General features: G+C 39.0%; 14 protein-coding genes and 1 long non-coding RNA gene across 26 annotated transcripts; 3 read left to right on the top strand and 12 right to left on the bottom strand.

The window, feature by feature from the left end:
• Positions 1-5,662: 5,662 nt before the first annotated feature.
• LOC122652731 lies at positions 5,663-6,230 on the bottom strand. The gene has a single exon (XM_043846556.1). The coding sequence runs from the start codon at positions 6,190-6,192 to the stop codon at positions 5,665-5,667; it is 528 nt and encodes a 175-aa protein (XP_043702491.1). The 5' UTR covers positions 6,193-6,230; the 3' UTR covers positions 5,663-5,664.
• Positions 6,231-28,511: 22,281 nt separating this feature from the next.
• Positions 28,512-33,616, bottom strand: LOC122652730 (cytokinin riboside 5'-monophosphate phosphoribohydrolase LOG1). Of its 2 annotated transcripts, XR_006331638.1 has the most exons (8): positions 33,333-33,616; positions 32,447-32,544; positions 32,278-32,308; positions 31,247-31,346; positions 29,598-29,668; positions 29,281-29,424; positions 28,588-28,841; positions 28,512-28,550 (listed from the first exon to the last, which is right to left on the bottom strand). XR_006331638.1 is itself a non-coding variant. In XM_043846555.1 (7 exons), exons 1-7 carry the CDS (start codon positions 33,450-33,452, stop codon positions 28,749-28,751), a joined length of 657 nt encoding a protein of 218 aa, XP_043702490.1. In that variant the 5' UTR covers positions 33,453-33,616; the 3' UTR covers positions 28,512-28,748. The 2 variants fall into 2 exon arrangements, 1 of the variants encoding a protein (XP_043702490.1); XM_043846555.1 differs by having other exon boundaries at positions 28,512-28,841.
• A 20,635-nt stretch (positions 33,617-54,251) lies between these two features.
• LOC122649441 (protein CNGC15b-like) lies at positions 54,252-66,948 on the bottom strand. The gene is made up of 9 exons (XM_043842607.1): positions 66,937-66,948; positions 58,023-58,114; positions 57,878-57,983; positions 57,090-57,645; positions 56,669-56,884; positions 56,204-56,508; positions 55,994-56,105; positions 55,262-55,498; positions 54,252-55,088 (listed from the first exon to the last, which is right to left on the bottom strand). The coding sequence occupies exons 3-9, from the start codon at positions 57,904-57,906 to the stop codon at positions 54,405-54,407; spliced, it is 2,139 nt and encodes a 712-aa protein (XP_043698542.1). The 5' UTR covers positions 57,907-57,983; positions 58,023-58,114; positions 66,937-66,948; the 3' UTR covers positions 54,252-54,404.
• Positions 66,949-77,641: 10,693 nt separating this feature from the next.
• On the bottom strand, positions 77,642-79,156 carry LOC122650415 (probable disease resistance protein At4g27220). The gene has a single exon (XM_043843833.1). The coding sequence runs from the start codon at positions 79,154-79,156 to the stop codon at positions 77,642-77,644; it is 1,515 nt and encodes a 504-aa protein (XP_043699768.1).
• A 473-nt stretch (positions 79,157-79,629) lies between these two features.
• LOC122650414 (probable disease resistance protein At1g61310) lies at positions 79,630-80,409 on the bottom strand. Its single transcript, XM_043843832.1, has one exon. It carries the CDS (start codon positions 80,407-80,409, stop codon positions 79,630-79,632), a length of 780 nt encoding a protein of 259 aa, XP_043699767.1.
• Positions 80,410-86,703: 6,294 nt separating this feature from the next.
• LOC122650413 (disease resistance protein At4g27190-like) lies at positions 86,704-89,064 on the bottom strand. Its single transcript, XM_043843831.1, has 3 exons — positions 88,846-89,064; positions 87,835-88,809; positions 86,704-87,729 (listed from the first exon to the last, which is right to left on the bottom strand). The coding sequence occupies exons 1-3, from the start codon at positions 89,062-89,064 to the stop codon at positions 86,704-86,706; spliced, it is 2,220 nt and encodes a 739-aa protein (XP_043699766.1).
• Positions 89,065-94,539: 5,475 nt separating this feature from the next.
• Positions 94,540-114,465, bottom strand: LOC122650346. The gene is made up of 3 exons (XR_006331413.1): positions 114,279-114,465; positions 103,676-103,682; positions 94,540-94,551 (listed from the first exon to the last, which is right to left on the bottom strand). It is a non-coding gene; the product is annotated as an uncharacterized LOC122650346 (long non-coding RNA).
• Positions 98,082-208,118, top strand: LOC122650344 (tRNA ligase 1). 2 transcript variants are annotated; one of them, XM_043843745.1, is made up of 27 exons: positions 98,082-98,344; positions 98,691-99,176; positions 101,630-101,680; positions 101,860-101,942; positions 102,098-102,197; positions 103,293-103,371; positions 104,080-104,203; positions 108,418-108,524; positions 109,306-109,434; positions 156,330-156,394; positions 156,507-156,671; positions 156,785-156,945; positions 157,066-157,097; positions 175,595-175,779; positions 177,719-177,798; positions 179,550-179,615; positions 179,753-180,042; positions 183,711-183,818; positions 186,988-187,085; positions 187,203-187,263; positions 188,501-188,577; positions 188,685-188,756; positions 188,857-188,932; positions 202,929-203,013; positions 205,530-205,632; positions 205,847-206,005; positions 207,537-208,118. In XM_043843745.1, exons 1-27 carry the CDS (start codon positions 98,168-98,170, stop codon positions 207,924-207,926), a joined length of 3,609 nt encoding a protein of 1,202 aa, XP_043699680.1. In that variant the 5' UTR covers positions 98,082-98,167; the 3' UTR covers positions 207,927-208,118. The 2 variants fall into 2 exon arrangements, with proteins under 2 accessions (XP_043699680.1, XP_043699681.1); XM_043843746.1 differs by having other exon boundaries at positions 98,083-98,344; positions 188,857-188,933; positions 202,933-203,013.
• A 2,885-nt stretch (positions 208,119-211,003) lies between these two features.
• On the bottom strand, positions 211,004-217,001 carry LOC122650345 (mitochondrial import inner membrane translocase subunit TIM14-1). Of its 5 annotated transcripts, none has more exons than XM_043843751.1 (4): positions 216,850-217,001; positions 214,989-215,167; positions 212,220-212,386; positions 211,004-211,258 (listed from the first exon to the last, which is right to left on the bottom strand). In XM_043843751.1, exons 1-3 carry the CDS (start codon positions 216,850-216,852, stop codon positions 212,230-212,232), a joined length of 339 nt encoding a protein of 112 aa, XP_043699686.1. In that variant the 5' UTR covers positions 216,853-217,001; the 3' UTR covers positions 211,004-211,258; positions 212,220-212,229. The 5 variants fall into 5 exon arrangements, with proteins under 5 accessions (XP_043699686.1, XP_043699682.1, XP_043699683.1 ...); XM_043843747.1 differs by lacking the exon at positions 211,004-211,258 and adding an exon at positions 211,463-212,047 and having other exon boundaries at positions 212,187-212,386; XM_043843748.1 differs by lacking the exon at positions 211,004-211,258 and adding an exon at positions 211,463-212,052 and having other exon boundaries at positions 212,192-212,386.
• Positions 217,002-221,921: 4,920 nt separating this feature from the next.
• LOC122652411 (protein IQ-DOMAIN 3-like) lies at positions 221,922-226,605 on the bottom strand. Of its 2 annotated transcripts, none has more exons than XM_043846144.1 (6): positions 226,455-226,605; positions 225,852-225,929; positions 225,414-225,746; positions 224,395-224,616; positions 223,365-223,484; positions 221,922-222,981 (listed from the first exon to the last, which is right to left on the bottom strand). In XM_043846144.1, the coding sequence occupies exons 2-6, from the start codon at positions 225,924-225,926 to the stop codon at positions 222,262-222,264; spliced, it is 1,470 nt and encodes a 489-aa protein (XP_043702079.1). In that variant the 5' UTR covers positions 225,927-225,929; positions 226,455-226,605; the 3' UTR covers positions 221,922-222,261. The 2 variants fall into 2 exon arrangements, with proteins under 2 accessions (XP_043702079.1, XP_043702078.1); XM_043846143.1 differs by having other exon boundaries at positions 225,852-225,951; positions 226,455-226,601.
• Positions 226,606-235,458: 8,853 nt separating this feature from the next.
• LOC122650075 (vicilin-like seed storage protein At2g28490) lies at positions 235,459-237,598 on the top strand. 3 transcript variants are annotated; one of them, XM_043843371.1, is made up of 7 exons: positions 235,459-235,521; positions 235,654-235,854; positions 235,941-236,122; positions 236,263-236,343; positions 236,452-236,886; positions 236,992-237,385; positions 237,431-237,598. In XM_043843371.1, the coding sequence occupies exons 2-7, from the start codon at positions 235,671-235,673 to the stop codon at positions 237,565-237,567; spliced, it is 1,413 nt and encodes a 470-aa protein (XP_043699306.1). In that variant the 5' UTR covers positions 235,459-235,521; positions 235,654-235,670; the 3' UTR covers positions 237,568-237,598. The 3 variants fall into 3 exon arrangements, with proteins under 3 accessions (XP_043699306.1, XP_043699305.1, XP_043699307.1); XM_043843370.1 differs by lacking the exon at positions 235,459-235,521 and having other exon boundaries at positions 235,585-235,854; XM_043843372.1 differs by lacking the exon at positions 235,459-235,521 and having other exon boundaries at positions 235,587-235,854; positions 236,992-237,392; positions 237,433-237,598.
• A 425-nt stretch (positions 237,599-238,023) lies between these two features.
• On the bottom strand, positions 238,024-238,744 carry LOC122650412 (fasciclin-like arabinogalactan protein 7). The gene has a single exon (XM_043843830.1). It carries the CDS (start codon positions 238,742-238,744, stop codon positions 238,061-238,063), a length of 684 nt encoding a protein of 227 aa, XP_043699765.1. The 3' UTR covers positions 238,024-238,060.
• Positions 238,745-242,067: 3,323 nt separating this feature from the next.
• On the bottom strand, positions 242,068-244,796 carry LOC122649993 (beta-1,4-xylosyltransferase IRX9-like). The gene is made up of 3 exons (XM_043843273.1): positions 244,056-244,796; positions 243,285-243,510; positions 242,068-242,280 (listed from the first exon to the last, which is right to left on the bottom strand). The coding sequence occupies exons 1-3, from the start codon at positions 244,745-244,747 to the stop codon at positions 242,113-242,115; spliced, it is 1,086 nt and encodes a 361-aa protein (XP_043699208.1). The 5' UTR covers positions 244,748-244,796; the 3' UTR covers positions 242,068-242,112.
• A 9,898-nt stretch (positions 244,797-254,694) lies between these two features.
• LOC122652451 (protein disulfide isomerase-like 5-1) lies at positions 254,695-274,164 on the top strand. 3 transcript variants are annotated; one of them, XM_043846194.1, is made up of 5 exons: positions 254,695-254,884; positions 256,228-256,286; positions 256,386-256,561; positions 259,945-260,049; positions 274,154-274,164. In XM_043846194.1, exons 1-4 carry the CDS (start codon positions 254,777-254,779, stop codon positions 260,037-260,039), a joined length of 438 nt encoding a protein of 145 aa, XP_043702129.1. In that variant the 5' UTR covers positions 254,695-254,776; the 3' UTR covers positions 260,040-260,049; positions 274,154-274,164. The 3 variants fall into 3 exon arrangements, with proteins under 3 accessions (XP_043702129.1, XP_043702126.1, XP_043702128.1); XM_043846191.1 differs by lacking the exon at positions 274,154-274,164 and adding an exon at positions 260,292-260,631 and having other exon boundaries at positions 259,945-260,045; XM_043846193.1 differs by lacking the exon at positions 274,154-274,164 and adding an exon at positions 260,292-260,355.
• On the bottom strand, positions 270,253-273,007 carry LOC122652450 (elongation factor 1-alpha). The gene is made up of 3 exons (XM_043846190.1): positions 272,866-273,007; positions 271,632-272,107; positions 270,253-271,521 (listed from the first exon to the last, which is right to left on the bottom strand). The coding sequence occupies exons 2-3, from the start codon at positions 272,091-272,093 to the stop codon at positions 270,640-270,642; spliced, it is 1,344 nt and encodes a 447-aa protein (XP_043702125.1). The 5' UTR covers positions 272,094-272,107; positions 272,866-273,007; the 3' UTR covers positions 270,253-270,639.
• Positions 274,165-288,358: the final 14,194 nt, after the last annotated feature.

Here is a 288,358-nt window from a genome sequence, read left to right as displayed (position 1 = left end):
CATACCGTTGGATGGCTGTACACAGTCATGCCCATCCAATGGTTGAAAGTATGACCGTGTACCATGCACGGCTATGTACAAAAACCTGTCCCTTTTTTTAAAAAAAAAAATATCTACGAGATTAAGCTAAAGATGTTGAAACTTGTATAATATCTATAATTTTGAGAATACAAATTTTTTTTTTTTTCCTGATGGAATTCTAAAACACATTTTTGAAGCTTCACAAGTTGATTGTCAAACTAAAATAGTCCAACATCTAATCTGGTTTTAAAGCATTCTCCATCTTCAAAACAAAGTAACAGTTGTAGGATCATATCTACATAAGCTTGACTATTTATGGGTGTTAATCGGTTTGGTTTGATTAATTAGTTTGGTTTTGGTTCAAAGTGTAAGGGGTAGAAATCAGAATTGGGTTCTAATATCTGAAATCGAAAACAACTAATAAATGGTTCTGGTTAAACGGTTTTTATTAGTTTTGATTTTTGCCGGCTCGAGTTATCGGTTCGAGTCAATAGTAATTGGCTCAATTGGGAACAAACCTGGTTTTTTTTAAGTCCAATAAAGATATTTGATGTTATTTCAGTGTTGTGCTTGAACCACGTCATCTAGGTCTAAATTGCTACTTAAGAAATAAAAATAGTTTACATTAATATACATGGTGTAAATCCACTAGAAAACAGGTAGGACTAATCGGTTTTTTAATAGATTTAACATGTATAATTGGTTCAGTGGTGTACCGGTTCTAAATTGATTTTAACCAGTTCAAAACCTACAGTTTATCTCACTTTTAATACCAGTACTGAACTGATTAGTAGATGATTTATCGGTTTCTGTTTAAACGGTTTGGTTCAGTTTGTCAGTCAGATCCTTAAGATTATTGATCAAATCTTGATTATCCATTGTTTAGTCAAATGGGCCCGGTCCATTCAATAATCAGGTAATGGAATAACCCAGTGACAGCCGGTTCGTTGGTTGAACCAGTTCAAAGAGTTTAGGTGAACGGGATTGCGTGTTGTCATTTCCTATCCATGTCAAGATCTTTCTTTGGCAATGAAATGGGCCTGGCCCAATTCCTTAAAGCTGGACTCATTGTTTCTGATGAATTTGGGCTGGGCTGGGCTGATCTGCTCTATCATGAAACCCGAACTTCCTTAAAGCTGGACTCGGTGTGTTAGACTTCTAAAGATGCATTGTGACTTTGAGTGAAAGTAAAATCTCCAAATCACATGAAGACCCCTGACAATGGCGTCTGACCTGAAAATCCGAGCCTTTTTAAGAATGTCGTTTTGACATCCATTTGATGTAGTTCAAATAGACGACTTACGTGCACAACCATGCCTTCAACATTTGGATGTGGGAGAGAGGGGCATTTGTTATTACACTTCTGCCACCAACCCCATCCAATGGTTGAAAGGCACAACCACATACGTATACGGCCATGCATATAAATTGGGTCGAATATTGACTATACCTAGGGAAAATGAGGTTACATTGTTCATTGGATCAACGAGGGACAACTTGCATATGCCATCTATCCAATTTTGAGGAATATCTAAACTATATTATAGCCCATCTTGAGTTGTTCCAAGGTTTTATGTATCCTTCCGTATCCGCCAATACTAATTGATATGTATCGATATGATATGGTACAAATACGATATCTAAATAAAATTTGGTATTAATACATGGAAGAAACCTCATCCTTTATGAATAATCAATGGAATAGACTTGTCTCGTTCTACTTTGTTCTCCTTTTTATACATGATGTATTTTATATAGTACTTATTTATAGTGTTTTATGCATCAAAACTGTATTTGCATAAATCCTAACTATTTCCATACATATCTTGCGTTTCTCCGATACAGTATCATTTATCCTAACTATTTCCATAGTGTTTTTATGCTTCCAAACTGGAGGATTTGCCTGAGCCCAACCCAAGGTCTACAAAGTCGAACCCAACCTCCGGTTTGGGATTGTTGAGCCCGAGCCCAAGTCCAACCCCGAGCCAAGCCCAAATTTTTTTTTTAAACCCAGAGCCTGGCTCCGGTTTGGCCGAGTTGGGTTTGGTACGTTTCCAAATTTTTATCTAAGGGTTGAGAAGAGGAGATGTGATGTGTACGAAGATGTTTATTACTTTGTAGGTTCTCTTAATGTTTAGTGATATCTTTTTAATTTCATTAGAAAACAAAAACCTCTAGAAAGAAACAGAATTTTCCATTAATTTTCGTATTTATACATGTAAACTCAAAACCGGTTAAGATTGAACACGAATACAAACCGATAACAAAAAATAGATCAAAATCGAAACGGTTTGGTTTTAGGGTGGACCAGTAACATACTGAAACAGATTCATTATAATCGAAACTAGACCCAATCGACCGATTAACACCCTTAATGTCTTAGTGGATGTTTGTCTGGGAGAGAGCTTATTGGCTTGGAGGACGAAAAGATTCCAAACCAAGAAGAAGATTGGTGTTTTATATTTAACATGAAATTATTGCTTTGTCCATCAAATTAACCATGTGCTCATTAAAGAGAAAAAATGAAATCAATTACTATTTTCAAAATTGAAATTGTTCCTTAACTATTTTAGAATTTCTATTCCATTTGATTTGCATTTCAATGAAATAAGATGCAAAAGATAAAAAAAAATCATACCGAATCAGGCTTAAGTGAATTAATGATTGTAGGCTTAAAATAAAGACAGTTTCAGTACTACCTTCCTCCAAAGTATGGATGTACATGCAATACATGTAGGAAATGTAAAATATTTTTGAGAAAAAGAATGCTCTTGGTCGTTTGGCCCTACTGTCCTACTCTTTGTGAAATAAAAAATTCTATCTATGTTGAAGTCATTATGCGTGTTCTCATTGGCTCTCCACATTGATGGCAGGGTCCACATGACATCTGTTGCCCTTTTTTTTTTTATTTATAATTATTATTTTATTTTTGAAAATCTTGCATGGAACGAATGGAACCTAATGAATTTAAACCACATGATCTTAAAAGCAAAATATTGTTTTAACTTTTTTCTTTGGGAAGGTATGGAGGCCCTAACATGTCTTGGTTTTGATCTTTCGATTTTTTTTTTTTTCTTTTCTATAAGAGGGTTTTGATCTTTTGGAGATGGTACATTTTATGAGAGACCATTAGAGTTGGATGGTGAGGTATGATAATGATATTTGAGTAAATTACACATCACCCCCTGATTTTCAAATGAAAATCAGATCATCTCTTGGTTTTTGAAAAAACTTAAATCACCCCCTCTACAGTAACAGTGTTAATTTGCTGTTAGTTATTGGTATGAAATGATTATTTTACCCTTATGCTAGAACATTAGAATTAAATTTACAATACTACCCTTCCTTCATCTTCAACATTGGTCAAGGGTAGTTTAGGAATTTAAATTTATTTAACTGGCTGACATCATCACTTAATAGCATAAAACTAACAGTAATGACTAATTTGTCATATTGGGGGTCTAAACTAGGGGGTGATCTGAGTTTTTTCAAAAACCAGGGGGTGATCTAAGTTTCGTTTGAAAACCATGGGGTGATATGTAATTTACCCATGATATTTTTATACAGGTCTATAAAACAAATAACTTTTGAGGAGGTCTAAAATCCTACTTATAATGTTATCAAGATGGACCTTGAGAACTTCCTGAATAAACAAAAAAAAGGCCTCACGAAAGTTTTCCCATTGTTTACCAAAAAAAATTGTAATTTTACCTTTAAAAAAAAAAAAAAAAAAAAAAAACTTTTATGATATAATACATTTCTTCTTTGAGTAAGAGTAAAATTCTGTCATTTTGACATGTGTATTTGAACTTGTAATAATAAAATAATGATAAATCATTTTCAAATTATTTTAAAATTTATTTTTTACCTCTAAAAAAATAATTTTTTAAAACAAAACAAGAAAGAATTAAAAAAGGGTGGAAAAAAGATTCTACACTCTCTCTCTTTCTCTCTCTCCCTAAATCATTCTATCGCACCTAATTGATGTGCTCTATTGCATTGCCTGTTCAAAGATACCTCTAAAAAGAAAAAAAAAAGGCAAGAAATTTCTACTTGGTTGCATGGTCTCTACAAGTATCTACACCAATGGATGAGCATGCCTGGGTATCTACCTTAGGGGGCAGAGGCGTCATCTCATCTCACAGTGTCCTGTGAAACGGCATAGGAAACACCACCAAGCAGAGAACTTTTTTCCCCAAAATGATTTATAACATCTTTAGTTCAAGCCATCTGAGGAGGGTATGCTGGCACTACCATTCTCCTCCTCAAATGAAATGACCTCAAAGCCCTCCAATATATGAAACCATTCTATCACGTGGTGCACTCCTCCATACATTTGCTCAGAGAATCCTCCCCTTTTTAGTTTTGTTGGGTAGTCGGTAAATTTGTAGGACTTAGGTGTGTTAAACCCTAAATCAAATAGATGAAATTGGACCAAACCAAATCAAACCAAACCAAACCTAATATCAAATCAATAAAAAATCAAAACTAATTGAAACCCACATAGAAATCGATTCAATCAGACCGAACCGATCGATTGACACACCTAGCAGGACTGCGAAACAATATTTCTCTTTTTAAGGGGCCAAAAAAAAATTAAGAAAAAAGAATTCCACTTTGCGTTTAATGTTGGAGAAAAAAAATGGAATTATTCTTTTTCCCAATGTCTCACCATAAAGAACCAAAGAGGAATAAATGATGCGTAAAAGCAATAAAAACTGAAGAGTGGCAGAGGGAAGTCGACAGGACAAAAGGAGTTTTAAAAGAGAGACCATAAATAGTCAACCACCCCAAGGCCCCATCCCATCCCATCCCATCCCATCTATGTTCTCTCTCCAACCGTGAGATTCCAACGGTCCAGATCATTTCCATCGGCATTAAAAAAAATAAAATGGACCCCACCCTTGGCTTGTCACATAGTCAATAATAACCTTCTCTTTCATTCAATCTCCGTAAAAACTATTTAAGTTGAATGCCGTCGTCGCTTGCAATTTTGAATAAATGATAAAATTACCCTCACCTAACCTTACACAGTCGAGATAAATCGTTTTCATTATAAAGTTATATAATATCTTGATATGACGAAACTAACCCTGGTAATTCTGTCATTTCACCTCTACAAATGTGTCGTCGTCTTCAGACGTGTTCTTCGAAGCAGCGACAAATCCCAGGCAGAATTGGAATTACCAGATACAGCCCAAAAATTACTTCTCTGAAACTCTGAAACTCTGAAATTCTGAAACTCTTAAACTCTGAAAGTGTAAAATTACTATAATGCCCTCATTCTTCAAGGAGGAAAAGTTAAAGAAAGAACACAGCTAAAGCTGCTGCTGTTACTGCTGCCCTCGGAAATGGAATCAGTCAGACAGAAACCCAGAAAAAATTTCAGAACCAAAAAAAAATTCAAGTTTTTCTTCTCTAGTTACAATCTCAATCAATACTAGTCAGAGTTGAGTTACATCTGTGAATGATCCGCCCAAGAAAACACCAAAAACCCAAAAAGTGGAGGAAGAGGTAAATCACTAAGCAGGGGAACCAAAAAGGGAAAAAAATCAAATGAAAACAAAAAGGAGGAAAAAGATCTTCTCTTTGCTCTGCTCTGTCTCTGTTTTCTGTTTCTCGTTTCTCGTTTCTCGTTTCTCGTTAATCCTGGAAACCAGTTTTCTCCCAAATGGCGTTTCTGACCTTACTCAAATCCCTACCTTTCAGGGTTCTTCCAATCCCTTCATGAACACTGAAGGACGCAACCCGAGTCCTAGCAAATTGTTTCGCTAAGAACTCATGAGGAGGGATTCTGGAATCATCATCATCGTCATCGTCTTCATCATCAAGATCACCGTCATTAACTCTCCTGTGACTATCCCTGTAATCTTCTTTAAGGATTTTTGACCAGTCTGGTATGTTCACTGGCAACGACGAAGAAGTCACAACTCCGGCCGATCGATGTTCCCCTCCATTCTCGACCCTTTTCGTCGATTTCTTCGAAACCCTCGAACTGGGTATCATCATTTTCTTCAATTCTGGTGATGGTGCTACTGCTTCTGTATGATTGGAAGACCAGATATCCGCTTCATCAAATTCAAAAGAGGAATCTGATTTAATCGAATTCTCTCTCTCAACCCCAAGAAACCGATAACTGGATTTCGAAAGGTAGCTCTTTCCGCTCGCCATTTTAGTGAAACAAAACCCAGACTTCGTCTTCTTCCTGTTCCTCTTAATCTTCTCTCTCTCTCTCTCTCTCTCTCTCTCTCTCTCTCTCTCTCACACCCCACTTCCTCTGCAATTTCTTTGTTTTTTGGTCTTGGGAAGGTAAGGACTTGGTGGGCTTTTATAAAGGTGTAAACGGATAAGGTTCTCTTCCTCTTCTCTCTCTCTCAATCTATTGTCTACGAAGTTACCTTAACCTCCTAATACGGCGACACGTGTTAGCTCGATACAATGAGAGTTTTTATTATTAAATATTTTTTGGGGGGAATAAAGCCATCTGCTTCTTTATTTCTTTACTCTTTAATAATAGGTATACGCAATGTCTCATGAATTGAATTTATAAAAGAAATACAGTGTAAGAGATGACTTGAGCGTTGAGCCTTAACACAATAGGGGCTTTATGGTAATTTGGGATTACGTTTTTAGGAAATACAAAAGGGTTTGGGTTTGGGTTTGGGTTTGGGTTTGGGCCTAGGGGACTGGGGAGTGGAGACTGGAGAGAGACTTTGTCGCGATGTGGAAGGGTGGGGACCAGGGCAGGTCAGGTGGTCCCATTTTGAGGCAATCGAGATGATGACGCGTGTGAAGAAGAGATTGGATAGGACTCGTGTCAGTATTGTGGGTTCGAAAGCACGTGAAGGTGGGACCCCACTTGGGATTAACGCGTAGTATTTGCCAGTTGTACTTGGGGGGGGTCTTTTCTCTCTCTATGTCCTCTCAAGATGCGACAGAAACCTTTTCCCTAAAATCTCATCCAATTTATCGTATTTCAAGTTATAACTTATAAAATATCGGGAAAAGAGAAGCTATATGATGATATATCGTGAAAAGGAAGCATCAGAATAAAAATTCAACGCGATTCATTTGTTTCACGTTCAAAGGTGGGAAGGCTTGAGGATTACTTCAATAATCACTCTTCGTAATACGTGTTAGCCAGTAATCTTCAAATTAATCCCCCTCTCTCATACTCTTTTTTTGACCACTATACAAAGTATCACCAATTTTATAGGTGACAATTGATTTCTTATTAACAGAGCGGGTAAAATGACCACCATACCCCCATTAAAAGCAGAATTTCTTGAAGACACGACAATCATTTCTACAAGGAAAACTAAAAAAGATTAATCAAATATATTTTACTACAAGCCAATCATATATGAGCAAAATAAATATTTATCCCTTCTTATTTTAGGATTTTTACAGGTTTCAAAAAATTAATAAAACCCAAGAATTAAAGGTTGAAACTTGAAACAATGAAAATAAGCTGACTCCTTGATCATCCATTCTAGTTTAGGTCTAAAATTATGGGGAAACGTCTCATTTTCTTGTCAAATGCACAATAAAAAATAAAGACGCAAATAAAAAAAAAGAAGAAGATAGTGAGAGTGTTAATTTTGTAGGTAAATGTTTTAGAAAAATATAGCTCTATTAAAATCACTTCACATTTCTCTATAATGTCTTTTTTTTTTTTTAATATATTTTTTATGTAGCGGTTCTATTCATTTTTTTAATCAATACAATTTCTGTTTTATTTTTCTTTGTAATGTGTTTTTTGTTTGATCTTTGTGGTAGACGTAATGATCTGTCTTGTTCAGTATTTTAGCTAATGAAACAAAAAATAAATTAATTATGTATACACATCAATACATGCATGCTTCTGCACAACTTTGTTTGATAATTGCAAACATTATATATATTTTTTGATAAATATAAATTTAGGATTACTAGCATAAGAATTACTATTTAAGATGATTTTGGACATGTGCTAGTTGAAATGGCCTTTCAAGAGCATATAAAATTTAGGTTTCATAACAACACAACACACCACAAAATTAAATAGGCCAAATTTAACTATTAGTAATATAAATATTTTTTGTTGGGTCTATTACTATCATAACAATTGTTACATTGAAAAATGATTTTAATATGTGGCCATTAAATTAGTAGCTTAAAATCATTTGTGGTAAAATGAGTCAAAATTCAAAACATTAATCCCACCGCCCCGCGCCCCCCCCCCCCCCCATAAAAAAAAATTTGGTATAACAAAATGGATAGGACATCAACAATGATAAAGAAAATATAAAGAAAACGTTTTCTGAGCCGTTGAGGCATGGTATGCTAGCACCTCAGTGTCTATCTCTCTCTTCACATGAAATGAACTCCCTCCTTCCTATGTACGATACCATTTAATTGTACTTCTTTGGTATACTCGCCTATGCCGCTTGTTCAGAGAACCTCTCCCAAAAAATATATATTAGAGAATAAAAAAAAAAGAGAAAAAAAAGGGGGGAGGGGTGGGGAAGGAGATCTGATACCAAGGAATATAAGCCCCACAAGAAAATATGTGTATTAATACGTACATCCCCTTGCGGCAAGCTTACCTTGGAAGACATTGAAATAGGATTCTCAATAAGGAGGCAAGAACTTGGGCTTTCCAAGTGGGAGCAGTATGAAATCCTCAATGGCTCATTATAATCCCATTACCAATCATCTACTTATTTATATCATTGCCTATATTCATAAATAGGCTGGTCACCTCCCTAGCTAGGGAGAGCCATATTGGATCATCTTCCTCAGTGGATCACCTTCTCTTACACTACTATAGCAAGCATATTTTAACCTCTCTAAAATTCTTTCTCCATTGATTGGCCTCGTTTTTCAATGAAGCAATCCTCAAAGGCCTTGTTTGGTTTCAATTTTAATTCTGAGTTGGAATCCAAATTGCCGTTGTAATGTGTTGGTTTGGTTCCAATTCTGAAGGCTAATTCTAACTGACTTCAATTCAAGACGAATAAGAGAGTAATCATGGATACGCGAGAATTGCAATTATCACTACTTTTGCATGTAAGGTATAAAAATATTATGCAATGACTACACTTTAATGGGGCTTTTTTGGTTTTGTTTTGTTTTGTTTTCTCATATCATGGTTAAAACATAAGAAACAAGAACAAATGAAGGGAACATGGGGCTTTGTAATCAACCAAAGGAGACTAGAAGATTGGAGATGTAAATTTTGTAGGTAAATGTTTAGAAAAATATAGCTCTACAAAAGCACTTCACATTTTCCAAGTAATGCCCTCATTATTTGATTTTGTATGGTAGATGTACTAATTATTTTCTTTAATCAATAAAATCTTCATTTTATTTTTCTCTGTAATGTGTTTTTTGTTTGATCCTTGTGGCAGATGTATTGATCGCCATGTTTAATACTTTAATTAATAAAACAAAAATAAAATAATACATCCGTAATATGTGCATAAATATATACATACATATATACACACATATACATTTATTTGATGGTTACAGACATTATGATTTTTTTAATAATAATTTTCATTTACTATTATAAGAATTGTTATTTTAGATGATTTTGGAAACGTGCAAGTTGAAATAGGATTTCAAAGGCATAGAAAAATTTGAATCTATAACAATTACACACGCAACAACATTAAAATCCAATTCAACAGTGAGTAATATGGATATTTTTAGTTGAGTTTTCAATCATAATAATTGAATGTGTACAGTCTAGCTAAGGCTTCAGTTTTACAAAGATCATGAAGTCATGGGGTGGAATTGGGCAAATTGTCACACGCATAATTGACATGGCCTTTCTAGCTAGGACATCTAAAATACCATTCATAACCCGTGGAATACATTGAAAAAAAATAGAACCAAAAGAAAAGGATAGTCTCCTAATATTTGAAATGAAAACAGAAACTTTGAACATGATTTTAACATGTAGCAATTGAATTAATAACCAAAGAGCATAAGAAAAATTTGGGCCAATTTTAGTTGCAAAACGAGTTAGTTTCTTCAACCTTGATTATTGAAGGAAATCAAGGGATTTTTTCTAAAAATTTAGGCCAATTTTAGTTGCCATATGAATTAGTTTCTTAAATCTTGATTATTGAAGAAAATCAAGGGATTTTTCAATGAAAATTTTGTTTTAATGGGAGAGAAGGAGATGAAAATACAATGCATAGAATTAATTAATGCTAATTTCAAAAAACAATTTGGCCTTACAAAATGAATTGGATATCAATAGTGATAACCAAACATATATAAGAGAAGAGAGGAGGAAAAATAAAAGGATCGAAAAACAAGAAATAAGATACCGAAGAATAAAAGCCCCACAAGAAAATATGTTTTGGTACATCCTCATTTGGCATACATACTTTAACTTTGATTATTATTTATAAATCATGTCCTTAAGTTTTTCCAAAAATAAAAAAAATAAAAAATGTAAGTGTACAAATCAAAAGTTTGGCAAGAATACTCAAAATTTAGTACAATATGCAACCTTTACGGTCTTTTGGTATCATTTTTTCATTTTTCATGTATTTGGTATCATTTAAAAAAAATTTAATTGAATATGAAGATCTAACACCCAAAAAATAAAATTTTGAAGGAAAATCTTGGATGATTATAGACAAAAGTAATGGCTCCATTTGTAGTGGGTGACATGGTATTATGGCCTTATGGGCAATGAGTTTGGGATGCATTATGTTGAAAGTATTCCAATCTATGAACTATTAGGATAATCATGGTTTAGTTTCAAATAACACATTTTTTCATATTTATATTAATTTCTTATGTATTGGTATGCATTTATACCAAAATTTCGTTTATGATTGGTCGAACCCTTGATCTATCGGCATTTTAAACTGCTAAATACGGTCTGAAATTTGTGTAGTGAGATAGCTGAAACAGAAAATAATTATACATCAAATTCGTTTTATGGAAAATTTTATGCAAAATTTATTTAAGCAGTTAAACACCTAACATAACCCAACTCGCCTATTCGCTATTTAGTTTTAGAAGTTATCTATCTACTCTTTTTGACCATGATTAGATTAAAATATATATTTTTTAATAATGCATTATTTCTAAGAATTTTGTAAGAACAAAAAATAAGTGTTTATATAATGTGTGGTTTATTTCTAGAAGCATTATCTCTACCCTAGCTACTTCTTTATATTAAAAAGTTATCTTCTTAATAAGAAGTGATTTTTGGATAATAATAATAGAGGTATCTTAAAAGACTTATACCGTTTGTGGTCCTAAAATCCTTTATAATAAAGTAGTGATCCTAATACCAATTATTAAAACCTTGAGTATAACCATTCATATTTGTAAACCACCATTCCTACACGTCTTTCTTCTTAGATATAGATTATCCAAGATCACATAAAGAAAAGGTAAAACGTTTCACACATGGTCATGTATGAACAAGGTCAACATTTTTATGACCTTTTTAATTCCTTGTACCATCTCCCTCTCCCTCTCTCCTTAGGAAGCAAAAAAACTAGATTTACTCGATTCTTGTGCACCTAATCCAATGATCAAAGTGTGTTAATTGTGTTTAAAATATGACCAAGCATGAAAACCATTCCCTAAAGATAAAAGTTAGGAACTCTATCTTCTAGTCTTGATTAGGTTCTTAGTTTTGGATTTAATTCCTTTGTATGACCCTCCCAATCGAAATGTTGTTCATAGGTTTTGTTTTCTTTGGTTATGATTTTCCCACTAAATATATAAATAATGAAAAGACAAGAAATCTCTACTTGATCGCATAATCTCTACACAAGTGTCTGGGTCAATAAGTGAGCATGCATGCCTAGATATTTACTCAAAAGGTAGAGGCGTCATCTCATGCCTATGAAAAGGCATAAGATTAAGTTAGGGTTAAGTTTTCCATAATGTATCTACTTTTAAATTAGGAAAAAGTTTTCGGTGAACCACCTGCAAATTAAGTTTTTTTTTTCCCAATTTGTTCCATCAGAATAGAAAATCAGATTGAATTTACCAAATAGAATTGTATTCTCCAGAAGAAGAACAGAAGATCACTCATAATATTTTCTCAATCCAATAAAAAAGATCAAATCTCATGAGTCATAATTGAAGAGATTCTCTTCTCACCACGAGTGAAGAGAAAACCAGTTCTTCCAATTATGAGTGATTGGAGTCCCGACCCCACAAAAAAAGGTTATATAATAAGTTTATCCCTGGTGTGGGTAAGAGCATTCAGTGGGACCTGCTGAACTGGTGATAACTTTCAAACTTAATCCAAAAAGTGAGTCCTGTGCCAGATTTGGACTTTTAGTTTCGAAATGACAGGCAGCCAGTGTTTTATTAATCAGTATCAGTATCGGTATCGGTCTCAGTAATATCCATTGGAATCGGTTTCAAACCGACAGATTTATCTCTTTTTCCTTAGAAAAATTAAATTATGGGATTAGACAGTGATCGGTAATTGGGAATCTCCCAAATGTGGTATCGTATTGCCCTATAGGCGGTGGCTAATCTTGATATTATGCCGATATTATATCGGTGACACATATAGACAAGAGGTAAAATAGTAGAAAATCTTCTTTTTTTTAAAAAAAAATTAGGGGCAATTTTATTCGATACGATTAATTCATGCCGATATTGTATCGGAATCATATCGGTTTTACAAGTGATCAATACCCAATTTGATACCGTCCACTAAAATCATGTGTGGTAATGGTTTTAAGTATCGGTATTATATCGCCCATATCAAGTGATACATATCGATTTTGCTAGTCACCGATACTGATATTGTGTGGATACCGTATTGATAGCACGATACGGATGAGGGGTAAAATAGTCTGAAAACTCATTTTTAAAAAAATCAAAGGATAATTTTATCCGATATAGTCAAACTAGACCGATACCATATCAATATCGTATCGATTTTTTGTATTGCCAATATTCGTTCGGATACCGTGCACTAAAACCATGTGTGTGGTCCTAGAATAATATGTAATGATACTCAAAAAGTTCCACCAAAAAATAAAGTGTATAAAACCCCAATCTCCACCTCTTTAAACCTCTTTATTTAAAAAAATAAAAAAATAAAAAAAATCTTATGATCTGATCATATCTTCTCAAAGAATAATTCAAGCTGTCAAAGGTTCAAAGCAACAAAGACGGAACTACAGAGGAAAACTTAAAAAGGTCCAAAACAATGTCCTTTTAGTTTTAAGTATGTAAGTAGTAGCTGGCTCCCTCGTGCAGAGACATCCGGTCCTCCTGGGTAATGTGAAATCTTTGCATGTGTTTGTAGAAGAGAAAGAGAGAGAGAGAGAAGAAAAATTGTTTCTTGGATAAATGAAAATTTTAAATGGACAAGTACCTGATAGTAATAAAAATTTAGAGAATTGTGCAAACCCTCACTTGGGGTGCCATTAAAATGAGGAAGTAAAAAAAAAAATAAATTCTTATATTATATTTGGAGTGATGTTCTCTGTCTTGGGAGTGCAGGGGGTGCAAGCTGTGTCCAAATAAATGAGATGAGATAGACACGTCATTTCAATTATTTAAGGGGGCGGGTCAATCATTTCATTCACCCCTATGTGTCTGAGCATATCCTGAGCACTTAATTCTCCTTCAGCCATGATAAGGAAGAATCTCTTGATCAATACGTTCGATTGGTATTCATAAGGTATCACGGATATGTTCAACTACTCTTAAGAATGGGAGGATGATTTAGGACACTAGGATGGTGGTTTTGTCCTACTTTAAATATCATCATTATACTAAAATGTTGTTATTCTTTGTCATTTCCATTAAATTGTTTTTTAAGGGTGTCAAATCATTCGATTTTGATTGGTTTCGGTGGTCTGGTTCAAGCTACAATATGTACAAATCAAAATCGTAATGGAACCGAATTTTTAATTTGATTTTGAAGTTTACTTTGGTTTGGTTTCTTTATTCGGATTCTTTTGGTTTGGTCAAACCGATGGTTTTAATTCTAGACCATAATTGAATCAAACCAAAGTAAATTCCATTTTCCAACATAAAAAAAAAAACCGAACCACCTTTTTTAGGTTTTGTTTGAACTGTTTTAAACGGTCAATTTTGGGTCCAGTCTTCTCTTATAGGAGGCCAAAAAGATTCTAAACCGATGCACATTTCATTGGCCCTGTCTCCTAGAAGCTGGCTCATGGAAATCCATAAACATAAGCTCGATAAACTTAGCCCAAAAAAAGCCTATTTAGAGAAATAGCATAGGCACAAGCATTCTCATACATAAGAATATGAGAAAAATTTCAAATGGTGGTAAAAAGAAGTCTGATATTCCTCAGAATAGTGGAGGCTTCCATTGATGGTGGAGACGAATCATTCAAAAGGCACAATTGAACTAGGAAAAACATGCTCAGTAGCCACCATATAATATAGAAGGGATCCCATACCTATAGCTTGAGGCCGTTAGGGGTATAAGGACCACATCCTATGGATGGTGAGAGATTGACTTTGATAGTTAAATGTCATTAGAGAGGATCCAAACTCAGAAAGTGAAGCATTAGTAAGTCGTTTTAATGGTTGTCCATTTATCTCAATTTATTAAAAAATTTTCTTTTGGCAAAAGGTTTCATACACGGTCGTGCATGGTGCACAACCATGCCTTCAACCGTTGAATGAGGATGAGAAGCTGTGTGTTGTACATGGTCATGCCCATCCAATGGTTGAAAGTATGACCATGTACCATGCACGGCTATGTACAAAAATCTGTCCCTTTTTTTTAAAAAAAAAATATACAAGATTAAACTAAAGATGTTGAAACTTGTATTATACCTATAATTTTGAGAATACAAATTTTTTTTTTCCTGATGGAATTCTAGAATACATTTTTGTAGCTTCACAAGTTGATTGTCAAACTAAAATGGTCCAACATCTAATCTGGTTTTAAAGCATTCTCCATCTTCAAAACACAGTACAGTTGTACGATCATATCCATATAAGCCTGACTATTTCTTTAATGGTTTTTTTATTTAGGATAAAGATCCTCTTCAAACAACCGCTAGCTCGGTTGGTTGGAGGCATTGCAAGTTGAGTGCATGCCCCCCAGGAAGTCAAGGGATTGATTCTCCTGGATTGCATATTGTGCCAAAAAGGCACTCCTCTCTCCCCTCCCCCCCTAGTTGTAGATTGTGGGCTTGTCTTAGCCTTCCCCCATAGCTTGTAGTTGGCCTGTGGGCCCTTGAGTAGGCTCAATTCCTTAAAGCTGGACTCATTGTTTCTGATCAAATTGGGCTGGGCTGATGTTCTCTATCATGAAACTCGAACTTCCTGGCCTAAGTCGCAAGTTGCAACTTGGTTTATTAAACTTCTGAAGACGCCACTGTGACTCTGTGAGTGAAAGTGAAGATCTCCAAATCAAATGAACTCTAAGGATGCTACCTGACCTGAAAGTCCAAACCTCTTTAAGAATGCTGTTTTGACATCCATTTGATGTAGCTCAAATAGATAGTGTACGTACATAGTCGTGCCTTCAACTGTTGGATGGGGAGAGAAGGGGATTTGTTATTACACTTCTACCCCTATCCATTGGTTGAAAGGCACAACTAAATACATACATGACCATACATAAAAACTGGGTCGAAAGTTAATTATACCTAGGGAAACCATCTATCCAATTTAGAGGCATATCTCAATTCTCAACTACATAGGCCATCTTGAGTTGTTCCTTTGAAAATTTAACCAAGGTTTTTAAGTATCCTTTCGTATCTGCCAATACTAACCGATATGTATCATATCCTAATGGTATCGATGTGATACGGTATAAATACAATAATTAAATATAATTTGAAATTAATACATGTAAGAAATATCATCGTTTATGTAAATCAATTGAATGCACTGATCTCGTTGTACTTGGTTCTCTTTTTTATACATGATGTATTCTATATAATACTTATTTATAGTGTTTTATGTTTCAAAACTATATTATATCCTAAGTATTTCCACATGTTTCTTGACCATTTCTCTGATTCAATACCACATGTCTCTTAAAATCGTTATTGTGATTCGATATCTGCTACCGATACTTTAAACCTTGAATTTAACCATAAGGAGGTATTGATATTTGTCACTTAACAAGAGGTGGGGCATCAGGTGAACTGGAGGTTTTGCCTGAGCCCAACTCAAGGTCTACGAAGTTGAACCCAGCCCAAGCCCGAACCTGACCCAAAAATAACCCAGAGTCCGGCTCAAGTTAGGCCGAGTTGGTTTCTCTCAATTTTGACAGGAACATCGGTATCAAACTTTTTGACAAAAATAATTTCATCATTTCCTTATGAAATAATAAATCCAAGTTAGTGAACTCTACCTCCATTGGTCTATAAGGATATCTAGTAATAACTTAGTGTAAGGGTGTCAAAGTTCAACTGAACCGATGAAAACGGTTGGTTCAACTTGGAACGAACCAAACCTTATAGTTTTTTGTTTTCTGGTTGGGTTTTATGAAAACGGAAGAAACCAAACCGAACTGATTGAACGCACCAATCAAAGTCAATGAAAAAAAGACTGGATCGATAGTAACCCGATAAGAAACCGAAAACTAAAAAACACCAGATGAGGATGTGTGTTCGCCTTAGGAACACTAAATTCCTAATTAAACTTTAGGAATTTATTTACTGGTCCACCTCCTTGCCTCCTAAAACCTACTTTATGGGAGCCCATAAGTAGAAGCCCAATCAGCTTAGCCAAATATCAGTCTGGCCCAGCTATTATGAACTATGGATTACCTGCTCTTCTCCCTCTTTCACTAAAATTTGCAATAAAGCCAATATACTAACTTTACTAAACCCTTTTTCTTTTGGGGCTTGGCTTCAAAATAATTCTTCTTATTTCTGGTTTCAGAAGCAGAGCCCACAAACAGTTTTTATTATTAACTGCTGTTACAGAGGTTAAAGGTGAGGGTGCTTTTTTGTTAGTTATAAGCATTGATAATGATGTCATAGGACTGTAGGCCTGTAAACGGATCGGATGTAATCGGATTCGGATATTTCTTGATCGAATACGGATACCTCTAAACATATTCGGATGCGGATCGAATTCGGATTTTCGGCAATCCGTTTACACCTCTGCTTTGTGTAATCTGCCTTGTGTAACTCGAACCTTCCTCCCCCTAGTGGATACAATTCACTATTAATCCATAGTTTTAGATCATGATTTTCTTTTCCTCATATTCTAGAACCTGTTGAATCTTCAAAAACCCCAAAGATCGTTATTTACTTAATTTTTTTATAATTAAGTATTCGGATTCGAATTTCTATCGGAGTATTCGGATTTTTTTTTCGGATATCTCTAAACGAATACGGATGCCCCTAAACGGATACGGATGCGGATCAAATTCGGATTTTCGGTTATCCATTTACTGCCCACACCATGATTCCTTTAAGATCCTTCAGAAATTCACATCATCAGAACTAGCTGAAATTTTTGACCTTCAGCATGGGCACCACATCAGGGCTGGGCCAATGGAAACATGTGCATAGGTGTCAACCAATAGGGATGGGATGGTCTTTTCATGTGCCCATGTGAGAGAGCATAGGGGACGTTTTTTGTAAAAAGAAAAATGAAAAAGATAAAACTTCTCTAAAATTTAATTTTTGTAGACAAATTGTCCATTTCAAACCCACACACTGGTGTACAATGCAAGGACTTGACTAGTTAGGAAGGAGAGCTGGGATTAAAAAAAATTATATTCATGTACAAAGATTGCAATAAAATAAAAAACGAAAAGAAAATCAATGGAGCAAATGAAGTAGCAATAAAACTAAAATAGAATAACACAAAAGTGTAATCAGGGCAAGGCATGAGTGTACCTAGACAACCATGTGGCCCAAGAGTATGGGTAATACATGTAACGCCCAAAAACCCCACCCTAGGAGTATGGGTCAACATGATAACCAAGATCAAATATGGGTCATGAAGTGATCATTATAAACCACCAAATATCTCCAAAATCATCTCACATCATCACATCTTACAAGAACTATAGCGGAAGTCTTAAATAATAAATCTCAATAGGAATTGGAAACCTATAGTTCAATTTGTTGGTGGCACCACTAAATAAAGATAAAAGTAAACCACTAAGTTTCTGTTGCAACCCATGAAAATAAAATAATATCTTAAAACTCCAACTACTGTAAATTTCAATCCTTTAATACTAAAATAAATGAAATAAATTATGGTAATCCAAAGTCTTCAGACATCCTCCTCAACTAGCAAAACATGATCCTCACCAACAACATCACGACAAGGTTCCTTCTCATGCGCATCATCTGAAAAATACTAAGAGTAGGCTTGGAAAATTATAGTGAATGAGGAGAAATACTATCCACATAATATCGATAAAAACACAAGCATGCATCTCAAAACAATATAGTATTTCTACTTTTGTAGTAGTTTCATAAATAAAACGGATTTCAATCAAATCATGTTTGTCAAAACCAAAAGTCTTTGTGTAGGTAATTATCTCAATCATTAGGGCCTTAATGTGGCACTGCTATCATCACATTGAAAAATCAAATTAAAACGTCACTGGAAATGAGACTCGAGCTCTCGGCTCACAAAACCGGATATAGTGATCCTACTATGGCAAGGAAAACACGTTCCTTAACGGAAGATTCTCGCCTCACCCCTAAGTACTCATGCTCACAATGGCAATGAAAGAGTCGAGCTCTTGCCTAAGAAAACCGGATACAAAGGGGAACAACCATCAAAGGCCAATGCATGAAAAAACATCGTTCAGAGCTATGTACCATCATCATCATCTAGGTAGGAATATTCACAATTCCATCAAACCCCCCCACCCCCTAACAGGGACACAAACAAACACTAGCAGCACAAACTGTAAAAAAGAAAGATATAACTTGTAATTACTATGATGATGCCTTCCCTCATGCCAAAGATATAGAAGAGGAGGCTGGCTTTAAAGCATGTAAGAGCAACGGAAGTAGCAAAGAGGGATGGGTAATCTCTGATTTAAAAGTTTTTAAAACAGAAAATAAGAGAAAATTAATTAACCAACTTGGTTGGATGCTGATGGATGGATGGATTTCAATTTTCAAGTAGAAAAAAATCGGAAAGAACGAATCTTTAATTTAAAATATATATATATATATATACCCGGGGGAAATTTAGCCCACCAGACGCGCTTGAACTCATTAAAAGCCTTATGTTTCTTGTCAACCAGGAGAGCCTTGTGCGCAGAGTACTCCTTGATACACTTCTTATCCAGATCTGTGATCTCTACACCAAGACTAAACATATCGAAAATGACATCGTTGATATAATGGCCTAACTCTGAATCATCGCCTTTCACATATTTCTCAACCAGATCTTTAAGCTCTGTATACGCCATAGAAAAGAAAAGAGATTATTAAATTGCAAGAAATTAATAAACATAGAATAAGAAGCCAGCCACTGTGATCGCTGACTGCTATGCTATAGTAAGGGAGGGAGGGAGGAAGGGACTGGGGGTAGAAAGAAGATGCACAGGTGGTAGCCTGTTTTCCTGAATCAATTTTATACCTTCGGTGCGGAAGCAATTCTTCCTCAGTTGTTGTTGGGCAATCTTTAATTTAAAAGTGAAAACAGAAAATAAACCGACTTGGTTGATGGAAAGAATGAATCTTTAATTTAAAATTTTATTTTTTGAAATATATACTTGGGGGAAATTTAGCCCACCAGTCGCGCTTGAACTCATTATAAGCCTTATGTTTCTTGTCAACCAGGCCAGCATTATGCGTAGAGTACTCCCCCATACACTTCTTATCCGGATCTATGATCTTCACACCAAGACTAAACATATCGAAAACGACATCGTTGATATAATGGCCTAACTCTAAATCATCGCCGTTCACGTATTTCTCAACCAGATCTTTAAGCTCTGTATATGCCATAGAAAAGAAAAGAGATTATTAAATTGCAAGAAATTAATAAACATAGAATAAGAAGCCAGCCACTGTGATCGTTGACTGCTATGCTATAGTAAGGGAGGGAGGGAGGAAGGGACTGGGGGTAGAAAGAAGATGCACAGGTGGTAGCCTGTTTTCCTGAATCAATTTTATACCTTCGGTGCGGAAGCAATTCTTCCTCAGTTGTTGTTGGGCAATCTCTGATTTAAAAGTGAAAATAGAAAATAAGAGAAAATAAACCGACTTGGTTGATGGAAAGAATGAATCTTTAATTAAATATTTTTTTTTTTGAAATATATACCCGGGGGAAATTTAGCCGAGTTGCGCTTGATCTCAATAAAAGCCTTACGTTTCTTGTCAGCCAGGCGAGCATTATGCGCAGAGTACTCCCCCATACACTTCTTATCCAGATCTGTGATCTCCACACTAAGACTAAACATATCGAAAACGACATCGTTGATATAATGGCCTAACTCTGAATCATCGCCTTTCACGTATTTCTCAACCGGATCTTTAAGCTCTGTATACGCCATAGAAAAGAAAAGAGATTATTAAATTGTAAGAAATTAATAAACATAGAATAAGAAGCCAGCCACTGTGATCGCTGACTGCTATGCTATAGTAAGGGAGGTAGGGAGGGAGAAAGGGACTGGGGGTAGAAAGAAGATGCACAGGTGGTAGCCTGTTTTCCGGAATCAATTTTATACCTTCGGTGCGGAAGCAATTCTTCCTCAGTTGTTGTTGGGCAATCTCTTTTTTAGGATCCATCTTATCATGGGTTCTGGATTTGATGGATAGTTTTTCATTTATTTATTTATTTTTTGATTAATTGTTTTATGACTGTTTATATGATATATGGACAAACCTTTTGTCCTGATGACTCCCTGACCAATAAGCACTCAACAAATGGAAAAGGTTAAAGCAATAAACTACCAATTTTTTTTTGGATTTTTTGTGGAACATCCAATAAACTACCTGACAATGGCTGTTTTGAACCTTTTGATTAAAAAAATAAATAAAATAAACAAGTTCTTTTGAACCTTTTGGTAAATATATTTTGATGATACGCACTAGTACAGGGGAAGGGGAGAAAGAAGGAAGAGAGGAGGGAGAACAGAGAGCGAGAACAGAGAGTAGAGATAATTCTTCTGCATATCCTTCTTAGTAATCATTACATTTATATATCATATTATCATATAAAAGCACGTTGTGGCAAATCTTCTAATTATCTATTCTACCCTTCATTTTTATCTAAAATTCCGTTCTTCAAACCTTAATTTTTATGTCATTCTTTCTTATAATTTCATAATCTTAGGTACCATTAATATTAATTATTGTTTTTAATTAATATTAATATTAATAATATTTATTATTATTTAAAGTAAAATTTTCAATTATCTCTTTTATCCTTCATTCTTATCTAAAATTCCAATTTAACTATTCTTAATCTATAGGTCATTCCTTTTTATAATTTCATAATCTTAGGTACCCTTAGTATTCATTATTGTTTTTAATTAGTGGCAAATCTTTCAGTTATCTATTCTACCCTTCATTCTTATCTAAAATTTCATTATTCAAATCTTAATCTTTATGTCATTCTTTCTTATAATTTCATAATCTTAGGTACCCTTAGTATTAATTACAGTTTTTAATTAATATTAATATTAATAATATTTATTATTATTTAAAGCAAATCTTTCAATTACCACTTTTATCCTTCATTCTTATCTAAAATTTCAATTTTCTATTCTTAATCTACAGGTCATTCTTTTTTATAATTTCTTAATCTACAGGTCATCCTTTATGTTTATTTTTAATTAAAATTCATGGTTTCAAAATTGAAAAAAAATGGGAGAAAAAGTATATCTAAAACTATATCTATCTATATATATCTCTATCTATCTCTCTATCATTGTTTACAACGTAACAAGGGTATACAAGTGCATATATTATTGAGTAAATTCTGATTTCATTAGTTTCACTCTCTAATATCTCTACTTAGAATCCACGTATGATCACACATGTATTTTTACTAGTATATATATATATATATATATATAGAGGGGCTATCGCCCATACCATAGGCTCTTATACCAATATTTTTAACGGACTGTGGTCCCCTCTACAGAATGTGTCTCCTTTGACATTCGTATCATTTAATATGCAAAACTAGAGACTTATGCGCCGCTATCTGATCTGTTCTTTGAGATATTCTATGCACATGCTCCAATACGAAAACAACCCACGCATAAACCCCTCCCTCGTTCACTTCACAGTCAACCTGGTGAAAGAGCATTCAACGCGACCCACTGAACTGGTGATATCTTTGAAACGAAACCCAAAAAATGAGTCATGTGCCAGATTTGGGCCTTTAGTTCTGAAAAAGCAGGTAGACAGTGTTTTAATAATCAATATCGGTATCGGAGTCTCGGTAATATTGATCTGAATCAGTCTCGTCGAGCAGGCAGATTTATCTCTATTTCCTTCGAAAAATTAAGGGTTTTTTTTGTTTGTTTTTTTTTTAATCTTTTTTTCATACCGATCCACCAATATAGGATTGACCAAGAACTCCACCAATACTAATATGAATCGAGCAATCAGATATCGATTCCTTAAACCATGTAGACTGGATTAGATCGGCAATTGGGAATCTTCCTAATACGATCCCATGGTTTGAGGTATCGGTATCGATATCGCCCTATAGGCGCTGGCCGATCTTGATACTATGCCGATATTATATCAATGACACACTACGGACAAGAGGTAAAAATAGTAAAAAATCCTCATTTTTTAAAAGAAATCAGGGATAATTTTATCGGATATGGCCAATTCATGCCGATATTGTATCGGTATCATATTGGTATGCAAGTGACCAATACCCGATTCGATACCATGCACTAAAACCATGTGTGGTCCTAACAAAAAAAAAAACAAATCTTATGATCTTATCATATCTTCTCAAGTAAAATACAAGCTGTCAAAGCAACAAAAACTGAACTCCAGAGGGAAACTTTAAAGGTCCAAAAAATGTCCTTTTAGTTTAAGTATGTTAGGTAGTAGGTGGCTCCCTCGTGCATAGACATCCAGTCCTTGGTAATGTGAAATAATCTGTGCATGTGTGTGTGAAAGAGAGAGACACAAGAGAAATTGTTTCTTGGATAAAAGAAAGTTTTAAATGCACAAGTACCTGATAGTAATAAAAATTTAGAGATTTGTGCAAATCCTTACTTGGGGTGCCATTAAAATGGGGAAGTAAAAAAAAAAACAATTCATATATTATATTTGGGGTGATATTCTTTGCCTAGGGAGTGCACGGGGGTCCAGGGTGTGTCCAGATACATGGGGTGGGATGGATGCATCATTTCATTCATTCAAGGGGGCAATCAGTCATTTTACCCACCCCCATGTGTTTGAGCGAATCCTACACCCCTTTCCAGAGAATATTTTCTCATTAAACTTTAAAGGACCGAATTCCCTTTAAGCCATGATAAGGGAGAATCTCTTGATCAGTGCATTTGATTGGTGTTCATAAGGTATCAAGCAACTTAGGGGATATCTTCAACTATTCTTAAGAATGGGAGGATGTTTTTGGGACAATAGGATGGTGGTTTTTCCTTCACCTCGTGGTCAAGGAAAATCTTGTCCGACTTTAAATATCATCAGTATACTAAAATGTTGTTATTCTTTGTCATTTCCATTAAATCGTTTTTTAAAGGGTGTCAAATGATTCGATTTTGACTGGTTTCGATTTGGCTCAAGCTACAATATGTACAAATCAAAATCGTAAGAACCCAATTTTTAATTTTACTTTGGTTTGGTTTCTTTTATTCAGATTACTTTGGTTCGGTCAAACCGATGGTTTTAATTCTAGACCAAAATCGAATCAAACCAAATTAAATTCCATTTTCCAAAATAAAAAATCAAACCACCTTTTTTAGGTACCGTTTGATCTGTTTTAAATGGTCGATTTTGGTCTAGTCTTCTCTTGCAGGAGGCCGAAAAGATTCTAAATCGATGCACATTTCATTGGATCTGCCTTCTTGCCTCCTAGAAGCTGGCTCAAGGAAATCCATAAGCATAAGCACGATAAACTTAGCCCTAAAAAGCCTATTTAGAGAAATAGCATAGGCACAAGCATTCTCATACATAAGAAATTGAGAAAAACTCGAAATGGAGATAATAAGAAGTCTGATATTCCTCACAATAGTGGAGGCTTCCATTGGTGGTGGAGACGAATCATTCAAAAGGCACAATTGAACTAGGAAAAGCATGCTCAGTAGCCACCATCTAACATAGAAGGGATCCCATATCTATAGTCTGAGGCCACTTGGGGGTGTAGGGACCATACTCCATGGATGATGGGAGATCGACTCTAATAGTTAAAATGTCACTGGAGAGGATCCGGACTTGGAAAGTGAAGCATAGTAAATCGTTTTAGTGGTTGCCTATTTATCTTAATTTATTAAAAATTTTTTTTTTGGCAAAAAGTTTTGTATACGGTTGTGTATGATGCACAACTGTGCCTTCAACCGTTGAATGAGGATGAGAAGCTGTGTACTGTACACGGTACAAACCATTGGATGGGGATGGGAATCAAAATTGGCTCAATTGGGAACGTGCTTGAACCACGTCATCTATGTCTAAATTGCTACTTAAGAAATAAAAATAGTTTACATTAATTTACACGGTGTAAATCCACTAGAACACAGGTAGGACTAATCATTTTAAATTGATTTTAACCGGTTCAAAACTTACGGTTTATTGATTAAAAAATGAACTTTAACGTTTAATTCAAATTTAATACCAGTACTGAACTGATTAGTAGATGATTTATCGGTTCCAGTTTAAACGGTTCCGTTCGATTTCAATAAACGGTTTTAGTTTGTAAGTCAGATCCATAAGATTATTGATCAAACCTGGATCATCCATTGTTTAGTTAAATGGGCCCGGTCCATTCGATAGTCAGGTAATGGAACAACCCAGTGATAGCCGGTTCGTTGCTTGAACCAGTTCGAAGAATTTAGGTGAACGGGACTGTGACTCTGCGAGTTGTCATTTCCTATCCATGTCAAGATCTTTCTTTGGCAATGAAATGGGCCTGGCCCAATTCCTTAAAGTTGGACTCATTGTTTCTGATGAATTTGTGCTGGGCTGGGCTGTCATGAAACCCGAACTTCCTCGCCAAGTCGCAACTCGGTGTTTCAAACCTCTGAAAGACACACTGTGACTCTGAGTAAAAGTGAAGATCTCCAAATCACATGAAGACCTTAACGATGGTGTCTAACCTAAAAATCCAAGCTTTTTTAAGAATGCCGTTTTGACATCCATTTGATGTAGTTCAAGTAGACGACTTATAGTCGTGCCTTCAACCTTTGGATGGGGAAGAGAAGGGGATTTGTTATTACACTTCTACCCCCATCCCATCCAATAGTTGAAAGGCACAATCGCATACGTATACAGCCATGCATATAAAATGTTAACTATACCTAGAGAAAATGTTTACATTGTTCATTGGATTATTGAGGGACATCTTGCATATGCCATCTATCCAATTTTGAGGCATATCTAAACTATATAGCCCATCTTGAGTTTTTTTTCCAAGGTTTTATGTATCCTTCTGTATCCGCCAATACTAACCAATATGTATCATATCCCTAAGGTAATGATACGATACAATACGGTACAAATATGATACCTAAATAAGATTTGATATTAATACATGTAAGAACCCTCATCCTTTATGTATAAACAATTGAATACACTTTGTCTCGTTGTACTCTGTTCTCCTTTTTATACATGATGTATTTTATATAGTGCTTATTTATAGTGTTTTATGCTTCAAAACTATATTTTGCATATATCCTAAGTATTTTCATATGTTTCTTGACCATTTCTCCTATACAATACCATACGTCTCTTAAAATCATTCTTCTAATACAATATCTGATGCCGATACTTTAAACCTTGAATTTAACCGTAACTAGATTTTTGATATTTGTTACTTAACAAGAGGTGCGGCATCAGGTGAACTGGAGGTTTTGCCTGAGTTCAGCCCAAGGTTTACGAAGTCTAACCCATCCCAAGGCCAACCCAACCTCAGGATTTGGGATTGTTGAGCCCAAGCTTGGGCCTAACCCAAAAATTTTTAAACCCAGAGCCCGGGTCAGGTTAGGCCGAGTTGGGCTGGTTTCTCAATTTTATCTAGGGTTGAGAAGAGGAGATGTGTTGTGTACGAGGATGTTTATAACTTTGTAGGTTCTCTTAATGCTTGGTGATATCTTTTTATTTTCATAACCCCCCTCCCCTCAAAATTTAAAAAAAAAATTATAAGATTTCCCATTAATTTCCGTATGTATACATGTAAACACAAAACTGGTTAAGACCGAACTTGATTACAAACCGATAACAAAAAATGGATTGAAATCAAAACGGTTTGGTTTTAGGTTGGACCAGTAACAAACTGAAACAGATTCAGCCTGACCGAAACTAGACCAAATCGACCAATTGACAGCCTTAACTTAGTGCATGTTTGGGAAAGCTTATTGGCTTATCATGTTGAAGGAGGAAAAGGTTCCAAACCAATTAATTTTCCTGGAGGTCCACCTCCTTGCCTCTTAAAACCTACTATAAGGGAGCCCATAAATAGAAGCCCAATCAGCTTAGCCAAATATTACTCTGGCCCAGCTATTCTGAACTATGGATTACCTGCTCTTCTCCTTCTTTCACTAAAATTTGCAATAAAGCCAATATACTAAGTTTACTAAACCCTTTTTTTTTTTTTTGAGGGGGGGGGGGGGGGGGGGTGGCTTCAAAATAATTCTTCTTATTTCTGGTTTCAGAAGCAGAGCCCACAAACATTTTTTATTAACTGTTGTTACAGAGGTTAAAGGTAAGGGTGCTTTTTAGTTAGTTATAAGCATTGATAATGATGTCATAGGAGATGCCCACACCATGATTCCTTTAAAATCCTTCAGAGATTTACATCATCAGAAACTAGCTGAAATTTTTGACCTTGATACCCACTTGGTTGCTGAATATCCAATCCTGTAAGAATAGAATGGCAGATCATCCCTTTCCTTAACACACATAATTATATAGACATAAAGGTTTACACCAATTTGAACAACAAACCCACAAAAAATGACTCCTCAACCACCAGAACTTTTATTAATGATTTTAAAGATCAGGTAGAGTAAGTAGTACAGAATTTGACAAAACCTAAGTGAACAGAAGGGAAAGGGAACCAAAGGAGTAACATTAGTTATGATTTATGAACATGTTCATGGTGCATGGCCCTCTCTTCTCCCTCCAAATTCATCAACACATGGTCCTTTCCCCACTTCTTTTTTTCTGTCTGTCATTTGTCGATTGATGACAGGCCGAGGGTGACCCCCTCATTCTCCTCCAAATCAATTACAGATGGCCCTTTCCTTCTACTCCCTTTTCCCCATTGTCTGTTGTTCAAAGTTCAAAACTAAGTGGCAAACAATCATGAACAAACATGTTCTTAACATGTCTGTAATGTTCTCTCCTCCCAATAAATTACATCTTTGCTTTCTAGTGTTTGTTAAACTTCTTGTTCAAATGTTAAACATTATACTTTGCCACTGATACTAGTGCCCATTGCAAAGTTGTAGGGAGATGGAAATCATTAGGCTTCTGTAGACAACAGTCATCAAGCTATATTTTCTACTGTTTCTTAACTAAATAAAAACAACTGAAGTAAACAAATAATGAAAAAAAAGGAGGTATTTAGAAGCAATGGAAGACAATCTAGTTAATCCAAGAAAACTGGAGGACACCAAAATTTAACAGTCTATAAAAACCAGTTCTTTTCTTTGTCAGAAAATGCCTAATCTGAAGCTGACAAATATGTGAAAATCCAAAAGAATAGGTGGGATATAGGTGGGGGGGGGGGGGGGGGGAGGACCTCTCTTCCTGGAGAAGACAAAATGAACTTTCCAATTAGTGTTGTGAACCTTGAAGTTGGCTCTAAAATTTAAGAATTTGTTGTCATCTAACTGTTCCACAATTCCTTTGATCATATTTTTGCGAATAAGAGACAACAACCTCTTTTCTATTAGATTTACTGGACCACTTGGCTAAGGAAAATTGAAGGTGTCCTGTCATATTAGTGATTGAAATGGTGGTTACCAATTAGTGTTACTTGTTAGCAGATCAGATGGGATTCTAACATTGGTCTACCCGTATGATCTGAAATGATTATTCAGAAAACATAGATAGCTCTCTTGGATTATGAATCATCTGCTGTAGTCTTGGTGTTCCTTTATGCATATCTATCTCACTCAATTTGGTGATATTGTTGAATGTGGAGCTTGTTGTTGACTTGTTGCTACTATAATGGATTGGCCTCTCCATACAGAGAATACTTTGTTTAGGCTTGATGACATGATTGAGCATGATGAAACTTGGTTCAGTTTTCCCATCCTTAGTTTTTCCATTGCTTTTGTTTCTTGATTAAATTTGAGATGATTGTCTTTGAGATATCAAGAAAATTGTATATGAAAATTGTGTAAATCTTTCACGAGACCTAAATGTCATGATATATTGATAGAATGCCATTGTGAACTGTAGAGAACATAGGCACATTTGTAATATTACATACCTGAAGTACTTTGCAGTTAGAGTTAGAACACAAAGAAAACCAAATATTTCCAATAAAAGGGAAGGAACATATATTAAGTCATTTGTGGTATTTTACAAAAAGAATTCCCCCACAGTGGAAACTTTGGGTATTCGGAATTAGTCTCTTCCATTGCCTGCCTTTTACCGAGAGATATCACATTTTGGAGAGTAGCCAAGCTGTTCCATCTCCCAGCTCAACTGTGAAGCAACTCTTTCATGTTGGGGAAAATATTCCTGCAATCAGGAAAAACATTTCAGACTTTTTTTTTTGGTTGGAAGGGGGGTGGGGGGGGGGGGGGGGGGAGTAGTATAACTACACTTTAAGGAAATGCATGCATGGATGGACCTGTTTTTCCAATATACAAACATAATCTCACACTATATGCCTTTATATACATTCATAAGGCATGTAACTGCTTGGATGTATATATCTCTTGTATACAAAGTACTAGTGCAAGAACCGAGTTGAGGCCTTGTCAATCAAGAAATGAAATTTTCTGTCAATTTTAGGCAATTGAATCTCAATAGCAGAAGTGGTTTTAATCCATACTAGATTTCCGACTTCATTTACTGATAAAACAGAGTAGATTCCATCATCGAGGATTCCATGAAACTACAGATATAACCCAATCATTTGATCTGATTAAAAAGAAAAATTTGAAAGAATGATTACCTCCATTTTCTTCACCAATTCCTTTGCTGTAGGGGCAGATACAATGATATGGCGTGCATTAGGGCTAATAAATCCTTCCTCTACAGCTTTGTCAATGAACGACAGCAATGAGTTGTAGTACCCATCCACATTCAACAACCCCACCTGCAAAATTCAGAAAATTTTGAAGCTCTATTACTATTAAGGTTTAGTTATGGTATTGCAGGCATAAAGAGTACTTATCCAAGATTTTTTTTAAGGATGAAAATAGTTGAATCAGGGATGAATATCTGAGTTATGAATGAACACAAGAACAAAGAATTGTAGAAGAAAATTACTGGCTTATCATGTATGCCTAGCTGAGCCCATGTTATCACTTCAAGTAGCTCCTCAAGAGTCCCATAACCACCTGCAAGTACATCCCATATCTTGTTTAATCAACTTATCCACTGGATGATAGTTTGGTATAGCATATGTTGTGAAGGAGACATCTATTGAAAATGAAAGCATGTGAGAAGAGTCATGAGTTGATACTAGAGCTAATGAGAAGGCATAATTAGCACTCCTTAAACCTACAGACACCAATATTTTGTTAAAAGATGTCATTATACATTGATCTTAGCGTTCATGTTAACAGCTCATAAGCCCTTTAATCTGGACAACATTATTTAATGGCCACTCAATGGAGTTCTAAACTAAACTATATGCCCCTGCATTTTTTCTGAACTTTGTGCTTATCCTCCCACCTTTTGGGCTGTGAAAATTATTGGGTCAAAAGGGGTTGGCTAATGGCGTGAACTTCTCTTGCCTCAATGTAAATGTGTTTGGGTAAGACTATAGTTTGTAACTTTGTAGTTATCATTCAAAGAGTTGACTGTTATATTCTGAAAGATCAGACTTGTTTCTGTAGGTAAACATTATTTCCTGTCACCAGCAGGTGATAGTTGGCAAAACTATTTCATGAAAGTACTGAGTGTTTCGCTGTTTCTTATTCTTAATTTGCAAACTTGATGGTACCTTTTAATGTCACGAGTTTCCAAACTATCTTGTCCATTCAAACAATGGAAAAAAAGGAGGAATATCTAAATGACACCTCTATTGGTGTTCTGAGAGTAAGTGTCATTTCACATAGGAGCTGTCTTAAATGACTTTCAAGTTTTTAAAATCTCATTTTTACCCTGTATTCAATACTGCATTAACTAACTTTTGGGAATAAACAAGGGGCAAAAAAGTAAGATTACAAATGTATTTAGGGGGTGTCATTAAGAAAACCCCAAAAATAAATAAATAAAAGAGAAAATTAAACAAATTTCTGGGAAGCCCTGATTTTCAGGTTCTGATGTTGATGGGTCAGGAACCAGGGTTTGAACTTTGAATCACTTGCTATCTAATCATGGATCTTGGGGTTTTCAAAGTTCAAACTGTTATTCCAATGGAGGCAGGAACAGTTGCTTTCACAGCAATACAGCATTACCATATATGGTAAAAGATGAAGCAGTCTATCTGTAGATCTTCCCCACTACATACTATGATCTACATAGCCATGTACATATGTAATAGTTTAGAGTTTAGACTCTAAGATTGCTTGAATAAACTAGAGAAGAAAGTTAAGACTAGTGTTCTAACTTTCAGACACAGAAGGATCCAGGAAAGGATATCCTTTGTTTAATGCAAGGACAGAAAAGAAATCAAACAAACACTGAGCTTTTTGATCCATCTATGTTTAACCCATTATACTGAGAAAACCCAGAATGATCTCTTGCTTCTTCGTCTGTTGGTTTGCAGCTGGGTGATGGAACAATGGGTGAGGAACTTCCATTATATTGAGTTGGTAACTGGAAAGCAGGGTTGAGTCCCTGCTCTGGGTAAGTATGTAAACCATGGATATCACTTAATCTTCCAACCAGAGTGCATTTATCGTTCTTGAGTTGTTTCTTAATGATTTAGTGCTAATATTGCCTGAGAATTTTGCTGGGTTTACACTAACCGGGTAAGGCAATAAAGGCATCTGACTGCCGAGCCATCTCTGCCTTCCTTTGGTGCATATCTGCGACTGCCTTCACTTCCCCTACTGTTTCACCAGTAATCTGCAAAAGGTTACTAAGATTAGAAACAAAACAACAAAAATAAAGTGAGCAAGAAAGAAGATTAAGCCAAAAGCCCAGAGAGTGATTGATTTCCACGGCTGAATATTTCCAATAGAACTTTTCTATGGGGGTTAGGTTACAAGTGTGACAAGTGGGAAATGGGCTTGAACCAGAACCCTTCAAATCGGCAATTCCTCGGCAAGTCTTAAAAATCAAACTAATCCCTAGAAAAAAAAAAAATACAGAAAAGGATGGTAAGACAAGAAATCTAAAGACTCAAACCAGGACCACCTTTCTTATCTTCTTTAGTTCCCTTTATAATTATTTTTAAGGATCAAACACTACCTTTTTTTTGTGTGAAACAAAGCAAAATAAAAAAGGAAACTGGAAAAAATGAGAAACACTATTAAAATCCAACTGAGCAAGAAAGGATGAACCACACATCCCACACACAAACAAAAAACAAGCAATGACAAAAACTAAAGAAAAAAGAAAAGAAAAGTATCACTAAGAAAAGATATTATACTTCAAAACACTCCAGATATTCCAAGTATATTCAAAGGAAAAGAAAATTTATGGTTGAAACAACAGCTAACCAAGTGGCAGAATGGATAACTCTACCGGAAGTATAAACCCATAAAAAGTCCCCTTCTGTTTCAGAAAATTCTTTTGTCAGTAATCATATAACTTGAAAAACCCATGTGGCCATGTCCAAGTCCTAGTAATGGGGACATAGAACCAAAAAGATGGAACCTAAAACCAAATTAAAATAGAAGAAAACAAAGAAGGAAAAAACCCCAAAAAAAAGAGGAGTAATAAACAAAACCTCCCCCTCTCTATCTCTTCCCTGTGGTTTCCATTGTCTATTTTTGATCCCATTATCTTATAAACAAGACAAGGTTTAAGACATTCTAAATAGCAGCAGACATACCTCTCGAGGCATGAGCGTCTTGGGAATAACACTGCGGGGAAGACAATAAAATGCCAGAAATCAGTCGTGGATGTAATTAAAAAAATAACCCAAAACTAAAAACTACTGAAATTCTAAAAGTTTTCAATCCAATCTGTTTTAGAGAACTTCATGGACGAGAGGAACTCACCCAAGAACATGCCGACCACCATTATAAACAGCTTGTGAAACTAAACCCATAAGGCCTACGCTTCCACCTCCATAAACCAGATCAATGTTCCTTGCCACCTTCAACAACCAAGCCAAATTAGCCAAAAATGAACAACACAATTTTCTTGTAACATCTCTCTCTCTCTTTTTGGGTTCTTTTTTAATGAAGAACTGATTCTTAATAGAGCATTATCAATTAAACTTCATTTAGTACTTCTGTGGACAACAAAAAGAGACATGGAATGAATATGGGTTCTTCAGTACTAATCTTACTGAAGGAATACATGTAAGTACATTTACTTCAGATAGGAATAGAGAAAGGAGAGAGATAGACCAGAGGGAAGTGAAAGAAACTGGGCCTATAACACACAAGAAAATTGAGAGGAAAAGAGTAATAGATGTGACTGGAGTTGGAATCTAGCCCCTAGTCTGTAGATAAGAGCTCTGTTTTGGTCTTGGGGCCAAACACATGAACATTTGAACAACGTTGAAGAAACCCAGGACAGAGAAAAACTTTAAACACATTTCAAGAGCCATGGTAGAAACAATAGAAGATAAACAGAGGACAAAAAAATGGAGCTCAACGATTGAAGCAAAACCCATGAAGCAATTAATCCAAATAGACCAACTGATGAACTTCTAAAAAATTTCAGAGAATGAATAGCCAAACAGCTCTCCGATAAAAGAAGAACAAGAAAAGAAACCCATGAAACAAGAAAGATTATGTAAACATCCCAGACTGAAATCCTGGATGGGATTGGGAAGCAAAAGGAAAACAATAAAACTCGATGACAACCCAGATATGAAGAAACAGAGAGAGACCCAAAAAAACTAATAGAAAGAAAATCGGTCTAAAAAAGTATTACCAATTCCTTCCCAAGTTCTATAGCAGCATCTTGGTAGCTACTCTTCTTTCCTTGACTACTACCACAAAACACACAAATCTTATTAAACTTGGATTGCTTCAATTCCTTCTCCCTCTCCATTCTTTTATCTCTTTTACGTTTCTCAGTCGCTGAGAAGTCTACTTTTTGCCTCCCTTCCCCTCTCTTTCTCTCTGCGTCTGCTATTGCAAAGTGTCGCAGAGCCACAGCACAATACAAATATCCAATCCTCACACTCCTTTCCCCCTCTTACCACTTTTTAGTGCGCCTTCTTGTGCGTATATATAAACGGTAGCACACGTGTGTAGAAGGAGCACGCGTACCACCCCCCACAAGTCCTACTATCCTAGTCTCCCCCCCCCCCCCCCACAAAATAATGCATTATTTCTTTCTCAAGAAGCAAAATGTTGTTTGGCTTTGGCAATTTACCACTAGGGTTTTCTAAGTTGGAAAAGGATAGATCATTTGTGTGTGTGCTTTTTTTCTTTTTTTTTTGGATAAGGAAAAAAATGTATTAAGAATTAGAAAATATTTACAATATTATCCTTTGGTGGAATAACACATTTACCCATGTAAGCTGGGTGAGCGGGGAATCTTCACGTAGGTGAACGTACGTGAATGACTCACAGCCGTTCAAATGGAATCCAATCTGTGAGAATATTCCATCTGAACGGTTGTGAGTTGTTCACGTACACTCACGTATGCTCACATACGTGAAGATTCACCAGAATCGTAAGCTAGATCTCTTAATTAGGACATGCAGATTATCTTCAGTACATAATTTAAAAGTAGTTTTGGTGAAGTTAGCAATTAAGTCTGCTAATTCAAGATATATAGAGACTAGGTTCCATGGAATTTTGATATTCTCATAAGGATGTAGGGATGTAGGTAGTTTTTCAAGTCCTTGTTGCTGCCCTAGATTTCTTTTGGTATGATTCTTGATTTCCTGGCATATTTCCATCCCACCACTATTCTTATAAGTTCTACTTCCATGTTGTCTGGAACTGTATGATAACCTGCAGAAGTTAGAACATTCTGATCAGCTATCAAAATGCAAAAAACCCAACCGATTAATCTTAGTTGTGGGTCAAAAATGCTTGGGTAGATTAGTAGATACATATTAGGATAAATTGTAATTAGTTATAATAAACGAGTCATCAATAGGAGTGTAGATAAGAGGGATGGGGGATGAATGTTCAAGTCACCAAGTCATTTACTTACAGACCGCAAGATGTAATGGGGGTCAGGTTTAACCGATCCATGGACCACATTGTTCCTTACAATCAAATATAATAACAAGTAATTATAAAGATTAAAAAAAACCAATAAGAAGATTGTTTATCCAATGCGTTGGAGTGAAAAAGAGAGACACACATTGGTGCAAGAGAAAGGTTGGAGAGAAACTCTATTATCAATCCGAGAAGGCCAGATGCCCAAATACGCTTAGTTCAATCACATGATAGAAAAAGGTGTCACATCGATCTACCACAAGAGCCACATAAAACACATGTAGAATCGATCACCACCCATTTCTAGAGAGCTATTTTGAAATGCAACCTTGCATTTAATTAGACATGTCAATGTTCTACCACTAGTTATTCTTGACCCGGCCCACTCTACTGATCCGGCCCCGATATCGAACACTCACACTACTCATAACATGGCATGAAAATTTTGAATCGACCCGACATGTTGTGACTCATATGTTTGAAATACTCTTGATACTGTTCCAAGAATTCCATCCAAGTGACAGAACTTGTGAATTGAAAATTTCTCTTTCGATTCTTGATTTTAACTGTAATGGGTATTGGGATTTTGGAATAATGGATTAGATGCATCTTGATAAAAAAAATTTTTTGGGGATGTTCATAACTTTGAATGTACTTGCAAGTACAATCTAGTAATGTGCTTCACAGTTCATCTTGTGATTCTGATCGGATGGTAGTGATACATTAATGCAAAATATAGTTACCTAAGCTATCACAAACTAAAGGAGACAATCAAGATGGTACTTCTGAATTCATGTCATCTTCAATTAGAATTATTGGATGGTGACTAAATAGAAGTACTGATGACTTAGGTTAAACACTTAGGACCCCCTAGTGCAGAGCCCTTACATTCTCATCTATCTTAGTTCATTTCCCTTGGACAAGAATAGGAGAGAGAGAGAGAGAGAGAGAGAGAGAGAGTAGGGGCTAGATCCAATTTTGGTGTAGGTAGTATTGATGATTGAATGAGGGAGTTGAGGCCTATGAATGGGCTTGTAGCCCAATTCACCATCCCACACTCGACATAATTGTTGTATGCATAGGAAACATTTTATTTTTATATCACACGCCCTCCCATTCCCCCACATTTCATATTCCAGACCAAGCATGCATGCTGTCCCAACACCCCCCCCCCACACCCTACACCCTCCCTAGTTATTGCATTTGCCTCTTTCTCCTCTTGTCACCATTCTCTCTTCTCTAAATTCCCACATTCATTCACTCATTCATTCTTCCACATTCCACTATTTTTAAAACCTCTCCATCCCTCCATGTCCCATTCATATTCTCTCTCTCTCTCTCTCTCTCATTTCCAATGGCAGGACTGCAGGAACTCAAACTATTGTCTTATACTAATCTAATACATATATTTTTATATTATTCTGAAAATTTCTAATCCCCAAAAACTCAAAAGATAGACACCTTTATGGGTTTTCTTCTTTTTCTCTTTTTGTTTGCTTCTTGCCCATGTCTTACTTAATTTGGATTATTAATCACTTAAAAACTCATATTTTTTTTTTCTTAATGTTTATGTGTGTGCTTCATGCGCATGCCTTTTACTTAGATTTATGTAAAATAAAAAATAATTTATGCCAAAGTTTTTTTAATTGGTAGACTAGGTAAAGGGGTCCTTAGTCTATGTAAAAGGATCAAATGGTAAATCTGACTATTAGATATCTTAAAAAAATTAGCCTAGATAGAAAAAATGCCAAATTTCAATCATTTACCCCATGTAATGTCTTATTCTATTATCTATATCTATGTTCCTTTGGGTAGTACCTTGAATCATGTCCAATTCATAGATTTTTTTAAGGACAAGAGAACAGTAACCAGTCGTGCGACCTCTTCACCCACGCAAAGACCAATAAGAGTGCAGATAAAAACATTGATTTAAATAAAATTTTCAATTTCACTAGTAGCTAAGCTCCCTCATCTCTCTCTCTTAAACTAGCATTATATTCCATAACATTTGAAAGTTGAAGTTCCAATGCTACTTGAAAGGCAAAGGACATGTGTGGATGGGGTACAAACAAATGAGTAACACAAGGTGCAGCTATATATAAATAAATATCATATGGATTCTAGACATTGAAAATTTTGCTCAATTATGATTGTTTTTTTAAGTGTTGTGTATGTGCAGAGAGTAATGAGCTTAGGTGAGAAGGGATCAGTAGTTTCCATCTTTTCTATGCAGTTTTTGTCTCTTCAATGGCTCTCATCTAGGGGTGGCTCATGGTTGGGATAATTTCAAGTCCTACTACCACCCGACCTTACCCATTATTATTTTCCTTTCCCAAAGCATTCCAGCTACTATGACCCATGACTTGTTGGATATCCTCACAATGACCAATATCATGAATAATACCAAAATGGCATTTTTTTTGGGGGGTAGGGGGTGGGCTGTTGTTGGACAAATCAGGGATACTTGTTCATAATCAGAAGAGAAATTTGTTTCTGAAATTTTATTTCCATTTTGTTCAAAAAAATAAAATTTGTCACTTCAATTGGAATTTATAATTTAGGGAAAATAATGGTGTAGGTCCATAGAATTCAAAATTATAGATATACATACATATAATAGTCAATTCGACTCCTCTACATTTGCCTACCTCTATTGTCGTGTGTGCCCCATATACAAGCAAGACGGAATGTACCGTTTTACCCCTGCCCGAACGGGGGTAAGGTGGTACTTTCTGCCACACTTGTGTGTGGGGGCGCACGGCAGTACCTGGTAGGCAGAAATAGACGAGTCAGATCCGATAATAGCTAGAATAGAATATATATACACAGAAGAGAGGAGAGAAAATATGACAAAGAGAGATAAAACAGGATACCTTTACATTTACAGAGGAAGTTTGACCTCTTGGCTAAATTGAAGAAGTTGAACCCATTATTCGACAGAGTAGTTTTAGGAAATCTAATTTTCATTCCCTTTCATATATATTATGCCTATTTTATAAGTTTACAAGTAAAAGTTACCACAATTTTACCCAATAAACTTCCTATATAACTTCTTCCCATGTTTACTATTTCTATACAATTTCTCATACACTTCCCCCGTACACATAACTTCAATACCCCCTAAATAACTACTTGAATAAATACATCAATACATAGTTACAAGCCACTTGTGCCACCTCATGCAAGAGCAAGCCCATGCATGCACGTAACACAAAGGCCCAGTGTCAGTTTATCAATAAAAAATTGTTCGACAAGTCTGACTATTGGATAAATAATACATGGTCTGATTAACCACGTATCAAATTTTAGAGTCTAATTCAATCAAATAAAATTGATATGCATTCCCATTTATGTCCATAAACACCTATATAATATTCCATCCACTACTATGCGCTATCCCATTTGTCTTAAAATTTTAAAGGGAAAAAGTTCTTTGTCCGGGAGTGTGGTCTACGCCAGCACTCCCGTGAGTCTATCTCTCTCCTACCCATGTGAAAAGACACCTCTACCCCGTTGTTTTAAGGAGGAGAGAGAGAGACACATAGGAGTGCTGGCGTAGGCCACACTCCTGTACAGAAAACTGCTTCTCAATTTTAAAACCTCAAATTTGCTAATAGGCAAGTTATATGTGGGTTGAGTTTTAATTTACATATAAACAAGAACCTTGGGGTCTACCTATCCACAAATTTGGATCTTATCCAATCTATCATGTAATAGATATTTGGACTGACTTGACAAACTTATCTAGGCCATGCTCCTATTCTTAATTAAAATCTCTATCTAAATTCTTTGTACCAAAATATGATTGGTGGCAACCTTATCCAATATACAAAGATTGCAAAAGGAAAATTCCTTCTATTCCTCATTGAAAATAACGTTTAATAGACGGAGGACACAAATTAAGCTCTCTAGAAGTTGATGATATATCAAATGAAAAAGGAATTCAAATTTTTGAGTAAGTCCCTCCTTCCCCCTCATGAGTCATAACTCCTTGTCAACTCAATTTGCAGAGGATAGAGATATCTCAAGCCAGAATTGAGTCCGTTTCCCCTTTTTTATGTTTTTTTTTTTTTTCTTTGTGTGAAGGGGAAAATTTCTTTATCCCCTGGAGAAGGGTTCACCCACAATCTTACCATCATCATTACTCCTATTAGACAAAGTTTGAAACTATCTTTCCCCCACCTCAGCCCCGATACCTATCTTACTGTTGTAAGTGAAGGGATTCTCTTTCATCGTGGGTTGAGGGAAAATATTCTTTTTTGTAATTCATACAAAAGCCACGTAAAGATAGATGTGTAAAGAGTAAGGTGAAGAATCACCATTGATGATTGACCCCTTTGCAGATATGGCCAGACTTTCTTAGTTTCACAAATTTCCTACTGAAGAGGACTGACGACCCCTTTGACAAATGAGATCGAGTTTTCCTTCATTCACAATAAATAGAAAATTTTTTCACTCAAGGGTTTTGGTTCTTGAATGGGATTCCTGCAACAGTTAAAATGATATTTCAGACGACGTTTATTGATAAAGAAGAATAACGACATGAGATCATAGTGGAAGGTGAAGGAAACATTTTCCCTTAATAATTCTTCATCATCTTTTCTCTCCAAACCCTATTGGGAGTTAATTCCATCTTGTATTTAGAAGCTCTCCAATGCCCTTCTTTTTGTTTTATTTAAAGAAGAGTGGTCTAGCTATATAATATATGTACCAATGAGGTTGGCAGTGGGCATATACATGATTAGAATTAACTATCTCAAGTGGTCCAGGTCAACAATTGCTTCTCTCTCTCTCTCTCATGGTAAGTAGATAAATGGGCCATTTTCTTCTAGTGGGTCTTTTTGTCCCTACATCAGATCATCTTATTATATTGTCAGTGTAATGTAATCAAAATTACTCTTTTATGGGATTTACCCACGTTTTCTTTCCTCATCTGCTTATTGGTTTAATTTAGAATCTCATTATGATGGTTGGTTTCAATCCCTTTCAGATTAAGCTAAAAAATTAGCAAGTAGATTAGAGGACATTGACATGATTAAGGCAGCTATGAGAGTTGGTTTTTTTTTATTAATATCTACTGGTGGGCTATCCTATAAAGACATACTAAGACAAAATAATCAGATAAATAACCCAAAAAAATTGGAAATGGGCTGATATTATAAGAATATTAAATAGTTTACACTATTTATAAACTTTGGTGGACCTTGGTGTAACGGTAAGGTTGCTCCATTAATGTGATCAAGTGGTCACGGGTTTGAGTCTTTAAAAACAGTTTCTCTATAAAGTGGGGGTAAGGCTACATACATTATGATCCTCCTCAGACCCAGGAGCTTCTTGCATTGGGTACGTACACTTTTTTTATTTAAAAACTTTGGTTAAATTATAGGTGTTTAAGGCCTAGAACCTTTTTTAGGAGATTATAACACCCTATAGGGATGCTCTTCTTTCTTTCGTTAGAACAGGACAATTTTACACTACAAGAAATATGCTTATTAGATCAAGTTTCTCCACCTCGTGAGTGTGGAGGGAATCTCTTTATCCACTCCCATTAGTATCATTGGCATTAGAGGGATATTTTACGCTCCATTGTGACCTAATGATCGCAGTTTTGAGTTGAGAAACAGCCTCTTCACAAAACAGGGGTAAGACTACTTACATTATGAGTAGTCTCCCCAGACTACTTAACATATATGCATGCAGTAATATTGTCCCTATATTAGGAATTTCAATTATGCTATCACCACATAATCTTCATTTATTTCTAGAGGAAAAATTGTCTCCATGAGCCTACTAATCCAATAATTAGAATCACAAAGTCAGCCTCATCACCTGGCAACAACACCTAACCCTTGAAGAATACTTCTCCTTTATTTGTTATAATGTATTCATTTTGAATAGACTATGTTACATTAATTAATTTCCCTTAAATTCTACTAATGTTAAATTATGGCCGCGGAAGTGAGAAGGATTCAACCACGAATCTATCATCATCATTATTCCTCCCAATATATTGGAGGTCCGAAACGCCATCGACTGTTCCCAGACACCCATCCAAGTGCATTTATGGTTAGTGGTGATGGAATACCTCATTCACTGTGGGTGATGGGAAACTCCATCCTTAAATAATTATAGGTCTTGAGTTTTCTTCAGGTCCGCTAAGATAAGCTTGTTGTTTGATGACAAATTGAGAGCCGATTACACCCATCTTAGGGTCTGTTAAGATAGCATGTTTCTTTGTTGTTGTTTCTTGAAAGAAAGAAAAAAAAAAACTGACGGACTTATCTAACATTTAATTTTCACACTCCCATGTGTCTATCACTCTCCTCAAAATAAGGGGGCTGAGGTATCTTTTCCTTAATTTTTTGTAGATACATTGTCCATTTCATATCATAGCCTGCGTTTTTTTTTTTTGTTCCTTCTTTCTTCTCATAGAAAAGGGCGAAAAGAAAGCTTCTCGATTGCATGGCCACTACGCCAGGGCTGGACCAATGGAAACACGTGCGTGGGTGTCAACCAATAGGGATGGGATGGTCTTTTCATATGCCCATGTGAGAGAACATAGGGGATGTTTTTTCTAAAAAAAAATGAAAACGATAAAACTTCTCTAAAGTTTAATTTTTGTAGACAAATTGTCCATTTCATATTATGGGCGACGGCAATGAAGGAATGGAGAGCTCCTCAGTCCCCATCACATCGCAGGGTGGAAAGTCAGAGATTCACACTAAGAAAGAATATATGGGTGGGGAAGGAAAGAATCACAGATAACATTAAGGTTGAATTTTCGCAGATTACTCAATTTAGTAAGGCACCATCAAATTCCTATTAGTAGGGATGTAAATGGATTGGATTCGGCTCAGATAGTGCTATATCAACAGCTGCATCCGATTAGTTTTCGAACGGATTCAGATAGTGCTACATAGATATAGACACGGATACGGATTGGATATTTTATCCGTTTACATGTAAATATAGTTTTTCAGATAGCTATAGTCTATCCGTATCCGTTTAGCTTTCGGATGGATTCGGATAGTACTAATCGGATACGGATTTCGGCTATACATTTACATCCCTACCTATTAATCCAAGTCTGAGGCTTCAAAGCAATTTGTGAATTTAAATCTAAGATTTAAACCACAAACCATTTTAGTAGCAAAAACCCTTTTGTGTTTTTCTTTTCTAGCTATTTTGATAGAAAACTCCTTAATTTTGTGTGGTTGAGTCAGTGTTTGGGCTTATAAAGCTTTCTTTTTTGACAAGGAGGGCTTTCACATTTTGCAAGGAAAAAGAGAAGCAAAGTTGGATGAAGAAGTTCCATATTTAGTCTATGCTATGGTGTCTTAATTGTCAACTTATTAATTTGTCACAATTCTCCCGCCTAAACTTGTATCCACCGACCATTATCTCCTTTGCTCATTCGTGGTCCACACTCTATCCAGTCTCCTCACAGTTTAAATTCATTTCGTTTCATTTCATTTCATCTCTCTCTCTCTCTCTCTCTCTCTCTCTCTCTCTCTCTCTCATATGGTCCCATTTCAAAGAACTAGGATCCGGAAAAGATGGATATATATATATATATATATATATATAGACTTGGTCCCACTTGAATAAAATCTTAGGACTTAAGAAAGTTATCTATAAAGTTGTTAATTAAGACAAGGACCTAAACTTTGCATGTGTTTTTACTATGTTTGATTAGCACCATTTAGACAGATGCTTTTTTTCTTTCTTCTTCTAAATAAAAAAAGTTGATATATGGGGGGACGGCGCACGAGCCAGACAATAGAGAGGGTTGAAGATGGATTGTCGATTTGGACAGAAATGAGAGAAAGTGTCAGAAAGAGAGAGATTGAGAGAGATTGAGAGAGTACTCGCGATGTACCTAAACAACCCACAAAGAGACCTTTATCATCATCATCTTCTTCTTCTTTTTTGTTTTTACTTATTTTTTGGATAAAGGATCGTTGGTCGAGTACGACAGGTCTAAAGTCTCCTCAACCCCCACTTGGGTTTAGACCTAGTTAATAAATTGATCTTACAAGAACATATTAGTTCATGACTTACATGGAGAAGGGTTCACCTACCATCTTAATTAGGGTTTTAATTACGATTCCCCTTACTACACGAACGTTTTAAGAAATTACTTATATACCAATGAAAATAATTAATAATCCTTAAATATAAATATGAAAAAAAATTGCATGAGATCGATATGATTGAGATGTTCTAACAAAAAAAAAAAATTTAAAGCATTTAAAATAATTGAAAAGAATGTGAAATTTTAATTAGTAGAATTTATGTGTTTTTCAAAAAATTTGGCACATAAATGAGTAAAAATTGTTTGGCTTCCTTCCCTATTAAGGTAAGTACTCTAGAGATTATGTATGGTGTGGGCAAATTAGATGATTCTACACTTGTACTTTTCAAATACCCCACCAAGGTCACCTCATAAGTCATAATAGGACTGTTTGGCAGTTGGAGTAGTGACGGTTCACCTTCAACCGTTGAGGTTTGAACCTGAAACAGTTAGGAGACAGGACCCGCTCTAGCCTCACATGTCACTCTAATATATAAATATGAGAGAGAGAGAGAGATTAGCGATTATTTAGGAGTAGAAAGAGAGAGAAAGAGACCCACTGAGAGACATGAGACCCGAAGGGTTTGGTTCCCAAAAAAGAGTTGTCTCCTGATTCCTCGGCCACATTACTCTCTCATGGGCTCCCCTTGCCTCCTCTAAATCAAATTCACTATTAGATGAACACTTTCTTCTTCCTTTATCAACTTTACTACTCTTAATCCAGAAAAAAAAAAAAAACTTTACTACACAACTCGCAAGACCTCTTGTATCAACTTTTTTCCTTTTGAGTATTTATTTTGGTCTTTGGTTCCTAACATTCATCAACTCATTCAAACTTTTTATCAAAACCCAAATGATTTGTTGAAAAATCTTTCAATAATATTATTCTCTATATGGGTTTTCTTAATCTACTTTAATAAATAAAAAAAATGTAGAGAAAGCAGATAATATGGTGATGATACTTCTATATATATCTAAATAGGAAAAAGGCTCTCTTAAGAACTGTGGAGAGTTCATTAGCACTCTCTCTCTCTCTCTCTCTATCATATGGAGTATCATATGAGTATGACGAAACATACATTAGGGATTTAAGAAAACTCGTACCTGAAGAAGACAATCCCCTCTTTGTACTCTAATCTTTTCTCGATTTGTCGATCTTGATTGTTCTTTTTTCTATGATGGTTAGGATTACTAATTAATGAGCATTGCTATCAATTTATAGACTGAGAGTCGGGACCAATTTTATAATTAAGAACAACTAATGCCTCTCTCATATATAATAAGGCATAATTGCAGTTAGATCCACACATATATGAAACATTACTTTAAACTTTAAGACAGTTAATAAAAAAAAAACTCATCATTCATTAAAGAGATCATCTCCAAAATTAGACTATCCAACCAAACCCATCGATCAACACCTTTCTTGTAATTTATAGCTACACAATGACTATACTAAACCCAATACATGTGAAAACATTACATATCCTTCTCACATGAGAACCAACCTTGTTGAGTCAAGAAACTGTCGGGTGGGTCCTCTGGTGATTGTACTTGCACAGAGAAACAGATAAACAAAGGAGAGTCGATCTTCTCCAGCGGGGACTCTCCAATGCCTAAATCAGATCTCTTTAGCAACAGACAATTCAAGAGAATTCAAAATGATTGTTGTACTCCATATATATACCTGGGTATTTATAGTGTGGCCTATAGATAGAGGCGGTGACGGAGAGTCTTGGAATAGTAAGCATCCCTTCTTGGTGATGGGAATTTCCTTATTACCGTACAATGGGGAATATAGTTTCCTTACAGGATTGCAATGCTGATTGGCTGTGATGTATTAGGATTTGGATAGGTGTTGCTTGCCATGCGGGGATTGTATCTAGGACTGTAAACGGATCGGATTTGGCTCGGATAGTGCTATATCCGCATCCGCATCCGATTAGCTATCGGATGGATTCAGATAATGCTAAACGGATACGGACACGGATACGGTTCGGATATTTTATCCATTTACATGTAAATATAGTTTTTCGGATAGCTATAGCCTATCCATATCCTCATCCGTTTAGCTTTCGGACAGATTCGGATAATGCTAAATGGATACGGACACGGATACATAAACGGATTTTGGCTACTCATTTACACCCCTAATTGTATCCTCTTATAGCAATATTTCCTAGTCTGAATTGGTTGGATACTGTGCAAGTGTTACCTGATAGGTCGGAGCTGCTCCATACAATTGTGGCCTTACCACGTGTCGTACAAACATTGGCGAGCCTTATTTAGACACATCAAACCTCATAAAACATGAGAATTGAACATGTCTGTGTTATGATTTGGGTTGTTGGAGCTTGTTCTCAATCCTCACATGGTGGAATGAACAAGAAGTGCCGGCGTTGGGGGAAAGAGAGAGAGAGTTAGTGAGTTTAGTTATTAGCATTGCATCATTCGTTTGGTGGAAAGATTGGGAAATGGACATTCTCTTGGTCTCTCTAGGGATGCACAGCACAGAGGGAGAGAGAGAGAGAGTCTAATCATCTTCTCAAATGCATGTCAGAATCCAAGAATGACGGCCCACGTCGAGGTGGGGGTGGGGGAGTGGGTTCTCTTGTTGCATTGCATTATAAGTTTAGGGTTTTTCTTCTTCGAGTCTCGCACCTCACACCTTATTTAACTTTCTTATCATTACATTTTGTGCTTATTCTTCTTCTTCCTCTTTCTATGTTTATTCCTCTCACTACTTGCCACGATAATTCATTATAATCATCTTTGAAGCAAAACTTGAGTGGTCTTTTGAACATGGAAAACACAATTAATAGTTTAAGAGTGCCAAACTCTCTCTCTCTCTCTCTCTCTCTAGACCAATAAAATTGTGAACTCGAGGGAAGCAGAACTGACAACTCTGTCTTTTCTCCACTGCACCACCACTCATTGTCTCTCTCTCTCTCTCTCTCTTACTCTTATGTTGGTTGGTTTTCCACGCATTGATCACTCACAAACACAACACAAACACACTCTTCAAGCGCATCTGGTTGAGTCAGAGTCCATGTTATCATCCCCACTTGTATATCTATATACCCTTTTTGTTACTGTTGGATTCCCAGTCCAAGCTTCAAATTGAATAGACAAAGCCCCAAAAATAGATACAAATTTAAAGGGTCTCACACTTCAAAAGCCTTTGTCCTCTTGTTTAGGCTTGGATAAGCCTATGACTTAGGAGATTGTTAGGTAATGGGCCTTCTTCATCTTTAGGCTCTTTTCTTTGGTTAAGGTTATTATTATTCACTTTTTTGGGATTTGGTCCCTTGAATCTGGTCTAACTAACTCCTAGTTACTCTTTTCTACCAAAAAAAATAAAAATTTATAACTTTTATTATTCTTAACTCTCTTATCCAATGCTAATGTATGCTTCCACACCCTCATTAGGGGTGTAATAAGTTTTGTTTGAACCAATCGCAACCGGTTTGTATCGAAATTGATACGAGTTTACGGCTAGGACTATTGGGGTATCTAATCTCATTCGCTCATCTAGCTTTTGTCTCTCAGTGTCAATGTTGGCCCAGCAGAGTGCTTCTGTCGTTGGTGTTTTTTTCGATCTCTACGCATTTCATCGCTCTACCAAAAATTCCCTCTGCCCCTACCGTACTCCAACTTGGTAGTTTCCACCGCCTATCCAGGGTTGAACCCTAGGATTTGACTGCGAACTTGAAAAGCCCCTACTACCCTCATAGATCATTCACATATGAACATCAATTTGACCTAATGAGTGAAGAAAAAGGGGGAGAAATACAAATGACAACCTTAACAATGATAATTAAAGTATAAGTTCATAAGTAGTCACAAACTCCTAAAATTTATGTGTTTATTTAAAGTGATTTCTCATCTTCAATTTTCATTTTTTCTTTTCCTTTTTAACTTTTCAATAACATTGTAGGCCTATAGTCAAAGTGGGTCCATTTCTAACCGACCAAGCTAACACATGAGACATGGCTTCAACTATAAAAAGGGGCATGAGGGCCCAAACCTAGATCCATGTAAAAGCATTTTTGTAAGACCATACCTGACTCAAGGGTTTGGTCCCACCCAAGTAGGACCCTTAATAGATCGATCGTGTCCCTCTTTTAGTTGCTACATTTATGTTCCAACTCCTCAATATGTCTTCCAAGGCATTCATATTTCCCCTTCATTTCTGCTTTCATTCCCTTTCCCTCTCCCTTGAATTGAAAATCTTTCGGTTGAGAGTGAGAGATTCCACCCTTTTGGGCTTTTACCATCTTTGTTTGTGCAAAATCCAGTATGGATTATTAACTTATGGGCCTCAAATCCCAATTCGGATAATGGAATCTAATCTATTTATCTTTCATTTTTTTTCATTAATATATATAGGGCAAGATATCGCTGTCGGGTCGTGTGGCCTCTACCCTAGCATGGGGGCTAATGGGCACCAATATAAATGAGATTTTTTGTTTCACGGGATGAGCTGGTAATTTTGTGCGTTTCTATGTCTCGGCGTAGGGGCCACACGATCAGCAACATTCTTTTTTTCTAATATATACAATGATGAAAAAATATTTTCTGTGACGCCAATATGCTATAACGTTCTCGTATTTTTTTTTACTATTCTCTCTCTTACTTTGACCATGTGAGTCCCATGTGGATTAGAGGGTGTCAAATGATTGGTTCGATCTAATTTTGATCAAGTTGAACCGGTTAATTATCTTAACTGGCCATACTGAAACCAACTCGATAAGAAAATAATTGGTTTCAGTCTAGTTCAGTTTGTATAGGGTTGGGTTAATGGGCTATTAGTGGGTTAGGTTCATTTTGATTTGTACCAATTGGTAAAAACCCATATCAATTCAAAGAGTTCGGTCTAGGGTGAACCGGTCGGTCCAACACCCCTAATGTGGATGATACTATTCTCCACACTACCATTGGTGTGGTGTGAGAGATTCCCTCTCCACTTCAGTAATGATCATCTTTTGCTGATTAATTTAACCCAATATCCCAAGCATTTGGCTGATATTCCCTCAAGTAAAAGTTCTTTTGGAAAGATAATTTGTCATCATCTATGTTGGGTTAAGTCAAAAGTTAAGCTAAGCACATGTTTTAGTCATAAAAACAATATTCTTTCCATTAAAGCCAAACAATTATCGACCTTAGAAAGATTAAAAGGATAATTAGTCATTGTCCCCACCAAAGTAAAGGTTCACGTTAATTGCGATTAGTGAGTCTTTTCCACTAATTAGCTAACAAAGTTGAAGGCAAAGAATATAATTATGTAGTCATATGTCTACCATGCTTGGGTCACTCTAATTATAGAAATAATTAAACCTAAGTGATCGAATTGACTAAACATGGAGACAACTACTAATGAGGAAAAACTGAACCCCCCCCAAATCTGTATGACTTTTTTCCCAAATGTGGATAGAAATTACTGCCTTTAATGCAAATAAAATTATGGCAAAAGCTACTTTAAACAGACCGGGAATTGAAAGACCTGATAATCTTATAAAGATGGTCCACCAATTTTAGCCACGTGACAGGATGATGATGTGGCAATTTTTTTGACTACTGAATGGATAGGTCTAGGGTCGGATTAGTCAATTAGCCAAATAAAATTTTATGCAAGACCTAATTTAATCAAGGAAGAAAGTTTTATGTGGAGGAGTGTACTACCCATGCCCAGACACAGAGGGCAGTGAAATGACCATCCTATCCTCATGAAAAGTGGAAATTTTATCCCCATGATGCCAATGTGTGTGCGATCCCCCACAAAAAATACTGGCCCTCCCTTTAAACAAATACTTTCTTGTGTATTGGCATGCATCTTATTAGGGAGAAAGTTCTCTATCCGGGAGTGTGGCCTGCACCAGCACTCCCATGAGTTTATCTCTCTCCTTCACATATGAAAAGACATCTCTACTCTTTTGTTTTGAAGAGGAGAGAATAGACACATGGGAGTGTTGGCGTAGGCCACACTCTTGGACAGAAAACAACTCCCCATCTTATTATTTCTATGTTATCCATGAATGCCCATGCGAGAATAAATCATTTCATTTACCAACACGTACATGTCAAGTGTACCTGACAACACCTGGCCCTTTTGCTTTCATATACCCCTTCTCACCCTTTAAATGGTAGGAAATGAGATAGGTGTTGACACCCTCTTGTATTCTCTAGATTTTCAAAGCTTTTTTGATTACGTATCAATATTGATCATGGTTGGTATCAATACGAATTAACCGATACAATTGATACAATACCGACACCAATACCTGTAAACCATAATACCTAACACACCCTTGGAAAGCCATCAGAGGACACTGATGTAATTAACATATCTTTAACTGATGGTCGGACGGTTTTCTTTTTGTGAGAAAAAAAAAAAAAAAACCACGAAGCATATTACTAAGAAAAGTTTATGGCTACATCTTCTCCATACTAAATAATATTACAATTATCCAAAATGGCCTTGAAGGCCAAATTCATCCTAATCGCATTGTTTAGGTCATGATTCTGATGGTCGAAAGGTGAGTCCGGACCCTCTACTTCCACCTGTCCCTACTTCCGTATGCGCCCTACACACAATGGAGCACGCAAAGACCACCTCACCCCTGCCCAAACACCTTACCCAAGCGGGGGTAAGGTGGTCTTTGCGCACCTCGTTGTATGCAGGACGCACACGAAAATAGGGGCAAGCGGAAGTAGAGGATGTCGATTCTCGAAAGGTTATGTAGTGACTCGTGAGCCTCTTGAAAGGATAATGGATTTGTTATGTAGTAATAGAAAAGTAATATAATAATTCTTTCTTTTCTTAACCTAATTTAAGCCAAAGATTACGGACTTCATAGGGGGCAGTAAAGTAATTTCAGCCGACCTTTTTTCCATTTATTTATGTCTTATAAATATTTATATCTATGTCAAGAAATGTGTGTAAATTTCTATAATTCTTTAAGATATAAATAAGTAAACATTTAACTCATGGAGGTTTTTAAGCATCCAATCAGGACTTTGCACCATGATTAAATCATGAACATTATCTACAATGAACATACCTCAATTGGGAAAAGATAAAATGAACTACATGTTGTGAAATAAATATCAAAATTCTTCATAGTTGGAAAGTTTTTAATTAGGTTATGAGATCCGTGCTTGGGGGAGGATGCCGGATATCCACTCAGGGGGCAGGGTGTCATTTCATAGCGCCTGTGTGAGAGGGCGTAGGGGCACCACCAAGGAAGATCTTTTTCCCTTTTAATTATTCCACTAATAAAGGGGAGTGTGGCCTATGTTAGCATTCACTGGGCCTATCTCTCTCCTCCCCCCAATAGAGGGCAAAGATGTCATTTCATAGGAGAGGAGAGAGATAGACACATAGCAGCGCAGGCAAAGGCCACACCCTCAGGCAGAGAATAATTTCCCTATAAATAAATATAGAATAGGAATGATGTTTTTTGTACTCGATCGTGGCCTATGCCAACGCCCTCTAAGTCTATCCTTCTCCTGGAGGAGAGTGATAGACTAGGGGGTGTTGGCTTAGACCACGCTCCCGTATAGAAAATATTTTTCCTATAGAATATTATTTGTTTTGGAAAAGTTTCTTTGAGCCGTCGAGGTATATATGATATTGTATTATTGCGCCTCATTGGTGTGCTCCCCAATGCCGCTTGTTTATGATACCTTCTCCCCATCTGTATAATATCCAAAAAAAATTGCTCTAACCAGTTATAAAATTTTAATGCAAAAGGCTGGTACACCACCAGGATACCATAAGTTAGCAGTCGTTGTGTCTATCTCTCTATTCCCCCTTTTAAATGATTCCCCTACCCCTCCTATATGATACTCTGTCTAGCGCCTCTATTGGTGTTGCCCACAAGCTTTACTTAAGGGTGTCAATTGGGATTGTTCTCAGTACTTGGGATGGGTCTATACCGATACCGGTACAAAAAGGTGCCAATCCCAGTACTGTTCCATTTAGTAAACGGGACCAAACCTAGGTCTCAGTCCCGATTATTAAAGAGATGGGACGGTACTGGTTCCTAAACGGTTCTAGGCCGAATAAAAAAAGGCGAAGAAGTTTAATGGTTTTGAGATGGTTCTATTATTTGAAAACAACTTAGAATACGAAACTAAGATAAATTTCATGGATTTACTTCTTTGAAAGGGTACTCATAGTTCTAGTACCTAATCAGTATTTCCATATTGGTAACATTGGGAATCTCGTCTCATTTATTATTCGGTACCAAAATCAGATCCCAATACCATCGCATTTATTAATGGGACGGTTTCGATTCTAGTCCCAAATTGACACCCTTAGCTTTACCACAGAGAGGTGGTGTGCCTATTCCTCTCCCAAATTTTAAACACCTTTATAGATATATGTAAAATTGGGTACATATCTACAGGTCGGACCCATGTGCATTCACACATTAAGAACCGAACCATGTAAGACCCATGGACTAGGATATATGTGGCCAACCTATTGGATCTTCGGGTCATTTAGATAAAACCAATGGACAAAGTTTTGCTCCACCCATAGAGAATGGTTCCCCCACCATCCTAGAGTTTTTTTGGTAATTGGGAGCTTTACATACATATTTGGTAGAAGGAAGGGGGGGATCGCCCTCCTAGAGTTTTTTTATGTACCAAAATATCTTCTCATTCCCGCCCCTCGGTGAATGGAATCCCATTCACCGTGGGTGGAGGGAATCTCGGTCCTAGAAAGGACCAAGTTTTCCTTCATCGATGGTGAAAATAGAATCCATTCATCCATGGGAGCCAACGCGAAATATATTTCAGGCCTCCATCAATAGGGTGAATTCCACCAAGACCCATTCATGTTTCTAAAAATTAATTAAAAACAAAATGCATAGGAAAATGAACCCGTCTGAGCTTGTTTGTTCAGATTAATTAGTGAATGTAAGAGAAATTTAAAGCATAAGAAAATGAACACTAACCAGTTGTTGGGTGCGATAATATTGATCTTTTCGCGTTGGATTGTGTCCGGCGCGGGGCAGATATACGCCAAGGTTTTTTATTCAAGGGAATCAAAAGGAAAGGTGGACCAATTGGATTGCAAATGATTGGGGCTGTGGGTCTTGTTTTACCGGACATATGTCATGATGAAAAGTCCGATGACCTATCTCCATCGTATGAAAAAAGCATCTAGGGTTCCCCACATTTTGTTAAAGGTGACACGAGGATGACTCAAAAAGAAGTGTGCCACTTGGCTTATTTTCCCATTTGAACCAACTAACCAACCTTCCTTCCTTCAGTCATTTGTCTTTCTTTTATTTAGCCCATTAAAAAATAAAAGCCCACCCAATAAGGAAACTTATCACTACCATTTATTTCCACTTGGTTCTGATCACAGCTTTATTAGTAGTGCTCTGGTAGTCTCTGGCCTCTGTGTTCTCTGCTCCCTATATCCCTTTTATTGCCCTTTTTGGCTGTACAGTTATAGCAGAACAGGAGGTCAGAAGAGTCACTATCTGACAAAAATGGAGCTTTGATAGCTCCTTCACTCTCTCTCTCTCTCTCTCTGATCATGGCCTCCAGGTTCATTAATCCTCTGAGTAATGGCAGTAGTAGAACAGAAGAATCTCCTTTCCTATAAAACCAATGAGGGTTAAAACAAACAAAGAGGGTACAGAAGATGAAATATGTGATTACCTAAATGCCCACCAAACTCAGCTTTCTTTTGTGATGTTAAAGGCACTCATAAAAAAAAGAGAAGAGAATAATGTTTCCACTTCCTGTACCTAAAATTTCAGGTCCCTTATATCCAGATTCCAGACCATTCTAGTGTTGTTCTCTACAGGTCTGTCTCATGATGGTTTTTTTCTGCCCAACATAGCCTAAAATGATGTGTTCACTATTTTTTGTGGGTGGGGTTGGTCTAGGTGTCACATGTTCGATGGTTATGGGATCATGACCTAAAATAAAATTCGAGAAAAAGAACGCTGCCCGACAGCTACCCCCTACACCCAGAAACAAGGCGCCATGAAATGACCACCTTGCCCCATGGTTGGATGCCCATGCATAGACTCCCATTGGTCCCGTGTTGGCACAGTGGCCACGCAGTCGGGGCAACGACCCCCCCCTCCCTCCCCATAAAATTGTCTTTGCCGGATAGGCATGACTGCATGAGCAAGCAACATTCTTTACTAAAACATCATCATCCAACCACATCGATAGTATCAAAGAGGGACCAAAAAAAAAGGGTTAATCCTATGATAAACCTAGATTCTCTCTAGGCATGGTGAAGAGAGAATTTCTTTATTCACTCCATCTGGGCCTTTGGTCAAATTGGAGAAGGGTATTTTGGACCATGAACAATAGGGGGTGGGAGTTAATGATAAACCTAAAATTCAATCATAGTGTCACAACATTTGGTGACAAGATTCTCTCTCTTCACCTTGGATGAAGAAAAACTTAATCCGATGCTTATATTCTATACTTAAAAAGATCTCTTGCCCAAACGCTTGTACAGAGACCATGCGAGCAAGTAGAGATTTCTTGCCCATTAAATTAAATAGATGAATAAATGCAAAAGAGTTTAAGCACCAAATAAGTCGCATGACTAATGTACTACAGCCAAACAATCATGTAATGGATCAGGACTCGAGACTGAGAACCCAACTAGTTTCCTCATACCCTCACTAGGGATGTAACTTAATTGGGCCAGGCCCAGAGATTAGTCCAATAGCGTGGCCCAAGCCCAAAAGCATACAGTTTCATTCTTCTCATATCACCTCATTCCACCTAAAAAACTTTGCCCTATATTTAACAGACTAAGTTTTCTTTCAACTATGGTGAAGAGAGAACCATTGATGATGTGACATTTACGAGGTGCCGATCGGTCGTTTCGATTGGGCTGTTTTTGGGCTAAACCAAAAACTAATTTGCTAAATTGAAGTTTGGTTTTGGTTTTGGTTCAGTTCGATCTTTTGTCAGATTGACTTAATGGGTTCTTATGAGGCTGTCATTGGTTCGGTTTCAGTTTTTCATATATATATTTTATTGGTTTTGGCAGGTCCGGTTTCCATATTTAAAAACTTTAAATTCATCTTGCATTAGGTATTGAAAGAGAGAGGAGTCCTTTGTTTATTAATGGCAAAAACACGAAACATTTAATTTCATGTTTCTATTACACTGCCTCCTTGTTAATTTGTGAAGAGGACCAAATATTCTCAACCTGATTAAAAAAAAGGCATACCCAGTGCACAAGGCTCCCGCCACTGCGGGGTTTGGGGAGGGTCATAATGTACACAGCCTTACCCCTGCTTCGCAGAGGCTGTTTCCAGAGACTTAAACCCGTCATCACTTGGTCACAATGGAGCAACCTAACCGTTGCACCAAGGTCCACCCTCAAAATTGGTCAACCTTGAATGGGATGTACTGCACTGTGAATAAATAAAACTTCCCCGGATTCAACAAGCAAAGCCAATCTAGAGATTGACTGTCATTTTATTTAGAATCCTCCATGCTGTCCTTTGTTTGAGAGAGAGAGAGAGAGAGAGAACATGGTTGTCCCAAGTGGAACTAAATATAATTTTCCAATTGTAATTAATCACCTAAATTTAGTAGGTCAAAATTAACAGAAAGGTGAGTATTAAGTATGCACATGAATCACACCATTGAAACAGACTTGGTATGCCTAGAGTTTCACCCAAAAAAGAAAAGAACAGTATTCCTAGAGGTAGGTACATACACAAATATCTACTGTTTAACAACCAAACAATTTCATTCTTCCTTTACTGTAAAATCAGGATCTGTTGGTTTTTGATATGAGCTAATAACAACAGAACTGCGATTGCGTCCACCTCTCCTGGTGCTCGCTGCTAGCCTTGACGCAAACTTAGTAACTAAACTCATGCCTGGTTGTAGCAGGGACATATCTATTTGTTCAACTGCTGGCTCATGCTCAGGTGAGTTTGCCATGCCGTCACCCATTTCCTTCCGTCTCTTAAACCTCCTCCATGCTGCTTGTATGTAACATGCAGCCCAAGTGCGCCATTGTGGTGAGTAGAACCTGAATGTGTGTCTAAGTTGCTGGCTATGGAGCCTTCGATATTGTGAAGCTACAAACTTTAAGTCATCAGCACTGAGTACAAATGTCTCAACCTCAGAAATTGCCTTAACTGTCCGTGTGGATGATGGAAGGATGACACTAGGACGTGGATCCAATGCCCATGTCAGTAGTTCCTCACCACAAAAATCACCGGGGCCAATGCGGCATGAATTGAAGAATCCAGTGCGCCCACCATCAGTAGTGTAAGAGTCTAGGTGACCTCGGATGATGAAGAGCATCTCATTGACAAGGTCACCCTCCCGCACTAGGCAAGCACCTTGTGTGCGTAGAGCAGGCTTCAGTCTATCACATATAGCATCCAACATCCGCTCATCCAGTTGATCAAACAGTGGAACCTGTTACTCATTTCATTTTCATGAAGAAAGAACACAAAATCATTCACAGTTTATAATAACATTAAGTAATTCTGTACATCTAGTGTTATAGTACTAATCAAGCAAGCTGGGCTGGACTCTTGGGTGATCCAATTTAAGCTCTCAGCAATGACTGATGAGGATGACTGACTTACTTGTCGAACAAGTTCTATGCAGAGATGTCGCTTAATGTCTCTTCTAAAGTCAAATGGGAGACCTTTGAGAAGGGTTTCTTCATCGACTCCTTGTGTTGCAATCCACCTGTATTGGCCATATCTTCGAACGCTCTGCCTCAACTCTTGTGGTAGCTGCCTGTGACGCATCCATTGCTCTGCATCACTTGCCTTGTTCCTCCACTCTTCCAATCGGGCTGAGTTTGATTGGAGGTATGTCTGTTTAACATCATGACCACACAATCATATAGATGGAAAAATACATTGATTAGACTAGAACAATGTTCTACTAGGAATTCTCACAAGAAAGGCACATTCTCAGAGTAACAAGTCCAGTTCTTCTATCATATGAACTGTGTCTTAGCTTTTGCCTTCAAGGCATGATATCTTGTAGATATTTGACAAGTAGTGTCCAATATGCATCTCAACAAATGGGATATATTTCACTAGAAATAAAAATGGAAACTCAAGAGCAGTGGATCACATTCAATCAGGCTCCTGAACCATAAAAGTCAAACTAAACACAGGGAGCAAAAGAGAAATAACTTGCTTGCATAATCAAAAAAACACTTCCATTGGTACCTCCCACCTTTCCCCAAGACAAAAAGAGTCAAAATTACTCAAGGGTGCTTGATTATCTCTAAAATGGAAGAGAGACCACAAACCAAATTGCTGAGAATAGATTGAGAAATACATGTGAATGCAGAGGCTTACTTGCATATTCCCGATGACCAATGCGAAAAGAATCATCCCAATAATTGGAACGGTCATTGCAAAAATTAATTCTCCAACGTAAGTGCTTAATGTGAGATTCTGTCCTAAAGAACTGCAAAGATTGATAGAAACAAGATTAGGTCAACTATCATTACAAGCATATCATAAATTTAACTGAAGCTAAATTTGGAAGCCAAAGTAGTAACCTACCTCAAGTTCATCAAACCCCACCACTGACAGTATAAGTATTTTGCAGTGAATGTTGAGTTGGCAACTGTAAGGTTAACTGCATGACCATATATACCAAACTCAATGAAGCCTTGGGTTGCACTTGATGTTGGAGTACATAGATTTGTGACATTGCTGGAATTGAACCAATTGACCCTACTAGGATTGTCCCTCTCATGGCAGTCAAAGAAACTATATTGACAAGATGGCATCTCAAGTCTGCAGACCTGCTTCCAACATGACTCTTGTCGCTCAATTTGTAAAAGGTAGAAGCAGGCTCCTAATACCTATTCCAATAAGAAAAATGAATGATCTAAGAGTCCTTTTAACTTGAAAAATAAATCACTTGTGATTTAGAAGCAAACTTTAGTATATGAAACAACTGTTATTATTTTACAAGATCAGTTCCAATGGAAAAAACCAGAAAGAAAAGAGCAATGGTCTTACATGGCCTGCCAATACGAAGAGCATCAGGTTATAAGCAGCTCCTGCCCATGGCGTATTTGTCACTACCCCAGCGGACTTTGCAACTTGAGATGATAATTTAAATACTAGAATTAGCCTTGGGAGGTATTGGAAGATAATGATGAAGCGAAGTGAATTCATGATCGCGGGTAGTATTGCTGGACCATTTAGATTGGGGATTATCGCCCAAATTAACACCTGGAAATGAAGATTCCATGAAGATAATCAAAGCCAAATAGGTAATTCATAAAACTTGAGAAATCAGAAACTTTTTTGAAATCTTGATCAGGTCTACAAATTCATCTAAACTCAGTCCCTCAGTGCAGCTTGCATTGCATTCTGAGTTCTTAGATATAACAGTGATGAACCAGTAAAGAGAAGGAAAATAATTGTAGCAACATACCTGTGGAAGTGGTAGTGCAACCACAAGATCAATCCAGAAGCTCTTGGCTAAGTACCTCAAGGCAATCTTTGAAGGGTCTATAACAAGCTCCCCTCTCCCAAATACACGCAAGGAAGGAGCTACATATGCTGTTCGGAATCGAACAAAAATATTTACCAAGTAAAATAAATCTGCTATTGATCGTACAATAGTGAGTGCTACTTTGAGTGGCATCCCTATAGCTACGCACAGTTCAATCGACTCAACCTCTGGTAAATAAGCGAACAGAGGGTCAATGAAAAGAGAAATTAAACATGCTCCCACAAAAATTTTATTCCATCTGCGTATCACTGGTCCTTGAGGATCCAATATCTTCTTCTTTACTCTCTCATGGTCCTCAGAAAAGACTCTGGGCAGTACTTTAGATCTGAAAGACCTCCTTGTCTTCTCAGGTACTTCCCAATCAGCTTTCTTAGAGCTTGGTTCAGGTATATGTGTCCCATCAATCTTGTATTCGAGATCAACAACTTTATTTCCTCTGGGTGTGATTTTTGTAAGTTCAAGATCATCTTGAAATCTGGAAATTTATTTGGAGAATAAAATTCAGAAACTGGTTCAATTCAGAAAACAACAGGCATATAATCAAATTATATGGGATCTACATATATGCAGAATACTATCCAATTCATAATTGCCATAAACTAACTGGAGATTCTAGTCCTAAAATGAACAAAGCAACCCAGAATTTAACAAGAAATTTGATTTATATCAATCACAGCAAGGAAGCTCCGGAGTCTGGATTGACGAACCTTACTGATCTTGAATTAGCATAAGCCATGGCGGTTCCTCAATAAGTTTCCAGGTGGGTCTTCAGACAGTGGATTTGATAGCACATTATCTTCTTCTGGTATGAAAGAAAACCAGAGCTCCACAGGGAAGGTACCCACACGATACAAAAGAACCTTCCATCATCTTTTTTTCATCAGAAACCATGTGAAGTGGGCAAAAATCTATCAACTTAGAGAAGAAGCTGTGAGAACTCTTTCCTTTAGAATCCAAAGTGAAGGTCAAACATATGGTTTTTCAAATCCTCTAAAGCTCCAAAAAGAACCAAGAATCCTGGCTTTTCCTAATCACTCGATTTGGGGCGAAGCAGAAACTGATAAAAAGCAAAACCCCCTTAATTTCAGATTTTGTATATCCTATTCATAAACAAATGAAAAAAAAAAAAAAAAGGAGACCCAAACTCTGAAACTGCAAAAGAGATAAATAGAAGCTATGTATTGATAAAGTTATGGGACTAACCCCCTTGCTCTGATTGGATTAAAGAAGAGAAGGGGCAACTTGAGATTGAACCTGCAAAGCAGAGAATCAATAGAGAGGTTGGAAAGTGGAGACTGGTAATTGTATTGAAAGAAAAACCAGAGACCCAAAAGCAGGTTTACCAAATCAAGATCAAATTGAACGACAAGAACAAGAAGGTTTCTGATGGAAGTCAATAGTTTTAAGTACAAATATTAAAAAAAAATATATAGGGTAAAATCTAGTTTCTTGACTTCTTCTTCTTATAGAGAGAGAGAGAGAGAGAGAGAGAGAGAGAGGTATAACTGTAATGCAATTTGAATGAAGAACAACTGTATAATAAAATAAACAAATCGAAGGAGCAGAAAAGACAGAATAACTTACAGGCATTGCTCTGTTCCCCAGTCCCCACCCACCCAACGAATATGGATCATCTACTCAGACTACTACTTACTCTCTCTCTCTCTGTGTGTGTGTGTGTGTACTGGGTGTAGGCGTATTTCAAGTTTCAACTCTTTTGTTAACAAAGTTCTATGCACAGATATCAAAATTAGTTTACCAAAAAGAAAAGATTTCAAAATTAATTTCCGTATTAAAAAACCATATGAACAGCTCACACGATTGTTCTCTCCATTTATGGTAAAGAATGGTATCACCCCATATGAGACCCAGATGGTTAAGGTAGAATAGAAGAGGGAAAACAAAACACCACTCGGTCGCATAGTACATGCCACCCTTTGCATCTAGATAGAGGGTTGTCAAATAACCACTACATCTTTGGTCATTTTCATCTTTCTAGGGGGTGTGGCGATCAATACGTTTTTTCTTCTAAAAGAAAATAATGAAATGGAAAAAGATAAGCATGCCACCCACTAATGATGGCATCATTGGGGTCATGGGATGAGGCATCATATATGTACGATTGTAGGAAGAACAATAGTCATTTCAAAGAGAAAAAGAGAGAGATACACACAAGGGTGGCGGCTTACCAGCCTTTTCCTGTAATTAAAAATCTCGTGAGAGGGGTGCTAATATAATGGGCGTTGTAGGAAAATGTCTCCAAGCTAACGGCACAAGAATGGTTTTTAAATTATAAAAAAATATTTACAAAATTCAAAAAAAATAGCAAAAAATAAGAAATAATATGAGGTTTTTATATTAAAATTACTGAAAAATATAAAAGTAAATTGTACATACTTCTTATTTGCTGCCCATTTACATATCTTTTCGATTTTGTTGTGCTAGACCAATATTTATTTGAAAAATATTTTTAAAAATTGTTTTTAAATATGAGAAAAATATGAGGGTTAGGGGAAAAATACTAAATAGTTATATACTTATATACTTGTGTTAGTGCTCTTAAATCTTAATTCTTAAACATTTAAAATTTTAAACTAAAAGAATTGATGTGCTTCAGTGATTAATGAATTGTCTTTTATTCATGCAACAGTAAACTAGTCTGATTATGACGAACCGTGGTAAACAACAGAGCCAGAGGCAAGAGGAGCAAAGGCAGCCGACCCAGACCCAGGGGGAGGGGAGCACACCCAGGCGCACTAGGGGTGACATTGCATGGTTGCATGGCACTCCAATTGATGGGGTCCATGGGGATAAAAGAAAATCCCAATACAACTATTGTCACATGCAGTTTTTGGGAGGTGGTGCCACTAGACTCAAACAACATCTAGCTGGGAATTCTCCTGAAGTGGTCGCATGTCATATGGTCCCTGTGGAGGTATCTAGGGCTGTCATTGATTACATGAAGGGAGGGAGTAAGAGGAAGGCTCAGAGGGAGAAGGCAAAAGTAGATCTTGAGGAAGCAGTGAGGTATACAGCGGGAGGCCAATCAAGCCATCGTGATGATGATGATGATGACAGTGATGATGTCTATGTTCTTGATGATATAGAGACTGAGCAAGAGGCTAGGGATTGGAGATGAGCACAGATGATGAGCAGAGCCAGTTATCATGAGGATCAGGAGAGAGTCGAGAGACAGAGAGTAGGTGGTAGTGGAGGAGCTAGTACCTCTAGAGCTGGTGCTAGTGGTAGTGGAGGAGCAGGTACAAGTGGAGGAGGTGGGTTGCCTAATCCCTTTAGGAGATCACAAAGTACGAGGGCAGCTCCCCCTCCGCCTCCACCACCACAAGATGACCCAGCACTTCACCAAGCACCTGGTGTTTATAGAAAGAAAGGCAACAAACAACCAAAAATCAATGGAGCATGGAAAAATCTAAAGGGGATGGTGAAGGAATCTATAGCTAAGTGGATGTTATACCATACCATCCCAGCAAACACAGCACAAGGCCCCTTTTATCAGACTATGATAGATTCCATTGCTGAGGTTGGCCCAGGGTATAAGGGGCCTACCCCATATGAGATTATGAATGTGTATTTGCTCCAACAGAAGAGAGAGCTTGAAGACTACATCAATGAAATGAGGGGGCTGTGGGAGAACTATGGGGTGACCATAATGTGTGATGGTTGGACTGGTCCTACAAGAAAGTCCATCATCAACTTTATGGTGTATTGTGATGGGAGGACAATCTTTCTGAAGTCTGTTGATGCATCCAAGGAGAAAAAGGATGTAAAGTATATCTAAAAATTACTGAAGGAAGTGGTAAAAGATGTAGGAGTGGGGAACGTTGTCCAAATTGTAACCGACAACGGAAGCAACTACAAGAGTGCCGGTGAGAGGTTGATGCAAAACAATAAGTACCGGTTGTTTTGGACTCCATGTGCTGCCCATTGTATAGACCTCATGTTGAAGGACATGGGAAAGATCAAATTGGTACAACATGTTGCGGAAAAGGCAAGGCAAATGACCAACTTTGTCTACAACCATGGGTTTGCACTAAACCTATTGAGAGAGAAGTGTGGGGGTGACTTAGTGAGGCCAGACATAACTAGATTCGCCACCAACTACATTGCACTCAAGAGTATAGAAACCAAGAAGTCTGGACTGAGATCAATGTTTGCTTCTGAAGACTGGTTCAACTGGAATGGGTCCAATACCCATGGTGGTAGGGAAGCACAAGCTACAATTTCATCAGATGACTTTTGGTCTAAGTTGCATAAAGTGGTACAACTTCTGGACCCAGTGGTCAAGGTTTTGCATATAGTTGATTCTGCTATCAAGGGACCAACCATGCTACATCTATATGCTGCCATAGACTTGATGAATGACGGTGTTTACAATGCAAATCCACGAGGTAGCAAACACTTTCTCAAAATTATCAAGGAGCGCTGAGAAAATCAACTTATGCATCCACTGCATAAGGCTGGTGAGTGTACACTCTTTGTTTTTTATGCAATTACATCTTTTAAAGTTAATTTGAAGGATATATTACTAACTAGTCAATCTGTAATGTCAATTTCAGCATATTATTTGAACCCCAAGTACCAATACAGTCATAGGCTTGGGTTGAATAATAGTCTTATTGACGCAGTCAAAGAAGTAGTTGCCAAGTTGGAGCCGAATAGTAAATTACAGGCGATATGCAACAATGAGGTGAGTCTTATAAGTTATAATTCATTTGGAATTACTCAATTCAATACTAAATAGTAACAAGTCATTACTAATTTTAAATATTTTCCAAATGATTATAGTTGAAGACTTTTAGGGATGCATTGGGAAGTTTTGGAACCGAAGCTGCATAGCAAGGCCGGACACGCAGTGATGCCGGTACTCATTAGTCATTACTTCATTAGTCATTACTCAATTCAATATCTTATTCTTTTGAAATGAAAGTGACATGTTTCTTTTGTTGTAATGCAGCTGAATGGTGGGTGTTGTATGGGGGTTCGGCAAACAATTTAATAAAAATAGCAATCAAGGTTCTCTCCCAGACATGTTCAGCATCTGGCTGTGAACGGAATTGGAGTACATTTTCTCTCATCCACTCCAAGAGGAGAAATAGATTGGGTCCTGAACGTCTCTCTGACTTAGTGTATGTGCATTATAATTTGAGGTTGAAAATGCAACACATACGCATGGGACAAGAGGGTATCAGTGAAAATATCGATCTCGCCGACATTTTCCAGGTGGAGTCAGATGATGAAGATCCTATTGTTGATTGGGTGAGGGATAGAGGTGAGCCAGTGTTAGATCAGCCTGGAGGTAGACCTGACCCCATGATCGCTGAACACATAGAAGCTGATGTGGATGACTTCATGGCTGCAGAGGGTGAGGTACATGCACGGGACGCGTCACCCATACCGTTCCAGTCTACTGGTGGTGTTGATGAGGAGGATGAAGATTGGTCTATGTCATCTGGTGGAGATGGTGGTGGTGGTCCTGGTGGAGATGGTGATGATGGAGGTGATGATGAAGGTAATGATGGAGGTGATGATGAAGGTAATGATGGACATGATGATGATGGTGATGGTGGTCAAGCATATGAGGGAACTCGAGTCCCGTTTGTGGTACAAGAGTAGCAAGAGGCAATCCGGGCCCCCACCGGCCCCACACCAGCCACACAACCCACATCGTCCACCTTGACCTACTCGAGAAAGCAGCGTAGCCAGTCCCGTCCTGGTGGTCGTGCTAGTGGTACTAGTAGGCAGGCTGAGCTTATGGACATTGATGCCCTATCTGGCTCTGTTGGTGGACTGAGTATTGGCGATAGAGACAGTAGATCGAGTGGGCATTTCCGTGCCCCATCTTTTCATGTAGACAGCAGTCCATCTCCAGCACAATCAGAGCATGGTTCATCTCATTCACATCCATGTGGCGAAGGGCATTCAGGCGTACCCTTGGGGGCGCGGCCTATATCTTCTCCATCCATTCCCGATTTTGAGTATGACTCCCACTCACAAGGATATAGTGGATCATCTTTTGTGCATGACTTCTTTTCCTACACTGGCTACCCAACCCACCAGCCGCAACCGTACAACCCGTACATGCTCCCAGAGCCGTCATATGACTCATATCATAGTGGATCAGTGGGTAGTACTTCTTCACAATTTGGTGACCTATATCCTAGGATAGGTTACTTTCAGCATGTTGATGATGCAGTTTACATGGCCACTGTGGATGACTACACTCGCTTCTTCTCCCAGACTATGACGTGGCATGCATTTGTCCTACAGTCGGAGAGCAATACACGTCGGCTCCGGCGAACCATGAGTGGGGTTGATCCTGGGCGGCGGAGTAGTTAATATTAACAAATTTGTAAACATTTGAGATGAATGATGACTAGTTGACTACTTGACTTGTAGGCTGTAGCCTTGTAGGAGACAATTGGGGATATTGACATATTGTGATTTGGAATGTTTGATATCATCTTCTTAAATCTTAACTCTTAAGTTGTTATTTGTTAACTTGTTATTGACTTGATGTCTTATGTACTTAATATTATGATTTATGACTTAACTTATGAGTCATTATGTTTCCAACTTAGTTCCAAGTCAATTTACTTGTTTAATACTTTAATGTACAATGTGTATGTATAAATGTGTAATTAACTAAGTTATACACTTATACATTAGGGTTCGACCGTACGTTGCCAATCAATGGTGCACATCCAAAACACCATTTTTGGTGACTATTTTTGCAATTTGAACATTTAAATGTGTTTATATAGCCTAAAATAGGGTTTCCATGAAGTTTCAAGCCTTAACTTGGCCTAAAACCCACCGAAATGACCTATCGAAACATACCAGAAAAAATACAATATTTCGGCCGAAATATCCGAAATTTCGAATATTTCGGTCAGCTCGAAATACCGAAACGAAACGAGTTCTCGAACTATGGTTATTAGAATAGTCAGTCTCACATCAGCCTCTATTTAATTGAGCTGGCAGTGTCTTGTAACTCAAGTAAGGTCCAAAATTGGAAGTTTCTAATTTTGAGACTTTCCAATTTTGAATCCTTGCTCTCTTTGTTTCAGTTTATAAAAGCAACTCAGGAGGGCAAGCAGCCAGTGCTTTTGATATTCAACTACTGCTACCATGCAAGTTTGCTTCTACTGAAGTTTTCCCTTGGTGTTTGATCCTTGGACAAGGAGCTAGTTTATGATCTAGCTGACTCCTTGCGGTGGGAAGCCCAGGAGGTCTCTTTCAGTTGCTGTTCTTCATCTCCTACAAGTTGTTAAGCTATTAGAAGGCTTTTCCCATCAACTGAGACTCCCTGCTGCTACTCAGACCTTCATTCTCAGGTTACTTTCTATTTTCAGCTTAACCTTCTAATTCCATTACACCCTTCCCCTGCTTAATCCAACCATCACCTTTCTCCCATCTTTTAAGCACACCTTCTCCCCTCCAAGCCCCCACTCGATCCAAGTTTCAGCTTCATCTGCCCAGCAGATTGGCTACTATTGGATTTCTCTCCAATTCTGCCCAAACTCAGTTTTCCTGGTCTTTTAGTGAAATCAGCAAAGGGGAAATGACGAGCACATTTATGTGTCAAATCTTAGGGCATAAAGCATACATTTTACCACATTGGACAGAGTTACTTTGGTGCTTTCTTGTGCTTTTCAGGTTTTAGGTGAATTCTTGTGAAAATGGAGCAAATGATGCTAAGGAGGCATTTTTAAGCTGTTTAGTGGTGTTTGGCAGTAGCCGGAAGCGCCCAGGAGTCGAGAAAATCAAGTTTGGATTGAGCACTGAAAGAATCACACCAATCAGTCAAATTTGAACGTGATTACAGTGGGCCCCTTAGCATAATTTTGAGGTGTTAATAGTATGGATGCGTAGCCCATCGAGTCAGCTTCGCAATGGCTCAAACACCACTTGATTCCGAGTTGAAACCAAGAAGTTACGGCCGTTTCCGTGGACAGGGGTTTATTTGTAATTATGGACAGTCGACCGGGGACAAAGTAAAGTGAAAGTTCAGATTCCAGGGGCCTTAGCACAATTATCAGAAGTGATCTTTCTGTCAGCCGAAAGATTCCATTTGGAAGGCTCTGGAGCAGTCCAACTTCAACTTGAGATATCTTGGGCTCCCGAATTCCAAATTGGACAAAATTTGGGTCTATTTTGGGTGATTTTTCACAAGGAATGCAATAGTGAAGCCTATATAAGCACCCCATGCTCCACGTCTTTTTGAAAGACAGAATGGGTATTCTGTTTATTCTTTTAGTGAAGTCCTAGTCATCATTCTCTCTCCTCCAACTTTCCAAGGGCACTTTTGGGATTTGACTATGGATAGATTTAATTTGGAAAATATTCTCTTATCCTTGGAAGGTTGAAAAGTTAAAGATGCGTTGATCTCATTGCTTGGAGAAGATATCTACAAAGAAAAGGAAGCACAAGAATAGAATAGGAAGTTACTTTTTGAGAAATAGAAGGTTTATGTGGCTTAGATTTTTATCTCTCTTAGTTTCTATTTTTTTCTTTTTTCTTGGGATTCAAGTAATGTAAAGGAGGAAGGATCTTAGGGAATATTTCTCCTACCTCTTCCCTCTTCTCTCTTCTCCTCTCTTCCCCCTATAAATACCTCTTGCCCTTTGGGTTGTAACTAGTTAGGTTTTTTTGTTCAGTTTTTAGTTAGTTTCTAGTTCAATTTTAATTCAGTTTTTAGTGTAATTTTTAGTTCAATTCATTAGTGAAATTTCTTCTTCTCTTTTTCTAGTTTTTAGCTTTCTAAATTCTAGTTTGATTTTATGCTTTCAATTCCATGGTTGTAATGCTTTTGATTCATGCTTTAATTTTATGTCTTCAATATGGTTGTAATAATTCTAGTTTAGTTTCAAGCTTTCTAGTCTAAGTTCCTAAGTTGATGACAAGACTTGGAGATTTAGAAGAGGAAGCCATGCAAGGTTTGTTCAAGTATCCAGGTTTTTATTCTCTAAACTCTTAAACTCGTTCTCCCTCTTTTCTATCTCATTCTCTCTTCTTCCATCTCATTCTCCTTCTTCTTCTTTTGTTTTTTTTTATGTGGTTGTGGTTTGTGGCTGCATTTTTATTCCTTCCAATTCGCATTAGTTTGTTAGTTTAGATGCTCATGTGTTAGGACGCCAATTTAATCCCTTAGATGCGTAATTTTGTTAGATGCTTGTGAGTTAGGATCCGTTAGTTTGTTAATTTAATTAGTTTAATTTACCACTTTAATTTGGTTCACTTTGCATTACTTTAAAGTGAGTAAAATAGGGTGGCGTATATCTCCTTGAGTTCGACCCGTAGTTACGATTGATCCGTACGCTTGCGGTTATTATTTTGTGCAAACAAGTTTTTGGCGCCGTTGCCGGGGAGATTATTGTCCACTTTATTTTTCTGATTTTTAAGTAGTTCGAAGTGCTTTAATTTCTTCTCTTTCCCCTCTTCTATTTTGGGAAAAAAAAAAGTTTTTGAAAATTTCATCTTGTTTCTTTTTTGTTTCAAGAGTGTGCACTCAATCTAAAGTTTTTTATATGCTCAAACCCAACCTCTTTTGGTGTCCCTCATAGGATTAAGTTACCTATGATGCTACATCTTGACTTGGTTGGGTGGATTGGCATGTGACTTATCTTTGGAGGTGACCACTTTTGATAACAAGAAAGCAACATAGTGAGCGCTTGTGTTTTTAGTGATTTTTTCTAGTCCTTTTATTTTTCTTTAAATCCAACAAAAAAAAAAAAAAAAGGGAGACCTCAATTTTGGATAGGTGGTTGGTTTATGCATGTTTGGAATAATGGGAGATACACTTCCACCTATGACTTTGGGGGAAAGGTTTAAACAGGCTAGGGCTGCCAAAAGTAGTGAGTTAGAGAACCACTTTGCACCACCCCAGTACAATTTTGTTCCCCAACCCAACTATGGGCTTTCAGGAAATTTTGATTGGTCACATCCCCAGACTATCCATATTGTGGAAGGATGCCCTAATCTTTATGGGGGTAGCTATGGTGATGAGAATGTGAGTCCTCTATTTCAGTACAATTCTTTTGGCACTCACAATCAAGGTGGAGTGATCATCCCGATTTCTCATGGGATCAATGGAATAACCAAGCTGGACCACCCAATTTCCAATGTCATGGTCAGTTTGATCTTCCAATGCCCAACCCTCCAATGAATTCAACAAGAATGAATGAACTAGAGACCAGGATAGCCAATATGGAGAAGCAACTCGCTCAACTGATCACCATGGTGCAGGAGGAGGAAACGGGTAAATTACCTAGTCAGCCTGAACCTAATCTATGTTACCAGATTCCAATTCTGAATGAACAGCCCCATCCCCAATTTAATGATATTGAAAGTCCACCACCCGAGTTTGAAGTTAATGTGAGTCACTCCCAACAAGATGCTTTTCATGATGATTTATTTGTTGAGATTGAGTCTCCTAAAGCTATTAGTGAAGCGAAGTTTGATGAGCCACCTGGGGAAGTCCAACTTTTTCCTGAAATTTCTGATCTTAGTGAGCCTAGTGTTTCCACTGATTTAGAATCAGATTTTCATGATAGCATAGAAACCCTAGAAATTCGATCTCCCCCTCTCTCTTTGGAAAACCCAAATGATTGTCATTTTGAGGATTCAATTGTCCCGTATGTTGATTGGTCCAATCCTAATGCTTTTCAAGCATATTATCGTGATCCTTATTTGGCAAACCAAGTTCTGCAAAGAGCGGATAGTTTTATTGCTAGGATTGATTTGAGTAAACCTCCCATTTTTTATGATTATTTTGATGAGGTTATTCATAATCCTTGTTATGCTTATTGTGATCCATTCTTGGTTGGTTTTTGCGATAATGACATGTGTTCTACATTGCAAACGGGAGAGAATGGGAGGATTTATGGCCTCAGTTTTAATGCCTTCATTTTCCATTGTCCCATATGGACAGATTGTCCTATTGGGTATTTCTCATTTGTGCTTAACTTCCATATTATTTCTCGCTTTACTAAAGTTCATGGTCGAGTATTTTCTGGTTTTGAAGATCTTTTTACATGTACTGGCCATGGATTGAGATTTCTGCGGATGATCCTAGTACCTGTTGTAGAGCTCATGACTCTTCATGATCCTCTTTTATATCTGGTAAGACCCCCCTCATCCCTCCCTTGTCCTTATTATTTCTTTTCTGCATGCATTGAGGACATTGCATGAATTAAGTGGGGGGGGTGTACTTAATTGGGGAATTTTGTGAATTTTGATTGTGGCGGTAGTTTGGTTTTGTGCATTTGTTTCTTTGATTGCGAAGTGAGAAAAAGAGGGAAGTAGGTGCCCTAGCATGCGAAATAATAAAGAAATCCCTTTTTAAGGACGGTAATTGGCATGTATCCGATGATGAGGATTGAGTTAGAAAATATTAGTACTATTTCATTTGATGGCTAGATTCCTCTATGTGTTTTATGGACTCTTTGATCTTTTGGCTAGTAGTTGAGACCAATTTATTTATGGCAAGGCATGAAAGTGAATGAAAGAAAGAAAGAAAAAAGAAAAAGAAAAAAAACAAGGAACAAAAAAGGAAAGAGGAATTCCTTGGGACTAGACAGGGCACTGTTGCCTCATGAAGCAGGGTGACTTGTTCGAAATTCCTTGGAAGGAAACTCAAAAAAACTCTTGCATCACTGTCTCAATGTCTTCATGGATATATGCAAAAAGCAAAGCTACCAAGTACTTGGGTGTCTGGTGTATGCTCCACCATGTCATTCAGTGAACAGTAGTGGAGTAGAAATGCGAAGCTACCAAGTATTTGGGCATCTGGTGTATGCTCCACCATGTCATTCAGAGAACAGTAGTGGAGTAGAAATAGAGTTTACTGTTGTGAAAGAAAAGCTATTGCCTCAATGCCTAGAAAGAAAGTACGGTAAAAAATACTCAGAGCCTAAGTCTTTGGTTCCATCGATGCTATGAGTGGTTTACCTGAAGATGAGTAGTGTTCAAAAGATATGAGGAGATCCCTTAATCTTGATACATGCTTATTGCTTGAATTGATGTGGGGTGAAAAAATTCAAGTGTGGGGGAATCTTTGGCTCCTTGATCTTTAGTTGAGCATTTCTTTGAGATTGTGTGCACTATCCTACTTATGCCATGATTAGAATTTGCAGCATTCTTTTACTTATTGAATTTTAGGTGTACATTCACTGCAAACACCCACGAGACAAAACTCGTCCACTAGGGGTAACCTAGGGGTTCAAAGGCTTGTTGCACATGCTAAGTGCAACCGTGATTCCTACAAAAGTGAGTCAGGATTTTTTGCATTCTAGGTTAGTTTTTCTTTTGCTTTACTTGAGGACAAGTACCGTTCAAGTGTGGGGGAATCTGATGAGCACATTTATGTGTGAAATCTTAGGGCATAAAGCATACATTTTACCACATTGGATAGAGTTACTTTGGTGTTTTCTTGTGCTTTTCAGGTTTTGGGTGAATTCTTGTGAAAATGGAGCAAATGATGCTAAGGAAGCATTTTTAAACTGTTTAGTGGTGTTTGGCAGTAGCCGGAAGCGCCCAGGAGTCGAGAAAATCAAGTTTGGATTGAGCACTGAAAGAATCACGCCAATCAGTCAAATTTGAACGTGATTACAGTGGGCCCCTTAGCATAATTTTGAGGTGTTAATAGTATGGATGCGTAGCCCATCGAGTCAGCTTCGCAACAGTTCAAACGGCACTTGATTCCGAGTTGAAACGAAAAAGTTACGACCGTTTCCGTGGATAGGGGTTTATTTGTAATTATGGATAATTGACCGAGGATAAAGTAAAGTGGAAGTTCGGATTCCAGGGGCCTTAGCGCAATTATCAGAAGTCATCTTTCTGTCAGCCAAAAGATTCTATTTGGAAGGCTCTGGAGCAATCCAACTTCAACTTGAGATATCTTGGGCTCCCGAATTCCAAATTGGACGAAATTTGGGTCTATGTTGGGTGATTTTTCACAAGGAATGCAATAGTGAGGCCTATATAAGCACCCCATGCTCCGCATCTTTTTGAAGGACAGAATGGGTATTTTGTTTATTCTTTGAGTAGAGTCCTAGTCATCATTCTCTCTCCTCCAACTTTCCAAGGGCACTTTTGGGATTTAACTATGGATAGATTTAATTTGGAAAATATTCTCTTATCCTTGGAAGGTTGAAAAGTCAAAGATGCCTTGATCTCATTGCTTGGAGAAGATATCTACAAAGAAAAGGAAACACAAGAATAGAATAGGAAGTTACTTTTTGAGAAATAGAGGGTTTATGTAGCTTAGATTTTTATCTCTCTTAGTTTCTATTTTTTTCTTTTTTCTTGGGATTCAAGTAATGTAAAGGAGGAAGGATCTTAGGGAATATTTCTCCTACCTCTTCCCTCTTCTCTCTTCTCCTCTCTTCCCCCTATAAATACCTCTTGCCCTTTGGGTTTTAACTAGTTAGGTTTTTTTGTTCAGTTTTTAGTTAGTTTCTAGTTCAATTTTAATTCAGCTTTTAGTGTAATTTTTAGTTCAATTCATTAGTGAAATTTCTTATTCTCTTCTTCTAGTTTTTGGCTTTCTAAATTCTAGTTTGATTTTATGCTTTCAATTCCATGGTTGTAATGCTTTTGATTCATGCTTTAATTTTATGTCTTCAATATGGTTGTAATAATTCTAGTTTAGTTTCAAACTTTCTAGTCTAAGTTCCTAAGTTGATGACAAGACTTGGAGATTTAGAAGAGGAAGCCATGCAAGGTTTGTTCAAGTATCCAGGTTTTTACTCTCTAAACTCTTGAACTCATTCTCCCTCTGTTCTTCTGTTATTTTTTTTTATGTGGTTGTGGTTTGTGGCTGCATTTTTATTCCTTCCAATTCGCGTTAGTTTGATAGTTTAGATGCTCATGTGTTAGGACGCCAATTTAATCCCTTAGATGCATAATTTTGTTAGATGCTTGTGAGTTAGGACGTGTTAGTTTAATCATCATTAGTTTAATTTAGTACTTTAATTAATTTGATTCACTTTGCATTGTTTTAAAGTTAGTGAAATAGAGTGGCGTACATCTCCTCGTGTTCGACCCATAGCTACGATTGACCCGTACGTTTGTGGTTATTATTTTGTGCAAACAGGAAACCTGCTGTTTTACTGAATTTTGTTTAACCTTTTAGTCCCCTACTGTTTCAATCTCATTCAATCACCTTACCCCAACCCTAGACCAACCCCTTAACCCATTCGAGCATTCCAGCCCTATTTCCATTAACTTAAATCACCCCCCTGATTTCAGATCCTGTTTTGGGACTGCTTCAACCTCCATTCCTGTCCTACATTAGTCACCCATCAAGTTGCATTGTTTGCTCTGTTGTCGATCAACAGTGTCTTCCTTTCTCAGGTTCCAAGTCTTCATCACTTTGTTCATCATGTCAGCTACGCAAGAGTCAGAAATTGCCCTTTTTTCCTTCTTCCTTTGTCTCCTCTTAACCTCTCCAATTAGTGCACTCGGATGTATGGGGTCCTTCTCCACTTCTTTCACATAATGGATTCCGTTATTATGTTGAATTTGTGGATGCATGCACTCGTTACTGATGCAGCACCAAGTGCCCACACCCGAAGGAAGAAGAAGAAGAAGAAGCAACCCTGAAATTAGGGATTAGTTTGGGAGCCGTAGTTTAGGTTTGCATTTTAGTATTTTCCATACTTAGTTTTTTTTCAGCTTATTTGTAAACTTAATTTGAACCAGTTCAAACCATGGTTCAATTTAAGTGATTTTTATTAAGTCTATTATTTCAAGTTGTTAGGGACAATTAGGTCTTTTAATTTTAAATTTTTAAGTTGTTTTATTAGGTCCCCATCCCTCCACGATTTAAGTGAGGGAAGTAATTAGATTGTATTAGGATTTGGCCTATGGCCATGTTATAAATAAAAGAAAATCGTGGGAGGCTCCCCCACAGTTGATTAATTAAAAAAAAAAAAAGAAAGAAGACTTTGTGCTGCTGCCCCTTGAGAGCTTGCATCCATGTGGTTCTATCAAGGTGGAAAGGGTAGGTGGATTTCCTACGACTTCTAAGTTCTCGGCTGCTGCCATTGAAGAATCTGCAATTCCATTGAGTACTTAATATTTTCAGTCATTCCCTTCTTCTCCTAATCCTCTACAGCCTACCCTACAGCCCCCCTTTTATGTTATTTGTTCCTAAACCCTAGCCTCATCTATAACCTGTCCAGCCCAATTCCCTCCATCAATCTCATCCAAACTTCCTCCACAGAAGCCTTACCCCCTCCCCTACACTCGACAGTAACCCCTGCCCCATCCTTACATTAAACCCTAGAATCCCCCTCACCTCCATTAAAACCTAAAACAACCTAAAACCTGCCCAGACCTAACCAGCCATTAAAAACCCCCCATATTTGGATCAAACATCCCTCTCCCTATTTGGGAAACTCGACCTAAACCCTAGACCAAACCCTCCACTATAAACCCTAAAACTCATCACTTTCTCTTTTTCACAAAACCCGAAACCCTAACCCTAAATTTCTGAATTTTATTTTTTTATTTAAACATCATCAAAAACCTATACCACTAGCTTCCCCTAGACCTGCCTATCATTACTAAATAAGATCCAACCTCAATACCCTACACATAACCCTAGAAATTGACCTAAACTTCAATTCTGCCCTATTGCAACTGCAGAACCAGCAGCCCCTTGGTTCCTTTATTATTAGATCCTGGATATCTGGCCTCTAGTAGGTCCTTTGCCTATCTAGAGCTATATTAGTTACACTTGGTTTTATCCCATGAAAAATAAATCTGATGTCTTTTCCATATTTCAGCAATTCAAAAATAATGTTGAGAATTTCTTTAACTGCAAAATAAAAATGATTGAATCTGACTGGGGCTGTATCACAATTTCTCACCTCTCATGGTATTTTACATCGTGTTTCTTGTCCCCCACACATGAACAAAACGGTGTAGCTGAGCGAGAAAAAAAATGACATATCGTTGAATCCGGTCTCAATCTTAGCTAGGGTCTCCATGCCACTTAAATACTGGGATGATGCCTTCTCAACTGCTGTTTTTCTCTTAAATCACATGCCTACCCCTGTTTTAAAAAATGTCTCCCCTTGGCAACACGTGTTTCAAAGACCTCCCGATTATTCTTCTCTTTGCACTTTTGGGTGTACTTGTTAACAATACTTGCGTCCCTACAATTCACATAAGTTATAATTTCACTTTGCTCTGTGTTTTCCTTGGGTATAATACCTCTCATACGGGTTACAAATGTCTTCACATTCCCTCGGGATGTCTTTACATTTCCCGTCATGTAGTGTTTGGTGAATCTAACTTTCCATTTGCCACTATTTCCTCATTGTCGCCCTCCCCATCCAATTCCACCACTCCGTCTCCACCTCTCCAGGTTATCTCTCCTTCTCCCTTCCCTCCTTACTCCTTTTCCACCTGACTTTTCTCCCCCTCTCTCTGTCCTAATCCTCCTTTGTCCTCCCCAACAGCATCTTGTCCTACTCCCACGTGCACACCATCTTCTCTTCCACATGACACTACCCCTTCCCCTACTCCCCCCAACCCCACCATCCCATGGTTCCTCGGTCTAAAACCAAAAGCCTCAAACCTCAAGTCTTCCTTGCCTCCACATCCACTAACTCCTCTACTGAACCTACTTGCTTTACTCGGGCCAACAAAGATCCTCAATGGTGTCAAGCCATGCTTGATAAGTACAATGCTTTGATACATAATGGCACTTGGATTCTTGTATCCCCCAAATCCTCATACAATGTGATCGACTGAAAGTGGGTATTTCACATCAAACGACACCCTGATGGTATTGTTGCTCATTATAAGCCTCAATTAGCAGCAAAGGGCTATCTTCAAACAGAGGGTATTGACTACAATCAGAAATTTAGTCCGATTGTGAAACCAACCAAGGTTCTAAATCTCGGGTTTCGACCAGCCCGAAACCGAAATATGGTCGAAACCTGGTACTTTTTCCCAGCCAACTCGAGGCTGTGGTTTCGAGGCCTAGAAATGGTTTTTTAGGTCTGATATTTTGTATACAGCCTATTTTTGACATTCTAAACGCAATGCATGAACTATTTTCATCCCAAAAAAAAACAAAAAAACTCAAAATGTTACTTCTTGTTATTGACCCAAGTTAACTAGTGTACGCTGAAGGATACACTAAATCTGATATTATAGATACTTAGTTCATATAAAGTTAAAGTACAATAACACTGAATAATACATGTTATCCAAAAACATTAAGGTGCTCAACAGTCAACACTCGCTCAATTCCATGTTGAGTTTCCTAGTGGGTCCAATCCACGAACTGCGTACAACTGAATATTCGGAGTCGTTCCTCTGAATGTACCACATATGTATCCCATGACATGCTTTGGGCCCAATTGTTCCGATAGTCCATAACTGCCCATCTATAAGCCCCATCCTCAACTTGTATAAGATATCCCAACCTAGGGAAGGGCTCACCATGACTGCAAGAAGTTGGAGCCGACACACATGGCTCGGAGGGATACCCAAAGATACTGTCGATAAAGGATGACCCAGCACCTGACCCATCCCCATATCCATATGTATCATGACTACTCCCATTTCCACCGAGTTCTCCTATGTTTCGATCGAAACTTGGGAGAAATGGAAAGTTTCGATCGAAACTTGCGAGAAATGGCAAGTTTCGATTGAAACTTGTTATTTTTAAGTCCCGATTTGGTTTGGTTCAACTGGTTTCAACCAGTTTCGACCGAATCCAGTCGAAACCAACCAAAATCTTGAACTTTTTAAACTCCCACTCTATCTCGTCTCGGTTTCTTGCCAAACCAAGATATCTCGGTGCTTTCGGTTGGTTTCGACCGAGTTCTTTTTCCAAGAAACCAACTACTATTCGGGTTGTATTGTCCTTGGCTGCAACTCATGGATGGCCCCTCCAACAGCTTGATGTAAACAGTGTGTTTCACAATGGTGTTCTTAATGAGGAAGTACATATGTCTCAACCCCCTGGCTTTATTAGTTAACAGTTCCCCACCTCACTTTGCAAGCTTCACAAGGCATTATATGGCCTTAAACAGGCTCCGAGGAAATGGTTTCATCGTCTGAGCTCTCAGCTGAGTGAACTTGGTTTCAACAGTTCCCATGAGGACACCTCACTTTTTGTTCATTTTGAGGCTCAAACTATTATTTTTTATCTTAGTCTATGTTCACGATATCATTGTGCTAGGGAAAAACCAGTTTGCTATTTCTGCGGCCTCCTCACCCCGCGGCCTCCTCGCCACGCCACGCGACCTCCTCACCCCGCGGCCTCACCCAGCGCGCCTCCTCACCAGGGCGCGGCCTCCTCACCACGGCGCGGCCTCACCCAGGCGCGGCCTCCTCTCCAGGGCGGCCTCACCCAGGCGCGGCCTCACTCAGGCGCGGCCACCACGTGGGCGCGGCCTCACCTAGGCGCGGCTACACACCCAGGGGCGCGGCTTGCACCCAGGCACAGCATCGTGGGCACCTGAGGTGGGGGCCACCCATCTATGACCCGATCGTATCGCCAAGACTCATGTCACTACCAGGACTCTAGACCGCCGCTTAGAGGTCACGTCATCCAGACGGATTCAAGCACCAAGGACGCTGTCACCACAAGTATCTATCCACCAAGGATCCTGATGCCACCAGGACACTCCCTCCCACAGGGAGATGGCCAATCAGGATAGAGCCCCGTTACCCAGGGCCTCTATCCACTCAACGGCACACTCGCCATCAAACTGTGACTCTCCACACCGCCATACACCGCCATATGCTACTATAAAAGGCAAGGTACGCAACCCCATAAAGGGGATCGAATCTCATACTGAATAATCACTATTCATCTGTTTGCGCCAGGAGATCTAACTTTGGCATCGGAGAGCCCTAGGCCGGGACCACACCGGTTCTCTCTGTTGACCCCTTTGGTCCACTTGCAGGTGACGGCACTCGCAGGACCGCTCGACGATTTCTTGACGCAACAATTAGTATAATAGTATTCAACGTTTCTATGAATAACTTGACTTCTCTATGAATTAGAATCATGTCTTTTTTCAATATGGTTTATTGAGTACATCCAACAAACATTAAATTTGGTGTAAAACAGGCAAACCGTTTAAGACCAAGTATCTAAAATGTGATCAAAACCATTTAGGGCCGATAAATCAAAATCGTTAAAAACCAAAAAATTGCAACTATTTAATAAATGGTTTTGGTTTCAATAACTGAAACCGTTTAATAAACGATTCGATTTTGGTTTTACTTAAAAATCCTTACACTGAACCAAACCGTTTAACACTCTTAGGCTAGTAGTCTGTTTTGTAGTGAATCGTAAGAACAAAGTGTATAAAATTTGTTTCAAAAAGAAAAAAAGAAAAAAAGAAAGAAATGGTCTAAAAATTGCTAAAAGAGAACCTAGCCTTAGACTACCAAGCAAGAAACATAATTAGGTAGCAAACCCTCGTTATTGTCTCTTCGTGAAATAGAAAGTGTATTGTCTTGCCTCATGGCATAAATTGAAGATGAAATTAAAGTCATGCCAAGCTTATGAGTGGTAAATCTATAAGAGTCTAACATTACAATGAAGCAAGACAAATAAACAATTGAAAATAAAAGACTGAAGCAGCCTTGGACATGATTATATGGTTATATCGGCCTGAGTTTTGGGCCAGCTTCATCCAAATTATTAACCTTTAAGGATTGGCCTTTACGTTTATCCCATTAGTTGTGACTTTTAAGAATTATCCACCGTAACCCCTATTTTCTTATACAAATCGAGATCTAGTTTTGGATTTTAGAGAGAGAGAGAGAGAGAGAAAGAAAGCAATATGAATGAAGAAAGTACATATAGCAAGAAATTAAAGAGGTGCGACATGGAAGATGAATATATATATATATATATATAGAAATTAAAGAGGCGCAACATGAAAGATGAATATATATATATATGTATATTGTTAACCAATATTAATTTAAAAGAGATTTAAGGCAAAATCATTATTAGAAGGTAGAGAAAGTGAAAGCTTACACACCTTAATCTTCATGTTAACGAGGAAACACGACATACTTGCTCTGTGGCCCTTATTATCGCAACAATTGAACCTGTTGGATGGATGACTCTAAAATTAAACAAATAATGGAATTCTGTTGTGCCACTGCCACATGCTGAGTTAAAATTATTTTTTTTTTAAATTTTTATATATTACCTCAACCCGTTGTTGAAGGTGCAGCTTGTCACTTGGTTCGTCCCACTCCAACTCATGATTGAACCATCTTTCTTCTACTCTGATCAACCTTAGTCTTGGTGTGCTCTCCGGACTTGGACTTATAGGGAGCCTTCTCAAATTGGGGCATTCCAAAATGGCCAATTCTTCTAAGACAGGGACTTTTATTGAATCATGGAGTGATTGTAGTACCCCTCGGTATACACTTGAGAAGTTTGATAATGAATACAATCAAAGAATCCTTAATCGAGGAAGCACCACCACCGCCACCACCTTACCCTTCTCCTCCTTGTCTTCTCCGCCTTCATTCTTCATAAATATTTCCTCTATATCATTGCAATAACCAATTTCAATTTCTTCTAATTGTGGGAGACCCTGAGCCATACTCATTTGAAAGATGTGCTTCAAATTGTGACAACCCCAAATACTTAGGATCCTTAGGTTCTCCAGGGTTCCCTTTTGAAAAGGTCCATGACAGATTTTCCTCAAGTTCTGTAAGTTATCCAACCATAATACTTCCAACCTGTTGAATGCGATTATAGGGGCCGGGACAACCCCTTCTTCTACCTGATGATGATGATGATGATGATCAACAATCAAAATATGCTCCACATCCTCGCATGATATAACTCTGAGATATCGCAAGTTGTTTAGACCACTCCCCTGTCCACTAAGTTGTGAATAAATGGACTTTGGACCATGGTAGTCATAAAGAATTACACGCTCTGTTCGTCCCAACAACACCTTACCCCAATTGGAAAGTTTATTAGGGATTTTTATTTCCAAAAATAACATCGTAGCTTCATAATTACCTTCAATGGGGATATCATATTCCCTTCTTGCAAATTCCACCTGCATTGGATTGAATGAGCACAAAATACAAAAATGGGTCAAGTTTTGTGCACCCAATTGCAATTGCAATGAGATGGGGGTGTTGGAACTCATGAGGCATTCTATGTTTGATACCACTAATTCAACCCTTGTCAAACGAGTCAAGGATGCCACCTTAGACAAACAAGCCTTACTACTACCATCTCTTTTTGATCCTTCATCGACCTCCCACTCACCAAAGCTTTCCAATACATGGAGTTCTTCTAAGCGAGATAACCTGGACAGGACTTTTGGGGGAATAATCAACCAAGAGTTTCTTGACAAATCCAAGGACTTTAGATTTGTCAATCCTCCTATTTCTTGTGGTAAAATCCTTATGTTGGAGCCACTTAGGTCGAGTATTTCAAGTTTCTTCATACTCCAAACCAATGACAAATCTAAAGAAAACTCCACCACATTTAGATGTAACACTCGAAGCTGCTCCGTTAACCATGAGAATGACGATGGTATTGAAACAATATTTGTGTTTCGGAGATCTAGAACTTTGAGTGATTTCATACCCTCAAAACATCCATCAGGGATTTCACTCAGAGATCGATTATCCCGTAATGATATAGTCCCAAGTTGGGAGCAATAACCCATCTGTTCGGGGAACTTATTTATTTCATTTTGCATTAGCGAAAGTTGCTTGCAATTTCTCAGGTTCTCCATATTTGGCCACTCCTCCAGTCCACTTCCAGCTTTTACAACAAAGCCATGTTGGTCTTCATGTGATGCAATCCAAATGGCCACATCTCGAACGATATCGTGCATTCTAACACACCCATTTCTTGTAGGATTGTCAACATTTAACAACAAACTTGACCGCTTAAGTGTGTCCAGCACCGTATGCAACCTATTTCTGGCTTCATTCATGTTTTCAATTGCATCAAATATATATATCCTCAATCCACACATAAGGAAGCAAATCATCCTCAAAAATAATAAAGTCTTCCGGAAATAAACAACAAAGCAAGAAGCAACGCCGTGTTTTCTCGCTTTCAAGATAATCATAACTCAATTTTATGGAGGAGAATACTTGTTTTTGCATACCTGGAATTCTCGATGGGATTGACCTCTTCAGTTGGACAAGTGCGTCAACCCATACGGTCCGGTCCTTGTTTCATAGTGCCTTTCCAACCGTAACAAGTGCCACTGGCAAACCCCCCACATTCTTTAACAACTTCCCTGGCCACTTCATTTAGCTCTGAGGAGTCCACTCGATCACCACCTACGTTCATTCCAAATAGCTTCCATGCATCTGCTTCCTCTAATACCTTCACTTCAACATTGTATTGGGTGTTCATTTGATCACACACTTCAAAGAATCTTGTTGTGATAATGACGCTTCAATTATTGCATCTTCTTCCATCATTGCAGCCAATTATGTCGCCGATCACTCTGTCTCCATAGAGAATTCCAATATCGGTTAATGTCAGTGGTTCCCATAGATCATCCAAGATTATGAGGATTCGTTTCTCTTGCTCAATTCTGGCAAATAAACGTCTTGCCCTTACCGATTCATTTGCTTCTTCGAATTTGAACCCCAGGTTCTTTGCAATATCAGCTTGAATCTTATTCAAAATAATGTTTTGAGATATGGTGATCATCACAATCCGATCAAAGACCCTTTCGTTTTTAAGTTTCTTTGCCAATTCATTCATCATGGTCGTTTTACCGACCCCGCCCATCCCATAAATTCTGACGAAGTCGAACTTCTTGTCCTCCAACGCTTCCATAATTTGCTCCATCGCCAACTTGATGGGCTCAAAAGCTTGGAAATCAAGCATTGACGGCATGGATTCTATGCCAGGAGGAGGTGGAGGAGGAATTGACACAGAAGAATCAAATTGGCCAGCTTCCTTTAGGAGATTAATGACTACATCGGTGGTCTTCCTTTTTGCTTCTTTGCCCACACGATAATGAGCACGGCCACAGTCCCATTGGAAGCAACATCCCTTGTTCTCTTGAAGTAGTATTGTGGCGGCATCATCAACTCCATCTAACCAACTTCTTACTTCTCTTTGTGTGGCATCATCTCTATCTAACCAACTTCTTACCACTTCTTTGATCTCATGTCCTCGTCCTTGAGAGTTTTTCAAGTTTATCCATTTGATTTCTAAGCTCATTGACGTTTCTCTTGTACCGAACAAGATAACCAAGATGACACAAAAATGGAGACATCACAGCCTTCACCAATTCAATAATAGGTCCAACAACAACTACCAATGCGACGGCAACTTCCATTGTGGTGATCAGTGATTCAGGTCAGATCAGATAAATGAGTTGCCTGAAATCTGAATCTGAATCTGAATCAAGCTGCAGAAGCTGAAACTGAAACTACTCACAGCAACCTCCTTGGGCAATTGAAAAAGCTTAATTAATTAGGAAAAGCTTGCCAAATGAAAAACAGAGCAATAGACTTTGGATAAACCACTGAAACAAAGGAGACTAAGCAAGGGAGGGAAAAGAAGAAGAAAGCTGAATGATACTTAAATCAAGATGATCAAAGAAGAGGAATAGCAGTCGACCAACTCAGACACGAACGAAAGCAAACACTTCTTCTCCTCAAACGGATCTCAAAAACTATGGTAGCAGTCTCTGAAACAAAACTCAATTCTCTACCTCTTATTCCTACCTTATCTACTCAACGTTGATAACAAATAGAAACAAAAGACGGGTTGGTTGGACGGGAATTGAACTGGCCCACACTTTTGTCAAATTTCGGATTCAGATGTTGTCTCATACACCCTCTTTCCGGCCAAACTGTAGACATCTAACACCGGCATTCCATTTGAAACCCTGAGGGGAATGGGTATGGGTGTGGCTATGCAACCATCGCAACGGTAGCTGCCACCCATACTCTGCTCACATAATTCATCTTTTCCTTCTCCCTTCTCTACCAACAAACTTACAGACTAGTTTTTAGTTTTTTTTTTTTTGGTTATTTTTGGTATACACTCAGACTAGTTTATGATAAATGTAAAGAGTTGAGATGATTTCCCTTTCTTTGTTTGGGGGAGAGGATCATAGAACTATAGAAGCAGAGCTCCTTTTTTATAGAAAGCAGAAATCCTAGGAGTGGCCAAATGCCAAAACTCAAAAAGTTTTTCTCAGCAAAACTCTTCTTTGGATAAAAATTATGATTTAATCGGAGGCTTACATGCATGGTTTGTGATCTCGAATCAGAAGGCAATATTGTTCTATTGTTCAGTAGAGCTCTCTTCAAGAGCAGGGTTCCCAATCCACCACTCAAACGGGCCCAATTTCTGTTCCTAGTCCAACGGAAACTCAACATTCACAGTCATTGTGGCCTTGTGGGTGATTTTTGTTCAAATCATCAACCGAGCTTCATCCTCATTCTTGAAATGTAACATGTTCTTTCTATTTGCAGGTTAGGCTTTAGATTGGCAGATTAGGGTTTTAATCGATTATGTTCAAGGAAAACTTTCTCGAGCAACATCCACAGATCGCTCAACATCTGTTCTCAGTTTTTGAAGTCTTTCCATTTGATTTCTAAGCTCATTGACGTTTCTCTTGTACCGAACGAAAAACAGAGCAATAGACTTAAAGGTATCAAAACAAACAAAAGTCTTTCATTTATTAATTGGAAAAAGGCTTCAAATCAAAACTATAAAGTGTTTCAATTCCCATGGCGGAGGGTCCCAAATCACATGTTAGGGTCCCGTAGCTTCAATTATTCAAACCCAAAAAGCTACTTTTTCAAATGAAAAACGATTTATAACAAAAAATCAAAAAAAGGAAAAACGACAAAAAGGTGTACATCTCTGATGGACTCTTGAAGCTTCCCTCCAGGGAGAACACGAATTTTTATCACCTCCTATTCATGTCCGCACTGCACGTTAGTCCAAGTCTCATTTACTTTCTTTCCCAAGGAAGTAGCCCTCTGTAGTCATTGAAGAATACCCCATGCGGCTGCCTCGTTAAGTTTCCCTGGCTACCATAAAACCCAATCGATCAATCTTTTTCGATTGTCCTTGCCTTATTCTTCAAGATTCTTTAAATTAAAGATGGAAAAGTTTTTTAAATAATTTGAAAGTGATTTATTATTATGTTATTAATAAAAATTATCATTATTTTGTCTATTTTTTGATACACATGAAATGTCAAGATTTACCTAGGGGTGTAAATGAATAGTTGAAATTCGTTTTCGTATCCGTGTCCGAATCCGTTTAGCACTATCCGAATCCATCCGAAAGCTAATCGTATACGGATGCGGATACGGATAGGCTATAGCTATCTGAAAAGCTATATTTACATGTAAATAGATAAAATATTCGATCTGTGTCCATGCTTGTATCCGTTTAGCACTATTCGAATCCATCCGATAGCTAATTGGATGCAGATGCGGATATAGTACTATCCGAGCCGAATCCGATCCATTTACACCCCTAGATTTACCCTCATTAAAAGGGCAAAAAAATGTGGTTGCAGATTTATTGACGCATTAAGGATTGTAAATAAGAAAATCCATCAGTAATACAAGTTGGAAATTGGGTCTGTCCATGTACCTGTCTAGTCGAAACCTTCTCTCTGCCTATTTATGCCATAAAATATGATCAGACCTTGGCAACTTGTTCAAGGGCCTCCTGCTATCTCAAGGTAGAGTTCTTAATTATGTAGATGTTCTTCCCTAGTTGAACTTTAAAATGATCCTTCTTAAGTTCTAGCTGAATCAAAGAGAGAAAAAGGTAACAAACTTGGGTGTATCAATAGAGAAGGCCCTTCTTACCCAAATTTTTTATTTTTCTTCTTTTCTTGCCATGTGACATATCAAGTGGGCTAATTATCCAGGCTACTTATTAAAGGAGAAGAGGATACAATGTATTAGTCAAATATGGAATACGAGATCTTATTTTACTTGTGGCTGGCCAGCCATATGTCACACATTTTCAATCTTTTTACTAATGTTTAATAGCTTTCAAGGATTTGTTTATTTAAATTGTAGTAGGTCCGGAGAGGTATCTCCAGATAAGCACTTTTGATCTGCCATGTGTAATGATTTGGCCAATTTGATCATTGATGGATGAAGCATCCTTGAATCAATAGATATAAAAATCTGTGTAAATTTCAAGCCTATGGTCCACCATTCAGTTTTTTTTTTCTTCTCTTTTATTTACAACTATCAAAGCAGAGGAGAGATGTTCTAAAACTTACTTCTAACCATTAGATAGAGAATATTACTTCATCAACATTTTGTCAAAATTCAATTCTAAAACTTAGTCATTAGTCATTTTGTCTAAGAGAACTTTTTTTTTTTGTGGTAGAATCTTTCTATAAGAACCTTACCAGAAAGAAAAATCTAGAAAAAAAAAGACCAATCCATTCTGAGTAGAAAAGTTTGGGGGGGGGGGGGGGTTTCAAACATAACAAAGAAACAAATAAAGTACAGGGAGAATGTTCTCTGTGCCGCAGCGTAGGCTGTGCCCAGACACATGGGTAGTCTATGCAGGGGTTAGGATGGTCATTGCGCCCACCCCCATGTGCCTGGACGCAGCCTGCGCTGCGGCACAGCGAACAGTGCCCCTAAAATAAAAATACTGTCACCAGATTGAAAATATGTCAGTGAAGAAATAAATTACAATGCGAATGCACAACGAGAAACTCTATCACAGCAAAGTAGGAAAGAGTCCTACAAGGAAAGTACAATAGAAGATTGAAACAAAATAGGAAATCTAATATTTAGTATCGCCGACCCTTGGTGAATTGTGCTGATTCCTCATGGATGAGACAGAGAGATATCTCTTGACTGATAAGGAGCAAAGTAGTCTCCACCATTATTCACCCAAAAAAAAAATAGTCTCCACCTTTGTTTGTATCAATATATGGTAAAATGATACTTTATCTTTGGGTCCCTGTATAAACCAATCAAGCAAGCGAAATGAAGCAAACATAAGAATTAGTTGTACAACTTTATGTAAAATGTAGTATACATACTCACAAAAAAATAGAAAAAATGCAATATGCATAGGCGGGAATATGCTTATAATATTATGTCACAAGAAAATATTATAAAAAAATTAACACTTCCCTTGCATAAGAAAATTAACTCAATAATTGTGTCTAGCCAAGCACAAGAAACTGATGCAAATAGGTTCCACTTAGGGCCATTTAACTGTATAAGGGTGTCAAAATCAAACTGAAACCGTTTACCGAAACATAACCGAGTTGAGCCGTTTACACTGAAGCTGTGAAACCGTTTAATAAATGGTTTGGTTTTAGTTTTAAAATTGAAACCGTCTAGTTTAATAATTTAAACTGAACTGAACCGTTTAAACCATTGGTAATCCGTTTAAATCGAAACAAATATTAGTAATATGTAATGGCAATAATTAACCATTAGTGCCTTCTAGGTTGCTATTAAATTTGAAAACAATGAGAGTCAGACATGGATTGGTAGAAGTGTATATGTGGAATTTGTAATAAAATAATTGGGTTGGATTCATTTGGATACATCACTATAATAGTATTCAATGTTTCTATGAATAACTTGCTTCTCTATGAATTAGAATCATGTCTTTTTTTAATGTGGTTTATTGAGTATATCCAACAAACATTAAATTCGGTGTAAAACAAGCAAACCGTTTAGGAACCAAGTATCTAAAATCATGATCAAAACCATTTACGGTCGATAAATCAAAACTGTTAAAAATCGAGAAATCGAAACTGTTTAATAAATGATTTTGGTTTCAATAACTGAAACCGCTTAATAAACAATTCGGTTTTGATTTCACTTAAAATCCTTATATTGAACCGAACCGTTTAACACCCTTAGGCTAGTAGCCTGTTTCATAGTGAGTCATAAGAACAAAGTGTATAAAATTTGTTTCAGAAAAAAAAAAATTAAGAAAGAAGAGAAGAAAGAAATGGTCTAAAAGTTGCTAAAAGAGAGCCTAGCCTTAGACTACCAAGAAGGAAACATAATTAGGTAGCAAACCCTCCTTATTGTCTCTTCGTGAAATAGAAAGTGTATTGTCTTGCCTCATGGCATGGATTGAAGATCAAATTAAAGTTATGCCAAGCTTATGAGTAGTAACATAAATCTTTTTATTAGTCTTAACTTAATTTAGGTAGAATTAGGTATCTGAATTTTGTGCTTCAGGCCTTTATATATTGTACAATTATCCTTGCAAATGATCTTTTCATTAATCTTAACTTAATTTAGGTAGAATTAGTTATGTTTGAATGTCAAGAGGAAAAAAAATTTTGAATTTGAGGAGAAAGATAGAGGTTTAACCAAAACTTATCTAGCTCTGGTTCTACTTCCTAGCTTTAGAAATATTAGAGAGAGAGAGAGAGAGATGAATGAAGAAAGTATAGCAAGAAATTAAAGAGCTGCGACATGGAAGATGTATATATATTGCTAACCAATTAAAAGGAATTTAAAGCAAATTAATATTGGAAGGTAGAGAATAGGTAAAGCTTACACACCTTAATCTTGAAGTTAACGCGGAAACACAACATACGTAATTCCGCTGTGGCCTTATTATAATCACCAGAAGTTAACCTGTTAGATGGATGGCTCTAACATTAAACAAATAATGGAATTCTGTTGTGCCACTGCCACATGCTGAGTTAAAATATTTATTTTTATTTTTATTTTAAAAATTGTATTGTTTTTTGAGTGAGAGGGCGAGAGAGAGAGAGATACCTAAACCCATTGTTGAAGGTGCAACTTGTCACTTGGTTGGTGCCACTCCAACTCATGATTGAACCATCTTTTTTCTACCCAGATCTCCCTTAGTCTTAGTGAGCCTTCTCAAATTGGGGCATTCATGAATTTTCAATTCTTCCAAGACAGGGAATTTTATTGAATCATGGAGTGATAGTAGTACCCCTCGACATACAGTTGAGAAGTTTGGCAATGAAAACAATCCAAGAGACCTTAATCGAGGAAACACCACCGCCACCATCTTACCCTCCTCTTCTCCGCCTTCATTCTTCATAACTATTTCCTCTAAATCATTGCAATAACCAATTGAAATTTCTTCTAATTGTGGGAGACCCTGAGCCATACTCATTTGAAATATGTGCTTCAAATTGGAACATCTCTCAACATATAGGATCCTTAGGCTCTCCAGGGTCCCCTTTTGAAAAGTTCTATGGCAGATTTTCCTTAAGCTCTGTAAGTTATCTAATCTTAATTCTTCCAACCTGTTGAATGCGAGTATAGGGGCCGGGACAACCCCTTCTTCTACCTGATGATGATCAGCAATTAAAATATGCTCCACATCCTCGCATGATTCAACTCTGAGATATCGCAAGTTGTTTAGATCACTCCTCCATCCACTAAGTTGTGGATAAATGGACTTTGGACCATGACACCGATTGAGAATTAGACGCTGTGTTCGTCCCAACAACACCTTAACCCAATTGGAAAGTTTGTTAGGGATTTTTATTTCTCAAAATAACAGCGTAGCTTCATAATTACCTTCAATGGGGATAATATAAGAACTCCAAGCTACAGTCCTCCGCATCGGAATGAATGAGCACCCAATATAAAAATGGGTCAAGTTTTGTGCACCCAATTGTAATGAGATGGTGGTATTGGAACTCATGAGGCATTCTATGTTTGATACCACTAATTCAACCCTTGTCAAACGAGCCAAGGATGCCACCTCAGACAAACAAGCCTTACTACTACTACAACTACTACCATCTTTTTTTGATCCTTCATCGACCTCCCACCCATCAAAGCTTTGCAATACATGGAGTTCTTCTAAGCGAGATAACTTGGACAAGATTTTTGGGGGAATAATCAACCTAGAGTTTCTTGACAAATCCAAGGACTTTAGATTTGTCAAGCCCCCTATTTCTTTTGGCAAGGTCCTTAATCCGAGGGAGCTACTTAGGTTGAGTATTTCAAGTTTCTTCATGTTCCCAAGTGCTGACAAATCTAAAGAAGACTTAACTATATTTAGATGTAACACTCGAAGCTGCTCCGTTAACCATGAGAATGACGATGGTATTGAAACAATATCTGTGTTTCGGAGATCTAGAACTTTGAGTGATTTCATACCCTCAAAACATCCATCAAGGATTTCCCTCAAAGATCGATTATCCCGTAATGATATGGTCCCGAGTTGGGAGCAATAACTCATCTGTTCGGGGAACTTATTGATTTTGTTTTGCATTAGCGAGAGTCGCTTGCAATTTCTTAGGTTCTCCATATTTGGCCACTCCTCCAGTCCTCTTCCAGCTTTTACAACAAAGCCATGTTGATCTTCCTGTGATGCAATCCAAATGGCGACATCTCGAATGATATCGTGCATCCTAACACATCCATTTCTTCTACGATCCTCAACATTTAACAACAAACTTGACCGCTTAAGTGTGTCCAACACCGTATGCAACCTATTTCTGGCTTCATTTATGTTTTCAATTGCTTCAAATATATCCTCAGCCCACACATAAGGAAGCAAATCTTCCTAAAAAATAATGAAGTCTTCAGGAAATAAACAACAAAGCAAGAAGCAACGCTTTGTTTCCTCGCTTTCAAGATAATCATAACTCAATTTTATGCAGGAGAATACTTGTTTTTGCATACCTAGAATTCTCGATGGGATTGACCTCTTCAGTTGGGCAAGTGCATCAACCCATATGGTCCGGTCCTTATTTCGTAGTGCCTTTCCAACTGTAACAAGTGCCACCGGCAAACCCCCACATTCTTTAACAACTTCCCTGGCCACTTCATTCAGCTCTGAGGAGTTCACTCGATCACCACCTACGCTCATTCCAAATAGCTTCCATGCATCTGCTTCCTCTAATAACATCACTTCAACATTGTATTGGGTGCTCATTTGATCGCACACTTCTAAGAATCTTGTTGTGATAATGACGTTGCAATTGCATCTTCTTCCATCGTTGCCGCCAATTATGTCGCCGATCACTCTGTCTCCACAAGGAATGCCAACCTTCGTTAATTTCAATGGGTTCCATAGATCGTCCAAGATTATGAGGATTCGTTCCTCTTGCTCAATTCTCGCCGATAAACGTCTTGCTCTTACCGATTCGGCTTCTTCCTCGATTTTGAACCCCAAGTTCTCTCCAATTTCATCTTGAATCTTCTTCAAAATAAGGTTTTGAGACACGGTGACCATCACAACCTGATCAAAAAACCCTTCTTTTTTCAGTTTCTTTGCCAATTCATTCATCATGGTCGTCTTACCGACCCCACCCATCCCATAAACTCCGATGAAGTTGAACTTCTTGTCCTCCAACGCTTCCATAATTTGCTCCATCGCCAACTTAGTGGGCTCAAAAACTTGGAAATCAAGCATTGAAGACATGGATTCTATGCCAAGAGGAGGTGGAGGAGGAATTGACACAGAGCCATCAAATTGGGCTTCTTCCCTTAGGAGATTAATGACTACATCGGTCTTCCTTTTTGCTTCTTTGCCCACATGATAATGAGCACGGCCACAGTCCCATTGGAAGCAACATCCCTTGTTCTCTTGAAGTAGTACTATGGCGGCATCAACTCCATCTAACCAACTTCGTACTTCTCTCTGTGTGGCATCAACTGCATCTAATCAACTTCTTACCATTTCTTTGATCACTTGTCCTCGGCTTCGATCGACATCAACGGACTGCCCAACATCTGTTCTCAGTTTTTCAAGTTTATTCATTTGCTCTCGAAGCTCATTAATGTTTCTCTTGTAGTGAACAAGATAACCAAGATGGCGCCGACAAAGAGGAATCACAGCCTTGACCAATTCAGTAATAGGTCCAACAACAACTGACAATGCGGCGACAACTGCCATTGTGGTGATCAGTGATTCAAATCAGACCTCCTTGCAAATGAAAAACAGAGCAATAGACTTCAATTTGGAGTGGAGAAGAGTAACAAGTTTTCCTTCTTCACATATGCATCCAACGGACATCCAAACTTTCCTTTCGAAAAAGTAAAAGTGCAATGAATGATTAAAGGTATCAAAACAAACTAAAGTCTTTCAATTATTAATTGGAAAAATGCTTCAAATCAAAACTAAAGTCTTTCAATTCCCATGGTGGAGGCCTGGAGAGTCCCAAATCACATGTTAGGGTCCCGTAGCCTCAATTATTCAAACCCATAAAGCTACTTTTTCAAATGAAAACCCAGAACATGGTGTACATCTGTCTTTCACTAATAACTAATAAATAAATTTTGTGTGAATACCATCATCCACCACTAAACCTAGTACCTAGGCAGTCTGCTGGCAGCCAAGGAAATGGGATCTAAAGAGATATTTTAAAAAAAATTTAAAGACTATATGAGTATTTCGATAAAATTTTTATACAGGGTTTTACTATAAATATGTAGAGGGTTTTTTTATCTATAACGAAAATCTGAGAGAAGTGTGAGAACGAGAGACTATTATATGTAACCCTATTCTCTTTTTTTTTTTTTATAACAATGTAACCCTATTCTCCCTTGATAGTAAAATAGATTTCATCTCATCATGGACATAAATAATCTTGTAGTACCACTTAAATCCTTGTATTTATTGTATAAATAATACTAATAAGTAGGGTAAATTTCATGTCACCCCCTGGTTTTCAAATGAAACTTAGATCACCCCCTGGTTTTTGAAAAAACTCAAATAACCCCTGGTTTAGACCCTAATATGATAAATTAGTCCCTACCGTTAGTTTTATGCTGTTAAATGATAGCAGTCAGTTAAATAAATTTAAATCCCCAAACTACCCTTGACCAATATTGAAGATGAAGGAAGAGTAGTATTATAAATTTAATTTTAATGTTTTAGTATAAGGGTAAAATAGTCCTTTTACATCAATAACTAACAGCAGATTAACATTGTTACTATAAAGGGGGTGATTTGGATTTTTTTCAAAAACCAAGGAATTATCTGAGTTTCGTTAAAAAATAAGGGGTGACATGTAATTTATCCTAATAAATAAATTGTCATAAATTTCAGTTCGAGAAAACATGCTTACAGTTACCAAAAATCCTTGGATACCTTTTTTTCATCTTTTCAACTGTTATTCAACTCCCAAAAAAAACTGAAGCACATGTAGGTGAGAAAGCTTAATTAGCAAAAGCTTTGCAACTATAGGGGGAAAAAAAGGAGAGACATTCCAGAAAGTTTTCCTCCACCATTTGAACATGCATCTTTTTAATGGCATCCAAAGTTGCTTTTAAAAAATCATCGACAGCAATGAATGGATCTGGCGGCAATGCGGCATAGTTAAAAAAAAAAAAAAAAAAAAAAAAGGAAGAATTCCAAACCTCATAGGATCATACCAAAAACAAAGAAAAAGATGTCACCCGGGGTTGGTTTTTAAATGGAAGAAGTGGATTTCGAAATTGCATACCAAAAACAAAGAAAAAGATGCTGCGATGAAGGTAAGGTTGTCAATTGGTTCGGTTTAAATTTTTTTGATTCGATTCTGGATACAATAAATACAAATCGAAATGGAATAGATTTTTGGGTAAATTACACGTCACCCCTTGGTTTGTAAATAAAACTCAAATCACCTTCTAATTTTTTAAAATACTTAAATCACCCCCTGTATTAGACCCCAATGTAACAAGTTAGTCCCTACCGTTAGTTTTATATTATTAAGTGATGATGTCAGCTAGTTAAATAAATTTAAATTTCTAAACTATCCTTGAAGATGAAGGAAGGGTAGAATTATAAATTCAATTTTAATGTTTTAGTACAAGGGTAAAATAGTCCTTTCACACCAATAACTAACAGCAGACTAACACCGTTACTGTAGAGGGGGACATATGAGTATTTTAAAAAACCAGGAGGTGATTTGAGTTTCGTTTGAAAACCAGAGGGTGATGTGTAATTTACCCTAAATTTAAAAAAAAACATGATTTAGATTTTATATGATTGTGAAATGCCGAGTCAAACTATTTGATTCATATGTAGTTTTTTTGTTTAGATTTGTTTTATTCGGTTTCGGTTGCAGTATTCGGATTATTTAGATTTGAATTGGAACAAATTGACAGCTTTAAAATCGAAAGTGAACCGAATTAAATTTCATTTGGCTTTAAATGACTAGCTTGAGTTCGTTTCTAAATTGACACACCCTTATATGAAGGGATTCTCCTTCACCGTGGATGGAGGAAAATTGTTCTCAAGGAAACCAAGTATGAATTCCTCTACACATACTTGCATGCTGCACGTTCAGTCAGGGGACTACAAGTGTCTTAGTCACAACCATTTAGGTGCATAGAGGAGTAATGGGATACTTGGCATTCCCAGACCATATGTGCAGCTTGTGCATATATAGGCAAAGGATTCAATTTAGAAAATTTTCTCCTCCTAGCTTCTTATAATTATCTCTACAAGCCCAACTTCGTTTCACAAGTAGGAAACTTGGTCTTTGTCTACCTCATACGTGTTTGATCGAAACCTTCTTTCTACCTATTCATGCCATAAAATATGATAAGACTTAGGCAACTTGTTCAATTAAGGGCCTCTTGGTAGAATTCTTAATTTTGTGGATGTTCTTCCCTCATTGGACTATAAAATGCTCTTGATATACTTAAATTTAGCTATCCAATGATATCATGCTATGTCATCGTTGCTATGAACAGTCTAGTGGATAAAGGGCCCATCGGGCCATGCTCCAACCGACCCGGAACCCAAAATCTAGTTATGCATAATCCACTGTGGGGGATTAACTGATCCCACACCTGATAAGCCGTTGGCAGTTATCACTACACTCCAATAAGGACTGCTCACGATTCCTACTAATCAGGAATCATTCATTCTCCCAAAAAAACTCCACTATTGACTCTCCTACCATGGATAGAAAACTCATTTAACGAGACTCTCCACTATCATCTCTAATTACAGTCTACATTATATATACTCATGTATAAGGTTAACAAACTCATCTTGAATACTACTGTTTTTATCTACTGCTAAAGAAACCACTTAAGCATCGGAGAGTCCCCCGCCAGAGAAGGCCGGCTCTCTCGTTCTTATTCTGTTCTTCTGTGTAGGCTAGCTCGCAAGAGAATCACCTTGATAGTTTCTTGGCGCAACGGCTCCTTGGAGAAGGCCCTTTTGACACCCATAATGTGTTTTTTTTTTAAAATTTTTTAATGAAACACAAGAAAAACACTAAACTCATAACAAGTTCATGTATACATCAGTCTCATATAAGTATTCAACAAATCATGCAAAGCCTTAAGAGCCAGCCTCTGAAAAAACTTAACAACCTCACTATCTTGCAAAACACAAAAAACCAAATCCGTTGAAAATGAAGATAGTGATAAAAATTCTGTGAAAGATTGTAAGGGCCATACGTCTCTGATGGACTCCTGAAGCATCCCTCCAAACACTGCATGTTAGTCCAAATCTCAATTACTTTCCTTCCCATGGAAGTAGACCTTTGTAGTCATTGAAGAATACCCCATGCGGCTGCCTCCTTAAGTTTCCCTGGCTACCATAAAATCCAATCAATCAAAATAAAATAACCCTGAAACAAAATGTCATAAGCCCATCCTGTATCGATGAATGGTTGATTAGAAACTCCTGCGCATATCAATATGAGATAATTCAAAATGGGCAAAGGTGCCACACAGTTAGGTTTAAGAACAAGCTCATTTAAATTAGGCAACAAAAAAAGAAGGGAAACTTCAAATCAACAATCCATCCATTAACATTCTTAATGATCAATAATGATTAATTTTAAAATGAGCGGTCACAATTTGGTTCGTATGAAACCAAATGAAATAACAAGTAATCATAACGACATAGAAAAACCATTGGAACTCTGGTAAAGACAAGGATATAGATTCAAAGAAGGTTGAAAGAGAAGACAAGCAACGAAGATGTAGAAATCAAATCAGTTCTCAAACCTAAAGGGTCGACAACCCATATTCTTTTAGACCCTCCAAAAATTTTTTTTAACTTTGGATGACGCTTTTATTTCCCAAAAAAAAAAAAAAAATGCCACTACCGAGAAGATTTTCAACATGTTTCACAATGTGCTTTAAGCCAACAACTCGGGATTTAAGTTGGAAAAGATGAATTCCCAAATAAAAAAAAACCCTAGACAATCAAGTTCTATTTTTTTTAGGGGTAACAGCAAGGAGTCTCGAACTTGAGACCTCCTGGTGAGCATGGGCATGAAACGCAGCACATCTCACCAACTGCACTAGGCAGCTGTTGTTACATCTTTTCAATCCTTTTACTAGTGTCTAACAGCTCTCAAAAATTGTTGATCTGATGTATTTACCCTTTTTTTTTTTGTTTATTAAATTCCTAGTAGGTCTAGCTAGGTAATTCCAGGTCAGCACTTTTGATCTTCCACATGTTTACTGATTTAACTAACCTAACCATTGGATGGATGAAGCAATCTTGAATAAATAGATAGCAAAATCTGTGTCAAATTTCAAGACTATGGTCCACCATTGAGATTAATTTTATTCCCTTGTATTTACAATTATCAAATCAGTGGAGAGTTGTTTTGGCAATTCAAAACATTAGATAGATAATGAAACTTTATCAGCAATTTGTCAAATTTCAATTCTACAATCAGTTATATTGTCACCATATTTTCTATCTGTTTCTAAAAGAACCTTATCCAAAAGCAAATATAGAAAAGAGAAAGACCAGTCCATAGAGCATATTAAAGTACTAAACTTTAGATGGACCTTCTAGTTCTTGGTCAATGGAAGTTTATAGATACAATTCTGAATGCAACTTCACAAGAGCAAGAGTTTTTCTCCTCTCAGGTTCCCTCAAGTGGAGTGCGGCCTGATAATCTCTCTAGAGCGCGTGCAAGGCGTAGAGAGAAGGTCAGAAGAAGAAATTCCACTAGTATATCTGGTTTTGCAGTTCTAATAAGAGATTAATTACCAAGGTAGGTATCTGGTTTAGCACTTCTTATTATTAGGATCCTAATGACTTCACTTGTTGCCTATTAAACTCCTTCCTTTCTCAGTCCAGTTACTGAAGTTCAGAGTAAACCCTGCTTCCAAACTTATGCATTCATGATAGAGGATCCCATGTTCGACCCATTTAATGTGAATTACAGTTCTCTAAAGCCTGTAAGATGTAGAGAGAAGGGAAGAAGAAGCTAGAAGAAGAAATCCACCATCTTTTATGGCTAGCTTCACTTGCTGCTTATCATGTAAATGATGTAAACAACTTCAGCAAAATGCTAAGCGTCGTCTTCCCTTACTGGCTCCTCACCGTCCTCATCATTATATATTCTTTTCCTGGGTGGGTCTGATTCTCTAATTTTCCCCTTCTTCCTCTGTAGTATGATATTTGGTACTTCTAATTTCTAAACAACCCCACTAATCATGTCTGTTGTAGATCATCTCTCGAACCCTTTTGTCTATATTTTTAATTCTGAATCAAGGACATGCATCATCGAGGTCATTCTGCAAGGCTATTAGCATGTGGAAGGAGGAGACAATTATGAAGGTTTGGTTGGAATGATTATTATTATCATCTTGTGGTGAACTTAAGCATCAAATTTATCTGATTTTTCACAGATTATTGGTTTTCTTTGTTCAAAATATAAGTTTTGTTATATGGGTTTTCATTTAAAGCTTGTTGTTTTCTTTGCTTTTGCAGTTCTTATTGATGCAGATTATAAACCCCTGGTTCTAAAAGAGGAGAAAACCAGACTAGTGAGCGACTGGTGGAGTCCAAAACCAATAGTCAATCCATACTTCATTCGTCAAGCTCCCGCACCAGCAGAACTACATGAAATTCTCAGACACGGACGGAGATGATGAAGATAGAATGGTGTTTGTATTTGGGATTTTACCTTAAGAATATTATGGGGAGTTCACACTGTGGTAAGGGTAATTTTGTCATTTAAAAAGAATTGACAGTTACTTATAGTGGAGACCTAATGGAGTGGACTAAGTTGAAATAAAATCATAAAATAGGGGGTATCTGTGATATTTTGATAATGTTTGGGGTATTCGTGATATTTGATATACGTATAGGGGGTGTTCGTGAAATTTTCCCCAATATCAATCTTCCCCCTACCCTTAAGCACAGGGAGCTTCCCCGTAACCTTAAGCACCTAAAGTTGAAAAGTCCATTTTACCCACTTAGTTATTTAATTAAAAAAGGGGTAAATGACCCTTAAGGTACCTAACGTTTGATAAAATTATAAGTTGGGTATCCAATGTTTGATAAATTACATTTAAGATACCATTATTCAAAATTTCAATTATACCCAACCAACATCATACATACCACCCCATCACCATTTACCACTTAGTTATTTAACTAAAAAAGGGGTAAATGACCCTTAAGGTACCTAACGTTTGATAAAAATATAAGTTGGGTATCCAATGTTTGACAAATTACATTTAAGATACCATTATTCAAAATTTCAATTATACCCAACCAACATCATACATACCACCCCATCACCATTTACCACTGCCACCACCACTACACCCTCGTCTTCCTGCACAACCACCCCCACCCCACCACTTGCTGCAACGGCCCGCCCAACCAAACACTCCCTGGCGGAAGGGGGATTACAACCGTGCGAGAGAGAGAGGGTAGAGGGTCTTCCCGCACGACCACCCTCATCCCACCACCTAATTTTTCCCATCGAAAACTGTTGGAAGATCTAGAGTTTGGATTTCATACAATCTGCAAAATAAGATTAGATAACGTTAAGAGAAACAAAATGAGGTCGTTAACATCATTTAGCCTGTAAAGACCAGAGAATTAACAGGTGTGAAGAAGTACAAACAGATTCACCACTCTGTCTTTGACTCTTCTAGCACAGAAAACATTCCATTCACTCGTTCATCTTCTTCATTAGGCCGTAAAGTAATCACTTTAAAAATCTCATAAATGCTATTCATATCGACCAAACCAATCCAAATACGAGAAATGCGTCATGGTTTAAAAAGCATCAAGCAATCAGAAGACTAGAGAAGGGAAATGGAAAGGAGTGGTGGCAAGGGTTTTGAGTAGGGGAAAAGAATGAAGTGAGGAAGATGGGTTTTGTTTTTGGGGGTTTTGGAAAGTGAGTGGGTAACGATGATGATGGAATTTTGGTTAATGGAAGGGAAAGAGAGATGGGTTTGGTGATGGTTTATGGAGAAGAAGAAGAAGGAGGGAAAGAGAGGGTGGTTGAACGGTGGCTGTGATAAGGTAACCAAAAAACAAAATGGTCTTCAATATTGCTCTGATCTCTAATACTTAGTTTGATTTCAGATCTAAACTTGAAGAAATTCTTTTTTTTTGGTAACGTACTTGAAGAAATTCGAAAGCTACAAATAAAATCGCACAATATGGATACCTTTGGTTATGGAGAGAGTAGATTCGGTCAGGATGAACATTAGCTAGCATAATAGCACTGTTGAACAATATGGAAAAAAGCATTAACACGATGGGAAGAGAGGAAATCCTCAAGAATCTCCTCTAGAATTAAATTAGGCTTTTCAACACTCCTTGAAGAATCAGGGCTGTGCAACTCCTTTGGTGGATGAGCTACTGTCTTGTTAAGATTGCCAACATCTTTTTCTTCTTCTTTGAGTGTGGAACAATCGAATTGAGATTCGAGAAACTAAAACTCAAAACAATAATAGAAAAATTATCATGAGAGCCTGGGCATCGATTACGATGGTTTGTCTAGGTGCTGACATGAAAGTCATTGACATCGGTGGTGGTCGGAGGTTGCAGCGGTGGAATGGAAAGAAACAAAGAAGAAGAAAAAGAAATGGTGGATCCCATATAGAGAATGGTTTGTATTCGGGATTTTTACCCTTAAGGGTATTATGGGGAGTTCACTCTATGGTAAGGGTAATTTCACCATTTAAAAAGAATTAATAGTCACCTAACTGCACAGACCCAACGAAGTGGACTAAATTGAAATAAAGTCATAAAATAAGATGTGTCTGTGATATTTTGACATTGTTTAGGGTATCCATGATATTTAATATACTTACAGGGATATCCGTGAAATGTCCCCAAAAATCAAATTGTTCCCTCAATTTCAAAACCAGAGAACATAGGAGGAAATATCCCCATCTCCTCTCCCTGGTTTTGGACTTATGTAATCTATCAGCCTCGGCTCCTACCCGTTCTGAATAAATTGTTTTTCTAGCAAAAAAAAAAAGAAGACGATTAGGAAGAAATAGGAAAGAACTAACCACGCCGGTTTGGGGAGAGATTCGAAGGCGCGACTCGTTTAACGGGAAACCAGAGCCGAAGAAGACGATGATGGAGAGAAATCGAAAGAGGAAATCTTCTTCGTCTCTAAATCAATATATCAAAGTTGCAGATTTAAGTTAGGGTTTCAAACTTTCTTGTCATTCGTCTTATTTCAACAAATTCAGCTTCAAGATGCTGTAAGAGCTTCCATGACAATTCGAAACCCGAAACTTAGCATTCTTCCATCCTTTTTAAACGTTTATTAGGGTTTTAAAAGAGCATTGGATTGAAAATTCAATGTGAAGACAAGGGTATTATTGGAAAAATATTTCTTAGTACTTTGACACAGTAGAGAGTTTTTTTTTTTTGATCTCACAGTAGAGACTAGAGAGTAGAGAGAGTAGAGACGAACTCTTCTGTCTTCTCCCCACGTGGGGCGAGGATCGGAATTCCTTTCTGACAACCTCAGGGTTAGCCCAGACACAATAGAGATGAAACCCATAGGCCATAGCTAACTCTGCCCCAACGTGTAAAGTGACTACTAATAAGAAGAGGATACAGAGAAGGCCTCTTGGCCCTCTTCTAGTGATGATTGGTTTCACCTCTCGCTTTTCAATAGCTGCCGTGGCGCCCTCCAGAAGCACCTACCTCTTGGCCAGTTGACAACTTCTTCTAACCGCTAACATACGCACTTCTCTAGCTCATTCATCATCTCTCTGTGTATATAAATTTACATTTGTCGCGAAGCTCTCATTGAATGTCGGTTCCGCAGAGGATTATCTGCGTTTTTGCATTCAAAATTTCCACGGCTTCTACCAATCTCAGGAGTTTCATTCTATTCAACAACCGCTCTTCTTTGTCCGCTTTTCTTCCGGTAACACAGGCTCTGAGATTAAGCAGCTCCGTCTCTAATTCGCCGATGCCGAACTACAAGGTCTGATGATCAACCTATCTACTTACTTGCTAACAGTTATCAATTTTTTGTTTATATTTTCCATTGAAGAATTCGTTTTCATCCTTTCGATTGTTTTACGATTTGTGACAATCATTCGATATTTGTGTGCTGTTTCTGTTTCCATTCGCATTCTTTGTATCAAATTATATCAGTTTATGAAGTTTAGTTTCGATGATTGTTTTAATATTGTTGAAGCATTTCCTTGTTTGAAGTCGTTTTGATGCCGATGCCTATGATCACGTGAAAATGTGTGGACCTAGGTGCTTTTGAAGAAAATTCCATATGTATATTTATGTTCTGATTTGCTTTCTCGATCGTTATGCAGAAAAAGGCTGGCAAAAGAGAAGGAGTATGGAAAGAGATGCAAAGTGGAGGGCTTAGTTCATCCATGGAGGCTACGCCAGCACCTGCCGAAGCTATTGCAGATAGGCTTAGTGGGTTGAGTATGGTTGAAAATGCTGGGCAGACATCTGTTCCAGTTTCATCCATACGATTTGGCAGTGTTCCACTGGCAAACCAGACCCCGGTGAAAAGTCAAAAAACCATTTGGAAGCCCAAGAACTATGGAACAGTTAGTGGAGCTCCAGCAGTGGAAGTTGAGACTCCAGTTCCTCATCAAAGTTCGACAGCCCCCGAAATTCAGATGCAGGGTGCTGAAACTGCACCAACTAAAAATAGCAGTGTTGGTTTGAGTAAGATACTTAAAGGTCCGCTGGGAGCAGATTTCAATGTGGATAACTTTACGTATTCTCTTGCGCAAATTAGAGCCACCTTCTATCCCAAATTTGAAAATGAGAAGTCAGACCAAGAGGTATGTTGTTTTTGTTTTCTTGACACGCTGAAACAAAGTGATCAAATAGGTTTTTTCATGTTTTTTCCCTATATATTGACAAAATGACATATTTTAACAGTTCACTGTATACAACACTAAATCATCCATTTACTGTATTTTACTGTTTCGTGGTCTGAGACTCAGAGTGAATCAGGTTAGGCTGTTAAAGGTTTTCCTTTACCCCTGACTATCGTTGAATTGCAAAACAAATCATTTCTAGTGTCAAGGAGTCCACTTTTTTCGGGTTTGACTGTAGCAATTCGGTGCAGGAATCTCCCCTAGGATTTACGATGATTTTTAGTGGTAATGGATGAACACACAATGACAATGTTACTCTTTTCTGTTTGGTTGCCTCACTTTTTGGGATGGGGCGAATTTGTAAAAGGTTTCTGTTGGTATTTAGGTTCCCATGGATGTAGATTGGCTGTGTTTGCTTTGGAAATCTAGACTCCTTTACTGGTGATACCTCAACCGTACCTGGATTTATTACCAAAATGTGCATGCTGTATAGTCACATTTTTATTTTTGGGGGGAGGGGGGGGGGGTAAATCTGGTGGTGAATCTTTTCATTCAACAATTTTGATGTAAAGTTCTTTCCATTTTCCATTTAATGAAATCTAATATGGTTGTTGCCTAGCAAAAAATAGAAGAAGAAGAAAGGGGGGGGGTCCAAAGCACCCGCTTCCCCTCAAATTAAGAAGAAAAATATTTTCATCCATGTAGTTGGTGGTGGCTTGGTTAAAAATGGAGTTTCATTACTCTGCTGGGCCCACTTGACTAATGAAGTTTATTCAACAAGAAAGGGAATGTTGTATTTGAGAGCCAGTTATTTTTTAGAACTTAGTCATTTTTTACTGACCAAGTTAAGTTGTGCTATTGCAACCATCAGGTTGTGGGTTTGAAATATAGAAACAGCCTCTCCGCGAAGTGGGGGTAAGGCTGCGTACATTTGCCCCTCCCAGACCCTTCAGTAGCTGGAGCCTCATGCACTGGGATGCTCTTTTAATCATTTTCTACTCAGTGCAGTATGTTTCTGCAATGTTCTTGTACAGAGGGTGCGAAAGAGTGTCATTATTGAACCAAGCCTCTTTGGGTAACAAAGTTGATATGGGAACTGGGAAGAAAATATTTGCCAGGTTGTGAAATTCCAGAACTGAGCTGTATTCAAGCAAGTGCCATATGTTTTATGTGAGAAAGAGTGGGGTCTGTTTACTGAGTATCTTTTTTGATAAAAATCTATCTCTTGAGTGTTTGTGTCTCTGTCTTGTTTCAGTCATTGTGTGCCCTACCTGTGTGTGTGTGTGTGTTTGTTTGCTGTCTACTTGATCATGTGTATCTGCCTTGCTACCTCCTCCCCCTTCTGCTTCTAGTCTTTTATTTGTGTGTTTTTACCACCTATTATGGATTCTGGACCCTGACCTAAACTTTGGATCACTACTTTTTTCTATTCATTCAATTCTTAGAGAGCTTAGTTTAAGGATTCCCAAAGGGTTACGTTCCTCAGAGGTCATTGCCTGTGCCTTTTGGGAACCACTGATGACTAGAATATGGACAAGTTGGGCTCAGAATCGTTACAACTTATCTGCCTTTTGGATGATAATAATTAAAGAAATTCTCTTATATGGCTGCCATATCAACTTTTAACCATTGTATGGTATAATATCCATCATGGAGTCTAATAAATGTGAGCATCTTTGCATAGTTGGATGAACATTATCATGTCATGTTACCCTGCGGCCCCTGCATTGTTGAGTTTAGTTGAAACTTCCATGCTTGTGATAACTAATATAACTAGTACTTACATTCCTTCAGTAGGTTTGTTTGAAATCCTAATAGAGTTTTGAAGAAATATCGATGTAATAATTGAAGGAAAGGAATTCTTGTTACAGAGGGTTAATGAAAGTTGTATATTATGATTCAGGACCCAGTCTGGCTAGCTTATCCCCAGAAATAGCCTTACTGTACAACATTAATTACCTTAGTTGTTCTATTGGGAGGTAGAATTGTGTTAGAGAATGGTGGAACATAAAAAGGAAAGTTAAAATTGGGGCTCTAAAGTGACAGGGAAAAAGTGTCAAAAAAAAAAGAAGTAGGAAAGTTAAATTAGTGAGAGAAGATACGATAGGGAATATTTAGAGGCAAATATGGACCTACGTGGAGTGGTATTATGGAGTAGGATTCATGCTGCAAACCTCAAGTAGCAGGATAAGGCTTTGTTGAGTTGGGGGTTGATTATTGTTATGACATTGATCTTACGTTCATTAATTTCATGGCTTGTTTTATGATGATTAAATAATCTGATGTTTTTGTTTTTTTTTCCTTTTTCCTACTTGATATTATATCTGCTTATCTTCTTCTTCAAGTTTTTTTTTCTTCTCTTCCTTTGGGGTTCTGGAGTGCTTGTAATTTGGTATGTTGTTTGGTATTGGCAGGTTCGGACGAGAATGATAGAGACGGTCTCTCATGGCCTGGCCACAGTGGAGGTTGGTACACTGTTATGCTTTACCTTCTCACTGTGTAACTCTGCTTTTGGAGTCTTTGCAGTCTCTGCTCGGCTAAAACAAACAACATCATTTTATGTCAATATAATATTGCGTCATCAGTGACTAGGTGATTCAGTCTGAAATTATGTATCAACTCTTATACACAATACTTTCTACAGGTCTCACTTAAGCATTCAGGGTCTCTTTTTATGTATGCGGGGCATGAGGGTGGAGCATATGCAAAGAACAGCTTTGGAAATGTGTATGCTTATAATTCTACATTCTTTTGAATTTTCATTTACTAGTTGTTGCTTGTTTCCTTGTTCATAATGTAAATTTCTGTTAGTCTATTTCCTACTACCTCCATAACTGGTAGTTTTTATTTCACTGGCAATTTGAAAAAGTATACTTGTGCAGATACACTGCTGTTGGGGTTTTTGTTCTTGGACGGATGTTCTGCGAGGCATGGGGCACTGAAGCAACAAAAAAGCAATCAGAATTCAATGATTTTCTTGAGGTATTCATGCAGTAGAACTGTTTTAGGTGAATCATCCAAAATAGTTGGACGTTGGCATATAATTATTTAAAGGGAATTGTAATTTATGTCTCAATGTGTGGCCTAAGCAATCTAACAGAGCTTCTTGACAAAAAGTATTGTTAAAAATTACGATTGATTTTATGAACTGTTCTTCAGTTGTCATAACTGAAAGTTCATCAGATGGACTGCACCTCTTGCCTCCACCTCTGTTAGCCAATTTTAGGTTGGACCAAAATCTTGATTGGGGAAGAAAAGTGTTTGTGGCTAGGCGGTTAAAAGACTAGAATAGCAAGAACAGAAATTGGTTTGTTATCCAACGGATTTGTCAACTGTCAGCCACTGGCTGATTGTTATGTGTTCTAGTGTTCGCAGAGTCATTTAACTATGCAGTACTCTTTTTTTAGGCTTCTAAATGCCGTGATACATCAGATGGTTTCTTGTTGAACATCCATCCCTTGTTATTGCTCTCTTTAGAAGGGTGTCTCCCCTCTCTTTGTATTTCTAGCGGAAAATTGGCTTGAAGTAATGGAGAAGATATGGAGTTTTGTGATTTAATTGAAGATGACTCCTAAGGTTAGAATCTGGGACAGAATTCCCACAACCTATTTGGGATAAGCCTTGCTGAGTTGGTTGTACTGAATGGGAAATATCACTAATATTTTGAAAGTCTTGGATAAATAAATATTTTCATTCTTCTCTAATATTTCTCTAGTGCTTTATTTATCTTCTGAATATTTTCATAATTATGCTCAACTGTGTTTTTCTTAGGTAGAGTTATCTAAGTGTCTAACATGGGTTATGTGTGCAAGTACATCTCCTGGCAGTTGATTAGGCACCACATGTCATTATGTCTTGTTATTTTTAGGTTATGTTTTCTTTCGTTGTTGTCTACTTGTCTACAGTCTCGTGAATTGCATATTGATCATGTTTCTGAGGGAATTGTAGTCTGCATCCATGGGGAATGGTACCTATAGCTGTATGCTGTATAACATAAGACTTGGATAATTTGTTGTTTATCATTGCAATGTTTTCAAACTCTTTGAAGGAAATAACCTAGGTTGGCCATATTTTCAGAGGAACCATATGTGCATATCGATGGAACTTGTAACTGCTGTTCTAGGAGATCATGGTCAGCGGCCCCGGGAAGATTATGGTATGAATTGGTTCTTTTCTTTTTCCCATTGAGAAACAAGTGAACTTTTTCTTAAGTATTTAGACTTTAAAGACTGTTCTTTAATGGGTTCCCTCCCCCAGAAGGGCACCTGCCTTCTCTTTACTAAATTTAAATTTCTTCTGAAAGAAAAATCTTGTGCAAATTGCAAGCATGAGAAATTAAAATTCCTAAATAATGCCGGCCGGAATTTTGATGGAATTTTTATATTTTGTCAATTAAGTATGTCACAATATGGTTATTACTTTCATTAATTAACTATTCCCACATACTGCTTGCAATATACAACCCCCCTTATGAATTGGTTAATTCTGAAAGTCGGTTTTGGTAAAAATGCTGAGATCACTGAACAGGACTATGGGAGTGGCTCAGGTAAGGAAACTGAAGCTTAATTGCCTTTGGTGTGTGCCAGAAGGAGAATTTTAGATTAGGGCCATCATTTGATTGAGCTATTGGTGAGATGAATGGATATGATTCACCTAAGTGTATCTCGGGGTGGGGAGAAAGGAAGTTATCACCTTCCTCAGCTACGGCTTATAAGAGAAATTGTTAACTTCTGTGCTTAGTATCTTAAATAAATTTCTCTCTATCATTTTTATTGATTCCCTTTTTGATGGTTTTGCCCCTTGTGAGAGGTATAGATGTTAACTGCTATACTTAATGATATCTTGTATTCTTGTTTGTGAGCAGTTGTGGTGACTGCAGTCACAGAACTGGGCGATGGAAAACCAAAGTTCTACTCTACTCCTGATATAATTGCTTTCTGTAGGAAATGGCGCTTACCAACCAATCATGTTTGGTTGTTCTCAACAAGGTGAAAATTTATAGTTTGTCAGTTTTACTGGGATATAATGCCTACCAAAGATAATGGATAGTTGTCCTGGTTCTCTGGTTATGTTGATTCCTTGGATTGCTTTGTAGCTCTTTTTCATTATATCTTTTTTGGTCAAGATTTTTCATTATATCTTTGCTGCTGTTCCTCTGCATGTTCTTGTTTATTTGCAGTACGTTAGTTCTGTTATTTTTATAACGCTATTTGTACCTTTCGTTTGTCATTCAACGTGGTTAGATTGTACCACTGGCTGAACACTTCCTGACCAATTAGGGAGTGAATGAAATGCCAACCATATAAACCAGAAGAGAAGGAACATCAACAGAACTTATTACCAAAGATTCAAGCAACATCATTCTCTAATTTTTCAGAATTTCAGGTGTTTTTTTTCAAGTTCTTAGCTTAGAAACGCTCCATAAGCCTCCTTGACCGGACATTATAAGCAACTTGTTCCTTCCAGAATCCATATATGAATGTAAAAGAGGGGAGATGTGTAACAATTTAGCTCGTACAGAATAATGGACAAAAAGGAACTGCAGTAGCATATTCAGATCTGATTCTGAAGTAATGAGTTAAACTACACTAAAAGAGAGAACTTGAAAGAAATCTGAATCAAAATTCTAATAGTTCCACCACTCAGAGTAAGCAAATACCTATCTTGTTGGTGTTTGAAGACTTGGGAACAGTAAAATAAAGGAAGCTTCTAATGCTGCTAGAAGTTCAAGCAGAGGTTGAGTTGAGTGAAGAAACCCTTGGATTAGGATCTCTTATGGGGGTACTGCCTTCGGTTAGGATCTCAGGTCAAATCCAAAGTGTAGCAGGAAGTTCGGTCTTTTCTTCTCAACCTAGTAATATCAACAGTAACACTAACAGTAACTGGGAAGAAGAAGAAGATGAAGAAGAAGAAATCAGCAGAGGGAGGAGATGCACGCACAGGTCATGGCAGCCATCAAAACCATAGTTATCAAGGCGTCGCCATGGCGTCCAGGCTCCTTGGTCGCCTTGGACGCCATGGTGGGTGCCTTGCCGCCATGGCGGTGTCGCCTTGAATTTTTCCCCTCTAAAACGCCATGGTCGCTTTCCCGCCTTGATAACTATGATCAAAACTAATCCAAAAAAAATTTCATTCCAAAAAACTAATCTTCATCGTGGGAGTACATGCTCTTTTATAGAATTAAAATTCCTAATCCTATTGTGAAACTGAAATCATAGCCAAACTCTAACTCTATCTAATCCAAAACTGAAGACAAAATAAAATTGGACTCTTTCCTACCTACGATTCTAATAACATGAATAGAATAATAAAATTAAAAAGAATCCCTATTTGACCCATCTTCTAACTACATCAACTCTCCCGGTCTTAAAAGAACTCAACTCTGTCGAGTTAGGTCACGAACCCAAGATAGATGCCTTTGTAATTATTTCAACGGTGAGATGGCATGATTCTTGAGGTAGACGATCGAACTGCAACACCACGAGTAGGGAGGAGAGAGTGATCCATAACTGGAGGAGGAGAAAACTGTTGTCACTGCGGCATATCCTTCAATGCATGAGGCAACATTAGAAATGTATGCCTTCCTTGCTTTACTTTGATGGTGTTCCATGTACCATCGTAGAGAATTCCAGCATGTCGTTGCCAAGGTTGCCCTAAAAGAATGTCGCAATGCGTGAATGAGGCAACTAGGCAAGGCACATGGTACTGTAATGGCCCAAACTGTAGGTATATTTGAACTACTGCAGGGTTCTCTTCTCGAGCTCTAGGTTCAAAACCTCTCTCATGAATGTTCTTGAAAAGCTGCTTCTGTGGAAGGTTATGTGCTCGAACAAAATCAGCAGAGATGAGATTGGATTCTGGTCCGGTATCAACAACTTTATGAACATCTGTAGAATCAGTACCGTACAGAAGAATACCCTTTTGCCTGAAGAGGGGAGCTCTATCTACAAGTCCATTTACGAATGATGTAAGGCTGGCGGAGTGAGCTTCAACTTCATCATCATCATAAATATAGTCATTCTCATCAAAAGGGTAAGGGTATAAGTTTTCATCATCAACATCATCCTTCTTTGTTGGTTGTTTCTCTACTACATTTACAGGGTGAGTTCTTTTGGGACATTTATTGCCAAAATAAATTTTCATCATCAGCATCATCCTTCTTTGCCACATTTACGCGAGGGAGTGGCTTTGGTTGAGTAGGGTCTTTTCGGGTAGTACAATCTGTGAACCGCCGACAAGCTTGTGTTTGGGGCTGCTATTTCTCATATTTGGATGGAGCGGATTCACCGAAGATGGAACTCTAATTCTTGCTCTATTGACATGATTTGGAAAGCCATCTACTTTGATGTTAGCTCTAAGCTCCACATGCTCCCCCTTAAGCCTTTTGTTGATACCCCAAGGAACGAGCATATTGTTGTATCCTGTGGTTTTGATGTTTCCGTTCTTCGTTCTGATGGCCCAGATTCTTAGGGCTTGTCTTTTTGTATAGCTCCCCCTCTCTTTCCTTGTGTATTCTCCCTCCCCCTCTCTTCTCCCTTTCCGGGTTTTGGTAATGAATTTTTTATTCACCAAAAAAAAGAAGAAAAAAAGGCGTACAACCTAGGTTAAACACCTCTACGAAACCGTTCCTCCAATTCTATGTTAGTGCCACATAGAGTTTCAAGAAGGCTCAAAACTTTTGGGGAAAAAGAGTATACCTTTAAATTCGAATCTTGCTCAACTACGTTGCAGTAGTCCCCAACACTTGCAGGTGGACCACAATACCAATCTGTTTTTTTTTTGGAGTTTTTCCCCTCTATCAGGCGAAACCACTCGAAATTCACGAAATGGTTCGAAACCGTCTTGATCAGAACAGTACTTTTGAATGCACTATTTTGTATCATTTTGGTCGAAACGATAGCGAAACCGAGTCCAAACTGGAATTTCAATCGAAATTCTACATACCTTGTGAGTTGACTTTCGTTTAGATAAAACAATTTTTTTTTCAATGAAAATCTCAGTCGTTTTGACCGAAATTTTGAACCATAATATAAAATAGAGATCACAATAAAAAACAAACGAGCACAACACCAGGGCATACTTCGGGTTATGCCGTTATGCCCTACTGTACAAAGACTTTCTCAGATCCCCATCTGTTGCTAGAGAATCCAGTATAGAGTTGTAAGATCTGTGGTGCCTAGACAACGAAAAGTTCATGGCCACACATAGAGCTAGCCCTCTTAATTACATGGATTATTTTTTGATTTTTGTGCATCTCTGATGAAATGCAATTGATAATAAGTCCAAGTCTCCTTCAACAATCAATTGAACAAAGTCTGAGGAGGATGTTCGATGCTATCCTCACCTATTTCATCCAATTGATCCTGCTTGCCGTGGAGAAAGACTCTTTCTAACAATTGGTAAAAGAATGATTTTTTTTCCTGAAAAGTTGTAGACCTTGTGTGATGTTTATGATCGTTCTTGGATTTGTTGGGCAACTTCCCAAATGATCTTTCAATCACTATCACTATAGATATATGATGACTCATAGAGTGATGGGATTTGATTTGTTGCATGTGATGTTCTTTATGATGTCTGGATGACAGGATATGTATGAGATTAGTCTGGCTCTTCTTGCCTTCATTTTGAACTTATTCGTGGTCTTCTTGTGGCTATTTTAGGTTTTATTGTCACTGAAAATATTGACACAATTTGTATGGAACTTAATGTTTGCAACCAATCCTTTTGGAAATTTTTTTGGACAGACATGATGCACAAGATGGCTTCTAGTGTGATTTTAGCATCATAGGTCTCGCCTGTTGAAGGTTCTTGGATACTTTCAAGTTTAAAAAAAGTTGGATGTTTTCGCCAAACATTATGACCCACACAAAGATTGGATTAGTGACTTGAATCAATTTGCTTCTTTGTTAATTACTGCATCTCCTATGGGCATCTTCAATTGGATCTTATTTTTAATTTTGTATTTTACCTGTAGATGTCAATTTGTAGTTACATTTATTGAATGTGTTATTTTGTCAGTTTCTTCAAATAATTGTTCACATTTCCTGCTAAAAGAATTAAACCATTCTGGTTAAATTGCTTTTCAATTCTATGCAAATACTGAGAGTTTAACTTATGTTTTTGATGGATCAGAAAGACACAGTAAATGTTTCTGCGTCAGGTCAAAATGTATGATTTCTGATTATTTTCTTTGCTACTGTAGGAAATCTGTGACATCCTTTTTTGCAGCCTATGATGCATTATGCGAAGAAGGAACTGCAACAACTGTATGTAAGGCTCTTGATGAAGTTGCTGATATCTCTGTACCAGGTTGGGTTTTTAAACCAAGCAGGACGTTTTAAGAAACCTAGATCTTCTTATGCCATCTCAGTTTGTTCAATTGGATAGATTTTCCATTTTAGTTGGTAACAGTGAATTTAAGGAAAAAGAAAGAGATGTAGGTGTCAGTTCCAATATAAAGAGCTCCTAGAGCATCACCTCAACTAGCTTCTATGTAGTACATACATCAGCGCTTTTTAGTGTTTGGTGGTACTATTACAAATATTTTCTGTGTCAACATTATACATTCTGTGATGTTAGCAGTATACTGAAAGGTCATTGAAGATTTTTCCCTTTACGGGAAAATTGTATTAAAAGAATCACCTTCTATGATGATGAGACTGCCAAATTATCTACAAGCATTACCTGTATCGTGTCTTTTGCAATGCCTCTGAGTCGTCACTTGTTGCTATGGCGAAAGCATGAGCCTGCCAGCGTGAAGAAATGGGTTTCAGTCTGTGAGCGACCATATTGTGCAAAAACTGGCGAAGTTCAGACTGTCTCCTATCTTCCCGTCAGGACCCTGCAAAAGTGGGTCTAGTACCATGTTGTGGCCCTATATGGCAGCCCTATATGGCAATGCTGCCTTCTACTTATATTTATTCTCTGTATGCTTTCTTTTCTTACGTTTCACACTGGGGTTGAAGTGGGTTCAGTTGTCCATTTGTGTGGGTTTAGTTCTCGTTTTTTGTTATTTCATATGTATTTCAGTGGTAATCCCTTCTTTTACCATTCTACCAAGTGTTAGTTCTGTTTTTCTATCAATCTCCAGGATCAAAAGACCACATACAGGTACAAGGTGAAATCTTGGAGGGCCTTGTGGCTCGTATAGTTAGTCCTGACAGCTTGAAACATATGGAGAAAGCTTTGGCAGACTTTCGTACTCCACCATTAGATGGAGGTATACCATTTTTTTATCCTTTATTTGTAGTGATCTAAGTACTTGGTTACATTATCTTGATGTACATCATCTTTTGTGTTATGGAACATTTTCATCTGTCTTTGCAGTTATGCGTGTAGCTCTTCTATCTTTATATATTTGGAATCCCTTCACTAACTTGTCCTAGATTTATTTATGCCTTTCGCATACCCATGCTTGATATATGCTGCAATTTATTTCATGATCCATTTACATTAGATGCATTCCTGGAAAAGTATAGCTTAGTTTGAGATGGATTTTCAGATGTTAGTCCAGCGTCTAGCCAACAATGAATCTTGTGAAGGACTGATGAGTACTTGGGAAGTTCTTTGATAGACAAGTTGCTCGTCTTTATGGAATTTCAATGCTCATCTTCCAGGGGTTGACTTTAGTGGTACATATATGAGGTTGATAAGTTTCCATTAAATGATTGCCAAGCAGGATATGAGTATCGTATTTAAGATAGTATCTGGAATGCTATTAGGGATGCAGCTTATAAATCTAAAACATACATAGATGATACTTGTTTTAAAGCATGCTTAGACTATGATTAAGGCATAACTAATACACATTCAACCACCTTAAGCTTTAAGTTACATTTAGATTATTTATGGAAGCAGAAGGAAGTTGTAAAGATCAATGATTCTCTTCTTCTGGATTTGTAGCAACTAAAAGTAAATACACATATTGGTGTCAAGGACAATGACCAATCATATAATCTACCAAAAAATGTTGGTTGTTCTAGATATGTGTTGTAATATGGGTACAAGGGTATAATAATCTAGTAGGGTTATGTTGGTGTTGCCCTAAGGGTATTATTGTAATCTTGTACCTCATCATAATATTATAAATTGAGTGGGTCTGTGTCTCATTGACACAAGTTCAATTCCCCAATATTTCATCAATATGGAATTTGTATAATACACCATATACCTGTTCATATCATATGTTTTCTCTTCTTTTTGGACTTGAGTAATTTTAGACATTAAAATTTTAAGAAAATTCACATTTAATCCAAAAATTAGGGCAGATGCGGTTAATATAGTAACCATATACATGTCAAATGTAGGATGAGAACCCTACCATGAAATTAGGGTCTTGAATGGGATTTAGGAGGTAATGTGATGTGAAATAGGGTTGAAATTGAAAAGTTAACATGGAAGAATAGATACTAACAGAGCATAATTCATATCTCTTGCGTTATTCTTCAGTTCTAAATTGAATGATGTTTTACTGATAAAAGAAAACATTTTAATGGGTTACTGAGAGCAAAAGATAAGTATTAAATAAATAAAAGTGAAAGCTGTATTTGGTTAATGTCTGTCTAGTGTGGCTCTATTAGTGCCTGGATGTGTTGAATGACTACCCAAATACCAGAAGTACAACTGTGGGCCATCCAACAACTCTACAAGATCCCATTCTCCAAAGGTTAATTAACAACAACAACAACCCAGCCTTATCCCAACTTCCCAACTAAATGGGGTCGGCTACATGGATCCTTTCAAAAACAAAGTAGGGAAACTGAGGTCCTTATAAAGGGAAAGGAAAGTAAGAGAAACTTAAAAGAAATTGGATAAGCAAGGTAAGTAATGGAAAGTGAAAGATATAAGTACGAGGAAAGAGGATAGCCCACTAATTCAGGAAAATCTCAGCTACATGGTGTCAATAACATGGATCCTTGCCCTCCAGTAAGCTCTATCTAAGGTCATACTCGGTACAAGACCCATACTATGCATGTCAGTCTTCACAACCTCACCTATGGTCATTTTAGGCCTGCCCCTAGCTCTTTTAGCTCCTTCAATTGGCATCAGATCACTTCTCCTTACTGGAGCATCCCCAGGCCTCCTTTGTACATGACCAAACCACCTCAGGCGACATTCTTGGAGCTTGTCGCTGATCAGGCGACTCTCACATCTGCTCTAATACGTTCGTTCCTCACTTTATCCTTCCTAGTTTTGCCACACATCCGTCTTAACATTCTCATCTCCGCAACACATAGCTGCGCTATATGGCACTTCTTAACTGTCCAACATTCCGCCCCATACATCATAGCCGGGCGGACAACAGTTCTGTAGAACTTTCCTTTAAGCTTTAAAGGAATGTGTCGGTCACACAAGACTCCGGACGTACCTCTCCACTTCATGCATCCTACTTTAATTCTTTGTATATTAGTTTTAACACAAAGGAAGAGGAAGAATCTATTTATAAAATAGCTAAAATGAGAGAAAAGAAGAGTAGAGATTTTGACCAGGTAAGATGTATAAAAGGGGAGGATGGAAGAGTTTTAGTAAGAGATGAGGACATTGTGAGGAGATGGGATGAGTATATTTGCGAACTTCTAAGTGGAGATAGTTCGATTATGACCGAACAGGTTAACAACATTATTCATCAAGACGCCACACATCATAGATATGTACGAAAGATTGGTGTGGCGGAAATTAAAGAAGCCTTAAGAAAGATAGATGTAGGCAAGACACCAGGACCGGATGAGATCCCAATAGAAGTGTGGAAGGCCTTAGGAGTATGTGGGGTAAGTTGGTTAACCAAGTTATTTAACAAGATTATGATCACATGGAGAATGCCTGATGATTGGAGGAGAAGCATTGTGGTTCCAGTCTACAAAAATAAGGGTGATGTCCAGAGCTGCAATAACTATAGAAGCATAAAACTGATGATATGTAATACTTTATGTCAGCGTGCCTCGAATTGAAAAACACTTGCAGAAGAAGTGGCAGTGAAGTGGAAGTTAAGAATTGTTTTTACAATTCCAAGTTATGTTGGACGAAGTCTAAACAGCTGGAAGTACTTGTGTTGGTACTCAGATTAATGGATCTTTATTTGGTCGAAAACAAAATAAAATTCCAGTCATATAGGAAATAACAGAGTAGCTTTGGTATATTAATAGATGATGCTGAGTAAGGAAGTTGCTGTTCACGTGGTACAATTAACGTGAACTGTAGTGTGGGTCCTTTTTGGTAGAGATTTGATGTATCTTGATGGGGATTAGTGGCTAGTTTGTTTACTTGCTATTTCTTTAGTTTCTATTTTTGTAGTTACTATTTTGAATTTTTGATGTTACTCTGTTTTGATCATGTTAGAGAGAGTGTACCTCTATACCGTGGGAATGTGTGTACTATGTAGTTGAATCTAATAAGTAGTTTAGGTCTTTGTTATTCTTTCCTATTGTAACTAGATTGCTAGTTTCCTGTTTTGGTTAGACTTTAGAGTCTTTAGAGTTTTACTCAAACTATGTAATCGGTTCTAATTTATTATAAATACAATGGCTTGGGGATAGGCATTCTATATAGAATCCATCGCACAACCTCTTCTCTCTCATTTTTTCTAGTTACTGGTTACGGATCCTGGATTGTCACACGGTATCAGAGCTGTAACCAATATCTGATTCTCTCCGTGATAGCCGTTTTGAGAGTTGTTTTTGAGTTTCTGTTTTGAAGAATGAAACCCTAGTTCATCGAAGAGGAAGAACTAGGGTTTCATGTACTGATTTCGGTTGATTAGTATGAAGATCATACATGCTCCTGCTATTTTCTGAATTGATTATCATATATTGCTGCTGCCTTGCTGCTGCTGTATTGTGATTTGCTGGTTCAGGCCATCGATCTACGGTTCAGACCAAGGACGTGATAAGAAGATCGACTGTCTATTTTATTTTATTTCTGCTGCTAATTGCTTCATATGAATTGAAGAACAAGGCTGTCAACGATTTGCTGTTGATTCATCGATTGCTCTTGGTATCATCGATTTGCTGCTACTATTTCATATGCTGCTACTGCTGCAATTTCATCGTCTGCTGCTGTTCTGAAATCTTTTGGCGAAGGTTGAAGAAGATAAGGTGCAGGTTCTTTCTTGGTTACTGTCTATCTTCTTCCTTGGTTACCACCCCTCGAAATCCCTTTTTCTCCTTTGTTCTAGAATCTTGATAGTTTCTGGTAGCGTGACTGTCACGTTACTTGTTTTATAATCCTATTTTCCAGGTTTGCCCCCACCCTATTATTTACTCTTGCATGTTATACTGGTATGCATGAGTTTCTTTATTACTTTATTTGGTTTCTCAAGCCTCATAATTACCTCATGTCACCCTCGTTCCCTATGTTATCCACTCTTGTCCCCCATGTCAACTATGACATCCATGTCCCATGTCCCTATCATGCCATAATTTTGTTTTTAAAATCCCATAATTGATGTAGTTCTAGATTGGTAGAAGCCGGACAACCAGGATCTAACTTGTACATGTAGTTCGGTTAGATCAAAATAGGTGAAAATTGTGAAATTAGGGTTAGGGTTTGATAGGTCCTAGGGTTTGATGGAAGGGTTAGGTCAAATTGATGTAGGGGAGTCTATCAATGAAGATTACGTTAAGTTTTAACAAGTCTAAGCCTTTTAATTAGAATCGGCAGCAAGGTTAGCGTTAGGATTTGATAGGACCTAGGGTTTGATGGAAGGGTTAGGTGAAATTGATGTAGGGGAGTCTATCAGTGAAGGTTACGTTAAGTTTTAACAAGTATAGGCCTTTTAATTAGAATCGGCAGCAAGGTTAGTGGTAGGGCTTTAGGTTTTTGAAAAGAGGAATAGATGGATTTTTAGGGTTTATGGTCAGATGAGGGAGCAACTTGGATCGAGTTTTCCCTAGTATGATCCTCGAACCTACCACGACCACCATTCGCGGCCTATTTTCGTTCTCTTCCCTACCCGGGAAGGTGGATCAAAGAAAGGTAGCTTGCTTCTCTCCTGGACTGATGGCGGCTTATGTAGTGGTCGGCCTTCCTACCAGAATGTCGAAATAGCTTTTTTTTAGCTTATCCAACACGCGTGGTTCAAGATAATGTATTTTGATAATATATACAAATACGGTATATACGATCCAGAAGTAGTGACAAAAAAGATTACGATATTAGGATTAGGGAATTGTAAAAAAGGAAAGAAATCTAAAAGATCTTTTTCCTACAATTCCCCTTTGGCCCATTTATGGCATACCTCTTCCAATAAATATTCTATTTCCCTTTTTTCTTTCTGGTCCAATATTTGTTCTCGAAGGTCTTCGTTTTCGTGTAGAAGCAAACTCGTGTCGAATTGCTGAAAGGCCTTGCTGATTTGAACCCCACGGAGCAGTAATCTGCAGATAGAAAACTACAATGATTCCAAACTTGACTTCAATAGTCTCGTATCCATGCTGCCCCGACTCCAAACTCGATTTCGATCAAAGTTTGATGTGATTTGGCTGGCTGGTTTGGTCTGGGCAGAATTTAGGTATTGGGAAAAGTGAAAACAAAAAGGGTGAATGTTAGGGTTTGGTGGTTTAGAGGATTAGAAGAAGAAAGGTTAGGGTTGGGATGATCAAACTCACTGTTATTGCAGAATTTCCTTGGCAGCAGCTTGTTCGATTGAGAAACTTGAATTAAAGTTGAATCTTTAACTAGAACTTGAAGGAGATCTTCTAAGAGCTGGAAGGAGAGCTTCAAAAGAACCACCCGGGCTTCCCACTGCAAGGTGTCAATTGGATCAAACACCGATTCCTTCAAACAATCCACCCGGGCTTCATACCGCAAGATGTCGATTGGATCAAACACCAATCCCACCAGCCTTGATCAAACACAAGACAAAAATCTTCAATAGAGAAGAAGAGCAGCAAAAGGCTTTTTATTAATATCAAAATTCGTGTTCAATACTTGCCCCCCTTACAACCTTATATAAAAGACCCAAAAATAGACTCCTACACTAAAAAGGAAAGGTCTAACCCATCCTTAACCTATTAGGTAACTTAAACTGACTAGGAAACTGCAATAGACTCAAACAGAGTCCTAATCCAGCACAACTTAAATAGTCACATGATCACTTAGGGCCTCTTTGGTTTCACTTTTCATTTTCATTTTCTGACAATTTTTCATTTTTTGATGTGTTTGGTATCGCTTTTGAAACTTGTTTTTAATTAAAATAATTGAAAACACCCCCAAAATAATAATAGACTCAAGAGTCTATTGTGGATTACGGCCAAAATCTGTTTTTCCTTCATTTTTTCGCTCTTTAATGATCATGTGCTCATATGACCCAAATATGAGGGGTAAATAGATGTGTTATTTATTTTTGGAAAGGGAAGCGCCCTCCTCCTCCTCCTCCTCTTTTTTCCTGCAACGAAGAAAGTGAGAGAAGAGAAGACTCGGTATTTTTCGTTGTTTCAATGTTGCTCCTCAGTGGTGGTTCTGCAATTATGGGCGATGGATACGAGACATGTTGGAATTCTGGATCGGTTTCCGCATCGAATGTAACCGTGAACCATTGTACTTACCTAATGGACCTCTCTGTTTGTGGCCTCATCAATGTCTCCTGAATGGGTTGAGTTATCATGGAAGGTACTTAAAATTCTGTCCTTGGAAGTCTTCCAAAGAACAGTTCCCAACAGGCACTGTACTTGCCCAATGGACCTCTCTGTTTGTAGGCTTATCAATATCTCCTGAATGGGTTGTTATCACGGAAGATACTTAAAATTCTGTCCTTAGAAGTCTTCCAATGGTACCTACTCCAAATATGCTTTGATTTTTTCATTATGTTATGTGCAACTAGTGACCATTGTTCCCTCTGGCGCCAATCCTCGACCCGTCACCCGCTATGGTGTTGCCATGGCGATCATGTCAACCATGTTTTATTTTTTATTTTCTCTATTTTTAATGTCATTTAGTATGCTATAATATATACCCTATAACATAAAAAATCAACAGGAAAGTGTACTACTAATCTACTATGGTTTTTGCTTGGATCATATGCCGGAGTAGCTCCAGTATTTGCAATATTTTCACCCCCACTACTAATTGGTGTAGAACTAGCCATTAGTTGAGTGAAAGTGACTACAAAAGTAACAAAACAAATTAAAAGAACACAATTTATATTGAGTGAAATCAGTGAATAAACCTAATAAACAGGCCATATATAAACAAAAAAAAAATTGCTGATGTGAATATGTGCTTGCTGCTGTTGTGCGTGAGTGCTGGACTACTGGCTGTAATAAATCCCTCCCCCCCCGGTCTCTCGACTCTCTCCCTGTCTCTGTGTGTGTGTGTGTGTGGCTGTGTCCAAGGCAAGAAGAAGAAAAAATAAAAAAAACCCCCTTCTCTGTGACTGTGCAAGCCTGCAACTGCAAGGCAAGAAAAAAAAAAAACAAAAAAAAACCGAGAGGTCTGTGACTGTGTGCAAGCAGCCTGCAACAGTGCAACTGCAAGGCAGGAAGAAAAAAGAAAAAAAACAACCGAGAGGTCTGTGACTGTGTGCAAGCCTGCAACTGCAAGGCAAGAAGAACTGAAGAAGAAGTTAAGAAGACGAAGAAGTGAGAAGAAGAACTGAAGGAGAGAGTTGCCGGAAGTGAAGAAGACGAAGAAGTGAGAAGAAGAACTGAAGAAGAAGAATAAGAAGAACTGAACTGAAGGAGAGAGTTGCAGGAGGACTGGGAGGAGAAGAAGAAGAAGAACCAAATAAAAAAAAATAAAAAATTACTTACCTGCTTGAAGTGGTTGCCGAAGGGGTGCGAAGAAGTGAAGAACTGTTGCAGGAACTGAAGCCGAGAGTTGCCGGAACTGCGTCTCTGTGTCTCTGTCTCACGAACTCTCTCCTCTGTCTCGAACTCTCGTTTTGCGATATCTATTACTCCCAAATTCCAATTAGTGACTTAGTGTTTCAAAATTAAGGTATATACTGTTTAATGTTTTAATTTTTTTATGTTAATGTGTATTGAAAAGTTACACCTCCAATACACATTAAAGAAAAAGCATTTAAGCTCTTAAATGGTTTAAAAAAAAACTAAGTTTTATACACTCAAACACAAATATCGACCGATATGGCCATATATCGTGGTATGGCATCCATGCGGCGCCATGGTGATGCCATGGTGACGCCATGGAGGCCATATCGGTTGATATTTGTACATCAACCATATCGGAGGTCGATATGCAATCTTCTCTAGCGCCAGGCCGCCATGGCGACGGGCCATGACAACTATGGCAGATGCCAATTTACTCTCCCCTAGTGGGCTTTCGTTGGGTATCGTTGAAACTCTTCCCATGTTTAGACAGGTTGCCACTGCTGATCTCCTCCCAATTAACTACGAGAGAGATGGGTGTCGGTGCCCTGCAAAAAAGCATCTCATCTTCTCCAGAATTCTCTTTATTTTTACTGTTTAGAGTTGATTTGTGGAAGAAGATGGGTGAAGAGAGAATCTCTTCTCTCTTCACCCACCAGTTAAAAAATGTTATGAACATTATTTACACATAGGTAGTTACCAAACAGTTTCTCATTCTATGTTCTTTTATGTCTAGTTGCTACCAAACAGTTTTTCATTTTATCAAAAATGATTTTTATTAATGACTTTTTTTAAATAGGCCATAATGAAAATGAAAGTGATACCAAAGAGACCCTTAGGTGATCACATGACCACTAATTTTGTTTTTGGGTGAATAAATAATTCATTACAAAAACCCCGGAGGGAGGACAAAAGAAAGGGGGGTGGGAGAACTATACAAGCCCAAGGCCAAGAGGGCCTATCGAAGGGGGCGAAAGATAGAAGAATCTAAGCCCGAGGTAACAACAATGAGCCTGTTCCTTGGGGAGTCAATAAGAGAGCCATGGGGGAGAGAGTGAAGCCTGGAGCTAACATCGAAGAAGATGGCTTTCCAAACCAGGTCAAGAGACTAAGAATTGGAGGTCCATCTACGAAGGTTCCGCTCCATCCAGATATGGGATATAACAGCCCCAAACACAAGCTTGCCAATAGTATTGCAGATAGAGCTACCTGAAAAGGACCTACCAAGCCAAAGCCACTCTCGAGCAAAGGAAGGGGGCGTCTACAGTGGGGCCAAATAGATTGTAAAGATTTTTTCCAAATAGAAGAGGCTAGGGGTCAAGAAAAGAAAAGGTGGTTGACGTCCTCAGTTCTGTTCCAACAAAGGATACAGGTGTTAGAGTTGATAGTAAATATGTATCAGGGGTAGTTCAGGAACTAGACTTCTAACTAGTTCCCTTATTATGTATTTTTAACTTTTTATGTCTTTTTACCTTTTACCTCCCTAGGGAGGTGATTGTAATACTTTTAGTAATTCTATTTGAGCAATATAGGTGGGTTGGAGAAGTCTCTCTAACACACACAACTTTGAACCGTAACTCTCTCTTCTTCCCTCTCTTGTCTCCTTCTTCTCTAACATCTTCCTTCCTTCTCCATTGTTTCCCTAATCTGAAACTCAACTTGGTATCAAAGCAGGTTGGTTTGAGAGTCATATTTGGTTGCTCTTCTCTATTCTTTTCTTCTCTTTGGAATCCTAGGATTCAAAGGGTTTCAAAGAGAAGCTACCAATGTAAAAAATCTGTGGTATAGAAGTATGAAATAGGTTGGAAATAACCTACTCATCTGTTTGGAGGTGTTCTTTGAGCTTGGTAGAAGCTATTATGAAGTTTTGAAGCCATTCCATCACCTGCAACTATTACCGCCAGCTTCAAGTTCGAGCCCCTGGTTCTCTCTCTCTCGGCCTTGGTTTCAGCCTTGGAATGGCTCCATAGAATCGCCCAAGGGTGTTCTTTTCATCCCATCTGGCCTTGGTTTCAATCTTCCACTACTGCTTGAGCAGTACTCTCTTTCGTGGAATCTCTGTTTCTGCCTAGGTAATATCGGGACTGCAATTTCTCTGCTCCTCTTATTTCTGGACTGCTATGTATTGCTGCCTTTGCTGAGAGGAAAAATCGCCATTTATTGGAGGTCACCCGTAGTCTCTTGTTTGGTATGCATGTTCCCAAGACTTTTTGGTCTGCTGCTTCTACTCCCAAAAATGTTATTGATGCTATGTCTGACCCAAAATGGAGACAAGCTATGTCTGAGGAAATGATGGCACTTGAGAAGAATGGTACTTGGCAACTGGTGGATCTTCCTAAGGGACGTGTCCCTGTTGGATGCAGATGGGTCTACACAATCAAGTACAAATCTAATGGGAGTGTTGAGAGATACAAAGCAAGGTTGGTGGCTAAGGGATACAGTCAAGTCTATGGAATTGACTATCAGGAGACATTTGCTCCGGTTGCCAAACACAACTCAATTAGAGTTCTTTTGTCATTGGCTGCCAATAAAGAATGGCCATTATACCAGGTGGATGTGAAGAATGCCTTTCTCCAGGGATTTGGAAGAGGAAGTGTACATGCGAACTCCTCCAGGCTTCAAACTGCCATCACCAAGGGAAGGTGTGTCTCCTCAAGAAGGCATTATATGGTCTCAAACAATACCAAAGGCATGGTTTGAGCGCTTTGCAAGCCGTTCTAAAGAATGGATATTCCCGAGCTAAGCTGATCATACTCTCTTTACTAAGAGGGGCCATGGTACCATTACAGCCCTTATTGTTTATGTTGATGATATTGTGGTCACAGGAGATGATATAGTTGAGATAGATAACCTGAAGAGTTACTTGGCACGACAGTTTGAAATTAAAGACTTGGGTCCCTTGAAGTATTTCTTAGGCATTGAAGTATCAAGGACCAAGAAAGGAATTAATATATGTCAACGGAAGTTTGTTCTTGACTTGTTGACAGAGACTGGAATGTTGGGCTGCAAACCAGCCAATTCTCCTATTGAGCAAAATCATAAACTAGGAGAAGATTGTGGTTCTTCTCTAGTGGATGCGGGAAAGTACCAAAGGCTAGTGGGGAAGCTTATCTATCTTGCCATGACACGCTCCAGATATCTCCTATGCAGTGGGAGTAGTGAGCCAATTCATGCATGCTCCCAAGAGTGGCCACTTGGATGCCGTTTACCGTATTCTTAGATATTTGAAGTCTTCTCCAGGGAAAGGATTGTTGTATGCCAGACATAACCACTTGAAAGTGGAAGGTTTCACAGATGCTGATTGGGCTGGCTCCATTACAGACAGGAGATCCACTTCCGGTTATTGCACCTTTGTTGGGGGTAATTTGGTTACATGGAGAAGCAAAAACAGTATGTTGTAGCTAGATCCAGTAGAGGCGAATTTAGAGCTATGGCCCATGGAGTTTGTGAACTTATATGGTTGAGAAGACTTGTTCAGAGGCTGGGATTTGACACTGAAGGTCCTATGAGACTCTACTGTGATAACAAGGCAGCCATTAGTATTGCCCACAATCCTGTTCAACATGACCGAACCAAGCACATAGAGGTTGATAGACACTTCATCAAGGAGAAGATAGACTCTGGCTGCATTTGTACTCCCTTTGTGAAGACTCGGTGATCGGTTGCGGATATCCTCACCAAAGCTCTTGGCTCTCCTCGATTTAATATCCTTAAGCAAGTGGGAATGCATAATATATATTCTCCAGCTTGAGGGGGAGTGTTAGAGTTGATAGTAAATATGTATCAGGGGTAGTTCAGGAACTAGACTTCTAACTAGTTCCCTTATTATGTATTTTTAACTTTTTATGTCTTTTTACCTTTTACCTCCCTAGGGAGGTGATTGTAATACTTTTAGTAATTCTATTTGAGCAATATAGGTGGGTTGGAGAAGTCTCTCTAACACACACAACTTTGAACCGTAACTCTCTCTTCTTCCCTCTCTTGTCTCCTTCTTCTCTAACATCTTCCTTCCTTCTCCATTGTTTCCCTAATCTGAAACTCAACTACAGGAGGGGGAGATAGGGATGTGGAGGAGAAGGAGAAAGGATTGGGTGGGGAAGCAACGGTTGAGGGATCTCCAGACATTGAAGGAGTATCTAGGGATGTGTCCCTTGAACCAAACAAGATCATGCTAGGGGACAACAGGGCCATGGGGTCTAACAAAATCCCAAACAAAGTAGGAGGTAAAGATACCATTGTGGGAGGGCAGCCAAATAACTTTGTCCGAATGAGAGGGATTGGGGGGGGGGGGGGAACATGACCACTAATTACATAAAAAGAAAACTAAGGAATCCAGTATGCAACCTAATTACCCATATTTTAGGCCCATAAAAGTGGTCTATTACATAGAAAACCCATGGGATCAAAGGCCCAACATGTATATAACCCAACCCTAGACTTATTCCTAAGCAAAGAGGCCCGGTTTGGTGCTAAATCTGCAACAACTCTCCCCAACTTGAAAAAATTTGTTCTCAAATTTTGCAGTGATGAGGGAAATGGTGGGGAGCTGGTAGGGGAGAAGAGAAGCTGGGAAAAATCAGAGTTGCAGGGGGGGGGGGGAGAAGAAGAAAATGGTCACACAACCATTCGTAAGTCATTGTACCTCACCGGTAGCAATAAACAAAACTCAAAATTCTATTCATCAAATCTGAAAATAAAACGTGATTACAAGAGTATTTAAAGATAAAAAATAAAGACTCCTAATTAAGCTCTGAAACTGAAATTAACCTTAACTCTAAGGGACTCATAACTTAAAAAAAATCCTAGATAGACTCTACCACTAAATAACCTATTAAAATAAAAAAAAAAAATTACATGATAAACTCACTAGTAAAAACCCTATTAAATAAATAAATAAATTAAATATCCTACTGAACCCAACAACCCAATTGGACCCGGTTCATCTTCACATGGATACCCAATTCGGTTTGGGTCGGTCCAAGGTAGTGCACCTGCATCAACTCTCCCGGTGTTGAGAAAAACTCGACCACGAGTTCTATAAAATGAGAGAATCAACATCACTCGATCGACATCCACAAATGTCGGCTTTGATGGGGTGATGATCCAGTGCATCTCACAATCAACTGTCACGATCTTTTGATGACCAGTAGCAGAGGGAATCTGATTGTGGGGTTTCACAACTGAAATCGGACCGTCGATCAATTCTTCAACTGCAATCTTAACCGAACTGTTCACTTATGCTTGAGCGGCATTTGCATTGTTCACTTTGTCTATCACCACTGACTCGTCTTCTAAGGCTTCAAGCACGCTGCACACTTTATCACAGAAGCGGTTTGTATTATTTGTAAGCTCTAGAAAACACATTAAAAAATCCTGGAAATCCGATTTGATTTCGGACAATCCATCTTGATATTCCTTTGCGAAACGCTCCAAAAGAGTATTAAATTTGACCCTAAATTCTGGGTCGAAGGCCATCGTAAATTGGGATCTACTTGGAACAAAATAAAATTAAAGGGGATGAGGTGATAAGAGACAATGACGGGTATTATGGGAAACTAAAAAAACAAAATAAGGAACATAATGGAACCGTGAGAGGGAGGGGCATATTTGGAAGAACAGGTTAAATTTTTTGAAAGGAATAAAGTGGGGGCAGGGCTACTATGGGAAGAAAAACTTTTAACTACACAAAATGAGGGAATGGGTGATATAGGAAGGAGGGGTAGTTCTATAAATAAATAAAATAGGCCTTAAAAGAAATAGGGTAAATTACTCGCCCTCCCCTCGATTCTGCCCTAATGACAAGCCCCACCCCTGGGTATTGAGTAATAACTCTCCCCTCCCTTGAAATCAAAAGATTCTATCAACTGTACCCATTCCGTCAAAAATGTCTGTTAAGTATTAGAAAAAGACTGTATTACCCCCTTCTTCTTCTTCCTCCTGCAACTCCACCCCCACCCTGCTGCCAACGCAACCCATCTCACCGCTCCCACTCATGCTCTCTCCTCGCCCTTACCTTCTCGGAATCTACGTTGCTTCAACTAAGATTCTTTCCCCGAGACAGCTTCGTCTCTATGAGGTCTAGAAAAGACGGAGTCTTCCTGAGTGTTAACCCCAGAGGACTGGATTGTTTGGATACATTTGGACTTCAACCTGCAAAATTGGAGGAATTAACAAGGAACAACACAAACTAATTATGAAGAAGTTCTTCTTCTTCTTCTTCTCGTTATCTGACCGTTCTCCAGGTATGAACTGATTGACAATTTTCAAACTGTTGTAATCCCAGAGTCAGAGACACACCATTGCTGGCCGTCGCTCAATTAGTTCAAGAGAACAGAAAATGAAAAGAAGGGGTGAAATATTCAGAATTACAGAAAATTAATGAGATGTCGGACTTATCATGATGCGAGCATTAAAGGGAAGGCCCGCAGTCGCTCAATTAGTTCAAGAATCAAGTCTTCCAGAACCAAACGATCAACCACCACAGAGTAGAGAGTGGGGTTAAAAGAACAGTTTTTGAAGGGTTCAATGAACACTTTTTTAAACAGAGAAATTGGGAGAAGAAAAAGAAAAAAAGGGAATCTACCTCTTCAAGCAAGGAAATCAATTTCACTTTTTGTTTTTGCAATTCGAGTAGCCTTTTAATGGAATTTTAGTTGCAGGATCAGAAGAAACCCCACTGGCCACTGTTGTTATCGTTTCCTTATCCGCAACAGTTAGAAGTTAGAATAGCATACTTAGGCATAGACTAATAACCCAACGATTCATATCGCAAACCAGATGCAAAGTTATGAATCAAATTCGGCGCTCTTCAATTTGACTACAGGCATGGAGATGTTAGCGTTCCCCTCAAAGAATATCCAGCAGCAGAGAGATGGTAACTTGGTCATGTGAAGTCAAACTAGAAAAAAAACCCATTTCGCTCTGATTAACAAAAAGATATAAAAGATAGAGGAGCTTGAGAAAAAGAAAAGAACACCATGGTTCAGGGACCTGTGTCTCAGAAGATTCGCTTTTGGGTAGATGAAAAAGATGGTAGTGATGAGCTCACCACTTTGGATGACCTTCAGGTTTCTCTATCTGGTTCTAAGGGATTCGAAGGCTCGGAAGCTAATTTTAAGCTTATAAAATTAATGGGTTCCCATCAAAAGGTAAGCAGAGATTCAAGATATCCAATGATTCTTTGTGGGTTCTTTGCATCTGAGCTTGAATTTTCTACCTCTATTAAATCAGAGAAGAGAAGGCTTTCTTGCTCTGACAGTGGAGGCTACAGAGGTGGAGGCGGCAGTGGTTATGGACGTCGTGAGGGCGGCAGTGGTGGTGACCAGGGCTACGGAAGTGGTGGTGGTGACCGTTACTCAAGCTGGAGAAACTAGGTTTGCTAGAGATGTTTTAAGGTTTTGATATGGTTAGGGTGTGTTATTGGAATATCACAAACATAAGGGCATTTTGGGGTTTAATTGAATATATTTAGGGTGGTGTCATCACTTAACAGTGATTTTTGACGGAATGGGTACGGTTGATAGAATCTTTTGATTTCAGGGGAGGGGAGAGTTATTACCCAATACCCAGGGGTGGGGCCTGTCATTCGGACATAATCGAGGGGAGGGGGGAGTAATTTACCCAAGGAAATAATACAGGGAGTGGTATAATGGAAATATAAGAAAAAAGGCTGAAGAATTATCGTGTTGGAGTTGGAGTTGTCTTCGAACTTTGCAAAGGTGAGAGTTGCAATGGCAGTGTCTGACATCAACAAGGAGAGCTGTGAGATGAGCTGTGATGCGAGGGAGCTGACCAAGGATGGGTACAACTCGCAGCTGGGAGCTTCAAACCAGGTATGTAATTTTTTTCCCTGCTTCGATTCTGTGCTTCTCTTTGTTTCTTCTCGATTTTTTTTTCTTTTTCTGGTTCGATGCCTTTCACTCTCTCTGATCTTCTTCTTCTTTTTTTTTTTGGCTGCTGGCGGAACCCTAAAGGGGTTTGATCGAGTATTCAGAGAGGAAAAAAGGGGTGGTGCTGCCTTTGGAATCAAAGGGGATGGGTTGGGTTTCAGCGAGAGACGTGAGAGGTAAAGGGTTGCTGCGGGAAGGGAATGGGGGTTCTGTGGTTTGAAGTTTTTTTTTTTTTTTGGGGGGGGGGGGGCGTTGAAACGAACAAGTGGGTGGTTCACAGCGAGAAGAAGGTGGAGGAATGGAGGGTTGGAGAAAGGGGCTGGCGGGTGCAGTGGGAATCAATGGGAAATTTTTTCTCACTGTACCGTAGAACAGTAACAGGAAAGAGAAGTTAGGGAAGAAAAGGAAGGAAGAAGAATAGAACGGGGAAGAGAGTTCGCAATTGAAGGAGGAAGGATCGGATCCTTCGTCTCTGATACCAAGTTGGTGGGGGCGGGAGTAGGGGAGAAGAGAAGCTGGGAAAAATCAGAGTTGCTGGATGGGGGTGGGAGAAGAAGAAGATGGTCACACAACCATTGCTAAGTCATTGTACCTCACCAGTAGCAATAAACAAAACTCAAAATTCTATTCATCAAATCTGAAAATAAAACGTGATTACAAGAGTATTTAAAGATAAAATAAAGACTCCTAATTAAACTCTAAAACTGAGATTATCCTCAACTCTAAGGGGCTCATAACTTAAAAAAGATCCTAGATAGACTCTACCACTAAATAACCTACTAAAACTAAAACAGAAAATTACATGATAAACTCACTAATAAAAACCCTATTAAGTAAATAAATTAATTAAATATCCTACTGAACCCAACGACCCAATTGGACCCAGTTCATCTTCACATGGATGTCCAAATCGTTTTGGGTTGGTCCAAGGTAGGGTACTTGCATCAGGGAAACAACATGTGAGTAGCAACGTTGACCATGTTCATCCATGCTCTGATACCACTTAATGTAGTCCACTTAATGTAGTAATAGATTGGTAGAGGACCAACTAAGAGCCAATCAACCAGGATCCGTTATGAACATGTGAATCGGCTAGGTCAAAATAGGGTTTTTAGTGAAATTTTTTGTTGGTAAATGAATATATTACCGAACCCCAAATGGGGGTAGGGAAAGAGAACCAATATACAAGAAAGAAAAGGAAGAAGGGAGGTGAGAGAAAGGGAAGAGGGGGGGGGGGAAGGGGCGGCAACCAGCCTACACAGAGGAGGAAGGCCGCAAAAGGGCAGTATCAAGGCCCAAAAAATTTACAATATGTCTGATTTTCCGGTTGTCCGTGGAGTGTCTCTGCCGGATGTGTCTGAGCTTGGTAGAGACATCGGAAGAGATGGCTTTCCAAATCACGGCGAAAGATCTAGAGTTGGAAGTCCATCTCCTGAGGTTTCTTTCCAGCTAGATATGATGAATCGCAGCACCAAAAATAAGCTTACCTATAATGTCACAGATGGAGTTCCCCGAAAAGTTTTTGAGCAACCAGTGCCATTCACGGTCAAAACTCAGGACTCTTCTGCTCCGCGGCCAAATGGAAGACAAGGCCTTGTTCCAGATGGAGGAGGTGAAGGGGCAATCAAAGAAGAGATGGGGGGTGTCTTCTTGGCCAATCCAACAGAGGATGCAGGAAGGGTTGGCAGGGATGGTGCGGTGGATGAGGAAGGCCTGGGTTGGCAGGCAAAGTCTTAGGGTTCTCCAGACAGTGAGGCTGTGGCGGGGGATGTGGCCAGTGAACCCAACTAAATTGTGCCAGGGGACAGGAGGGCTCGGCTCTCTGGTAAGGTTCCAAGCGGAGGAGGCGGTGAAGAGACCAATGGGGGAGGGGAGCCAGATAACCTTGTCTGCGGAAAGGGGGGGGGGCTGTAAGGGGGGAGGGTTGCCCAAATCTGGGAGGTGATGACAAGGTTGAGATGGGGGTGGGGGGGGTCCAAGAACCTGAGGCGATGAGGGAAGATACAGGGGCATCTTTCGGGAGACCTGAGGAGTAAATGGCTCTGGGACCAAGAAGGTTATAAAGGATCCCTAAGGGGTGCCAGGGGTCAAGCCAGAGGGAGGAGGAGGTGCCAGCAACAATGGAAGAGGAGATGCCACGAAGGGCAAGAGGACGGAGAGAAAGGATCTTGTCAGCCGGGATGGGGACGGTCCAAATGGAGTCAGATTTAAGGAGATGAGATTGGACCCAAGTGACCCAGATTGAGTCCTGTTTAGAGGCAATTTTTCAGATGAGCTTAAGAATGCCTGCTGTGTTGGAATGACCAATCCGACGAAGACCCAGGCCTCCTTCGGATTTAGGGAGATAGGTCGACTTCCAGTTGACTGGGTGGAGAAATCTAGAGGTATCTTTCCCCTTCCAAAGGAAGGCACAAAGGAGGGTCTCGATAGCCTTGATGGTGGACTTGGGGATGCAGAAGATGCCGGTCCAGTAGATATAGGACGCTTGGAGGACCGAGCGGATGCACTCGAGTCTTCCGGTGTGGGAGAGGAGCTTGCCTTTCTAGAGTTGTTTGGTGAAATTAGGTTTAGTGTTAGGGTTTGGTGATGGTTGAATTCAAAGAAATCAAATCGTGTAATTGTGAGGAAGAGAATATGCCACCATGATAACCTGTTGAGGCCATGAGCTCTCCCGATCTCCACTCTCCCTTGTCCACCTCCGCCACCACCCACATCACCACCACCCACGACACCAACTCCATCTTCTCCACTCCCACCACTACCCTCACCTCCACCTCCACCAATCTTTCTACAAGCACCACCACCTCTCCCTCTATTGCCACCATCACCCCTCCCACCGCAACCCCCTCCATCCCCACACCCCCTGCCACCATCATCCAAACCACCTCCACCACCTCCAACTTAGGCCCTCCACCTCCTTCTTGGTCTTCGGTGGTTTCCCTCCCACCCTCATCTTCAAGCTCTGGCCTTTCTCTCCATTTTGTTAAACCTACAACTGAAGATGGCGCCTCCTTCGCCCTCTACCCCTCTTCTCTTTCCCTTGAAATTTCCAAGTGGCAATCATGCCTCATGGGACATTTCCTTGGTCCGAGACCCTCCTTCAACATTGTCACGGCTTCTCTTACCAAGCAATGGAAAGCCCAGGGCTCGCGAGATATTTTCCTGCTAGACAGTGGAGTCTTCGTGTTCAAGTTCTTCTCCACTGCTGCCAAGGCTAGAGCCTTGGATGGTGCTCCCTGGCTGGTTGGTCCCCAACCCATTTTCCTCCGCCAATGGGATCCTTACATTCTTCTCTACAAGTTAAGGTCGACTTTAACTCCCTTCCCTTGTGGGTAGCCCTGCCTGGTCTTCCCTTCCAGTACTGGAGCCAAGATTGCCTTAGTAGAATCGGCTCTGTTTTGGGCTTCCCTCTCTACTCCAACGCTCACACCCTCAAGATGGACGGATTATCTTTCGTAAGGATCTGCATCGACATCTTTGCTGATAGCCCTCCGCCTTCCTCTATCACCATCGTCGAAGATGGCTTCAGCTTTGAGCAGCCTGTGAAATTCGACTGGATCCCCCCCACTGCATTCACTGTAAAGTATTTGGGCACCACTCTAGGGACTGCTCTGGTAAAGCCCCAGCTGACGCTGCTGTGGACACCCAGGCCCCTCTTGTCCATACTGCCATCACTGTGCCTTCGGGTGTTCATCCATCCAAAGTTTCAGAAGCCCCTGCTATTGATCACAAAGCTCCTCTGGTTTCTGCCGCCCGCTACTCTGGCTGCAATCATGGCTCAGCTGGTTACCCTACTCCTCCTGAGCCCTCAAGCCCCTCCAGATCTCCCAACAGAGGAAGGATCAAAGTTCGCCACCGCAGAAGACGTCGCCGCCGTGTTCTCCCCTCCTTAGCCTCCCTGTATCGAAAAGAAGCTGCCTCGGTTGCTGCGCCTACCTCTGACGACTCTTTACTGCCTACCATTTTGGAAGATGCTTTGACTTCTGATCTAATCAGGCTGGCCCCTTCGTTCGAAAATGCTCCCATTGGACCCTCAGAGGCTTGTACATCGACTGCCAAAGCTTCAAGCTCCCTGCGATCACTGCAGACCAGCGCTCTTAGAGATGGTTTCACCAACTCGGTCTCTGTTCACCTCGCCAGGTCTCCTCTCTCCAAGGTTGCCTGGAGGTGTAGTAGTCTGCACTCGCTGGCCTGCTTTGTCAACGGTCAATCCGAAGATCAGAACCCCCAAGGTCACCCTCTCGTTGGTAGTGTTTCTTCATGACAAGGAAACTTGAACGACTTTTTTTCCCCTGGTTCGTCTTCTTTTCCCTTTTTATCGCCCCCCACCTTGATCCTCCCCCCTCTTACCTAACCCCCTGGCCCCACTCCTAACCTTTTTATCAACCAAACCATGCCTTCCCGTAACCGTAACCCCTACTTATCCAAACCGGCCCAACCTCTAACCAATCCGGCCCAACCTCCAACCAATCCGGCCCAGCCACCATCCAAACCATCCTCTTTAAATCACTTCCCATCCTTATTTACCTACAATCTACCCATTTTAACCCCACCTCCACATTTATTTACCTTTAACCCCTCTGATCCAAGTCCCTTCACCTCCTCTTCCCAAACCCGACCCTCTTCTCCAAACCACTCCTCCCCCCCCCCCTTTACCGACCCTATTACCCTCCAAGCCCCCTACCCTCCACCTCCTCTTACCTAACTAAACTTGCCCATAACCCTCTCCCCTGCCACAATTCCTTTTCCCCCCTCTCTCTCCCCTTGTCTGCGGACTGCTCCCACCCCTCCCCCTGGCCTTGGCCATCCCCTCCCCCCCTTGGTCCTGATCTCCCCCCCTTCCCCCCCCCCTTTGTGTGGTTCTGATTGCCCCCTTGTAGCCTACATTATTACCAAGCATCATCCCACTTTAGCTTACTCTCGTCGGAGGTACAAAAGTGTACCCCCTAGATTTTCGTTGCCCTCCTCCTTTTAATGTCCACGTATGTTGGTTTCTTCTGGAATGTCGGGGTCTTAACTCTTTGGCCAAACACTAAGATATTAGAGATCTTATTAAGTCTTCTCATTCCTCCTTCTGCACCCTTCTGGAGACTCGTGTTCTTCAAGACAATGCCTCTCGCATTGCCGCTTCCATTGCCCCTTCGTGGTCCTTCCTCTCCAACTACAACCATTCTCCAAATGGTCGTATCTGGTTCCTTTGGGACCCTTCCAAAATTAACATCTCCATCTCTCACTCCTCCCCCCCCCCCCCAGCTTATTCATCTTCTTCTCTCCCTCCCCAATTCCACTACTTCCTTCCACCTCACGATCATCTATGCCCTCAACAGGGCTGCAGACCGCATTTCCCTTTGGGATGACCTGGCTCAAATTAAAGCTAGGATTGGCCCTCTTCCTTGGGGGTTGGGTTAAGATTTCAATGTTGTCCGATTCCAGTCTAAGAAAATTGGAGGTCTCCCTCTTGGCTTCCAGTCCGTCAAGGCCTTCAATGAGTGTCTTGAAGACATTGGTATTGATGACCTCAGGTGGTCTGGATCCCCTCTCACCTGGCACAACTGCAGGGGGGCTCTGACCGTATTGCTTGCAAGCTTGACCGGTTTCTCATCAGCGAAGCCTGGCTCACCTCTTTTCCCCAATCCAATGCCAACTTCCTTCTCCAAGGGCTTTCAGACCATTGTCCCTGTCATCTCCTCATCTAGCAATATTCCTCTTTCGGACTAAAACCTTTTAAATTCTTTGACATGTGGACCTCCCACCCCCTCTATCTCCCTACCATTCTTCAAGCTTGGAACTCCCCTGTCCATTGCCACTCCCTCCCTCTCATTGCTTTTGCTTGTAAGCTCAGACTCACCAAATCTGGGCTCAAAACCTGGAGCTCTGCTACCTTTGGCAACCTCCCTTCCAGAGACTCTTCCTGCCGTTCTGATCTGACCTCGGTGCAATCCCGGCTCTAGCTGGATCCGCTCAACCCCTTGCTGGCTAAGGATGAAAGAAAGCTTACCGATGAGCTCTTCTCCCTCTCCTCTCTGGAAGAAAGCTTCCTTCGCCAGAAAGCCCACCTCAAGTGGCTTGAGCTAGGTGATTCCAACTCGGCTTTCTTCCATCGTTCTTTGAAAGCCAGATTGAATTTCAACTCCATCACCCTGCTCATCGCTTGGGATGGCTCCCCTCTTACCACCATCCCTGGCATTAAGGCTGAGGCGGTTTCTTTTTTCACCTCCCTCTGCAATCCCCCTCTCCCCCCTCCCTCTCCCATCCCTCCTGGCCTCATCAACAAATTTGTCCCCTCCTCCCTGACTAGCTTTCTTCTTGCCATCCCCTCTGATGATGAGATTACCAAGGCTATCTTGTCCCATAAGACCAACAAGGCCCCTGAGTTGAAACTCAAAGGTAGATCGAATCTGGTAAGAGAAGAGTATACAGCAAGAAGAAGAAGAAGGAGAGAAGAGATGAGAAGAAGAGAAGAGAATGGGAGAATCGATTGTGTGTGTTGAGAGTGATTCTCAACACACATATTAACTTCATTCATTAAGTCTTCCAAATTACACAAGCCTCCCTAGGGAGGTAAGGAGAAATAAGACAATAAAGTAAAAATACAACTTAGTCATGTCTTATAACTAGACAATGACAGAACTACCCCTATACAAGATATTCTAACAACTCTAACACTCCCCCTCAAGCTGGAGAATAAATGTCATACATTCCCAGCTTGCACAATAGAGTACTAAATAGACTAGAAGAGAGACCCTTGGTGAAGATATCTGCTACTTGATCACCTGTTTTCACAAAGGGAGTACAAATGCACCCAGAATCCAACTTCTCTTTGATGAAGTGACGATCGACCTCAATATGCTTGGTTCGATCATGTTGAACCGGATTATGGGCAATGCTTATGGCAGCTTTGTTGTCACAATAAAGTCTCATTGGCCCTTCGATTTAAAGCTCAAATCGTGAAGAAGTCGTTTTAGCCATATAAGCTCACATACTCCATGGGCCATGGCCCTAAACTCGGCCTCAGCACTAGATCGAGCAACAATGTTGTTTCTTGCTCCTCCAGGTAACTAGATTACCACCCAGAAGGTACAATACCGTAGATCTCCTGTCAGAGACTGAACCAGCCAATCAGCATCTGTGTAGCCTTCAATCGTAAATGGTCATGCCTGGCAAATAAAAGGCCCTTTCCTGGACAGGATTTCAAGTATTTGATGATGCGATATACTGCATCCAGATGTCCACCCCTGGGAGCATGCATGAACTGACTCACCACTCCAACTGCATAAGAGATGTCTGGTCGAGTTAGGGAGAGATAGATTAGTTTCCCAACTAACCTCTGGTACTTGCTTGCATCTATAAGAGAAGAACCACATTCATCACCAAGTTTATGATTCGGATCAATGGGGGAAGTGGCTGGTTTGCACCCCATCATCCCTGTCTCTTTCAGAAGATCCAAGACAAATTTCCTTTGGCAAATGTTGATCCCTTTCCTTGATCTAGATACCTCAATACCCAAGAAGTATTTTAAGATTCCAAGGTCTTTGATCTCAAACTGTTTAGCCAGATAAGACTTCAATCTATCTATCTCAGCAACATCATTCCCAGTCACCACAATGTCATCAACATAGACAATGAGAGCTGTAACTGTACCATTACCTCTCCTGATAAACAAGGTGTGGTCAGCTTGACTCTGGGAATACCCATTCTTCAGAATGGCTTGTCTAAATCTCTCAAACCAGGCCTTAGGAGACTGCTTTAGGCCATAAAGAGCTTTCTTCAACAAACACACTTTCCCTTCAGCTGAGGGACACTTAAAACCAGGTGGAGGCTGCATGTACACAACTTCTGCTAAATCTCCATGAAGAAATGCATTCTTCACATCTAATTGGTACATAGGCCAATCTTTATTGGCTGCTACTGAAAGAAGAACCCTGATGGAGTTATGCTTGGCTACAGGGGCAAAAGTCTCCTGGTAGTCAATGCCATACACCTGACTATACCCTTTAGCAACCAGCCGAGCTTTGTACCTTTCCACTGTACCATCGGATCTATACTTGATTGTATAAACCCATCTACATCCAATCGGAGTTCTCCCTCGGGAAGATCAACAAGTGTCCAAGTATTGTTCTTCTGAGCCACCATTTCCTCGCATTGCTTGCATCCATTTTGGATTGGATAAGGCCTCTCGTGACATTTTTGGGAATAGAAGAAGACTCAAGAGCAGTGGAAAAAGCAACACCGTAGGAGAAATGGAGTTATAGGAAACAAATCAAGCTATGGGATTAGTACGGGTTCTCTTCCCCTTTCTAATAGCAATGGGAAGATCTAATTCGTAAGGAGAGGAATTACCTGATCAAGAGGATGAGACCGAGGATGTGGATCCAAAGAGGGGTTTTGGCGGGGTCGCTTGTACCAGGTTGCTTCCCTTTTTCCTTCAACAAGCATTCACCTCTTGTGAATACACCATCTTCTTTAAATCTTATCCCCTTGTATTCCTTTTGTCTGCTAGCATCACCATCACCAATACCATCAACATCAGCATCATCCACAACATCCACTTCTTTATACTTTTCAATATCAAATAGAAATGGGGAAGTAGAGGTAGGTAAAGGAGATAGGAAGGGAATGACATCCGCATTCTGTTCACTGCTAATACTCTCCCCCTAAACAGAATGGCGAGGGGAAGAAGAAAAAAAAGGAATAGACTCAAAGAAGGTGACATCTTTGGAGAGAAATCGCCTTCGGGAAGAAGGATGGTAGCACTTATACCCTTTAGTGGAATCAGAGTAGCCTAAGAAGATGCACTTGAGAGCTTTGGGATCAAGCTTGGTGCGGGCTGATTTGTTGACATGTACATAACAAACACACCAAAGACGCGTGGAGACAAGGAAAAACTGAGGATTGAGGAGAAAGAAGAGCGAGGGGATTTGGAGCCAAGGAGTGGACTTGGCATCCGGTTAATAAGAAAGGCAGCGTAGTAAGGGCATCGGACCGGAAGGTCTTAGCACGTGCATACCAAAGAGAAGGCCCTAGTGATTTCCAAGAATGGCGGTTTTGCGTTCAGCCACCCCATTTCTTGTGGGTGTCAACACAAGCCGCTTGATGGATGATGCCCTTATCGAAAAGAATTGTTGGAGCCCCCATACATGTACTCACCCCCTTATCGATCTAACAATTTTGATGTGAGTACCAAACGAGATGATAAAGTGATAAAACTCCTTAAAAGCATCACAAACATCACTCTTTTGTTTTAACAAAATAGTCCAAGTAGACGAGAATAGTATCCACAAATGAAACAAAATAACGAAAACCGGATAAGGAAGTAGTAGGAGAAGGCCCCAAACATCGGTATGAACAAGGGAAAAAGGTGCGAGATCTATTACCACGATAAGGATAAGATGTGCGACAATGTTTAGCAAAAATACAAGATTCACACCGAAAAACATAAGATGCGGAAAGGAAGTAAACAAGTGGGGTAAGTGTCTCCTCATAACAACAAAAGAGGGATGACCCAAACGTTGATGCCAAAGCATAACGACTCAAGCACTCCGGTCGTGCCGACCACAAACATAAGCAAGATGGATTGAAGCAGGGCGTGGCTCAAGAAGATAGAGTCCTCCTTTCTCGGTCCCACACGCTAATAACCCTCTTTGTCTCCAAATCCTGAAAGACACAATAAGAAGGAAAGAAAGTGACACAACAATGTAAGGATTTGGTTAGGTGACTCACTGATAATAGGTTAGTAGCAAAGTCGGGAACATGAAGGACAGACTCAAGGGAAATAGAAGGAGTAACCCGCACATTACCCTTACCAGAGACAGAGGAAAGGGAACCATCAAGAACCCTTACCTTGTCCCGCGTAACAAATGGAATAGGAATCATAGAACCGGGACATACCAGTCATGTGATCGGAAGCTCCAGAGTCAATGATCCAAGTGGATGCAGTAGGGGTAGCAGATGAGACCTGCAGAGCTGAGGCAGAAGTAGTCAACCCTCCAGAGCTAGAACCAGTAGCTGACCCTCCAAGGTGAGACATCAACCGACGTAGGGCTGCAATATCATCCTGTGAGAGGGAATCGGGAGGCGAGTGCTGCGGTCCGAGTGGCTCGGACTCGGATGTCACCAGAATGAGCCTTAGCTCCCCTCGCTTACCTCCACGGGCATGAGATGAACTACCACGCATACCAGGGGGCTGCCCATGAAGATCCCAGCACCGGTCCTTGGTATGTCCAAGCTTGCCACAATGGTCACATTTGTATCTCTCACGGCCTTTCCCCCCACTTTTCCAGTCTTTTTGGGAACTGGAAACAAGAGCAGACCTCTCTATTGATGGTACAATATCCATAGTGGTCCTCCGGGTTTCCTCACTTTGCAAATAACTGCACACATCATCCAGAGATGGAAATGGAGACCTCCCTAAGATTTGCTGGCGAAGGGGCTCATATTCAGAGTTAAGACCACCAAGCAAAATAAGGATCCTTTCCTTTTCTTGGCTCCTGTAGACTTTTGCCTGATCCTCAGCATTGGACAACTGGAGATTGGTATAATGATCATACTCCTCCCACAAGCTAATAACAGAGTTGTAGTACTCAGATATACTCCTATCACCCTGTTTCATATGAATGATTTTTTGGAGAATTTGATACACTTTCGTGGAATCTCCAACTCTATCAAAAATTCTGGATACACCATCCCAAATATCTTTAGCAGTCTCCTTACTCATAAATCTCCGTCCTATCTCAGGTTTCATGGAAAAGATCGGCAAGTCATGACAAAGGGAGTTTTCGCTCCCACTTGAGATAACTGCATCGCAGTAGCAGGGAGCCGTGATAGACCCGATGAATGTACCCCAACTTCCCCTACTACGTAGAGACAACTTCACGGAACGGGACCAATCCAAATAGTTGGTATTGTCCAACTTCACAACCGAGATCCGGGTGTTGGGGTTATCAAAGGAAGCCATGGTTGGGAAACCACCACTGGGCTGCCGGCTGTAATCGTCCACCGACCTCGAATCTTGTCCGCATACGTGTGGACATAATAGGCAAATACTTCAACAATCAATATAAATTGTTTGCGCAAGTGGGGAGTATACTCAACCCAAAACAAGGAGACAGACCAATACAAAATATGGTCCCAAATCAACCAAACCACAAGGCTGAGGCCAAGCCTAAAAAACAGCAAGCATATGAAGAGCAAAAACTTGTATAACTCAAACCAAATTCTGCTAGTAGCCAAGAACCTTTAGTCCATAATACCCAATAAGTGTATCAAGATGTAATACTATCACATTCAGCCATCCAATACAGACACTCGGAGAAGACAAAAAAGAGCAGCCGATACCGTGTAGCAAGAGAAAAAAAGTAGCAGTCCTCGACCCTCCACCTTCAAGGGCAGGCTCTTAGGGCTTCAAAAAGCACTCCCATACGACACAAATGGGACAAGTTCCAAGGCCATCCAAGCTGCCAAAGGCAGAATCGAACTCGAGACACTCCTAGGTGGCGGAAAAACGAGCCTCGTTTCAAGTCTTCAAAAACATCTAAGCAGAAGGCAGCATTTCTTTTTCAACAACCAAGAGCTTTGGGGTCTCAAACAACACCCCTAGGCGATGCAACTCCAATAGGTCTCATGCCAAGATGTGGAGAAGAGAAGGAGAACCAAGAAGAAGCTTCACAAGTGGCGGTAACTTGCGCCTTCCTCCATTGCTTCAAGTCACCTTCAGCAGCTCAAACTCTCTCCAACTTAGGGAATACCACTCCCAAGATCGTAAGGAGTATAGGTTTCACATATACTGACCTCCAATGGAACCCCCTTTACATTTATAGGGTTCCAAAGAGAGGAGAAGATGAGGACTGAGCTCACCGACTCTCAAACCGAGATGTTGGCTCGATACCAAGTTGAAACTCAAAGGTAGATCGAATCGGTAAGAGAAGAGTATACAAGAAGAAGAAGAAGAAGGAGAGAAGAGATGAGAAGAAGAGAAGAGAATGGGAGAATCGATTGTGTGTGTTGAGAGTGATTCTCAACACACATATTAACTTCATTCATTAAGTCTTCCAAATTACACAAGCCTCCCTAGGGAGGTAAGGAGAAATAAGACAATAAAGTAAAAATACAACTTAGTCATGTCTTATAACTAGACAATGACAGAACTACCCCTATACAAGATATTCTAACAACTCTAACACCCTGGCCCTGACGGATTTAGCATGGGGTTCTTCCTTAGCTGTTGGGATCACATCAAGGGTGATCTCATCAAAGCCATCTGCAGCTTTTTCTTTAATCCCAGCTAGCTTGCCCAGGTCAATTAGATTTTCCTCTACCTCATCCCTAAAAAAGATGGAGCTTCCTCTCTTTCTGATTTTAGACCTATCTCCCTCTGCAACCTACTTTACAAGCTCATTGCCAAAATTCTGGCAAACAGAATCCAGCTTGTCATTCCCTCCTTGGTCAGCCCCAATCAATCTGCCTTCATCGCTGGCAGAAGCATTGTGGATAACATTATCCTTTGCTCTGAAATTGTTCGTGGCTTCGACCAAAAATCTTACTCTCCCGCTGCCCTAATGAAGATTGATCTCCATAAAGCATTTGACTCCCTTAGATGGGACTTCATCTGCAATGTGCTCTCGCAGATGGGCTTTCCCCCTCTCATCCGTTGGATTTTTGCTTGCATTTCCACCCCCTCCTCGGTTATTGTCATCGGCTCCCCCACCGATTTTTTCCATTCTAAACCTGGAATTCGTCAGGGATGCCCTCTCTCCCCCTTTCTCTTTTCCTTGGCTTTGGAAGTCCTTTCTAGGAGCATCCAAGCCAAAATTGACCTTCATCTTATCTCCCCCCTCCCCAAGTGCAAGCAGCTCAACCTTACCCACCTAGCCTTTGCGGACGATCTTATGATCTTCTCCAAAGCCTCCCACTCCTCCATATCTGCCATCATGTCCTCCCTTCACCTCTTCGAGAGTCTTTTTGGGCTCCGTATAAACCTCCTTAAATCCAAACTCTTCCTCTTTGGAGTCTCAGATCTTGAGAAAGATTCCCTCCTCCGTCTCACTGGCTTCTCTCTGGGCTCCCTCCTAGTGAAATACCTCGGCCTTCCTCTTATCCCTGCTAGGCTCTCCAGCCACCATTGCACCTCCATGCTTGACTTGATCCGCAAGGGTCTCCAACTCTGGAAGGGCAGGCTTCTCTTCTATGCGGGTAGGCTTGAATGCATTAGATCCGTGCTCCAATCCTCTTACATTTATTGGTGCGACATCTTTGTCATTCCTAAAGCCACCATCAAAGCTATGGAGTCCCTTTTTGCTGCCTTCCTCTGGAAAGGGAAGGAATCCTCCAGATTTCTCCACCTGATCAGCTGGAAATCTATCTGCCTTCCCAAATCCGAGGGAGGTCTTGGCATTCGCCGCATCCACGACTCCAACACTGCCGGGATTTTGAAGCTTATTTGGAAAATCTCCACTAAGCATGACTCCATTTGGGTTTAGTGGGTCTACTCTCACCTCCTCAAAAATGACTCCATCTGGACTGTCTCCATCCCCAAGGATTCCTCCTGGATCTGGCGCAAAATTCTCCTCCTTTGTCCTCTGGTTCTCTCAGCCATTTCCTCCTTAATTACTGATGGGTCATCCACCTCCTTATGGCTCGACCCTTGGCACCCCATTGGAGTTCTCTATAACTTCTTTGGACCTAGGGAAATCTACTCCTCCAGGATACCAAAATCTGCCCTTCTCTCATCCATCATCTGTTATGGCAATTGGTCCCCCCTCCCCCCTTACCCCTCCCTCTCTCCCTAATCTGGGCCTCCCTCCCCCCCCTTCCCCCTTCCCCCTTCCCCCTTCCCCCCGGTCTTGCGGACAAGGTCTGTTTGCTTCCCTCCAACAATAGCCTCTTTAGCTTTAAATCTGCCTAGAACCTAGTTAGGTCTCAAGCTCCTTCTGTCCTTTGGCACAAGCTAGTCTGGTTCAAAGGCCACATCCCCCGCCACAGCTTCCTTACCTGGAGAACCCTTAACCATTGCCTCCCAACCCAAGCCTTCCTATCCCACCGAAGAATCCCTGCCCCCCCCCCCCCCTCTTGCATTTTCTGTTGGAATGGCTCCGAGGACATTGACCACCTTTTTTTCGCTTGCCCTTTCATTTCCACCATTTGGAAAAAAGCCCTATCGTTCATCTGGCCTCGCAGCAGGAGTATTCTTCCATTCGCTCGAGAGTGGCTTTGGATGGTCATGACCCCTGGATACACCACCTGCGACATCATCAGCAAGCTTGTGTTCGGCGCTACTCTTTGTCATATTTGGATGGAGAGGAACCTTAGGAGATGGACTTCCAACTCTCGTTCTTTTGACTTGATTTGGAAAGCCATCTCTTGGGAGGTATCCTCTAAGCTTAGTCTCTTGCCCCACAAGGCCTTTTTGGATTCCCCAAGGAACAGACATATTGTTGTATCTTGGGGCCTAGATAGTGCTCTGTTACGCCCCCTTCTCCCCTTTAGCGGGGCCCGAGGCTTCCCCCACAATCTTTCTCCCCTTTGTGCATCCCCCCCCCCCGCTTGCTCCTTCTCGCCCCTCTCGGGCTTTGGTAATATATTTTTTATTCACCAAAAAAAAGGTTTAGGGTTTGGTTAGGTTAGGGTTTGATATGTGTGTTATGTCAAGTCAAGGTAGGGGAGTCTATCACTGAAGGTCCTGAGATGTTTTGATGGAAGGAAGTGTGTAAACTTGAGTTGGCAGCTAGTTAGGGTTAGAGTTTTGGGTTTCTAGAAAGTGTAAACTTATGGAATCTAGGGTTTTGGCTGGTCAGAATTGGACTGAATAGATGGGTGGTTAGGTCTGTGGGGAGTTTAGGGTATGGGAAACTTGAAAACAACAAAGGGGAAAGCTAGGGTTGGGGCTGTAGAGGGTTAGGAGAAGAATTGGGGGATGGGGAATATTTCACACTTACTTGTAATGATAGAAGTTATTGGCAGTAGCTTGTTGATGGAGGAACTTGAATAAAAATTGAGTCTTGGACAGAAACTTGAAAGTAGAACTAGAGAGGAACCACTTGGGCTTCACACCGCAGAGTGTCTATTGGATCAGACACCAATCCCACCAACTTTGACCAGACACATAGCAAATCTTCAAGGAGAAGAGAAGTTGCAGCAGTTTGCAAGAGCAAAGTTTCAAAATTCAGAGGTAATGTGCACCTCCCACGATTTTATTAGTATATATAGGTGGCCAATGGCCTTACTCCTAACCAGCCTAGGAGAAGGAATAAATCCCCCCTAGCCGAGCTCTATTACATGGGCAATAAGTCATGTGACTTGTTAATTAGTCACATGACAACTTAAAAATAAAAAGATCATATTGTAAAAGAATATTCCAAAATAACTTAAATTGGACCAGTGGTTCAGCCGGTTTAATTCAAAAAACTAAGTATGGGAGTCTACTTACATAGTTCCCTACTACTCTAACACTTGGGCTATTTCTTGTTCTTCTTCTTCTTGAGGATGTAGGGCTTCAACTCTACATCAGCTCTCCCCACCTTGAAATCATTAATCTCTAAAGAATGGATGAAGGACATGTAACGATCATACAACTCGGGGTTGAGTTTCTTGAAGTCGTCCGCATGAATCCAAGTGCTGTCCTGGGGTGGGCGACCTTTCCACTTGACGAGGAAAGCATTGTAACCGTTGCCGTGTCGAGTGGCATTGTGCATGTCATCTAGAACTTCTTAAAAAATGTCTTTAGTGGGTGATTTGAGTTGGGGCAGCCTCAACATTTGTTTAGAGTCATCATCAACTGAGTGATGTCCCACATAAAGATGTAAATCAGCCACATTGAATAGCTTATGCCCATATCAGCAAGCAACTTTAGCACATACGCATTAGGTCCTATACATTTCATCACCTTGTATGGACCCATCTTCTTAAGATGGAGCATGCTGTTGACACCCGGCTGGTGTCTGTCAGGGTTAACTCTAACCATGACTATGTCTGTTGGCTTGAACTCTACATAACACCGATGTCTATCTGCATTAACCTTGTAAATATCATTGCTGAGAGCAATTCTTCTTCGAACATCAGCATGCACCTTTGTGATATGGTGCAAAAACTCATCAGCTTCAACACTTACCCTTGCTTGAGGGGGTAAATCAAGAAGATCAATGGGACGCCTTGGCTGAACTCCAAGTAAAATCTCAAAAGGAATACGTCCTGTTGTTCTATTCACTGAACTGTTGTAGGCGAATTCAGCAATATCAAGAATGGAGGGCCAAGTCTTCTCTTAATCTCTGACCAAACACCTCAATAAATTTCCTGGGCTCCTGTTCACCACCTCTGTTTACCCATCAGTCTGTGGGTGGAAAGCAATAGAGAATAACAGCATGGTGTTGGTTTTTGTTATCAAAACCTGAATTCTGAGAATGCTTGAATGATCAATGAGATCAGTCAAGCTCTCTATTTATAATAATAATAATAATAAAAGAGATTACAAAGGGAAACACTGTTCACGGCACTGTTCACGTGAACAGTATCACAGCCCAAATTACAACTCTACCCTTGTTCAAAAGTACATAAATAAAGCATAAATAAAATACCAAAAGTACCCTTATAATTTTGGGTAACACATCTCAACACTCCCCCTCAAGTTGGGGCATAGATATCACACATACCCAACTTGACTAGGCTAGGATAAAACAACTTTCCAGGCAGTCCCTTGGTGAAGACATTAGCAAGCTGATCAGAAGAAGTCGCAAAGGGAATACAAATCTGTCCATCTTCTAATTTCCCCTTGATGAAATGCCTATCCACTTCAACATGCTTGGTACGGTGATGCTGTACTGGGTTGTGTGCTATGCTAATTGCAGCCTTGTTATCACCATACAACATCATAGGAAGGCGAATAGGAATACTCAGATCTTGTAGCAGACCTTTAAGCCAAAGTAACTCACAAATCCCTTGTGCCATAGCTTGAAATTCAGCTTCGGCACTAGAACGAGCAACTACATTTTGCTTCTTGCTACGCCAAGTGACAAGATTTCCACCTACAAAGGAGCAATACCCAGAAATAGATTTTCGATCTGCAGAACCAGTCCAATCAGCATCGGTGTATGCTTCTATCCGTAGGTGACCATGTGAAGACAAAAGAATGCCTTTTCCAGGAGCTGACTTCAAATAGTGTAGAATGCGAAGAACAGCCTCCATATGTGAAGTATAGGGATTATGCATAAATTGACTCACAGCATTCACAGCAACAGCAATGTCTGGATGAGTGTGTGAAAGGTAAATCAACTTCCCTACAAGCCTTTGGTACCGGCCTTTATCTACAGGCTCACCCTCATTTTCCTTGAGACGAACAATGGGATCCATAGGAGTATCCAAAGGGTGGCAACCTAGCAAACCTGTTTCAGCCAACAAGTCTAGGACATACTTTCTTTGGGAGAGAAATATGCCTTTTGAAGATCTGGTCACTTCAATCCCAAGAAAGTATCTTAACTTCCCTAGATCCTTGATCTCAAACTCCTGGCCGAGGAAGGTCTTCAACTGTCTGATCTCGTCACCATCATTGCCAGTAACCACTATGTTATCCACGTAGACTATAAGAACAGTGAGTTTTTCACCAACCCTCTTAATAAAGAGTGTGTGATCAGCATTACTCTGCTTATAGCCCACAGAAATCATGGCCTTGTGGAATCAACCAAACCAAGCTTGGGGTGACTGTTTCAGCCCATACAGTGCACGCTTTTCCTTTATTTCTGTCACAAGAGAACCCTGGTGCAATGTCCATATATACCTCCTCCTCCAGTGCTCCATTTAGGAAGGCATTTTTAACATCTAGCTGCTGCAAATCCCAACCAAGGTTGACAGCACATGATAACAACATACGAACTGTATTCAGCTTTGCAACAGGTGCAAAGGTCTCCTGGTAATCAATGCTGTATGTTTGAGTGAAACCCTTGGCCACGAGTCGTGCCTTATACCTATCCACAGTGCCATCCACCTTCTGTTTCACCACAAACACCCACCTACATCCAACGGTTTTCTTCCCAGGTGGAAGAACCACAAGCTCCCATGTGTTAGTTTTTTTCAAAGCTTCCATTTCTTCCATCATGGCTGCCTTCCACTTTCCATCTGATAGAGCTTCCTGCCAATTGTTAGGAACACGAACAGAAGAAAGAGAAGAAGTAAAAGCACGAAATGATGGGGAAAGGGAGTCATAAGACACAACATGAGATATGGGATGCTGAGTACAAGTCCTGACACCTTTGCGAAGGGCAATAGGCAACTCAGGAGAAGGAATATTACCTGGTGGAGAGGCAGGTTCTGGATCCAGGTTCGGCAACTGGATGGGTACGGGACCAACAGTTGATTGAACCTGCTTATGCTTCCTTGCATAGGTCTTCATTTTGCTAGCATCAATCATACCCTGAAATTCACTAATGGCCCTCTGGACAGGGGTCTGGGCTGGTGTGGTTTGCTCCCCCTGTACAGGTACCTCTCCCCCTGACTCAGGGGGAGGAGGAGGAGGACTAGAAGGAGGCTGAACAGGAGAAGTAGGCTGAATAGTAGGCTGAATAGATTCAGCCTACTCATGAACCAACTGGAGTGGAGGTGGAGAGTCTAAAGTCAACACATGTTCGCTAATACTCACCCCTTGAAGATGTGGGGACACATAGTAGGAGATACTCTCATGAAACACGACGTCCATGCTGACAAAAGTCTAGCGGGATGGAGGGTGATAGCACTTGTACCCCTTCTGTGTGGCAGAGTACCTTAAGAAAATACACCGAAGACTACGTGGGTCAAGTTTGCCCGGGGACCTTGTATCCCTGGCATAGCAAATGCAGCCAAAAACCTTAGGGGGAACAACAAAGGAGGAAGAGCCAAGTAATAGCTCAACAGGGGGTCTAGAGTTAAGGACCCGACTGGGCAGCCTATTAATTAAATAGGTTGCAGTAAGAACAGTATCCCCCCAATAAACGGAAGGGACATTACGGGCAAACAGAAGAGCACGAGCTACCTCCAAGAGGTGGCGATTCTTCCTCTCAGCCACACCATTTTGGGCCGGAGTATCCACACAACTGGTCTGATGGAGGATGCCATGGGCAACCAAGTATTTTTGGAACTGACCTTCCATATACTCTCTCCCATTATCACTCCTTAAAGTCTGAACAGTGGCATTAAATTGAGTTTGAACCAGCTTGTGAAAGTGCTGAAAACAAGAAAAAACCTCACTTTTATTGTGCATAAGATAGACCTAAGTGAACCTGGAATAGCAATCAATAAAGGTGACATACCACCGATGACCCGAAAGTGAAACTTTTCAACTAGGACCCCACACATCAAAATGAACAACATGAAATAAAGAAGATGATCTTTTATTAGAAGTTGGATAATTTGAACGTGCCTGTTTGGCCAAGACACAAGGCTCACAAAAAAAATCTTCTTTATCACATGAAGTACTTAATGCTGGAAATAAAGTAGATATGGTACCTAAAGGGGGATGTCCTAGTCTAGAGTGCCATATGTGTAATTCAGAAGAGAACGATGCTGGGGAACAAAGCCTAGAAGGTAATGCCTACGTAGATGTAGGATCTCCATCAAGCAGGTACAATCCGTCATGTACTTTACCCGATCCAATCGTCTTCCCCGAGTCCAGCTCACAATGAGTAGGAAAGAAGGTCACTTTACAGTTCAAAGATTTGGTGATACTACTAATGGACATAGTTATCAAGGCGGCAAGGCGACCACGGCGTTTGAGAGCCTTCCTAAGCGCCTTGGCGATAGGGCGGCCGCAAGGTGTCGCCTTGGCGAACAAGGCGTTCTAGTGTTCTTTTTTTTATATAACCATTTTATTTGGCACAAATAGCATATTAAAAATTATATAATTCTATTTCTTTACCAAATAAATATTAAAGAGTCAAACCAATGCAAGATATTCATCCAAAAAAACAAATTAACAAACTAAGTTCATCATATTATCATAGCAATATAGCATATAAATATGAAAGTATGAAACAACATTATAAATTATTAAATATAAAGCATAAAGGGTTGGTAAATTATTATACTTACCTCTATGATGCCAAAATGAGTGCTTAGGCAGTAGGCCCTAAGGTCATCCACTATATTTCTACTCATGTGACCCTGTCAATCAATACTCAATAAAAGAAAACATAAAATAACCTAAAATAGTAAAATGCCAAAATTAAGTAATCATTAAAGCTTAAACATTCAAATACTTAAAGTGAAGAAAAGTCTAAAAAAAACCATCCAAATTCCAATACAAATTGTTTAACAAGTACTTCACTACTTCAAATTTTACTCCTAATTAAGTATATTCAAATCATCTTCTTCCTCCTGTTCATTGCCCACAACATTACTTTGTATACCAAAATCATCCTCAACATCTTCATCATCACGCACATCCTCTTGCTCCAACTCCAACCCGAACTCCAGTTCGTCATCTGAAGACTCCTCACGGACCCTATTGCGCCGTGAATAAGAGGCTAATGCTGGAGCCGCTCCACTGGTTGATGGTCCAGACCTCCTTGCTCTATTGGTGCCATGAAACGATGAAGATGCTCTAGAAACTGTTGATATAGTTCTCCAAGTGAGATCATCCCCAGGATGAACTAATTCATCATCTGATACGCCAGTCATCCACTCACTACTCCAATCTAGATCATCAAGCACCAGTGGATTAGAATTTCTGGATTGTTCCCTTTTCTTTTGGAACCTTACTTGAAGACGGCGATTATACTGGATGTAGACAAGATCATTTAAACGTTGATGCTCTAACCTATTCCTCTTCTTGGTGTGAATTTGAAGAACAATTAACAATATACAAATATCACTTTTATTCCTTAAATCATTCTTTCATAAAACTACACAAAAAACAAAAAATTAAAATTAAAATTAACTTAGTACTAAAGTACTCAGTTACTCACAAACTCAAATATGCTCCAATTGCGCTCACAACCAGAGGATGAGCAACAAAGGCCAAGTAAGCACCTTGCAAGCTTTATAAGCTCAGGTGTAGAGCTTCCATGTTTTTCCCACCAAACGACTATAAATATATATATAAGAAAAAATATAGATTAAATTAAAATCAACATGCAAAATACAAAGTATAAACAAGTGAAACAACTAAACAATAATACAACATAAATTAAAAAGAAAATTACTTACTAGGATTCAACTTGTCCCTTTGTCTAATTGCCATCTCCTTTGCAAAACTTCCATTACTTCCAGTATAAGCAGCAGATTGTGCACTGATCTTGTCTTGCAAGGTTGTATCAGGCACCATCCTTGTAAGAATATCATTAAAGGCATCATTTGCTTTATGCATCAAGGAGTTGACTACAGATTCATCTGATTACTTCTCAATTGCACTAAAGTACTTGCTTGGATTGAGGAGAAATACAGCCAAATATATTGGTCGCTCCATCTGACTTGTCCAACGCCTATCAATACTTTTTATGATCTTCTTCCATTTTCTTTCTATGCCCTTAAAATTTGATTTTATGTTCTTCTTTGCCTCTTCCATTGCAATATATACTTCAGGCAATGCAGGCCTCTCATCTCCATCTACTATCCTCAATACTTGAATAAGAGGCAATGATGCTCTCAAGCAATCTTGCACACCATTCCAGAAAGGTGTGGAAAGAATTATTTCAACAATTTGCTTCCCTGCCTCTGTATGTGACAACTTAGAATTGTCCCAGTGATCAGAAAGAAATAATTTCCTCAAATTATCCTTATGTTTCAATAAGCTCTGAAGTGTTAAAAATGAAGATGCAAATCTGGTTGCTCCAGCCCTCACTAAGTCTGCTCCTCTTGTATGTACCCTCATAGCTTCAAGAAGGCGAGTATGCCTATAGATGAAGCTAGTAATTTTTCTCCCCTTCAATATCACAGACTTATATGTTTTTATATTGCCTATCTCCTCCATCATAAGGTCTAGGCAATGAGCTGCACATGGAGTCCAATACAACTTCTTTCTTTTCTCCATTAATAACCTTCCAGCAGCAACATAATTGGAAGCATTATCAGTGACCACTTGAACCACATTCTCCTCTCCAATCTCCTCAATCTTATTATCAAGGAGCTCAAATAATATTTTCGCATCTTGTATTTGACTTGATGCATCCACAGGCCCCAAAAAGAATGTCCCCTCTATACTGTTGACAAGAAAATTAATTAAGTGCCTTCCTTTCTTGTCTGTCCACCCATCAGACATGAGAGTGCACCCTTTCTTCCAAGAGATTGTGTGTTTCTTTTTTATTTCATCAATTTTCTCCTTCTCAGACTTCAATAGAGGAACCCTATAATCATGAAATGAAGGGGGCTTGAAACCTGGCCCATACTGTCCAATTGCCTCAACCAACTCCTCAAAGCTCCTTAGCCTCAAGGCATTGAATGGAACACCGCTTTCATAAGCCCACCTTGCAAAGTAAGAACGAAGTTTATCTCTTTCCTCCTCTGATCTCATACGGTTCTCCATTGTAGTTTGTTGGGGACCTTTACCGTGCCTTTCTGCAACAACCTCTTCAGGAGTCCGCCTCTTGACATGAGCATCCATGGGACCCCTTACTTGTTGTTTGACTATGGTCTGAATGACAACTTTTTTTTTTTTGAAGTTGTTCCAGAGCTTGGAATAAGGCTTGAGCGGCTTGAGCCCCCCCCCCAAATCCGACTCTACATGCCCTTCTTCAGCCCCTTGGCCCCCTTCTTCAGGTAAATCTTCACTACCAACATCCAAATCATCCAAATTTTCCATTCTCCTCTTCTTGTTTTTCAAGATTGCTTCTCTCATCTCTGTAGCAATTGCTGCAGTTGTCTTTGTGCACTTGGCTACATCTCCATAGCCACCAACCAAGTGTTGCTTCAATCTTTTTATTCCTCCCTTGGTATCCACCCCACAAAGGATACACTTGACACAATTCTTGTCTTCTAAATTAGGCCAGTATCCATACTTCCACTTAGGATCATTAGACTTAGCCTTCCTTTTTGGATCCTTGCTTGGATCAATCCTTGATCCCGCTGTACTTATATTTTCAGCTCCACTACTACCATCAACATTGGCCATGTATAAAGAGCTGATGTCTAGTTGTCTACACTGATAGAAAATAGAAAAAAAATTAAAAATATAGAACTAATACTTTAATAGAAGACTAGAAGTACTACAACAGCACAAACATTGGCACCTTTTTTATGCAAAAGGGTAATTAAGAAATATGAATCATATGACATCCCAAAGCATGGTTGGAGAAGGGGAGAAAAATTACAGCTGACTTGTATATTTATGAACAAAATATCTGTTCCCTTCATGTTTGTAGTAGCATTAGAACTTTTATCCAAACTATTTGCACATGCATCCTGAAAATTAATTGCATAAATGACCAAGAGATGCCTCAAGAACCCATTTTCTTTATTTCGTTCAATCATCCACAGTGTGAGGAAATTAAAGAGGATATTGCCAATAGAATTAGGAAGGGCCAAAGGGATGGATGAAGCAAAAAGGTGCTTCGGTGATTGAAGGAATAAATATACAAGTCAGTGTAGGAGCACCTTATCTTTTCAAAGAAAAATTATGGGCAACGAAACAGCAGATTCAGAACAGAAATGGGCAACAAAACAGCAGATTCAACACCTTATCTTTAATCATTAGCAAAATAGACCAGAAGAAAGGGAGTACGAAGAACTGAAATAAAAAAAAAAAAAAATCAAAACACTTACTGACTTACAACAGTGCTGGCCGGAATTTGTCGCCGGAGTAAAGGAAGACAGCTGGTTTCCGCTGCAAAAGGAAGAAATAGAAAGATGTGGTTAGAAGAAAATGGTTTGGACTTTGGATATTAGAAGAAGAACAAAAAAAAAGAATGCATAAGTGCACAAAATTACAATACTTACCGGTGGAGGCAGGGGATGTCGCCGGAAACCGGTGGGGGTGGAGATGGAGAATGAGATGTCGGAAATGAAGGGCACAGATTTTAGAAACCTTGATGGATCGAGGACCGAGAGGGAAGTGATGAAGTCTCAACTCTCAAGTTGCGCTGCAAGCTCGCAACTCCGGCAAGTCGCCACGCTTCTTTTTCTTTTCTCCGGAGATTGAGAATGAGATATTGAGATGTCGCAACTCGGAAATAAAGGGGTTAAGGACCGAGGACCGAGAGAACTCGGGGAAGCCTCGAAGGAAGTCTCAGGTCGCCGCTGCCGCTGCCGCTGCTTCTTCTCTTTCATTTTTTTTGTTCTTTCGATTTTGGAATGTGAAGGAATTCGATTTGATAAGTTACTTTTTAGGTTTTATTTTTTTATTTATTTTAAGTTTTAACTTTTTACTTATGATTCCATGCTTCTCAGAGCATGGAACTAAAAATACACCCCCAATGAGATATTTCCAATTAGAATATCTTATTAAAACATAAAAAAAATTAAAAAACAAAAGTAAACAAAAAAAAAGGTCTAAGGCGACCGCCCAGAAGAAAAGGAGTTCCAAGGCACTTAAGGCGACGCCTTGGTGCCCAAGGCGCTCGCCTTTTTGTTACACACTAAAGCGTCCAACCGCCTAGACCCTCTAAAACCGCCTGGATGCCATGGTGCCGCCTAGGCGACGCCTTGATAACTATACTAATGGAGAGAAGGTTAGTGGTAAACTTGGGAATATGCAACACAGAAGATAATGTCAAAGAAGGGGAACAGCTAATGGATCCTTTCGCTGATATGGAGGAGAGGGACCCATCAACAATCTTAACTTTGTCCTTACCAGAAGCAGGAAAGTAAGTGTTAAAAATACTGGAGGAACCTGTCATGTGATCAGTAGCTCCGGAGTCTATAATCCAAGGAGTGGAAACTACTGATGCACAGTGACCAGCAAAGGAAATACCTGCACGGGCAAAGAAGGAACCTGAATTGGTAGCAGATGTAGTAGGGGCAGCAGATGAAGTCAACAGACGCCGGAGAGCTTGAAGTTCTTCCTGGGAGAAGCCGATGTCAGTAGTCGGAGCTGGAGCTACACTTTCAGTGTGATTGGCTTTGTTTTTAGACTTAGCACGACCTCTTTTGCTCTCAAAATCAGTAGGCTTCCCATGAAGCTTCCAACACTGAGCCTTAGTGTGATAGGGTTTGTGGCAATGGTCACACTTCACAGGCTCTTTAGCAGTAGCATTAGCAGCAACAGTATCAGCAGAAGTATCAGTATTGGAACCAGCAGTCTGTAAGGCTGATCTTTCAACCTTAGGAGTAATCATCATAGCAGCCCTCCTTGTCTCTCTTCACTGTGGACATAGGAAAAAGTTTCCTCCAAAGTGGGGAAAGGAACCCGTCCAAGAACCTGCACCCGAATAGGATCATACTCATCATTGAGTCCAGCCAGAAAGTCATAGACCTGAAACTGATCTACATATGTGTGGTAGGCAGTAATATCCGCAGCAGTAGTAGGCTAAAACCTAGCATAGTGATCCAGCTGTTGCCATAAGCACTTGAGGGCAGCATAATACTTAGTGACTGTCATCTCCTTCTGAGTAGTGTTTTGAAGAGTTTTCCTGATCTCATAAACCTGAGCACCACTCCCTGAACGACCATAAGTACCCTTGACAGCAGTCCATATCTGAGTAGCAGTATCAAGGAGAAGATACTAACTAGAGAGGTCAGTTGTCATGGAGTTCAGAACAAAGGACATCACCATTGCATCATTGGCAGCCCATTTAGTACGGGCAACACCTTCTTCAGTGGGCTGTTTGGTGGTACCAGTAAGATGGCCAGTGAGTCCCCTACCAACCACAGTCAGGGATAATGATCTGGCCCAAATTAGGTAGTTGGTACCATCAAGCTTGATGGCTGCAGCATAAGGAAGGAAGTCATTCCTGGTCTGATCTCCTCCAGAGGTAGCTGGGGTTATCTCTGAGTCACCCATAGGACAGCTAGACAGATGTCGAACCTTGAGGTGAACAAAAAAAACTGATCTTCAAAAAAACCTTGCCAGGCTGAAATCGATTATGAATTCTAAAATTCTGATCTGCAGGAAAAAAACTGCACTAATTGGTGTGAAACAGTGGTCCATTGCAGCAGTATGAGTAGGGAATTAACCCACAAAAAAACTCCCCAAACAACAGCCCAAAAAATCCAAATCGATAATGTGTCAGGGTTTTGTAAAACTCTGACAGTTGAGATCGATAAGAAGGGAAAAAAGGGGCTGAAGCTTTGAGGTCTTCAATTGATAATAATCCAAGTATGATAGATGCTGTCTGAAGCCCTGCCAATGATGCTCCAAAAGAAGTAATCGATCTTCCAAGAGTTGTGAGATCGATTTCCAAAAAAGGTTGAAGCAGTCCAAATCGCAGAGAGATAATTGCAGCAGCTATCGATCAACTTTTAGGGCATTAAAATTGAGGTGGATTGGAGGGCAGCACTCGAACCACAATTGGATCACCTCATTAGTGCTGCCCTTGAAGGGTTGAGAGAACCAAGCAAAGAGAAAGGAGAGAGAGAGAGAGGAAGTCAATGAAAAGAAGGGAAGAGAAGGAATCGATGGAGAGGGGAGAGTTTTGAAAACCCTAGATCAGAGAAGCTGCTCTGATACCATGTTATCAAAACCTGAATTCTGAGAATGCTTGAATGATCAATGAGATCAGTCAAGTTCTCTATTTATAATAATAATAATAATAAAAGAGATTACAAAGGGAAACACTGTTCACGGCCATGTTCACGTGAACAGTGTCACAGCCCAAATTACAACTCTACCCTTATTCAAAAGTACATAAATAAAGCATAAATAAAATACCAAAAGTACCCTTATAATTTTGGGTAACACAGGTGTTAAAAAATTATTTATCCACCTGTGTCCCCTTTTGGATAGTCCGCCGTGTTAAAAGCTCCTGTATGATATACATATTGTTTCGTCCCTTTCCTACAAGGTCGGCCATTTAGAGGAAGCGGTTTCTACATGGTATCAGAATAGGCAGGGGTCACGGTATCGAGTCCCCCTGGGAGCGGGCAGGTGTTAAAAAATTATTTATCCACCCGTGTCCCCCTTTGGATAGTCCGCCGTGTTAAAAGTTCCTGTATGATATACATATTGTTTCCTCCCTTTTCTACAAGATCGGCCTTTTAGAGGAAGCGGTTTCTACAGTTTTCAACCATAAAGTCTTCCAGAAGTAACTCATAAACTTCACATCTCTATCTGAAACAGTAGTGCTTCGCAGCCCATGGATACACACTATTTCCTTGAAAAATAGCTTCGCCATATGGGAAGCATCAAGTGTCTTTCTACATGGAATGAAGTGAGCCATCTTCATAAATCGGTCTACCACAACCATAATAGAATCATACTGTTCTCGTGTAGGTGGCAGCCCAAGAACAAAATCTATGCTGAGATCAACCCATGGAGCATGAGGAACCGGTAAGGGTGAATAGAGGAACCGGTAAGGGTGAATAGAGACCAGTATTTTGCTTGTGGGGCCAGTAATAACGATCAAGCACTTATAAGATGGTCTTGTCCTTCCCAAAATGTCCTCCCAGGCCTCCTCCATGTAACTCCTTAATAATGTGATGGCGTAGGGATGAATCTGGTATGCACAGCCTTGTTCCTAAGAACAAATAACCATTGTGAATAGCCTACTTAGGGTGCTGCCCACCCTGCTGCAACTCAGCATGTAGGACACTAAAATCCTTATCACTAGCACACTCATCACGGATTTGCTCGATGCTATGTGCATGTGCTGAAAATGTATTCAAAGTCAGTACTTTTATGCTCAGTGCATTAGCCACTGTGTTCTCCTTTGACTTGTACTCAAAGCAAACACAAACTCTTGTAGATAAGCAACCCACTTTTCATGTCGATTGCTGATTGACTTCTGTGAGTACAGGTGCTTGAGTGCCTCATGATTAGTGTATAAAATGAACTCTTTACCAACAAGATAGTGTCTCCAATGGCGTATCACTTGGACAATAACATAGAGTTCTAGGTCATATGTGGAACGGCGCTACTTGGCCTCATTAAGTTTCTCACTATAAAAAGCAATAGGATACCTACCTTGCATCACTATACCTCCTAGACCAATATGTGAAGCATCAGTCGCCACATCAAATATACGGTCAAAGTCTGGTAAGCAGAACACTGGAGCCTCTGTCATTTTCTTCTTGATCGGCTGAAAGGCCTTGTTTGCTGCAGCTGTCCATTCAAACTTTCCCTTGCTCTGTTTGGTACATTTGGTAAGTCTGAAACATTGCCCATCCCCCAATTTTCTCTTAACCCTCCACAACCTCAACCTTAGCTTTCCCCTTTGTTGTTTTCAAGTTTCCCATACCCTAAATTCTCCACAGTCCTTACCACCAATCCATTCAGCCCCATACTAGGACCAAATCTCCCTCTCCATCCCCTAGACACTCGATCCAAAGCTGGTCCAGTTTTGACCAGCCAAAACCCTAGATTCCATAAGTTTACATGTTCTCGAAACCCTAAATCCTAACCCTAACTAGCTGCCAACTCAAGTTTACACACTTCCTTCCATCAAAATTCAAAACATCCCAGGACCTTCATTGATAGACTCCCCTACCTCGACTTAACATAACCCATAAAACCTTAACCCTAATTTCTCCAAAACCCTATTTTGACCTAGCTGATTCACATGTTCATAACAGATCCAGGTTGATTGGCTCCTAGTTGGTCCTCTACCAATCTAGGACTACAATAATAATTTGTTCATTTTCATAAATACCCTTGTCTTCATGTTTAATGTACTCCATATCCATAATTTATGTTATTGCCTAGTCTATTCCCAAACAATTAATATTAATTCCCTTCATGTCCCATTGCTTCTTTGTTTACTAATAGCCATTTGAAAATTTTTATTATTTACTAGCCTGCCATTGCTTGTTAATCCTTGGATTCTTGTTGATTTGGTGTGCCCATAAGCGATCTGACCAGGGTTTTGGAACCTTGATTGTATTATTAGGTATATTCCCTTGGGTGCTCCCATATGTGTTGCTATCATTTATATTATTGCCATCAGTGTAGTATATTTGTAAATTTCTTGTTTTGGTGGACCCAGTTTGCATCAGTTTGGGATTTGAACTTCTTTGAAGGTTGGTAGTTGCATGAAGATTATTTGCTACAATGAGGGGGAAGTTGGATATTTGGGATTTTATTTGGTACCTTGAGGGGGCACTTGGGATTATTTTGTTAGAGATTATGTGCAGCTATTCTTGATTGTCAATGCTGATTATTGGTCATTATTTGTCCACGTGTAATGCAATACGTGAGGGGAGATTGAAAATTTTTATTCTTATTTGTTCAAGTCATCACTTGGAGATTATTATTATTTATTTGTTTGTGTCCTCAGTTTCAAGTTTATCTGTGAAGATGATATCTAACAAAAAAGCATATTTACTTGGTTTACAACAACCTGATGTTGTATGGTCCTCAGCAACCTGATGCTGAGTTATTTGGTTCACAACAACCTGATGTTGTGTGGTCCCCAAGGGTCCAGCTATGGCGTCCTGACGCTGGAGAAGGTTGCATGGCGACCTACGCCATGGCGTCCCTCTTTGATTTCTTCTTCCTGTCTCTCTTTCCCTCTTCGATTTCTTCTTCTTGTCTTCGATTTCTTCTTCCCTCTTCGATTTCTTTCGATTTCTTCTTCGATTTCTTCTTCCTATCTTCTTTGCCTCTCCGATTTCTTCTTACCCTCTTCGATTTCTTCGTCGATTTCTGAATTTTCTTCTTAAAACTTGAGAAACAATAGGGAAAAAATAAAACATGGCTTGAGTATACATCTATTAAAACATTAAAAATAGAGAAAATAAAAAATAAAACATGGTCGACAATGGCGGGCGACATGTCGATATATCGACGTGACACCCCTCCACCGACTTGGATCGCCGTGACGCCGTGACGCCGTGACAACTATGATGAATACTCCAGCTTGAGAGGGAGTGTTTTAGAGGGTGTACCTCTATACCTTGGGTATGTGTCTACTATGTAGTTGAGTCTAATAAGTAGTTTAGGCCTTTGTTATGCTTTCCTGTTGTAACTAGATTGTAGTTTCCTGTTTTGATGAGACTAGAGAGTCTTTAGAGTTTTACTTAAAACTATGTAATCAGTTCTAATTTATTATAATACAAGGGCTTGGGTGATAGACATTCTATATAGAATCCATCGCACAACCTCCTCTTCTCCATCCTCTTCTCTCTCATATTTTCCAGTTACTGGTTACAGATCCTGGATTGTCACAAATCACAAAAGGTTAGAGTTCTATTATGTTAGGTTGCTATTTTATTTATGTTCTATTTTGGTTAAAAGCTAGGAAGTTAAGTTGTCTTTGAGTTTTCTTGCTTTACAAGTCTCCATATTGCTTTGTAAGAGACTTTTATTTTCCTTTCTTGTATTAGCAACATCCACTATATATGTAATGGACCATTAAGAGTCCTACACACGATTTGAATGAAAAGAAAAAAAAGTTGTTCTTACAACCATGTTGCTGTGAGAGAGAGTTGCTTTGTGAGAGACTGTGGTGAGATGCCATTGGTGAGAGGCCATGGGCGAGAGACCCATCCCCGTCCCTTCTTTCCTTCTTCTATTTTCTGTTTTATTCTTAGTTTTTATTTTATTTTCTGTGATTCAATCTATACCTGAGAAGCATTCGAAGGCCTGTTGCTACCGCTGAAAGTTACTGTTGGACAGCCTATTGATCCTGACTGTAGGATAGGTTAGCAGTGCCTATTTCTACGTTACTAGAGGACGGACCTCGGTGAAACAGTAAGGTTGCTCCATTGCGACCACTAGGTCACGAGTTCAAGTCGGGAAACAGCCTCTCCACGAAGCAGGGTAAGGCTGTGTACATTATGACCCTCCCCAGACCCCGCAGTGGCGGTAGCCTTGTGCACTGGGTACGACTTTTAGTATATTACTGTGTGCTCTACGAAAATACATATGTACAGGATAAAGAGGGTGTAGCTGATCTGCCAAAACCAAAATATTCCATCAATTCGGGCTTCCTTGCTGCTTACTTCTTCCAACACAATTTTTTAGAGTTAGATGAGTTATCTTCTTCCTCTTTATCTTAAATAGAGTTGAATAGCAGAACAAAAGCCATTTGGCTGACCCCATTTAGTTGGGAAAAGGCTTAGTTGAGTTGAGTTATCTTCTTCCTCTTCTCCTTCATGGTTTTCTTTGCCTTTATTCTTTTTATTTGCATAGTAACTGTATGACATGCTCTATTTTCTCATCAATTATCACTCAGTTATTGAGTTTGTGGTTTTTCCTGCCAAAAACATTTTAGTCCGACAATTCTATCTAATTATGTTTATTTGTTCCAGCTCTAGCTGAAGTACTTTCTGCTTTTCAATTCTTTTCTGGCAATGCACATTATATTTTGATTTGGGGTTTGTCTTCTGTATCTTACAAGTTTACATAATATTGTCTTGAGCAACAGATGGTCTAAATTTTGGGGCAAGTCTTCGTGAAATATGTGCTGCCAATAGGTCAGATGAGAAGCAGGTAAGCTGAGTAATACAATTCTGTCGTTCATTTATAATCTGGAGTATACACATGCTCTCTCTATTAATATGTACGGTAATGAAGTTAATAAATTTCTTTTTTCCTTCTGTAGCAAATAAAAGCACTCCTTCAGAGTGTTGGACCTTCTTTTTGCCCCAACGGTTGTGATTGGTTTGGAAATGGAGATGGTGATGCTCATTCAAGAAATGCTGATCGATCGGTTCTTTCAAAATTTTTACAAGCTCATCCTGCTGATTTTTCCACCACCAAATTGCAGGTGAGGCAAAAAAGCAGATCGTTTTAAATAAATTATAAAGCACTTGTATCAAATTTGAAGTTACAATTTCTTGGTTTGCTCTGTAATAACAATTTTGTTTCACATTAATTCAGGAGATGATTCGTTTAATGAGAGAAAAGCGTTTTCCGGCTGCTTTTAAATGTTATTATAATTTCCACAAGTTAGATTCCTTGGCTAGTGATAACCTGCATTTTAAGATGGTTATTCATGTACACAGTGATTCAGCTTTTCGACGATATCAGAAGGAGATGAGGTCTGGCTTTATTCAGATTTCCGCTACCTGATATTTTGAGTTTCTGTTTCCTTTATGTGATCTTGTTATGGTCGTAATTCCATTGATTTTACTGAATATTTAAAAGATTGATTGTTTCAGGAACAAGCCTGGACTGTGGCCATTGTATAGAGGTAATACTACTCTTTACATAAACAGCTTATATTTCTCTGACTTTTTTTTTTTTTATCATTTTAAATTTTAATTCTTTGACATGACTTTTTGTACATTTTTAGTCTCTGCCAGATTTGGGTGGAAACACACCAGAAAGGCATAAAAATCAGAATTATAGTATATAATTTGGAGAACACTGCCTAAATGATTAAAATATAGTCCAATATTTCAGAAAATTCTAACATAATGCATGATTACACACTCATAGTTTGAATTATGGTCACCAAAGAATTTGAAATATGGCTTTGTTTGGTTCCAGGTAAAAGCCATATAAAATGAAAAAAAAAAGTAAATGTCATTAAGTCGGCAGTTTACTTGCTGCTGCTCATTTATGTGACTGGCAAGTGTAAATTTACCTATATTGCTTGAATGTTGAACTACAATGCAAGAAATATGTTCTTACCATAGTTAGAAAACTTGTCTCATTTAGGTGTCTCAAGCAGTCGAGACAACCAAAACCTCGAAATTTCAGCAAAATTTTGCCGAAACATTGTATTTTTTTCTGAGTTATGCTTGGCCATTTCAGGGTGTAGAAGGCTGAAATAACCAAAATTTTGACGAAATGGTGCATTTTTTAGACTGAAACGAGCGAGATTCCGAAACAGAATGACCGAAATTTCGTTCAAAACGTTGTCTGGTTTGGGTTTCGACGGTTCGTATGATATTTCGTCTCGGGGGGTTCGAAATTACCGAAATATTCAAAATTTCGCCAAGTTTTTGAACTATGGTTCTTACATTGTTTCGATAAATCGACACATGCAGAACTACCAACCTGATTGTTACATCCATGTGAAGTTAATCCCATATAGGTGGCCATATCATTGTTGGAATTCAAAAGGTTTTTTTGGTTTTACCGCCAAAAAGGCAAGAAGAAAATAATCCCATATACATGGTCATATCATTGTTGTAATTCAAAAGTTTTTCTGGTTTCACCGTCAAGGAACACACCAAGAATATTGACTGTCCCATAATCTCTATTCTTCCCCACTGGAACATTTTTAAGTTTGGCCAATAGGTAAAGTTTAGAGGCTTCTTAAAGTCTACACATTTTATATATAAAAATAAGATCTTAAATCTACACGCGATGCATCCAAAATCAAGAAAATTATCCTTTGGTTACAAACGCTTTGATACGTGATGAATTGGGGCATCCTAGCCTACGTGCATGTTGTGCCAAACTGAAGAGAAATTTCAGCAAGCATATACTTACAAAATTGTTTGCCCTTTTTCCCTTTCTTTGTCTGTCTCAAATGATTTGCTTGCTCTCCAAATCAAGTGATTGTTAGATAAGTTCACTACGTTACCCTTGTCATTTTGTACCGCATTCCAAAATTTAGAACACAAGTGGGAAAGAAGTGACCTCTAATGAGAAGGTAATATCGGAAAAGATGCGGTTCTTTAATACTTTAATTGCCCCTTGGTAAAATTTAGATTTTAGATGCAATTCGCTCCCTCAAGGTCTCGGGGGCTCCAGGGCCGGATGGTTTCAGCATGGGCTTCTTTCTTGCTGCCTGGGATATCATAAAGGAAGACATCATAGCAGCCATTGTCAGCTTCTTCTTTAACCCCAGTCAGATTAAAGGGGTCAATCACACTTTCCTTTGTCTTATCCCGAAGAAGGAGGGTGCATCCTTGATGAATGACTATAGGCCCATTGCTCTCTGCAATATCGTCTACAAGTTTATTGCAAAGATCTTAGCCAGAAGACTCAAGAGTGTGGTTGATCTGCTGGTCAGTGAAAACCAATCAGCTTTCATCCCAGGCAGGAACATCTCTGACAACATCCTCCTTTGCAATGACTTAGTGAGAGGGTTTGACAGGAAAAATCATTCGCCCTCTATTCTCTTGAAGATTGACATTCACAAGGCTTTTGACTCTCTCAGATGGGATTTCATTTATCAAGTTATGCTCAAGATGGGTTCCCTATGCCTTTTGTCAACTGGATTAGTCACTGCATTTCCTCTCCCAAGTTCTCTGTTCTCCTCAATGGCAGCCCGGCAGGTTACTTTGGTGCTACTGTAGGCATTCGGCAGGTTGCCCTTTATCTCCATACTTGTTCACCTTGGCTCTGGAAGTCCTCTCTAGACATTTGCAGTCCTGTACTGATCAGCAGCTCATTACTCCTATGCCCAAGTGCAAAGCTTTAAAGCTTACCCACCTTGCTTTTGCAGATGACTTGATGATTTTCTCCAAAGCCTCCATAGCCTCGCTCGAGTGTATATTGCTTTGTCTTCGTCAATTCCATGCCACTTCAGGGCTCCGCATCAATCCTAACAAATCCCTCATCTTCTTCGCTGGTATTCCAGAATTGGACAAAAGGGAGTTTCTAGATAGCTCGGGATTCCTTGAAGGCCATCTGCCAGTCAAGTATCTGGGTCTCCCTTTGATCCCAGCCAGGCTCTCTACTCATCATTGCACTCCCATGTTGGATCTCATCAGGAAAAGGCTTCAGTTATGGAAAGCAAAGCTCCTTTCCTATGCTGGTAGACTGGTCCTCATCAGATCTGCCCTAGAAGCTTCCTACATCTACTGGTCCGGCATGTATGGGTTGCCGCAAGCAACCATCAAGTCCCTAGAATCCTTGTTAGCTGCTTACCTCTGGAAAGGCTCTGACACGCCTAGGTTTCTCCACCCTCTCAAATGGGCTTCAGTCTGCCTCCCAAAAAAGGAGGGTGGTCTGGGTATCAGAAGGATCAAAGAAGCCAACCGGGTTGGTATTATCAAGCTCATTTAGAAGATAGCCTCTAAGAAAAAGAGCATTTGGGTTGACTGGGTTTACTCAAGACTCCTCCGGCAAGACTCTATTTGGACTGTTACTGTCTCCTCTGAGGCTTCTTGGGTTTGGCGCAAGATCCTAGAAGCTCGTCATCTTGTTCAAAGTCACATCCACAATCACATAGGTGATGGGCTCTCCACCTCTCTTTGGCTGGACAACTGGCACCCTAAAGGAATATTACTCCACCTTGTCACCCTAAGGGTTATCTATGCTTCGGGTCTTCATAGGAAGGCTCGGGTGGCTGATATTCTCCATCTTGATGATTGGGCTCCCCCCCCCCCCCAACCTCATCTCTGCAGTTAGCTCTTATCTGGAGTGAGCTTCAGTCTATCAGCAGAAGGTTGCCATCTAGGGGAGATAGTGTCTCTTGGAATGCAAACAGCTCTCCTACATTCTCCTCTAAAGGAGCTTGGAACCTTATCCGGCAGAAAGGTCCGATGGCTATTTGGAGGAAGTTTCTGTGGTTCAGGCATCACATCCCTAGGCACTGCTTCACTGCTTGGAGGGTCTTCACTGAATGTCTTCCTACGCAAGCCTTCCTTTGCAGGCGGCACATCCAGGTGTCCAGTTCTTGCTGCCTTTGTTGGAGCAACTCGGAAGACTTGGCTCACCTGTTCTTTGATTGTCCTGTCTCCAAGGCCATATGGAAAGGCATCCTCTCCAAATGCTGGCCTGCCCAAAGAAGGATTCTCAGTTTCTTTGGAGAATGGATTTGGGTTGACATGACCTTTGGAGGAACTTCTTTGTGTGATTCTGTGGGAAAGATGGCTTTCCGTGCTGCTCTTAGTCACATTTGGATGGAGAGGAATATTAGGAAATGGACCTCCAAATCGCGTACCTTTCAGCAGATATGGGATTCCATTTCCTTTGAAATCTCCTCAAAGCTGCTGTCTGCCCCTCCCTCTTTTTGTAAGGACACCCCAAGGAACAGGCTTATTGTTGTCTCCTGGGGTCTCTCTATTGTTTCTCTCTCTTCTAGCTCTTGTTAGCTAAGGCTCTCCTAGCTTTGGGCTCTTGTATTTCCCCTTTGGAGGCCCTTTTCTTTTTCTTTAGTAATTATATTCTTTATTCACCCAAAAAAAAAAAAAATTGGGAATTTTCAAAGAGGATAGTCATTGTCAGGCAGAGGGTGTGATGGGAAGACTAAGAAGAGTTGCTGAAATTGATCAATTTGATGTGCAAACAGAAGATTCATGACACCAAACTAGGCATTCTTGCTGAACCCTAAACAAAACAGTGGTTAACTTGTGATTCATATTTGAGTAAATAGAACTTATAGAAGAGAGGACAGGATAAAGCTCTAAGCAAACCTAGAAATTGAATAAACAGAAAAGATATGTACTGGAATTTGAAAGTACTGGAAGAAGGAAAATTAAACAATCAGAGAGATCAATTCCAAGGCATAAAGAATTGATTTCTCTGGAATTTTACGAGTTATAGACTCACATTCTCAATACTAGAGATAATTCTGGCCATGTCCTGTACCTATTGTGAAATTACAGGAAATAGACAAACAGATTCAGTGATTTAATTACAGATAAAAAAATCAATTTGAGAGTGAGAAAAGAATTCTCTTGGGTGTATTGCTCATGCTTTGGTAGTTTTGTACTGGGAAGTGGGTTCTTCAATCTAGTTGCTCATGGGCTTGGGTGTATTGCTCATGGGCTTTGGTAGTTTTGAGGAACATATCCAAAGAGAATAGATTTGAAATATCTGGAGTTTCTTTTTATATCCTATGTGGATGATCCGATCAGCAAGGACCATGATTGGGAATTGCTTGATTGTCTTTCTCCGAGGAAGAAGCAAAACATAATCAACTTGAATCTCTTCTAAATGTTAGCAAAACACTGGATTTGTCATCTCATGTTTGCTTTTCGTGAAAAAAGACCAATTGAAGTGGAGGGTTTCTTCAAATTACAAGGAGCTGAGCATGATTTGGAGTCATGGCCGAACACCTTGCAGACCAGGCATTGAGGTGGAAGCCATTCAAAGTGGACTTCCTGCTTAAAGGAATAGCCTTCATCATCGACTATTATGATGGAGGATGGAGGGGGTTCTTTTGCTGATACTTCAATTCAGATTCTCGCAAATGCCAGCCTGCCCATTTTCTTGGTTCAGCCATCAGAATACAGGGGTTTACCCATCACCGACCCAATAATACTGAGCCTAGCTTCACACTAGAAATGAAGAAGGAGCCCTGGAAGGGTGATCCTTAGGCAGATAGTGGTTAGATCGACCCGATGGAGTTGAAGGTACCGATCCCATTGTGGAATGAAGATCGGTTTTCTATCCGTCATCCTCATCGGTGAATTTGAAGATGAAGAAACTGTTATCCATCAAGCAAGTTTCCATTGTTTGGTCAGGGACAACTTGACAATATTGAATGTGATATTTTCCAGAAAGAAGAAGAAGAAGAAGACCATGTGGCCAATTTTCATTAACATTAAACAAAGAGATTACAAGATAATAAATATAATAACCCTAATGGTCCCAAAAGACAAAACTACCCTTAATGAAATAATATAAAAGAAAAGACATAAAAACCCCTACACTGTAGTCTTGGTTACTGTTCACACTACAGTACCGTGAACAGTGACGCTACAGTTGTAGTCACCTGTAACACTCCCCTCAAACTCATGCTAGGACAGCTGAAAACAACATGAGTTTATCAAGTAAGAACTGGAAGCGTGCAGCAGTGTGGGTCTTCGTGAAGAAGTCAGCCAACTGAAGAATGGAGGAGACAAATAATGGCAAGGAGATAGTGCCAGATTGTAGATGATGCCAAACGAAATGACAATCTATCTCAATGTGTTTCGTCCGTTCATGAAACACCGAATTATGAGCAATCTGAATAGCACTCTTGTTGTCACAGTACAATGGTGTAGGAGAAGAAAGATGAACAGCCAAGTCAGAAAGAAGCCAACGAAGCCAACAAAGCCAAACAATTTCAGCAGTGGCATGTGCCATTGCCCTCTGCAGAAGGAGCAATGACACTTTGTTTCTTACTTCGCCATGAGATAAGAGAATCACCCAAAATAGCAAAAGCTAGTAGCGGATTTGCGATCATTAACATCCACAGCACAACCAGTGTTCGCATAAGCACAAAGTTCCAAAGTGGAGGTAGAAGAAAGCAGCAAGCTATGATAAATCGTGCCACAAATATATCGGATAATGCGAAGGAGAGCAGCTTAATGAGAAGTTCGAGGAGTAGAAACAAACTGGCTAACAACATGGACAATATATGCAATATCGGGGCAAGTGATAGTGAGATAAACTAGACCACCAACCAGTTCACGATAATGTGTGGGATTTTCCAGGGGAACACCATCAAAGACAGAATTTTACATGTAACTCTATTGCGGTGGCAGCAGTCTGAACATCAGTCAAGCGAGCTCAATGCACAATGTCAGATGCATATTTAGATTGAGAAAGAAGATAGCCCTTAGGAGAGGATGCCACTTGAATCCCCGAATAACATAGGGACCCAAATCTTTCATAGCAAACTCACTCAATAGATGCCGTTTAACCTCCTGTATGCCAGGAGAATCAAGACTAGTAATTATCATATCATCAACATACAATAATAACACAATAGGCCGACTAGGAGTAGAACGAACAACGAGAGCAGGATCACTTGAGCTAGATGTAAAGCCAATCTGAGATACAGCTGAGTGAAAACGCTCAAACCAAGCCCGAGGAGCTTGTTTGAGACCATATAGACCATGTGGCAGCTTGCACACATGACCAGATGGATGATTGAGACTAGGGGGAGGTCGTATATAAACATCTTTAGTAAGATGCCCATGAAGGAAGGAATTCTTGACATCCGTCTAAAAGAGAGGCCATTGACGAACAGATGCAAAAGAGATAAATGTGCGAAAATTGGTCATCTTTATAACAGGAGCAAAAGTCTCCTCATAGTCAATGCCATACTCCTGTAAACCCCTTGGCGACAAGACGCACTTTATAACGCTCAAGAGAGCCATCATAGTTGGTTTTAACATTGAAAACCCTCTTGCAGACAATGATATTCTTATCTGTAGGCATCGGAACTAAGTCCCAGGTATGAGTCTAATGAAGAGTAGTTAACTCATCCTGGATTGCCTTCATCTGGTTTGAATCAGTACATGCTTAGTTGTAAGACTGAGGCTCATGAAAAGAGTGAATAGAGGCAAGGAATGATTGATAAGATGGAGAGTAACAAGTACTACTGAGACCAAATCGATCAGTGGCGAGTACGAGATGGGTACCTTCTGCCAGATGGAGCAGGATCGCAGCTTAGTCCTCCTGCGAGAGTGAGTGTGAAGAAAAGAAGGCATGAGAGATGAACTAGGTGCAACAGAGGTTAGATTAAGAGTTTCCATGCCTGGAGTTATACTCGGCAACAGGAACATCATTAGGAAAAGGATCAATATGAACAAGATACTCCTTGGAAACCGGAGCTACTCGAGAAGGAATAGTATAGTGGGGAATGCGTTCAAGAAAAGACCACATGATGAGAGACATATAGTTTATTAGACACAGGATCATAACAATACCCCTTTTGATGAATACCATAACCAAAATTACACATAAAACTGACGATGCAGTGAGTTTGCTAGAACAAAGCAAGCTGAACCAAAAACACGAAGCAAAGAGTAATTTGGAGCACAACCAAACTCCTTTTCATAAGGAGAAATATCAGAGAGAAGAGACGTGGGCATACGATTGAGTAGATAGACAGATGTGAGGACAGCTTCTCCCCAAAACACAGTTGGAACTAAAGAAGACACAATGCCTGAGCTGTTTCCAGACTGTGCCGATGTTTTCGTTCAGTCACACCATTTTGTTGTGGTGTGTCAGAACAAGAGGACAGATGAATAGTACCTAAAGTAGCAAGAAAATCTGTAAAATCTCCCTAGAAATATTCACTCCCCAATTCTGATCTAAGAACCTTAATAGTGGTAGAGAACTAAGTCTGAACCATGGAACAAAAGTTGCATTAAATCTTAAAGAAAACAGATTTGTATGTCATAATAAGAAATACCCAACAAAACCTACTATAGTCATCCACAAAAGATACATAATACCCAGAACCTCCTTTTGTAGGAATCTGAGAAGGCCCCTAGACATCAGTATGCACAAGAGAGAACGGAGAGGAAGACAAAGTAGTTCTATTATTAAAAGGTAAAGCTGACATTTTGGCAGTTTACAACCACTACAGGAGGAAACATAACAATCACTTAAAGAAATTTTTCCCAATTGTCCATTAGAAATCAAATGTTTCAAATGGTCACTAGAGATGTGACCCAACCTAGAATGCCACAAGAAAATAATGAAGAATTACTGTCTAGCTGAAATGAAGAAAGTGCTGAAGAACCAGAAACAGTAATGTGTAAACTCTCTAAAATATAAAGATTGCCAGCTCTACGCCCAGTCCCAACCAGCTTTTATGTTGTCCGATCCTGCACAACACATCCAGTAGAAGAGAACAGAACATCAAAACCAGAGTCAGCCAGTTGACTAATGGATAACAAACTGAGAGCTAATTGAGGAACATAAAAGACATTAGGTAACGACAGAGAAGAAGATGAGGTGGGAAAAACAGACCCAATAGCCTCAACTTGCATAGGATAACCATTTGCAGTTAAAATACTTACAGGAGAAGAAGGTGCACTATAATGACAACCATAGTTCTCATTTTCTCAAGGTGGCACCTAGGTTGCCTAAGCAGGCGCCTTGGACGCCTAGCTTGCCTAATTGGTGTCACCTTGAATTTTGGCTCTCTCCAACGCCTTGGGTCGCCTAACCGCCGGGACAACTATGATGACTAAGGAATGAAAGATGAGGGGTCATATGATGTAAGGAACTAGAATCAAATATCCAATGATGAGCAGTTAAACTAGAACCAGATGACCCAAGCAAACTTGAGTGAGACATAGTCATAGCAGAAACATGTGGCTGATCCGCTCCAGAAGAAGGAAGCATAGATTGCAACTGCTCAATCATAGACTGAACCATAGAAGCAGATAGGTGATCACTTGATGTTGAAGTATTAGATGCTGGTGTAGCAAGGGCTGCCGGACCCTATGAAGACTGCGGATAGGGCTACCGAGGTGGTCCTCTGGCTGTATTCGGCTGAGTTGGGGAATGACGCCCCTTTTGAAGCTTAGGACAAGCTGCTTTTCAGTGTCCTTTCTGACGACAAAAAGTACATTCATCAATTGCAACCCAAGGTTTTGGTTTTCCTATGACCTGAACAAGATTGGAGGCAGGTGAAGGCAACAATGGTGCAGAGGATGCTGCTAAGACAGTTTGAGCAGAGGTTCCTGAGTTAGCAACTTTAAAATGTGTCTCCTCTGTGATTAACCCACAGATAGCAGCATCAACCGTCGGAAGAGGAGTGCGGTGCAGAATAGATCCCCGTACAGGGTCAAACTGATCTCGAAGTGCCATAAGAAACTGTAACAGCCTCTGCTGCTCTCTATAAGAGATATAGCTGTCTAATGCTTGAATATCTTGTGGTTCCATGAGTGCCAACTGATCCCAAATGTAGTTATCTGATTATAGAACTCTTGTATAGTCTTACAATCTTGCTTGGCACACCGAATCTCCATTTCCAACTGATATTGCTTTGCAAAATTAGATTCAAGATACATCTGCCGCAAGTAATCTCAAATTTCTTTTGCCGTCTTATACTTAGAACAGTTCATTCCAATGCTAGGATCGATAGAGTTGTGTATCCAAGTAAGAACTTGTGCTTTTTCCATTTCCCACTTGCCAATTGCAGTTGCATAGGCCTCCTCCGTAGGATCTGTTGGCTTAACTGCAGTACCATTTATGTAACCTAGTCGTCCTCTTCCAAGTAAAAAATTCTCCATTACAAATGATCAATTAGAATAATTGCCTCCATTCAAGCGAACACTGATTACTTGTATTTTATCATCCATAGAAGCCATTGCACCAGAACAATAGGATTGCAATTAAAAAAAAAATGCGAACTGAGAAGCAGAAAAAAATGAGATAAATAAGGGATTGATAGAGCTGAGATGTATACTGCTGCTGCTGATTTGCGATAGAAAGAGAAGGAAGGAACAAAACTGAAATCGATAACACCACAAATGAGTTGTGACTCCTTGTGTAGCTCCTAATATTTCCAATGAAGGCTTGCAACAGTAGAGACGATCAGATCAGAGAACCTGGCTCTAATGCCAGGATATTTTCCAGAAAGAAGAAGAAGTAGAAGGCCATGCGGCCAGTTTTCATTAACATTAAACAAAGAGATTACAAGATAATAAATATAATAACCCTAGTGGTCCCAAAAGAAAAAAAACTGCCCTTAAGAAATTGTTAAAATATACCATTTGGAAAAAAGCCCTTTCATTTATCTAGCCTCGTAGTAGGAGACATCTCCCTTCGCTTGAGAGTGGCTTTGGTTGGTCATGACTTATCCTGGTTGCTCGATCTGTGATACTATTGGTAAGCTTATGTTTTGCTCTACTCCTTACCACATTTGGATGGAGAGAAACCTCAGGAGATGGACCTCCAAATCTCGCTCTTTTGACTTGATTTGGAAAACCATCTTCTGGGATGTCTCCACTAAGCTTACTTTTCTTCCTACCAAGGCTGTTTTGGACTCCCCAAGGAACAGGCATATTGTTGTGTCTTGGGGTTTAGATAGTGCTCTCTTAAGATCCCTCTCCCCCTCTTAGTTGGGACTGGGATCTGCTCCCCCCCCCCCCCCCGGTGTTCCCCTCTTTGTACATTCCCCCCCCCCTTTTTTCGGTTCTCTTCTTTTTCGCCCCCCTTAGGCTTTGGTAATATAATTTTTTATTCACCAAAAAAAAAAAATTTGTGAAAATAGGCTACTTTACCCGATAGGGATAATTTAGTCCTAGTTTTATTGTTTTTATCTCTTTTAGTTTTCTCTCTTTTTCTGTTTTTTCCCCCTCAGCCGATCTCTATTTGGCATTCCTAGTAGGAATAGGAATTCCTAATAGGATTAGGCTGAGGTGGCAATCCTACTTCTATTTTGACTACTTGTAATTCTGATTATTATAATTAAAGGGTCTGGATGATTGATTTTGGTCATTCAAGCATTCAAACACAGGGCTGTTTACATGGTATCAGAGCCACCTCTGATATGAAGAGCAGCACCCTCGATTTTTTTGTTTTTTCTTCTCTCTCTCTCTCTCTCGGCTTCTGGTTTTCTTCTTCTCCACCACTCTCGGACTCTCTATATCATTTTGGGCAGCAACTTTGAGGTGAACCAATGGAGATTTAGCTGCTGCCCTCAATGACACCTCACTGAAGATCATTCAAACCTGGGTGAGATCAGAATCTGCCGTAGGTTTCCTCCAACCCTTGGAGATCGAGCTGCTGCCTTTTTCAAGCTGGATTTCTGTGTTATTTTTGGAGATTGATCCCTGCCCTTATTGATCTACACCTTACCTACTTTCTGATTGTAGCTTTGAATCCAAACAACATCAGATTCAAACCTGCGATTCCTTTGCCTTTAGCTATTCCTAAATTTTTTAAAATTTAGGCTTTCTTATGTCATCATCAAAAGTTGCTGATTTTTTGAAGGCTTATTCCCTACCACCTGCAGAACATTCGATCCTAGTTTGAGCCACTTCTGAGGGTTAAATTTGTGGGAATTCAAAAACCCGTGCACTTACATGATGTCTGACATCACTACAGCTGACTCTGATGGATCTTCTCGACCACAGTATCTTCCTTTTGCTTCTCCCACCAAACTAGATGGGACAAATTATCTAATGTGGTCAAGATCCACTTACCTTACTATTGCTGGCCGTGGCTACATAGGACACCTTACAAGCACTACTCCCATCCCTACTGAAGAAGGAGCTCCCCTGACTAAATGGTTATCTACTGATTCCATGGTTTTGTCATAACTTATTCATTCTATGCATCCTTCAATTGCACCGGGCTATCTTCTCCTAGACACTGCTGCCCAGATATGGAAGGTTGCTAAAGACACCTATTCACAGGTAGGGAATGATGCTCAGGTATATGAATTAAGGAAAAAAATTCATGACACCAAGCAAAATGATTTATCCATCCCTCAATACTATGCTGAACTCCGCAAGTACTGGCAAGAAATTGATCATTACTCTGATTATCAGCCCACTAATGCCACTGACATTGCTGCCTACAGAAAGCATATCGATAAAATTAGGGTTTATGATTTTTTGGCTGGCCTTAATGTGGAATACGACCCAATTAGGGTTCAGATTCTAGGCAAGGATCCTTTCCCTACTCTGGAACAGTCCTATGCTTTGGTTAATAGTGAAGATCGCCGGAGAACTGCTATGCTTAATACTACACTTCTTGATCGATCAGCCTTGCATACTGGGGTTAGTTCTACTCCTTTGGTTGCTAACACTTCTAAATCTGAGAAACCAGTAGTTAAATGTGAACATTGTGGCAAATTATGGCACACTAAGGCCACCTGTTGGAAGATACATGGTAAACCAGCCGACTTTGATGCTAAACGTTCTGCTCGAAAATCGAAAAACAAAGCTAATCATACTGAGGCTGTCACTCCTGCTCCTCCTACTGACACTGGACTATCCAAGGATGAACTTCAGGCTTTCCGTCGTATGTTACAGGCTTCTGCTGCTTCTACTACATTAACACCTGCCAGTTCTTCCACGCCTCCAGGTTCATATTTAGCCCACTCAGGTATTTCTTTTGCTAGTCATTGTGCATCAGTAGTCTCCTCTCCCTGGATCATAGACTCCGGTGCCACTAATCATATGATTGGATCCTCCAGCCTCTTTAATCGTTACTCTCCTACATCTGGTAAAGATAAAGTACGGGTAGCTGATGGCTCTCTCTCTTCTATCTCTAGGAAGGGCTCTATTAGTTGCGCTCCTTTACATTTATCCTCTGTTTTACATATTCCTAAATTTACCACTAATCTTCTTTCCATCAGTAGTCTTACCCGTGATCTAAATTGCAAAGTAACTTTTTTTCCGTCTCACTGTGTGTTTCAGGATCTGGCAACGGGGGCGACGATTGGATGTGGTAAGATGCATGGTGGATTGTACCTGATAATGGGAATCCTACTTCACCACCACCTTTGGCTTCTCCTATACATCAAAGCGTGTTAGTTTCTTCTGAACTTCAACAATGGCATAAGAGACTAGGTCACCCCCCTTTAGGAACATTATCCCTTTTATTTCCAGCATTAGCTAAAGAATGTCATAGAAACGATTTTTTTTTGTGAAGCCTGTGTTTTGGCTAAACAACATCATTCTACTTATTCCATTTCTAATAAAAGAAGTTCTTCTCCTTTTAATCTTATTCATTCTGATGTTTGGGGTCCTAGCCGGAAACCATCTCTTAAAGGCCATCGTTGGTTTGTTTCTTTTATTGATTGTTATTTTAGAAGTACGTGGGTCTATTTAATGCACAACAAAAGTGAAGCTTTTTCTTGTTTTCAAAATTTTCATATGATGATTCAAACCCAATACAATGCCACTCTCAAGATATTACGGAGTGACAATGGTAAGGAATACATGGATGGTCAGTTCCAACATTACCTTGCTGCCCATGGTATACTCCATCAAACCAGTTGTGTCGATACCCTAGCTCAAAATGGTGTGGCTAAAAGGAAAAACCGCCACCTCCTTGAGGTGACTCAGCTCTTATGTTTGCCCATTCTGTCCCTTCCCAATATTGGGGAGACACTGTCTTGACTGCTGCCTATCTCATCAATAGGCTCCCTACCCGAGTCCTTGACTCTGATACCCCTGCTTCTTTACTGCAGGGTTCTTCCTCCTTTGTTGTCCCACCTAAAGTTTTTGGTTGTATCTGTTATGTTCGGGATACCCGCTCTCTTGGCAAGCTCGAACCCCGTGGGGTCCGTTGTATTTTCTTGGGATATTCTCCATCCTAAAAGGGATATAAGTGTTACCATCCTCCTACACGTCGTACATTCTCCAGTATGGATCTTGTCTTTCATGAAACTCTCTCCTATTATCAATCCACACCTCTTCAGGGGGAGACTTTCAGTGAAGATGTGATGGTTGACCTTCCGGTACAGACCCAGACCCGGGTCCAACCACCTATTGATTCTACCTCTCACCCGACTATTGCTTCCACCCCTCTTCCCTCTGCTGGAGCCCAACCGGATTTTCCCCAGGGGGAGAACTTAGACGATGCTGAAAATCCTATTGGTGACAATTCCCTTCAAGGGGAGATGACTCCAGTCCAACAAACCATTAGGGAATTTTAGAAGAAAATTAACGACTCTAATCTCAAAACCTATCACAGGGGACATTCCAAATACAAGCAGCTCCCATCTACTGCAGCACCAGCGCCACCATAGTTGTCGGCCCTGGAACTAGATCAATCTTTCGGTAACATATCTTCTCCTTCTTCTCCTGATTTACCTATTGCTCCTCGTAAAGGTATTCGGGCTTGTGCCCAGCATCCCATTGCCCATGTAGTCTCTTATGACTCCCTTTCTCCATCCTTTCGTACATTTATCTCTTCTCTTTCTTCTATTCGTATTCTCCAAAATTGGCAGGAAGCTTTTACAAATGGAAAGTGGAAAGTAGCAATGATGGAAGAAATGCAAGCCTTAAAAAAGAATGATACATGAGAACTTATGGTTCTTCCTCTAGGAAAGAAACCAGTTGGATGTTGGATGTAAGTGGGTGTTTGTGGTGAAACAGAAGGTAGATGGCACTGTGGATCGATACAAAGCACGTTTGGTTGCAAAGGGATTTACTCAGACTTATGGGATCGATTATCAGAAGACTTTTGCACCAGTTGTCAAACTAAACACTGTCAGAGTGCTACTTTCTTGTGCAGTGAATCTGGGTTGGGAGTTACAACAATTAGATGTGAAGAATGCCTTCCTCCATGGAAAACTTGACGAGGAAGTGTATATGGACATTCCACCAGGTTTCTCTTGTGATAAAACCAACGGAAAAGTTTGTAAATTGAAGCGTGCTTTATATGGGCTGAAACAGTCCCCCCGTGCTTGGTTTGGCCGATTTCACAAGGCAATGGTCTCTGTGGGTTATAAACAGAGCAATGCTGATCATACCCTGTTTATCAAGAAAAATGGTGAAAAGGTAACCATCCTAATAGTTTATGTGGATGATATTGTGGTGACCGGGAATGACAATCATGAAATCAGCCAGTTGAAGACTTACCTTGGGCAAGAATTTGAAATAAAGGATCTGGGAAAACTAAAGTACTTTCTGGGGATAGAAGTTGCTCGGTCTTCTAAAGGCATCTTTCTTTCTCAAAGGAAGCACATCCTAGATTTATTGACCGAGACTGGGATGCTAGGGTGTCATCTTTCTGATACACCTATGGATGCTACAACCAAACTTAAAGAAAAGGAGGGAACACCGGTTGACAAAGGTCGTTATCAAAGATTGGTTGGTAAACTCATTTATCTGTCTCATACAAGACCTGACATAGCAGTATTTGTGAGTATGGTCAGTCAGTTCATGCATGATCCGCATTCCTCTCACATGGATGCTGTTATCCGGATCCTTCGGTATTTAAAGTCAACACTGGGAAAAGGAATTCTTTTGTCTCTGAATGGCCATCTTCGTGTCGAAGCATATACTGATGCAGATTGGGCTAGTTCCTCTGATAGAAAGTTCATTTTTGGCTATTGCTCATTGGTTGGTGGCAAACTTGTTACATGGCGTAGTAAAAAGCAAAACGTAGTGGCAAGGTCTAGTGCTGAAGCTGAGTTTCGTGCTATGGCACAAGGTATTTGTGAGATGTTATGGCTCAAAGGTTTATTACAAGATATTGGTACTCCTGTTCATCTTCCCATGATGTTATATTGTGACAACAAGGCTGCTATTAGCATTGCTCACTACCCTGTTCAGCATGATCGTACCAAGCATGTGGAGGTTGACAGGCATTTTATTAAAGAGAAGTTGGAAGGCGGGCTGGTGTGTGTTCCTTTTGTGCAATCTGCTGACCAGCTTGCTGATGTGTTCACTAAAGGCTTAAGTGGGAAGGTTTTTCATCCTATTCTGGTCAAGTTGGGCATGGTTGATATTTATGCTCCAACTTGAGGGGGAGTGTTAAAATAGGCTACTTTACCCGATAGGGGTAATGTAGTCCTAGTTTTATTGTTTTTATCTTTTTTATTCTCTCTTTTTCTGTTTTTTCCCCCTCAGCCGATCTCTATTTGGCATTCCTAGTAGGAATAGGATTTCCTAATAGGATTAGGCTGAGGTGGCAATCCTACTTCTATTTTGACTACTTGTAATTCTGATTATTAGAAATAAAGGGCCTGGATGATCGATTTTGGTCATTCAAGCATTCAAACACAGGGCTGTTTACAGAAATAATATAAAAGAAAATACAAAAAACCCTTACACTGTAGTCTTGGTTACCGTTCACGCTACAGTACCATGAAAAGTGATGATACAGTTGTAGTCATGGTTACTGTTTAAACTACAGTACCATGAACAGTGATGCTACAGTTGTAGTCACCTGTAACAGAATGGAGGTGGGTTGCTAATGAAGTGCCCAACCAAAGAATTTTGTCATTTTGATGCTGCCATATCAACTAACCCAGTTGGGCATAGAGCAACCTTGGAGGTCCCAATAATGGTTGGCGAAACAAATGGAGGAGACCCTCCCTAGCAGGCAAAGGAGCTTGACTAAAAAGAGAGCCCCAAGCCATCCCTCTAGAGCGGGGGATGCAATCATAGTTCGAGATCTCACCGAGTTTCTCGGTTTTTCGAAACCCCGAGACGAGATTGACTACGAGTCTCAAAATGTCAATATCTCGCAAAGATCTCTCTGAGATCTCGGATCTCGGTCGAGATCTCTCCCGGTTTGACATAGGAAAATGCCCATATAGATCCTTTATATGAATGCCAGATCTCGAGATTTGGCTGAAAATTCTTGGTATACAGACACCTATCTATGCCAGGAACCAAGACAGACAAGACACACTTATTTATGCCTAATATCATTTAAGTAAGATATTATTCATAAATAAGCAAATACCCCCCTATTTAAATCCTATAAAAATAGTTAAAAAATAAAATTTCAAAAGGAAAAAAAGTCAACCCCCCAGTTCAAGAACAAAAACTGGATTTTCGGCGGTAGATGCAATTTTCAACTTTCTCATGCTGGGATTTTTCTCAAATCTAAAAATTCCATAAATCTTAATATGGTAAAACATTGCTAAAAACCAAAAGTGCGGTACAATATTCATTTGTTTTGATGTCCAAAAAACTATTTTCATTTAGAGCGATTTTGACAGTATTCGCGCACACCGAATTAAGTTTGACCGGTACATAACTCTTTCAATATAAATCAGATTTTAGCAATCTTGGATTCAAATAGGGGGGTATTTGCTTATTTATGAATAATATCTTAAGTAAATGAAATACAAATACAAAAGCATTATGAAATACAAATACAAAAGCATTTAGTTAAATGATATTAGGCATAAATAAGTGTGTTTGTCCTGTGTCTGTCCTGGTTTCTAGCATAAGTAAGTGTCTGTCCTGCTTTCCCACTAACTGAAACTCCTATTTGGACTTTGTTTTTGCAAAATCTGATAGTGCCATTGTGTTTAAATGGCCTAAAATAGGCTGAATACCAAGTTTCAAACCCAAACTAGGTCTAAAACCCACCGAGATAAGGCTTCGAGTCGAGAAAAAAAAAAGTGCACCAACTCGGAGAGATCTCGCCAAGATCTCGGCTCGACTCGGTTTTTCAAGGGTCCGATTTGGCACTGAGACCCGAGTTTTCGAACCTTGGATGCAATAGGACCAGGGGGAGAAGATGGTTGAGAGAAGAATGACCTGGGTGGTTGGGAAGGGGGTGTAATTCTATTTTGTCCTTTTATTTATTTTTTTGTTCCAATTCTATCCTTATCCTTTAGTATATAATTCCCTTCATGTCCTCCTAACCTTTATTCCCTTAATAGCCATTTAGGATCCCCTTTAATTACAATCCTGCCATTCTCTGATAAACTTCCATTTATTTACTGTTTTGCCATTAACGTTTTGATTTGAACCTTCTACTCATCGTGTGGACCCATAAGCGAACCCAATAGGGGTTTTCAATTCAACCTTGGAATCACATCAACCATGCTCAAGGCTAAATTCTCTCTCACATCATTGGGGTAGTGTAATCACCTACTCTTTATTTATAACTTTAATGAAATAAACAAAATAGGAAAACTCTGTGTATTGTTGGAAGAATTTCTTACAAATTAAGTCTGGTTCAAAATAGAAACTATTCTAGAATTTCAACCAAAAAGAAACTTGGGGCTGGAATGTAGGACATTTGTCCAGCCTTCTAGAAACCCTCCTAAAATGAAGAATACAACTTTCAAAAGTAGAAACTAGTGCTAATTCTGTATAGACCTTAAATCCCAAATATTTGGGCTTATAGAATTGGCCCATTACAATGCAAAACTCCAAAGCACTGAGCCTGTGGCCCATATAACCCATTGGACACTCAAAATTAAAGATATTGATCCATTCTTGGTCCAGTCCAATGGCTTGGATTGCTGGGCCTTCTTGTTCTTCTGAACTGCATCATGTGAAGTTGCTTCTTGTATCAGTATGTTTGCCTAAGATTATGTTTCTATTGGAAATCATCTTAATTTTCCCCCATTCTAATCCAAGTTTATTATTAGCCTATTGCTGATGTTTCATTTTCTCCTAGGCTTTTTTGTTGACATAAACTTATACAAAGTGAACAAAGATAAAGCAAGTGAAATTTCCAAAGGCAGCAATGTACAAGAAAAAAGTGTCAATGGTACTAGCTGTGGCAAAACTACATCAGGAGCAGATGGTTTGGCAGATGAAGATGCAAACTTAATGATCAAGCTGAAATTTCTCACGTACAAGGTATGCGAATTCCATGTGGAACTTCCAAATGCCCAAACTAATTGCATACACTGTTGCAGATTAAAGAAATTAGAAATTTGTGCGGAAGTATGTACTAAGAATAGAAGCTTGTGCTGAATTGGTTAATTTACTTGTTGGAAATAGTCTGATCAGGAAAAAAACTCTCTGGAATATGCATTAAAAACTGTTTTGATGCTTTTCTATTAAATGACTGTGAATTAAAATGTTGAGGGATTCTTTCGACTCTTATACTGTAGAAAGTCTATTTGCAAGGATGGTGAAGTTCTTTTAGAAGATTCGAATTGTAATATTGTAGATCTGTATTTACTATTTAGGGTTGGGAAGGTTGGAGTTGGGTCCATAAATCCTTTCTACATAAGTATATCAGTATATGGTAGTTTCTTTTCTTGCAACTGAGCCTTTCTCTAAAGTTGATTGGACAGTGGGTCTCCAGCATGGAACCTGAACTCTCCAGTACTGATCTGTAGGCACAAAGGGGGGCTTTATACCTTCCCTCCTGCCCCCATGAACCTGATGTACTTTATCTGTCTATGTAGTAAGGACTAAGGAGTCGTAGAAGCTTGTATGAATGGAGTTTGGCTAGTTACCGATGCATTGTTGCATGTGGTTTCTATCTGACAAGCCTGGCATTTTGACAAAGCAAAAATGTGGCAGAATAGTTTCAGCATTCCACTCCGTGTTGACCATATACCTTATTTGTGGTTACAAGAAATACCTGTGCTTTTACCAAGCCTGACTGATGCAGGTCAATGGCTAAACCTGTGGGGAAACCTATGATGCCATTTTGAGATAAATAATACAGAATCTGTGTTGGCTAAATCTTAAACTGCGTATTTAATGCTTTAAAAGTTTGTTCTAGTTTGAAATAAATGGTTTCTGGCCCGGCTTGCTAATTTTTTATATTTAAGAAAACTATAACAAGAAATGCAAGTATCAGTAATTATAATTGTTTCCTGAAGTTTATGTTCTTGTATATCTGTTAGAACCTGATGTAAATGCGGAAACCCATTTGTTGCTGCTGAAAAAATCGAAGGAGGAAGGTGGAAAAACCCAGATTACCAGGCAAGGGGAGCGGTTTTTGATTAAATGTCTCATCAGTGGGAATTCACCACAGAACATTCATACACCAGTCATGAACTGGCCTCATTAGAGCCTTTTTAAAGGCTTTCGGTATATCGAAGATGCTTTACCTGCTCCCTCCTGTTTGAAGCCTAACAATCCCAAGGAAACTATCAGAAATCAGTTCACCCAAGCTTAGATCAGCCTGATTTGACCTACTTAGGTTTTCCACAAGTTAAGCACCCAACGGTGCAGCTTGAGGAATACCTTGTACACAAGGTGTCCAAGAAAGCCACCGCTTTATTCTCCATCACTTGCAGTATCGGTGGTCAACATTTGTGCCTAAATCTGACTGAATTTATTTTTTGGTTCCTAATATTTGTTCCAGACCCTACTGATTGTGGTTGTGTTTTTAAAGAGATTTGTTAACTGTTTGCCTGTTAATATTTCTTTCTTTAGGACCATAGTTTCTAAGGCAACTAGGCAACCCAAGGTGTTGGAGGGGTGCATAGGTGATGCCAAGGCATTGAAGGCAGTCTCCTTTCTTGCATCAAACAAGGTATTCTGTCGCCTTGGGCCCAAGAAGGTGCTTGGACGCCTAGGCGACACCTTGACAACTATGTTTAGGATTGTATTTTCCTTTTATCTAGTGCTTACAGCCAAAATCATGCCATATGTGCTGGACATTTAAAAGAAAGTAATTGTATCTGCTTTTACTTGGTTGATACTTCAAAATGAGTATAACCCTTCTTTTGCTCTCCTGTATGTGGATTGAAATATGCTGCTGCTTAATGGCATACTTGTTTTGACAACAAGTTTCAATTTTTGGTGATTGACTTTTGCTGTCTACAATGAACAGTTACGAACTTTTTTGATTCGCAATGGCTTGTCAATTCTTTTTAAAGAAGGTCCCGCAGCTTACAAAGCGTATTATTTAAGGTGAGTGCAAGCAACTATTGTTAGTATGTTGTATTATATCAACTGATAGAAAGTGTACGATGAGGTTTTTTAGGTGTTAGTATTTGTGTGAGGGCAGGCCTTGGTGCAACGGTAAAGGTTGCTCCATTGTGACCAAGTGGGCACAGGTTTGAGTATGGTATCAGCCTCTTTGTGAAAGCAGGGGTAAGGCTGCGTACATTATGACCCTCCCCAGACCTTGCAGTGGCGGGAGCCTCGTGCATTGGGTACGCCCTTTTATGTGTTTGTATTTGTGTAAAAAATGTGGAGACTTTCTTTTTAATTCATTGTGATCCTCTGGGCATTGTTCGAGGTCTCGGTTTCGGACCTCAATTCGGTCAGGCAAAAAACCGAGTTGGTGCACTTTTTTTTTTGAACTTGTTCCATGGTTTCGGTGGGTTTTTTACCTAGTTTGGTCATGGAACTTGGTATAGAGCCTATTTTGGGCCATTTAAACACAATAACACTATTAGATTTTGAAAAATCAAAGTCCAAATAGGAGTTTGACTTAGTGGGAAACCAAGACAGACATTTATTTATGCCTAATATAATTTAAGTAAATGTTTTATATTTGTTATTTCATTTACTTAAGATATTATTCATAAATAAGCAAATACCCCCTATTTGAATCTAATAAAATATTTAAAAAATCAAATTCCAAAAGGATAAAAAGTCAACCCCTAGTTCAAGAACGAAAAATGGATTTTCTGCGGTAGATTCAATTTTCAACTTTTAAATGTTGGGGTTTTTCTCAAATCTAAAAATTCCATAAATCTTAATATGGTAAAACATTGCTAAAAAACAAAAGTGCGGTAAAATATTCATTTGTTTTGACGTCTAAAAAATATTTTTCCATTCAGAGCGATTTTGACAGCATTCGCGCACACCAAATAAGTTTTGACCAAAATTGCTTAAATCTCATTTATATTGAAGGAGTTGGGTTAGTCAAACCTTATTTAGTGTGCGCGAATGCTGTCAAAATCGCTCTGAATGAAAATATTTTTTTTAGACATCAAAACAAATGAATATTTTACAACACTTTTGGTTTTTAGCAATGTTTTACCATATTAAGATTTATGGAATTTATAGATTTGAGAAAAACCCCAGCATTAAAAAGTTGAAAATTGCACCTACCGCCGAAAATCTAGTTTTTGTTCTTGAACTAGGGGGGTTTGACTTTTTATCCTTTCGAAATTTGATTTTTTTTTAACTTTTTATTGGATTCAAATAGGGGGTATTTGCTTATTTATGAATAATATCTAAAGTAAATGAAACATTTACTTAAATAATATTAGGCATAAATAAGTGTTTGTCCTGGTTTTTGGCATAAATAAGTATCCGTCCTGGTTTCTGGCATAAATAAGTGTATGTACTCTGTATACCAAGGTTTCCCACCAAGATGACCGAGAACGAGACCAAGATCTCGGCCGAGACAGTGTATTTCTTCCAATTCGCCTCTGATCTAGTCTAATGCACAAACTGAGATATTTCCAAGATCTTGGTGAGACCTTGTTCCATGCTTCAAGGTGCGAAAATAGGTTTGGCATGGAACAGTTGATCCTTCAGTCATGCCAGCTACTCCTTGTAGATTAAGATGTGTTGGGTATTCGATGTGCCGTAATCTTGCAGTTTTAGTGCTCTAATTGCTATACTTCTCCCTTGATCTTGTCTATAACTCAGTTCTGTCTAATGCTATAACTGGTGCGCATATAATGTCTGTCTTAATATTCCAGGCAAATGAAAATATGGGGCACTTCAGCTGGGAAGCAGAGGGAACTCAGCAAGATGCTTGATGAATGGTACTTTTGTTTTTTCTGTTTACATGCTTTTGTGTTGCTCTTTGTTTTGTTTCTTACCTTCTTTGGTAACCCTTTTACTTTCTTTGACAAATTTGTTTCAGTAGTATTTGAATTTAGTTGTTTCTTCTACTATATAGGGCTGTGTATATACGGAGGAAGTATGGAAACAATCAATTGTCATCATCCATATACCTCAGTGAAGCTGAGCCATTTCTCGAGCAATTTGCAAAGCGCAGTCCAGAGAATCAGGCTTTGATAGGAGCAGCCGGAAATCTTGTCAGGGCTGAAGATTTCTTGGCTATTGTCGAAGGAGACAGGGATGAAGAGGGTGATCTTGAGGTGGAGCGGGACATTGCACCTTCAAGCCCTAGTCCAACTGTTAAGGACACTGTTCCAAAAGCTGAGGGTTTGATTGTGTTCTTTCCAGGTAAATTTATTGAATACAGCCTTAAACTGGATTGAATGTTATCTTTGATGGGGTTCTTAGTTCTTACTATTACATGGCTGTTTAGCTGTAGCATTGTTTCTATAACTACTCATTACTTAGAATGTGGCCTTAGCTTCTACAATGATGACCTTGATACGAAGCTGCTAACTATGACGAATGCGCTAACTATGTATATGACGCCAAAAATAGACCGATTTGATATCACCCTTCAATTCGAATTAGCAAAAGCAATGTCTCCTTGCATAATATGGATTCCAAACATTCATGATCTGTATGTGAATTGAAATGAACAAATGAATAATCTGCTTAAATCTCGATGCTTTGGTATAATTAATGTCATATTGCTGTAAAACTTTCTGTTCTGCCAGTTTTTTGAGTGGCCTGATACATCTTGGATATGAGTTTTGGCACTTCCTGTCCAATTAGAGAGCATTTGTAACTTTTTTCTCGTACTGAAAAAGTCTTCCCTGGGCTTTGATCTTGATGCAATTCATCCTAAATGTCAAACTAACAATCCATAGCTTTACTAGGTAGATATTTTTGGTGAGAGGCTGAAAATAAAGAAGCAATGGATGTCATTATGTGTTTTACAAAGCTCCTCTGACTATATACCGTTATTACCTCTGGAGGTTTTGCAAGGTTATATCATTTTTGGCTCAAAACAACTGTTGATACCTGATTTTATATTTGGGAAGCCGGTGACTTGATTTAAGGGTATTTAAGTATTAATAGGTTTAATATGTATATTTCAAGAAAGGAACATTTCGGTGGGCGGCTTTTTAAGCTATTTTAAACTTATGGTTGAGATTAGCCATTAAACTTTTGAAAAGTTGACTTCAGTAGAGGGTTAAGAAGAAGAAAGGGGCAGTGAGCTCCAAAAGTATGCAGGCAATATAAATGTCCAGGAGCTGTACAAATAAATCATGACATACTTGGGCAGCAGCACAAACAAATGACAATCCATCTATCCTCTTATTTGAAATGCAAATTTCTGATCATGCGAGGTAGTGAAAAATATTTAAAATTAGATTAAGTCTATTGGTCTTAATTTTTTTGAATAGTATCATTTTGTTTGATAATGAAAATTGATTAATGACAAACAAGAAGAAGAAGAGGCAGTAGATGAGATTATAGGTGTACATTTTCAGCCAACAAAAAGAAAAGGAAATAGCTTCTCACCAGAGAGATTGCCCACCTCTTCTCCCCCCCCCCCCCCAAAAAAAAAAAGTATCAAATCCTAGTCTCCTTGCTAGTAAGATGAGAAGCTACAGTTTTAAGGGAAACTGCTCCTTTTTTTATGCTTGTGAACCCTAGGATTAAGGTTGTCATAACTCATAACCATGATATCCAGGAAGGGTAAAATGAATCCCTAAAAGGAGACAGAATAGTTGCCATTTAGGTATAGAAAAGGACAAGTGACATGTGAAAGTTATTTGTGATGAAAGCAGGTTAGGAATTTGGTGGATTGTTGAGAGATGTTTAAAGTGGCTAGCGTTTATGATAATGGTTTGAATAGTGTAATGGTAGGTTTATTGGCTGACATGATTTGTTGTATGCTAAGTTTCTAATAGAAAATAGAAAACATGGGAAAACATGGCAATAGGCTAGGGTGGAGATGTTTCTCCGTAAGGTTTCTAATAGCTGGATTAGGGTTGAAATCAGGCAAATGTAAGTGTTTAGAGATTGTGGTTTGTGGTTAAAATCTAGGAAAGAAAAGCTGATTGTGGGTTATCTGGTGGTGCTTTAAAAAATAAAAAATAAAAACCAACAAATGATCGAAAAATGACATCCAATCAGCTAGTCTGCTACGGTTCCGATGGGAGCTGTTTTAGGGATGAATGAGCAGGCTGTGAGTGTGATTCGATGAGATTTTGATGGAAAAACCAAGGAAAAAGGATGGCTTGTTTTGTGGTTGAAAGAGACCTCTGAACTAAACAGATGATAAAAATAGGAGGAAGCATAGTTGTCAAGGCACTTAGGCGTCCTTGTATTTTTTTTTTTTATGTATCAATTATATCTATTATAGCAATAATATAATTATGCTTACAGCATTACAGGAATAACAATACAGAATACAGATTGAATCTATGCACTAATTTGCCACTATTTCTAACATCATCATTACAACATTACGACAACAACATTATATTAGAAACAACATTATTTAGAGAAGGGGAAAAACGTAGGTAAACAAGAAAAGTGAACTAGTGAAGTTCGATTTCTGTATCAATTTATATTTATTTATTTTTGGGCACTAAATGATCCCATGCTTCTCACTTATACACAAACTTGTACACAAATCAATAAAACTGTTAGAAACAACATTATTTAGAGGGGAAAAAAATAGACCGCCCAGGGGCCTAGGTGTCCCAAGGCGTCCTAGGTGCCGCCTAGGCTTCCCAAGGCGTCCACCTTGTTAAGTGAGAATAAGGCGGGTGACAGCCCAGCCCTTGGAAACCCTCCTGGAAGCCTAGGCGGAGCCTTGGCAATGCCTTGACAACTATGGAAGGAAAAAGAGGAAGAGAGCAGGAAGCTAACTCACCTATGTTTGAACTGATCCATCTTTGATTATCGATGAGTTCACACAGAGAAACATAAATCGAAAGAAAACAAAAATCTACTTTCCACCTAGATTCATGCTTTGAATACAGCTCTTTATTTGCTTGTTTGCTTGGCCACAAAACAGAGAGTAATTGTTGCTGAAACAGCTGGCTCAACTCTTACATAGTACCCAGTACACTTATAGGCTCTGGAAATGGCAAAGCCACCTTATTTTAATTTTTAACCCACTAAAGGCCCATATAACACAAAATCTAACATAGCACCAAGGCCTATAAATCCAGTTACTGTTAATTGTAAAAATCAGAATAACTTCCAAACAATTTAAAAAAAAAAAGGCGTATCCATCGCATGAGACTCCTGCCACTGCGGGGTCTGGGGAGGGTCAAAATGTCCGCAACCTTACCCCCCACTACACGGAGAGGCTGTTTCCCAACTCAAACCTGTGACCACTAGGTCGCAATGGAGCAACCTTACTGTTGCGCCAAAGCCCACCCTCTAACTTTCAAACAATTTTGCTGTCCTTAAAAGTGTTTTAATCCTAGATACTTTAAAATGATAAAAATAAAAGCAGCAGTAATGTACCCAAATCCTAATAATTCTCTGCATGTATCCAACGGATCAAAAAGCCTTCTACAAGTTGCTAGAAAGCTTGAAGGAGTGCTTCAATCGATTCTCAAACCAGCCTTGTGAATCTGGCTCTTATAAGTTGTAAAACAGTAAAGAAAGTACAGCAAGGAAGGAAGAAAAGAGGAAGAAGAAGAAGAAAAGAGCAGAGAAGGGTTTCAGGAGAATGTGATGCAATGAGGCATCGATCTCAATTTAGCTAGTATATATTTGAACTTTTTAGACTATAATATCAATAATACCCCTACTTACATAAGTATTCCCCCATAAGACAACAATACACAAATTTCCCAAGTACCATTAAGTTGTCTCTTTTAAGATTGCTGATGTTCCTTGATACTTGTCTTCTTGCTCTGTTTTTTAGCTTTTATTTGCATGAAAATTTTGGCTCTTTAAATAACCCATGCTTAGCACATTGTATCAATTCTCATATGCAACTTGGAATTTATTTTTTTCTTCAGGAATACCTGGTTGTGCTAAGTCCGCACTTTGCAAGGAAATACTAAGTGCTACTGACGGACTTGGAGATGACCGGCCTGTGAATAGTCTTATGGGTGATCTTATCAAAGGTATGATTTGATTTCAGGTTTTCATAATTCAATGTTCTCTAAACCATTAGCACTGGGCTATGGATTCTTGTCCTCTATGAGTAGGTTGTAACATAGTTTATCTTCTATATTTTCAACCGAGTTAGGTGGCAGCCTCTGTAAGTCAGTGCCACTTGCTCCTCTTCATCTGAAACAAATGGTTTATGTGCCATTGAGTTCTCCTGATATAATCCTGAAGAAAGCATACAGTAAAAAGGCAATGAAAGAAGTATGATGCAAGAAGCTCTTTAGCTTGACATGTAACTGGAATGGACATTAGGTGTTAGTGGAGGAGCTTTTCTTTTACTTTTTTTTTTGGAAATTTTCAGATCACTAATTCCTTAATCAGACAAAGATATCTGTTTATTGGCTTTTCAAGCCATTAACAACAGAAGCTAGAGCAAGAACTCTTGTAACTATCAAGGAAAAAAAGGAATTAGGCCATGAACACATTAAAACATATGAAGCAAACTGAATTCTCAGTGTCTTTCCTACCCCATGTCCTTTTGGTATGAAAGAACTCTCAAAAGAAAGGTATAGATGATAATGTAATAACTATCACTTTTGACACTAGCAGATGTAACTTTTCTTATGGTATTCTTCTAGAAATTATGAATGCCAAAGTTTTGACATGGCAGATATTTTCATTAGTTGTGAATCTTATGGAAAAATGATATTAAGACGAAGAAATAATCCAGAAACTGTATTACTTTAGTTTCCATTTCTTATTGTTAAATTTGAGAATCATGTAGCTTCATATAATAATGAAAGTCATTGGCCAGATTGTTATCTCAAGAATAGATGATAGTTTCTTATCAATTTATTTATTCTAGTTAGAGTGGTCTAAAGATTTGTTTCATCTTTCATGTTAAATGTCTCCATATGGCCAGAAACCAGTTCACCAATCATGATGCACATCAAGACTCACTGCCTCGTGTTCCATACGACTATACCCACTTTGCTTTTCCTACTCAAGAATCAATTGGGTTGATTACCTATTTTTTTCCTCTACCCTTGCTAGTTGTGATAAGAAACCTATTGAAAAAATTTCTCCCTTATATGCTTATTGTTATTTTATGTAGATACTTGGCTGTTAGACGTGATGCGTAGTAAATATGGTCAGAAAAAAGGACTCCTAATGTTCATTTCACCATGATATCTAATTTGTTTCCAGTGATCTATGGTTTAACAAACCAAATAGCTAATAACTAACTTCGCAGAATATGGGATTCAGAAAACCCTCAATTAAATCTTTTGAGAAAAAGTCAAACATGCCCTTTCCTTAACCAAACGTCATCACTCAAGATTCCAAATTTTTCTACTCACAAGAGCTACCAGATTCTCAAATACCAGATTGGACCACCTTGACCTTATTGGTGCTGACATCAACAATACATTCATGACATCAATGATTGTCTGAATCTCTTATTAAGTCATGGCTTGGTGATGCAGGTGCACTGCCTTGGACCAACCCAAACCCATTTGGGTACCATGTGAAGATGAACCAGGTCCATGGTTTTTTTGTGGGTTCAGTAGGATATTTAATTTATTTTTTATTAGGTTTTTAATTGGTTGGGATTTATCTTGTAATCTTTTATTTTAAATGGGCTACTTAGTGGTAGAGTCCTTTCAATACTTTAGTTTTAATAGGCTAATTAATAGTAGAGTTGATTTAGGAATTTAATTTTCAGTTTTAGATTACAATTAGGAGTTTTAATTTTGTTTAAATACCAGTTTGTAAACATGTAAATGGTAGATTTGATGAATAGAATTTTGAGTTTGTTTGTTGCTACCGGTGAGGTACAATGGATTAGCAATGGTTGTATGACCATCTTCTTCTTCTCCGCCCCCCCCCTCCCTTCTTCTTATGCGATTTCTTCTCTCTCCCCTGCAACTCTGATTTTTCCCAGCTTCCCCTCTTCTCCCAACCTGTCCTCCACCACTTGGATCTTTCAAAGAAAGCTCCTGTCTCAAAATTGAAATCTAGGTTTTATGAAGGTGAAAGAAAAAGAAGATGAGAAATGGAGGGGGAAAAAAAAGAGAGCTTGTAGGTCTGGTGAACTTGTCTTATATATAGGGGAATTGCCTAGATGTAAGTGTGCCCCAACTTAATAATTGAATAACAATCAGATAGAGCATCATTCAATACCAATAACACTTCTACACAGGAGTATTCTCAACCATTTCTCTTCCAAGTTAGACATTCTCCCTCCTCCCATGGTTTACTTTGAGCCAGATTTTTCAACCTCTATGTTAATAGTTCGGACGGTTTAGCAACGAACCAGGTGCACTTGATTTGACTGTCTTTCAGTCTAAATACCAACCAAAATAATGTTTTTGGCTCTTGTATCAACAGTTCCTACGGTTCTAGTTGTGCTGTATTTTAAAATATTGCATCTGTTAGTTTCTATGAAAATTATGATGATTTAATGTTAATTTGGTGGAACTAATACTTCGTCTACACTATTATAGAAGTTAGTGTCAACATTTAAATAATTAATGAAGCTTAATGTATTTAAATTTCACTGCCCCTGTTTCTAACTGTGTCATTTGAAAAAGAAAAAGGATAACCATTTTAAGTTGGAGGGCACGCCAAACTTCCATGTTTAACAATGTGAATTACATGTGCCTTCCCCTAGTATATTTATAAGAGTTGAGCATGGACTGTGGTAATGAAATATTTGGTTTCCCAATTCCTGGCTAGCAGGCTAGGTCTCAAGTCCCTATTTGGAGGTGAATTTTTTAGTCTTGATTTAACTTAATGATTAGATTCAACACCTGTGGTTTTTAAAGGCAGGTGAGACTCACACCTTGATGTCCTGAAGCACTCCTGGAGATGAGGCTTACCTATAGAAAATTGAGGGGTCATGTGTTTCATACATCAATCCAAAATAATAAAAATTATAAAATCAAGATTTTGTGTATTTTCTTTCTTTCTTTAATTTGAATTTCTCAAATTCGCTTGTATTTTTGTTTTTCTATGTTTCCTTTTTATATTTTTACTTTTTCTTATATATAAAAGTAATTAAATAATTTAGTTATTTTAACAAGGACATGCTTCTGAGGCTCACACTTGATGCTTTCAGGCTTATTCATGCCTTACAGAGTTTGAGAGCTCTGTTCAAAACTAATTATGCATTTCTATTAACAGGAAGATATTGGCCAAAGGTTGCTGAAGAACGTAGGAAAAAACCATATGCTATAACCCTTGCTGACAAAAATGCTCCAAATGAAGAAGTCTGGAGGCAGGTAATGTTTTGCCTCTCCTTTATTTGCCTCATATTTGTCTTGATGAGGACCAAATTGGTGATTAATCTTTTCTTTTTTTTTTGACTTCTGTTTTGACTGACACCTCCAATACTGCAGATTGAGGACATGTGCCGCAGCACAAGGGCCTCTGCTGTTCCGGTTGTTCCTGATTCTGAAGGTGACCACCATGTGCCTGTGGATATCTACTTCCTTTTCTGCATTTTAGTTTCTGTTTGATTGATGAATTTTTGTAGCTAAGTTAATTCCTTGTGGAGATTTGCTTACATGTCTTATGTTTAAAGTAAAGACATTTTGCCTCCTCGATGCTTTTGGAGTTCGATATTATGGCCAACCTGAAGATGAAATATGCATCCTTCTCTGCTTAGGAGAAACACCTTGTAAACAGATAATGCGTTTAAAGACTTTTAGAAGTTTCTGTACTCAAGTTTTGACCAAAGTTGCAAAGTAGGGGGAGTCCGTATTATCCTTGTCACTATGATGCATGGGAGATTATTATTTCATGTGATCTGTATATTATTTCCTATGTGAGGTTTTATCAAATATGCGTAACTTCACATGAAAAAATGTTAAACCACAAGGAAAAATAAAAATGTTCAGCTAAAGAATTTTGCATGATGTTGAAACGGATGAACTGCAAGACTAAACAAAGTTTGTTTGAGATGATCATATTAGAGAGTATGCAAATAATGGTGATTATGAGAAGATGAATGGCAGTTATATGTTCTAGACCAACAACGGCATGTGTCGGGATTAGTTTGGTATAGGGAATCTCTTACGAGTGAGAGGGAGGCTGAAACTAATGTGGGTTTTGGTATTGAAAATGGATTTGGAAACATAGGACTTAGCAGAAAAAGGAGCGGGATCAGTTTTACAGAGTCAGGTAGTTGGGAGTAGGTAATAATGGCACTGGTGGTGGTGGTGGTGGTGGCGATGGTGTTTGATGGTGCAGTACCATCACTTGTCAACCTAGAACTGAATATTTTGAAATTGATTCCCAAACCTGTGTCATCATTAAGGCGCTAAAATGAAAATTTTCCATGCATACTAATGTATTGATTCCCAAGACCTGTGGGGTGGGATGCTTCATTTGAAGCTTCTTATTTTGATTGGACTTCTTTAAACAAGTGGCTGAAGCTTTGCCCAGAGTGGGTCGGAGAGTGGGTGGCAGCTCAGTGCCCAGTGGGTCAGTCTGATCCATGAATACCGATAAAAATTACTTACCATTCTGTCCCTTTTACCTGTTGTAGCATGAGAGAGAGAATTCTGCTTTTTATTCTTACTAGCTCCCAATACCTGCTTGTCTCATGTAGTGTGGATGCCAGTTTTGTTCCTTTTTTCCATTGAGTCACATACATTATAGTGCTGATCCTTCATAATATCTCTTTAATGTGCAGGCACTCATTCAAATCCATTTTCTCTTGATGCATTAGCAGTTTTTATGTTCCGTGTACTGCAGAGAGTCAATCACCCGGTATTGGCAGTTCATTTGCCTTAGTTGTGTTGCAAATTTAGTCAACCATCAAATATGATTGATCTAATTTCTAATAATTTTGTTTTTCCTGGTGTCCAATTTTAAAGGGAAACCTGGACAAAGCATCTCCAAATGCTGGCTATGTCCTGTTAATGTTCTACAACCTTTACGAGGGCAAGGCATGATACATTGTGTTGCAATTTATATGTATATATACACACTTGTGCATGCATAACTTCCTCTAATCCATTTGCTTCTCTCTCTGCCAAAACTTTCCAGGATCGTCGAGAATTTGAGAGTGAATTGAATGAACGTTTTGGCGCACTTGTCAAGATGCCATTGCTCAAGACTGATATGTTAGTATACTAATATTTTCTGTCCAGACACTTAAGCTGTTCATAGACTACATGTTTCCATGCTTCATATCTCTGCAGTGACCTAGCCCCTTCCCTTATTAGACTGGAAGAAAAGAAATAATGTCTCCATAGGTGAGGGAACCAAAAAACACAGAACACATACATAGTTACACGTTGATGGTAAGAATATTATGTTGGAGTAATTCAGGCGTCTTCTTTCTCCCTATCTGTATATGAAGAAATAATGATAATAATGGCTTGTGTAGAGCAATGAGGCCTCCACGATTTATTTATAATAGTAAATCCATAAGAAACCAATTACAATTAGAACTCTAACTCTAACTAGCTGACTAGGCAACATAGTATAGCTAGGAATAGGAATAAACAACTAAATAGAAAAACAACCTCATGGGTCGACCATATATCATGGGTCGACCCATGTCTCACGGAAAGCCCATATTCCAACACTCCCCCTCAAGTTGGTGCATAAATATCTGTCATGCCCAACTTGCACTAGAGGTTGAAAAACTTTTCCACTTAATCCTTTTGTGAACACATCAGCCAATTGGTCTCCAGATTGCTCATAAGGAACGCAAATAGTCCCATTGTCCAAATTCTCCTTGATAAAATGACGGTCAATTTCAATATGTTTCCTCCTATCATGCTGCACTGGATTATGGGCAATACTTATTGCTGATTTGCTGTCACAGTAGAGTCGCAGAGGTAGAGTAATAGGAATGCTCAAATCTTGTAACAAGGTTTTGAGCCACAATAGTTCACAAATACCGAGAGCCATAGCTCTAAATTCAGCCTCTGCACTTGAACGGGCCACTACTGTTTGCTTCTTGCTGCGCCATGTAACACAATTTCCACCCACAAATGTACAGTAACCTGTGGTGGATTTTCGATCAGGGGAACCAGCCCAACCTGAATCAGTGTAAGCCTCAATCTGTAAATGATTATGACCGGATAATAACACACCTTTACCAGGTGCTGACTTCAAGTATTGTAAAATCCTGAGTACTGCTTCCATATGATTAGACCGAGGATCATGCATAAATTGACTGATAAGACTCACAGCATAGGCAATGTCAGGCCGAGTGTGAGATAAATAAATGAGTCGCCCGACTAACCTCTGATATCTCCCTTTGTCTACTAGTTCACCATCAGTGTCTCGGAAACGAGCATTTGCCTCAATAGGCGTATCAACAGGAGAACAACCTAACATGCCAGTTTCAGACAGAAGATCTAGAGTATATTTGGGTTGAGATAAGAATAGCCCTTGAGAAGAATGAGCCACTTCAATCCCTAGAAAGTAGCGAAGTATGCCTAGATCCTTGATCTCAAATTCCTTGGCCAAATATGTCTTCAACTTGAAATTTTCAGCTGGGTTATTTCCAGTTACAACTATATCATCAACATATACTATGAGGAGAGTTATAATGCTGTCTGATTTCTTGATGAATAAGGTGTGGTCTGCGTTGCTTTGTTTATAACCAAATGTCAACATTGCCGTCTGAAAGCAACCAAACCATATACGTGGTGATTGTTTCAGGCCATACAAATGGAGGAAGGCATTTTTAACATCAAGTTGCTGTAGACTCCATCCTAAGTTCTCAGCACAAGAGAGAATTACCCTGATAGTATTCATTTTGGCAACCGATGCAAAAGTTTCCAAATAATCTATCCCATATGTCTGAGTGAATCCGCGAGCAACCAGCCTTGCTTTAAAACGGTCAACAGTTCCATCAGCTTTCTGTATAATTACAAATACCCACTTGCAGCTAATAGTCTTCTTCTGTGGTGGAAGTGTGACAAGATCCCATGTACCACTCTTCTTAAGAGCTTGCATTTCTTCGACCATGGCCTCTTTCCACCTAGTATTTGCAAATGCCTCCTGCCAAGTCTGTGGTATAGAAACAGAGGTTAAAGAGGAAACAAAAACATGAAATGAGGGGGATAAAGACTCATACGAAACAACCTGTGAAATTAGATGTTGCGTACAAGACCTTTTTCCCTTCCTAAGAGCAATGGGTAGGTCAAGTGATGGATCAGAAATAATAAGAGAAGGATCTAAAGGATCAGAGATATTACCAGAGGAAGTGTCATTCGGTCCTGGTTCAGAGGAGAACTCTTGGTGTGGTAATACTGCAGTGGTGGGCTGTCTTTGCCCTTTTTTCTTTCTATAATACTGCTGATTAAAGTCTTTCTCTGGCTGTACCTACTGCTCCCCCTGGACATCATCATCTAAAGGTACATGGTAACCATCAATGGGTTCATCAAGAGGAGGTGGAATAGTAACCGGCACATCTTCTAGAGTAGGTGTAGACTCCCCCTGAAGAGGTGCTGAGGAGGGAAAGAAAGCCACCGCCTCATGAAAAACGACATCCATGGAAACAAAAACACGACGAGAGGTAGGGTGATAACACTTATACCCTTTTTGAGTAGGAGAATAACCAATGAAAATGCAGCGGAGACCATGAGGATCAAGCTTACCATGGGCATAGTGATTTCTAACAAAACAAACACACCCGAAAATCTTGGGCGGAATAATATATGAAGAAGACCCCTTTAAAAGATCAAGAGGGGACCTGTAGTCAAGGACCCGAGAGGGCATTCTGTTGATAAGGTAAGCAGTCGTTAAAACAGCCTCACCCCAAAAATGAGAAGGGACATGCATCTCAAACATAATAGAGCGAGCCACATCAAGGAGATGTCTATTTTTGCGTTCAGCCACTCCATTTTGGGGTGGAGTGTCAACGCAACTAGTTTGATGAATAATACCTTGAGTAGCAAGAAATAACTGAAATGCTCCATCGAAATATTCACGACCATTGCCACTCCGGAGAGTTTGAATGGTGGCCTGGAACTGAGTTTGAACCAAGCTATAAAAAACTTTAAAACAAGAAAACACTTCACTTTTGTGTCGCATTAAATAAACCCAGGTGGTGCGTGTGTGACAATCAATAAAGGTGACAAACCACTTAAAACCAGAAATAGAAGATGTACGTGAGGGACCCTAGACATCAGAATGAATCATAGAAAATGGTTTAGAACATCTTTCATTGGGACTAGAATAAACAGAACGAGTTTGTTTTGCAAAAACACAAGCCTCACATAATAAAGAGTGAGGATTACAATGCTGAAATAAAATAGGAAAAATCTTAGCTAATGTTCCTAAAGGTGGATGGCCCAATCGACGATGCCAACGATGCAGTTCAGATAAATGACGGTCAGCGGAAGTAGCAGTAAGAGCCTGTCCAGACTTAGCAGCAGCAGTACCAGAGATAAGATCATCGTCAAGCAAATAAAGGCCACCACGCATTTTACCAGTTCCAATCGTTTTCCCTGTCCCCAAGTCCTGAAAGACACAATGTGAAGGATAAAAAATAGCTTTACAATTTAGATCAGAGGTCAAACTTCGGATAGAAAGCAAATTAGAAGTTAGCTTAGGGACATGCAAAACAGAGGACAAAGATAAAGAAGGAGAGCAATGGATGGCCCCCTTCCCAGATACAGAGGAAAGAGAACCATCGGCTATCTTAATTTTATCTTTGCCTGAACAAGGAGAGTAACGAAAAAACAAATTAGATGTACCAGTCATGTGGTCAGTAGCCCCTGAATCAATTATCCAAGGATGAGATAATGCCAAAGCACACTGACCAGCAAAAGAAATACCTGGTTTGGAGAAAACAAGGTTGGATTCAGAAGAGGGAACCACAGTCGAGGTAGAGGTAGATGCAGATGAGGATGCAAGAGATCCAAAGTTTGTCATCATGCAACGAAAAATAGCAAGTTCCTCTGCAGAAAGGGTAGTAGTAGGGGCTGTTTCAGTAGCTTCAAAAAGGTGAGCCTGTGTGCCACCACGACCACGACCACGGCCTCGACCACGACCACCACTACGACCATCAGATGAATCAGATGGCCGACCATGCAACTTCCAACAATAATCCACAGTATGTCGTTCTTTTCCACAATGGGTATACTTAAGAGGTTCCTTCTCAGATGAGGAACGGGTACCAGTATTAGAAGAGCCACCCCCAGAGGAAATTAAAGCAAATCTCTCTGGCTGTGTAGTTGGTAACATGGTGGAACGACGAGTATCTTCCAATTGTATCAAAGAGTAGGCTTGCTCCAAAGTGGGAAAAGGTGAACGACTCAGAACTTGAGACCGAAGCTGATCATATTCCACATTAAGGCCAGTAAAAAAAGTGTATACTCTGAATTTGTCCTCCCTAAGCTGAAATTTGGTAATATCAGAAGGACAATCAAGCTGAAAGTTATCATAATAGTCAAGTTCCTGCCACAGACTACGAAGTTCACAGTAATATTCGGATAAGGTCAGTTCACCCTGTTTGGTTGCATGAATTTTCCGTTGAATATCATAAACTTGTGCATCATTCCCTACCTGGGAATAGGTACCCTTAGCAGCTTTACAAATTTTTGCGGCTGAATCAAGTAGTGTATAGCTACGGGCAATGGAAGGAGTCATTGCACTGAGAAGAAAAGACATAACAAGAGAGTTGCTTGAACTCCACTTGTCTTGTAATGAACCAGCCTCACTTGGCTTGACAGTGGTACCACAGATATATCCCTTATAACCCCTTGCATCAATGGAGAGAAAAACTGATGTGGACCAGAGTAAATAATTGGTGCCATCGAGCTTCACTGGGCTGACTGGAAAAGAGGGATAATCATGATGATTCCCTTGTGCAGTAATTTGACCAGTGGCCACTGTAGAGACTTCTGAATCAAGCATATTGATCACAAAAAAATCCAAAAACAGCCAAGAAAATTGCAGATATCGATTCCAAAAAAGTGCAGAAATCGATTTCTGCAAAAAAAATCTCGGCTTGTGATGGAATACTGGTTCTGCTTATGTATCATGCAGAAAAACTGAGAAGAACAAAAAATCTGCAGGAATGCTGGAAACCGAGAACTGCAGAAACAAAAAAATCTGTTGTGGCCGTAGGTCTACAACAAGAAAAAATACCTGCAGGTTTTTGAATAATCTGCAGGTCTTCGAAAAAATTGCAGGGCTTCAAAAATCTGCTGGTCTTCGAATAAAAAATTGCAGGTCTTCAAATAAAGCTGCTGGTCTTCATAAAAAAAATCTGCAGGTCTTCAAATATAAATAAACTGCAGAGCTTCAATCTTCAGACATGGATCTCACGATTGTTGGAGATCATAAAAAAAGAATACACGAAAGGAGGTAAGATTATGGGCAGGTACTAGATCATTATGATATCACCTCAAAGTACCGCCTCCATAAAAGAAGAAGAAGAGAAGAGAGAAGGCTTTAGGGTTTCGGGGGTTTAGGGTTTTAGGAAGGGGAAGATGAGTGGGAGCAGAATTCAATCTCAAGTAGAGAGATCGATATTGGGATGTGAGAATTATCTCTCAGGTATCGTTTTCAGCTCTGATACCATGAAGAAATAATGATAATAATGGCTTGTGTAGAGCAATGAGCCCTCCACGATTTATTTATAATAGTAAATCCATAAGAAACCAATTACAATTAGAACTCTAACTCTAACTAGCTGACTAGGCAACATAGTATAGCTAGGAATAGGAATAAACAACTAAATAGAAAAACAACCTCATGGGTCGACCATATATCTGTTAGAGTTGATAGTAAATATGTATCAGGGGTAGTTCAGGAACTAGACTTCTAACTAGTTCCCTTATTATGTATTTTTAACTTTTTATGTCTTTTTACCTTTTACCTCCCTAGGGAGGTGATTGTAATACTTTTAGTAATTCTATTTGAGCAATATAGGTGGGTTGGAGAAGTCTCTCTAACACACAACTTTGAACCGTAACTCTCTCTTCTTCCCTCTCTTGTCTCCTTCTTCTCTAACATCTTCCTTCCTTCTCCATTGTTTCCCTAATCTGAAACTCAACTTGGTATCAAAGCTGGTTGGTTTGAGAGTCATATTTGGTTGCTCTTCTCTATTCTTTTCTTCTCTTTGGAATCCTAGGATTCAAAGGGTTTCAAAGAGAAGCTACCAATGTAAAAAATCTGTGGTATAGAAGTATGAAATAGGTTGGAAATAACCTACTCATCTGTTTGGAGGTGTTCTTTGAGCTTGGTAGAAGCTATTATGAAGTTTTGAAGCCATTCCATCACCTGCAACTATTACCGCCAGCTTCAAGTTCGAGCCCCTGGTTCTCTCTCTCTCGGCCTTGGTTTCACCTTGGAATGGCTCCATAGAATCGCCCAAGGGTGTTCTTTTCATCCCATCGGCCTTGGTTTCAATCTTCCACTCTTGCTTGAGCAGTACTCTCTTTCGTGGAATCTCTGTTTACGCCTAGGTAATATCGGGACTGCAATTTCTCTGCTCCTCTTGTTTCTGCCCATCTGGACTGCTATGTATTGCTGCCTTTGCTGAGAAATGTTTAACATCAGCCTGTGTGAGGGCCTTAAGATTGTTTCAGATATGTTATTTCTTGGTGAATGCTAGGGTGAAGCCCCTTTTTCCTGCTTTTTCCTTTACTTGTGCCTCTACTGATGCCTTTACTTGCTTGGTTACGTGTTATCGGACTGTTTGGAAGTTTTTTTTTATTTGGGTAGAGTGTGTACTCCCACTTGAGCAATGGCTGATTAGAGATTTCGGGACCTGGTATACCTGTCCCTTCTCCTCAATTTGCCTATGAAAGCACACAGTTTCAGCTTTCCTTTGTGAAACTTGATGAGACAAATTACTTGGACTGGTCACATTCCGTGAAACTTTCCCTTAGGAGCAAAGGGAAGCTTGGGTACATCACAGGTGCTATCAAGCCTCCAGAGCCGAATGCACCTACTTATGAGAAATGGGAGACTGAGAACTCTACAATCATGACATGGTTGATCTTCTCCATGAAGCCTGAGATTGGGAGAAGATTTATAAGAAAGGAGACTGCCAAGGCCATCTGGGATAGTGTCTCTCAGGCCTATGACAGAGTGGGTGACTCTGCCAAAGTGTATCAGCTGCACCAAAAGATTCATTCCATGCGGCAAGGGGACAGAACTATCTCTGAGTACTATCATGCCTTCCTTAGTCTTTTGGAAGAATATGACCACTACCGGGACCTCCATTTGATTAACCCGGCGGATGAAGCGAAGGTGTATCAGACCTTTGAAAGGGAGCGGGTGTTTACTTTACTTGGTGGTCTGAACCCAGACTATGAACCCATCCGGCTCCAACTCTTAGGCCGATCTCCTCTTCCATCTCTTAGTGAGGTCTGTAGTTACCTACAGAGTGAGGAGACTCGCCGTGTCACTATGGACTCCACATCAGCATCATCTCATGACAAGTCAGCTCTCAATTCCAGTTTTTTTCGAGACACCCTTGGGGGTAGTAGAGGCCAAGGGCCCACTCGTGAGGCAGCCAGGTGTAGTAGAGACAATTGGTGCCATGTGGAGTTGGGAGAGACAGGTTTAAATGTGATCACTGTGGGAGAACTGGGCACACCAAGGATAGGTGTTGGTCCCTTCATGGTCGCCCCCCTAGCACACGTAGTCGTGGTGGTCGTAGAGGGGAGCTCGAGCTCGCTCCGTGACGACTCGGCGGATGCTCCACAGGATGATCCTATCTTGGTTGACACGATCCGCCGGATTATAGCCCGATTGAGCACATCTCCTGCATCTACCGTGGCCAGCTCATCTTCGTCCTCGGCCTTGCAGTCTCCGCTACGCCTCATGCAGCCGATCTTGGGTCTGACTGCGTGCCACCGACCACACGATGAGTATGTCCTCTACTTATGATACCTATACCATTTGCTCTGTAAGGATAAAGTCGGGATAGGCGATGGATCCCTTTCCTCGATATCCGGTAAAGGTAGTATCCCTGTTACCTCCTTTATTTCCCTTACCTCGATTCTTCATGTTCCTAACCTTCTTGTTAACCTTTTATCCTAAGTCACTGACTAAATCCCTCAATGTTGTGTCACCTTTTTCCTTCTCACTGTCTCTTTCAGGATTTGGTGACGAAGAGGATTATTGGTAGCGGACGTGAGGAGAAAGGCCTTTACCTTTTTATCCTAGTGTACCTGACTCGATCCCTATGTGTGTGGACGTGATGACATGATAGTTCAGCGAGTCGTTATGTTATGGCATCGGCGTCTAGGCCATCCATCTTTTGTTGTAATGAGGAAACATTTACCTCACTTATTTTCTTCATTGCATCTTCCCATGTTTTTGAATGTGAACCATGTATGTTGGCCAAACATTGTCGCTCCTCTTATCTATATCATGGTAATAGAACTGCTGCTCCTTTCCATATTATACATACTGATGTTTGGGGACCTTCTCCCACTACTTCTTTATTTGGCTTTCGTTACTTTGTCTCTTTTGTTGATGATTTTTCTCGTGCCACTTGGACTGTTCTTCTAAAAAATAAGAGTGATGTTTGTGAGGCATTTCAGAATTTTTATCAAATGATCCTTACTCAGTTTGATACTCGTATCAAAGTTGTCCGGTCTGATAAAGGGGGAGAATATATGTTTAGTGGTCTCCAAGCTTTCTTTACTAAGAATGGCATTCTCCATCAGTTAGCGTGTGTTGACACACCCCAACAAAATGGGGTTGCTGAGAGGAAAAATCGCCATTTATTGGAGGTCACCCGTAGTCTCTTGTTTGGTATGCATGTTCCCAAGACTTTTTGGTCTCCTTTGCTCTTCTCTTGCTTCTTTCCTCATCAATCGCATGCCAACCAAACTTCTTGGTTTCAAATCTCCCTTAGACATCTTATCTCCACAGTTTCGCTTTCTCTCTTCCTCCTAAAATCTTTGCTTGTTTGTTATGTGCATGTTAACAAATCACATCGCACAAAACTTGATCCCAAAGCCCTCAAGTGTCTTTTTCTTGGCTACTCTTCTACTTCTAAAGGTTCTGGTGCTACCATGCTTCTTCTCGGGTGCTTTACCTCTAAAGATGTCACCTTCCTTGAATCTATTCCTTTTTTGCCCCATCTCATCCTCTTGAGGGAGAATTGTGGGAATGAACAGTCGCGGATTCTCTCCATTACCCACTACCTATCTCTCCCTTTATGTTTGACATTGGGAAGTCCGTGAATCTGGATGATGTGCATCGATTCGGTGGTTACGTATGCGCCGAGTGGTCTAGTAAGGAGAAAGATTACCACATTACATACGAGAAAAGGTGAAGGCTTGCATAATGAAAGAAAGAAGACCTACGAAGAGTCCTCTTTGGATCCGGATCCACAACCGAGATCCACTCTTCTAACTCAGAGTGATCTCCCTTCTCCTTCTTTATGTGATTTAGACCTCCCTATTGCTGTTCATGCAAAGGGAAAAGAGCTTGTACTAATCCTATAGCCCAGTTTGTTTCCTATGATGCTCTTTCTCCTACAGTCTTGCCTTTATTCTTCCTCTCTCTTTTACTCCCAAAAATGTTATTGATGCTATGTCGACCCAAAATGGAGACAAGCTATGTCGAGAAATGATGGCACTTGAGAAGAATGGTACTTGGCAATGGTGGATCTTCCTAAGGGACGTGTCCCTGTTGGATGCGAGATGGGTCTACACAATCAAGTACAAATCTAATGGGAGTGTTGAGAGATACAAAGCGAGGTTGGTGGCTAAGGGATACGATCAAGTCTATGGAATTGACTATCGGGAGACATTTGCTCCGGTTGCCAAACACAACTCAATTAGAGTTCTTTTGTCATTGTCGCCAATAAAGAATGGCCATTATACCGATTGGATGTGAAGAATGCCTTTCTCCATGGGGATTTGGAAGAGGAAGTGTACATGCAAACTCCTCCAGGCTTCAAACGCCATCAAAGGGAAGGTGTGTCTCCTCAAGAAGGCATTATATGGTCTCAAACAGATCACCAAAGGCATGGTTTGAGCGCTTTCGGCAAGCCGTTCTAAAGAATGGATATTCCCGAGCAGTGATCATACTCTCTTTACTAAGAGGGGCCATGGTACCATTACACCCTTATTGTTTATGTTGATGATATTGTGGTCACAGGAGATGATATAGTTGAGATAGATAACCTGAAGAGTTACTTGGCACGACAGTTTGAAATTAAAGACTTGGGTCCCTTGAAGTATTTCTTAGGCATTGAAGTATCAAGGACCAAGAAAGGAATTAATATATGTCAACGGAAGTTTGTTCTTGACTTGTTGACAGAGACTGGAATGTTGGGCTGCAAACCAGCCAATTCTCCTATTGAGCAAAATCATAAACTAGGAGAAGATTGTGGTTCTTCTCTAGTGGATGCGGGAAAGTACCAAAGGCTAGTGGGGAAGCTTATCTATCTTGCCATGACACGTCCAGATATCTCCTATGCAGTGGGAGTAGTGAGCCAATTCATGCATGCTCCCAAGAGTGGCCACTTGGATGCCGTTTACCGTATTCTTAGATATTTAAAGTCTTCTCCAGGGAAAGGATTGTTGTATGCCAGACATAACCACTTGAAAGTGGAAGGTTTCACAGATGCTGATTGGGCTGGCTCCATTACAGACAGGAGATCCACTTCCGGTTATTGCACCTTTGTTGGGGGTAATTTGGTTACATGGAGAAGCGAAAAACAGCATGTTGTAGCTAGATCCAGCGCAGAGGCAGAATTTAGAGCTATGGCCCATGGAGTTTGTGAACTTATATGGTTGAGAAGACTTGTTCAGGAACTGGGATTTGACATCGAGGTCCTATGAGACTCTCTTGTGATAACAAGGCAGCCATCGATGTGCCCACAATCTGTTCAACATGACCGAACCAAGCACATAGAGGTTGATAGACACTTCATCAAGGAGAAGATAGACTCTGGCTGCATTTGTACTCCCTTTGTGAAGACTGGTGATCAGTTGGCAGATATCCTCACCAAAGCTCTTGGCTCTCCTCAGTTTAATATCCTTCTAAGCAAGCTGGGAATGCATAATATATATTCTCCAGCTTGAGGGGGAGTGTTAGAGTTGATAGTAAATATGTATCAGGGGTAGTTCAGGAACTAGACTTCTAACTAGTTCCCTTATTATGTATTTTTAACTTTTTATGTCTTTTTACCTTTTACCTCCCTAGGGAGGTGATTGTAATACTTTTAGTAATTCTATTTGAGCAATATAGGTGGGTTGGAGAAGTCTCTCTAACACACAACTTTGAACCGTAACTCTCTCTTCTTCCCTCTCTTGTCTCCTTCTTCTCTAACATCTTCCTTCCTTCTCCATTGTTTCCCTAATCTGAAACTCAACTATATCATGGGTCGACCCATGTCTCACGGAAAGCCCATATTCCAACAGTATATTTATTTTGGTCTTTTGATATCCAGACAATAATAGTAGTTGATTCCATTTGGTTATTCGTTCCACCACAGTAGGGGCCGTGGCAACGATTGCTCGTTATGATGGTAAAATAACTGGCTGCTACCACTGAATATGTGGGTTCAAGTCCACGGGCAACCATTTCGTACAAAATATGCCAAAGGTTAATGGAACGATCCAAATCCACCCCTAGGCCCCACAAAAGTGAGACTCGCACCAGGTTACGGACAGGGTTTTAAAATGTGGAATTGGAGACGGAATCAATCTTCGATCCAAAAGATGGAATTTCCAGGGTTTTTGGGTGTGAATCGGCCAATTCAACGATTCGATTCTCGATTCTTAGAACCCTTTTTATGGACCTTTACCATTCTACATATCCTGAAAACCATAAGAGCTTGTTCCTGTTAAGAACTGGCTCACTTCTACCAACTTCTTGTGCTTATAAACATTAAAATAGATTGTTAGGGTTGAACCATCACCTCCTCATTGTTCTATGGGTTAGTCACAAATGCTAGTTCAAGCTGTGGGATGTTAACTGGTTACCATTTTGAGATTTGGCATTGCTATACCAGTCCACATGAGTTTAGTTCTCTAGCTGTACTGAGAAAACATGGAACAGAAAATAGGACCACAAAATATTGGTACTTGTTTCTTCATGTTGGTGATTCCTTCCTCTGGCAAAGATGATAACGAAGCTTACATTATATGTAAACACTACAAAAAGAAAATGAACCAACTCTCGCTAGCACCTCCGAGAGTTTGGAGGCTGTCAGACTATAAACTTCACAAATAATAGAAGCAAAACCTGAATCTGGAAACTGATGGAATAGGTAGGCATTATTTTTTAATAGACATGTATACCTGTGCTACTTGCTGTTCATCCTTCAGTATCCTGCTGCTTCTTTTGCTTCTGAGGCATCTCCTCTATTATTGGGCCTATAATATTCCATGGATTAACAGTGATCTGGTTCTTTTTAAAGTAACAAAGAGTCAAAGACAGACCAGTCCAATAGATGATAAAATCATTTAACTGAAATTTGTTTTAGGCTAAGCTCTCAGCTTTAGTCTTTTATATGTTACTTACTGATAATCTGTAGATTTACAGAACGAAGTAAAGAACCACATGAATTGCATTGAGTTACCAACTCCAGTATCATAGCATTTATAATACCTATCTTCCTTCTTGGTAATATTCTGCTTTATGCTTTATTTGATTCTTTCGTGTTACTTGTATTAAAGCTACTTTGATTAATTAGTTCTGATATTTCTCAAATTTGTGATCGGATTTAAGTAGTGTAGTCATCATTATTTTCTGTTTTAGATAGAGATATATATTGAACTTTCTACAATAGCAATGCACATCATAGCTGTCACGGCATCTAGGCGAACCAAGGTGGTCGAGGGGGTCAAAAAATTAAGGCAACACCAACAAGGCGCCCATCCAAAAAAATGTGCCTGGACGCCTTGAGGCCCTTGACAACTATGATGCACATCTTCATGTCCTATTGTATGGTCAAATCACCAACCAATCATCTCAGCCTTATGGCTTCATTCCATTCGCTATTTCTGATTCATTCTAGTGAATCTAGGAATCAACTACAACATTGACCTCCAAATTACAACATCTGTACAACTCTCCTAAATTCATTTCTTTTTTCCTTTGGTGGTTGTGGGAAGGGAAGTCATCAGAAAATCTTTGAGGTCAAAGTTTGCTCAGAATGCCAGGTGATTGACATTTGTGCATTGAATGCTGTTTCTACTTGCTATGACTCTACAAGAGTTTCAGTCTATAGACATGAGGTGCACTGTTTTTTCCCCTGATCATTGGGATCATACTCGGTATGATCATGGGGTTCTACTGACCATATTATTCTAATTATATATTAGAGCTTTTCTTCTCCTGTTCTTTGAGGTTACTGTTCTAAGCTGAATCTCCATGTAAAAAGGTAACTGAATTGTATTAGATCATTAACTGGTCCACATTACTACTAAAGTCATGAAATCGTGTATACTCAAATCTTGTAAGACAGATTTTTGTTCCTTCCCAAAGAAAAAAGGGGATTCGAGTAAAGGAGATGCATAGTCTTACTGCAAATCAGCATTGTAGATATCAATTGTGAGATGTTCAGGAAATTTGTGCATAAATTTTATTGACAAACAGCTTTAGGCAATAGATAAACTTTATTACTGTCCACTTTCAACAACCATAAGCCATCCAGTATGATGGTTCAACACTTGGAAATTATATTCTTACTGGTAAATTGTGGTGTTGGTTCTATGGGTGTTTAGTTGTGTCGGTTCTTTAGGGGTAATGTTTTTCTTTCTTATTTCTGTCTACACTTGGACCCAGTCCTTATTTGTAATTGTTGCTTGGATGTTAATATAAATAGATCCTCCCAAGTCCCACCCACGGTTCGAGTATTCTGCTGATTACTCAAACCATGGGCAGTGTTCTTTCTTCTTCTCTTCTCTCTTCCTTGTATCCAGGTATTGATTCAGGTTCTGTTATTGTCACACTTACAACTTAGCTCTTGCTTTTGAGATGATGCATTATTGGGACTTGAACTGTATGCATTTCTTTGTTACTTTACTAAAAACACACTTGTTGAATTCTACTTTTCTCAATAAGTATTTTCCTTGATTTTTCCTATTTAGTCCTTTAGGCTCTTCTCAACATAGCATTAGTACTGCCTATTTTTATTTTGTAACAAATTATAAAGTTTTTTGTCTGCAGGAGTCCTTTACCTGATCCTGTGAAATCTATACTGGAGGAAGGATTAAGTCTATATAGGCTTCATACCAAAAGGCACGGAAGGTAATTGACTGAGGCTAGTCACTGTGTTTTCCTTTGTACAATACGAATCAATGGTCTCTCAGGAGGCTTTCGTTGTCTATGATTTGCTGTTATCTGTTGGGTATGGTTTATTGAAATGTTTCATTTTTTTATTTTTTTTTTTGGTGAATAAATATATTAACAAACCCCAGGAGGGGGCAGGGGGGAAAAGGGGGGGGATATACAAAGGGGAAAAAGGGGGGGGGGGAGAGAGAGGAAACACAAAATCAGGCCATCCTTAAGTGGTTGGAGGCTGCAAGAGAGAACTGTCTAAGCCCCAGGTAACAACAATATGCCTATTCCTTGGGGAGTCAAAAAAGGGATTATGGGAGCAAAAGGTGAGCTTGGAGGAGACACCAAATGAGATGGCTTTCCAAATCGAATCAAAGGAACGAGATTTGGAAGTCCATCTTCTAAGATTCCTTTCCATCCAAATGTGATATATAGCAGAGCCAAAAACTAGCTTTCCAACTGTGTCATAGATAGTGCTGCCTTTGAAGATCTTGATCACCCAGTGCCATTCTCTATCAAAGGATAAGTGTCTCCTGCAACAGGGCTAAATGGACAAGAGAGCTTTTTTCGAGATGGTGGAGGAGAAGGGGCAGGCAAAGAGATGTTTCATTTTGTTAAGCAACACATATGAATGCAATTCATTATGCCTGGTATATAACTTCTCTACTCTAGGTGCTTCACATTCAGTGCATTGAAATAACTTCCAGAACATAACCCGTAAAAATTTCTTTCGAGGAATGGGTTATAGACCGGTTATTTCTCAAAAATGAATATATCTTGATCAGGATGCAAGTGACACAAATAAATGTAGAACAAGAAGCACCCACCTGCTGACATTGTTCTCCAGCCTAGAAATAGCATGAAACAAAGAAGAGACCATTAATCATATACAAATCTAGTGTATTGTCCTCTAAAGAAAGTCAATCACGTGCAAACCAGCTCACCGCAATTGAGCCAACCAAGTATTTAAACTTGCTGGCTATATTCTTTAATAACCCATCTCAAAGCAGCTCATGTTAACACCAAAGCTTTAACGACAAACTGCACCTACACGCTCCTCTAAACCCAAAGTTGATAGTGCCTTATCCTTGAACCGCTTTTTTTTGGCAAGATTCTTTGTGCTTGAGAGCTCATAGGATGCCCCACTTCTGTTTTGTGTATATACATGTTTATTTATGTGTGGTTACATTGATACCCTTATTATCTCCGCTTTGGTTTCTCAAGTATAGTCAGAGAACCATGAGAATGTGAAGTTGTCTTTATGTGAAATTAGGCGAGATGGGTAGCTAAGTGTTTGTTTGTCAAGGATTTGTGATACTAGAACCTCCCCATCAAGTATCTGATGCTTTGATCTTTTATAAAGATGAAACAGATAAGGTTTAATGAAATTTTTAAGTCTCTTTATATAAATGATGTAACAACATAAGAAGAGAGTTGAAGAATTGCAAGCTGCTGCATAAGTGGAAACCCTAGAATGGTGAGTGGTTATTTCTTTGATTCTTTTCTCTATTTGGGTTTCTTTATTTCCCTCCTTTCATTCTCCGCTACTGGTTCTTTCTTATTCTCCCCTCTTGAGCATGCCAGATTATCTAGTTGAGTATAATCTGTAATCTGTTTCTTTCCCTTGAATCAATTTGTATGTTTCAGCGTAACAAATCATCAATTGCTTATACTTTCTTCAGTGCATGTCATAGTTGGGGACTGGTTTCCATAATATCAGATGGTGACTTCTTAGATTAAAGTTGGATTCAGTCTTCTGCGTGCGGCAGCCCTCAAATCATCTTTCTCGTTCCGATTCATCTTCCCATCAATTCTCTCTTTATTCTTATAACCTTTGTCTTTACTCTTTAGGGCATCCTGTTATTAATTCCCAGATTCCTATAACTTTCCTACTCTGTTTTCTGTTTTAAAACCATTAGTTCTGATTTTCCCCCTCTTCAATCTGCCTTCGATATGTTTGATGGAACTCTTGTTAGAATAGGCCTTTGCCACCATATATTAGGTTTCATCTAATCTGTCCTTCACCATGTATTGATGCTTATGCTGAACCTTTAAGCCCGATGGGTCTGTGAGGAGTTAATGGAGAACAGGGGCCATCAAGGTTGAATGCTTCAATCGATTAGATTATGTTTCCCCTGGTTTGAATAACTGTGGTGTATTTTTAGACAAAAGTTTATCTGAGCTGGCAATTTATTTAGGTTGGGTTGGTAACAATTTTGTCAAGAGATAAACAGGAAGTAGAAGGGACTTGTTTTCCTACACTAGATTTAGATTCTAGGTTTAGGTTGGTGACAATTGAGAGTAGGAGCAGGTTAAGGTTCTCACTGGCACTTGCTAATCCCAAACCCCTATCCATCTATAAATGCAAGTTTGTTATAACATGTGGCTACAATCAATATTTTGGCTTCTTGAAGTTTTCAATTGAAGGCCCTACAATCCTCCTTTTATTGACATTTTGCACTTTGCACTGTATTTCTTTAACTTAGATTGGAATCCTCCAAAGGATCATATGCAAAGGAGTGGGCTATATGGGAAAAGAAATTACGGGAAATTTTATTTGGGAATGCTGAGTATCTCAATTCTATTCAGGTTAGTATGTGCATTTTTTGTTGCTTATTTACACCATTTTTCTTTGGCAGTGTACCAACAGGCATTGGCTGTTTCAATATCTGTAGAACCCTGCCTCCAAAAAATAATAAATAAAATGAAAAAGATATCTTACTTGCAGTCAGATGGCTTGATATTCTGAATTGAATGCTGGACTCTCATTGATCCTTTCTCTACTTGAATGTGCCATTCCCAGGTCCCTTTTGATTATGCAGTCAAACAAGTGTTGGAGCAACTAAAAACCGTTGCAAAGGGTGATTTTTCAGTGCCCAATACTGAGAAGAGGAAGTTTGGAACCATAGCTTTTGCGGCTGTCACCTTACCTGTTACAGAAATCAGGAACCTCCTCAACAATGTAAGATGTCTACCTCTCTTTCAGTTGCCAAGTTGGCCAAAACCCACACTGATATTGATTCCTAGTTTCTGTAGATTTTCAAGTGATACTGTTCAACTTTTCCAGCTTTGGCTTAAAAAGCCCCAACAAACCCAATGAGGGAAGTTGCCTGTTGGTACAGATTAATGATAGGATGGTATACGTTGCTGGCTCTAGATCTCTATGCCTAGATAAATGAAAGTCTGGTATAGGCATGAATACTGAGAAAGTTTTAACAATGTATAGGCTAGACAGAACACTGATTTTGTAAACTGCTGGGCCATTGGACCAAACTATTTAGGGCCCAGCAACATACTGATTTCTAGTGTTTTGAGTCGATGCCAAGGCTTGAAAATTGCTATATTTCCCACTTGGTTGAAGCATCCAGATTAGGATTAGGGAATCCTGTGCTGCGTGGCCCAGGTCGGTAACAATCCTGGGGCAGCCCAAGGGTGTCAACCTTAAGCCAGCCCATTTCAACCTCATGCTGGATTTCCCAACCCTAGCTCAGTCTGACTAACCTAGTTTTTCTTATTTTGGGTTTGGCTGGTCCGGTAATATTTTCTTGTTAGATAATGTATAATGCTTCCATCCTGCCATGTTATGCTGAATCATGTAATCTTATATAAATAGTGCACATCAATCATTTAATATATACTAAATGCATATGAATATAATATGTGAAATCACATCACACAGTTTATACATCTGTATTACATAGTACTTACTATTTGTTATGTATTAATACGTAGCCTAGGTCTTGTACAACATGACTTCGAATAGAGTTGATTGGAGGTCTAGGATCCATGTAGTCGACCCCATTTAGTTGGGATAAGGCTTTGTTGTTGTGTATGGATTAATATGTGCTGCTTGTACATATGAGGTTGGAACCAGGCTGGGCCGTGTATAAACCAGGCTAGATTGATCTGTCTTGGGTTATTCTTGGACCCTGCACCTCTAACCAGGATTACATAGTGCTGTCCAAATAAACATAAAGAAAAATGATGAATACTGAGGCTGGGATTGCCAGTGCCGGTGGGAGGGGGAGGGGGAGGGGGAGGGGGAGGGGGGGGGGGCGCATTCTTTTTCTGGTCTGGTTTTGGAAGAAAATTTTGATGAGATAAATTCTCAATAGCTGTCCTGAAGTACTCCTTTGGTGTTTGGAGAATATATTATACACCTTCCACAGAAAAATGAAAAAATGTGAATTGAAAGTTTAGGAGCCTCAAATGAGGAGTCATGTTTACTTAGTGATATTTGTACATCATTGGTTGCTTCCTTCTGCTGCTGAAGCATTCTGATTGCATGCTGCACGCATGCAGTGGTATTTGGGCATCTGTAGGAACCATAATAACCTCCTCTCTTCCCAAGGATTTTCTGAACGAATCAAGGTGCCTCAGCATCATATCAAAACTCACAGGAACAAAAAACTTCATCCTGGTTGTAGCTTTTAACTTTGTCTGATGTAGTATTACAACTTTCTTTTCTTACTATTTTCTCAATCTCCAAGCAGTTAGCTGTGAAGAATCCGAAGGTTGAAGCTTTCCTCAAGGGTAAGGATATGGAGAACAGCCTAAAGAAGGCTCATGTAACTCTTGCTCACAAGAGGAGCCATGGTGTCACTGCTGTCGCTAGTTATGGTATGTACCTCCATCGAGAGGTACCTGTTGATTTTACTGCATTGTTGTTCTCTGATAACTTGGCTGCCCTAGAAGCCCACCCTGGCTCTGTTGATGGTGAGAAGATAACTTCAAAAAACCAGTGGCCCCATGTGACCATATGGACTGGAGGACTTGCAGCCAAGGAAGCCAACACACTACCACAGCTGCTTTCAGAGGGGAAAGCAACTCGCATAGAGATCAACCCACCTGTCACCATCCCAGGGTCTTTGGATTTTTATTAAGCTTCTTCAAAGTTTTATTACTATATAATCTGGATGGTTCTTGTGGTGGCCTCCAAGATCAGTATCATCGTATGGCATTGTTACTCTCTCCTTGGGTTTTGAGGACATGAGATAAGGGAATAGGTATGGCCTGCCATGGAGAAGAGAAAATCTTCTGTTGGAAATTAAGCAGTTTTGCTCCGAGTTTATGTACATTTGCGATATTTTACATGAATTTTTTCTTCCATGTTAAACTTTCCTACTGTCTATAATGGTTCTTTTTTTAACAAACAAAAAAAAAAAGTTCCACGAATATTTTTTTTTCTTTTTCGTTTTTTTTTTCAACCTATGTGAAAATTGAAAAATCATGATTGTACATTTACTTTGAATTGTAAAGAGAGTTTTAAAACATATTAATTCCGATCTAAAGCGATTGGTTCGATAACAATCATGGATTTAGTAATTGATATGTGGTACGACCAATAGGGTAGTGCCATGTGGTATTGGGAGTGTCACATTAAAGTTTAAATAAAGAAAAAAATTGATAAACAAAAAAAATTTAAATAACAGATAGATATTGGCATTGGCTAATACCGGTGCGAATTCCGATACCAATTACTAAAACCATGAACCCAATTCCTTAAGGGTAAGGTGATCATAGGATTGTTAATTTAAGCCTACGAGCGCCAGTAACAACTGCAGTCCTTATTTGGGTATGGGGTACCTTATTGGGAGGCCTTGGTCGGAGACTTGGAGGTGGTTATAGTTACTGGCTCAATCATAGTTGGGATACGTACTAGGTTAGTTATCGGAGGTCCTGAGGCAACCACACATCAAGAAAATATTGAAGGGTGAAAAAGGAGTTGTTGAAGGATAAGAGAAAAACCAGTTCCTTCTACCAAAGCCCAGTTGGTTAATGGGAAATCTGGAGGTCTGGAACGAAATCCAAGCAAGTGTAATTGAAAGTTTTCCTTAAGATATTACTTTTGTCTTTTGGTTGGTTGCAAGGCAAATGTAAATATTTTTCAAGAAAATAAAATATATTATATAGAAAAATCATTTTTGGTTTTTGGTTGCAGAAAAATGTAAGAAATTTCTTTGAAAATGAAATATATTTTTACAAGAAATGTAAATATTTATCCTAATTTCTCTTGCAACCAAATAGAGCCTAACGCCCACAATTGAAAAATGGAAAGTCAAATGCCTTCCTACTGTGTTAAAACTAATAAACCTTGCAAAGTCAGCAATCCAATGGAGCAAGAAAACTTTTTACTCCATGAAGCTACAAACTTTTTTTCTCTGTATTAACTGTTTTTTTTTTAGGGGGGAGGGGGGGTTGGGGATGTGTGCTTTCTGTTCTAGCTCATTTTCTTATTACATAATAAGGATAAGACTTCATATTAGAGCAATGTAAGAAAGAATTTGCACACTACAGCAAATGAAAAGTTGGAAAATGATATCATCCATATACGGTCTACATGGAGCCCACATGATCAAAATAGGAGAGAGAAATATCAGTGTTGATCACATTGTTTATCATCCGAGGAAGATATAAAGGAATCTGTACAAGAGCAGTGGTATTTTTTCATTCAAACAGTAGCAAAACAGGGTTTGCAAAAAGCAAAGCAAGCATTTCTCATCGTGTCTAGAATTGATCACAATAATTCTTTGACATGGCGAACCCTACAAAGATTCTATTAAAGACAAATAATCCATATCCATTCCTATATAATAGTTTCCTTGAGACCTATTTTAGAACCCTGTGCACGTTTAGGTACGGCTAGCAACTTGTAAAATTAGTTCTATGGTTCAGTCATTTTTCTTCATGGTTGGTTGTGGTTTTAGAGTTCTACTGTTTTACCTGAGCATTCTTCTATTTGTGTATGCGGTCAAGCCTTCCTAAAGGTATGCCACCTCTAGTTAATGATTGGTGGTGTTGGTAGCTCTCATGCTCATGGTTCGTGGAATCAGAATCAGATCGTCGACTCTGACCAATTCATACTTGATTTCAAGGGTTCAGGCTGATGCCGCTTACTTGAACCATATGCTCATGTTGTTTCATTCCCCCTTCGATTAAAAGAGGAAAGTCTTAAAGGAAGGTCTTTCTAGACGTCACTATGCCTAATGAAGTATGATGATTCACTAGTTGCCACTCAGTACATGGGTTAGTCCATGTGAAAGAAGGCCCCACATACATCTTCAATGGCCAAATTTTAGTCCAAAGAAAGCAAGGAAAGTAGCTCAGATTCTAATTCAAAATTTTAATAAAATTACCAAAATGCCATCAGATGGAAATGAATTTAAAATACAAAATGACATCTTTTATAATTTTAGCTACTTCCTCTACTCATTTTAAGCAGAAATTGTACCACTGAGATGCTTACCTAGTTCTATTATCACATGGACTAACCCATGCACTGCCATGTGACAAATAGTAACGTGTTATACTTTACTAGGCATTAGGCATAGTGACAAGGAAGAAAACCTTATCAAGAAAATGTATTGAAATTACTTTTTGGTTTTTTCTTTGGCCAACCATATCTTTGTCATTGTCGGTATTTTTGGCAATTAGAAATAAGGTTACACTACTTTCGTAACCTACCTAGGTGACAACCAGGTTTTCCCAAACCTAATATATAGAAGGCCTCGGATACAAATAGATGTGACCAACCTTCCAGACTCTTTAACTCATCCGAGAGGTTGTTTGAAATATCTTCAAAAATGGTTTTCCGAAACCTAATATATAGAAGTCCTGGGAAGCACCATTTTTTTTTTTTTTTTTTTTTATTATTATATATTTTTTTTTTTGGGCTAATGGTAAGCAAAGAATTAGATGGAAGAAAAAAACGCAGTACAGGATTAATATCCAGGCATAACTAGATGAGAAAACAAAAAGACAAAAAAGAAATTAGAATCCCCACCTTACATAATTAGATGAGAAAACAAAAAGAAACAAACGATTAGAATTCCCACCTTCGGCAATGCCATCTGCAAGAATTCTAATCAAACTTAAATCCACAAATCTATATCTTTTATAGTCCAAACGATCCGAAGTGCTCTAGTACCAACATTGTCCAGGGTGTAATCTCATACATCAGACTTATTTTTCTGGATGGATAATCATACATGAGACTGTTGGGTATTTTTGTACCCTAGTTGGCTAATATATCAGCTACATTATTAGGTTCTCTAAAACGAGGTGTGATTTTTACAAACAGTAAAATCCAGATATGAACTGAAAAAGAACCATTGCCGCAAGAAAAACCAGGAAAAAAATGGACCTTGGCTGGATAACTATGTGTTTCTTTTGTCTTTCTCAGTTTCGCAGTCCAATGAGTCTGAGATAATAGAGTCCAATGGGGTGTAAGAGCAACAGTTATGTTATCAAACAAAGTCTACAGATTTAGTAGTTAAAAGAATAAATGTTTGTTAAGCAAGACACACCAACATCCCCCCTCCCCCCCAAAAAAAAAATTATCAATACATAAAGCTCAGCGCTCTCCATTGCAAATAAAGTGCAATAGATGCTAGAAAAACCACTAGTAAGATAACAGAGATTACTAAAAGAGAACAGAGTGAATTACAAGATCAGAGAAAAGAGTGCAAAATGGAAACATCAATATTACAAAGGGAAACCCTGTTCAAAACTGACGTTGCGGCACAGATTTGATTTTACTAATAATACTGAACTGATCTGTAGGAATGTGTTGAAACATCCACACCTACAGGCCACAAATATTAAATGCAGCCCATCAGTCTGCCAACATCAATCATAGCCAAAAGATATGTTCATATCTGGAATGAAAAAAACGAGCCAAGGCCTGGAAAAATTGGATTCCCAGTGGACACAATTCATTGCTCTAAAGACACATTTCAGTGCCCACGTGGGTATCCAACTAAAACTGTTTATAGGTCCTCATTTTTCCCATGCTCATAGCTCAAATAATTTCCGTATATCTAATATATAGATAAACCTCTCTGGTTATAAAAGAATTGAATATGCTTCTTCATATGCTAGCACGACTAATAAAATGCCCCAGAATTTGACTGAGCATGGATTTTGCAAACAGGTATTAAGAAATAACACAGGAAAACCCTTCTCCCCTTTCTTATTGTGAAAGGGAGTGGTCCACTCTTCAAGTCAAGTTGTCAAGGCTGGGCATCCAGGCACCTTGGTCTCCTTGGTCGCCTTGTTGGTGTCGCATTCCAGGACCCCTTCAATGCCTGGGATCGCCTAGACGCCGTGACAACTATGCTTCAAGTTCAGTTTACTATACTAAGACAAAAGAGGCCAGGGAGCATGGGTACTCACTTTCAGTGGGTATCAGAAGGCCGATCCACTTCCCTTCGTCTTTCCAAGCATTATGTCTTTTGCTTCATTAATTTTGGAAGCAAGGTAATGGCTGCCACCTGCATCTGGGTGGTTTGCAACCATCACCCTTCTGTGAGCTTCCTTAACCTTGTCTGGAGTTGCATTCTCCCTGTTAAATAAAAAATATATATGATTAGGAGAGGATGAAAATAATTTACCTAAATTCTTCTTGTGCATGTGTTACATTAAGAATTAATCTGACAAAGTTATATTTCCCATCTAATGAAAAAGAGGGGGGGGGGGAAACATGGTTGGTTGTCCCACACAGGCAAAATTGACAAGAAAATATTTATTTCTACATACTTTTGAGATTTTGTTAACTTGGACAATAATGGGTTAAAGGGAGATCTCTAGCACAATTTGCAGTAGGATTTGGTCCCACCAACAAAACAAGCCTTATCCTAACTAGGCAGTGTCACTATCAGGGACACCTAAAGCATAAGGTCAAATTTTTGAGTTTTCAGGATCCACACCAAAATATTAGCAAATTTTCACCAGTAAGAATGGATCCAAGTGTCTATTATTCCAGAATTTAAATGATTAACTAAAACAATGTTATGTGGAAGCTTCATTTCATGAGTTCTTTATTTTGGGTTTTACCCACTATGGCACAAGTGGTGAAGAGGAGAGACATCTGTGAATTAGAGAATACAATAAAATTAGATGTTCAATCCTTGAAGCTTAGAGTTTGCTTGTCTTTATCCTACTACAAAAGTACCTCACCCCCACACGTTTCACCTGTCCCTCTCAGAACATGAACAATTAAATTTGGCAACCAAAGAAAGGATTGACAAATGCTAGTACATATGAAGACACAGCAAATAAATCTTTCAATAATTCTGTCCCCTGAAAGTTGATTTCACAAAGCCACGTATTTACTTCAAAAGCAAATAAAAAAAAAGTATTATATAATATATAATATATATATAATAATAATATATATTATATAATATAATATATAATATATATATTATATAATATAATATATAATATATATATTATATAGAAATTTGACTCCTTCATGGAGAATAACATAACTAGAGACCACTGCAAGCACCGGTGAGGAGTGATATGGAGTAAACTAGAGATGGTGAAATGATAGGAGGAAAGTTGCATGGATTGAAGTGGTAAGCCAAGACATGAGTCATGTGAGTTAGCAGCAGATGTGGACCTGAATTGCAGAGCAGAGTTTGTATGGTCGCCCTCCAAATAGTGGGAATAAGGCTTGGTGAGTTGAGTTCAGTTAGGACAAAAGGATGACTACACTTTCTAAGAGACCGAGCAGGTCTCATGTCAGAGGCAAAGCATCTTGTCTGGCAGATTCTAGCTATTGTTAGGCCGAAGTTAGAGTGCTTGACACTGGCAATACAGTGCAAACACAGAGTAAATGAAATATCCAACTGACAGGACTTGCAGAAGTTGCAAGAAGTAATAAAGCATCCATAAAATAATGCCTGCAAACTAATGAATCCCAAACAGAAGATCCCCCCAAAAAAAGAAACCAAAGATGAAAAATTTTGTTGAAAATAAGCAGCTGGTAAAATCTTCCTGCCTCTAGCAGAGAGTTACAATATCTTGCTTGACGTAGATCAAAGCATGAAGAAGAGAAGGACCAAAATCAAATTCAAAACAAAGTTATGTGAACAGTACCCGATTTACTATTCTCGTGAACAGTGTAACAGCCATATTGCCTTGGTGGGAATCCTCTAGAAGACCCAAGTTGAAGACCAAATCTATCCCCTATTTTGTCTTATTTAGAAACCAAGTCAGCAGCAAGGAGAGGAGATCAGCTACAGCTTCTAGAAGGCTGATTTGCTTCTATTTTTATTTCCTATTTTGATTGTTCAACAAGCAAGCAAGTTAGTTTTTAGTAAGTCTTTGTTTTAGAAGTTGAAGTTAGGCAAGTAGTTTCCTATTTTGAGTACTTTCTAAATTCTGTGTTCTTTCCCTTTTGGTTGTAAGTTTCTATTTGTTTAACTTTCTATTGTTGAGAAGCCTGGCCAATCTATATAAAGGGGCCATCAGTTGTAATGTTCAACAGTTGAAATCAATGAAGTCACAACTTTCTTGCTTGAGATCTGAGAGAGAGATCTTTGTTTCAACAGCTGAGATAGCTGTGGGTGGGAGGCCCAAGGCTGAGATATTCACCCTATCCTTATTCCCCTTCTCTATTTTTCTGTTTTGTTCTTACTTTCTATTACATTGTGCTGTGAGTTAATCTTAATCTAAGATACAATTGAAGCTTCATTGTTGCTGCTGATTAGAAGATCTATAAACTGGAAAATACTACTGATTTGTTCATCATTCAACTAGAAATCATTGTTTCTGGAACCTACTGTTGGCCTATCATCAACCCTACTGTAGAGTGGTTCTTAGTTGAACTTCTCCTACATTATTTCTTCTATGAGTTTCATACATTTGTGTTTCCTTTGGTTTGTTGTGAACTTGGTAGGCGTGTTCTATCACTAAATGTTTCATGCATAGACTACAGATATCCAGTGAGGGTATAATAGTCATGCATTTTCTGGAAGACGGCAGTTTTGTGTTATCATGCTTCCTCATCATCATCTCTAGAGAAGTGATTCTTCTCACTTAGTGCAGATCTCCCACGCATGACCCCTCATAAAATTCTATTACCATCAATATAAATAAATAAATAAAAGATGCGATTTTGCAAACTACAATTCCTGTCAAAGATGAACCACCATTACCTAATGCCAAGAATAAGAGCTGCTTCCCTTTTCGTCATTGTAGGTTGGAAACCACCATCATAGAACTTGTGGATATTAGGTGTAGGTGGCCGAGCCTTGAATGCTTGCCAAGCTTGAATTCCATATCTTCCAGCAAGAGCAGCAGCTGCTACAGCAATTCCAGCAAGAAACGGTGTAGCCTGATACATATTAGAGATTTAGCATTCATTATTCAGAAACTCTGATACGAGAGATTGCAGTATCAACATAACTGTATCTAAACAGTTCCAGAGATAAATTAGAGGAGTTCCGGAAGGGATATTTAACACTCTTCCAGTTAGAAACGGTGTAGCCTGATAAATATTAAAGATATCATGTTCATTATTCAGAACCTCTGATATGAGAGATTGCAGTATCAACATCACTGTATCTAAACAGTTCAAGAGATCAATTAGAGAAGTTCTGGAAGTGATATTTAACACTCTTCCATGTCAAGGTTTCTGTTTCTCCAATCAAATTATAAAGAAAGATATATGTGATATATAGAACCATCAATTAGAAGACATCAAATACTAGAGTTTCCCATCTCTCCACCTATAAGTCAATTTGTTTGAAGAAGAAGAGAAAATCTATGCTGAGTTATTTAATCCATTGGTGTTGCTTTTAATGTCTATTCTTGTTGTTCCAAGCTGGAGCAGGCTCCAACTTGGGTTGGGGGGGGGGGGGGGGGGAGTGAAGTTGTGTACATGTACTGCAGGGGTATTCTTGTCTAATTGATGGTAGTTTATTTTATGGGTGTTTTGTGTTTATTTGGGTTTCTTTCTTAGTTTGTAATTAGCTATTGTATTCCTATTAGGAATACAATTGCTGTTGGACAGGTTTATACAAGTAAAGGGTGGCCACGATGGATAGACCTATCTATCTATCTATACTTGCAGGTACTGGTTCCTAGTTCTGGGTTTGTTACAGAAGGGATTTACATCTTTGACTTATAAATGGATATATGTCACCCTATGGGCCAAAATAATAACCTAGCCTCAATATGAAGCCTACACTTGGTTGCCCAATGGAATTTAATGCCAAAATTTTCTTCTAATGAGTCTTATTAAAGTTTTTGTGATATCCTGGAAGGGTAAGTTCTGAGAACCCAGCCAGAGTTTTTGAATGTGCTATTCAAACGAAACAAAAAAAATTTTAAGTCCTTACTGTATGAACCTGTGCAGGACTGAAGGAAATGTATCAGCTTTGTCTGTTGGGGCCAAATCTTGGAGCTTGGGAAGATATGAAGTTCAAGCAATATTCATCATCTTATAGTATTGCAAACGCCTTTAACGAATCAAACTGTAATAATAAGCACATAAAAGTTGATATAGGTGCATGGATGTACTGCTTGGGTAGAGCTAAGAATGAGAATGTACAGGCATGGATACAAAACCAAGTGTTACTGTCATGGAGAAAAGGGGGAAAAGAACAGAACCTCAACTGGAAATTTAAACAAGATGAACCCCTAATCAACTTCGTCTAGAAGATGTGAAAGGTTCTATCAAAAATCCACAACCTACGTAGACCAGATCTCATAGCTGAAGGAATTTAAACAATTTTAGCTTCGAAGCAGTTCACTGGAGGAATCCAATTCAATCTAGCTCATTATACATCAATGTCTCGAATTGACGATCCACAAGTAATCGAGGGGGAAGAAAAAAGCACTCAAGAATCAAACATGAATCAGCATCGACAATTTCATTCCTTAACTCTTTTTATCTTTCGCAAAATCGCCTATATCTTCTAATTATCAATAAAAACCTACTTTCCAGAATAGAAACAGGGTAAAACAAATAAGGCGCAGAATAATCCAACAGCGAGTTCCGAGGTCTGAACTCACCATTTATGAAAGAGGTTCAGAGCTGAAGAAAAGAACATTGACTGCAATTAATTATAGGGTTTGTTCTTCAAGCTGTGAAGCAGCTCTCGGTTAAGGCCTCATCCAGCAAACAATAATCCATTCTCAGGGTATTTCAGAGGTTAACTGAGGTCGCAAGAGGACTTCGCCAGAACTTTTGCTTAGCTTTTCTTATGTCTATGTTTTCGGGGACGACTGGACGAGGGAGTGTCTAAAAACTAGCAATCGGAAATCGGTCGAAGATTCCAATCAGAATCAGCCGGTCCAGATCCTGATTTATGCCGCTTAGACTCGGGAATAAGTGATCGGGGCCGAAGATTCAATCCGGCCGATTCCGGATTAAAATGCAGAAGCAAAATGGACATGTGTCACCATCTCGTGATTTAAAAATTGACAAAAAAAAAAAACAGAAAGAGGAATCGAAGCCAGAGGAGAGTTGGAGGTAGAGGGAGAGGAAGAAGGAGCAAGAGGATGAAGGGGAGGGAAAGCCAGAGGGAGGGGGAAGGGGAGGTGAAGTCAGGCGGAAGGCAGAAGTGGGGGTTGGCCTATTGGTGGTTCGGTGTACAGTGGGAGGGGAGGGAAAAGGGAAGCAAAGCCGGGTTGAAGGCAAAGGTGGGCGTTGGCTCTTTTTTTTTTTTTTTTTTTATCAGGAAAAGAAATATATAAACTAAAAAGAGGATAATACAAGAGAATTAGGGTTCAGGGCCTTTTGTGTTGATCCAAAAGAGAGTGGAGGGGAGGGAAACCAGATTAAACGAGTGACAGAGAGGGAGGGGAGCCGAAGTGAGAGGGGAGAGAGAGAGGGAGGGCAATTAGAACCGAAGAAGAAGAATAAGTAGACCAGAGGATCCTTTATACTTATTTAATAATAAGAGGATTTCTTACATTCTTTTAAGGATAAGAGAATCCTTACACAAATCTAAATGCAATTTAGACTAATGCAATGCAACAATGCTCTATATTAGAGTTTACACAAATTCAAGCAAAAACAATTTCAATTAGAGAAATTGAATTGTTACCTAACAAGGTATGTGTGACCCTACTCTTTTTTGTGAGTACAATGATGATGCACTTGATGTCCATTGTACACTCCTCTTGATGTAGTAAATTGGACCGAGTATGGAGAGTCAAATTACTTAAATTCTTGTTGAGGGAAACTTGAAGAACATTACTTGAACTCAAGGACAAAAGACATTTTAAAATGATTTGATCTCTCAATAGTATTGTTTTAGTTTGGATGGTAGTTGATAGTCATAAGGGTGTACAAGATTGATCTCCATAGACTCCCATTATTACTCAAAAGTTTGATGAAAGAAAAGCTCCAATAGAGAGATTTTTTCCCAATCAGACTCACTGTTTCAGTAATCGGACTGAACCAATTGCTCTCAGGCAGAAATCCGGACTCGCTGGATGCCATCTGAACTAAGGCAATTTCTCTTGGACAAAAATCCAGACTCGCTGAATCACAGGAAACCGGATCTGGTTGTCCTGTTTTGGCCCTTTTTCACTTCATTCTTCTCCGGTTCTTGGTTAATGACCTCCTACTCTATTTGGGTCATTTTGGAAATATATTGGGTACAACCTAGGTCTTTTTAGGTCATGAAGCATGTATGTAATGATCATGATATGCATATGCAATTTACATAATTTAAAGGTGTTTTATTCTAGAACTAAGTGCACACGATCATTTTTCCTTTGTTTGATGGTGTTTGATCTATTTTTTTTCAAGTAATGTTCTTTAATCTTCAATCCTCAATTTCCATTGTTTCTTGTTCTTCATATGTGAGTAATGTAGTCTTAGATAGGTAGGAGATCTACCAGAAACCAGACAACAGAATCAATCGCAAAAGGGGCTGCTGATTGGAATGGACAGCACTAGGATTTAGATTAATTATAGGGTTTAGGATGGGAATTTGGGAACGGGTCTTATATGGCTTTAATATGCAGGTCTAGGGGGTTATTATGCGATAAAAATAATTGGATTTGAGAAGGTTTTAAAATTTTACAATTCTGGACAGAATTGAGTTGCAAGTTTTGGGTTTTAATGGAGTGGAGGGGATAGAGTGGGAGTTATGAGCTGAGTTTAGGATCGAGTGTAGGGAGAAGTGTGGGGGTTATATACTGAAAGTTTGGTTTGAAACTGATGGACAGGTCTGAAGTTAGGAGGGAGTCCTAGTTAAGGTAGGAGTTGCACGTTTAATGGAGGTTATGGTTTGATAGATGGAGGGGAAGGATATATGCAGGAAACTAAAATTACTTACTGGTTTGATCTCCTTCAAAGGTAGCAGCAGCAGCTTGAAGAAGCTTGATTGAAGAAGAAGAAGAACCTCCCGGTACTGGACAGACGCAAGGAGTCGCAAGAGTCCACCCACCCTATCCACCTTGAGATCCACAAGGATACACACTCACAAAGAGCAGCAGCAATGGCAGCAAGCATAAAGCTAATTTTTATTAATCAAATTCGTGTTCAATGCTGGGCTCCCTTACAAACTTATATAGAAGATTCAAAAATAGACTTAGACACTAAAAAGGAATGGCCTAACCCTATCCCTAACCTATTAGATAACTTAAACTGACTAGAAAAACTAGAATACTAGAGGAAATAGAATCAAAATATGGCTGGACTTATAGAGTCCTAATCTAGCTCAACTTACATCATATGACCACTTAACCAAGTCACATGATCACTTAAATTGAACAAATTGGATGCAACCAATTTGAATCGATTCAATTAAAAAACATAAAAATAAACTAAGTATTGAGCTAATCCCATATGCAACCTATATACCCCTAGTTTAGACTCATTAAAGTGGCATATTACATAAAAACCCTTAGGATCAAAGGCCCAACATATATATCTATATATCTCAACCCTAGACTTATTTCTAAATAAATAAGCCCATTTCAATGATGAATCTGCATCAGTGAGATTCTTTAATTTTCAAGTGTCCATTATTCACTTGGTTCTTGCTTCTTGACTTGAGTAGGTATCTTCATTTAAGGTCACTACAATACATGTTCTAAGAGGTAATGTTAAACTTCTACCAAAAAAAAAAAAAAAAAAGAGGTAATGTTAAACAACTTCATATGTTTGTTATCATCAAAACCAACTTAGGAGAGTGAAGAAATCCGAAGTAAGTAATTTCTCAACAATTATATTAAATTTTTCTTAATTGACATTAACATTTATATATTGTTTTAACCTTGTACTTGAATAGGTGTGTGAAATGTGAATCACTGATAGCTCTTGAGAATATCGTAATGACTAATCACTTTCAAATTATTTTGAAAACATTTTTCCCCCTTTTGCTTTTATCTTGCCATAATCACATCCAACCACCTCTCATCTAGGTAGGAAAAGGTGGTTATATATACGAATTCTTTTGATTTGTTTATATATTCATATTTTGTAACAAGTTAAACCACACCAAATTGTAAGCACAATTAAGGATGTTAAACAATTCGGTTTTAGATTAAACGGTTCAGTTCAGTTCAGAACGTAATAGGTAGAAATCGAACCGTTTATTAAACTTACTGCCTAGTGAAATCAAAACCATTTATCAAACGGTTTCCGTCTCGGTTTTATTGCGGGTTTGAGGCAATAGGCTCATAAATGGTCCTTAAACGGCTTTCGATTGTTAAACCCCTTTTCTGATTACATATTTACAAATTTCTTCTAAATTCTAAGTGCACTTACCAAATCATGTAGACTTGGTGTAAACAGTGTAGTCCGATTAAATGATCGATTTATCGGTCTGTAAACGGTTCAAAACCGATTGTTAAACGGTTTAAAATCGAACTGACCATTTATTAAATGGTTGCATTGTTTTCAAATTAGAACTAAACCATATATTAAACGATTTGAAAGGTTTAAATGGTTTGATTTGGTTTGGGTAAACGATTTACAATAACACACACAAGCACAATCCCCTACCTCCAAGATATGCATTTAAAAAGAATAAAAAGGACAAGGCAGGATAACCTCAACTTCATGGCATAACACTCACCATACAAAACCTTCCCCTTTCAAAGCCAAAAATGCCACATCTTCTTTAAAGCCAATACTGCCTCTTGCTTGTGGGGTGGGGAAAGGAATTTGTGTTTTGCTTCCGGACAAGGGAACTTAAAAGGAGTTGACAAGAAATCTATTTAGGGTGTCATGGATCTGCTTTTTTTTTCTTTCTTTCTTTTCGATAAGCAATCAGATTGGTTTCAAATAAATATAATTAAGTAGACATGGGTAACCCTGGTGATTAAATTTTTTGGTTCTACTCCTAGCTTAGGAGCAGAGTTCCCAATACTAGATTCATCAAAACTATTTATGAATGAATTAATGGATACAAATCAAGGATGATAATTGGAATTTTTTTTGGAGAAAATATTCCTTTAAAGCTAGAAATGGATACAAAGATTTGGGATTCACCTCTTTCAAGCCATCCAGATTCCATCCCCATTTGCTCATGCTTCTGCAACCATACCTCCCAGGTTGCAGCCTATAAGAACACCTAAATAGTTAAGTGATACACCACCTGTGGCTGCATCACCAGGATTCAAAAGCTGATATTCTATGGAAGTTTTGTTTGACCCTTCTGAAACAAGAAAAATTCTAGTTCTCCAATAAGCAGTTTTGGGTGGTTGATTTTATGGAGAACAATGGCTATACTGAAGAATTTAATAAGTTGAACGAACCTGTTTCACCTCTGCATTGAAACGCAAGCTCTTGACCTGAGACAACCTCTTGATTCTCTGGTAAATTGTGGAGTACAAGAAGACTCTTTGCAAAGCATTTGAATGTATTCTGGAAATCTTGTATCATCTTACTCCTTTCTTTCCCCTATATTGAATCTTTCTCCTTTCTTTCCCCAAGAAATAAAGATACCAATATGAATAATTTGTTTATTTGTTCAAGAACAAAACAGAAGAAGAAAAGGAAAAGGAAAGTTTTAAGAGTTGGAACATTCAAACTATTGACAAACCCAAAGAAAGTTTACTGACACAACAATTACAAGTGGATTTTTTTTGTTCTGAATAAATAATTAAAGGGGGATAAAAAAGGAATAATCACAATCATTCATTTGGAGTCGCACTCAATACAATGAATTGGCTTCATCTTGTCTGATATCATAAGCATCCAACAACCACAGGGGAGGCTCAGAAACTAGAAGAAAGAAATAATGTTGCAATCTTCACAAAGTGGTAACTGAAAAAATCAGAACCCAAGAGACTAAATTCCTTTTTTCCCTCTTTTGGTGCTACCAAGAGATTATTCACCCAAACCGATCTCTACAAAGTAATGAATAAGAGCTCTGAAAATAGTAGAAGACAGACTACAACCCATCTCCTTCCTCTTTTCTTATTTGGACGTCTTCGGCTCCCTTTTGATCAGGTGACATGCTACCTAACCCCACCATTACTTGCAACATGCTCTGCGTTCTTACCTGTGCCCTTAACGGAGCTACTGTCCATCTTGGGTGGGCCTGAATGCCGCCTAGGCCCAGCTGGGGAAGCTGAGAAAGACAATCGCTTCTTTGTGGACCCTGCCGATACTCTGTCTGGGGTTCCATTGTCTTCTATCCCCAGTGGGCTATGCAACCGGGCTTTGGCTCTTGCAGACTCAGTGGGTACCATGTAGCTTGGAACAGATGGAGAACTTGCCAGGCTCTCGTCATCCCTCACCGATGAACCTGCAACGCTATGCCTGCGAGGCCGCTCTGATTGCATGCTCAACATGCTCCTTGAGTCATCATCCCGGATCCACATATTCCCTCTTGGACTTGCTGACTTCAATTTCCCAGCAGCTGATAATGAAGATGCTGCTTTGATGGGGGGAGTTGATGGAGATTGGCGGCTGGGAGGCTGGCTGGCTTTTTGGGCTGTTGTGGAAGGCCTCTCCGCATTGAGTTCACGGCGCGCATAAGCTTTGGTAATTTCTCCTCCAACACTTTGGCTCACACTCTTTACAGAGGAATGGTCATTAAATTCTTTCTCTGTCATGCTTCTACTCTCCCATGGACGGGCTGCCATCCATCGCTCTAACCAACTCCACCCCCAATGAGGATTGTTAGGGTCCATGAAAGTTGGGTTTGCAGATGGTGAAGAATTCTTCCACATTTTCTGCAAAGTCATTGCATGTCAGGTTATTCTCATAATTTAGTACAGTTGGAAGCTGTGGAACTCAGAATCTGACTAGCCCTATATTAAAAAATAAAAACATGGCTTGGGTAAGTCATGTGATGCCATCTTAAAAGTAACACTAAACCTCCTCATTTTATGTGAAAGAAGATATGACCCATCCAGTTGAATTGAATGCCTGAGCAGATCAATAACTACAAAAATTGAAGAACATGAAGCCAGGTCTGGAAACTCTTAAGCAGCTGAATCACAAGTTGAACCCAAGCTTTCAACTATTACCCATAAAAAACAAGGGGTAGCAGAGAAGATAACACAGAAAAGAGGAGTCTACATAGAAGTACAGAAGGATGGGAAACAGGTTTTACCTGGCGAGTGAATGCATAAGCAAGAGCTCTTTCTCTTCTCATGGCAGCGTCTTGTTTGTTCAGTAGATTTGCTTCTACTTGTTCCTTCGATTGCACACTGTCATCCCATTCCTCAGACATCTGTTACAGGTTCAGAAATGCATTCTCTTTTTAATGATATAGGAATAATATCTTGTCACAGAACTCGTAACTATCCATAGTTCCCAACTGAAATGATATATTAAATTTTCAAAACATGACAAAAACAGTTTTCTATTTTCTTTTTTCTTTGTTTCTGGGGGGTGGGGTGGTTCTTGCTAATAATTGCTTATTTGGATCCAAAAGAGATTCTTGCTCTACAACTTGTAGAAAAAGAAAATTTACAAGGATATCAAAATGGTATTCCCAACTGATACATAAATCATATCCAATGGATCTCTGATCTAGAATCCCCAAGTATGAACCTGAGTCGAAAGTTTGATCAAACATAGGCCCAGCCAAGATCCAACTTTAAACCTTAGATGGTTGGTACATAATAGCCACATCACCCTTAATATGGCTCTACAATTCTACGTAGTGAATGAATTTGTTGCCTACTTTTTCTGATTAATGTTATTGAAGGAAAGGTTATTCACATTCACGATTAAAAATGGAAGAAAGCACAGATATATATATATATATTAACATATAAATCCACGCATATGTACAAAGATAGAATAAATAGTGAAAGAAGCAGGTCAACAACAGCAAGAAACTTCTGTTTTCCCAAACTGTTGACAGACATGTCTCCAGCATTTCAAGTCTTACAATGAAGACAAAATAAAATCCTAACACTGTAAGTGATGGAAAGCAAAGTCCAACAACTAACAATGCCAATATTCACCTTTTTCTGGAATAAATAAGGAAAATAACTCATTCCAAGAGAAATTCAATGCCATTGCCCAGAAATATTAGTAGCTTAACAGGTGAGTAATTTATCATTCAAAATAACTTAAAACACACAAGTATGTCAATTAATATTTAAATGAGAAAAATAAAGTAGGAGACTCACAGCAGCTCTTGCTAGTTCCCTCTCACGTTTTTGTTGGAGCTGCCTCTGGAGAGCCTGGTTCTCCTCTAACAACCTCATCCTCCTTGCACGAATTTGAGACTGCACACGAGCCAGGGTCTGCATTGACCGTAAGGTAGTTGTGGCTTGGCGTTTGACAGAATTCCCATCAATAAGCGATTTTAACCTAACCAACCCTCTCAAAGCCCGCAAAGCTCTCCTTGCCTAAGGATTTATTAAACCACATGTGAGACACATATATCCACTTATTATTAACAGAAAAAAAAATTCTTCCTCTTAATTTTCTTCTTGCATATTTCTGTGTTCCTTCTGTTCTAAAATGAAAAAAGATATTGGAAACGATAAAAGATCTGCCTAAGACAGCATTTCTCTGTTCTGTTTTTTCAACCCAATATTACCTTCGTTCATTTATTTATTGCTTTGCCAAGCAGAACTTTCCAAAAATATTTGTTTTTCAAGATTAGCCAAAAATAACTGTACACCTAGATAAACAATAAAAAAATTAAAAAATAAATAAACTAGTATTAGTGCAGATATTTTATTCTCCACACCAGAAACTTATCTTAGAGGTTTCCCCAAAAAATTAAACAAACTATTACCAAAGACAAAATATTTGTAAACTTCAATAAGAACCTATAAAAAGATTCACAAAATATTATTCTTGCTTAAAATTTATAACAGATCATTCACATTGGAAAATTATTCAAGAAGTTATGAATTTTCCCAGAGGTAGTAATCATGACTTTTGGGAAAGAAAGATTCTACACAAACATCATGAATTGAAAAAATTTTACTTGTCCTGCTACAAAGCGAAATATATTCTTTGAATTACAATATATGTTGCTCCAATGCTATTATCAAAACGTGAAAGGGTGATGCAGCTGTTTAAAATATTGAAACAAATGAAGAAAACGTTTTATAAAATATAAGAATTACTTGAAAAAAGGGGAAAAAGAAATGGGAATGGACAAAGTAAGAGTTATTTGAAACAGGGCTAATACCAAGTATCCTCGGAATGCAGTTTGAATCTTAATAGCAGCCACTTCCTCCTTTGATTTACCGGAGAACCGAGCAGCAGTGGCGAGACGAACAACCTCTGCTGCAGCCTGAGCAGCAGCAACCGCAGCCTCAGCTGCAGCTGCAGTGGCAAGTGCAACAGAATAAGCGTGTTTGTTCTGTTCATTCTCTGCTTCGGTAAGTTTTAATTCCTCAGAAGGCGGCTGAGGATGAGGAGGAGTAGAAGGAGCAGGTGGAGCAGGGCCAGTTTCCACGGAAGAAACAATGGGATCCTCTTGTTTTTGTTTTCCAAACCATTTCTTTGATTTATTGCTTCTCTGGTAAAAAAATAAAAACAGCAATTATATCAGAAAGACCATTCAACATGCGACGAATTCAACAAAGGAAAAAAGCAAAGCAGGCAGAACTGTAACCCTCCAAACCTTATCTTTCTTCTCCTTGGATTCAGGGCTCAAAACTTTCTTAAATGCAATAAACCAGTTGCTTTTCTTCCCCATCTCCTAATCATTCCACAAATGCGATCTTGACAGGTAAAACCAAGAATTTCCGAGTACAAATCAGATCAAACAAAACACTATACATACGGGAAACCCCATTGCAACAGAATATCATTTATAATCCAGAGAAAGGCATGAAGCGCGAAAGAAATATCACATTATGTTTAGAAAGAACAGAATGGCAAGAACGCATCTTTGTATCTGAAATCAAATACTAAACTCAGAACGAATCAAACACCCAATCACGGATCCAAGGAAAACGGAGGACATCTGGTTCAACAGCCAAATGCAGAAATTGCATAATCCTCAAGAAAATTCAAAAATCCGTACCCAATTTTCCAAAACAGTAAAATTCTTCTAAGATCTCTAAGAAGCGTAATAAACCCATGAAGTAATCTCAAAAAATACCCAATTAAAAAACGGAGGAAAATCTTTCAAAGCATTAATTCAAGAAGATATCTCAATAACCAAAAAACAGAAAATCAAATCTTCTATTTCAAGTTGAAGGCAAATAGATAACAGAATCACCTGTTGATAAAGATTGCCCAGATCTCTAGGACAAAAAAATATATATATTCCTTCTATCTTCCTCTCCCGCCCACAAACCGAAGAAAGAAGATCAAAGCTTCCAGCCTCTCCTTGTAGGAGTAGAAAGTAAAGAACAGATCTCGCCAATGAATGTTTCAAAGGATCAGATCAGAAAATTGCAGAAAACAGCTGGGTTTTTCTGTGGGTCCCCTTGCCTTCTGGTTTTGGGCAAGTAGACCCCACGCGATGCAACTCTCTCTGTGAATTTTTCATCTGCAACGAAAAACCATTCGTTTTCTTCTCTCTCTCTCTCTAAGTCTCCGATTCTTCTGTGAACGTGTACGTTTCGTAATTTTAAAAAATAACTGAAAATTAATTAGTTTTTAAGCTTTAAATAATCACTGTAAAGCTTCTTATGTTCTAGTTTAAGGGTTTTGATTCGATCTCGTAAATTAAAATTAAGATAAAATAAAAGTTATTTTTTGTTTTCACCCTCCCTTCTCCAAGAACGGTTAAAAAATAACTGATTCTATGATGGCTTTCACATCAGATGTTTAAATAAAGCGGCGTGTTTGGTTTTGAAGTGGTCACCATTAAATGTCTCCACATGTTACTGTTGCTATCTCAAGGGTGTTAAATGGGCCGATTCGATTTAAATCGATTTTGAAATTATAATCGAACTATTTGTTAAACGATTTTACGATTATAGTTTAAACGATTCGGCTTGATTTCAGTAAATGATTTTCATTTGATTTTTATGCATTTATATACATTTAAGAGTGTTAAAACGGTTTATTCATTTAAATGGTCCAATTTGATTTAAACCTTTTAATTAAATGGTCTCAATTCTAAAATCATAAACAAACCATTTATTAAACGGTTTTACGGTTTCGATTTAAATAGTTTGATTCGATTTGATTTTGACACCCTTAGAGCCTAGTCTCCTCTTTGTTGCATCAATGAGCATAGTTGGACCAGGTAAACCTAGACAAAAAAAATCCTTGAAACTAGCTGATCCACCTTCCCTTTTTTTGGGCTGCATTGAGTTGGGTTTCCAATGGCACTGGCCGGATATCACTAAGTGTGTTAAACGGCTCGGTTTTTCAGTTCGATGCAATTTTTTCAGGTAAAGTCAAAACCAAATCATTAATCAAACGGTTTTTCATATGTTGAAACCGAAACAATTTATAAACGGTTTTGGTTCAAACGTTTTAAAAAAGGTTATCAATTTTTTTGTTCAAATGTTTTTTTCCCATTATATGTCTTTTAATTTTTTATTGAAATAGACATATGAATTGAATTCGTATATGTTTTATTTAAATAATTGTTTATTTGTACAATACATATTTACTAATGATTTATTGTTACCATTAATAGTTAATTATTGTCATTATATATTACTAATATTTGTTTTGATTTAAACAGTCGATGCGATTTGATTTAAACCATTTAATTAAATTGTTTCAATTTTAAAACAAAAATCGAACCATTTATTAAATGATTTCACGATTTCGATGTAAAAGAGCTTGATTCAATTTCGATAAACGGTTAATTTTATAAAGGGACTCTCTAAATGAAATTTCTATCTTATCCTTTTCAATTAGGGGTGATAAAATCATCGGTTTGGCCCAGTTTCAAAACATGGTATCAGTTTGGCCATGTCGATCGATCCATATTAGTATGCATTTTCCCATAATGTGTCTAGGCGTGATTGCCATGTAAGGTGCATGACCGGGTACTGTTCTATTCCCCCTTCTTTAATTATAAGATTTAACAAACTAGGTGACCAACGGCCAAGTGTCCATTAGTATAATGTTGTGCCAAGTGTAATAGAGAGAGAGAGAGAGAGAGAGTGTGTGTGTGTATTGAGACAAGACAAGAGGGGTCCAATTATTTTGGTGACCTAACAGCATCAAAGTTGTTAAGCCTTAACGCTTACATTTAACCTACTTTTCCCTTCTTCATCGTAATCATCATTTTTCTGTTGTTATGGACTTATGGGTAGTTAATTAATGTTGTAGAATAATTTTCTCTTTTATTTTAATTATTATGTAGTTGCAGTTTATACAATTATTGAGAGAATTTTTTTTTTGGGTCCAATTATTCCTCTCCATTTGTTTCCTAAATCTATTTTAATGATTTTAACGAAATAAAAACTCCTACAAAAGCCACTGTTTTAACTTATAACAGTAAAAATAAAGTACTGCGACAAGGCCTACAAGGCTACAACTCAAATGTGGTGGTTCCATAAAAAACAAAAGGAAAGTAGTTTTCGAGAGTGTGGTCTACGCTAGTACTCCCATGTGTTTTTCTCTCTCCTTCTTAAAATAAGGGGGTATGGGTGTCTTTTCACATGGGGAGGAGAGAGATAGACTCATGGGAGTGTTGACGCAGGCCACACTCCTAGACACAGATCGTTTTCCCAAAAAAAAAACTCAAATGTGGTGGCAACAACTTGGATTTCGGAGGTTTGTCGTAAAAGATAAACTCCTACCTTCCGATCTTACGAAGGTGGATTGAGCTCCTTTCTAGGGAACCCAGTGCCTAAGAAGTGCCCAGGGGAGCATCCAACAGTTGGGTTGTGTCGCACACATCCTAATGACTAATTGGGCATGCATCGGGATGTGTGCAGCATAGCCCAGCCTAGTCCTTGAATTCCCCCTGGGCACTCCCTGGGCTTTGAACTCCCTGGAGAGGAGCTGTTTGATAATCCATAGTTCCACTTCACCAGAACTCCGAAATGCATGAGAATTGTATTATTTTCATAAAATAAAAAATTTTATCATCTTGTTAATCTTGAAAAGCAATCTGTCTCAGAATTTAAAATAAAACCTTTCCCCAATTTGGATCAACTAGTTATTCAAAAATCATGAAATGATAGGTGGATGCAGCTTTGTCAAATTGCCTTTACATGATTTTCTTTGCCACATGGCAGGTTATTGGGGTCCAAATTTCATTGGGAGGTAGGGTCCACTTTTGCAATCCACGTATCAATTTTGGGATCAAAAGAACATGCCACGTGTCAAAATCAAGTTGATAAAAAGTAGTTAAAAACCACTTATAGTTGGATGATTCTAACCAGTTGAGAAAATGGAAAAAAAAAAAAAATACAGTACATGATGGGACCATCCAATTGTTATAGGTTGTCTTCTTAAATTATTTCCCCTTTTTATTCCTATTTTTATATTTTTTATTGTAAATTGTACAAAAGACTTAGGAAAATAATATCTTCCTAGCAACTATAGATCTATTTCAACCATAAGAGTACTCCACAAGTGACCAAGATGGAACAATCAGAGTTGTTACAAAATTCTCTTATCTTATTTGAGGAGAAAGTTTACTGCTAGAGTGAAGAGAGAATTTCTTCATCCAAAAGATCATTGAATTATATTGGACTTCTAGAGTAGTGAAGTTATCATTAAGTCTCATCCCCTAATTACAAAGATTTAAAATATCATTTTTTAGTGTATTCAGAGAGTCAAATCCTGTAGATTAAGAGGTTTTCTTTTCACTATGAGTGAAAGGAAACTCGATCATTTATTTAACCATGTTAGAACAAATCAAAACATGAAATCACCTTAGGATCTTGAATACCTGCAAGAGAGAGAGAGAGAGAGAGACTTTGTGTGTAACTTGTTGATTCAGAAGCAATATTTTAATATGGGAAAGGTTTTCTGAGCAAACGGTATAGAGAACACACCAATGAGATGAGGCAAACACAAGATCATACATTAGTGGGCAGCAAGATCGTTTCGCGAGGATGAGAGAAAGAAACAGAGAGGTGCTAGCATACTCTACCCTAGCAGTGGCACATAAAATCTTTTTGCTTTTAATACATAATGATTATCTGCTTATGGAAAAATGATATTTTTTATTTTTATAAACTTGGTCTACATAAACAAAAAATTAAAGAATACTTTCTTTGGGGTAGCATTAAAAAAATTTAATTCATATTAATTCCTCTATGCGCTGTCATTGACCCCGCACTAGTGTAGGGGCCACGCAACCTGACAGCAAACTCTAGTCCAATATTCAAAGTTTTAAAATGGCCTTTCTTAATTTATTTGTGTAATTCCCCATCAACCAAGATAGAACATAGCTTTCATCAATACATAAACCCTAAATAAGATATGATAAGTTTTCCCAAGGGGTTGTTGTCCCATCAAGAATCCCTAGATTTTTTGCCCTTCCTCTATAAACCAATTTATTCTTTTTTTTCTCATTATTTCTTCTTGGTTACATATATTTATATAAAGGCAAGGACCAGAATTTATTCCAATTCAATAGTTATCAAGTGTTTGTTGAAAGCACCCCCATGGGACCACCATGCATCAAATATCCATTACCTTTCTCTTTTAAACAAGTACAGGCCTCATAAATTAATCTAACGAGATTAAATACATTATCTATAGAAAGCATAGTTCGAGATTTTGGTTTCCACTTTCTACCAAAAAAAAAAAAAAGATTTCGGTTTCGACTCTGGTTGAAGTTAAAATATTTTGTGTTTCGATGAGATTTCAATTTTTAGAAATCTATATCATTTCGGTTGCATGTTTTCTTTAGCCATTTCGATGGTAATCTAATAGACATATTGGCTCGAAACTTTAAGGGAAGTCATAGATCGACCAATGGTGTCTACCATACAAAAATTGAAAGCCAACCATAAAATATTTATCCTACTAAAAAAAATAATATTAGAAACAGGGGCATATCTTCAACTTGAAATCTTGTACAAATTATGTTCACATCCGATAAATTGTCCTTGTAGATGCATTGCAGTAATTCCCAACACCTTGTTCCACTAAGAATATCAAATTTAGGTTTTTTTTTTTAAAAAGAAAAATTTACCCTCTTACTAGCGAAATCAACAAGACTTCCAAATTTCAAACCATTTCATTCAAAAGAATTTTTTTATTATTTTAAAGAAATAATGTATTTTTAAGCACTGTTACTAATCATTTCGTATGTAAGAGTACCGAAAGTCAAAATATCACCTAAATCTTATCAAAACCACCAAAACTCAATTGAAATTTTATAAGCCTGGTGAATCACATTGCATTTCGTTTCAACCTTTGTCAAAACTAGGGAAAAAGTCGCGAGAATTCAATGGTTTCGATCGAAATCTCAAACTATGATAGGAAGCATGTCACACATTTGGCCTTGATTATCATTAATCAAGTTAATTTTCACTTTTGAAGGGGGAAAAAAAATCATACTTTTTCCAACAAATTGGAGGATGAAAACTAATGACTATACCGAAAATTAGAAGCAAAAAATAGCATTTATGTTTAATGCTGATTTGACAAGAAAATGATCATCATTGTGCATGTTTGATTAAGCTTAGTAGTTTTGCTTCTAGAGTTAAAAATGATGAATCCAATATAAGTATTTCGTTTGAAATCTCTACTGTAAGAAGTTGGAGAAACCCAAAAGCCAAGATGGAGGTAGCTTCGCAAGCTACCATTCTAAAAATTCCAAACCAAATAATTTGATTGACCATGAAATTTTTAATCCACATAAACCCTAAAAGCTGACTTCTACAAGCCGCTTAGAAGCTCACCCAATATATGTGACATTGGGCCAGGCCGATATGGGCCTTGGCTATCCCATATCGGGGCTTCATATTTATTAAGGAAAAAAGAAGCCCACGGCACCTGTGTGCAAATCTCACTTAGAGACCCCACCGTCTCTCTCCTCATTAAATGTTTATCTATTAGACAAATCGATCAGCCGCTCCCTCATTGGTGGAAATCTGCACTTTGGCGTCGTAGTGGTCTCTCTCTCATGTATTAATAAACAAAAAGAAAATTATTGTTTACCATGCTTTCAAAGAAACCTTTAAAAAAAAAAGGTTTGTCTTGATTAAAACTCATGAGATAGATAGATGATGATATGGATAATACATTCACAAAATTTAAACCTCAACAAGACAACAATGATATCATATGAAAGATATTTGGGTGATTGAGGAAAGACATTCTTATTTTAATAATAATAAGTTAAAAAATATATTCTTGCACCAGTGTGGGGGCCAATACGAGCGCACGCAAGGGCATCGACTATGTTGAAATGTTGGGGGTTATAAAGTTGAAGTATCACATCTATTTGTTTAGGTCTGTGCTGCCTTCGTATACCTGAGGAGTTATCTCCACTTAAGGCCTTAAGGTTTTGGGTTAGATCCTCTACTTTGATATTAGAGTTAAAATTCCTTGTTTGTCCTCCCTAAGTTTCTTGTCCACATATAGGATCAAGTATACCGAAACTATACATGAAGGGGAGTGTTAAAATGTTAAAATGTTAAAAGTTATATAGTCTCACATCGGTTTATTCAAATCTTTGGTATGAATTATCTCTACTTAATGCCTTGAGATCTTGGATTAAACCTTCCAACATACACTAGGATCAACATGTTAGCATCAAGTTGAAGACTCAACAGTACTGCCATGCTGCGTAGACACAAGGCGGCGCATATTGACCGCTTTACTCTTGTCCAAACGCCTTATCTGAGCGGGGGTAAGGCGATCATTGCATATGACCCTGTGTTTGTGCAGCACAGACAGGACAGGGTAGCGCGTCGTAGAAGAACTGTGCTACATTCATACACTAGAGATTGACCAATTGGGTCCACATACTGACAATGGAACAAAATGTGCTCAATAGTTTCTGGCACATCTTCACACACACTGACACAAGATGTGGATGGCACATCTTACATATAAATTTGGGAAGAATGTGCTCTGTGCCGCAGCGCAGGCTGCGCCCAGGCACATGGGCAACTTGTGCAGAGGGCAGGGTAGTCATTGTGCCAACCCCCATGTGCCTGGGCACAGCCAGCGCTGCGGCACAGAGAACAGCGCCCCATAAATTTGATAAGATATTACTCACTGGAACTCCTCTCTCAAGGCACACTTCCACACAAACAATAAATGACTTGAGGAATAGTAAAACCTTTCAGAGTTTAGCCCCATTAAGCTGCTATAGCACACTTGCTTCTTGACAACACTTTAGAAGCTGTTTGGGGATGGGATCCGGGTAGCTTCCTAATATTATTTACATTCCCAATTAACCCATATATATATGGTTTCTAATAAATTTAGGAGCTTTAGGATAAGGTCCTTACGAAACTAAGTACCCTTAAGTTTGGTATTATATATAATTCCATGAAGACTTAAGGAACAATAGCTTGCCTTGATCATTTTATAGCTCAAAAGATTTTCTTGCATCATGATTCTCCAAGTTCTAGCCAAAAAGTACCATATTACTATCGTAGGTATCTCTAATCTCAAGCCCACCATCAATAATTGGCTTGCATACCCATCCAATAATAATAATACTAATACTAATAATAATTGGCAATCATAAATTTTCCCACCATATCAAGTGAATTTTGAAGAATGAGACACTAGGGGTGTCAATTGGTCTGGTACTCTTGTGGTTCTGGCTCGAAGGTGTCAAGACCAGATCCGGGCCAATAAATTCATCTACTCCAAATTTGAAATCTAGAATCATTAATTACTGGGTGGTCCGGTTCCGAAACCTAATCGGATCTAAACATTATTATAATGTAGAGTCCAAAACAAGAACAATAGGAATTTCTCTAGGAAAACAGGAGCTTTATCATACGTAAATGTAGTCTTTATGTGCATCTGCTTTAAGAAGTAGTTTCACCACCTCACAGTTTACCCCTTTTACAGCCATGTGCAAAGTTTTCTATCTTTTCTTGTCAGTCCTCCGTGCAAACTGTCGATCTTTGTCTAATGTTTTTACGATTTCAACATGCCCTTGTCGAGTAGCCAAATGTAAAGCATTTTTCCCATTGGAACAAAAAATCTCAAGCAGACTAGCATCTTTCAAATGCAATTGATTAACTATTGATGTATGTCCTCTAAGTGCAGCAAATATGAAAGGGGTAGAATTTGAGGGACCAAGTGTCTTGCTTAGTCTTGAGTCATGTTCTAATAACACTTGGACAACAGCTGTATAATAATAGTCACTTTAACAGTATGAGAAAATAACAAGGATCATCTTTTAACATTTTAAAGTAGAAATATTGGTGCAAGACAAATTCAAGTCTATACATTTCTTTCGGTTCCAAACAGTTCCTAGGACCAAACCAGATCCCAACCAATAAGCTATTGGGTGGGTCGGTTTTGATCCAAAATTGACATCTCTAAGAAATACTCATAAGTCAATCATTGCACCATCAAGATTTTTGTCTCATTATGTTTTTTCTTTTCTTAATATCCAAACATAACCTTATGATGGAAGAAGTGAGGAATCCAATCAAAGGGTCGTATCACCTTAGTCCTGTATAGTTCCGGGCCCAAAATGTGGGTAAAGCTTATACTTGAGCTTGGCTCAGGCCTAATTTGGCCCAGCCTAGCCCATCCTAGCGCCTCTACCTCGTCCAACGCTCGGACCTCACCCAACTTCCCATCGAACAAAGATGAAAACCCTTTCACCCCGGCAAGAAAAGCTGATCGTAAGTCGTAACTACCCTACGTAGAAGGATGGAGAACCCCGATGGATCGAAATGAGCGGTTAAGATCTATCGTGTCACCCATCCACGTGACAGAATTCCGTCACTACAGCGCCGAGGGCTCGCTGCGTCACAAAACCGATAAAATTTCTCCAACTTTAGACTCTGTCTTGATCTCTCAGACAGAAGAAGATCAGAAAAACGACAGCAAACCCTCATCATCCTGCATGAAAGTTACGTGTCAGTTCTCACTACCACTTCACCACCACCTTCTTCTCCATAAATTCCACTCCCACATTCTCTTTCACCATCCCAACAACACACCAGAAGCCTTTTGTTTTGGTGATCGATAGAACCAAATAGCGGAGAGAGAGAGAGAGAGAGAGAGCATAATGGCTAAGATCAAAGGCACTGCCATTCTATTACTGTTTCTGTTTGTGATCTTCTTCTTCACAGTTCCTATAGCAAAGGGATATTATGATGAAGAAGAAGAAGGATGGGACAGGAGAGGTCGGGGAAGGAGAGAAGAGAGAGGGGAAGGAGAAGGAAAAGAATGGGACAGGGGAGGTCGGGGAAGGAGAGAAGAGAGACGGGAAGGAGAAGAAGAAGAATGGGACAGGGGAGGCAGGGGAAGAAGAGAAGAGAGAGGAGAAGGAGAAGAAGAAGAATGGGACAGGGGGGACAGGGGAGGCAGGGGAGGCAGGGGAAGGAGAGAAGAGGGAGGGGACACAGAGGATATGTTCTTGTTGCATCGCTCGATACAGATGATAAAGACAGAAGCAGGGGAGATGAGAGTTGTGAAAGGCTTAAGAATGAAGGGTATGGAGAACCCAATTCACATTGGTTTCATCAATATGGAACCAAAAGCTCTTCTCATCCCTCAATACATCGATTCCAACTTGATCATCTTTGTTCGCAGAGGTACCACTTTTCTCTTTCTCTCTCTCTCTCTCTCTCTCTCTCTCTCTCGAACATTTGTTAATTTCTGCAACTTGGGTTTGATGCAGGGGAGGTGAAGATCGGGTTGATACATAAAGATAGCTTGGTGGAGAAGCAATTGAAGATGGGAGATATTTATGCAATCCCAGCTGGTTCAGCCTTCTACATGTTGAACACAGGCGAGGGTCAGAGACTCCAGATTATTTGCAGCATCGATACATCCGTTAGCATTGGACGAGGTCCCTTCGAGGTTCTGCCATTTCTTACTGATCTAATCTTCCTTCTTTTTCACCAAATCTACCACGTAGATAAACCGCCATGAATGGCAAAGCAAAAATCTTTTCTTGGCAGTTCATTTTAAATTTTTTCCTCACATCCTCCCTCTTGCAGACGTTCTTCATCGGTGGAGGAACTTATCCCCCATCCGTGCTCGCCGGGTTTGACCGCAAAATCCTCAGGACTGCATTGAATGTAAGCTTTCCAAGACATTTGTTAACCAATCATCCTAAATACTACGAGTAGGAATGGAAATTAAACACAGAAAACACTAATTAAGTTGATGGTTTTCATTTTTCGCAGATCTCTGGGAGTGAATTGGACGATTTGTTGATGAGGCAGAACGAAGGACCTATACTTTATGTACCTGATGCGCATACGCCAGGCAAATGGGCCTCCTTCATGCAATTGAAGCAACGGGAGAGGTTAGAAGGTTTAATGGGTATGGAAGTAGATGAAGAAGAAGAAGAGGACAAAGAGCCAGCACAAGAAAAACAAGAAGAAAAACAGAGGACTTGGTCATGGAGGAAGCTCTTGAAATCCGTGATAGGAAATGACCTGAACAAAGATGAGGAAAAGAAAACGAAAACCATTGGACGATCATTCGACTCGTACAACCTTTTCGACAGGAGCCCTGATTTCCAGAATAGTTATGGATGGAGTCTTGCAGTGAACAAACACGATTATCCACCTCTCAAACGCTACAACATCGGCGTTTATCTTGTCAACCTCACTGCGGTATTTCATCAATTAATTAATCTGCTTGCAATCGTATGAAATTGAAGATTGAATCAGTTCTGGGATTTTGATCTAATGCTTTTTATTTGAATGAATTGAATTCAGGGGTCGATGATGGCGCCACATATGAACCCAAGAGCGATAGAGTACGGGATCGTGTTGAGTGGAGAAGGGTCTGTGCAGGTGGTGTTTCCGAACGGGAGCTCAGCCATGAACGCAAAGGTGCGGGAAGGAGACGTGTTCGTGGTGCCAAGGTACTTTCCCTTCTGCCAAATAGCTTCTCGAGGAGCGCCAATGGAATTCTTTGGGTTCACTACTTCGGCCAAGAAGAACTATCCCCAGTTCCTGCTAGGTGCGAACTCAATTCTCCATACAATGAGGGGTCCTGAGCTGGCCACTGCATTCGGTTTGGATGAAAAGAGATTCAACAAATTCCTGGACGCACAGAATGAATCCGTCATTCTCCCCACCGTACCATCGTTGAAACCAGAGGAGGAGGAGCATCAGCAGGAGAAGCCAAAAAAAGGGGAAGAGAAGAAGGAGCAGCAGCAGCAAAAGGAAGAGAAGAAGGAGCAGCAGCATAAGAAGAAAGAGAAGGAGCGTCATCATGATGTAGCGAATGGGGGACTAGGTTCGTTCATCAGGAGCTTTGAGGACCATATGGTAATGGGGTTTGATTAGGTAAGGAGTTGGTGAAGACGCAATATGCAAGGCAAACTGTGTCTTCTTCCAGCGTCTTATACTCCTCCATTGTAAAGAGGGATAAAGAGAGATCTTCTCGTGTTCTGTGTTTTTTTCTCCCTTTTTTCTGGTTTTTTCTTCCACTTACTCTTGTAAGTGTATCTTCTTCCTTGAATCATAAGTCTTGTCTTCTTCCTTGAATCATGATTTAGAGGAATTTGGTTTTGGCTTCTCTCAATTTTCTAATTTTTTGTCCAACCAATGAAGAACACTATCCATTCCACAATTCAAAAAAACAGACAAAATATCGATACAAAGAGTAACTCCATTGAAAGGGAAAAAGAAAAACCATTTACAAACCTCTCTCAAGATCACGAGGGTTTCAGAACTAAAGAATGCCAAGATATACCATTGAACCAATGAAGATATTAATCTGATTCAATTCTTTAGCTGCGCTAAAGCCCAATCAAGCCATCAACGTACAAAGAGATTCCTAATGGATCTTGAACGCGAAAATTGCGCAAAAAACTGAAAGAATGATCGGAAACTGCGCGCAAGAGCATGGTGCATCGGAGTGACGACGACCTACACTCTCTCCGGTCGGCGGAGAAAACCCTCCCGGAATGTCAGAGGACACAGGCGACTGGTGGAGTGGCTCAGCAGCGTAAGTGGTGTAGTTGAGGATCGACCCAATTCCGTGAACAGAGAATGCGCCATTAATGATCACGTCAGGATGAGTGATCAAGCAGTCATCAATGGTGAAATTCGAACCAGCATTGTTAGTCACAAGAATCGATTTGTCCTGGAGCAGAGTAGTGAGTCGAGAACCAATTGGTAACTTCTGAAGATCAGAAAAGGTGAATTCTTGAGGGACTATATGGTAGAGGATAATTGATGGATCGAAGTCACGAGTGAGTGAACTGGAGAAACGTTCATTGGCATCGTCGGTGGGGATGAAGAAGGTTGCAGTCATGGGGAAGGTTGATGGATCTGAAACAGAGAGCACATCGGCCCAGCTTCTGAAATCGTTTGCTCCTATAAGAGCCTCAATGATATTATGAAGCTGTTCCACCGACATTTCAGGTGGGACTGGTGGAGACATGGTGGGTGTTGCAGTGACAAGAGGGAGAGCTAGAACGGAGATGAGGAGGAAGACGAGGTAAATATTGTTTTCCATTTTTCAGAAACAAACAGAAGTTGCAGAGCTTGATTGTGAGAGAGAGAGAGAACTATTTGCTTGGTTTCTTTCTGAGCGGGAAGGAAAGAATTTGGGAGACGAAAAGTTGCAGAGACTACTTAACTGTGTTTCCTCCTCACATGAAATGAAGTGACATCGCTGCCCTTTTATGTACGTTTAATCACACCCCTCAATCCTCAAATCGGTGTGCTTCTTTATGCCGTGTGATGGGAGAATCTTATTAGAAATGAGATCCGATAACTCTGATAAGATGAAGGGTATCTTGGTCCTTAAATAATAGGGATCAAGAAGGGTATTTTAGATTTTTAACAACAGAGATGGGAGGGTATTTATCTTTTATTTTTCTAACCGATAAAATAAAAATAAAACATTTGTTTTTTGAGAGAGGATTGGGTATGCGGTATGCCACCAGCCTTAGCTAAGCTAGCTGCATATATACATCAATTATAGGGTTAGATATAGCATCTACATATAGGAGGGTAAGAGGGTCTCTCTCTCTTTCAAATGGGGGAGGAGAGAGGAACACACATGCTGAGGAGTTGGGGGCGTCAAAACTTAAATCAAACCGATCAACCCAACCTGATTGATCCCGATCCAAATCGAACCAAGCCTTATTGGGTGGGGCTTAGTTTCGGGTACTATTCGATTTCGGCTTGGTTCGGGCTAAACCGACGGATCACCAATAGGACCGAATTGAACTGAAACCTGAACCTGACCCCCAAACCTTAACAACCCTATCTAATCCATACCGAAAATAGTCCAGACCTAGAATTCAAACCGAACCATATTGAACCCAATAATTAAAATCAAATCGGAACTGGAAATTCCTTATGGGTTTAGTTTCGTTTCCTTGAAATTCACATTGAAACCAAAAAAACTGAACCGCCTGATTGACACCCTTACTGGGGGAGCGGCTCACGTCCTTGTACGAGGACAGTCCTTGGGACCCCACTGCCCACCCACCTGGAATCCATTGCCTCTCTATGGGTTCTCAGGATTCTAGGTGGGTGGGCGTGAGGTCCCAAGGACCATCCTCATACGAGGACGTGAGTCGGACTCCATACTGGACATCCTGGCAACGTGCCTAGTCTTTTGCCTAATTTTTTTAGGTGAAGGGTTTTCATGCACGACCTCATAAGGGAGAATGGTTTACGAAGTGTCAAATAAGAAGAGTTTTTATTCATTTCGACCCTTGTGAGAGAGAACACAAGATCGTGCATGGTGTATGATTGTACACAGAGTGTTGTCTTTTTTTTTTTAAAAAAATTGGAATTGTTTAAAAACATCTGAATAAGTGTATTTCGAACTTGATATTTCCTTTAGACTTTTTTTATTATTTTATTCTTTAAAAGATTTTAAGTGAAGGATAAAGGAGGATTTTCAAAATATGAAAATGACTTCGTTATGTCATCTTAAGAATGTTTATAAAAAATCTCTTTAAAATTATCGAAGGTGTAAAGAATTTGTCTTTGAACATTTTTGTAGAACTTTCTGTTGAAGGCTGGTGCTTGAACCTGCCCAAAGTCCGCTTGAAAGGTTTTTTGGTTGGACTTTTCTACTAATGGGCCGGGCTTGGATAGGGATTTTCAGACCGGAGGGATTTGTTTGCTCGAGTCATTGGGTTGAGTCTGGTCTAGTTCTCACGTACTGTGATTGGTTCACATACAGAGAATTCTCTCCCTTTTCCTTATTACAGATGGGGCATGGAATAGTTGTCTGGTCGTCTAGTGACTGCACTAGGTTATTAGCGCAAGGCCAATGAGAATGCACACAGGGCATCAACATAGATGTGATTTTTTATTTTATGGGGTTAGGGTGGTACCTTTGTGCACTCCTATGTCTGATGCAAGAGCTACGCAATGAGATAGCGTTCTTTTTCCCTTATAGATATATCTAATAGTAGGTTGACTGAGTATAAAGATTAATACAAGAAGAAGAAGAAGCCAAGAAACTATAGTGACTTATTTTTTTTTTAATAATTTAATTATACGGCAGCTAAAGCATCACTTTTCGATATAAGAGTTAAAACATCATGATTTAGACCAAGTAAAATGGTATGTTTAGACCTTTAATTAGTACCCCTTTGAATACTTAGCCCTAATTGGGCTTGGCCTTTTCTGTCTTTTTCTCTTCCTCTCCTTCCCATTTTTTTATTTCATTCTCTTTGCTTTGCACAAAATTAATTACCATTCTTGTCCAAGAAGACATGAAGTGATTTGGACTGTTGCAAAAGAGTGCTAGTCTGCTAGATAGTGTTAATTCTAATTAGAGATAAGAGATTAGTTTTAGATTAATATTGGACTATCATGTCTCTTTGTAATTCTATTTCTATTTATTATGTCAAAGACAATGAGTTTATGTTGCTCATAAGGATTTTAAACTTGAAATCGAGGTTGAATCAGTTCCTGTCAATTTTGATCTGGATTGAATTGAAATTGGTCGGAATTGGTCCAAAAATTCTAAAACCGGTCACTTCGAAATGTTTTATAATTAAGATTTTATCTGAATTGGCTCATTCAACCAATCCAATTCGATTTTTGAAATAGCATTTGCTCATGAAGATACTCAATTGAATTTAGGGATCGTTTTGTTTGCTTGATAAGTTTTCAATTTGACACGATTCCAATAAGTTTTGTTATGTCTAGTAAATGAAATTTTGTTTTCTTTTTCTGACGAAAATAAAAAAATCTCTTACCTAGAAAAGAAAATCTTGTTGTCGCCACAATTAGTAGCGCATTTTAACCATGTCATTGAATACATTGAAAAAATACTCTGAATTAATCACATGTCAAAATTTAATCTAAAATTCAATCATTTACCTTTCCATGGAATAGCATACCTTCTCATGTATGTTTATCGGAACATGCATCTTCTTTGTATTCTTGAATTTATAATGACTTGTTTTGTAATGTGGATATTGGATTGCAACTATGAGGTCCTCTTATTCACAAAATTTTGAGTTTAGATTAGGTTCTCGTACAAGAACCATTCTCGTACACCCTTACGCATACAGATTGAATCCAAAAGAGTGAGTGGATTCCATTTGTGCGTCTAAGGGCATATGAGAATGGTTCCAAGTCTAGTCTCCAATATTTCAATCACATCTGAGTTACCACGTGACAAAAAATGATACATAATTATAAAATTCAAATGTCACCACTGTGGTGATAAGAAAATATCCTCAACCCATTTTCATTTTTCTTTGCTTTACAAAATTACAAAGTATAAAGAGAAAAGTACAATAAAAAATAAAAAATAAAATCTAAAAAATTACAATAGTAGAAATTTTGCCCAAAAAAATTTTAAAACACCAAATTAATTTTACTTTTTCCGTCAGCTTTCCCTTGCTATCTGCGTCTGCCATTTGATGGAGACGATGGATTTGGGAGATGAGATATAATCTGTCTTGGTATGTTAATATTCCAAAGCATTATTTTAGAACAATCCCCTTCGGGGATCCCCTTTAACTTGCTCTCATCTTCAAGAACCACTTGTTGTACAAATTTCATGGGATTCTGCATAAAATAAATAATGTTTAGTTAAACAAAAAGCATCTCCTTACCCCCAAAAAAAAAAAAAAATCAATTTTCCTATCAAATAACTGTGACTTGGACTAGAACTGGACTTAATTTCAACTTTACTTAGAAATTATTTGATGAAGTGGTTGGAGGGTTGGCCAAACCAAACTTTTTAACAAAACTATGTTATTTTATTTTAAGTTTCATCTAATGCTTGATTAAATGGTATTAACAAAATGGAGGAGGGAATCTGATTCTTCAATCCAAATGATAGGAACAAAGGCTTCAAATTAATTTTGCTAATAATAGTATTTGTGAGATTCTATTTCAAATATATTGCAATACATCATTCAAATATCAAACCCGAATTCAAATTCGATAAGGAATCAAATATCGAATCCGATATGGTTATTTAATATCTTATTACCTGTTTAAAAGTTTTTTAAACAGGGAATCTCTTAATCCATGGATTCTAGTGGTTGGATGGAACTTCAGGAATAACTTTATCGATGATAAGATACTTTTTTTATAAAAATAAAATAAAATAAAAAATGATTAGTTGAAAAAGAAATTAACTATTGAAAATTTATAAAAATTGAAATAAATATAAAGTATGTCATTTTGGATTAGATTCGGGCATCCGATTATCACTCCTAATTGAATCAAACCATTTTCAGATAAGATCAAGGCTTTATTAATTTTTATTATTGAATTGGGCACAAAAATGGCCTCAACAAAAATGGCCTTTTTGACATCGGTATTGGTATCAGATCAATCAATTTGTATTGATATTAGCCGTGATCGATACCGATATCTAATCGGTACTATATTAGTGAACCTAGGGTATTGGTCTTTTGACGGGCTAAACGGTCTGATCCAACCTGATACAGTCGATCCGTAACGAAATAGAGCAATTCTTAAATTCTTGGTATTTGTATTTATGTTAGAGCCTAATGGGATATTAAGCTACTGAGGCAATAAGTATTTGAGAAAAATTATACCTGTGAGCTGTCTTGAATAGATGGACGGCCCCATCTCTCAGGATCCCATAAAATGGAACTGTTGAAAGCAAAACTTGAAATATGAATTGGGGCCACAGGATTTGCCTTGTCATTAGTTCCTCTTGCATTCCATCCAATAACTTGTGAAGAATCACAAACAGGTCCTTCAATCACCACTCTCTGCCTGTTTGCTGATACCAAAGCAATAGGCCATGCCCCAAAAACCCTGCAATTAATTTCTCAAAAATTAATGAACTCATAATCATGTAATCTAACTTCCATTTTCATGCTTTGTTCATGATTACAATGCATGAATCATGACTCTTAATATTTTTTTCTCCACCTAAAAAGACATTTTGATCCTGAAAAGACAAATAATATTATAATACTCCTTCATTTTTAACCTGCAAATTTGGTCAATTTTATTAACTTCTAATCTGATTAAACTTGTAGTTTTAGATGATCAAAAGAAATGGGTTGATAGTTAAGATCATCAATTGAAATGGGTTAGTTTTAGTTTTGCAGAAACTGAAACTAAAAAATAAAATAAACAAAACAAAACAAGAATTTATCAGTTTTGAAGAACCATAGTTGAAGATTCTTCTAATCTGATTAAACGTGTAGTTTTAGATGATGAAAAGAAATGGGTAAGTTTTAGTTTTGCAGAAACTAAAACTGAAAACTAAAACTAAGAAAATAAATAAATAAAACAAATCAAGAATTTATCAGTTTTGAAGAACCATAATTGAAGGATAAGGAAGTAGTTCTTACTCAATTTCTCTGATTTCTTCAAAGAAATCAAGATCATAGAAGTTGGAAAGACCCGCGAAATGAACGATTCCTCCGAGTCGATGCTGTTCTATATGATTCAATGCAAAATTCCTCTGATGATCCATTTCAGCTTCTGGGTCTGTAAAAGTTTGCCTGGAAACCAAATGTCTATACATGACCCCTGTTTTTCTCAATATCTCTGAAACTTCTGAAGAATCTGATTGAGACTCCACAACAATCCAAAGAAGTGGTGGAGGAACTAATTTTAAAGTAGTACTCATTCTTCTCAGTAAAGCACCTTGAAGCCGATCATTTGATCTTGTTGGAGTAACTATAACCAAAACCTTTCTAGGAATCAATTCAATTTCCTCTGCAGCAATTTCCACTGGAGATGAATCCCTTAAATTAGTTGGAACTGCAATAGGAGTTTCAGCCATTAAACTCCTATTCAAGGTCACCTCTTGAGAAGAAGTTGAAGGTTGCATCTCAGGTGAAATTTCTTGATACTTCATTGATTGATTCGATGCTATAACGAAACCAGAGAAGATTGAAGTTCTACTGGTAGGGGTGAAACCAGTGAAGAAACCCATAATAAAACATAAAATGAAATGGAAAGCAGCTTTTTTCCATAATTGAACTCTCTTCTTTGATCTATCCACAGAACCCATCTCTCTGAATCTGAATTTTTGCATCAAAAGAAGAATAGGACTTCTGGTTTTATATTTGGGTTATGAAGAAGGCTATACTTGATAGAATTTTTTAAAAAAAGGGTGGAAGCTGATAGGCAACGGTTATAGGATTAATACTTGTGAACTCAATGGAGGGTTTTATGTTCTTTTCTTTTTAGAAACTGAGAAAGATAAAAGAAAACAACTCATTAGGTGAGTTGGAAAACACCATTTGAACATATAGAAGCCATTGCTTCATTTGGTCTTCTCTTGAAGTTAAAGAAACATAGAAAGGATGATAGAATTGATCATCTGTCATATGTCACCAACTTGTAGTTGAGATTGAAACCTATCACCTAAAACCTTCTCTTAGCTAATCTCTTATTGGTTATATTATATTATGTTAGGAGTTAACAAGAAGCTACTTATTTGACCTCTCAAGTCCAAAATAATTTGGTTTGGAATAAGATGGTTTTGTATTATACAATTAAGTATTTATGGGTCCCATTAAGATCACAATTGAAGTATTGGTTTTTGGCATTTTTAGATTCATATATTGATATAAAAAATTTGAAGAAATTAACCATGCTAAATTCATGCCATTGTTTAAATATCAAGGGAAGGAAATTATTTTATTCTCATGCTTTTTTTATAATCTTAATGTGATGGTTTCATGTTTTTGGGTCAGTTTCAGGTAACTAACTTTGCGAATTATATCGATAAAAAATCAAGGAGATTACGTATTCTGAATGGCATGTCATAATTTTTTAAAAATTTCATGTTTTATTTCAATACATAGTTTTTTAGATATTAATTTAATTTTCAGATTTTTATAGTTAAATATCGTATTTTTATAATTGGGGTTGAAGATTATTCGCTTGATTACGGATCGAGTCATCTCGATCGAAATTCTAATTTTTATCAAGGTTTAATCAAGGTTGTTAAGACTCATAAGCTATCTTCTAACTAAGTGAGATTTTAAATTCAAATAATGACTTAGCCAAGAAGTTGTTTGTAATGAGAATTCAAATATGTTTGTTATCATTCTCAATAATATTGTGTTGTTTCTGTGTTAAAAGTTACATTCATTCATTGCGTAACTAAGAAGAACATTTGTTTCTTTAATGTGAATTAAAAACAAGAAAAAAGAGATAACTATCAAAATCATTGAAAGTTTCCAACACATAATTGTTTTTTCTTTTTCTTTCTTGTACTTTGAAGGAATTCTAAATCTCTAATCATTTTAATCTCGCTAATGCACTCTTTGGTCTTGTTTGGCTGCATATGAACGGTTATGATTACTATGTTTGCTTGTGTTGAAGAGTCTTGAGACTTAAAACAACTATAAAAGCTATGGAACGTACCCATGGTTTCAAATTTAGAATCAGATCAGTGGTGACCGATCTCAATTTTGTCCATTCCGGGGCAGCTTATTATAAGGTTTTGGGATCAGATTGGTGTGTTCTGAGGGGTCTAATTCCAAGGTTTTTGGATCAAAATCGACAGGAATCGATTCAATACCTGATCCCGAGTTTAAAATCTTTATATATATAGTAGTATGGTAATTAGGGGTGTCAACCGGTCGGGCCTAGCCGGGCCTCACGGTGCTTAAAGTTTGCATCGTGACTGCCCGTTTATATAATTGGGTCGGGTCTGGATGGGTTCGGTCGGGCTCAGACTATAATCGGGTAATATAATCATGCAAAATCGGGTTATGAGCCTGTTTAATCTAAACAGGCTTTAAACGGTGCAGCCATTTCCGAGTAGTGTGACGTCCAATTTCGTTCCTTTTCAAATTTGGGATTCGTGACTCCACCCAAGCAAGGTTCTAATTTTTAAAATCCTGACAAGTGACAACCATTTCAGTCACTTTTTTTTTTTTTTGATAGAACCATTTCAGTCATTTTGTTCGTCTCCACTTATATACCTTTTTTAATACTTTGAACTATAATTTCTAATTTTCTTTGTGCTCTCCTGGAGTACTATTGGAGTTGGTAAGAAATCCGCTTCTGTAATTGGTGCAACATTTCATGTAAAGTATCTCCAATCTGGTAAATTCCATATAATTTTCTCTTAATTTTCATACAGAGGTAAAGATTGACACAACCACACAGGGGAGACTGGCAGAGGGAAGGGGAGGGAAAGTTTACAAGTTAAAGGGTTGGACTAGGTCAGACCTGGAATCGATCAATCCGATCGATCATCCGACAGGCTAGGACCCCACATCGAGACCGCCTGATTATTAAACGTGTCGGGCTTAAGCCTAACATGTTTAGTAAATAGGCAGAGCTCGGTCAAGTCTATCGGGGCTAGAATTGACACCCCTAATGGTACCATTTTCTTGTTTTACTCTATGGCTCATCGGCCTTAATTTGAACCATGGGGGTTGGGATTCTCTACCGTTTATAAGTTGAATAGAAGGGTTAAGGTAAAAAAGGCTTACCTGCCTTATAACTGTCTAAGTAGTGACAATCAAGAAACTTTTCTCATGTGTTATTAGGTTTGGTACATCGTATGCTTTATCACCACGAAATTTATGAAAAATATAACAGTTTCAGAAGGGATATCTGAAATAGATAGCGATTGATAGAGTAACTTTCGATCATAATTTTTTCGTAATTTCATTTTATTTTGATTTGACTTTTGAAAAAAAAATAAGAAATAAAAAAATATGTTTTTTTATTTAAAAATAGGGTGAGGAACCCATATGTTATCCACTTATATTGACATCATACACCCAAGTCACCGACAACAAAATGGTATGATTAATGCTAAAATTTGCATTTAGAACTCCATAACATAATAGGAAAAGGGTTTGTCTATTTGTTTTGTAATTTTACTTCTTATATCTCAGTATAATGAGGTGACACTATAAGAGAGCCCAACAATGTAATTTCTAGCCAACCACATCTTCCCTCTCCCTCAGAGGGACCCTTTTTGGCTCTGACTTCCTTCCCTTTTTTTCTCTCATTAAAGATTTTCCTTACTCGTTCTTTGTTGAAGATGGTTTTCTGTGTGAGGTAGGCGAACAGAATGGGTTGTGTTGAGTTGCACACTGTTGGATATAGTGTCCATCAAATCTAAATAAATTGTTTGTTTTAATTAATTTATATTTACTTTTATATAGACGATTTTGTGTTTAGAGGAATGACCTTATAATGTTCGCAATCAGGGACTGAATTGGGTTGTCTGTTTACATGGTTGTCATATTGTGTGTTTTTTAAAATGGAAATTCCAGACACAAATGTGGGTACACTTTAATTATGTATCGGATTCGATCATTCAAAAGCCCGACATGGTCTACTGTCGGATGATTAGTGTAAATGAGTTCTCATGATAGTTGTGTGATCCCTAGACCTGAGAAGTATTTTTTTTGTTGCAGATTGACATGGTGTATTTTAGTATACATAAGATTGATGTCAACATATGATTGACTGTACATTACTATGTTAGGTCCATTGTGTCTGTCTGTGGACGAAAGTGAAACTTAATAAAAAATCCACTTCTCTTTAGGGAGAATATCTCGAGAGAGAATCCTGAACTTTATTAGATGAAAATTTCGAGTTCGGTGATTAGTAAAGTGCCTACAAAAAAAATTATAAAATCATGTTATTTAATAATTGTTTTACAAACGTTTAATCGCATTATTTTGTTGTCTAATCAGTGATCAGGATGTTTTTTACTAGTTGTTCAATGGACAAGGATAATAACAATAATTTTATTCTAGGCTCCGAGGTCCATTATGCGATGATGTAAAGTGAAGGATCTATACGTAATATTTTCTATTAATTACGGATTTTGTGGTTATTATCAAATCTGAAGTGACTTGTGTGCAATTAATTATATTGGGTGTGACTCAGTGTAAGTTACCTTGGTGTACAACCTAATAGGATCGCATCACTTGACACTAGTAAACCTAATATGAAAATGAATCAAAATTTGACTATATAATAGCTTTAAAAAACTGTAAAAAAACTGTAAACTCTCTCTCTCTCTCTCTCTCTCTCTCTCTCTCTCTCTCTCTCTCTCTCTCTCTCTCTCTCCAAGAGTTAGTGGTTGTCATTATTAGAGGAAGGATTCTATTACGTTCTTCTCCATCAAATCATTAAGTGGAGATCGATTCCTACCTTTGCAGATTTGGTATTCAAGTGTTGTGAACCATTGGAAGTACTTTGATTGCGGCACTCAAAAGGTAACCCTAAACTCGTATTGTATTGTTTATTTTGAAAATCCTATACAATGTGAGAATGGATTCTTTGTATCAGGTTGGAAAGTTTTTTATTCGATACCATTCCCGCCCTCCCCTACACACACTTCCACTATTGATGCTCTAAGAGTTTGGGGAGGGGGTTGCAAGAATCAATACAGGGAAGGAAAAAGGGACTAGAGGGGATTTGCGGAATTCAGGAATTTTTTTTTCCCTTTTTGATGAAAAGGAATTGGGATTGTTGGCAAGCAAAAGGAAAATGTGGTAAATTGCATATAAATTTAATTAAAACGAAAGGGCAAGAGATCTCTACTTGATCACATGGTCTCTACACAAGCGTCTGGGCCAATGGGGGAGCATGCCTGGGTATCTATCCAGGCGACAGAGACGTCATTTCATGGTGCTTTGTGAGAGGGCGTAGGAAACACCACCAAATAGAGATCTTTTTCCCAAAACGAAAATACTAGTCGCATCATGTTTTTCCCGATTTTTTACAAACAAACAGCAAAACACATTTAAAATGCCAAAAAATAGGAATGACATTTTAAACACATTTTTGCTAATAGAGGTCATTCTTATGTAATTGTAGAGAGGGAAAAGGACGGAGGAGAGAGAGGAATTGGGACTTGGGACGTGAGAGGCAGGAGTAGGAGAAATGGGGAATGGAGTTGCATAGGGACACGAGGATGTGAGTTGTGTAAGAAATATATAGAGTGGCATACGCAAACAACTCATAGAGCTGAGCGGAGGAGAATGCGGCAGAACTCACAACAACAAGGACTGAGTTCTTGTGATGGGTATCAAATTCAATCAACGGTGACAAGTGATTCTAATAGGAATGAGGTGGATTTTGGGACGGAAGGAGCAATGCAATGCCGTATATGTGGTTTGGAGTTTGTACCTGCCAAACCACGTCTACTACATACGATTGCCCTGTATTTTCTGGTTGTGGGTTGTCCGACACCATTGATGGTCCAGCAGGGTGAGCCTAGGTTGGATTCGACTATCGCCCAAGAGTGCCTAATGAGACAGCTAACGACTGGACTGTGCTGCACACATCTCAGATTACGTTCAGATAGATGCCTCATTGGGCTATAACCTCCAAAGAGAGAAGCCCAATCCGCCTAGGTTGGGCATTGGGACTCCCACTCCCTATGGGGCCTATGGGGAAGGGTGTTCTTTCTCTCCATAGACCACCTTTGTGGGGCCTAAATTCTGCCCCCTTTGAATCCGCAAAACAAAGATGAAGATATGAATGATCTCAAGCAGGTCAGAGAATCGGATTGGGAATCGCCCTATTTAGATTTGCATCGACACTCTCTTATCCCAATTTCTGACGAGTTGATAGGTCAATTCTTATATAATAACACTAGAATCATTGGAATATTCATCGGATGTGCCATTTTAAGGCTTTTTCAGACTGATTCAAGTTGATTCTGATCGAAATCAAATCAGAATCGGCAATGACAGCTTCCATCATCGATTTCTCGTTTTAAAACCCTGATCTCAAGTTGCCATCGAATAAAAATTGCAGAAGTCGAAACGGTAGAGGAGCTTTTGGACCTCATCCACCATCCCACTGCCAAAGAAACTGTCATCATTGCCAAGGTTTGGAATTGAACGGAAACATAGACATTTAATTTCACCTTCATACGTCTCTCTGGGGGTGGGGGGGAGGGGAGGGGAGGAGAAGGTGGGGGTTGATTTTGTAGAGGAGGGTTGAGGTTGCAAAAACATAGACATTTAATTTCGCCTTCAGATGTCTTTCTGTTGGGTGGGGGGGGGGTAGGGGGTCGATTTTGTAGAGCAAGGTTGGGGTTGCAACGAGATGGGGGGATCTTTATCGCCCTAGTACTGGGGGCGCTGCGTGTGCGCATCAGCGGTCATGTGTGCATGGTGGGATCCGCTGTGCACACATGACCGCTGCTGTACAGCACGATGCACACAGTAGCGCCCCCAGTACTGGGGGTGATAATCTCCCGGCTATGTGGAGAGGGTGGGATAAGGGAGGGGGAGTAGGAGCCGGAGGGAAGACAGAGACAGAGAAGAGAGTGAAATTACAAAAAAGTGTTCACTTAAAAGAGAGAAAATATAATTAAAGGTTCAAAAAGGAAAATTGTTATACCTACACAGTCATTCAATAATCATTATAAAAAGCTACATTAAAACTCAATATTGTGTTTAAAAATGACACAAAAAGATACCAGTATTGTGAATTTTCTTTCAAAATGAGCATAACTTTTATAATATTCACACACACACTACCAGTCTTACTTTCTAATGCCCAACTTAAAAGGCCAAGAAGACATTTACCTTTTTTTTTGGGTAAAGAGAAGAAGACATTTACTTGCAACCTAAATAACCCATTCAAATGACCCGTTCCATCTAATCCCATAGTGAATGATACATTTCTCCAACCCAAATAATAATCAGTAATTGTTATAGATTGAAGGGAGAGGGTTCTTTAAGTAAGCGGCATAAGGGAGCCAGTCAATGAGATGCGGTAAAACAGAATTGTACATAGGAGAACAACAAGGTTATTTCATAAAATGGAGAAAGAGATAGACACAAAAATGCTACTGTATCCTACTCCAGCGTTTCAAATAATATTTTCCTTACATGGTCGGACCTCTCCATCTGTTAGTTAAGCTTTTGAATACGAAAACTCTAACGTAGTATCAAAACCATCAAGACCACTAAATTGATAATATACGCGTGTATGATCATCCAAAAAAGGGACCACATATACTCTTTATTCCCAAAAAATAATTAGAACCATAAATCTCTTCATATACTAGTTGAGCCTCACCACCTAATAGTTTAAACTTTTAGAATTGGACACTCTAACATCTTAGAGGGTAAAGGTAAGGACAATATCAAATCATTCTCCACCCTTCCCAATCACATGTAGTTTTAGGTCTAGAGGTAGGGAAGCTGCTACATCAAGTCTATGCTTTTTTTTTTTTAAATAGTAATGATTTTTTTTTTTATATAAAAAATGTACTAGACGTCCTCTTTTAAACTTATGAGACCTCAGAGAAATAGGTTAAGGAAAAAAAAAAAAAATTCATGTGTGCTTTAAGATGGAACATCTGATGAAATGGAAGTAGAAAACAATTTCGAGTCAACTCGACTAATATTTGCATAGTTCGACCAAGGTTAGGGTACAATGGCACTTATCCATGTTTGTTACTATAAGAATTTAATTAAGCAAACAACATGACGTAATCCATCGAACATTAAAATCACAACAATCAAAGAATTGATTAGAAACTCATTCTTGGATCCATATCGTCTGAAGAAGATGATCCTTTGCAACAACTATGAGTGACTCTCTGTTGATCTTGTTTGCTCTCTTCTCTATGTTGGCTAGGGTTAGTAACTAATGAGCATTGCTACCAATTTATAAACTCATAGTAGGGATCAAACCTATAATATTGAACAATTAATACCACTCGTATAAATCTATAATAGACATAGTTACTAATAGGCCCGCATACCACTTTACACTTTAAGGCGGTTAATTCGAAGCCCATTACCCATTAAGGACATCACCTCCCGTATTGAGCTCCATCCAATTAGGTTCACCAGTCAACATCCTTCTACTAATCTAAGCTTATACAATGATTGTGCTAGTCCATTTCATGTGAAAACATTATAGTAACAACCGAGTTCTTAGAGGAAATCTTCGACTCAACTTGGTTGATCCAATCCCAATCACTAAATATGTTTGCAATGATACATTTTTGGGAGAAAGTTTTCTGTCCGCCTATGCCAGTACTCCCATGAGTCTATCTCTCTCCTCCCTATTTGAAAAGACACCTCTACCGCCTTGTTTTAAGGAGGAGAGAGATAGACACATGGGAGTGTTGGCGTAGGCCACACTACCGGACAGAAAACTGCTTTCCTACAATTTTTTAGTCAACGATAAAAACTTAGGTCCAACTTGCCCAAGTTGTAGCCTGGCTTGTGAATAGACTTGTGCTCAACATCTAAAGCTATAGTTGCTCAGCTAGATCTTGATCATAAATAAATGAAAGTATTGGTTCAAGCTGGATAAATTATCAGGTCTGCTTGGACCAATCCATTACCTATAAGAAACCCAATATTACCAATCTTCACCTTCACCTTCACCTTGGTCCTTGGGGGGTTTAAAGGTGAAGGCTTAAGTTCTAAGGAATAAGAATATAAAAAACAAATTACAGAATCCATTTGGTTGTTTATAAGTGGAAGAAAAGGAGAAAGGATTGCAAACGATAAAAATTAGAAACGGGTGCAAAAGACAATTGAACCTTTATTATTTGATTGGCTAAGAAAATAGATAGAAATTTAAAGTAAGAACAAACTTATCCCTTTTGGTTGTTTGGAAACCTAGATAAAGAAATAGAAATTAGACATCCCTATTTTTATCTATGACCATCTGCTTGAAGATTGTGTTTTTTTTTTTTTTCAAAGGAATGGGGGATCCCAGTGCATAATATCATTTGGTAAAAAGTTCTCTGTCCGGGAGTGTGGCCTATGCCAGCACTCCCATGAGTCTATCTCTCTCATCCCCATGTGAAAAGACACCTTTGCCCCCTTATTTTAAGGAGGAGAGAGATAGACACATGGGAGTGCTGGTGTAGGCCACATTCCCGTACAGAAAACTTCTTCCCATATCACTTATAGGGATTTGTAATCATCTAGCTATGTGAACCACATTGCCATGTCAAGAAAAAATTTTAAAGCTTATTTAAAAAAAGGAAGAAAGAATGTTACCTGGTCGAGTGCGGCGTGTGGTCCCTGTGCCTAGATACAGGTTGGGCGAAATGATCGCCGCACCCCCATGGAAAGGCAAAAATGACTGAGGGCACGACGGTCATTTTGCGTAGCCCCGTGCCTGGACACAAGGGCTGCACACCGTCCTCAACCAGTTAGCGTTCTCTTTCCCTGAAAAAAAAATCAATTTTAATAGATTGTTAAGAAAATTAAAGGGGAAAAAAACTCAATCTATTAATCATATGATTGTATTAGGTCACCAAATTTAACATGTAACTACACGTATCCAAAATCCAGATTGAAGATAGGAATGGTGGGGGGGGGGGGAGATCTTGATTCTAGCCAATCCGGAGCAACCAATTCATTAATCATCCCGACGGTTAGGGTAGAATCTGCTTGATTCCAGCAAATTCCAACTAATCGAGAGAGAAAACCGATAGAATCATCTAGACTTCCAAGTTTTGCATCCTTGAACCTACCTAAAGGATTCCCCTAGGCACATGTTTAGATATTAATAGTGGATCAATCATATCGGTCAATTCATATTGAATCGATCATAATTGATACAGATACAAATTGGTGGTATCAATTAAAAAAGGAATATTTTTTTAATTTTTATCAATCCATATCGATATTGTATTGATTTCGATAACGACCAATATGGCTGTGGATATTGGCCATGAGATTAAGAGGATGAATTTTAATGCATAAGTGAAGGGACAGTGCAACACACTTGAGAGGATAAAGATCCCTAAAACCCTGTCCTACGGCAAAATTTCAATTGATTAGTCAATGTTGCAGAAAATGGACTGGTCATCCAAACGTACCCTTAAAACAAGACACTTTCTCTTTGTTGCATACTGTGCACTAAAACCCTGCCCCTAGGTCAAAATTTCAAGTGATTAGTTTATGTTGCAGAAAAATAAACTGGTCATCCAAACGCACCCTTAAAACAGGACTCCTTTTGTTGGATCGTTTGAATGGAAACTCTTACGTAACTGATGAGGTATATCGAAGAAGAGATCGGCGATCGTAACTTCTAACTGGAAAAACTGTAGACGAGAAACAGAGAGACTTAGGTGACCGTCATGAAAGGCAGTCTGCTTCTCATCTCTCTTGTTCTTCTACCACTCTGTGCTTTTACAACTACGAGGGCTGAAGTTATAACCCTAACGGCGGATACCTTCTCCGACAAGGTAAAATCTGAGCTCGAGTTCTTTTTCTTCTCTTGTTCATCCAATTTTTTTGTTCAATTGAGATGAGAGATCTATTCATTTCTTATCTCCTATAAAATTTAGGGTTTTGCATTCAGATAGTCGTTTTTGCTCTTTAATTTGTTACCTGTGCTTCTGAATTGGTGTTTCGCAATTTTATTTTTTGTTGGCCTCAGTACTTTCAATCGTAGATTTATTTCTGGTTAGTGAAGATTAGATTTCTGAATGGAATCGGTTCTACTACCCGATTGACCCACTGTTTGGTGTCGATGGGGATCATTGGAAACAGTGCGATTCAGTTCCGTCAATTTTAGAATCAATTTGGGGTTAAATAGGTTCTACGATCTGCTTGAGTATTCTTGATAGTTCAAATGCTAGGCAGCCACTTGGAACCATTGATGTGGGAATTTGATCCCGTAGATTGGGTTCATCCAGAACTGTGCTATTCAATTTTTCTCGTGTTATAACTCATTCTGAGTTTAAAGGGTTCTACAACCTATATGAGTATATATAGTTCAAGTGTTGGGCAGCTTATAGATATAATTGATGCAAGAATTTAATTCCATATACTGTGGTCACCCAAACAGTGCAATTTAATCTTGTCAATTTGCAAACCTCTTTTAATTTGAATAGGTTCTTCGACATGCTTAAACACTCCAGATAAACAATTTTTTGGAGTCAGAACTATTTGGTATGCTCCAGGATTTCGAGCATGTTAATGGATTCCAAATCAAGGAAGTATGGTGTACTTCAAAGGAGTTTGTAGATATGGTAAAGAACCCAACTGCTGCAGTGAGGTCGTGGCCACTGCTCACCATGCTGCTCAAAGCCAACCAAGAATTGAAGCATCTTCCTATGACTTGCATTACGGACTGCCACGTCCTAGACTTATTTACTTTTTTAACAAACTATGTATTTATCAGGAAGAAACATCTTCTCCTTAAGGACAATATTGTACAAACTCTTCTATCTTTAGTTTAATATATATTTTCTTTTCCCATAAAAAAAACACTCTAGATAGCTCAAATCTTGGGCAGCCCCTTGAAACACTGGTACGAGAATTAATTCCATTGTTGGGGACTTTTTTTCATTGTTAATTTGGGCTTGATACAGGTAAGGAATGTTCATATTCAATTCTTTTAGGTTTTGTTACTCACTGAAAAGTTCAAGAAAATCATAATCACATGTCACTAGTGTTTCCAATAGGATATGTTATAAGCATAATGTTCCTTTTGGCATTATGAACTTGTCGGTTTCCATGTTTTTGCAGCTTCCTTTGATGCTACTCTCTAATTAATGAAAATGCGCCATTGTATGCCATTTAGGTGAAGGAGAAGGATATTGTGTGGTTTGTGCAATTCTGTGTTCCATGGTGTAAACATTGGTAAGTAATCCATTTTTTTTAATTGCTTACAACATCCAAAATAGAGTATAATATTTATTTATACTGTTTTGACTACTGATCATAGCAATTTGGTTTCAGTAAGAACTTGGGTTCACTGTGGGAGGACCTAGGAAGAGTGATGGAAGGGGATGATGAAATAGAGATAGGACACGTTGACTGCTCTACAAGCAAACCTGTGTGTACCAAAGTTGACATCCATTCGTATCCTACATTCAAGGTCTTTTATGATGGAGAAGAAGTAGCAAAATATCAGGGTAATTTTTTAACTGTATTTGGATGCAAGGTGGTCAGCTTATTAGTTTCCTCTTTAGTTTCAGTAGGAACCAATTATATAAAATTGATGATGTACTGATGATCTTGCTTTATGAATGAATTTGTCTTTCTTCGTTCTTATTTGAAAATGAGTCCTCTTCTTCATATATGTGAACTCCAATGAGGAGACAAAATCTGACAACTGATTCCATAATTTGCATTTGATTAACCTGAGTCAGTTCTTTAGTGTCCTCTTAAAATTATCGTGTTGGTAATAATGACATGGTTCAAGGATCTCCTTTTTTTCGGGGTGGTATGTATGTGTTGAGGGTGTTTGTGCATGCGAGGTTTAAGCGATAAATTACTTCCTCTTAGGAAGAAGAAACATGTAAAACTTAAAGTTCTATCCTTGCCCCAAGGGAGATACTTTCAGTAAGGTTATTAAAGCTTTGAAAGACTCTCACCCTGTCCTTATGGTCGAAAATCAATAATGCTAGCTGGTGTAGGTTCTGGCTAATTATTTGTACCGTTCTTCGGGTATAGGGTTGCCAGCAGTTCTATTAGTCTAATGGTGTGACAGTTTAAGTTGGTTTTCTTAAGTTGTCTTGCTTCTTGTTTCATCGAAGGGAATTTATGAAAAACTTATTTCACCTGATAGGGAAACCTCTCCTTATTAGAAAAAATGGGGATAATCTTAGGTATCCTCCCACCCCTTCCCCCTTTCATTCTTTTTCTGTTCTTGGACTAGACCTGATGAAATCTCATCATAAAACTCTAGTTGGTTGGATTCTTTAGTCCAATCAAAGTAAAGCCTAATTTCCCCCCGTCAGCCTTCCCCAGACTCTTCATTACATTACTGGAATTACTTCCTGCAATAAAACCTGACAAATCCTACTTTAAATAATTTTCAAGCCATAGCTCAAGATCCTATAATTTTGGGCCCTTTGGACAGCTAGCAGTGTGTCTGTTCTATTGGGTTGAAGTTGAACTCTAATTATCCTATCAAGAATTTTGGAACTACACCCCACATAACTAGTTATGGTTTTCTCATGTTGAAATTTGAATTTGTAGTTATTCATTAGAAATTACAAATTGGTGATATTGTCTGTCCTATGGACAAGAAGTGTTTCAATTGCTGGATTGTAATCCAACTTCCTGCTTCCTGTGTTGGTTCTAATTATTCAGTTGCATCCCACATCATGGCATCTCTTCTGAAAATCCATCTCTAGAGCCAGGCTTAGCTGTTTCCATGTCTACCTTCTAATTTGTCAGCAATCAAGGTTTCTGATGTATTTATCAGACAGATGATACTCTCCATCATCATAACTTTATTTACTTGTCACATTTCAGCTATACTGTTGATAGGCCATAATGTGTCTCATACTATCAATTTGTCAACCAAGCTTGTACACTATTTCTAAGCTGTATGTGCTATATATGGTAACATATCAGATTTGTTGCAAACTGTCTGAGTTCCAGATTCTCCCCCCTTAATATATAGTTCACTAATGAAGAGGTTCGGCCTTGTCATGGTTTTGGGCTTCTAGGTGGTATCTGCTTTTTGGTGGTGCTTTTATACATAGACCTTCTTGTTTTTTATTGATGTAATCTCTGTTATTGGTCTTTCTTTTCTGTACTTTCTAATAAATTTTCTTCTTGTTGTGGTTGTGGGCATGCCATGAGGCATTTTTTCAGAGCATATTATCTTTAGCATTTCCAGGGACCTGCTAAACTAGTCTATTATAAGAAAAGTCTTTTAAATGTAGAAACATATCACAAGGTTTGGTACCGACTCTTGTCCAGATTCTTAATCTTTGATTTGTCAAAATGGCTCTTTTTTTTTTAATATGGGATTATTGTATTATGATGGGACTCACACGGGATAGTTCTTGAGTAATAAGATTTATTTGTATTATCTTTTAATTTAAAAAGATAGGCATCATAACTACTGATGTTATGACTCTCAAGAACAGTATCACAGAACCAGATTTTAATCCCAACAAATAGGGATCATAACAGTTCAATTGAAAGGCTGAGAATAGCAGTATTATTAGGCCAAACAAAGATTAGAATCAGATTCCAGAAATTTCAGTTCAAGAATTCAAAAACTAGAAAGCAGAGTTCAACAAGGAATCTAGAAGAACTGAATCAAGTTTGAATCTTGAAACAGAAATCACTTAAAAATTCCAATCAATGATCAAATTAGCAACCAGAATTTAAATTAGATTTCGGATTTGGAAGATTTCAGAAATCCTAGTCAGAGAAGGAAAACTGAAATCGATGGCCAAGATTGGATTTTATGAAGTATTCGAAATTAGTACTCAGAGATATCGTAGCACAGCAATCAGAAAAGGAATGCAGTAGGATTCAATCAACAGTACAGGCAAGAATCTCAATCCAACAGAATAATGCAATTGAATTGAAGAACACATGAGGAGACAGAAAATAGAGAATCAAGAGAGAAGAACAAAAGAATAAGATTGAAGAGTGAAAGCACCTGGTTGCAGAAGATAACCAGCACTGAAAGAAGAAGAAGAAAGGGTGGGTTGGTTACATATATAAAGACACAAAAAAAAACAACAATAATAATAATAATAATAAAACAGTAGTTGTCTCCGCTAATGACTCTAACCTCCTAAAAAGTTTAAACTAACTTACACTAACATAAAACACTCAACTTAAAAGGACTTTTTTAGATTAAACTAACTTGACTACTTAACAGCACATGAGATCCACACAATCTTATCCATATAATTGATCCCGTATACAGAATTAAGACTCCAAATATCGGCTTATAAAAGAAGTATGTTACATCAATAAACCCAAAAATAATAAGCCCAAGATCCATAGAATCCAACCATGGGTCAAAATAAAGTCATCCGAGTCTTGATTAGCCCAATTGAACAATTTTAACTGCATCACTTTATCTTCAGGAAATAATTTTGGTGTGTGTGCATTCCAAAGTTAAATTGTATGCCAACAAATTTCCGTTGGCTACATGATGCGGTTCTGCCATTCATCTCTGCTTAGGTCACTATGTTTCAACGAATTCTCTCTCTCTCTCTCTCTCTCTCTCTCTCTGTGAGAAAGAGACTCAAAACTACTTTTTCCTTCTCATTTTATGCTTTGCTTCCATTTTTTTCTACATTTTCCCTAAATTTTTGGAATCTGAATCGACAGAAAAAATTGTGCTTATACACCTCAATATAATATTATATGTATGTGTTGAGTGTGTGTGTTCTTAAACATATATTTGGGCTCTGAATCTGTGGATTTGAATTCAGTGCTAGATTGCATTTCAAAGAAAACTTGGATGTAAGTCTTTCATCTTTGTATAATTGGCCTCTAATAATGAACCTCACTTTCTTTTACTGCATCTCATTAGGCCCTAGGGATGTTGAGTCTCTCAAAACATTTGTGTTAGAAGAAGCAGAGAAAGCAGCAGCAAAAGCACAGCTTGATAATGATGAAGAGTTGTGATGATATGTAAGTTAAGATCTCTTTCTTGCTGAATTTCCCTTTTCTAGCATATTGAAGATTTCGAACTTTGAACTGGAGCAGCATGGGACTGGAGGTGTTCGCTGTAAGATCTCTTTCGTGTTGAGTATTCTTTGTTATCATATTGAAGATTTGAATTTTGAACTCCAGCAGCATGGGGCTGGAGGTTTCACATTAAGCATCATTTAAACAAACTCTTAGGGCTCTCTCTTTTTCTTATTATTGCCATATTAGGCATTCCTGGTGGACCCAAAGAGTGCCTGCAATCCAGTATTGCAATTGCAGATTGACTACTTTAATCTGGATGCACGAGAGGAGGGACCAGACTGAACTCGACCAGTTTGTAAGCAACATACTGTTAGAGAGGGGTTATGTTCCAGCACCAGCAGAGAGTTCAATGCTCATCTTTAAATGTTACTTGTATTTTTTTGACTCGCGGACTGACTCATCGAGTCTATTTTTTGTGCTTGCCCAGTTTTCTTGTAGTAGCACCTGGTATTTTCTGAAATTTCTGTTTTTAAGCTTGCCCATTTTAATACATATCTGTAGAAACTAGCTCCATTTCAAGATTTAATCTTGTACTTGTCCAACACATACATATCATCTGAAACTAGGGGACTGTTTCAGCCCATACAAAGACCTTCTTAATCGACAAACCATATCAGACTCCCCTTGAGCAACAAACCCGGGAGGTTGCCCATATACACCTCTTCTTGCAACGTACCATTCAAAAAGGCATTATTGACATCTAGCTGAAATAAAGGCCAATGATGGGAGGCAGCAAAAGATATCAAAATACGAACGGAAGCAAGCTTGGCAATAGGAGAGAAAGTGTCTAAATAATCAACACCATACACCTGAGCATAACCCTTTGCCACAAGTCTCGCTTTCAAACAAGCAAGAGAACCATCAGGATTAACCTTCACTGCATACACCCATGTACAACCAATAGTCGTCTTTCCCAAGTCTGATTCACATCTAAAGCCGATAATTCTTCCTACATAGCTGTCCTTCAACCAGGACTAGATAATGCCTCCGCCACAGACTTGGGAAGAGGATGAGACTCAACAGTAGATAAAAAGGAATGATATGGGGAAGACAACCCAGAGTAAGAAGCAAAGTTAGAAATAGAATGTTGGGTACAGCTACGAGTACCATTTCGTTGAGCAATGGGAATATCAAGATCAAAAAATATGGGTACAACTGGATAAGAATTATCATCAGGATCTGTAGTTGGAATCGTCATAGCAGTGAATGTAAGCACAAGGGGGCAGCATATCACGACCTGCCCAACAAAGGCCCACGGGCCTAACTTGCAAGCCCATGGACTTGGACATTGGGCTAAGACCAAGTCCATGGCCTAGAACTTTCTACACTAGAAGGGAGTCTAGATATGTTTTAGAACCTCTAGAAGGAAGGATGGTCAAGGAAATTTTCAAAGAAGCCTTGTAAATAGCTAAGGAAGGAGGAAACTTCTAGAGTTTTCCAAGTAGCTAGAATTCTCCACAAAGGAGGTAGGAAGGTTCTAGTCTCTTAGGCTAGAAAGTTTTCCACCATTAGATGGAGGACACTTGTAAATATCTTGGGTATTCTTTGGGTTCTTGGTTGCCTATGAATAGAGATGACCTCATTTGGCCAAGGCACCAAGCAAGTGAGCATTCAAGCCTTATACTCAAAGCTTACTAGTGCAATACAAGTTCCATTCTTTCAAACTCTCTTGTATTCTCTAAATTCTCTTCCCAAGTCCCTTGCATTATATCACTTATTGTCTTCATATATAATATATTATATCAATATATATTTTATAGTATAATTTAAAACAAGGTCGGGCCGGGTTAGGCTTAACCCAAGGTTTCAACCCTGGCCTGATCCGACCCTAACTCAGGGCCTGAAATTCCTAGGCCTAACCTGTCCTCAGAGCCAATATCTCAGCCCAAGCCCTGTTCAGGCCAAGGCGGGTTTGGGCCGGCAGAGCCAAACTTGTACCCCTATTAGAGACTGTAGTTATCCATTGATTAAGATATTAGTTATCTTCCCTTATAATTTATTCCTCTTTATTCCTATTAAAATATTAACACATCAAATCAAGCTCTATTAGTGGTTGTTTACTTGTTTGACTTGGAAATATGATTTAAAGTGTTTTTACTGAATCTTTCCTCACTATTACAATATAAACACATCAAATCAATGTATATTCATGGTTGTTTACTTGTTTGACTTGGAAATATGATTTAAAGTGTTTTTACAATTTATTCCTCTTTATTCCTATTACAATAGTAACACATCAAAACACTGATATGTTATCCATTGATTTCAATATTAGTTATTTTACCAAAAAAAGATTTCAATATTAGTTATTTTTCCCTTACAATGATTTAACTACAAACTCTAGTTATCCATTGACTAGGATATTAGTTATCTTCCCTTACAACTTTCTTTGTCTAAGACTTTCATAACAGATCCTTCTTCAAAGCTTTGCCTATATCTATTGTAAAAATGGAATATTTGTTGATTTCCTTTTCTATCCGAAGTAATAACGTCTTGGGAAGCCAACCATCTTGTTTGTAAGTTATTTGGGTGCCTGTGATCCTCTTGGAGACTAGTTGATGGAACGATAGAGATAAGTCTGGGAAGCCACTGGTGGCGAGAGAGGGGATCATTTGTTCCTTCTATGGTTTTTTCAAGAAAAAGTCTCTGCTTGTGGCGACATAAGTCCCTCCCTAAATTTATAAATTAAGCATTCTCACAACGACAAGGTCTACTCGACATGGATTAGCGTTAATGAAACCTTTCACAGGAAACTGATTCATTGATTCAAGGTGGGCAGAGTCCGCTTCCAACTCCCTACCTGCTCGATGACCGATCCTGAATTCCTCCCAGAGTCTGATTTCCTTACCTATCCCCCAAAAATGATCCCCTCTTGCAACTCACTGAAGAAAAAAAGGGCCTTGTTACATAGATGTGAAAGGAAAGGGGTTCCATTGGTAATCCACCGCCTATGATTCCCAAATCCCCTCACGCCAACACAGGAGTTGAGGGTACACCCATGCACCCTTCCTTAAGCAGTTTAGATAGTACAATACTTAAGGGCATGCCTGAGTCCATAAACTGCCTTCTTTGTTGTGAGGCGGGTGCATCAAGTGTGAACGGTGTTGATGAAGATGAGGAAGCCAACGGTTGAGAGGAAAGAGCGGGAGAAATTATTGGAATTCCATGAGATATAGATCGTCTTTATATAGCAGTAGGCCTTTTCTTGCTGGGGCACTCAAGCAAACGACAGTCCGAGACCCAACAAGTGGAGGAGCAAGTGAAGGTGCCCTATAGGGCTGCAACGCGTCAGGACAGATCCGCATTACACCGCTGGTTGGGGGAGAGATTAGGCAGGAGAGAAGGCACACTCAAGGGCGTTAGGTGGAAGCCTGGGCCATAAAGTGTGTTTGTGCGCAAGAGAAAAGGAGGTCATGGCTTGGCCCGATCGCCCTATGCTACTAGCGCTTCAAAAGGCGAAACTCTCGTCGTAGTTTGGCGACCTAAGGGGCGGACACTTTTTGTTATCTAAAGGCGAAGAAGCGAAGAAACAGAAGTGCGCACTAACGCACTCCGGCTTTCTTCACATGATTGGGCAAACACTCAGCCCAGCTCATCAGCCCCAAGTAAGGAATCCGAATGCCTATCTCCAGCCGAATTCGTCTCATAAGACTGATCTATAGAAGCAATTGGATAAGAATCATACACTAAATGAGCAAACGAATCGACCGAGGAAAGAGATGCTTACACAAACGAACAGAACCTAACTCTACTTCTTCTTTTACAATTTATTCCTCTTTGTTTCTATTACAATATTAACACATCAAATCAATCTCTATCAGTGGTTGTTTATTTGTTTGACTTGAAATTACCGAAAATAAAAAAAAGAAATATGATTTAAAGTGTTTTTACTGAATCTTTTGTCATTCTAGGTTATGAATGTAAGATTTTATTGTGGTTCAAGCCCGAAAACAAATTGATCTAAACCGATATTAACCTGATATTAAAATATTTAAATAAATCGAAACCGACTGAAAACCGAACTTCTTTAATGATTGATTTTGGTCTCACTTATTCTCAAATAGAAATTGGGCCGAATTGACCCTTTGACACCTCTAGCCCCGAGGACAAGTTCCTAAACTATTTAATATGGAAAAAAAAAAAATTTCTGCCATCTATCACTCTCCTCACATGAAATGACTTTGCTGTCCTCCTATGGTCATACCGTTTTGTCACAACTCAATAATACACCCCTATGCGGCTTGTTTAAAGAACCCTCCTCTCCCATATTTAGTTTATGCTTTTCTATTTTGAAAATTACCAAAACAAAATGGTGGAGGATTTCACATGGGATTGTCATTTTCTCAAAATTTATAAGAGCTTTTTGGACCAATAAAATGAGATTAGTTACGAGTATCACCAAGTTGTATCCATAACAATAGGGTTTGAGAACTCAAAATTGGGCATCGGATGGTTCTCCAATGATTCTGATTTTTAAGATTCAATTTGATTTATCCATAAATCTCATTTCAAATTTTCTTTTTCATTTCCTTGACTGAGCTCTTTCATGTCTTTTCCTCTGCTAAGAAAACACTGGTCGGTATGAGAAGGGAGCTCGGTAAGAGTAGCTATCATGCCCGGTAATATATACACATACTTTGCACAACATGGGCATCACTGTAATTGAAATGTTGCTTTAATCAGCTTACGTGTGATGGCGACATTAAACATTCAAAAGTCACCGTTATACATTCAACATTATGACTTAGGGCTCCTGTCAACACGTGCGAAGTCCTCCATAGTTGCAATAGTATGGCAATTTATTTGGCCCGACCAGAATAGGGGAAATAAATTGGAGGGGATGATAGATCCATTTAGATCAAAAGCAATATTTTTTCTTCATTGTCTAGTTTTTTTGGTGACCAAAATAGAAGATAATAACAACTTAAAAAAGAAAACTCATTTACTCCCGAAGACTTTAGATCAGTCAGTCCTGCACAGTTGCTTATAAAAATATCTCAAAACTTTTGGCTCATTTCAACATTCTAATATGCTTTTATTAAAGGAAGTCAGATTTCTAATATCATAATTGTTGCTCATGAGATTTTTCACTATAGGAGACAGTGTAATAGAAAATAGGGAAGTGTGGCTATAAGACTCAACATGTCTAAGGCTTATGACGAACATGAATAGGTGTTTATTTGAGCCATTTTTGAATTTTGCAAATCATTGGTGCAATCTTATTAGTTATCTTATTTCTTCGGGACAATTTTTTTATCAAACTTAAAAGAGGGGGGGGGGAGCCTTTAATTTTTTTGAGTCTTTTATAGGGATCCGCCAAGGATGCCCTCTTAGTCCTTATCTTTTTATCCTTACCATGGAAGGTCTGTCAAGATTGTTGAGTATCTACAAGAACCTCTTAATCTTTTCTGTGGCATCAAAATATCTAGGTGAGCTTCGGAGATTACTCGTTTGTTTTTTGTAGATGATACCTTCATCTTTTGTTGAGCAAACCTAGAGGACACTGATAGCATTTAGGGTATTCTTCTTTTGTTTGAGAACTTCTTGGGATTATGTATAAACAGTGCTAATAAATCCCTCCTTATTTGTTCAAGGGCTTCTAGAAACCCAAATATTCTTTGGGGAAGAGTTCTTGAGGCGAAGTATTTTCCTAATTTCAATTTGCTTAGCTCTAACACTAGGCCCAAGAGAAGATCTTGGGTTTGGAATAGTATATTGAATCTGCTACCAACCTTAAGAAATATGACTTGTTGAACAATTGGAACTGAAAATCATGTTAATATCTAGGAGATCAATGGATCCCTTGTTGGAGACATCATTCTTTATCAAAAGTGTTTAATTTGATTCCATCTTTTCAAAGAGTTTCAGAAGTCATCACTAATAGGAATTGGAATGTCTCTCTGGTATCATTTCTTTTCCCAAGTGAAAAAACTTCTATTTGGTGGAACTCCTTGTGGCTATTAATCTAGAAAACAAAAAGTTCTTCCCAAATTTCAGGTTTTTATATGGAAATTATTGAATAGGGGCATTGCCACCAAAAAGAATCTGAGTGTTTTTTTTTTTTTTTTTTTTTTGAATAATACCTGCTGTCTTTGTTTACAGAACAAAGAAAGTGGTTGGCACTTATTTCTGTCATTATGTCCTTTTTTAAGCATATATGGGCCGAACGTATTCTCTATAGGTGTTATCTTGTATACCTCTTTTGGTTTTTTTTTTTTTTAGGGGGGAGGGGGGGTGTGAGTGGTGGGTTGAAAATAAATTTATTCCGAAGAGCTGGAAACCCAATTGGAATCTGGAGCAAAATGCTCAGATAACATCAAAGTAGAATACTTGGTTTACTGGTCGCAGGACTTTTTTATCCCGAACTTAAAATAGTCAAGTGGACATTTTACCGTCTAATAGATAAACAAAGAATTCTAACAGATGCAGGTAGAATGACAATTCATGATGACATGGAAGCGGATACTTTTGAAATCATCCAAAGATGGAAGAATAAGCAAGAAAATATAACTTTAAAGTAAATTTGGTGTGGCAATAAAAACTCTCTGATATGTTTAGTTCTAGTAACTTAAACCTAATCCCATAGAACCTTATACATAACTAATTTGAGCTTGCTAAAGTATCTGATAACTTTACTAAAATTGGTTTCTAGTGGTGTGATGTGTCTCCTTTTATGTATAAATCTGTGTAATTTTCCTTCCTTTTAATATAAGTTTTATTTTCATCAAAAAAAAAAAAAAATGCTCAGATAAATAGGGATCGGATAGAGGCCAAGATGTCCAACTCTTGAAATCCTAATGGATAAGGCCCTCCTAGCAAGAGCGTCTGCTACAACATTAGCAGCTTCTGGAATTAATTAAAAATTACAAGACTCAAAATAACTCTCAAGGTACAGAATATCCAATACAATAGATTGTATCTTGAAAGGAGAGTTAGCTGACTCAGAACGAAGCACCACCACCAATTCATGATTATCGCATTCAACAATAAGATTATCAATGCCTTCAGATATAGCCTCCAACAGCCCATGCCTTACTACTAAGGCTTCCCCCACAAGGACGTTACCTTGAGAACAAGGCTCTAAAACTACCGCGATACACCTCCCCACATGATCTCTAATTAGATATCCCAAACCCATCACGATTTTCCTTTGGTAAGATAGATGCATCACAATTTAACTTAAAGAAAGACGGGGTAAGCAGCAGAATGAGAAGCCATAGCCACCGAACCTCGAATAAGTAGATTGTTAAGGAACTCGGACCATGTCCATTGCGCCACTTCAATAACCTCTTTGGAAAACCACTTATTATGGCGAGCAAACAGCAACTCATTACGAGCAATCCTCAAAAACCAGCAAATAAAAGCACAAAGAGAAGATGAATCCTTAAAACTTCTTGGCATGGTGAGAAAAGGAACTCCAATCTTCGATCCATCGATGCATCGAGAAGTCCCCTGACCCATTCCTTATTTTTGATAAAACCTTCTTAATTGCAGCTTTGGAATCACATGTTATTTTCTTTGGACGAATAAGAACCAATGTTTGATCTCTCAAAACCGTCCTAATCCAAATAAGTCCTCAGTAACATAAATAGATGGATTGTTTAACTAAAAACATGAGTAAATATCGTTTGAATGATCATGTGGCTTCTACGCCAATAGATCCTCCTATGCCTATTACGGATGAGCTTAACACAATCTGGTAGTGTGACTACTGTTTGTGACGAAAGCTGTTGGGCATCTATTATTATTTTCAACTTGAATTTATGGCTACTTGTATAGGGGTTGTCCAGTTGTCCACAGGAAACAGAAGCGAAATGATGAAGCGAGATCTTAAATTGTGGATTAACAAAGGATCGTGCCAATGGTCATGGAATAATGTTGTTTGGATATCAAAACTCTTTTGAATAAGTTATTTGGACCAGGATCCTCTGCAGTACCAACGGGGAGACGCGGTGCATATTACATGTGGATAGAGATGTTATATTTTTATTTTCTATTTAATGCATCTTTTCTAAATTTCAAAAAAAAAAATATTAACAAATTTGTTCATTTCCAACAAAAAAAACAACAGTGAGATTTGTCTAACTTTGTTAAGGCAAAAAATGCATTAGGCAGGCTGACCTAATAAGTTTATTGGGGTGACCCACCAATTTTAGCCACGTAATGGAATGATGTAGCAATTTTAACCTTTGGATAGATAATTTGTTGTGTTAATCTAACTCCAAATGGGAAGTACACTGTCTAATCACGTGGCCCCAACATCTATGGCCAATGAGGGGGACATACTAAAGCATCGATCAGAGGGATTTTTCATTTGTAAGGAGTAAGACGATCATTTCAGGGAGAGGGGCTGTGTCTTGGTACAAGGGCCACGCAACCAGACAGTTCTTCTTCCCTGCAATCATATAATCAGCATGCATTCGATAGTATACCCATACACCCTCTCATAATCATATATTCAAACTCCATTTAAATTGAAACTCGTCCAGTAGACTGAGACCTTCTTGAAGTTCACCCTCCACAATATTTGAACCCCATCTAATCTGCCACATGTAAAAAAATTGGGTCATCCTGAGCAACTTATCCCATTTCTGAAACCAAGTATTACCCTACGCATTTTATTTAAAGATGTAAAAGGGCCTTTTTAGGGATGAATACATACAAAACGATTATAACAGTATTTTGTATCCAATTCCAATTAGCTTTCAAACAGATTCAAATGATTTCCAAAAAAATATTTTTCAAATACGTACACAAATAGAATACAAATGTCATCCCTATCAAAGAGTAGAGATTATGAAAAAAGTAGCTGTTGTCTTGAGAGTAAAGTCAAGAATATGAAAGGATTAGCTGTAGTCTCACTGTCTGCATTGAGGTCGAGAAAATGGGAAACGAAAATTCAAAAAGATGGGATGGTAAAAGGTTGATCCACTACCCCCTACTGGGATTAATGTTGAAATATGATAATCTGAAATTACATAGATGTTTAAGAGACAACTTTCCAAGGGAGAATCTGTTGACGGAGATTTGAATGGTGTGCAGTTGACATAAGAACATGAACATTTATGACCATTGTTGGTAACACGGGTACGGACATAACATGAATGGGATTTTACATTTTTTTTTTGGGAGGAGAGGGGGAGAGTTAATTTCACTCTCCTGTGACCAGAAAGTGTTGTTTTTGCAATAACAATTTCTTATTAAAATACACAATCGATCAAAAACATTTGAAATTAATTTTGTTTAACAAATTTGAAATATCGATATGGGCTTTAGAGTTCAGATAGTTTCTAATACCAATTTTCAAATATGAATTCAATTACAACGCAAATTCCTGACAATGAGAGCATCTCTACTACCTCTATTATTGTTCGTAGAGGGTGGTTGATGGACATACAATCATAAGAGAAAGGGGCGTTAAGGATTTGCAGAAGAACGATGAGATTTAGGAACTTCCAACGATAATAATGGTGTACCTATAGTGGATGTGAAGGCAGTGGGGTAAGATGCGACATGTACTGGATTGAGTAGAGATGATTTGTTGGTGGAATACATAGTTACAGTAGTAGTGATGATAGGGGGTGGGTGTCAGCGGCATGGTGATGGGGCAAAATGGGCTCCCCATCGCCATGATATAAATTAGGGGATTATCACTGCCCATGCAGGGTACACGCTACAACAGAGAAAACAACCTTAAATTTTAAACATGAAAAGACTGCTATGTCTTGCTGATGCTCATAAAAAAGCAAGATTAAAATCCATTTAAAAAATGAAACTCATCGGCTAATTCAGAATTCCTATTCTTTTTCTTCTTTTTTTTTTTTTGGCAAAATTCCTTTTCTTATTCTATTTGATTTCTATATCACAAACAAAATCAAACCAATTAAATTCCAAAAATAGAAATCATACAATAATATCTCGTCTAATTCTATCATTTCAATGGTGCGCGAATAATAGAAATGATTAAGAAACCATTTTTTAACATGTGAATTACTTCTATAAATTTCTGTGAAAAAAAAATCAATCATAATTTTTTATTGAATTTCAAAAGATTACTAAATATAATAGGGATAAAATAAACCCAGTAACTAATCAGGGAATTATATAATAGGGATAAAATAAACCCAGTAAATAATCAGGGAATTATATGGATCAGAGAATATAAGATAATCCAAATAATAAACCAGAGTACGAAAATTCCAAAATTATAAATTGAAACACATTGTTCATCATCAAATTCGAAAATTCTCTACATATAGAAACTAAAATTGAAATTCATCTCAAGAAAATATAAAAACAAAACACCGAATCCGGAAACTATGCCACCTCCTGTCAAGCACCCAGTTTTGATTCCGACTGCTCAACTCCCCCATGCTCAAGAGCGAAGCTATTATACTGTGACAAAAACTACCAGATACTTTGTAAAAACCTGAAGACCAAAACTGAAGAGTACTAAAAATAGAGTAATCACCAGACACCTCTAAGACTCTACCACTATTACAACTAAAACCATACCTCTTCTTGGGCTCATATTTTACTTTTTCTTTGCAGCAGACTTGGTGACCTTGGCACCACTGGGGTCCTTCTTCTCAACACTCTTGATAACACCAACGGCAACAGTCTGACGCATGTCCCTCACAGCGAAACGACCAAGTGGTGGGTACTCAGAGAAGGTTTCCACAACCATGGGCTTGGTTGCAATCATCTTCACGAAACCAGCATCACCGTTCTTCAAGAACTTAGGCTCCTTCTCAAGCTCCTTACCAGATCGCCTGTCAATCTTGGTGAGAATCTCAGCAAACTTGACAGCAATGTGAGAGGTGTGGCAATCAAGAACAGGGGCATATCCATTTCCGATCTGGCCTGGGTGGTTCATGATGATGACCTGGGAGGTGAAGTTGGCTGCCTCCCTGGCTGGGTCGTTCTTTGAGTCAGAAGCAACAAAACCACGCTTGAGATCTTTCACTGCAACATTCTTAACGTTGAAACCAACGTTGTCACCGGGGAGGGCTTCCAGAAGAGCCTCGTGGTGCATCTCAACGGACTTGACTTCAGTAGTCAGTCCAGTGGGACCGAAGGTCACAACCATACCGGGCTTGATCACACCAGTCTCCACACGACCCACGGGCACGGTACCAATACCACCAATCTTGTAGACATCCTGAAGTGGGAGACGGAGGGGCTTGTCTGAAGGCCTTTTGGGCTCAGAGATCAAGTCAAGGGCGTCAAGGAGAGTTGGGCCCTTGTACCAGTCGAGGTTGGTGGATCTGTCAATCATGTTGTCTCCTTCAAACCCAGAGATGGGAACGAAAGGGATTTTATCAGGGTTGTAACCAACCTTCTTCAGGTAAGAAGACACTTCCTTCACGATTTCATCGTACCTTGCCTTTGAGTATTTCGGTGTCGTTGCATCCATCTGTGCAACACGAGGAAACAACAAAAACGCAAACACGGTAAGAATCCCAATTATTTAGAAGACAAATCATTCACAATACAGATGGGCATAATGGAGGAGGAATATTTCACCTTGTTACAGCAACAGATCATCTGCTTGACACCAAGAGTGAAAGCAAGCAAGGCATGCTCACGGGTCTGACCGTCCTTGGAAATACCAGCTTCGAAACCACCAGTGGTGGAATCGATGATAAGGACGGCACAGTCAGCCTGAGAGGTACCTGTGATCATGTTTTTGATAAAGTCACGATGCCCAGGAGCATCGATCACAGTGCAGTAGTACTTGGTAGTTTCGAACTTCCATAGGGCAATGTCGATGGTGATACCACGTTCACGCTCGGCCTTCAACTTGTCAAGCACCCAGGCGTACTTGAATGACCTTTTGTTCATCTCAGCAGCTTCCTTCTCGAACCTCTCGATCACACGCTTGTCAATTCCTCCAAGCTTGTAGATAAGATGACCGGTGGTGGTCGACTTTCCAGAGTCGACGTGGCCAATGACCACAATGTTGATGTGAACCTTTTCCTTACCCATTATGAACTGTTAAAGAACGGCAAGTAGCTGCGAAGTGGGTAACATAGAGACAACAAGTCAATCACAGAGGGCGAAACGCATGCAAACAAATTGACAAACAGATATCAAGACAAAGAAACAAAAATAGGGTGATATTAACAATTGATATTGCTAATGCGAGCAGATATTCAGATCTATTAAATCGGAGATAAATTCATATGTAGATGCATCGTAAAAGATAGGCCTATTTCGATAAAAAGATTTTCAGATTTCAAATGCCAAATAGCAATATCCAAGCGATGCGGATTATCGCTATCCAGATCCGAACCATGTCGAAGCAAAAACACAGTTCTTAAACAGAAAGAATCATGTACTGGAGAAACTGATGCTCCTAATGCAGGGATACATTCACGTAAACGAAACTACAATATTAAAACCACAAGAGGATTCAACATGGCAACATCATGAAACGAAGAACATAATCGGAATTGAAATAAAGTGAGTAAATAAAAAACGAAAAAAAGAGATGCGCAGTCCTAAAATCCCTAACAAAAAACATAATTGAAAGAACAAAACGGATTAAGAACATCTAAATCAATGGAATGAAATATGCAGAGACTAATAAACATAAATCAAACAGAAGAGATCAAATTCCAACAACGCAGACACAAGACAGAAAGATCGAAAGAGATTTTTGAAAGCAGATCTCTAGTTTCCATGTTCAGAAAACCTCCCAGTAATGAATCAAAGAACAAAGATTACAATTAACATTCCAATAACCTAAGAGAACAGAAGAGTTAACCGAGAACAAACCTTAGCAGCAGCGGAGCAGAAGAGATCGCCTCGCTAAGAGCTCTCACCAACGGAAGGAAAGTTTGGGCAAAGAAAGAGGATGAGAAACGAGAGGCTCCTCGACTTAAAAGGTTTTTCACAAACCCAGATGCGTTTAGGGTTTCTCTATACACCGTCGGATTTTTAGATCCAATGGGCAAAATAAATTGTATCTCAACCGTTGATTTATATCGAATGATGGATATTCCTTGGCATGTCATTTTAGATGCCCTAACTTGACCTTCAAGTCGTGTTTTCTCTCACTTCCCGTGCGGCGGAACTTTAATTTCTCGCTCATGGGGTTTCGTAGAGAAGCCCCCTCTAAAACCCTAGTGTGAAAATTTGGGATTTTTAGGGGTAATTACTATCACTATCCTACACTTAACCTATATTTCCTAAAATTGCCCTAATTTAAACTTTTTTTCAAAAACTACCCTGCTTTTAAACTTTTACAGCTCCTTCTACCCTTATGCTTTGAAATACCCAGATTGCCCTTCTTTTTCACCTAGTAACATGCTAATCCATTTAACCTACCAATCTTCTTCTATTTTTTACTATTTTTATCATTAAATAGTAAAAAATGAAAGCCATACCCACTTCTTCTCTCCCCCTTTTTTAACTCCATTCCTTTTTTTTTTTTCTTCAATTTTTCTATTTAATTAAGTTTTTATTCAACATTTCATTCTCAAAGTTCTTCTTCGAATAGATCATGGTTCTAAGTATCGGTATCGTATCGCGATACATATCGATTTTGCTAGTCACCAATACCGTGTTGATACTGTATCGGTAGCACAGTACAGACAAGGGGTAAAATGGTCAGAATACTCATTTATTAAGGAGATTCAGGGGTCATTTTATTCGATACAATCAATCGAGGCTGATACCATATCTGTATCGTATCAGTATTGCAGGTTACCGATACTCGTTCCGATATCGTGAACTAAAACCATGGAACAGATGGACTCTCTTCAAAGCACCCCGCTTCTTTTCTCTCTTCCTCTTTTTATTCAATTTGCCTTTCCGTATTTTTTGTTTTTTATTAACGAAGATGACGGAGAAGAACTAGATCACAATGAGGATCAGATCGATCTATTCGAAGAAGGACGATAAGGATTACATATTGAATAAAAAATTAATTAAATAGAAATATTGAAGAAAAAACAAAAAGAAAAAAAAGAAAAAAAAGGGAGAGAGAAGAAGCTGGTGGGTGCTTTCATTTTTAATATTTAATGACAAAAGAGTAAAAATAGAAGAAGAATGGTAGGTTAAATAGATTTGCAGGTTAATAGGTGAAAAGGAAGGGCAATCTGGGTATTTAAAAACATGAGGGTAGAAGGAGATGTAAAAGTTTAAAAGTAGGGTAGTTTCTGAAAAAAAGTTTAAGATAGGGTAGTTTTAATAAATATAGGCTAAGTGTAGGGTAGTAACAGTAATTACCCCAAATTTTTATCTTCTCCTATTCTGACACCGTCCTATTCGTCTCATTCCGACCAAATGAACGCCACATGTAATGTTCTCATCCGATGGTTAAGTTTGAAAAAACTTTTCCCATTCCCCAAAACCTAGTTAAGCTTTTGTGGAAAAAAAAATCCCCATGATAGATTGAACGGTCCCGGGCTACGTTGGAAAAAAGCGATCACCGACTTCTTGAGTTTTTCGCTCTGGTCTCTATAGTTTTCTACCTTGCTCTCTTTATACTTTCAAAGTGTGTTCATGGCCACCGGCGATACTGGCCCGGTGGCCCATGATGTTGCACCCCCTCCCCCTAGCCTCGGCAATGGTGACGTGAGGATGGATTCACAGCGATCATGGGTTAGCCTCTTCCCTAGGGGCCAAGTCAGGGATGGTGCAGATGATATTCCCTTTCTTGAACCAGCTATTGTTGATGGAAGAAAGGTTGCACAGTGCAATGTTGAAGAATTGTGCGACAAACAAGACAGATGGGATTTTGCTCTAGTGGGTTACGTCTTTGGAAACCGACCCTCCTTCTTCACCATGCAACAGTTTGTGAAGGAAAAATGGTCTCACGTTGGCGGAGTCGAAGTTTATGGCCTGGAGAGCGGCATTTTTATTTTCGATCTTTAAGATTCCACAATGAGCCGTCAAATACTTGATGAGGGACCCAGGACTTTGGGCTCATGCCCCCTCATCTTGCGACCGTGGTCTCCGACTATTTCTCTGTCCAAGAAAGAGGAGACTGAGCTCCCATTATGGGTATGGCTATACGATTTAAACCTTCATTTTTGGGGTACTCAGACGCTGGGGCAGATCGCAAGTGTGCTTGGGAGGCCTATCTGCGCTGATAGACGTACCTCTCACTGTGAATGCTTGTCTTTGTAAGATTTTGTGTATCTATCAAGGCAGCGGATGGACTACCATCCACAGTCCCGATTGGTATGGATGATGGCAGCATTATAGAGCAACCTATCGAGTACGATGGGGCACCACTGGTTTGCAGTGCTTGTCATCTCTTTGGACCCAACCTCAAGACATGCCCTCGAGAAGTAGCCAAGCAGGCCCAAAACGCTGGAGAGGTTGCGACTGATACTATGCAAATTGATGAAGGGTGGTAGACAACCTCCAAGTATAGAGGTTGCAAGAAGTGTGCACACCCCATGGGTGGAACCACCCCAGCGGTGCAACCACCACTGTCTGCGGCAAAGAAGACTCCTCGTAGTCAAGAAGGGGACCAGCAACTGCCGTAACTGATGTAACCACCAATTCAGTTACAAGGGAAGCCTCCACTAGTGGGGTTAAGGGCCCTGCATTTCAAGCTTTTAGTGGCAAACCCACGTCTCTAACCATCAATGACGTGGTAGCTCATAACAAGGGGGTAATGGGGGTAATTCCAAGGACGGGGGATATGTTGCAGGACGTGGTAAACAAAAATCGGTGGAAGTGCATGGCGAGGTCACCCCTAGACCCAATCCACTTCGTGGAAGTTTGTCACCTCCTCCTATTACTCCGGGATACATAGCCACCGCAGCTGGGGCTGCTACACAAATATCAACTCCCCCCTTTTGGCCCTATCGCCACCTGCGCCACAATGCACTCAATTACAATATCTAGGTCTCAACCTACCTCTCCCAAATCAACACTCCCTTTAGGGAATCGATTCAGCTCCTTACATGACCCAGTTAGTACTGAGATTGCAAATGGTTCGAATGCTTCTACTTCCACAGCAATTTGTGAACGTGACTAGAGCCCGGGATGGAGCCCCCTTGCAACGCTCAACCCTTCCAAATCACCCCAATGATTAAGTTTGGTGCATGGAATACCAGGGGTATCAACGAACCTAGTAAATGTCGTGCCGTTTTGGAATGGGTGACGTCAAATGATCTTGCTTGTGTTTGGACTAGTGGAAACACGTGTAAAGTTGGAGAATCTCAGTTCTTGCTTACACACCTTCAATAAGCATTAGAAGAGCATACATAACTACGACGCCTCCTCTGCAAGGCATATCTAGGTGTTATATGATGAGGAACAGGTTTCTATTCAGCTAGAGCTCATTACATCTCAGTTCATACATATTCAGCTATCCCCTAAACAGTCGCAACAGCGAATGGGTGTCACCTTTGTGTATGGTGCAAATTTTGAACCAGAACGTGAAGAACTATGGGCCTCTTTAAGACAAATCCACACTTCCAATTTGCTATTGTGGATGGTCTTGGGAGACTGCAACAACATTTGCTCACCATTGGAGAAGCTTGGGGGAAGGCTTGTTACTCCTAGAATGACACGCCCTCTAATGGATTGCATGGCTGCGATGGACCTTGTTGATCTGAAGTGGTCTGGGTGTTTCCATACATGGAACAATTGTGGCAGTGGACCTGCGCGTATAGCTACCAAGATTGATAGAACTTTGGTGGATGTGAATTGGTTGACAAAATTACCCACCTCCCACGTAATCTTTCAAAATCCTGGGGTTTCTGATCACAGCCCCATGGTGATATCCATAGGCTCTCGTGGACCAAACGTGGGAAGCAGTTCTATTTTTATAATCACTGGGCTGATCATGCTGACTTTCTCCCCTTAGTCAGAGAAGTTTGGAGTACTCAGGTACAGGATTTTCCCTTGTTTGCCCTTCTTGGAAAACTCCAAGCTTTGAAGAAATGACTTAAATCTTGGAGCAACTCGGCCTTCTACCGATTGGATGATCGCATCTCTGAGCTACAAAGGGAGGTGGATCAATACCAATCACATCTGCAATCAAATCCTGTTGATGATAATTTGATTCAAATGGAGAAAGTGAAGAACTCTCAGCTTCGGCAGATGTTGAACTTAAGATAATCGGAACTGCGACAAAAATCAAGAATTCGATGGCTCCAGTTAGGATGAAATCACCATGTGCTCTTACCCACTCATAGTATTCCCTACTCCCGTGGTCAAGAGAATAAGGGGGAGTCCCACACAAATCTTGTGCTAAAGCGAGAGTCAGTGTCACAGAATTTTCTAAATGGCATATTGCTTGAGGAAGTGACCATTGCTCTTTAACAGGTTCCAGCTATTGAAGTTCCTCTTGGTACATCTCATCTATGACCACCATTCTTGCGAGCATTTCTTGGACTTTGTCAACACTTCTACGGATCTTGTTTACCTGAAACAGTAAATTCCATGGTGCTGGCCCACAGATATTCTCATACTTGTGGAGATGTGTCACCGGCCGATAAGACTCTTCCCTTTCATCAGAATTCTCTTCTTCAGATTCTTCTTCTTGTTCTAGCTCTTCATCATCTGATTCTCTGGGTCCAAATTTCTGTTCGCTTTCATCTTCTTTGGATGAATCTTCTCTGCCTGAGTCTTCTCCATTGTCAACCTCCACAGGATGGATGTTATCTGTCGGGTCAATGTGAGATTCTCCCAGATTGATGTCATTGACCCATGCTTCCCATATGCTTCACTTCTTCTTGGAGGTTCTACGTAGGACAGAGTATCTGAGAAGAGCGCGAGATCTTCTAGAGGGGCTCCGAATAGATTGTGTGCCAGGGCTTTGGCCATCCAAGCCATATTCTTCAACTCATGGAGAGTCCGAGCAAGTATGTCATTTTCATTTGGCATTACTAGCTTCTCACATCGTAATGCAAAACTACTGCACACCAAATCCGGGAATAGGGAAGTGGCCTTGTAGAGGACTTCCTGGGTATTAGTGATGATGTCTAGTATATCTGACAATTGATAGAAGATACTCATGCTCCAACGATCAAAATCTTCTTTAGACATAGTCCATTCTCCTCTTGGAGCTTCGGGGGATGATATCTCCTCGTCATCCCTGCTTTCATCATCACTCAATAGGATTTGTTAGATGAGATCAGTTGGGTTATTATCGTTATCACTCCCAATATTGTTTACCCACTCCATTGTGTGGAATCCTTCTTCGACCAACTCAGACCCTCGCTCTTCTTCAGCATATTCCATCCATTCTTCATAGACTTCCATGTCATCAGCTTCATCCGTACTATCGTCAGTGTCCTCCTATATGGATAAGAGAGATTTCTTCTAACAGAGATTATCCTATAGCCAACGCCGATACGGCCTTGAGAAGCTTGGGTGTTACACGTGTGAAATCATCCACATCTTCCTTTTCAGGGGTTCCTTGCTCTTGAATCTGATGGCAAATTTAAAATGGTGAGAAATCGTACTTACACAGAGGTGCCCCTATATCAAGGCCTTCCAACCCATGCTCTAAGAAATCCAACTTCTAAAGCCAATTGTTGGATGCTATGCCCCTACCACGGTCACACAATAGTCCACCTATTTAGATATTCCCGTCGCAGTTTATCCTGGCACAATAGATGCAAACTTACATTTTCTCAACCTTAATCCGACGTGCCTACTCATCCTTCCCTAAATACTATAGGGTAGGTTGGATTAATGTTGTCAGGTCTCGGAATGGTCCTTCCTCTTGCAACATATGTACTGATCCAGAGGAGGATTTTGGAGAATAAGTCCCTTTTAGAAGAGGCTGTGGTGCTTTCAATGATGGTGTTGGGTATTCCACCCATGTGGCACCCACTAATTTGGGATGATAAAAAAGGGAATCCGGGCGATTCACTTATTGAGAAACGTCCTCATGCACTGGACATTTCTTCTTCCCTTTGTATCTTTTGGCCAAGCTTGCCCTATATACACGTACTGTTACACCCACGCCCGAATTTACTATTTAATAATGTTTTCTCTCTTGTGTGACGTATAGATTCTGCTGCTGTGTATGCTAGCAAGTTATTTTCACTTGTGGTCAAACCTAGCCACAAGATCATTGACCAGCTCACGGGCCTGCTTGTGGAGGAAAGGTTCCTCAATCGCCAGTGGGGAAGATTTATCGATGGTGACTTCGTCGATCATCCTCTTAGCATGAGTCTGCGAAGCAAAGACTACCGAAAGGTGTTCCCTGTGTCCCCACACTTAGATGTCTATTGTGGCGATGAGCTTAGCCTCGTAATTAGGAAACTATTTGGGATCACGAAGGACATGCCATGATTGTGGGGTAAGAGACCGACCCTTTGAATTGTACTAGACCTTACCTCGATGATCTTGAAGTGTGGGCCGAATCCCAACCTTTTTCCTTGTGTTTCTGCCCTTACAGTAGCAATGGACACACGAGCGGACTCACCAAGGTTGGATCCACCCGTTAGTCCGCCCGGGCTGTCTCGGGTCTTTGTGTGTTGTCCTTGCATGGGACCCATACCCCATGCCTTAGACACCTTATTCTAGCCTTGTGAGCGAGGTTGGCCCATCCTTGTCTCCCTTGGGTTTTAGGTTTGCCATTGGGTGGACCCATTGGCTAGATAAGCCTTTTAATATGTTTTGACCTTAGGAGCCTAAAACCAAACAGACCCTAGATGGGAGAATTAGTCTTAAAACCAAGACTTTACTCTCAAGCTTCATTACTTCTCCATCTACCCAATACGTTGGAGGCTTGAAGCATTGAAGGCATTGGTGGAGGGAAGCTTGAAGGGACCTTGAGGAGCTGTGGAGGTGGAAGACACTGATTAGTCCATCTTTGAGGTAGGTATCATCACCTTCCTCCCTCCCCCTTTTCTCTTGAACCTTGGGAATCCCTTGGGATCGATCCCAATGTTTGGGGATTCCTCTTAGGGACTTATCAATACCTATTAAATACTCTCTAAGACTTGAATCCTTTCACCTAGATGCATTTATGGCTTTGAATGACCCCTAGGCTATGTAAGCTTTTGAAACCTAGCTTGGTTTGGGAAGAACCATGGGGTTGGACCCCAAATCCCTCAAATCCCTTACCCTTTTGGAAGACCCATCTGTGATTGGACCTCCAACGAAGGTCTGAGCTCTCCTCCTTAACCCCAGGACCCTAATGGATTCATGAATGAAGGGCTGGAGGTGATGCTCTTCGTAGCTGTTAAAAGGAAAGGCAGTGGACGAATGATCGGACTCACTATCGTGCATCTGTTTGTTAGTCCGTTCAGCCTAACTCAGCTTCTTTTCTGGGTAGAGTTACTAGCAGACCCAACTAAGGTGAATCCACCCAAAACCCAGATTTCTCAATTTTCTCTCGGGTGTGTCTCAGGGTTGGAATGGATCCACAAGCAGATTCACGTTCTACATCCGTCCATGAGTCTGCTCCATACATTTTCTGGGCATAACCTGAGCGGATCCACGATCGGATCCACCTGTTTGGCTCCGTTCCTTTATCCGCTCCTGCTGTCGTAGCCTAAATTTCATTTATTTGTTGAGACCTTTTGTGGGACCCACTTATATACTTTTAACACCATTCCCATATATTTTCAGACCTTGGAATTTGCACGAAAGTACGTGCCATAGAGCAAACCTTTTCAAACACCCCTGAGCACAAATAAACAATCGGTAAGTGGGCATTGGGTGATGTTTGGGATTGATATATATAATTATGGAAATGCATTATCTAGAATTATATATGGATTTTCTATGCTTGTATCCATTTTGCTATGTTGATTCTTGCATTTGAACTTGTGGATATGAAATGATGAAATGTGAGCATGAATCATTACATTGTGATATTTGGGTTACGGTACGGGTTACACCGGTGTCAGAACCCCTTGACTATTAGAATTATGATAATTACTTGCTTTCCATCTTGGTCTGTATGTGTTGTGCCATGCTGGTACCCGGGTACTAGATGGAATGGAACGTTGATGCACCCGAAGTTCCTCTCGGGACGATAGGAATACATGTATTATATTTGTGGTTAGGACTTATGCTTCCCTATGCTACGACCCTTTCCAACAGGGGTTTAGGTGTTGGATAGTCTGAGCACCTGTGGTCTGTGGAGGTGGGAGAGGTTAAGACAGGGGTAGTAATGGCTATCGGGGTCTGCTACTGGGTGGCTATGATGGCTTCTACTGACGCAGGTCCCATGTGATAATTGAGGATTCGCTGGGGCAATAAGATAAGTGACCCTTAGTGTCTCCCGAGTTATCACAGTAGCATAAACCATGACTTAGATTGCTTGTTAGGTGGAAAAATATGAATTTAACATTTCATACATCATGGATTATATGCGATTGTGTGAATGTGCACTCCCCTTTTCCCCTCACTGGCTCAGTGGAGCTAACCCCCTGTGTACACAACTTTTTAGATCTTGATGCAGGTGATGTGTATTTCACCGGCTTAGAAGTACAGCCAGTGGAGTATGATAGTAACGGGACAGAGGAACCAGAGTACATGTTGGACGAACATGGCAGTGGTTGCCCCTGTGATGACTGTGCTTATGGGCACTGATGTTGTTGGGGCGTTGCCCCTAACCTTTTGAGTTCTTGGGGCTGTGTGCCCGTTTTAGACATTACGTAATAACTTATTATACTTTTGAGTAGTTATGTCATGGTCAGCTGATGTCAGAAATTAACTACTTTATTATCACCTAGACAGCTGAACATACCGTAACTGCTTATGTAATTAATGCTTTTGCTCATGATGACTCTGAAAATTATTGGAACATGTATTCCTTTTGACTCAAATGTATTTGTTTGGGTGGGCCCTTGGTGATGACCATGCGCTAGGACACTGTGTCGTTGATCCTGGTAGGTATTGGGGTAACGTATGTCATCCTAATCACCCTCTTGACTGTGCTCGTGGCATAAGCTAGGGATAAGGGCGTGACATGTGCATTCATCAATTTTTTCTTCTTTCCGATTGGTTTGATCAACAGAGTAGGATCCCCTTGTTTAGAACCTTCCTGCAGCATGTTCACCCCATGAGCTGGCAAAGGGTATGCGGTGATGTTTGGCTGTTGCTTAGCTTAAAGTTCAATTTTGCCATCGTCGATCAAGTCCTGAATCGCATGCTTGAGGAGTATGCACCTATCTGTGTGATGCCCCTTCTGGTCATGATAATGACAGTAGAGATTAGGCTTATACCACGTAGGCAGGTTATTTAGATCCACTTGCTTAGGAGGAACCGAGTTTATCATCCCTTCCTTCTTGAGCTGGATGAACAACAGTGTTGGTGTCATTCCTCCAAAATTGAAGGTTCTTTTAGGAGGTTTAGGCTCGGCTTGGATTACGAGGGGTGTGGTCTCGACGGCCACAACCTATACTTCTGCCGCTTGGCGGCTTGTTCCTGTCACATTTCCTCCTTTTACCCTTAAATTTTTCCTTCCGAAGAAATTTCCCATAGTCTCTCGGGTTACACCTTGTGCTTGTTTCTCTTTGAAGATCTTGTCTTCAATTTTCTTCCCAATGGTCATGAGCGCATCAAATGTCTTGATGTGCTGGTAGTATATCTTTTCATGATACTCACCATATAGGTTTTCTAGCAAAATCTCGACTTGTTCTTCTTCTGTGGGGCTTCCACATTTTTGCAGCCTTTTCTCTGAATTTCATGATGAAATTCGAGAACTCTCCATTTGGTTCTTGTCTTAAAGTCTCCAGCTCTCTCCGAATGATATCCATCTCAGTATTATATGAATACTATTTCGTGAATGCCTTCACCACAGATGCCTAGTATTGGGTTTGAGTATGATCCAATTGGGTCAACCATCTCAATGCGGACCCAGCCAAGGAATACAGAAAAGCCTGTCCCATCTGGTTCTCAGAAAGTCCCCAAGATCTAGCAATGGTAGCAAAAATCTTACGATGACCTCTAGGGTCTGCAAAGCCATCGAACTTGTCTAATTTCCACTTGAAGTCTTCAGGGATTTTCCCCTCAGGGAAGAATACTAATTCTTCTTCATCTTTTTCCTTAACATTGTCTTTGACTGCCACCTTAAGCTCCGCAACTTTCTCTATTATTTTCTTTTCCCTTTCAGTTTCAGGGGGATCTGAAGGACTGTCATCTCCCTCCTTTACTAGTATAGTGGTCAGAGTTTTGGGGGTTGCAAAGGTAGTCCTCCTTACTTCTTGCTCTACAGGTCCAGATGTGGATCCCCCCTTGAAGATTTCATGGACTGATTACACCAGTTGTGCCATAAGTTGCCGCATTTCAGCCATGTCTGTTTGCAGCCTATCTACTCGGTGCTCCACATGACTTTCAGATAGGTGATCATCTGTCGGATCCATGTTGCTCTCAAGTGATATCTCAATTGATGACTCGGAGGATTGAGAAGAAGATAGGGAGCTTGAGAAGAATGATGGATCGGCCCGAATCAGCATTCCATCGTGTCGGATCCAAGTGAGTGGGAATGACTTCTTTGGGTATGAAATTGTGCCTCTATGAAAAAGAGAAATCCTAATTTAGGTACTGAGAGTGAATTCAAAAAGCTCACATATTAAACAATTTGGGACAAGTTCCTTTTGATCTTTTTTTCTTTTGTTCTTTTTTTTTATATATTTTTTTTATACAATTCTTATTGTATTTTGTTTTGGCTCAAGTAATTGAAGTTGTCGTCGAAACTTTCGATATCATAGCAGTTCTTTCCAACCATACTTCGAATGCCATCGTCGCCCAAATATTTCTTAGAAGGAATAAAAAACACACATACGAAGTCTAGTTTCAGGTTTCCGATGATTATATCTTGAGTCGATACGAGATGCCCCATTTTCGAGGGACAGGTAGGGTTCCATCATATGGGAATGGGCTCCCATTTTTCTTTGAAAGACTATCATGGGACTGTGGAATTCCCTACTTTAGATGGCCTCTCGTATTGACATCAGACATAATCATCTGATCACCTTAAACTCGGACCTTCGTAAAGCTAATAAGGGTTAGTTTGTGTCATACCCTAATCATATATGGTCTATTTTCCCATATGATGCATGCAATGGTTAGGCTAGTAGGACAGAAATAGGTCACCATTGACAGAACCGATATACCTGTCACTTACACGAGTCATTGGTACGTGGTTCTTTTAATATACCTGGAGAGTAGGTCACGCAATCTCAGAGTAACCATGCTAGTGCCTTTCTTAAGTGGCTAAAGCACCCTACAGCACACTAGTGATTCTAAACTTGTACAGTAAATATCAAAGGCTATGGTTTCGTCGTGAATTACCCATGACTACTCATGGGGTCCTATGACTAACCACGGGGTAAATGTGTTCCCATGCTCTGTATGTGTGCATGGAAGTGGTACAAAAAGCGGCTATCATCCGATCTCAGAGTACTTAGTATGACGTACCTCACCTCCCCGGGGGTAAAGGTATGACGGGGAGTACCCTTGTCGTTTGATTTCACTTCGAGTACTATGCATGATGTAGTTAGTACACAGAAAGGTTAGCCACACAAGTTTTCATACAAAATTGGAGAGAATATTCTTGCATTTATTGGTAGCATCTATTCTAGAAAACTTGACCTCAAGTGGATGTTTTATCTACTTATCCCCAGTGAAGTCGCCACTGTAAGTACTGTAGTCCTCTGCAACGAGGTTTCCTCAGCCTTATTGGCGATAGACTAATGGTCTGGTTTTGTGGGGTATCATTTTGACACATCTTTATAGGGTTGGGGGTCATGCATCATAAAATATTGAAAATAATAATGAGTCATCACCTAGGATTAGGGCCTACGACCCAATAGGTGTAGCCCTATCCATTATGAACGGAAACAGGTTATTAGAGCTCCATATGATCTAGTCAGAGATTCAGGTAAGGGGTCAGGTTATAAGCATGGAAAGGTGTTAGGCACCCATCTCGCCCGGTGAAAACCGATCTTTCTGTTATAGATGCTAGAATGATGAATATTCTCTCTTTTTGTGATGGTGAGGTTACATAACAGATACTACACTTATATTTACAATGTGTACATTAAAGCGGTAAAACACTAGGGACTACATTGTAATAATGAAAATATAGTAATTATACCTCTATGTGGGTATACCTCAGATCTTGGTAATCTCTTGGCTCAGGGGAGACAGATGAATGGACCAACATCGGCTTCTTCGAACAGAATAATGGCTCTTTTGGGTAGCTTTTGTTATTTGCAAACGGATAAAATAACGGCTGTAATGGGGGATTCTTGTTATCCGTGCACAGACGGGATAACAGGCATGGAATCGCTCACTTATCGAACGGGTAATTAAAGGATCTACCCACACTCAGGAATCGGGCGTTAACGAATACTCTTGAGAGAGAAAATCAGGGCTAGAAGCGGGTAAATCTCACACTAGGAGGGTCTCCCTACCCTGAAAATCCATCAAATGGGGGGAGGGACCCTCCTATTTATAGGGGGTGTCCTACATCTCTGACCTGGATAGGTCCTCCACGGCGCCGTGGGGGACTTTTCCATGGTGTCGTGGATGACGTCAGCCTGCTGAAGTCAACAACGTCCACGGCGGTGTGGCTCCGTACACCATTGCCTTAGGGGACCTCCACGTGGCCTTAGGACACTGTCCACGGTGCCGTGGATAGTGTGGTCCTCCTCATCTCACCTTTTGGGTCCGAGGACCATTTTTGGGTTTTAAGATGTGTTTGGGCCCATGCACTTGGTCTTTTTAGGTTTTAGGAAGGAAAAAGGGTGCGAGGTCTATCGTCCGTGTCCTATCGTCATCATTGCCAAAGGTGGTGGCAAAATTTCAGTGTCTACAGACATCTTCATCAAAAAGTCCGCTGATATCCACATGCTCTTCTGTCTGTTCCTGCTTGGCCTGCCCATACTATGCAACAGAACTATATTCCAACTCAAACCAAGCAACATCACAAGCAAAGAAGATTTCAAAACCTAGAAGCGTTTGCCCTGATGTCACATCAACCCATGGTTCAGGAAATTCGAAAAAAGGAAAGTCATGTCCTTCTTTGAGGAAATAGCCATTCAAGGTCTTGAGATAAGGGGCCATCTCAATGATCTCAAATTCCCCTTTCTCTTGGTGTCCTTGGACTGAAGCAAACTCCCTCATCTGAATGATATTTATTGTGCCAACCCATTTCTCTCATTGAATTTGCCTGGTCATCATCTTGAATTTCTTCATTATCTCGGCGTTGTCGTGATTTCCAAACATACCTCCGGATCCAAGATGTAGTCTTGGCCTTTTTTCCCACTCATTGTATTTATGCTTTTCAAACCTCTCAAAAGATCTTTGGTATTTCAATTCCTTCTCCATTATTGTCCACAGATCCTCCTACGTTGGCTCATAACCTAGGCCAAAGTGCTGCATATTGGAGGTCAGAACTAAAACCGATGCATCCCCTTGTTGATATTTTCCTAAGCCCGCGCCTGGAAAGTAACCCATTTGAACAAGCATGCGGCTTATGGAAGGATTGCCTATCTTGAACTGAACAAAAGCAAATTTCTCCTCATATGGAAATGGCCCGAATATTGCACTGACATTATTACTTTCAAACCCATCTAGGCAGATCTCTGGAATCCTCATGACACCACCTACTACTTTCTCCAGTTTTAATAGATGCTAATGTGTTGAAGAGTTCTGGGTCAGCTGTGACAGTGACCATCTTCCCTTGGTGCAAAAACTTAACCTTTTGATGAAGGGAAGAGGATATAGCCCCTGCCTTGTGCAATCATGGGCGCCTAAGGATCATGTTGAAAGTAGTAAGGATGTCGATCACTTGGAAATCTACTTAGAATTCAGTCGGGCCCACCACTATAACTATCCAAAATACCCCCAAGCCATTCCTTCTTGGGTTATCATATGCCCGGAGACCTTGTTGTAGTCTATGTTGCTTCTATTTGAACCTTAGAATGTCGATGCTAGTGGAGTTTGGGGACTCTCGAGTCTTTTATGAGCCATTTGAAATGATTCTAGGAAGTTAAGCATAGGATTGTGATGATTCTAACAGATTTTAGCTTTCCCTTGCGATCTTTTTTCTTAACTTTTACTTTTACTACTTGGTGTTAGTTTGTAACAGGATTCTATGTCAATTATATTTTGATTATTTTAAGAAAGGAAAAATTGCCTACATCTACAAACACTTCTTATATTGTTAAATACACTTATACTTTTTTTTTTGTTTTTTGATCCTCAATACTTTCTTTTTGATAAATTACCATCCTACCTTCCATGCATGTAATCCAATTGGCCCTTTCACTAATTTCACGACGAAAATGTGGTTCTCTTCTGGATATTAAAAATCTCGGCGATCACAAAACTGTTTGCTTCAGGTCCACGTCTAGTGGACCCCACACCTCCGCTAACCATGTTATCCTATCAAGCTCAACCTCGTCTTCACCTTATAAACACGTTTTTTTTTGGGGGGGGGGGGGGAAGTTGCCCAGATCCACAAGATACGAATATTAATTACAAGATAAGTATGCATAGAATTTGTTTTACATGATTTACTAAATCTCCAATTGCTCATGCGGTAAAAAAAAAAAAAAAAAAAAAAACAAAACAAAATTGAACTTCCCAAAATACCCCAAAGTCACCTCTATTCAAACTTCCAATGGGACCCACATATTCTTATCAATTTTAATCGGTTATCAAATTTTTATTTTCTATTCCAATATATATGTGGAACCTACTTGTTCCTCCTACTCTTGTCATTCTGAAGAAACATTGTTCCCAAACTCATCAACCTTCTCCTTCATTTGAGAAAACCCAACAGAGACCTCCAAATCGTAATCATTGACTTATTGCATCAAGCTGTTGATGTCCCCTTCAGCAATCTACAAAGAAGTGTTTTCAGCCATGGAACTCTCCCTGAAACTCTGCCTAAACCTCCATGTTCACTAACTGTTTCTCGAACTGGTCCATCATTTCCGGCCATGGAGAATCAATGGGGTTTGGGCTTCAGGGAGCAATTTCAAGAAATAAATGACGATAACTTGGGATTAATTTTCTGCACATAAAGGAAGTGGATTCGGTTTAGAATGCTTAAAAAATTAAGGGCTGAAAAATAAAGGTTCCTTGCTTGTGAGTTCGTAATTTCCCCCACCTAGCTATGGTTTAAGGTTTAGGGTTTAGGTTTCCCCCACCTAGCTACTAGCTGCTCTCTCCTTTTCAAATCCTCATTCCTCTTCCTCTCAACTTGCAAATTTCTCTTGATTCCAAAATCAACCCATCCAAAAATGAGGAAAGCTGGATTTGAATGTGATTTGCCTTTCATCTTATAGTTGCTAATCTCA

The sequence above is a fragment of the Telopea speciosissima genome, chromosome 2, assembly GCF_018873765.1.
Source record: "Telopea speciosissima isolate NSW1024214 ecotype Mountain lineage chromosome 2, Tspe_v1, whole genome shotgun sequence".
Lineage (NCBI taxonomy): Eukaryota > Viridiplantae > Streptophyta > Magnoliopsida > Proteales > Proteaceae > Telopea > Telopea speciosissima.
This window is presented reverse-complemented; position numbering and strand designations above follow the sequence as displayed.

Bases quoted from the DNA above. Each gene is read 5' to 3' on its own strand.
- LOC122652731 (XM_043846556.1), bottom strand. From the start codon at position 6,192: ATGGCGAGCGGAAAGAGCTACCTTTCGAAATCCAGTTATCGGTTTCTT.
- LOC122652730 (XM_043846555.1), bottom strand. From the start codon at position 33,452: ATGGAGAGGGAGAAGGAATTGAAGCAATCCAAGTTTAATAAGATTTGT. The intron at 29,669-31,246 runs GTTAGTGTAAAC...ATGTACTTGCAG, and splicing joins TGCCTTTATTGCCTTACCCG to GTGGTTATGGGACTCTTGAG. The intron at 29,425-29,597 runs GTAATTTTCTTC...TGAATTTTGCAG, and splicing joins TAGGCATACATGATAAGCCA to GTGGGGTTGTTGAATGTGGA.
- LOC122649441 (XM_043842607.1), bottom strand. From the start codon at position 57,906: ATGGCTTATGCTAATTCAAGATCAGTAAG. The intron at 56,509-56,668 runs GTAAGACCATTG...TTATTGGAATAG, and splicing joins TCTTCGTATTGGCAGGCCAT to GTATTAGGAGCCTGCTTCTA. The intron at 55,499-55,993 runs GTAAGCCTCTGC...GATGTTAAACAG, and splicing joins TGGTCATCGGGAATATGCAA to ACATACCTCCAATCAAACTC.
- LOC122650415 (XM_043843833.1), bottom strand. From the start codon at position 79,156: ATGAATGAAGCCAGAAATAGGTTGCATACGGTGCTGGACACACTTAAG.
- LOC122650414 (XM_043843832.1), bottom strand. From the start codon at position 80,409: ATGAGCTTAGAAATCAAATGGATAAACTTGAAAAACTCTCAAGGACGA.
- LOC122650413 (XM_043843831.1), bottom strand. From the start codon at position 89,064: ATGGCAGTTGTCGCCGCATTGTCAGTTGTTGTTGGACCTATTACTGAA. The intron at 88,810-88,845 runs GTAAGAAGTTGA...GATGCCACACAG, and splicing joins GACAAGTGATCAAAGAAATG to AGAGAAGTACGAAGTTGGTT. The intron at 87,730-87,834 runs GTATTCTCCTGC...ATTATTTTTTAG, and splicing joins TTCTAGGTATGCAAAAACAA to GAAGATTTGCTTCCTTATGT.
- LOC122650344 (XM_043843745.1), top strand. From the start codon at position 98,168: ATGTCGGTTCCGCAGAGGATTATCTGCGTTTTTGCATTCAAAATTTCC. The intron at 156,946-157,065 runs GTCTGGCTTTAT...TGATTGTTTCAG, and splicing joins CGATATCAGAAGGAGATGAG to GAACAAGCCTGGACTGTGGC. The intron at 206,006-207,536 runs GTAAGATGTCTA...ATCTCCAAGCAG, and splicing joins TCAGGAACCTCCTCAACAAT to TTAGCTGTGAAGAATCCGAA.
- LOC122650345 (XM_043843751.1), bottom strand. The intron at 212,387-214,988 runs GTAATGGTGGTT...TTTATTTAACAG, and splicing joins GCTCTTATTCTTGGCATTAG to GGAGAATGCAACTCCAGACA.
- LOC122652411 (XM_043846144.1), bottom strand. From the start codon at position 225,926: ATGGGGAAGAAAAGCAACTGGTTTATTGCATTTAAGAAAGTTTTGAGC. The intron at 225,747-225,851 runs GTTTGGAGGGTT...TTTTTTTACCAG, and splicing joins CCAAGGAGAAGAAAGATAAG to AGAAGCAATAAATCAAAGAA. The intron at 223,485-224,394 runs GTGAGTCTCCTA...AACCTGTAACAG, and splicing joins GGGAACTAGCAAGAGCTGCT to ATGTCTGAGGAATGGGATGA.
- LOC122650075 (XM_043843371.1), top strand. From the start codon at position 235,671: ATGTTCTTGTTGCATCGCTCGATACAGATGATAAAGACAGAAGCAGGG. The intron at 235,855-235,940 runs GTACCACTTTTC...GGTTTGATGCAG, and splicing joins GATCATCTTTGTTCGCAGAG to GGGAGGTGAAGATCGGGTTG. The intron at 237,386-237,430 runs AGCATCAGCAGG...AGAAGAAGGAGC, and splicing joins GTTGAAACCAGAGGAGGAGG to AGCAGCAGCAAAAGGAAGAG.
- LOC122650412 (XM_043843830.1), bottom strand. From the start codon at position 238,744: ATGGAAAACAATATTTACCTCGTCTTCCTCCTCATCTCCGTTCTAGCT.
- LOC122649993 (XM_043843273.1), bottom strand. From the start codon at position 244,747: ATGCAAAAATTCAGATTCAGAGAGATGGGTTCTGTGGATAGATCAAAG. The intron at 243,511-244,055 runs GTAAGAACTACT...AATTAATTGCAG, and splicing joins GAAGAAATCAGAGAAATTGA to GGTTTTTGGGGCATGGCCTA. The intron at 242,281-243,284 runs GTATAATTTTTC...TATTTTATGCAG, and splicing joins CTATTCAAGACAGCTCACAG to AATCCCATGAAATTTGTACA.
- LOC122652451 (XM_043846194.1), top strand. From the start codon at position 254,777: ATGAAAGGCAGTCTGCTTCTCATCTCTCTTGTTCTTCTACCACTCTGT. The intron at 254,885-256,227 runs GTAAAATCTGAG...TATGCCATTTAG, and splicing joins CGGATACCTTCTCCGACAAG to GTGAAGGAGAAGGATATTGT. The intron at 256,287-256,385 runs GTAAGTAATCCA...ATTTGGTTTCAG, and splicing joins GTTCCATGGTGTAAACATTG to TAAGAACTTGGGTTCACTGT.
- LOC122652450 (XM_043846190.1), bottom strand. From the start codon at position 272,093: ATGGGTAAGGAAAAGGTTCACATCAACATTGTGGTCATTGGCCACGTC. The intron at 271,522-271,631 runs GTGAAATATTCC...CGTGTTGCACAG, and splicing joins TGATCTGTTGCTGTAACAAG to ATGGATGCAACGACACCGAA.